The sequence below is a fragment of the Cygnus atratus genome, chromosome 4 (genome assembly GCF_013377495.2).
Source record: "Cygnus atratus isolate AKBS03 ecotype Queensland, Australia chromosome 4, CAtr_DNAZoo_HiC_assembly, whole genome shotgun sequence".
In the NCBI taxonomy this organism is placed as follows: domain Eukaryota; kingdom Metazoa; phylum Chordata; class Aves; order Anseriformes; family Anatidae; genus Cygnus; species Cygnus atratus.
In genome coordinates, this window is record NC_066365.1 from 71,462,531 (window position 1) to 71,692,231 (window position 229,701).

Genomic DNA, 229,701 nt, shown 5'->3' on the forward strand with positions numbered 1-229,701 from the left:
TCCCCTAAAGCACCTGGCTGGTTGCTGCTCCACCAGCACACAGCAGTACTTCTCACCACAGAAGAAGCAAGCAGCAACAGAAAAGGAAGCTAGTGCCTCAAAAAGGACATCCACAAATCGCTCAGAAGACCCACCACCTCTTCAGAATCATTTCACGCACACACATTTTTCAAATATGCAAAACCCGTAGTTGGATTTATAAACCCCAAGTGTAAGACCGCTAGGTTCTCTGACAGCTTATCACCACGACACAATCAAAATGACCTTTTAGTTTCACTTAGAAGTGATGGGAACACTTGGATGAATGAGTTATATTAGCTCTTTACAGAGCTAAAGAATACCACATCTCCATGTAGAAAACGTGGCACAAGTGGTATTGGCAGCAGGACTGCGAACACCTCTTAGGGATACTTCTCAGCAAGTGGTCTGTAACACTACAGACTACAGTCTGAAATCTTTTGTTACTACATTTGCTCTTTCCCATCTCACCATTTGAAAAACTGCATCCAAGTAATTATTTCCTGCGATGACACATTTTTGAGAAATGCTTAGCAGGTGTTAAGACTGGAGAAAGACACAAGGAAGTCTTTGGCGAAGAGATCAGCAGAATGAAACTGGAGAACTACTGGTCTAATGCATTCGTTAAGCTTCGGTGCAATTTGCAGTGCATTTGACACAGTTTTAAGGGTCTGAAGCGGAATGGAGTCAACCGAGACATCCCACAGAGGCTCTATCACAATCCCCAGCCAACGTCTCCCACTATCTGATGTAATCCCTTTCGTGCAGCTCCACTGGAAGCAGGAGCTCCTCAGCTGGTTAAGTGAGCCCTGGCACTTAGCTGCTAGCTCAGGGGTGCCACAGGGAATGGCAGAGGGTCAAAACCAGTCAGAAAACGCACCCATACGGTAGTGAGCAAGCTCCAAAGAATTTTAACATTTCAGTCTGATTTAAAACAAATGTATAAGCAAGAAAGTCTGATTTCTGAAGAGCGGGTAATAGCTCTTGGCTATTTAGCAGACATCAAAGCGATGGCTGTTGGCCGCGTGACAAAATTCCCTCGGTAACACAGTCACAAAACACCACGTCTATAATATTTCTTTGTAATGTCTTTTATTAAGCATCCTTCTCAATATAAAACTTTAAGCAAAAATAGTTTGAAAACTCTGTTTTAAGTAATTCTCACAGGACTATTTTGTACAGTCACTGTCACAGCTGCTCACGCTGCCATTTAAGGATTAAAACCTTCACAAATGTCCCGTTTCTCGCTGTGCCAGGATCTGTTCCGCACAAAGAAGCTGCAAGGGCAGACATTGGAAGATGCGTGGAGAACCCAGGAAAGTTCTCAATTCGTGTCTTTGGCTAATAAAGAAATCTACTGTATCACAACCACGTGGCAACTGGCACCACTCACCCAGATGGAATTCTGCCCCACAGAATTCAGACGGCATAAACAGATTCTACTTTGATTTCTGCCTGCCAAGGCTGCTGCGTAGCCTGTCTGAAACCCAGCCAGTCTGTTTCATCTTATTCTTTTCCATGTAAGCCGATAATCTCATTTTTTTACGTTAACGAACAGTAAATAAATGTTTCTTTGGGCCAAAGGACAGCTCCTATAGGTGCAAACATTTTCATTAAATAGATTAAGTCCATCAGGTACCCAGATTAACACATCTGTTGGCACAGGGAAGACACCTGGAAACACAGTGTGTGCACTTGTTACAGATACTGTAGGCACATACATACATATGCACCTTACAGTGAATACTTTAAACAGAATCCGTAAGTTATAGACAAAACGCTATGTAAGCGGTTGCTTGAGGTCAAACAAACCAGTCCCTCCTTTAACAACTTTTCCAAGCACCAGGCACGCAGAAGGGGATCTCAGTTCGTCATAAGCACCTACAACAGAATTCAGACAAAGTCGAATTAGATGTTTCCAAAGGTTTCTCAAAGGTCAGTGCTGAAACGAAAGCAGTTTATTTTACATGCTCATCTGGTTCAGATGATTTTACATACTCATCTGGTTCAGCCTCCCTAGCTTCAGAAAGGCATTGCCACCTACTGTTCAGATTGAATTTATATTTCTGAGAGCAGAGCTCCAAAACTCTTCCTGCCTCTCCCCTACAACAGCACTTTTCTCTTCCCAGTCTTCGTGTATAAGCAGAGAATTAGGCTACACATTTCTAAATTCTTCCTATTCAGCAGGAAAAGATAATACATTCCCAATTCCAAGAGAACACAGATTTGACCTTCCAGTGAACACATTTTGCTGATTAAATAAACTGCTTAAAAAAAAAATACGTCAGTGAAGCAAAACCAAAAAGAAACCCTTTTCATTTGCTGCCTTTCTCCCATGGAGCCTTTTTTCTTTGTTAGAGTGAATCCTTTTGATATGGATTTTAAATCCTTCTGACAAGATACGAAGAGAACTTTTCACTGGAGAGACATTCCCTGAATTCCTTTGATTTTGTGGTTACTCATTGTAGCGAAATATTGTCACAGAAATTTGGAAGCTCTCCAGATGACATGGCTGGTCAACGCTTGCTGCATTTTGCTTTCACTGTTTTTTTTTTTTGTTGTTTTTTTTTTTTGTTTTTTTTTTTTGTTTTTAAATAAGCAACCAGGCTGGTTTTCATTCATCCTAAATATCAGCAAGCTGCAATTTTTTTTTAGTAAAGTATGTTGGAAAATTGGTAAAAAAAGAAAAAAACAAACAAAAAACTGTTAAACTCTTGGTAAGTTTGGGTCATCTTTATTCTACTATGAACTAACTTTTTATTATACAGAGGATGCAGGGGAAGGTGCTGGGCCACAGCAGCGTATGGTGTGTGTTTGCTGCTTGGATCTCAGCTACAGCTGTACAAGTAAACCGCTGCTCCTAAATGTGTGTCAACTGAGAAAAGGGAAAAAAAAAAAAAAGGTTCTTTGTTAGGTCAAAGGCGTAACTGTCCTGTTCGCTCACGTGACGTTCACAAAGAGTTATTCTCTGAGCAAACAGCCAGAAGGATCTCGCTTCCGATGCAAATGTGCTCTTGCACCAAATCCTGATCAGCAATCTGCTGGGTCACACCTGCGCTCTCACGGCACTTCCTGCTCTGTTAGCAGTGCCCTGTGGTCGCAGCCCTTCCTATTTCTGTCTTATTGATTCAGGCCGTAAGTGGGCACAGTATCTATTTAAATGTACACTCGAGATATCAGCTGCATTAAAGCAAATTAGATCCAGACTGCTGTAATCCACATTATGACTTGGTTTCCATCTTGGGGAAATCAATAAATCCCTGCACTTGCAACCAGTGCGGCTTTCCTGCAAATTCGCCATGCCCTTCTGTTAGCATGCACTTCGTGTCTTTATTTGTAATATTATCTGTAAATGTAATCACGTTTCACCTGACAAAAACTTCATCTTATTTCTAAGTCAACATGTGCTATGATGTATATCCTGAGAAAGCGACTGTGCAAGAATCTTCCTCTTCTGCTCCATTTCTCTCCAAATTTACACCTTTCCTTTCTGATTTTCGAATGATTTCTAAGTCACTTGTAACCAATACTATTCAGTAAAACCCAAGTTACCTTCCCAGACAAGGTGCAAAACAGCATTAAGAGAAAGGAATTAAGTGACAAAGTTTCCCTCCCTGACATCTGTGCCAGGCAGCTTAAGACACTAGCTGAAGAGACCGTGTTGACAGCTTTTCCCATTTGTATTAGGTAACAAAATGGTGGCACAGGAGCATCCAAGAAGGAGCATCCAACAGGCAAGTGACAAAAAACAAGAGCAAAAAGGATGTGTAATTAGTATCCAAAAAATGAGATCAAACTGTTCAGTGACACTGAAAACATAACTTCTTTGGATGGGACCCCGAAATATAGACGGCTAGTGCCATTTAAATGCCCTAAAGGATCCATGCAGATATGTGGTCTGTTGGACGAGGCAGAGAACCCAAGAGATTTGCACAACTTCCAAAATAGCAAATAGGGGCCAGAAAAGGCTACCGTACTCTTGGTTATCCAAAACGGCACCGGAATCCTACCATTAGCCAAATGAATGTGACCCTTTGTGGTTGGGGTGAGACCCCAAAGACAGTAAAGTTCTACAAAGCAGAAGAAATCCAGAATCAAATTAAGAACCAGGAAGACTGTTCTCACAATAAAACGGCAATTTTAAAGCAGAAGAGATGAAAACGTGGGAGTTATAACAGAGACAGGAAAACCAAGCAGAGACGACAACTTTAATGGTCTAAGCAGAGACAGAAAAAGGCAGATTTAATAGTCTGTTATAAGGCTTTGCTATAACAAACCGTAACAGTTTTAAGGTTTGTTATAAAAAAGCCTAATTCTTAAAGACAGGAATCACAGACCCCACAAATTACATGTGGGAGCTGACTTCATTTAAGCTGACAGAATTTTATTAAAAATGTCTGGAACATTTTCCTAGGCAAGGACTTAATTAAAATGTTAGCCTCTGGCCTTTTTTCTAACACAATTATGCAGTACTCGAAATAGTGGAAATTTATGATGAAAACAAAGCATATGTGAAATTCTGCAGCGATATAGTTCAAACTAAACCACTTACCCATCATGGTTGCTTCCTTCAAGAATTTGTAACTGGTTTCAAACGTCATCTGTTGCAGAGGGGAGGAGCTGGACTGGATTCCAAAGCGATTCAGCGGTTTATAAACTCCTTCAAAACACATGTAATCTGCCACAAGTGAAAGGTGCCGAGGGTCTACCACAATGCCTAAGAACACAGGAAAGAGCAATCATCAGAGCACTCAAGTGCTAAGGTATTTTTGTCTAAAAAAGAAATCTGATCTAAATTAATCCCCTGGATCTAATCAACATGGAGAACATCTCTTTTAACATCCTTATGGCGACTGCAAATCTTTGTATGTAGCTGGTGTAGCTGCTCCCCTCAAATATCCAAGCTGGGCACTCCTCATTTTAATATAAAACAGGACTTCTGCAAGGAAACCAAGATGTCAAGAACGCTGCAACAAGGCAGCGTTTCACTCTACATAAAATCAGTAAGATCTGTGTCATTTTTGTTTACACGCATCCAGCCAGCTGTGACAGGACAGAGCTTTATCTTCTCACTTGGTGGCCCGTATTAGCTAGGCACTGGAGGCAGCAAGGTTCTGGTATTTTCTGTTTAAGACGTCAGGCATCCACAAAAAAACGGACAAACAAAAACATTCAGTCTAAAAAGAAACAGTACTTATTTTTAAGTAACACTGCGGTGGCAAGTGCGATGGGAGATCATTAACAGTTCTGTCAACATTTACCTACCAGTTCTTGAACAACTTGAAGGTTGGACCATTCTGGGCTGCCAGCCGAAAAATTTGTTGGATGAGACTGGTTGCTAAAACTCCCACTGCATTAATCTTCCCTCTTTTAAAGAATTTAATTCATAGCGTGACTTAGCTCACTTAAGGCAAATGCAACATGCCAAGCTTTATCAGCCTAACAAGTCAGGCATCCTCCCTGAACTGGGACTCTCGGTAATGCAGAGGGACAAACCTTCAGACAACGCAGTATCAATGCAGCTTCTATCATTTTAGGAATTACATACATTTAACTATAAAAGGAGCCTAGACTCTTATTGTTAAAAAAGCTAGAATGAGGCAAGATTAATCCTATTCTCAGGGCCACTATGCAGGTCTAACATAGTTAAGGTTCCTCAGATGTTAATAATTAATTCCTCTGGACTTTCCAGCTTGCACATTAATGGAATAGAAAAAAAAATCTGTGATGCATGGAAAAAAAACCTTGTCTAGTGAATTTTCTACAGATTAAACAGAACTTGAATAATGAATTCTTCACAGAAGGCACTATAATCATCAGAATGATGAAAAAATGAAGAGAGATAACTGTGAGCAATGTGGCGATTATAATAAAGACCATCTTCAAAGATACAAACAAACCCTACCATATACAGCAAACACATCTTTTATTTCCTTTATAAGGACCCTCAGGGCAGACTCAATACCGTAATGCTTAGCCATGGCATGAATATCATTGGAATAAAGCCTGTTCAGGTCCAAAATCTGAAAGACAAAAAAACAAAACACAGATATAAATTAGCACAGTAACTACTCTATTTTTTCCAAACAGCTTAAGCTAAGCTAAGCAAGCTAACATAGTTTTTTTCCCTCCACCTTTCATTAGTTTAAACACCACCAAAAGTTGCACAAAAACAAGACAGTAGCTCAGAGCCAAATACAGACAAAAACGACACTGGAGATTTATGTTTAGGCAAGTGATCATTGTGGTTTATACACAGGTCGGAATCAAAATTCAGCACAGAAATAACTGACCTGAGTTTAGAAAACAAGCAAACCAACTAACCATTCCTAGCAGCAGAAGGACATGTTAAAGTCTTCCAAGAAATGTAATGCCCAGTCTGTCTCAACCAACCAGAACTCTTAACAAAAGCAGTAGAAAATATGTAGCATAAAACAATCCTCTATTTGTAGAGTTATGGGCTAGATGGCATAACAGAACTATTCATCTCCAAGTACTGCAATTCATTTAGATGGAAGAATTCCCTCAAGTAACATTTATAGAGACAGTTACAAGCATAGTGTGGAATTATCTGTCATTAGATACTGGGCTGCTGCACAAAAAAACAATTTGCAATTTACCCTTGAGAAAAGGCTTCACTGAACTCTGAACGCAGCTGGGGGAAAAAAGGAGAAGGAAGGAAGCCTAAGAGCTGAAAAGGCTACACGTCAACCCTGCTAACACCTATCATCCACCCCCTCTCCGTAGAGCACAGAAGATCACTCCAGTTCAGCATTATAAATAGACTACGTACATCAGAGTATCTGAACAGCTCTGCAAGATTTATCCCTTCAGTATGCAGAATGAGTTCTTTCTCTCCTTGCTTATTGGTACTTTCATTCAACAAGCACCGGGTGATCCCCTTCACTTCATGGATGACCGTGTTTCGTGTCAGAGAGAGAAGCAAAGAGGAGAGATCGAAGTATGCCTTCATCAATGGAAGTGTCAAGGAAACCTAAAAAGAGAAAAAAACAAAAGTAGTGTGTTTCTGTAAAAACGCTTGAGCATTAGGCTCAACAACCTACTTCTTTTTAGGCAAAAAGCAGACAAATAGGATTATTCTAATTGTGTGTTTTAGGAACATAAATGTCTGACTAGAATTATAGTCATAAATATATTTATTTATAAACAAACATGTCAATTGTCTTTTAAAAAAGTTTTATTGGGGTTTTGAAAGTCAGCTGTAAATAATTGCATCAAGAAGAACATTTGTGCTGAGGCACGCACTTCCACTCCTCTGTACTAATAGGGGACTGCTGATGAGACAAAACAGCAGCACTCCACTGGAGAGAGCCCTGTTACAAGAGCTACATGCAACTGTTGTGCAACCACACATAGCTGCTTCCAGGCACCACCATCTTACCTCACACCAAAGTTCATTTTCAGTGTCAAATGTGTAATCCTGAATTGATGGGTGACTGTTCAGAACAGCATTTATTCGCATCTCCACTGACTTGAGTAATAGATTTCTCTCTTTTTTAGTCTGAGACATAAAGGAAAGATGTTGAGGATCATCACGATCTGCTCCATTCTGATCTCCTTCATCAGCACCTTCAGCCCTCTCTTCTTTTTCTGATTCAGCCTCTTCATCTTCTGGATTCTCAGCAACATTTTCTTCCGCATTCTCTTCCTCACTCTCATAATCAACCTAAAAGAAACAATGATGTAATTACGTAGGCCAGAGCACATGCAGAAACAAACACACTATGAAGCAGTTTTATTCATGAATATTCTTGACAGATGAGTTGCAAGTACCTTGCCTATGACACAATGAAAATGTAATCCTGTTACAAAGAGAATACAGCAGGATTCGGTTCAGTCTCTATTTCTCTTGCTGTTATTTCTCAACGCAATCATGGATGCTATAGCTTATTGCCACCGTGGCGGAATTATTATTATTATTTATTTTCTTAAGCCCCAAAAGGCTCTTCCCGTAATCTTGCTCTGATGATTAGAGTCCCTCAGGATTTTACTCTTGCTGAAACTGCAGCTGACCATCCTTTGTACAATAATTACGAAGTAGTAAGCGTGGAATGAACACTCACAGCCAGAATATTTATAACAACTACATTGTAGTTTTAAACACAACTAATGACGTGAAAATAGCAAGACATAAGGTTAAGTTGAACTACAGCACAGACAACCTGATTGCCAGACGCATCTATCCAATAGCTGAAGAAGGGGGCTTTGAATAAAATCTGAAAGATCTCTTCCATCTCTAACTTGCACAGTTCTGTACTACTCTTAGAAGAGTAATTAGTTAAATAAGAGTTCTTAAAGAACTACAGTGACCAGGCCCAACCATAATAAGCACATCGCCAGAAGTCTCAGCCCACGTTTCCTGCTATAGATTTCTCCCCCCATCCAAATTAAAACTGATCAGCACAAACCAATGACCTCCCTAAGCCTTTTACTTTATTATTATTGGCTTTCTTGCTGGCGTTTAGCTTCTATAGACATTATCCTTCTCAAACTCAGACCAAAACAGTAGAAACAGAATTCAAGTGCAGTACTGAGCACCTATGAAATCATTACCTCTTCTTCCTGGTTCTTCCTCCGTTTTGCTTCTGTAGCATCACCATCCCCTTCATCAGCTTCTGCATCAACAATCTTCTCTTCCTCTTCGGGAGCTTCCTGACTATTTTGTGCCTAGAAATCCATAACAGATGAGACAATCAGGCTGACTCTGCTGTAAAGCATGAACTGTATCCAAAGGCTTTAGGCAAACATTTGTAATGTAAAAATCCCCTGTCCATCTTTATGGCAGACATCCCCTGTTCTACCTTTAAGAACAAACTAATTTCTAAAATAACACTACTGTAAAAAACAAACAAACAAACAAAAAACCTCATATTAGTGATAGCTGTCACGTTAAACCAGAATTTCTACAAAATATATAAGCTATTGCTCTGCTTATATGACAGTCCATATTGGAAAAAGGGTGGCAGAAAGAACATGCAAAAGCTTTTCAACGAATAAAGAATCTTCCCCCAAAGGTTTTGACAAGCAGTGCTGTGAAAGGATCTTGTTCTGATGGCAGAGAGTGCTAAGTTTTTATCTCAGTGCAACTAAAACAAGTATCATCACATGCTGAGAATGTGTAAGTAAATTAGGATTATATGAAACGACTATTTCCTTGTTAATTTGATAAGGATACAAAGAGAATTTATACATAAAGAAACTGATTAAGAAGTAATCTAGTATTCACACAATAAGTATTCACATCAAAACAAGCGATGTTTTCCTAAATTCCAGTTCTCAAAAATGGGTTAGGAAAGGGAGGCACATTTCAGGTAACGTTTTTCTGTACCTTGTCTCCATCGCCATCTAAATCCTTCCGAGTTGCTTTCCGTGTACTGACTTCAGTAAAAGATGCCATCTTCGCATTCTTCCGTTTAATTGTTTCCAGGACAATTTTAAAGAATCTGAAAGAAGCAGCAACCCAAGAGGTCCAAGTTCAGCAATACTGCAGTCAATTTTGAACTATCATAAAAAGAATGTATTTTAAGAAGCCGGTCAACTCATGAGATAACATATTCCTTGGTGGATACAAAAATGTTTCTAGGGTAAGGCAATTGGTTTTTCTTCTTGTCCCTTTCCCATTTCCTTGGGAATAAAAGTTTGGCATCACCTCTCTTACAGATGTAAGTGATGCATCCAAAGGTTATAAGCTCATCTAGACATAAAATCAGCACATCATATTGACCTTCAGAAGAGATAGCTTACTTTTGGACATTTAAAATTATTTTTTTAAACCAACAAGCACATCCAAAATTGTTATATAAAGTAACTCAGCTTGAATGAAGAACAAATCAGTGAAGTGTTTTTTTTTTTTTACTTTCTTCTTTAAAAACAAACAAAAACCCCAAAAGTTTTATTTATTCTCTATGAGAGCAAGGGATACTTAAAGCATTCAAACATTTTTGCTGCTAATAAACACGTAAGCATCCAAAGATGAGGAATGCAACAGTGCTTATACAGGCTCTTCTCTTGAGTATATCAGAGACACAAGAAAGATCTGCCTCAACAGAATTCTGCACTGTAGCCAAGCCACAGATATACAATCTTACCCAAGACAAAAATCCACCGTGTAGATGCTTCTGCAATCATGTCTTCAGGACACTGCTGCTCTGAGAGCCGTAACAGCAATAATAAACAACAAATAATGACCCCTAGAGCCCACAGAAGTGCAAAAGAAAAACAAACATGAGAGCAGCTGAAAGCAAACTAACCTTGTTTCCATAAAGTGCAAGATGTCCCTGGGCTTCACACATTTCTCCTCCCGGTAATACTCATGGGGCAAGAAATAGAACTTGATTTTGTAGAGGCGATGCCTGTCCTGCTTGCTCTTCACTCGCAGGCATTCCTCTAACTCAATTTTCTGCAAAACCTACAGAAGCAACAAGTAGGAATATAACTCCTGTGGTGAAGGCACTTTATTTACTTCCTGCAACTCCAGTGCCTTTCATGAGACCAGAATTATGCAAGACTAACTGGAAAACTTTTCTGAGGGCTTTGTGGCAGCTCCTGGGGAAGATGACTACCTTACTGCAATCTTTCTGGCTTAAGCTGCTCCCAACAACTAATTTAGACAATGCTGGGAGAACAGGCTCACCTCCTGTCCCACTTCTGTACAAGAGGCCACACTTCTTAAGGGGCCAACAGCTTCGTTTTATTGCAGCATGTTACTTGCTCATCAAACATGACAGTATTTCAAGTGAAGCTGACTTAATTCTATCCTTGCTGCTTCCTAACTTGAAATAAGACAGAAGAGGACAGGGCACGCAGGCATGAGTCCAAGGAAAAGCCAAACAAGGCTATAGCAGTAAATACAAATCCTCCCCTGCATTATACTATTGCTATGCCAAAGCTATTACACTTGCTTTACACTCTATAGTTTGCATCCTGTGATGATGCTCTACAGATTAAATTGATCTTACGTCTCATATGGCCACGGTAACTCCGGCTCCTTTCAACATATCATATGTTCAGTAGGCAAGAGGTGAGAAGGACCCACCTTACCTTGCACCCACAGGTGAGCCTGCAAAAATGGAAACTGCTGCAAAGCCAGACAAACCCATAAGCTCAAAGCAGAAATTGTGTTTTGCAGACTCTCTAAGGATACACTGGTGGCTCACCTCAGCTAAGCTCACTCTTGTGAGCTGTTTCTTAAGCTGCTTCACCTTCTTGTGAGCTTTCTTGGTATTAAGCACAGGAACGCTCATTGTTGGTGTTTTAATATTTGCACTGGCTACCATCAGTATTTCCCGCAACCTTTAAATAAAGAATGATCCTTCAAATGAAGCAATAAAAGCACTCTGCAATCAAATAAACATCTACTTCATTTAATAAGACAGCATGCAGCAGCATGCTTATTAAATAAACCAGCATGCAGCAACTGCCAGCCCCACCAAAACCATACATATTAGGAGTTGTGGCTACCATTGCACCGATCCTTTCTACTTCCCTGGTTCCTCACCAGGCACAGCTTTACTGACTCCATTAGATTATTGCTCCAATTACGGGAAAAAAAAACAGAGATGGTAATAAGTTGTTCCCAGAACAGAAGAACTAATGAAGGCTGTTTCCTACAGATGCATAATGTATGCTCCTCATGCCTTCTCCCTCTCCCCTGCTGCACTAAAGTGACACAGTCGTCTGCCACCTCATCCCTCACACCCATTTACAAGGCCATGGTCAGCACCCACGCTATTCAGAGCAAGTTGGTGACTGGCTGGTAAACGTGTGCGCGCTTGCAAAGTGCCTGTCAGTGCACGGAAGAGCCACGAGAAACCTTGCTGCTATAAAACAGGTCTCCTTCTGTCAAGGTGATGATAATCCTGCAAGACTTTGTAGTCATTTGCACTGAAATTTTTCATGTGAAAACCGAACAGGCTTACAAGATACTAGGGGGAAGAAAAGGTGAGCAGAGAGCAAACCCACAAAGCATGGCTTCTTTAGGCTTTTACTGTGCCGAATAAAAAACAGAAACAAAGGAAGTCATTTGTTATACACCCAGTAAGAGATCTCCATAGATCTTTTGTGTCTGGAAAGTGAGCCAAAACACCCATAAAATTGTACGACATGAAGATATTTCTGAACAGGTACAATTTGCAGTTAAACTAAAGGATCATTTGCTCTCAAGATCACACACAGCTGCTAGTACGGTAAAAAATTATTTAAGTGCCAAAAATGGCAAAGGACCCATTGAGAACACAGGTTTCTCACCTTGGAATACCCAAAGTCACATTCATTTCACCTCTGCCAGCAAAATGGAAGGTGTTCAGAGTCATCTGTGTGGAAGGTTCCCCAATACTCTGAGCTGCAAGAAGACCCACAGCTTCTCCTGGGTCACAAAGAGATCGTTGCCACTTTAAATACAACAAATCCTTTAATCTGAAAGGCATTAAATAAGCAGATGTTTAGCTCAACATAAAAAACTCAGTGCAGACTGAAACATTCCCAGTTCAGTGAAGTTACCTCTTTCAGCCAATTTCTATTGGTAGGCTACGGATAAATACACTTCAGGAACTGTAAAACTGTATTTGATCCTAATTTGATCTGACAAGCACAGCTCATTAACACAGAACTGTAAGCTTAGGACAAACTGTCTTCTACTGCTAATTCCCACATTGTCAAAAGAGAATTATTTACACTCATTTCCTCATCTCAACTGTCTTGCTGACTCCAAGATGTGGCAAGAGCATATTTTTATTTTTAACCGTTGCATATGGGAACGCCCCTGTGCTGCTTTTATTCTACAGTTTTTGCCAAAGTTCTTACCAGCATGGAAAACTCAGGTTTGGAACAAACAGACAACCTGAGCCTCTCCTCTAGGCACTAGGCACACTTTGCTTTCAGGAATCATTCTGAAACCCTCAACTTTGCTTCACAAAGGTCACAACAAAAAACATGATTTGAGAAAGACTTTTCATCTTTATGAGCAAACTCAGTCCAAAAATACTTTTTTTGGGGCTCAGCACAGAAAAGTAAGCATAGAGAAGTTACTACCTATCAGAAGGAAGTGCTGGTTGCATGGAACTTCCTCTGTTCTCACATTCCCATTTCTTGATATAATCTTTGACTCCACTTTCGAATGTTTCTGAAACAGATGCAAAATGTGTATCTGGACGCCAAACTGCAAGACTTGGGTCAGGACACTTATTTGTCTTCTTTTGATATTTTCTTCGCTTCTTCTCATCTAGTTCATACCACATCTTCAATAACTGGAAATAAGAGAGAATTTTTAAGCCGGCTGGTTCAGCCACAATAAGACCAAAGCAAAATATCACCACTTCCACCAGCAATCTAGCAATAGAGAAGGAGGAAAAGATTACCTGCAATACACTTAAGGGTGTATGGAACACACAGTAGGGAACAACTCAGCTACAAATACAGCATTCTGCATTTTTTGGTACTTACAATTTTAACCCCACATGTCTTCAAGATTCTCTATACACTTGAAATCGAATATCTACCCATAGTAACTACTTCAGAAACCAGTGAAATACAACTAAGAATGCTTTTAACTTGGAAGTGAAACCCCTTGACTCACTTTAATCTTTACTTCTAGCTGCCTAGCACCTCACCTGTCCAAAGCTAGCATGACAGAAGAGCTTTTCTTGTTTTCAGTTGTCTACACTCAACCTCAGGAGTCCAGAAGAAACCTTAAACACAGCTTGCATCTTATACATGCTCATCTTTCTTTTTTCTATTCTTCAGTTGGCTAGTCTTTCAGGTAACACTTCATATGTTGCATTTAATAGAGGAAAAAGTTAACGCTGACTTCAAAAAGAAAAAATACAGAAAATGAGCTTTCACAAGCTTTGCTGCTAATGAAGGAGAAGCTGCCTTGTGACACGGTAATCCGTCCACTGAGCTTTATAATATACTGAGACAGAGGTAAATATATATCCTTTCCTACTTAGTGCTGAAAGTAAAAAGCAAACAAATGAATCCCCATGCCAAATTGTTCTGGGTGGTATCAGATGCACCAATAGCAACATAAATTCAGCATAGCTGAGTAAATATACCAGTGACAAGGCCTAACATTTGCAGACACTTAAGTATATCTCAACACCTTCAGTTTGGAGTTTCATGCAAACTGTCCACATCACAACAGGGCAAATTCATTGTGAAAGCAAGGCTGTGAAGCAGCGCCCGTTTGCATTTTGTGGCCATATATTCATTCTTTGATAGAAGCCATATATATTAGTGCCCTGGTGTACAAGAATACATAAGCTTACTTTTTGAAACAGCAGGGCTGGCTCAAGAGATCTACTCTGTGTAAAACACGCAAAAATACCCCTATGGGCTGTTTTCTAAAACCAGTTTTACCTCAATTTTGGCCTCTGTCCTAGCTCTATGGCCCACAGACTTTAAGCAGTAACAAATGAATCTCAGTTTCATTACTCACACAGCTGACATATGATCCCTTCAAAAGATAGCTTGTTTAAGTAGACCTTGAAACACATTGGAACAACAAAAAAGTCACTGAATTCTGCAACTTTATTAAAAAAAAAAAAGGGGCTAGGTCAATTCAACTGCTTCCATGTTACCTGTAAAGTAGCAGGATCTCTTCCATTTTTGCTTTCTCCTCCTGGCATCTGTGCTTTTACACTTGCCATTTTCTTCTGGGAAAACATCAGAAAACCTCCTTCTCTTTGCACAGAGTTCTGGTGCCTGGCTTGCCACTTTCTGATGGCTTTGAACTGATGATTGGCTTGGTGAGACTCCATCCTTGCTAAAGCTTCATCCAGATGGTTTGTCTTCTGGATCACCTACAAGAAAGTTACCTTTATGATTACTTTCCTCTATACTCATGGTAGCTGAACAGGCAGAACAAACTGAATAGGTATTTACTGCAATTCAAAAGGTTCAGCTGCAGTAAAACAATTTTCAAATCCATATATTTTTATGTGACTAGTGCCACTCTTCTCTAAGTAGCAACTGAAATGACACCGGTAAAAGGAAGTTATCAAACTTGAGAGGCTGAACAGTAACATTATCTGAGTTGATAAGAATCCAACTGCTGAGTGCAAATAGAAGAGACAACAGGGAGAGCATCTGATGCTCTAATGAATTTCAAACTGCTTAAATCATTCTATAGACTTAATAATCACTTCCATAAGTCAAAAACAGCAGCAAATAAAAATGTAGCATAGTCTGAAAGTGACATGCAAACACCTATGCCGCTAAATCACTAACGGACATGCCAAAACTTAACCACACATTTCAGTCTTCCCCTTCACACCACATAAATAGTTAAGATTTAGGTGCTCTACCTCATAGTTTTCAGCAATGAAAGGAAACTGCTCAGGCTGTAAGAATTGAGTTTTAGGGATATCAAGGCCATCTTCTCCATATAGAAACTGCACAACACTGCCATCACTATCACGTACAGTCAGGTCATACTGAACCACCAGTCCTTCCAGATGTTTTATGATACACCTATCTCAAAGAAAATTAAAAAATGTTGAGGCTACACAGTAACAAGGATGATAACTCTAACACGAAAAATACTGTTTTCAGTAAGATCTTAATTGCACTTAAAGACTCATCAGGAATTCTACAAGCAAAAAATCTTAGACATGACATACAAACAAAACGTGTAATGATATTGCGATGTTTTCTGCATGTTGCTCCATCCAACTTCCTTGGACTGAAGAACCTTAGAACGAAACAGCAAGTTATTTGCTATTTCTGTTATCACACAAATAGCTGTGTGCAAGAAGGCAGCCCTCTTTTAGAACTCCTCACTACCCTCCAAAACAATTTAGAATTCCCACCTTCTTCTATATACTGCAGGTGTGGCTTGAATAAAGATGAGCCCCACAATGTGGCCTAAAAAACTGAGTTGCCAGGAATATGTGCATCTTTCCTCTTCCCAGGAAAGAGAATTCTCCACAAGGAGAAGCTTCTGCTGCTGCTATGCGCCAGAGATAAGTTAAAGATAATAAAGCTCCACTTCACCCAGTCTTCTAGAAAGCCACCTTAGACCAAACATTTCTAACAGCAAACTTTTTGTGAAAAGTGAGTACACTATGAAGCTAATCTAAGCTACTTAAGTGCTTGCTCCAGTCTACGATACTTTAGGAAAAAGTACATTTTAAAGGCTGGAATTCTTTAATAAGCCCCTTACCTTTGCAGGTACCCAGAACGGCTGGTTTTGACAGCTGTATCCACAAGACCTTCCCTGCCAGCCATGCAGTGAAAGAAGAATTCCTAAACATAAGCACAATCCCATGAGCATTCTGCTGACAAGTACACAAAGAGCGGTAATTCATACTCTTTCTGAAAAGCTGCATTTGAAAGCAGGGTAAACATAGCTGATTTATCTATCACTGCAAAAACTCTGTATTAAAATAGCAAGATCTAAATAAATTTCAGTGTAAGCAGAATGAGCATTAAGCTTACAGATGGTTTGATTCCAGTGAGAAATCTGCCAGTCACGAATCCTCCTGAGCTAGGTGAGAAATCGTAAGGTTGGAAACACGGCAAAGACTTGCCAGATGCCATCAGCGGGGGTCTTCGACCTTCCAACTCAATCTGGCCCAGCAAACAAGAAATCTACGTGTGGACAGCAAGAGCACAGGCAAAAAAAGAGGAAACATCACTTTTCCATTAAACTTTTTGCTCACCTAAGTGCAATGCTTCTTCTTGAAAAACTTAATAAAGCAATTACGTGTAGACTAATGTTATGTTCATTAAGTGTTCTTGCTACTGACGGACAGTAATGGTATGTGGATCTCATCTGGTCTTTTTGAATAAAGTTATTCCAGCCCCTTGACTCACCCTCAATACTTCGATTCACGTTCTGTATGATTATTTTAATACAAATAGATGTGAAACTGAAATGTTTTAAATAATTAGTTCCCTTCATTACCATCACCACCTCCCAGCAGCGAACTAAAAACAGAACAAAACAAAACAAAACAAAAAAAAACACAACCAGCCAACCAAACAAAACCTCTCTTGACCTTTGGTACTGTAGATAGCCTTTTTATACAGCGTGTTTGGTGCGTGCTTCTGCATTGCTGAAGGCAAAATGAAAAAGCATTGTTGCCATTTCCACTAAGTTCAAAGTAAGATTTTGTTGTTCCTATTTAGCAGTGGAAGACGGAAACTGAGAGGTCAGTTTCCAGCAAGAGCCAGGGGAAGTTCTTTCTCCTGCAGGTTTGTTTGTATTATCTGCAGCATTCCTTCCAACAAGGAGGCCTGCAGTTTCTGTAAATCCTAATATACTAACAACTGCTGCAAAAAAAAAAAAAAACAAAAAACAGTACAATTATCTGCTGAGGTATTTATTATATTCTTCCCAAATTTTTCCATGCAAGAACTTGCATTCCTAAAGCCCACAATAAAAATCTTGCATTGCAATTAGAGAGTCATACAAGACCTACTCAGTAACTTGCACTCTTGGACAAATTACATCAATATACGTAGCCGCTCAGTAATTATAACTGTCATTACCTGTACTGTATTTACAGTGGACCCTTTGGCTCCTGACTGTACCATCAATTGCAAATTGTTCTCCGGAAAGCTCCTGTGCAGACCAAGGGGCATACAAACCTAAAGAGTTGGAATCGTGGCGAGGGGAACAAAACAAAACTATTAGTAATAAAACAATGAACCAAAGCAATTCCTGTCAAAGGCTTTAAAAAGTAAAACCAGGACAAATCACAGGCATTCCCATTTATAATTTTAAAAGCATCCTGAATATTAAGCCATCTTATTCAGGGAGGACAAGGTTGAGGTACTGGCGAGGCAGTATGTGACGCCTAAACTGGGGACAGATGGAAAGCTCCAGCCTCCAGAACAGTCAGCCACCCCTCATCTACATGAAATTAACTTTCCAAACAAGATTAGTATATACAGATGCCTCAGTGCCAACCTTGTTAACTTCATTGTTATAATTGTTTACTTCCTCCTTGAATTTCAGATCAACCATGTTAAAATCCCTCTGGTCTTTGCAGAGATGGGCATCCTGCCACTTCCCTTGGACCTCCTCACATGATGTTGCTTCTGGCAAATTAAGAGCAGCTCTAACAGCCTGAAAATAAAACAAGGGGTTTTTTAGGTGCCAAGCAGACACGATTACATACGGCAGATTTTCTAGTTTTTTTAAATTATTATGAAAAAACATTCTGCAAAAACGACTTACTTCAATACCATGCTGGTTTGATTTTTCGATGATTTTTTGTCTTTTCTGGTCTGCTTCAGGTTTAACCAAGATATCTTCAATCCCTGTTAAAGAAGACAGACAGACCACATAATGATCCAACCAGAGAAACAATTGAGAAGGTATTCACCGCTTCCTGCAGAAGTCACCAAAAATGGTCACTAAAATGGATAGAATACATGATGGATGAGGAGAGACTGAAAGAGATGCATTTGTTTGGCGTTTAAAGATAGACGGAAATAAAAACTTCTTCAAGAGGAAAAAAAAATATCACAGTATCCAAGATCAAATGCTGGCCAAGAGAGATTGCAGAACTGCCATCCCTGAAGATACTCACTTGACTGGACACAGCCCTGCACAAGCTCACCTGGCAGGACTTGCTTTGAGCAGAGAGCTGCATTACATCACCTCCACGGATCCCTCCCAGGCTAAATTATTCCAAGACTCTACACGTTCAGCACTTCTGTGGGGACCAGTGGGACTCCAGTACTGAGTTGCGCACGGGTTTATAAAGCAAAGAAGCTTATGATCCCATTACAAGGCTCTTCACTGTCCGGTCCCTGCTCTTCTCTTCCCGTTACAAACTTGTCTCCTCTTCATGGACTCCTTCTGAACCTCATTCATCTCATCTCTAGGACTCATTTTGTTCAGTCCTAAATCATCTCATCTTCACCAAACACTAGGCTCCTGCTCCAGGCCCACTTCCCTTTTTCTGATGTTTTAAAAATCTAATGATCCCAGGCTCTTTGCTCATTATCTCTGTCAAATGAGCTTTTGTGCCCTTGCCCTCAAGATGTATTTTCTGTATCTTAGAGGCAATTAATTGTCTTACTTCAACAGATCTCCCGCTTTTCCCTGGTTCACAGAAGACTATTGTTTCCTCACTGCTGCCAAAGCTTACTACTGCTCTACGTAACTCCAAGTGATTATGTTGTGCCTTCACAAGTGAATTTAAACTCTCCTGATGCTACATCTATAAATTTTTCATTAGCATAAGAACATCTTGCAAAGCTCTACGTGGTCATTTGAAATATTTTAACTACTGCAAGAAGAGGGAGCAGAGTAAGGGTCAATTTTTTATTGACTGCCAAGTGCATTTTTGTATGAGTTTGCAAAGCTGTAATGAAAGTCAAATATTTACCAAAAGTTTTACAGTAGAATGAGGTATGCAAGACTTGACTAATAACCCCTCAAAGTCCTCCCATCTCACTTATCAGTTGTTACGGTTTCTGTGCAATCATTCTTTTCAGAGAAGTAAAAAAAAATGGAGCCTCATAGGAGGTTTTGTCAAAATAAAATTTAAACACAGGACATTTATACTCTTCACACTTTGATAAGGCAGGACAGATGAGAGAATTTAATGGACATCCTTAAGATTATACTTTCTCTTTATGCTTAAAAGGCCAGCTATGTAAAAAACAGGAGTGAGGGGAAGAAAAAATGTTGGCAAACAGTGATCCCAGTCAAGGACACTGTCTTGTGGAAGTTTATTTACAGAACTCTTGGCATGTATTCTACCCAACACTGTCTGTTTTATACCTCATGAAGTGTTGCAGCACCCTGGTGAATTAGTCCTTGTGTTACTCACCCATTGTAAATCCCCTGTAAAGCTGCAGATAAGCAGTAAAGAGACGTCCCAGACACGTTAGCACTTTCCCACTCGTTTCACCCCCGTAGATTTCATAGCAACAGTGGACCAGGCCATAGGCAGAGCTGCCAAAGTGAGCTTTGTCCAACACGCCACAAAGTAATTCCCCATTTTTAATAATAACCTGAAAAAGAAAACACAACTCTTCAGGAAAAAGGAAATTTTGATCCCAATATGACCTTTCCAGGATTTTCTGAGTAAGTAAGACACATGAAAAAAAGGCTTTAGGTAAAAAGCTTTAAAAGCCCACATACTGACGAACAGTTAAACATATTCACCAATACTACCTATTTACCTGTACTTAAATGGAATCTGCATCAGGCAGGATTAGAAGAGAGTTTTTCTTTATACCCAAGCCAATTCTCTAATTACCGCCTTCTGTCAGTAAGTATCTTTCAATTCCTGTTTTTAACTTCATCATCTTCCTGCTTCCCTCCTCATTCTTTCACTCCATACATATTCAGATTAAAACGCATCCCAGCCCAGCCTCCAGAGTTGCAGCACCAGCATACCTGCGATTCACACATTGAATCAAGATTTAGACATCTGTTTGCAGGTCCCTTTATCCAGGCTCTTCCACCAATCTTTGCTTTTCCAGTCAAATTCAGTGGGACATGGTTTTCTGGAATTATGTTTATTAACAACGTAGAAACAACCTGTAAAGAAGCAGAAAGAATGGCAGGAAGTATTTCCCATATTCCTTTCTCACTGTAAAGAATTTGGCAAAGAGGAGGAAACCAACAGTCTATGCATGTATTTTTCTCTGACAACAAATCTTTAAAAGCTCAAAAATCTGATGCTTACAAGACAGGAATATGCTCTTGCAACTCTAGCATCTGCAAGATCAATGAGACGCAGCTACTCAGAAACAAACGGCACCAGTGCTTTTTTTATTTCCTTGTTACTGGGAAAAATAACTGTCCATCCACTTGGGCTTCTCAGATACTACATCAACATAATGATGATCTCAACGAAGAATTCAAATACCAGAGTATTTACCTAAAACCTTCAGTTCAGAGGTTTAAAAGCAGCAGCTGGTGTAACTTTACTCTTCCACTCTCAGCAAGCTCTGCTTACTGTGATCGACAAATTCCTTCTCTGCTCTGATGCTCGTAAACTGCAGCATTGTTTCTATCTGCAGCACTGTTAAGAGCTACAGGTAAAAGTACTATGTCAATTCTGTCATTTTAAATGTAAAGGGACTCTCATAGCCTTAGTGAGAATATACAACCAAAATCTGTATGGTTTTGCTTAGACAACAGGATCCAGCTTTTCAACAGTCCCCATCAGCACTGATTTTAACACTAGTGTTCTGCTTACTTTGGAACCACCAGCGTTCTTTAACCCAATAAACTATAAACTACCTGCTTTCCTGTCCATAGTCGTTGTGGTTTCATAATGGCAGGAGGAAATACTTTAATTCTTCCTTTTTTGTCCGTCAGTCCCCGGTAAACAAGCTCCATGTATTGCTCTCTTGTGAAGAAGCAGCCCCGGGTTGTCATGCTGACTCCAGATATCATGTGATCCTGGATCAACCCAGGAAGCGGCTTGCCATCCTAAAGAAATTTGGAAGAAAAAAGGTTTGGTGGGGGTCAAGTGCTAGCAGCTCCCCAGATTAATCCAGCTGGATAAAAGCACCAAAGTCCCTTCTGAAGAACGCTTCATTACTGTACAGCTCTCTTCTAAATCTCTCCTAGGCACTGACAATCAAAAGAAACAAGATTGTTTAGATGTGATGTGCCCTCTCTAAAAGAGAGAACAACTCAGTTTGGGGAGATGAGAAGCAGTTAATAATGCCTGAACAACAAAAATCCACTGAAGGAAAGAGCATATCTGGTAAAAAACGGGAACAGGAAAGAAAACTGGAAATAATAATAAAAAACAAAACTAAAAAGAACAAATTTCATCTCATTTATCCATAGAAAGATCCATAGAAAGACCAACAACAAAACATTTTAAACAATGCGATTTCATATACGAAGAAGTTTGACAGTTTTATTTACCTTTGGAACTAGATACTGTTCATCAGTAAAGGCTAAAGTGTAGGCCTCTGCTCTACCCAGCTCGCTTTGTGGAAAATGGGCATTCATTTCATCACCGTCAAAATCAGCGTTGTAAGCCTTGCAGTTGGCATAGTGAAGCCTCAGCACTTTTTCTCCAGGCAGGATTCTGGCCCGGTGAGCTTGGATGGAGGGTCTGTGAAGAGTGGGCTGGCGGTTCAGCAAGAGGACGTCTCCAGTTTTAATGTGACGACAAACCTGCAAGAGAATTTCAGTTGATGTCTATAAAACATTTCCATGCGTGCCTCTGGAAAGAATGTATCTTAAAACACATAGGCATTCAAAGCAGTTTCTTTCTAGTATTAACATTCTGTACAAAAGGTTTAAGAGAATCAATCAAGACTACTTACTCCCGAAGCTCTCTGCTCTCTACCAAACCACAGTCTAAGCCTGCTTTGTGCTCCATTAACACCCACAAACCACAGCAATCAAACCAAGGTAGCTGCGTGCAAGCCACACCCTACCAGGCTCTCTTCTCCCCTGGCAATACGGGCATTAAAGACTGAAAAAGGGAAACTCTGTTATTTGTAAGTGAGAAAATAAACCAAATTTACCCAAAGCCGAACTGATAGTACCTGTCACCATACAGCCAGTGCTGGACAGCTTGGAATAAGATAGTACGACCAGGTAGCTGGAGCAGAGGCATGGAGCTCTGAGTTCTAACTTCATGTTTGAATAAAGCACAGGGAGGAGGTCACACAACAAATTCTCATCTAGAACACAGCCTCTCAAAATAGTCTCACTTTCATGTCTGTCAGTATACACATGCTATAATAAATCCATCAAAGTGATCATCAACAGCTCAAGATAACCTGTTCGTACAGTCTAAATACTCAGTGCTTATTCAATATATGAAGATTTCAGCAGGCATGCAGCTATTTCCAGGAGTTAGGAGCAAACAGAGCTTAAACACATTGTGCTTAACATTACAGAATGCATTCACAGCCTGGTTTGTGGGAGTCTTCAGCATCTATTTTATCAGTGAGCTCAATTTTCACATCTGTTTTGCAGGTCATCATCCCAGTAAAAAAAACGCCAACGTGAAAGTCTGAAGTTCTTCTTCCTGAGCAGGACTGACAACCCTAAATCCACAGAACTCTGCAGCTGTGACGGATGCAATTTTGCAGTCTCTGGTCCAGTAAGCACCCAAGGAATTACTAATGTCCACTCCAGCCCTCATGAATCACACCAACACTTTGTGAGCCTCAAGCACCACCTTGCATGCGAGGAGACTGGGTGGCATCCTTGCTGATCCCACTGAGACACTCAGTCTGGGGCCTCGTAACGGTGTGTAATGTAAGAGGGAGATAATTTATTCCTTACAAGTAAAGAACCTTTAGATTGACTTTATCCAATGCTTTGTTTGGAAATGCCCACCAAGTTCAGAATTGGAGCCAAAACTTAAAACGCCTGAGCCCTGACGTTTGGAGGCCCTCCAAAAACCTGTTATCCTTCACTGTGTATTTACCACGTGTAGGATTCTGTGTAGCCCTGGAGGGTTATTCTCAGCCTCAAAAATATACATTAAAAGAGGGGCTCTTTGCAGAAATTCAGGTAAGAAGAAAACAGTGAGAACTGAGCTGTCCAACGATTTACTACTCCATTTAATGAGCTTCCTACATGCATTTATTTGAGTCAGAACCGACCAAATTCTAACCTTTAGGATACTCTTATAACCTGACAATCACGTAAATCTGACAATCCTGTATGTTATTTTCCTCACCAGATAGCCACAGTTATACATTTCCAAAGCATGCTACCCAGTTATTACTGGAAAAACCTTAGCTTTAGCACTGCAATTCACAGATGCTTTTCTGCCATAGCACACAACTGTGAGAACTAGTTTCAAATGCCACCCAAATTAAAACAAATTACGATGCCAAGGAAAAAACTGCTCCATCTGTACAGTTCATGAAAGCATTTGGGAGCTAACGCCCTCTCCTTGAACCACTGTAGTGTTCAATAGGGTATTCCCTCTTCTTGCTCTTGCCCTTCCGCTTCACATGATACCAAAAGCAGCTCCTTTTACTCGCTGTCTTGGATATAAACCCCTGTCAGAGGTCTGCACATACTGTTTGCCCTGATGAACCCTGAGGAGAGAGGATGGCTTTCGAAGGTGAAAGCTCAACCACCACTTTTACTTAACAGCCACCTAGGCTGGAAGCCAGGAGTGCACGGGTTCTTCTTGTCTGAAAATAGACCTCTTCTTAAAAGGCTTCAGGCTCATCCAGGAAACAGAAGCAATACAGAATTCGCAAGAGCACTGTACTCTTGCGTTTATCTCTGTGATAGGTTCTGAAAGGAGACATCATAGAAACGCTCAGTCTTAAATATCAAATCTATACCCCACTTCTACTAGAGACATGGGTATACATAGCAGTGTGAAAAGACCATTTGCCATTTCCACACCAATTCTCCCCAGCGCCTAAGCAGCACGTTGTCAATGCTTGCAAGGTGGGGAAATATCATGATTGAGAAGTTTCAGAGGTTGATTAAGCGGCAGCACAGAGAACTCAAATCCTCCAGCAGCTCCAGAGAAACAACTGATGTAAGCACCAAGCACTGCACTAATGATAACGTCTGTACGAACAGATGGGCATCAGTGGGGTTGGTTTTTGCTTTGCCATCTGCAAAATGAGATGGTGAAGGGGAGAGGGATCCTAGGTTACAGCAGGCAGTACCAAAAAAAACAACACTCCTCCCCTAGTCTGTGCCACTCCCAGCATGGCTGATGAAAAAATGGGAGGACTCGACTCCGTACTTAATCATGGGCACCCATCGTGGCACACAGCTCACAGCAGCTGCTTGTGGTGCACCTACTCTACAAACACACTGAATTTCGGCTACCGCCACAAAACTGCTCCAAATACAGAACATTTCAGTAGTTCTAAAGGGGATGAAAAAACTCTAAAATTGGCTGAGAAGGGCAGGGAGGCAGGGGAACACAAAAGCATAAGAATAATAATATCTTTCATACTACTGAGACTTTCCAAGAATAGCCAGCTGTAAGTGAAAGACTCTTCAGCATCTTGACAAGATGAACACCACACACTGCACATTAAGAGATGAGTGAAATTGAGGATGGAAAAACGGTTATTAAAATTTGAAAAAAGTATCAAGCTTTTCTTCTCACATACTCCCTCAACCTTTTCCAAGCCACCTACTAAAAGACAAGACAATGCTGCTCAGGGAGTCTTTTGGAGCTTGTTAGAACCACTACCATAGGCAGTATTATTACTTAAAAAACCCACCACGCAGGTAGGATGGTTCTGCCAAGCCAAGTCTTTGTCATACTCACAATCTTCAGTCCTGTCGGGGGTGCCCCTGAGGAAGGAGTGAGAAGCTGCTTCGCTATGGCTTCCCTCTGGGTCAGGCTGCTGGCACTCAGCACCGTACGAGACCCATCCTCGTTAATGACCATGGAGGCCCCAGGGTGAACCTTTGGGCCGTTTATGACAGCTTGCCTCAGCTCTTTGACATTCCAGGGAGTGACCGGCTGAGGGTAGGTCAGTTTGGTAGCAAATACCTAGACAGGAAAGAAAAAAAAAAGGAGAGAAATAACTAGTTGTTCAGCTTTCATTTAGAACAGAAGTCACTGAGGAAACAGGGTCAAACGTTAATCCAGACAGTGTAAACATAAATTATTTGAAGATTTTGGGTGCATCCCCTCAACATATTGTCATGCCAAATGGATATGTTTCTGTTTCAAAAGCCGCTACTCTAATAACCATGCACTTTTTAAGATTTTCAAGTGGAGCAGAAAATGAAAACTGAATTAGCAATTTAAAAAACAAGCATGATTTTAGATTCTGCAAACAAACTGACAATACAGGGGAAAAACGTATAACCACCAGGCTCACTGTTCTCAGATAGGCAAGCAGAAAAGACTGGTTATGAGAAGTTCAAGATCAGGATTGGTATAATCTCTGGGAGTTATTAAAGATGAAGGTTGAGACATATCTATGGCTGTTTCTTAAAGGCTGCCAGGCCTGTTACAAGATACTGTACAAAGATGAAGGGAGAAACAGAACCTACTTAGAAAGTTTGCACTAATTCATAAACCAAGGAAGCTTTTTTCTTTTAACATCCTCTTTCCTACACTTAGTGTTCAGTATAATGGTAAGAATTTCCTGCTCTTCAACGTTGCGTCTTCATTAACATCCAACGGTAAGATACAACTGTGACGCACTAGGGACGAAAAGGTCCGGACAGGTCAGTAAATCTCTACGTTTTAAACTGTTTACTGCGTAGCTGAAAACACTAAAGTATAGCTCAGTCCCCAGCTGTACCATAAAGAAATACTCCTTTCTTTCTTCTTACCATGGGAATGCCAATCTCATTGGTGCCAATGTACATATCAGGGCAAATGACTGATCGAGCTGCAAAATCCACACGTTTTCCCATCATGTGCTTGCGGAAGAGTCCTTCCTTTTTCTCTAATAGCTTTGAAAACAAAAGTTAATGACTAAAATGCAAAAGACAAAAACATGCAACGTGAGACAGATTCTCAAGACATTGCAGTAATGATTATCATGAAAACCCCTACATAATGAGCACAAAATAAAACACTTATTTCTTATTCCATCCATTTCTCTTGCTTGTGTCTGTGTGTGTGCTGTGACACACAAAGTCTCTAACACTCTCCCTGCCACCCACCTGACGAATACCGGGGTATTTTTCAGTCATTAGTTTGTCCATGTCACTGTCAAAGACAATGTTGACGTGAGTCTGAAGGCGAATCCAAGTGTTGTAAAGCTTATCTGCAATGGTCTGTCCTGGAATCGTTGCCAGGACAGAATGGTCCAGAGGTTCATTACTCTCACCGGTCTCCTACAGAAACAGAAAATAGGAACTTGGACTTACCAAGAAATACCTACTATGTACCAAGCTGAAATCACAGTGTTAAATAACAAACAAAACATTGTCCACTATTTTGCACCTCACTGAAGAAACCAAATCAAAAAATAAAATTAAAGATATGTTCACACTGTTATTACACCTAAGTGTTTCGGACTGGTCTGCTGTCAAGATTTAGAAACTGACTTGGGTATCTCCAAAGACCACATCTACATATTCCAGTGGCATTTCACTAGCTGATTGCTTGGTAAGTGACAGTCCTCTTTCCAAATTGGCTTTTTACTGGTTAGTCGGTGTAGGCTAAGAACCACTGTTCTACCGGGAAGCCCTATTTTCAGATGAAAATACAAATGCAAGAGCTTGCAGCACTTACATCACTTTGTTCTCACAGTCTAGGAGGCTGTATACCAGTCATCTCCAAAACACATTTTTTCATATTGTCACCTCAAACATTTTAAGAGCACATCTCCACCTAGTGGCCAAACTCTCAGTAACTAAAGTAAAATGTTTAAAAAAACCTTAAACTTCAGGATGTAAACCAAGTCCAGCTGAAACTAACTCTGGTATCAAAGAACCCTTAACAACACAATTCATGAATAAATATGAAAAGAGGTTTTCAGTATGTTTATGATCAATTTCTGCTCTGTAGGTTAAGTGTGTTGGTTAACCTGCACTATTTTTCAAATTAGATACAAGAAGTTTCTTTTGTTCTCTTGTAGAGCAGTACATTGGAGTGAACACATCTGCCAGAAACACAGAATTTCCTCCAGCCTAAACACCATGGAGAAAGAGCACGTTAGGCTGTCTGAAGGCTGTCAGAAAATATTAGGCTTCTTATCAGCAGAGGAAAAATAGTTGGAATACAGGTGACACTCCAAAACAAGGGTATAACCGTTATTACAGAAGAAAAAAAATGCAAAACACAAAAAGCTTGGGATATCCAGACTGAATCTACCTTAAGTTTTCTTCACAGTTACATTCTCAGAATGGGGATTTCAAGGGCAAGAGATACATGTCCCAAACCTTAAAACTCCACAGAGTTGCATACTGTATGTCAATTGTGACTAGAAAAGGGCACTTATTACTTAACTATGAGTGAGCATGCACATCTTTAGTACTCTGCAAATTCACAGTCCAATGTACCATGCAGCAAGTTCCCCCTGTAAGCAAACTCCATGATTCACAGCCTAAACACAGAAGCTGAGGTGTCCCTAGCTTTCTCCTTGAAGCCTTCTCAAAACAAATATAGGAAAACAGCATGAGGCCACATAGCCTGGGTGAATGGTGGTGACACATCATTACCATGTGAACCGGCTGGTTGTAAGCAAGCATTGTTACTAATTATGGTTATTTGGAAATTTTTTAGTTCATCTAGACATTAATGCTTAAAAACAACCAGGATCACAATTGGCTCTACTGGGCTTAAAAGATAAAGCGTCTTTTTTCCACCACCATTTTTAATTTCATAAGATGCTGGGAAAGTTTTACCACAAACTATTTCTGCTGTACGTATTTCATTTTCCAGCAACAGGAGCCCACGTTTCACATACAGTAGGCTAATATAAAAACCACAAATAAGAAGTCCGCATAAAATGATAGTCCCTTTGCACTAGAGAGCTGCGTGGAAAGATGTGAGCAAAAATACCTAGAGAACATGTCTAACAGGATATATTCCAACAGCCCAGGCAAAAAATGTTACTGAAACAGTTGACACAAGAACCTACCCAAACTGCACCCCACATATCCAAATATTAAAGAATAAGATAAACAGCAACTCTTACTGTTTGGGTTTCATCTCCTACAGTTTTAATTGGCTGACATTGTTCTTTTGCCATGAAAACCAAGAGCTTCCGTATCAGTTTGGCATCTTTCATGACAGCCTGCAGGTTGACAGTCTGACCATTCGTAAACATCCGGTCTCCAATACGATTCACAGGACGATACCTACAGGAGATCAAGATCGTTTTAGCAGATCAGCGTCACCAAAAAGCAGCGTAATAAATCTCAAACATACTAAGCTAAGTCTTCAATGCAGGAAAAATAATCCCTATAAACTAACAGTGAGCATTTGAAACTTCATTTATTATACTGGCACAGTCATAAGAGGAATGATTCCTTAAGACATTCTACCAGCACTCTACTGCTGTAACATCCTAATATTCTGCAGTAATTTGAAATACTAATAACAAAATACACTTTTTTCAAAACTACTATTTCACTCCTTTAGTATAACTTCAAAGGAGTTTGGTAAAATTATCATTGGTTACTGCTGTCACTTTTGTTTTTTTTAAAGTCCCACCAACATTTTAGTATACCAGTGTCTGTACTACAGGTGTTTGCATCTCTGACTCCTGAGAAGAGTATGTGGTAAAACCCATGATTTGCTTTGAATTTGTTTCAGGGATTTTTTACCTTGAAGGTGGAACCACAAGCAGATCTAAAAAAAACATATCTGGACTAAATCCTGAACTCTTATGGGAATCCATCCCAGGAAAGAGGTAACGCAAAAAGAAGCCTGAAAAGATAAAATAGAAAAGATAAATACATTATTGCTGCTTTTCTTTTTGGAATCTAACCCCCCCACCAAACCCCAGATGCAATTGGTCAATCAAAAGAACCTGCTAAGTTAAATACTAGAGAGCTTGTTTAAAATAAAAACATTTAGGCATAAATACTTTAGAAAGAATTTTATTGTTCTCTTTGGTCATTTTTGTCACTGACTATGACTAATACATGAAACCCTTTGATTTTTCCTGACAACTGTAGACACTTAGTGTACAGGTAACTCAAAAGAAGAGACCACTAAATACACTCTCAGTCTTTAACCAAGGTGACTGTGGGGAATAGCAGACAGCACCATGTGAACATCATATTCTCCTTGAACAACAGCCAAGCTTTGCGAGGAGCCACAATTTGAGAACAGCTGATCAAACTAGTTTACTGAATTCAGTTCTCTGCCTTCGCTAGGTACCAGCCCTTCTGTCATAAACATTTATCTTGAAACCAGAAGCCCTCCAGGCAAAAGGTAAAGATTTGAAAAGGATTTAATACGGAGACAAACGTTTGCAGACTTTGTCCACTAAAGGACAAAGAAAACAGCAGACAACATTGCTCTTAACAAGCATTACCTTCATTCTTCCACAGAGACATGATGAACTCCTTGGCAGTCATTGGTGTCAGGTAGCCTCTCTTCCCTAACTGGGTTTCATCAATAGCTTAAAAATAAATACAAAACAAAAACACAGGGTTATTTTGAAAGGTTTTCTTGGCTTACAACGATCAGTGTTTCCAGCACAGAAAAGGAGTGGAAATAACACAAAATACACTGGCTAACATCTACTTTAAAGCGTCATTAACTTTGCTTTTGGGATTTGAAATTAAATGAAGTGAGCCTTCTCAGTATGAAATAAATAAGCCATTTATGTGACTAGTGAATACCAATATGTAGCTGAAACAAAACTCATTCTTTACAGCTAAAGTGTATGCTTTATTTGATCATATTTATTTGATTTATTTATTACTGGTGAATTGTGATCACATCCACTGACCAAAACAAAAACCAAGAGTCAACCTACAGCTGAGAAAGACACGAGCGGGACTCACGTATTACCCGTGAGACCGAGGTTCATATGAAATACCCGACTGGATGAGACAACAGCTACAGTCAGGATGGCATGTATATTTTAAGTTCAAGACTTGGGCTAGCTGTATTTCTGAGAGGAAGGAAAACACTGTATGGTTTTGCTACTGAAAAGCAGAAATATGTGAAAAACCATAGTGTCAGCTTCTCCTCCTCTTGCAGGTGAGCCCCTCATGTCCCAGTGAAACTAGAGTATGTGATTAAGGAAGAACAATTTTCCCGTGACCTCAAATAAAGTTTCTTTTTGTTATTTCACATGGAAAACCTTTCCACTCCTCAAGCATAAATGCATCAAAGCCGAAGTTAAAAGTACTCCCTCCAAGGTGCAACACAACGAGCAACCATGGCACAAGCTGTACAGAATGTACATAACTATACGGTCCTTCCCACTCCAGAAGATGTAAGACTGAAATAAAATAATCAAGTGGCATTACAGTCCTGGTCTTTGAAAATTGGCAGGAGGAAGATATTTCCTACCTGTACTTCACATGTGAATGATAACAGCTTCTGCAAGAACATGTCTGGTTTTGAAGCTTTCTGTTGTAAGGCAAGCTATTCTAAATCTGACAATTCACCTGACCATCCAGAACAGTTATTTTAATTACTAGCATAATAAAACATGCCCCCAGACTTTGGACTGTCAAAGAGTTTCAAACAGAAATCCCAAAGTAGTACCCTGCAATTTCATGGAGTGCAGTCACAGATATCGCTCAAAAGTAAAAATATTGGGATATCCAAACTTTCCTGCCTTTCTTGAATGTGCAAGGTAAAGGATGCTAAAGCAGAGACCTGAAATTTCTGCTTGAAAACCTATCACTGATGCTATGCTTCTCCAGGCATAACTCCACAAATGTAATCTATTATTTAACTTACTGGCAAGCAAACAGAATAAGCTCTATTTATAAATCTTTTCCAAGTGTTAAATAACTCACACAAATCCCCATTAATTCTACATGGCTGTGTAAAGGATCAAGGATACAACATGAGTTAAAAAAAGAAGTTTTGAGAGATTCAAACACCGGGTTAATTAAGCCTGGAAAGTGTCACTACTTTCTTGTCTTTTCCTCTTTAGGAGGAAATCCTTCCGTAAAAGATCAGATTACCTGATTTTCTTTCTGAAGGTTGGCCCTCCTCCAGGTTCATTTTTCATCTAGTCTCTCTAGTTTAAAACGTAGCAGAAAATCTGCTAACCCCCCAAAACACAGTGTCCCAAAACCAGTTGACAGAGATTACACCTTTGTACTTCTTTTCCTGGCATGCATAAAGACACTCAAACCTACAAAAGTTAGAGGAATTTAATGGAAATTGTATACTCCCCTACTGCTGAGCCTAGTGTTTTGTTTAAATATACAAGTGCATATTTGTTGCTAGGAAACTGTGCATCTTAAATACGGGCAAACATATTGGAGTAGAAGACAAATATTTTACCTGCTGGCTCATCCACGGTGCCTTTCTCTCCTGACTTACGATACACTGTGGAAGGATAAGTTACTGTCAGCTTGCTGTTATGCTCTTTTCGCACCAGTGATCTTCTAGATCTAAAAGAAAAAAAGAAATAAAAGAAAAAAGCAAAGGTAAAAAAAAAGGTTAATACAAAGACTTACAACATTTTACTCTATGCCACCTATTTACTTCCTCGTGTAGTTAAACTTACTTGCAGTTTGGGCATCTCTTTGAAGTCATATGTGCTTTCCAGAACTGTGCTATCAGTTTATTTCTACACTCACAAACGTTTTTTACCTGATAGAGAGGAATTAAAAATATTAAAAATAATAAAAATAATTTAAAACATTTGACACAAGTTTATTAAACTACCTAATTTACATCAAACTCAGCATTACACACACAATCCCAACATTTATCTCCTTGCTTTTAAAATTTATTTTATCAATAATCTTTAATCTTCAAGTCAGTGCTAAATTTTAGAGCTTTTCTCTAATTAGAGGTCTTCCCTAATCTAAAAGCCAGAAGATTGACCAAAATCACTCTTCTTTTGACAGCTCATGAATGCACGAGTTCCAAAGGGTTTCAGGTTGGTTTCGAAAAAAGAGTTTAAGGAACTAAATTTGGCTTATAAGCAAATCTGCTCTAAGATGTTAAAACTTAGTAATATTTCCCTTTACTAACATCATACGTTAATCTGCATACAAAAGAAAAGGAATTCAATTACAATCACGTAATTTAACAATTTTTAATGTGCGTTATGCTGCAAAACTGCCGGATGCCTGAGTTAAAAAATGTTCTGCAGCTCAAAACAGCTGGCACATTGTACAGAGGTATCATTATCTGCAGGTAACATACTGACAGAAATATGAGACTATTTATATATTCTATTCATACTATAAAAACATCTCCATTAGCAGAAAACAAATCATATTTTATAAACCTAATAGTTGCTCTAAGTTTTTATGGGCCAGCAAAGAAAATATTTTTAAGCTTGATTTTGGACATTACACTCTAAATGTAACGCACTTCAGAACTCAGGAACAAAATCTGAAGTCTACATAGTCAAACAGAGACTTTCTTTTGCACGTTGCTGTATTAAAAGGACAAAATCTGATATCCTAAGAAGAACACTGATTCTACTTGCATTTGAACACTGATCGCTTGGTTCTTGACTTTGCAATATTTCATGGACGTGGCGGTTTAACTCTTCTTCAATTTCTAGAGCTGTTGCATCTGCGCTTTGCTCTAAAAACTGAAAGAAAAGGAATAGATAAGCCTATATTTACAGTATTATCAACTCAAAAAGGAACGGAGAAAGACAGAGTACTTGCCCTGTTCAGGACGACTTCAAGATCATGGACAGCATGAAGCAGCCCATTCTCCAGAACCTTCAGCTGACTTAGCAGTAAGTGAACCACAGCTCGAGTACATGTCAGCATGTGACAGTTCAAACAAGAACCTCGAATTAGAAGGTATAATTTCTGGGAAGAAAAGAGGAAAAAGTTATCCTAGTAGATATATTGGCTCGCACACAGGTTGTCACTCAGCACATTGCTGGGCAGGTTGTTGAGTCTTATCCACACTGGCACAGTTTTCTGGAATAAGTTATTCTGGAATAAGAGGGACAAATATACAAATATTGCTATTTCGAGCTCAAACAACTCCTGAATGTTCAGGAAGCACTTGGAGATTCTAAGGTAAAAGTAGGTAGCTGTTCACGTAAGTTTGTAGTAGCAATTTAAAGAAAACAACTAATAGTTGTTACTGTGCCATGCATTTAATTAAGTGTTAGCACCCTGCAGTTGGTGATACAGGTTAGTGATCAACATTCCCCCCTCTTGCTTATCAATAGCGCATAAAATAATAGCTACAGAAAAGTATGTATTTTGCCAAAGTCTATTTACATTGAACTATCACGACACAACAAAGCTTTTCTACTACATTTACTGGTTATTAAATAGACCTACAGTTAAAATAAGAGAAAAAACAGATCTTGGTACCTTTTCTATTTTTAAGGACTACAAACTATCGCAGCTTGAACACCATCAGCCATTTCACCTGTGAGACAATAATTAAGCATACTTACATCAAAAAACAGAGGGTTGTAGACAGTCAGAGGCAGCTCTATATGGCCAAAATGACCCGGGCAGTTGCTGAAGTTCTGCATGCACGTTGCACAGGCTTCTTTGGAATCCGGAGGTCCCAAAGCCAAGTCGTACAGCCCGTTAACAGAAGGATTGCCCACGTTATCCAAATACTGAGGATCTGTTATGGCTTTCACGCTCAGCTTCCTGAAGATGAAAGAAAAGGACAAAAATCAGCTGGAGCAAACAGCCATGAATACGCTTGAATGTTAGAATCAGCATTGACATTTAGCACCTGGGTGACTTTTTTTAGTGATAAAAACATCTTTTGGGGGGCACGTTGGACACACAACAGGGATTTATGTATAGTTAACTACATTGTCTGGGTACAATTGCTCATAGCACAGTAAGTATTTATTTTAAATCTTTACTAATAACCTTTATTTGCCGTCTCCTTGCCCCCACAGCCCCACAGGGAGCCCAGCACCCGGGGGGAACCCATGGGCCACCATCACTGACGGCCAGGTCGCACCGGGACTACGCCTCCCAGCATGCCTCACGCCCGCAGCCCATTGAGCCCGGCCGGCGCTCCCGCGCAAGGTACCATGGGAGTTGTAGTCCTCCACCCCACATGCAAACCTACTCAGGGCACGGCGGGGGGAAAAGGCACAAGCCTGCCTCGGCTCCTCACCTGATCTCCTCAGCCGTGTACATCCCGAAAGACACCCTGGCGAACCGCCACCACGGCACCACCTTGGGCGGCCTCATGGCGAACAGGCGAGCCTCCCCCGGCCGCTCTGCAGCCGCTGCGCCACGGACGGAACCACGCGGGGAAAGAGGGGGGGGGGACGGGAAGGGGCGAGGCGGTGCCGGGACGTACCACGGCTGAGGGGAGGCGGCGGGGGCAGGGCTAGCGTCCCCTCCCCGCCGGGGCAGTGGTACGGCCCCGCCGCCCAGGAGGCGCTGCGCGGCGTGACGGCCGGCATGGCGGCGGGGCGGCTGGCGGCGGGCTCCTGGCGGCAGGCGGTGGCGCTGAGTAGGCGGAGGGGCTACCGGTAAGGGCGAGCCGCCGGTAAGGGCGAGCTCTCGGCGGGGGGAAAGGGGACGGGGGCGCGGAGCAGTGGGGAAGAAGCCCCTGAGGGAAGGGGAGAGTGAGGCGGGAATCGCCGCGCGTGCGCCCTGGGGTGTGTCCGCGCCGCTGGGCTCTGCGCATGCGCGGCGTCGGGGCTGCCCCTGAGGGGGTTTAGGGGGTGTTTTTGTGAGGGGTTTGTGTCAGGTGTTGGGGGCTCCGGGGTTCGTTTTCGTCCCTGGAGGGGGTTTGAGGTGTTCAAGTGGTTCTTAGTGCTGAAAACGGGGCAGCTCGAGTGAAAGGGTCCTGCGCCAGCTGTACTAGGTGCTTGGGGGCCAAATTCTGAGATAAGGGAGTCATAGCCAGTCATATCAATGTGTGAATTGATAAGGAGCAGTTCTAGCTATTCATGGCGCTTCAAAGCACAAAAACACTGTAACAGTGTCCCCTTTAGGGTCAAGGTCAGCATTAAAGCCCGTTCCCCTGTCGGAATTGCTGTAAGGCTTTAGTGTTGGAACGCTCCATGAGGGGCGGAAAAAGTATCTTAATGTAAGGGTTTTTTACGTTAAAAGCAGTAAAAACCTGAGCAATTGTAAGAAGGCCTTGTGTCCAGCTCTGACCTGGGTGCAAGCACAGCAGGAGCAAGTTCATGTGAATCTGTCTTCTACAGCTGTGGGTATATGAGTGAGCTCTGCAGCCCTGTAGCAGCGGGGCAGCTGAAAGTAAATGGGTCTGCTTTCACTACATCCCATCTCGTGGTATTCCACTTGCATAAACACACCATGCCTGTCTAAAGTACTTAAGGAAAGGTCATGCTTTTAGCTGGGCCCCACCTCTAAAACATAGATTGGTTTTTCTAATTTACATTCAGGATTTTCTTTCTAAGATACAGCCATTCATGAAAACTATCCTAAAGCCATGATACCCCCCCAAAAAAAAATCACAAAACTTATCCAATGCAATTTTATTTTCATATCCTCTCGTCTCCAGAAATTAGGGCCGTAAGAGAAACATCAAATGTGAGTTTTATAGTAGTCATTTGGGGTTACTAACAATACGGCATTTCCAGTTACCTTTTCCTCATTAATGTTTTAATTAATTTTGACTTGTAGTCCAGAATCTCATTAATTTGGTCTTGCTGTATTAGTGTGACTACTATACACTGAAAACTCTGTTTGGTTTGTAGGTGCTCTTCCAGTAGTACAGCTCAGAAGGCTGCTGAAAACATAGAAGGTATGATATTTCAATTACTTTTTTCTTCCCGTTTTTTTTTATTTTCCACACTGTATGCGCTGTCGTGAGATAAAGAAGACACTGAATGCCCTCTTTGCCTTTATTGCTTTGTCTTTACCCTCATCTGCGTTGTGAAGAGGTGTCCTGGCTTAATTTGCTTGATTACCATTACCACCACCCAGCTCTGATCAGAGAGCGTGAACTGAGTTGTGCACTTCCATCAGCTGTCCAGTTGCTCTCTGAAACAGAATAAAATTGATATTGACAGCATCCAACAGCAAGGAATTTTTCACCTTAATCCTCAGAGTTTTGTTCTGCACATTCTGTACCATATTGCTGCTACAGGCTGTGGGAAGAGGAGTGGACAGCTCATGGAAGAATCGATACAGAGGCAGTGGGAAAAGTGCCTCTGGGGTTTGTAATCAGGACTTCCTGCGTATTCCTTTGTGAATGAGTTTGCTACAGGGCTTTGCTAACTACCTCCAGGTTCTTTTGCTGTTGTCTCTTTATCTTCTCTGGGAAAGCTGGGAGGGATGGCTTTGTTCAGCTCTTTATGCTGTCAGTTGGTGTCAGGCTGGAGGAGCTGGAAGTGGGGAAGGCGCTTTGCTGCAGTACTCAGGCAAGCTGGATTGGGGAAGACAAATGGGCAGAGGCAGCAGACTTAAAAGCGGGGGACTGAGAGCAGGAAAGCAAAGGACTGGGGAAGGTTGGAGCTCAAGCTGGAAGGTGCGGGAGAAGGATGGTTGCGGAAATGTGGATGAGTAAGTGGATAGGTCTCTTTGAGGCAAGAAAAAACCTCAGGGCCCTGATCCTGTCTCTGCGCGGGACTGCTGATCTGCCTGCCAGCCGTTTCTGTTACCACTGCAATAAATTGTGGCCTATGCCAATCTGGGGTTTTGAAGACTTCGCTGAAATCTTTTCAGCTATATTAGCTCAAATCATCAATTTTGATTAGGCCAGGGTTTTCTCTGGACACCTGTTAGCGTTTAATAATAACTTTAGCATTGTTTCTCATAGTTACTCAAGAAGAAATTGTGCTTCCACGAAGGAAAACCTGGTGAGTGTTTACTGTTGGAATATCTCTTGGCCTGCAAAAAAAAATATCATTGCTAGACAGCTGAATGTAACCTGTCTGTGAATGAGAATGGAACATGGCTGTACCAAAACCAGTCTTGCGTTGCTGCCTGCTACAAGAGATTTTGTTTTTTCCTCTAGGAAAAAACATGCTGTTTGTCTTGGTTATGATTAGTACTTCACTTGAATGTGTACAACAAAGATGAAAAGGAAAAATGGGGTTGCTGTAATCTTAGATTTAATGCTCCAGGAGGGACAGTTGCTGCTGACTGGAAGCTCTGGGAATATTCCTAACTCTTCCCTTTAGTGCAGAGTATGTACAATCTGTTTCTGCCCTCTCTTTCAAAAAACATGATAAGAACTGTAAGCACAGTTCAGTTACTTTGCAAAAGATTGCATTTGCTAGAAATCTGCAAAATCAATTTAATTTGGCTGCCTGCATGTAGGAATGTTTCTTTCAGCAAAACAAACATGGCCATTGATAGCGTGCTGAATAAAATGCTGTTTAGAAATGCTACAGCTGAACAAAATCTATTTTGTTGTGATTCTCCTAGTACTCTAAAGCAGTTAAGCTGAAATTGCACCACTGTACCACAAAAAATAAATTGATAGCTAACTGACGTCTGTATGCAAACCCCAAACAAGACCACATTCACCTAAACACTGTTAGTGGCCTCTTCTTTGTGTGCTTGAAATACAACCAGTCCTAAGGATCAACAGACAGAGGAGTTGCAAGCAGTATAGGTTGTTTTGTTGCTTTTGTTTCCCTCCCAAGATTCCTCTTAGGGAGAAGGCCTCGTGTATCCTCAGAGCTGGGGTAGCCCTAAGGGGCTCTGAGAGGAGCTTTCCAGAGAATTTTTTCTGTCTCTTCCCTGTGTTTTCTCTTTCATAATGTATAGTGAGGTAACTGGTGGTAGCAGGAAATACACAATTTTTTCTGGTTTTCCTCAAAGTCTTGCCTTTTCCCCGTGGTTCCAGGAGCGTGTCTGTTTTTGCATTTAAATTTTCTCTCTCTTGAGAAAAGTGCTGTTTTCTAAGTGAAGCAAACCCACTATTTTCTAGAACTGAAAATCCTTACGGGCTGCGATAATCCTTTGCTTATTCTGTAATACGTAGCACTAAAAATCTGCAACCCAGCATTAATCAAAGCTTCTTTTTACATTTAGGGATAAACTAGCAGTTCTCCAAACATTGGCTTCTACTGTGAACAGGGTAAGTAGCTTTGTTAAGATCACGGATACAGGTCAGACTGTTCATCCTCTCGCGTGCTGGCCTGTCGCTCTCGAGGCTTTTAATTCTGCCTTGGCCAGAAATGAAAGACAGGATTTTTGCATTTGGTTTTTACAGGGTCTTCTCTTCTGCTCAACACTTCTTGCTGTGTCCTTAAAGTCGCTTTCTAGTGTAAAGAGAGCTGTAACTTATCATAGTTAAAAATATTACAGGAAAGGCTTTAATATTTTGATAAGGCTTTTGCTAAAATCGAGAGCAAGTTCTCTTACCAGTTTAGCTTTCCAGTCCACTCTGCCTCTTGCCCATCTCAGTCTAGAACATAAACCTTCCAAAGAGCAATCGGTGTCTACTCCTGCTGGGCAACAATTAAGACTGTGATGCATTTCTTTAACGCTGTCTGGAACTCTGGAAATTGAATCTGATCCTGCAAGTCCCTCAGATCTCCTGAGGCGATTAAGGCTGGGGATCCTACTTGCTTTAAGGTCGCTGCTTGTCATACACCAGTAAGGCCCCTGGTCGCTGTGTTAGCCTGCATGTAGATGCATAACAGAAACGCCTTTTAAACAGTTCCCAAACAGCCTAATCCGTTTTGTACAAGTGGAGTTCTTGTAAAATGCAGATCAAGTGGTTATGATGGAACTGTTCATCGTGCCTTCTGTCCCTCGAAGCCGTGTGATACATCACAGCATGCCTGCGTACATAACTGAAAGCGTTTCAGTCCTGGGTTCTCCTTTCTACAGGATCCTACTGCTGCTCATTATATGTTCCAGGATGACCCTTTCCTTATGCCAAGAAATTCAGCTAATGCTGTGAGTATTTCCTCTGAAATCCTTGAAAGTTTCTTCCTCCTTTGCCCTATGAGAATGTTACCTATTTGAAGTCTTGTTTTAATCACAGAAGAAAATGAAATATCGGAGTTCTTTTTGGAATTCCTGTTCTTCTTTCCCCTCTGTGTATGTCTGAACACGTAGTGACTGTAATGTTTTTCTAGACAAAGCTACCCTGCCTAAACAAAGTTACTTTTTTTTTCCCCTGCAGTGTAGGGACCTTCTGTCTGCCACAGCTCTGTTAACATTCCTGAATAAGTGGTATTGCAAGTGTTGAGCTTTTGTGCTTATGGTTTATTTCAATTTGAATTATATGTGAAATAAAACACGTATGGTTACTAGTGTGCCTGTTACTGCATGCGATTAATTAGTTGTTGTGGCCAGCTGCCAGGAATTTTATTCACAGAACAACTATTCGGTAACATAGGTTTTTGGAAATAGTGATGAGGTGATAATAGAAAGGAAGAAGGAAAGGAGTCTGTCCGTGATGTTACCTTTGCCTAAGATTAAAGAGTGTGAAGCTGAGGCAGGAGAAAGCAGAACTGAAAATAAGGGCAAGAAGAAAGTGCTGTGCGTGATACTAAGCTATGTTTTGGCAAGTCAGTGATAGGACTAGGAGAGGACTTCAGCAGTTCTTTGGCATACCAGCCATGTAGTGAGGCCAGAGGAAGGTGAAGGAGGCTTTCAAATGTCCAAAGTTTTAAAAGAAGCAGTGAAGGAGAGGCTGACTTTAGAACTTGAGGAAAGGCTGCAAATGAGAATTGGGTGATGTCAGTGATGCTCTTGAAAACGAAAGCCAGAGAGAAACTTCATGTCATAGCTCTAAAAAGAGAGAAGAGCTTGACCTTGAGGTAGTAATGCAAAGTTCAGATGCATTTGATACAGAACTTCATCCCCTAATACCGTAGAACCGTCTCATTTAAAGAACAGACATCCTAACCTTGGCATAATACCAGAAGATTTATGCAACATGTTGTCCTGTCCTTGTATTTTTACTAAGAGCTGAAAATATGTGTGTTTAATTTGATCCCGTCAGAACGCTGAGTGTTACAGAAGCTGTTTTTCCTTGCTCTGATCCTTTTAGTTGCGTGTTTGTTCCTCAAACTCTTGTTCTTCCTATGCAGCGTCTGCTTTCATTATCGAAGGAGTCGGGGAGAAATGCTGCAAAATACATTATTAAGCAATTTCCTCAATATTTTGACAAGATTCTTGCAGAACCTAACGTACCAGTAAGCTTTTTTGCATTTCATTTCCATTATATTTGTGCTCTGTCAGGCAGTGAAATCAACTGTTAGACTGGGCAGAAACTAATGTAAAAAGATAATGTTGATAACTGGTTTGCAGACAGCTATGGAAGAAATGCTGTGTTTTCAGTGTTTTCCAAGTGAAACTACAGTAGATTCAACATCATGCAGGTTTTTCAGATAAAAGTAAGGAAAGAAATGCTGTGTAGATGTTGACTTCTGTGTAGGAAAGTGGGAGGTGAGGATGTGTGGTCCTTCATCACCACAAGGGCTGCTGCTGTTGGGCTGGGAGAGCCTAATAAGGGCTCTTAGCCAATGAAAGATTATCAAAGCAGTGTAGTGGGTGAAGAATTAAACGTACTTGGTTAGTGTTTTAACTATGAGAAGGTTTGAGCATGAGCTTAACTTGTCTCTGTGCTTTCAGTGCTTGATGCCCGTGACGCTCACACCTCAGCTTGAAGGAGTGAACGAGGAAGCTCTAAGAGAGCGCATCAACCTCAGGATGGTGAAAGCCTCCGTGGACCTGTTCGATCAGCTCCTGCAAGCAGGTGTGTGGCTGCCTGCCACGTTCTGAGCTGGAGCTCTACTTAAGTTGTTGAAAAAGTGTTTTAGTAGTTGGCACAGGTTAACACAAGTTAGTCACATTCTGTTGGAACTGTAGAGGTAACTGCTTCATGTGTTCACATTCATCTTGTCTGCTTGAATTTGGCTGTCAGGGAGCGTGGTTTAACCCATGCATAATGACAGAACTCCCTGCTGCTTGGTGTAACTACATCCAGAGCATGTGTGGAGACCTAAGCTTCATATGGAGGCAGTTTTCATGGCCATGTTGCTAATTTTTTTTGTGACTGTCTTTGGTCTGGCGAACTGGTTCTCCAGAATTATTAGGCCCTCCCTATCCACGGCTTGGCTGATGTCGCTTTGGTGACACAGAGAACAAGGAGTTTCCTGACCAAGAGACAGATGATACAAGGTGGTACTAAGCTCTGTACTGCTATGGTGCACTGGTACAGCATACCAGCTGAGTGCCCTGTCTGTGCCCCACCCACAGTTAATGAGTCTTTCTTGGTTCCTCCTTACTCTGGATCTTACCTCTGTCGTGGGCAAACGAGAAGGAAGCAGTAGAAAACAAACTGCCACAGCCTCTGAAGGAAGAAAACTTACTGGGAAGGTGAGACCTTCCCATACCCACTGACAGATGGAAAAGAAGATTCCATCAAATCACTCTTTTGTTGGTTTTAAATCTGTTTCATAAGAAATGTATCCTTGGAGTAGTTGTGAAAAGCACTTCCCAGTTGCAGTGTTGTTTGTGCCTGTGCTGATTCACAGTTTCGGCTGCCAGCTGCGACTCCATCCTCCCACTTGGTTAGGAAAGCTCTACTCTTTCTGTGGCATAAATAGAAAAACGGATACGCCTGTTTACTTAAAATCATCTTCTGCTATAAGTGGTTCCAAGGAAATTTTAATTTCATACCTCGGTTTTACAGACTCGCTAGAGAACATCTATGTCAGAAGAGAACCAAGTGGTGTTCAAAGGTGCTCTGATAGGGCTGTACATTGAATAGTGTGATTTTTCACTCTCTCTGACTGCTGTACATCGTTATTTCCTGTAGGTACCCCTGTATCTCTGGAGACCACAAACAGCCTTTTAGATTTGTTATGCTTCTACGGAGATGGAGAATCTGCTCAGGAAGAACAACGTGCAGAGAAAGAGGACTTGGAAGAATCGGGGGTATGAAAAACATGTTGAGTTCTATTTATTTCTCTTCATAAGTTGTTAGAGTGTATGGAGGTGATGTCGAGATTTTTGTGCTGTGATTCCCTAACAGGAAGATGGTGTGAGGTGGGTCAGATGCAGTCAACATTCCCTAGAAGTACAGTAGCTATAAAAATCCTGTGTCTGACCTAGTAGCAAAAGTAGTTTCCATAAAGATGAACTTCGCAGCCAGAACCCTGCATCAGCTTAGTTCTGCTGACCTGTGTTTAAGTACATTTTTCCCACTGCCAGCTCTGGTTTTGTAGCTCACCTCCAGTGACAGCTTCTAGTACATCTAACATAGATGAGCATGGCCATTTTATTCCAGCCCAAACCCTAAAATCTGGGTTTTGGTGAAGTTGAGAGCTCAGAGTATCGGGTCACCGGATCAGCAGGAAATGTGTTACACACGACCTGTCCTTGGGGGGTTGAGGGAGAAAGGGTTTTATACGTGATGTGATACAGTCTAAGTATTTCCAACAGTTCCACAAATTATATATAATTTACCTCATCAGTATGTTTAATAACATAAACAGGATTCTTGATTTAACTAGTTTCCCAAACATTATAATGCAAATCATTTTAACGTAACTCATTTAAAAAAAAAAACAGCAGCAGCTTTGGTAGCTTATAAATTGCTACTGAACTTCTGCGTTGTTACCAAAACATATTGTTTGATGTTTATTGATAACTTTGAATTCTGAGAAACTAATTTCTGCAAAAAAAATCTCTTCAGGTGAATGCTTCAGAGCAGAAAACTCCAAAGAGACCACTCCAAAGAGGTTCACACTCGTCTGGCTCTAGATGGAGGTATAGAAAATGTTGCTGATATTCTTGCATTCAGTTCACTGTGCATTTGTATTGTTATAAAACTGACTTAAAGCCCATACTTGCAGGCATTACTTGTTAAATACAGCTCCTTTAAAAGTGCTGGTGGAGATCTAGTAAGTGATTGTAGAATAGCTCAAAGGATGAGGACTAATATGTCAGCCCCTAGAAGTACAGCCCGTAATCTTGTTTTGTATTTCAGATTGTTTTCATAAAGGTATCTTACATTGAGTCCTTTAACATCCAGCTTGTTTGTGGATTCTAGGGAGAACAACAATGCTGAAAGGATATTTAAGATAATGCCAGAGAGGAATGCACACTCCTATTGCACAATGATCCGTGGGATGGTCAAGGTAAAGTCACCTTTCAGTGCTGAGAGGTGTTTTTTAACTTTCTGAAGTCTCACACAGATGGTTTATCTTCTTTGTTTATTGTTTTTTTCCAGCATGGGGCTTCTGCTAAAGCTTACGACATGTACACAGACTTGCTGAATGAAAGGCACAAGGGTAAGTGCCTGCTTCTTTTGGTTTGTGGTCTTCGGAGTAGCAGAAATGAGTTGTTGGGTATGTGAATATTTCTTTCATGGCAATGATGATTGGCGCAGGGGTACGGACCTCAGCTAGATCATGGGAGCTGAATGCAAACTCTTTATTTCAGTGCAACTGGCGTGTGGCCGGCTCACTGGAAACAGATTTGCATGAGAACTTCGCCAGAAACTGAGCCATGTTGTAACAAACTGTTCTCTTTAGACTACAGTTGTCAGTTAAAGTGAATTATCTTACGTTTTTCAGCTGATGTGCACACGTTCAATGCACTGATCGCAGCAGTCCCATTTCTGAAGGACAGGTCCCCAGAAAGATGGGAATTAGTCAAGGTAAGGAGGTAGAGAGGAAGAGGTCGGAGCGTGGGGGCTGGCTCTGCATTATTGGTACAAGTTTGCAGTTGTTACGAAGCTCATTTTTAGCATCGGTTTTGTAAGATACTAATATCTGCTGCAAAGGAATTATGCTAGTTTAAGCATGCAAACTAACTGTGAAGGAGTGAAAAACGTACAAAACCCAAGCTTGTCCTTGCAGAACAGTTCTGCCTTCTGAGAACTTACTGATCCGAGAGCTGCCAAGCCAGAAAGTAATTGGGGAAATTATGATGGGAGATAATTTTAAAAACTCCTCTCTGAATTGCAATGCATAGTGTTATGATGGAAATGGAATTTTGGGGGGTAACATTAGAGGTTCCAGTTCTAATGACGTAACAGTGGTAAGGAAGGTTAGTAAGGAAACTTAACAATTTCCGTGATACTCTGGACACAAACCTCCAAGATCAAATGTGATGCAACTTTGTAGTCTCGTTTCTCCTTGAAATTAATTAAAGATTAGATAGCACTTCCTTAATAAATGATCAGTTGAGGCAGTGTTGTTCACTTGCAGGGTGTGAGAAGGATTAGGTTGGTGAAATGCATCTGTATCTGCTTAAAAGTGGAACTGTGATGTGTGATGTATGAAACCCTGAGGATTTGTGTTTCGTCGTCTTTGAAGGTCTTCTTGAATCACATGGTGCAGCAGGAAGTGCAGCCAAACGTGCTAACGTTTAATGCTGTGCTGAAGACTCTGAGGCGGTGTGGTGGCATAGGCAGAAGTGTGGCTATATCAGTAATAAAGGAGATGGAAGCGCTCGAAATTGGTAAGAGAACCAGAACGTCACCTCCAGAATAGCTAGCTTAAGAGCTCAGCATTTCCAGCTGTAGGGAAAAAGTTTAAGGCCAGTGGAAAAAAGTATTTCTCACTGTGTTCTTGATTTTGCTGTTTGTTTCCTTTTGCAAGAGAACTGAGACAGAAAAAGGTGTAATTTTTGAGTTGTGGCCTGCAGACTTTAAATTGAATTGTTGTCCAGAGTCTCTGTTCTCTATTGATTACTAATTACAACATCGTGGGTGCATTTAGCATTTGGGACAAGTAATGAAGCATTTTGGTGTTACAGTCCCTTAGCTGAGGAGCATGTTTGTCATTACTTTGTTCGCTGTACTTACATCTAGCTGCTCGAGGACCGGTGTGTTTATGCAGTGGGAAGTAGGTCCTAGCCCACGCACTATTTCTCAGCTGTGTCCTTACTGCAGTATTATTGCAGAAATGGTAAATAATATAAATATACTCACAGCAGTCAGCTGAGTCTGTTAGGTTTCCTAGGGATCAAGGAGTAAATTTGACGAGCCACCCAAGCCGTTTGAGGTCTGTGTATCTACATCTGTGCAGAAGAAAAGCTTTTGATGTAGATGATGTTCTGGTGATGCCAAGTCAACTTTTTAAAAAGCAGGGAATATCTGCACAGCTGATGTGATGCGTTGTAGAGTTCACTTCACCCTGGTAACATGCCTGCTGATACAGTAGAGAGATGCTAACGAGCAGAACGGAAAACTAGGTCTGGAATATTGCTGCTGTTAATTTAGAGCAGGGAAGCCTGGCTGCTTGTCCTGCAGCAACGTGATGCGCCAGCTGACAGTCCACCCTTAGATAACGTTTCTCAGAGTTGTAACGTGTGTGGGTGAGGGCTGGTTCAGCGTTAGGGTGGAAAGGGAGAGCGATGATAGAGCGAATTCTGCATGACTGGAAGGCGTGGAGACTGAGTTAGCTTGGGCATAAAGCTCAGCCAAGAATACCAAAGTAACCTCAATGTTTTTTCTTTTCAGAGCCTAGCCTCGCAACGTATGAACATCTTCTCTCTATTTTTTATAGAGCTGGTAGGTGCAGTATCAGCTTGTCTGTGAGTGTGTCCTGTCTAACACCTGCTTTAAATGCTTTCCAAATGTCATGGATGAAAGCTGTTGATTTAGGACATCAGATACAGCTTATGTGCGCAGTCCTAGTGTCAACTGTTCTGTCTGATTCTACTTGAGTGAAGAAAAAGTTAGAGAGTATCCGAACCTCTTACAGGGAAGAAAGAGTCCTCGTGCTTTGAGAACTGGCAAAACTGGAAAGAAAACCCCTTTCCTTTCCTTTCCATTTGTAACTTCAAGTCGGTATAGCTGAAGAGCAGATGCTACTCAGTCTCTGTGGAGGCTGGGTCTGAGTGTAACGTGATTATTTTATAGACTGTTTACTCACAGGGAAGAAAACGCACAAGGATTCTGCTTTTCTGAAACAGTTCTGTGCTTTGGAGCTGTCATGAAATAGTTGTGGTAGAAGGCAGGAGCCCAACTGTTGGAGATCCTTTAGCCACAAATCCTTTGGCATGGGAAGAGAATAGACACTTGTTTTTGAAATGTATTGCTTTTCCCGGAGCTGCCTTCAAACAGACAAACTTCCTGGCCCGTTGGACTCCTTTCTAGAAAGTACTCGTCTCTGCCTGAGCCTGCCCTGTTTTTCTGTGGAAGTGTGGTGATACTAGGGCAATCTGCAGTGCAAATAAAACTGCAGCTCGTGTGGAACGCCACAAATAGGGGTACAGCTAGGAGAATCTTGACACTTGTTCTGAAATTCTGGTGCTTGCTTCCATTTCCATAGTATCTTTGCAAACTCTTTACTAATGGAGCACGTAGTACAACTGTCATATTGCTCGTCTGTTTGTCCCGCAGTTGATCTTGGCCCATCAGGCATCATATCTGAGGTGCTAGAGGACGTTGAAAAGAGGAGTTTCACTGCCCAGGACCCTGATGATGGTATGAACTTCAATATATCTGACAACTTGCATTGCTTAAACATCTCTGAAGAGTTAGCTAGTGGATTTCAAGTACTTCTAGCTGGCTGGAAAGAATGTGTGCAGCTTGCTTTTACCAACCCCTTCTGATACATTTGTATGTTTTTGGGCAGCTCTGGGGTGTACTAAAGAGGTGGGTGACCTGCCTGAACACTTATCTCTGTTGCATAACGAAGGAGGAGGGTGAAATGGCTGACATTCTTTTATTTTTAAACTTGCCCGTTTAACAAATATTGCTGGTTTGGGTCAAATGAGAATGTAGCCACCCACATTCAAACGGATCAGCTGCTTAAATCTGAAATTTGGCTCCAAAAGCCCAGCAGTATAATTGCCCCCAGAACACTGGCTGGCAACCATGGCAGAGTTTCCATGTATAAAGTCAGAATCCCTGCTGTGTTGTCAAATTTAGCTGCAGATTCAGCTTTCTGATTGAAGATGTCTGATCTGTCCCGTGGGAGGCTGGGTTAATGAGCTACTGTACGTCTCCTTGAAAGCAGGAAACTAACAGTTCATTTTTTCCATTTCAGCCAATTTTTTTGCCACCGCTATGCAAGCGGTAAGTACCTCTTCCCTGCAGTCACAGTTTCTTTGAGCCTTCCAGCTGTGTCAGAATTCCCTGTGAGATTTCCAGCCTGTCTCACAAGATTTAGCTCTCAGCATCTTTCCTTTTTTCACCTGTGTTTGTCACCTCCTGTAACTTTTCTCCGTAATTCTATGTTGTGTTTTTCTTTTTTTTTTTTTGCTTGATACTTGCAAAGATGGTAACTTGTATGTCTGATGTGTGCGTCTCTGGATAGAGACAGCTACACAGCTCTTGTCTCCTGTGCCCTGCTTCCTGCTTCTAGTGACCCTGCAGCAGTCAGACAGCCTCTGCAGTTTCTGTTTAGGTGAGAAGGCAGCTCTCGCTTTTGCCCCCTGAGGGAGTTGCTCATTTTTCTCAACTAAACGCAATGCCTAGGCAGTCACTGCATAGAATTGCTTCCCACTAAAAACTGCCAGCTTATTATTCTTCATATTTCTTGAAAGTGATGATTCTCAGAAGAATGTATTGTTACATTTGGTAGCTTTAAAATCTGACTGGTTTATTGCAGTGCTGCGATCTTAAGGATATCAAGCTTGCCTATCGGTTAAATAAGGCAATGGAGACGGGAGATAACTGGAAATTCTTGGACATGGCTCAGTTAAATTCCTACTGGTGAGTGAAGTGCACTTCATGTTTGGTGTCTTGTGTATTGTTGTTGATTTGAATGTAAACTAGAATTCAGACCTCGTGCAGAACGCTGCTTTGTTGCATATCAGCTAGCCATTATGTGTGCAGTTCTGCGAATTAGGTGACAAAGTACCTCTTAAGAACAGTGATAGCTTAGGATTTATTTTTGGCTTGTTGCCTTTTCCGAACTGAAAGTGTCTTGGAGCATGAGAAGTCAGATGAATTCATCAGCTCATAAATGTCAGTAGGCTAAATGTGTAAAACAGATCATAGATGATCATCAAACTCGGAAGTCATGCCTCTTTAGTGGTCCCTCGTGTGTTACAGGAAAACTGTTATCCAGCCAAGAGGACAGGGAAGGAACACAAGTCTGTAACCCAGACCCTTCACTGCCTCGGCTTAGCTTAATCCCCCTCCCACAACTCCGGTAACCAGCTGTATTTTCTACAGCCCTGTTGGCTACTTAACACGGCAATTCAGGAGGTGGCTGTGGTGGATACACCAAACCAGCATGCACAGCAGGACTAGCTCTCTGCTTGCTGCTGTAGAGAGAGGTTGCAGTGCACCAGGTGTATCTAGGCACCAAACTCAAATAATTTTACTATTTGCCTGTGTAACCAAGGCATCTAGATCATGTTGACCAATGTCATCAACTGCTGCAGTCACTGAATGTAATTAAGCACTTGGGTTAGACTGATTTGAAGGAAAGCATGCTAAGGCATTGCAACTAGAATGCTCCAGTACATTCATGAAAATAATTACCATCAAAATAAGACGCAGTTTCAGAGGTGGGGTGATTCTTGTGATCTGGCCTCGTTTAGCTTGTAAGTAAATCAAGAAAAAATAATGAAAATTAATTTCAAGTGATTCCTAACCTGAAATTGTATTTGAGAGGGGTTCAGGTACCTCAAACTTGGTGTCAGGCTGAAAGGGTGCATTGTTTAGGGATTTTAAAATGCAGTGGCCCACTTCTAATTCTGCCGATTACCTGCTGTCACCGCAAAGTTCTCCCCCCAAAAATGCTACTGCTTGTTTTAATTGTACTGAGTATTGCAGTTGTACGGTGAAGCTTCCGTGGTGTGCAACACAAGTATAATCGGAGCACCATCGTTTGTTGGCCCTTCTCTGGTTCCAATGGTCTAATTGTTACTGAATCGGCATTTTTTCCTTCCCGTAGGTCAAAATTCTTTTCACTGTTGTGTATGATGGAACAAATCGATGTTGTGTTGAAATGGTACAGAGAAATGCCCCCTTCGGTAAGTGTATCTTATTGTAAGCAGGCTTTCAAGCTTTAGAACGAAGAAAGGGTATGGTTACAGTTCATTGAAGTGATTCTTCCTTCCTCAGCTCTTCTATCCAACTCCTAAAAATATCTTGGACCTCCTTCAAGCGCTGGATGCAGCCAATCACTTGGAAGCGATTCCGTCGGTCTGGGAAGGTCAGTGGTAGCCACGTGGTCACTCAGCCAGCTCCTCTGGTAGAGGCCGGAGGAGTGAGCAGTGGGAGAACTTCCCAGCGCTCAGAATAGCCACAGTGAGATGCTTTGTCGTGAGGGACGTTGTTGCTGAGTACAGTGGTGAGATTACATTATTAGAAAAAGTCTGCGCTGTCAGTTCTGCCTCTGAGAGAGTGTGGCTGTGCCATATCATGCCATAAAGGTTGGTAATGGTTAAATGTCAGCGTCTTGGAAAACTGAATGCTCACCAGATAGCACCTTAACCAACAGTGCAGGTTTAATTCCGCTTAAATTCTTTGCACCTTAAGCAGGGGAGACAAGCACAGATACGGGCTTTAGCATGTCGAAAGCACCCTACTAACTGCTGTCTTTATCTAAACAGATATGAAACTGCTCGGGTTTAATAGGAGACAAGACCTGCTGGAAGAGATTTTGTCTTTGATGAGCAGAGAGCCGCACCCTGAAGAGGTAAGGGAGCCCAGTGAGAAGAGAGTAGGGGCGTATCCCTGTTTCTGTTTGTGACACACAGACTGTATTTGAGCTGTGTTATTGTCCCTGGATATTAGAAATCCCGTTGCTGTGCATACGCTGTTACAAATTCTCAGATCTGTGTGAGCTTGTGCAGGTCTGCTAAGCTCTCCAGATTGTGCTCAACTTGTAGAGAAACCTCAAACTGACACAGAAGAGGATGATCACTTCCATACCAGGGTCTGGAAGAGGAATCCAGCCCAGCAGTGAGGGCTGCCGAGCCAGAGCCTAACACATCTCTGGGGATGGCAGAACTTGGGGATTTTTGCCAAAGATGTCAGTGCAACGACTGGTTTCTCAAGCTGAGGAGGGCTGAAGGCTTTTGCATGCTGCGGAGGTCTCTAAATGCAGCTCTCCCTCCCCAAAAGCTGTTTTGGAGCCTGCCTAGTGGAAGCAATTGTCCTCAGAGAAGAGGGTTTTCTTTTTTTTTTCTTTTTTTTGCCAGGATTAACTGCTGTTAATTCACAGCATTAAATCACATCGGGACAGACCTGTAGTGTATGCAGAGGGTGTGGGAGAACGGCATTGAGGAGACGTTGGAATTAACAGCATGATCTTTTCACAGACTCAGCTGGCGTTTGCCAAGTGTGCTGAAGACATCAAAAATGTCCACGAGCAATCCTGGAGGGAGCAGGCCCCGTTGGCGTGGACAGGCAGCGCGCTGGGCCACGTCGCCGTGTTGTTCTCCAGGGTTGGGAGAACGCAGGACGCTTGGTGCGTGTGCGGCTGTCGGGAGCTCTTTGCGGGCTGGTGCTGTAGCTCAAGGCTTAACCACAGAAATCAAACATCAGTGACTGGTTTTCTGTTGTTTAACGTGCTTTCTTTGTGCTGGTTTCTTTGAAACAAAGAAGTGACAAGTACCTTGCTAAAGACTTTAAACTTGTCACCAGTCACGCTTCCGATGTTTCATGCAGCGTTTAAGATGTTCTGTGTTAAGGGGTTCAGTGATGTTAGCTGGTGTACGTTGCATCTGTGAGAATACGGCATGGGAACTGTTCCAAACCTGGGGGAACGTCTCCAGGAAACACAGAGCTTGCCTGGGTCTCAGCAAGGGTTTCTCTAAGAGATTTAATACCTGTTTTTTCCCATGTGTGTGGTTTGTTTGTTTGTTTTATTGTTTCTGTTTGTCCTTTTGAACAGGAGGGTGATGGAGCGGTTCCAGCAAGTCAACAGGATTCCCACGTGAGTACGCCTTGGTTCTGACTGGGTGTGCCGAGTCCCCCTTTGGTTGGGACCTTGCGTTTCTGTTACAACCAACAGTAGGGCTCTGTATCTTACTGCCGGAGTGTGCGTGTTTGTCCCTGTGAGCACGGGTGTTTGTTTATCCAGCTGATACGTTCTGAGACCTTCCTGCCTCCCAGAAAAGGTGAAGATGCAAAGGGAAGTTTGTGGGGTTGATCCTCAAGATGTTGTTGAATGAAGCTGTGGGACACGGAGAACGGTGTCACTGATTCAGTCTGTGTTGGAAGTCAGTTTAAGCAGCATTCCTGAGAACATCTCATTTCCCATGTGCTCAAAAGAAAAAAAAATCTAACGTGGTGTTAAGCAAGCACTGGTGCTTCAGAGGTGTCTGGATTTCTGAAAACAAGTTCATCAAGTCAGATCCTAAACTTTACATGTCACCCTGTTAAGCTCCAACAGTTAGCTTTTTTTCCTAAGGATTTTTGGGGAAAAATTATCTTTTTGAAGAAGCAAACAACTTCTAAGGAATATAATGTGTTTTAGGGGAAAAAAACCTGCCTGGTGCTTACATAAATGAACACCTCAGATGTGGCGTTGGAGATGTGTCACGTTCTCTGTGGCCTCCTGCACCCACGAGGGTGTTCGGTACTGAGGGCAGCTGGTAACGGCACTTCTGTTCTGCAGACATCTGCCAGCGTGGCCGGGGAAGATTCGATGCTGCCAAGCCACCTCAGAGCCCCGTCTCAGTTCGGGGAATAAGGGGAGGAGAAGAATTCTCCTTGTGAAGTTGTGGTGCAGTTGGTGGTTTGGGGCTGCCGTGGGTTATGGATGTGAAAGGAAAGAGTTTCCCCTGCTGTTAGCAAGTGGGTCTGAGGGCTCTCCTGGTTGAAATGTCCCTTGCTCCCTGCAGCACGAGCTGCAGACCCTTACTTGTTTCCCTGCTGAGAGGCAAGAAAAGTGTCTCCGGCAACTGCCACAGGCGATGAAGGGGCAGAGCCAGCACTTGGACATGAGGTGGGGCCGGAGGAGCAGAGCGAGTTAGCTAGAGGGGAGGGTTATTTAGGCTGCTGCTAAGGTCGGGTCCCTCTCCTGAGCAGTGAGCTGCTGCCCTCTACTTTGGTGCAAGGAGAAGGCCTGCTTCCTGGAAGGACAGGAGCTCCCAGCGCACCACACTGATGTGGATGAAGGCCGGGGTGGAGTTCCACCACCTCTGGCAGGAGCAGAATTGGGCTGGTTGATCAGAAGAATCCCTCACTTCCTTTCCTGCTGTGAGTTAATGGCCACCTCGCCGGGGGCCCTGCGAGCAGTCACTCTTTCCTTTCCTCTTGCAGCGACCGGGTGATGGATGAGTTCTTGAACTGCGCTAAACAAACCAATTCCCCCGACGAGGCAATTAAGCTGGTAAAGCTGGCAGCGTCCCTCGGTCTGTCTTCAGCACAGAGGCTTAAAAGCAGAGCAGAGAAGGAATTTGAACTCTCTGAAAGTCAGAGGTAAGTTGGTCCCTATCCCAACTGCTAAAGGGGTGTGTAGCAGGTGGGGTGTTAGAGGGGTAATTCCTGTGCAGAGGCTTCTCTTCTGCTGGGGTGGCAGAGAGAGCTGGCTTTCAGAATGACGTGCCTTTATATTGGCTGATGGATTCACACCCCAGAAAATAACCCCTCAGGTTTTTGATCCTATCCCACCTGGGAGGAGATGAAACCCCCCATTTTGGGGTTACCTGTGCCTGCTGCTCAGCTCTGTTATTCCCTTCATTTCCTAGAGTTTTCTCCCAGCTGAGTCTGCCCGCTTCAGACGCTGATTTCAGGCACGTAAAAGCAGGGAAGTGGCACAGGACAGACAGCCCTGCGTGTCCTGCAGGCTCTGAGGCTTGTGGTCAGCCTCCAGCACACCTGGGCAGCCACCACAGCTGGCTGCTGGGCTGACGCAGTCACACTCAGGATGCACCTAGCCTCGAGAGCTGTTCAGTAGGGCCACGTCTGGTGCAAAGGAACAAATAACCAGGTTTCCTTGGCTCTCTGATTTCTGGGTAACCAAAGTCTGCTTTTCCAAACGGAGAGGGGTGTGCCTGTGGCAAATGCTGCTGGACCTGTCCCTTGCGGATGATAGGCAGCCCATAATGCTCCCTTTGGGGAGGGGGGTTACAAAAGGCTACAACAGGGGACCAATGTTGACTGAAGGGTTTAAAATTTACAGGAAGGCCTTGGAGAGCATCCAGCCGGACAGCGACAGCAGCGACAGTGACAGTGACAGCGACTAGCTGTCCCTCCTGCCTTCCCTTTGGGAAATGGGGGAGCAGCACGGCCGTGGTGTTGGGAGGCTCCGACGAGAAGTGAAACCACTGAAGAGGCGGCTTCTGGGAGCTGCCAAGAACTGATTTCTACCCAGTGCTGCAGCACTCCAGCCCCTTCCCACTGGTAACCTCTTGGCAAGAGGACGCTGTCCTCTGCAGAGCAGCTGAGAAGCTGTCCTCTTTCACGGTCTGGGGAAGTTCAAGGTGGGCTGGGGTACCCTGCGGTCCCTTCCACACCTCTCACACAGCATGCCTGAAGCGCCGAGGGCTGCAGGCAGAGAGAGGAGTGCTGCTTTCTGGGAGCTGCTCAGCAGGCACAGCTCCTTGAGCAACACTTTTCCTGGGCCTCCTGTGATGTGAACCTGTGCTGGATTTAATTCCTTTCATGCTAATGTTCATGAATGACTTAAAATGATGTTCACTCTGTACGTAAACACCGTAAGTAACACAGCGTTCATCACCTGTGGTGTTTTTCCTCATCCTTTTGGGGACAGGCTTCAGACTGTAGAGGCTAAAAAGCTGCTCTGTGCAGCTGGAGCTTGCTGCGTCTAATAAATGTCTGACACTAAATACAGCCGTCTTGTGATCATCCCTGAGCAAAAGCTGTTGATTACAGCGCTGCTGCTGGTCTGTGAGAGACCACTAGGCGAAGTTTGTACAGAATGCAGCAAAAAAGCTGAGGAGGAGCCTAGAAAGACAGACGACTGCTGTTCTCTGCTGTGCAGTTAGCCAGCCCTCATGGCAGTGTTGCTGCACCTGTGCTCAGCTCATAGGGGAATGGTGGAAGGTTTTTCTGAGATAGTTTGTGAGGTTGCAAAGCTCCTGACTGTGCTAAAACCCTGTCCTAGTGGAGGAGTTAACAGCTGACTGCCTGCCTTTGACCTTGGTGCGCCCAATGCTGCAGGGCAAGTCAGAGCTCAGTGCTGTGGGAGGCACTTGAGGGATAATCCAGTAACGAGCTTGGGACACAACAGCTGCTGCAGGCACAACTACAGCTTAAGGGCTAAAAGTAAGGCGCTGCTCACCTTCTAGTAAGATTTGCAGTAAAGCTGGTCGAAGGCAGGGTTTGCCTCAGGAGGTGAACAGGCCTTGTGCCAGGAACGTGAGCTTAGTGCCAGCGAAGGGAGAGGAGAGTGAAGACAAAGGACTTGCAGAGGTGTTTCACAGGGTAGCTCATGCTGTGCTTTAGCGTTCTAACACCTCAACGTTGGAGCAGTGAGTAGAGAGCCTGGGTACTAAGCAAATTTCATGTCTTCACTGAGGGTAAGAATTAAGGAGATGGTGAGAGAGGGGGAAGGAAGGAGCTTGTTCTTTTTATGGATTCTCGGGGTTGAACTGAAGTCTGGGTTTATGGATAGGTGTACCTGTCCTAAAGCTGCAGAACAGCTCTAACAGGAAACACACAAGGTAGATATCCACCATACTACATGCTCTGACGCTTAATTTTTGTCTGCTTAAACCTGTACTCGTAAATATTTTACTTACACCTGTACCAACCTGAATTGATCTCATCAGTGAATTCTTACTCCTTCAGAATAGTACAGAGGTTAAATTTTGCCCTTTCCTCAGGTCATGCAAAGAGGCTGTCCTTGCGTGGCTCAGCTGTGTTTGATATTAAATAGGAAACTGAAAAGCAGGAGGGAGGTGGTTGAAGTCTGGCTTTATTCAGCTGACAATGTGGCAAATCATCAGGAGGTTACAAACATAATTTTGGTTGGATCACGAGCCGGCTTGGTAAGACGGGGAAACTAAATTTTTACACAAACTGTAGAGAAGCTTCCTGACGTTGGTTGTCATGATAACTCAACCCAATATAAGTACAACAGGTGGTAAAGTTAAATACAGTGCAAGGAAACAGGGCAGTACCCATGCTTGGATTTCACGCCTCCAGCCCCCCGCCAGCTGCTCGGTTTGCAACCCTCAGGAGATCAGTGGATTTCCCTGCAGCACAAACAAGTGCCCAACTGCCTCCGAAGTGCCAATCCTAGCTCACTGCACCTGAGTTGTCCCTAACCCCACAGCGCTGGCGTATGCTGTCAGGATATCCACAATCTGTTTTGTTTCTAGGGTCATTCGAGCTTCGGTCAGCCAGTCGTGCGCCACTCTCCTGGACTCTCCCTTCAGCTGGTTGACAAACTTGGCTGCCAGCTCCAGGTCTCCGTGTTCGATGCAGTAGGAAGCGTACGACAGTAACTTAAACGTATCCAGGTCGTCGGGGCTGAGCTCGGCAGGCGGCTTCAGCTGCTGGGGGTGAAACATGAGAAGCGACTGCAGGTAAGAGAGGAAGTACTGGTACAAGCTGTTTCGTGTTTCATCGATCATAGCCACCCTTTTGGCCAGTTTCTGCACGGTGTAGAAGCGCGCTCGGAGGGCCTCCTCGCTGTACACTCCCCGCGTCAGGGACTCCTGGGGCAGAGCTGCTGTTAAGGCTTCTGTGAAGGCGTTGTCGGAACAGCTGGCCTTGATGGCCTTCACGGCGCTCTCCAGGGGCTCTGTGGGGCTGTCCCCAGAGGCTGTTCTCATGCAGTACTTGAGTGCTTCCACAGAAAGCCACAGCTGGTGGGCCTTCCTGGCCTCCTCTTCTGCTACTGCATGGCCTGAAAAGTCAAGAAGGGGACACTCAGATGGGGTCAGACATACAGGAAAAGTAACACCGAAGCGTTTGAACACAAGCACCAAAAGCCAGCCCTCTAACCCAGCCCTCCCCTTGCCCTGTGTGCTCACAGCAAGCCAGCTCCACGCTCCAGTGTCAGGTGGTCCCTGCACACAGAGCCCTAGGACAGCTTTTGGCAGAACCGGCTCTGGGCTTGTGCAGCTGGGAGGCGTTGGGTACTCGGCTGTAACAACCCACAGCCCACAAGCTACATCTAATCCTGTGTTTAGGTTTGGTAACAGGCCTGGGGGCTGTTGACTCTAGTCCTCAACAAGATGCAATTTCAATGTCAGCGCTCACTCTCAACTGCTTGCTCAATTCCTTTCAGCCTGGCGTAGGCAGTGTTGATGTCCAAGGTGAAGTTGTCAAGCTGCTCCTGAGTAAGGCGTCTGAATTGCATTTCTTGTTCGCTGAGCTTCTCCGATAAGTTCTGAAATAGAAACATTTATCATCAGGCCAGTAACAACTGCTGAACTGTATTTAGCCTCTTTTTAAGAAATGCTGCTATAGATTTTTTTTCCTTGCTAGAGACCATCTATATAGTAAATACATTATACCAGTAAGAAGCCGTATTAGGGTGAGATTAAGTTTCTGCATTTGTAATTGTCACAAGTTTCTCACCTAAAGTAGAAGCCTTTAAGGCAAGTCAGAATAAGACCTCTGTGTTCAAGTACTTGTTCATCTATACAAGATGGGCAGGCTCCCCTCCCTAGCCCCCCGTCTGGAAGACAGTTCACAACTCTCACCCTGCAACGTTCATGCTTTGCAAGGCTTCAACAACAGCACTGAACCAAATCCACCCCATTCCTCGAGGCCTCTCCCCCTTACCTGCTCAAACTCCACCTTCAGCTCCTGTTCCTGGATCTTAAGAACGTCTCTCAGATGGTCGGTGTGGGCAGCAGCCTGCCGCCGCAGCTGGGTCCTCATTTCGCTCTCCATCACCTCTCGGACTTCTTCAACCTGCACACAAGCGAGCAGCTGCCATTACACCACCCCTTCCCACAGCCCGACGCGCACCGTGACTGTCAGCCATCAGGGATCACGGGGAGTAGAACCACCTCACAATCCCCAGCCCCAATAACGGGTGTACACGCTGCTATCAAAATATTATACAAAAAAATACAGTAACACAACAGACTAAGTACTCTGGCACTTATAAATCAGCTTCCAAACAAAACATGCCTTCCCTTTTCCCTATATGCTGTAGTACTCCTAAACAGTTTAATAAAACTGTAATACCCTTTCATTTTCCTTGATCTATGATAAAACGTTTATCCACTGTGGAGTGCAAGCTAGCACAAGATGTATGGTGCAGGTTTAATTAGAAGCACTTGAAGCACTTTCTGGCTTGTAATTTATTTTTTTTTTTAATGATTGTGCCATTTCCACTCTTCCACTAAATGCAAAGATGACAGTACAAAGATGACAGCTGTAAACTAATAGCAGTCACTGCAATGCTTTGAAGTAACAGGCTGTAGGTGAAACTCTTAGTAATGTGAAAAAAGTAATTCCTTAATTTACTGTACAACACCACCCTTCTAAATTTGAAGAAGTTTTCCTGCTCAAAATCTCCTTTCCATGCTTAGCGCAGGCAGAGGGCCCCTAGCTGAAGTCTCCCATCACTCACAACACCCTAGTTGCCCTCCTGTGTGCTTTCTCTAGCTCTTCTACATTCTTTTTGCACTGGAGATTGAAACGTGTGGGTTACGCCCCTTTACCTTCTTCTCCTGTTCGATCTCGATCTCACTCTTGTGATGCTCCAGCGCTTTGGCCACAGCTGCCTCAAGTGCCTTTTTGTCTTCAAGTTTCTGCTTCTCCAGGGCCAGCTCGATGTGCTGCTGTTCCCTCACCCGCTGCTCGGCCAGCTCCTTGTTCAGCTGGTCAATGCGCCGATGGGCGTGTGCGATGAGAGAATTCAGGTCGTCCGTCGATAGCTGCCCAGCTGAAGAAAACACGGGGCATGAGGCAGGGCGGTGAGGAACTGCCACCGCAGTGCTTTCCCACCTAAGGCCCCACGCGTGGTTTATGGAAAATGGGAGCACATTTTATGAGAAGTTTCTGAGCACTTCACGCCCTTGACCGGTGCTAATGCCCAGCCAATGTTCCTTTCTGAACCAAACCAAACGCAAGCACGAGAGAAACGACCTTCATTTCTTTGAAATTATTCACACCTATGATTTACACTCCTGTAATTACAGTTAGAGGAGACTGTCGACAACTCTGTCCCTTTCTCGGTCTTTACACCACCGTGCGTTTCCCTCTGACAGCACACAGAGCAGCAGGATACATAAAAGCCCCATGCTGACTGATAGAGCTAGCTGGCTACAAGCTCACAGAAATGGGATCCTGTGAACATCTGAAGGCACAGTGAGAGAGAAAACAAGGTTCTCTCTTGAACAGTCCTCCAGGTCAGCTGTTCACAATCAGACTTGTTATCCAAATCTGTATCTTTCAGGTTTGGCTATTCGAAGAGCAGTAGTGCTCGTAACTAGATGTGGATCTGCGAGGAAGTTTGATACTTTTCTTCTAGGAAAGCCAGCAGCACTAAGGAGCTCAGCCGCTGAAATTACTGCTATCATAAAACAGAGCTGGGCTTTACTGCACTTGAGCTTTAAATTAGGTTTCTTTCCAAAGGAAAATAAAATCATCCTCAGAATCAAAGAGTTAATCAATCATGATTAAATTCAAATTAAACTAATCCTTTTTTGGTGACCCAGCTCAGAGTGTCCCTACGTGGCTTTTCAAGCATACGAAGTACCTGGGCATTTGAGCAGTATCACCAGGAGCTGGGGCATCCAGCACCTCACGCAAGCCAGGAGCACTGCAAGCTGGGCCTACTTGAGGAAAAACCCTGTCACGCAGCTTAATTAGAATTGATCTAAGTTTCTATTTCTCATTGGAATCTCAGCAGCAGCTACTGAACAGCTTAAATTCTCAATGAAAAAGCAAGCTTGGTTTTCAGAAGCCAACAATCCCACTCCCCTGGCAAGCGAGCGCTGTTAGACAAAGAGTTTGTGGTTTAAGCAGCACATGCAAAACTGGTGGAAAGGATCCCAAAGCATAACTCAGTCAGGAATGTTTTAGGAATGCAACATTTCACCTCTTTGTTGGTACTGCATGTAATTTACAGTGGTGCACCACACATAAAAAAGGACAAAGAGAAAAGAGATGACGTTCACAAGACCAAAAAAAGTTAGAGGAACTCACCTAAATCAGTTATCTCTGCAAACAGAAAGAGGAGAGGTTGGAAAAGTTAACGCACATTCACTACTGCAAGTCAGTCATGCAAAAGAAAAATTGAAAATAGCTTCTTATCTAGAGCACCTTAGTCTTGAGTTCAAGTCTTCAGGAATGTTAGAAGAACAGCACGCTGATGATAGAAGTCTCTCCACATTACAAGCAAGATGTAGCCCGAAACATCCCAGTCACTACACCCACCTTTGGAAACCCCCAGGTTAACCTTTAAGTTTAGTCAAAGCAAGGAATACGAACTGGGAGTAGAAAAGTGCAACAGGACACTGAAAGTTTTAGTCTGATGTTTCCAGGTTCTTAGAAGCAGTCGGTAAGAACCAAATTCCCAAGCAGCAATGAGTCGCTAAAAAGTCAGTCCCCTATACTTCAGTGGGTCCCATCAGTATGGCACTGAATGCTTGGAAGCTACCAGGAGATTCCCTCGCCTCCCACCAAAGTGCAGTGATCACAAAACCAGGACGTTCACCCTTTAGCCTGCATTAGGAATGGCAGCTCCACTCCAGGGTGCCAAATGAAGTTTTCTTCAGAACTAATACCCCAGAAGACTGCACATGTAAGACAGCACAGCAAACTGCAAACAGGTCATTAATCTAAAAATGTTTTCCCAACTTTAAAAAACAAACAAAACAAAAGGACCTTTCCAGAGATGATTTTACAAACAATCCGTATTATAACTAGAGGGAAACGTACTATAACTCAGACACGGTCCTTCTAAACACTGCGACTAGAAACACAAGATCATTTAGTACATTTTCTGTTAAAACACTGTGGTACATGAACCTTCCAACAACTCGAAGTAATACACTTATCCCTCTAGGAAGAGAGATTCTAACTACGCTTTTGAATCACGTTTCTCATTTCTCCTTTTTCTGCTATAAGGAAAGCCGAAAAGAGCTCAAGTTGAAAAAACCCAAGCACCTCAAAAATATGAGTGCGTGAGATGTCAGATCTCAGGCAAAGAACTGTAGGAGTAGTAGCTTCAAGATCAGTTCCTGTGTCATTTTAATTTAAAAGTAACATCCTGGGGTATGTAGGGTATGTAAAGAGCAGTCAATCTCTTTCATTTTATCGTTTCAGTGATGACCTAGAAAAATTCAGGGAGCTCTTCACTCCTCTGTTACAACAGTCTACGAGAATACCTATAACGACAGAATCAACCAGAGAAATACTTGATCAGCGAGTAACACACATCTGATCCAAATCTGGAGCGACCGGGGCTGTTTCTCAAATCAAGCAGAGCATGTGAAAGGCCGTGCTGACTTCACTGTGTGTGTAGGTATTGCCTTCCTTCTCACAACAGTATAACTGATAGAATATAGTGCATGGATTACAAAACCAAACCAAACCAAGAAAACACCCCACCTAACTTTGAAAAAAACCACACGAAATCAGCACTCCGTGTCGTGCAGGAGCCATAAGGCACCGATGCACTAACACCTGCTTTAGCCTACTACTTCTAACTGTGAGCTCATTGTCACTTCAACCAAACGAGGGGAAAAAGGACACTGAACGCTCAGTCCAGCAGGCAGAACTACAGAAGCACTACAAGGTCAGGGTAACCAGCCAGGAGTACCGCCGCAGTGCCAGACTTACTCAGCCCCTTCCAGCCGGGCTGGACGTCCGGAGTGATGCTGTCCAGTTCTCGCTGAAACTCCTCTCGAGCTGTAGCCACAAGCTCGTGATACTGAGCTACTATCTTGGCCTCGGACTGCGCTGCCTGAACCTGTAACAAACAAAATGAATTAGTTTTATTTTTCAAGGTGAATTATCAAAAACAGAGACACACGTAATTTAAGACAAGGCCTTGTGTTAGTGGCAGAGATCTTTATCCTCCAGCCCAACTAAAACAAACATGCCTGAGGAAAAGAAAAACCAGCCTGTGCTATCAAACCTCTTGTGTACAATCATTATTTGCTTCAGCTACACAACTCCATTTCCTCTCACACGCACACTAACACCACAGCCTGTAGCCTAGACAGGATCAAAGCAGCATCTTAAATACTGAATTTATCATTAAAGATGTCCAGCTCTTTTCCTCCGTTACTGAACGCTTGTTGCCTGCAGCTATTGTACAGGCCTAGCAAGTTAGTCCTAAGAGAGCTGCCCTCCTCTCACTAATTCCTAATGCTCCCACTATTAAGGTAAATTCACCACTGAAATTACACCTGAGGGATGGAATTGGAATTTGTCTCCTTTTGCAGGAACTGGCCTGCAAAGGGAGCCAAATTTCACCTTCACTTTTCTTCCCGTCTTCCTAGTTGTAAAGTAATTTCCCCACAACGCCATTAGCACACATTGTTCCTACTCCTCCCCAACCCCGTGATTACAGAGGTGTGTCTTATATCAGAACTTCCAAAGTTTCCTTTCAAGGTTAAAAAGCAGCACTCAGTGACTCCTAAGTCTCTTGTGCCCTGCCAAAAAGGAGCCACCACTATCAGAACATGAGAACGCTGTGTGGAAGGCATGCCACATCAAACCACACATATAATGTTTTGTCTGAATCTTTCAGGTTCCACTTAACATCAGACAGGAAGAACTACTTGTTGCCCAAAGAAAGCACGGCACCGATCAAGCTGTCTGGAGACTTTCAGGACAGAGACCAGGTTTTTCTCAAAAAGTTCTCGTCAGGACTATTCACTGGTAGTATAATCAGTTCAAGGACTGACCATAGCTAAAAAAAGCCAGAATTCAAACTAAAAGTATTTAATCTACTACAGAGGACTTTGGAAAGGGAATTCTGCACAAGCTGCCAAGTAGTTGTTATTCTAATGATGATTAAAAACAGCGTGTGGAAGCATTACCTTTTTCACTACGTTGTCCAAGTCGACGATCATATGATGAAGATTTTCTTCTGCAGCAACAATGTGAGATTTGGCTCCTGCGATCTGAGACTTCTTGGCGTTCTCAATTACACCTTTTGTCTTCTCTAACTCTTCTCTGAAAAGAGAAGCAGCTGCTAATTATAACACGTGCAGGTCTCACAACATAACCCCAGAGAAAAGTTTACTTGACACCGTCCGTGTTTATAGGAAGAACCACCTGATAACTCTCATGTTTCCCATGTACCAGTTCTATGGCAAAAATGCTGAGATTAAAGATTTTTTTCTGCAGCCTGACGCCTAGAGATGTCACTGACTCCATTCCACGTAAAATGAGAATTACCTATGGTATAATTACAACTTGGGACTCAAGACATAGCTGGAGAGGGAAGATGAATGAAAGCTCACTGACAGTAATTAGCAAAGCTAAGTTAGTATTAGAAGGCAGACATTTCCAGCAGACAGAAGAGTATCAAAGAAACATTTTTAATATAGATGGCTTATCCTTGCAGAAGTGTTTTAGACATGGTGACTGGTAGAGATAAATGGGAATGGAGAAAATTTATAGAGCTCTGTAAAAGATTTTTTAAATTTTTTTTTGAGAACCATTTTTCTCTAGGAAATCAAGGAACAAGTGTCCTTTTTGCAAATCCATTCAAACCAACAGAGATTTCTAATAAACTCTCTGGAGCAAGGAACAAGCTTTTTAAAATAAGTAACTCATTGAAAGTGGAGGCATCCAGTAGAGAGACAGAGAATGAAAGCTAGCAATAACCTTTGAGCATCTGCAGTTTTGGTTAGCAATAACCTTGGAGCACATCTGGGGTTTTGGCTAGCCTGGTTTTACTCTTTGCAACCCTCAGTTACTCCTCCTACCCGTTTCCAGTCAGCACAGCAACTTCCAAGGTAAGAAGAGTTTGTAACTTAACAACTGTGCAACTTCAAGGACGTTCCCCTCTTCCTCCCATTGCCCCCTCAGCCTCAGAAGCATTAAAGAGCTTTCAAACTTATTTCTACCCTCATTACCAAAACGACTTGGAGATATCTTTGTCCATCAGCTTACTTCTGCTGTTACAATCATTAGGTAATGAGCCTGCACACCAGACTTAGTGCACACCACTGCAATTTATTCAGAACCTGACATTATGAGCAGGCTCCGCTTTAGAATTCTAAGCTTTCAGTAACCACACATCTAAGAAAAATCTAGCCTTACAGACTGTCCCAAAACTCATCTAATGCCTGCCAGCCCTCATGGGTGGCGTTACCTTTCCACTCCGTAAGGCTTAGAACCAGGCAACGTACTTGGCTTTCAGAAGGGCATCAGCGGCTTCATCCACTGCTCTCCTCCGATCTTTCAGTGCTTCCTCCAGAGTGCGCCACTGAGCGGATTTTTTCTCCCCAGCAGTCTAAGAAGTATAGATTTTTCATTAGGGTTATCACAATCGCTACAATAAAGTTACCCAGGAAATAACAGCCTGTAAAGATTCAGAGTTTGCTACACTCGTTTCTCTATGGCTGACCAACATGCTTTTGTTTTGCCAACAACATAGCTGGAAGCTTTAAGAATTTCTTCCCTTCAGTGTTTTATGTTGTTTTGTTTGATCCTTAACATTTTATTTCACCTGAGCAACAGGTACCTGTACACACAGCAGGGCACATGCGAGGATCACTGTATGGTGCCACAACATTTTGGGACAAATCTCTATATGTATTACACTTAAAAGCAATTTTAAAGTAATACAGGACATTTAAGTATCAAGTTAAAGAACAAATTCTTAAGGCATTTGTTTTACTCAGCGCAAAATTAAGTTTAGTTGTCTGTATGCCCCTGTTCATTTGATTAACCACTCAGTACTCAGTTATACCCTCTGCATTACCTGTGAAGACTAGCAGCATAACTTGAACTACTCGCATAACTACTCGCAAAAAGGGAATAAATGAATTGGAGGGAAAAAAAAAGCCAAAAGCAGAAGCATTTTATTATTAAATTACACATTTCAGAAGTGGAAAGATTAGTTAAAACTGTGATAAACATTAAGACAGTGCATGGAAAGCTTTCAACTTTAATTGTGAGATGGCAAGTTTCGCTGAACAGAATATACAAAGTCCCCATTTGTCCAATTTACCTCAGAATTGTCCATTGCCTCCTTCAGTATTTGTAAGTGGGCGTTCACTGCTTGCACAGCAGATTCCTGTGCCGTAATCGCCTGGAGAGTTACACGAGCTGTAGAGCTCAGGGCTCCTTCTAATGTTGCCGCAAGGGCTGGAAAAAAAAAAAAGAATTAACTGAATTGAACTCTAATTAGTAAAGTGACACATTACATCCTCTGCATCTCCTCAAATATCTCCTTACATTATTTTCTGTGACCCAAAAGAGTTGGTCAGTTTGGAAAATACACTGCAGCCTATGGAAGAAGAAACGCCATCAGAACACATTCCTAATTCAGAAAGTGAGTGCTAAGATGCAAGCCTGCACTTAGAGCAGTAGGACTACTCAGTGGATGCCATGCGTTTGCAGAGGGGTGCATTTAGTCCAGAAGACGTTTTCCATCTTTATTTTCTGCAGTGGTTATCAAGAGGAAACAAGAAAATATTCCTGTCTTCCCCAGGACAGATATATTCGAGCCACAAAGTTATTCTTCCCAGCCCAGAAGGTGATGGAGGCAACTATCTGCTCCTATCGGGATACAAGCCCAGATGACCTACCAATTATTCAAGCAGGAACCGAATTGGCATAGTTAAACAGAGCAAAGTCTGTCTTACTGGAGCCAGCTATTTATCTCTAAGTAGCGGGGCAGGTAAATCCACCTTCCCAGTAAATTCTCCTCTGGACTTTTTCAGGGTAAGACCTCAACTTCCTCACTTGCAAAGGAGTCCTTGTATGAAGCAGACAAATAACGCCTAACCTCTCCTTCCTGTTCAACGTTGCTGGGGCTCAGAGCACCACAGCTCTGAACAGAAACAAGCAGCAGCGAACCACAACAAACAAGTCTACTGTGATTTAAAAATCTCATCACTCGTGCACCAACAGGCCAAGCCCAGGCTCTGGGGGAGGTACAAACCACTCAGAGAAAGTAGGTGGGGCCGACAAACGTGCCAACGCCGCGCACAGATGCAGGGTTCTGGATGGGTCGGATTGGATACAGCGTTCAGCATCCTTGTAGTCGATGTCTCTAGCCTACCAATTCCCCAAAAACTCCTTCAGAGAAGGCCTGCAGAGCCTCTGCGCCCACCCGTCCTTGCATTTCCCCCAAGTCAGAACTAGTCCTGCAACACCCACCCGTTTCTCCCAGAGACTGGTCTCCCCGTCATCCTGGTCAATGCTGCCTGAAGGACAGCACAGAAACCTCCCAACACCGCAAGCAGCCTGCAGTCGGAGCTGGGTTTGGTTTCAGAAGGTAGCTGGCCACAGCCCGCCAAGCCTTACCAGAGAGCAAAACACCACCTGCCAAGAAACATTTCTCCGTCTTTCTGGCTTCCTCTGAGGCAAATCAGGAAAGGACCCAGAACTCCCAATTTAAACAATTGTGACCAAACAACAGCCCAAAGGTATTTAAAATCTAATAAACCATGTAGACATTGAACAAACCACATGGCGGGGTGGCCTGGATGCAAAGCTAATTTATTTGAGCAAGATGCGCAAGGAGGATGTCAGTTTTGGGGACACTGAAAAGCCAAACAACCTCTTCACAAAGCAGCTACTCCCGGTGCACCTGGATTAATAGAAGTGTTGCTTCGAAGCCACACAAGGAATTGTTACAGATCCCAATCCTGAACCTACAAGCAACTCTTCGTGGTGCCTTGACGTAGCGTTCCTGCATCACGACAGAACAAGCCTAGGTAGCAGCTCTGTAGGCAAGGACCTGTGGATCCCAGCAGTGACACCTGACTGCACTGGGCTGCATCAAACAACAGGTCATGACACAGATCAAACGAAGGAACGATCTCCCTCTAGCCGGCATTTACAAGACCACATGTGGAATACTGCATCCCTTCCTGAGATCTTCACCATAAACAAGACGCAAACAAACTGGGACACAACAGCGGAGAACCACTAGGATGGTTAGGGGACTGGAGGTCTTATTCTAGCCTGAAGAAGAGAAGTCTAAGGGGAAACCAGAGAGATTACAGAAAAAAAATGAACCAGACTTCTCTGAAGTGCCCACAGAAAGGGCAAGAGGCAGCAATTAAAGTAGAAACAACAGAAATTAATTTTATGTAACAAGCTCTCCACCACAGAAGTCCTAGCAAAGATATTCAGAGAGGTGGGACAATCTCTCTCTATCCTTGGAGAGTTTCAAAACTCCAGGGGAGAAGGCCCTGAGCAGCCTGCCCGAGCTCTCCAAGCTGAGGCTCGGACCAGAGAGCTCAGAGGTTTGTTCCACCCCATTTTTTTTCATCCTTCTCTGACCATCAGTTATTTGTGAGTGGGTGGAGTGTTCTTCACCAGCACTCATTCTCTGCCAGCACGACACAGGTAAAAGACAGCTGCATAAGCCAGCAGAGTCCAACGATTCTTTTGTCACGTACAACATGCACAGGAAAACTGATGGTAAGGACTTACCCGATATCTTCTCTTGTTCCTCCTTGTCTTGCTGGGCAAGGCGGGCCGCAACTTCTTCTGGTGAGCGTTCTTTTATAGCATGGGAAACTTCGTGTTCTTTATCTACAAAAGCAGAGTAAAACTGTTTCAGTGGAGAGCCCAAATTACTATTTGGATTACTTGTAGGGAAGTAACTTTCTTTTCAAAATCAATTTGCAGAGTTAGTATCATTTTATAAATCTGACTTCTGCATGAAGCTATGCCAAAACCGCATCAAGCTTTTTTATTATACTCATAATTGCGAAGGACTGTCACAAAGCTTCTTAAAATTAAAGACAATAGCATGGATACCTCCCATGCATCTGTAGATTTTACGTTGCCTAGTTACAAAGATACACAAAATTCAAAGGCAAAGCAAGAATTAAAAAATGGATGGAGCCAAGTTTAAGTTTTCAGTAAATCTCTCTCCACTTTTTTTTCAGTTCCCCTTTGGCATGCTTGGAGAGTTCAGCCGATGTAAAGAAGGTGAGTCAAGATTATACTCTATGCCTTAGCCTAAGGCTGCTTAAAATGTAGTTACTCTCCAAAACAGGGCATTAACATCGAGCTAATTCTCTCTAAGGCTGCCCATAAACTGAGGAGAGAACCCAGATCTCAGACTCATGCTGCATCTAAAAAAAATAATGAGGTTACCTTTTAATAATGTTGATGCTAACTGAAGAATGTATTCACTTCTTGCTCGCATAAGCTTATAAAATGGGCATGTTAATAGGGGAAGAAATTAATATACTCTCATCTGAAATAGCCCATCAGTGAGAAACTAGTGTTTCCTGTTCAGTTAAGCAGTAAATGAAGTTGCTTCACTTGGCCCTGCACAGACAAGCTTTTCTGAACCACAGTCAGAAAGCCGCAAGCAGCAGAGGCAAACTGGACCGTGCACGTTCCAGTTCAGCATGAAGGCAGGCTTTCCTCCTACATCCACCCCTGTGCCTGCCCCAGCTATCTATCTCAGTGTCTCAGCATGCTAAAAACCTGTTAACATGATGCAAGTTCTTTCATCTGCAAAAGGCACAGAAAATAGGGCCTTTAAAATGACAAATACCAACACAGAAATAATGTATGCACTTAAAGATGTAGGATTTGGGCTTTCTTTATTGTGTTCATATGCTCTTTTTCACCTTCTTCAGGCTGTATCCCCGGAGCTGGCACCGACACGGCTACACCTGTTGCAGAGATGATCTGTGCCGCAGCTGTGCCTGCTGTTAAGTACAGTTACAGAACTTACAGTTACAGTTAGTATGCACATGCTCAACGTCAGAACAGGGAGATAGAGACTTTCTTTTTTCCTCTGTTAAATCATTAGTTGGACATTCGCATTACTTTATCCACAAAAAAGGGAATTTCCTGGACAGACAGCACTCAGTATTCCACACGTACACATGCACACAGAACTTGACTCGACGCGGCAGATGAAGGAACAAAGATGCCAACTGCTCCTCTCTAAACCGATTCCATTTGATCTGGCTTTAAAAGCAGCCCAGCAGTTATCCTAAGTGAAGTTTCTTGCATTTGCTTAAGAAAAAGAGAGAAATCCTCTCCAAGTCAAGCACCCAAAGTGTTCTTCCTGATGAGTCTCACATCCAAAACTATGCAGGACAGTCATTATTTGTATTACATTCCAAATATTCTAGCGTAAATAAACTTCATAAAAACTAAGCAAAAATAGTTTAAGCCTTTTTAGACAAATATTCTTATGGCTGAGAAGAAAATATTAATTTGAAGAAACTAACATACTCATCTTCAACCACTCCCAAAGACTATTTTAATCTACTATGGGATGTACAGAACAAGAGAACACGAGCTCTTTTGTTTCCCTCTGCATGACATTGTGTAAGGTTACCTTCTTTTTCCTCTGCAGGAGGAACAGCTTCTGGTTTGCTTATGGGGGATTTGGTAACGGGCTGCTTAGATTCTTTCATTACTTCTGCTACAGAAGAGATCTTCAGGGGACCTTGCTGTATCTTGAAAAGCAAAAATAAGAAATATCACCAGTTTTCAAAGAGCCTGCGTGTCACCAATCCCATTAAAACACAGAAGAACATTTCCATGTCTAGACAACCGAATCATAAATCTAAACTTCAAACTACAGCACGAAAATAGCAGCAAGGCCATGTAATTGCTTGCCTTAATTTTTAATTTAGAAGGAATCTTTACAGAACACAGAGTAATGGCCGAAGATGCCACAGGGATGGTGTGGGTTTGACAGGATGACCTCACTGACTGCTCTTTGAAAGGGCTCGGATGCTGGTTTTCAGGACAGATGAGCACTAACTCGAGTGTAAATTACTGCAAGGATTTATGATACTAATTCTTTAATATCCAACATGTAAAGCCACAAGGTAATAATAAAAACATCTGAGTTGGAGCCATAGCTAGGCAGATGATGATTTTAGTCTCTGACCAGTCTGTTTTGTGCAAGAGCTACTCAGTGCTTGGGAGGCAGCAAGAGCTTATCACAAGTGCCTGCAGCTGAAAGCAGAAGAGACAGTTCTGGTTAACTCACGTGCTATTTGTTAAAGACAGCTTTCTTAAATTAAAAATATTTTGGGTTTCTCGAAGGTCAGAAAACTTCTGATAGCTCCGAAAAGCCACGGCCAGAGAAGCCTTTCAGCATTCTTGTTTAAGCAAGGAGCGTTTTCTTTCAGATGCACTAACAGAAACTTCCAGATTCGATTTCCAGTGCGGTGCTGAAGGCAGTATCAGGTTTTCCTTTCTGCAGGGTCACATCACTAAGGTTTCATACTCATGCACGACTCTGCACTGTTCAAAGCTTTATTGATCCAACAAGTTCTCACATCTCTTTAAAGTAAGTTCAGCTTAGATCAGAAGTTTTCTAACCCTGCAGTCTCACTAACTGCACTAAAGCTCCAGCCACGGTAAAATTAGTTAAATTCCAGTGTCACCTACACCTGTCCCCCCGCTTTACCTATAAGCAAACCAGCTGTTTGGTTAGGAGCCTACTAGATGGTTTTTTATTGTAAATAACAGTTTTACAAGCCACAGACAACAATCACAAGATGCTAATGGGAAATGGACAAGCAGCACTGTTATTAAGCACTAAATAGTGCTTCTACTAATCAGGCAACTCATAAGAAAAGAGGAGTTTGAAACAGGAAAGGATCTACAGTGTCCTTCAGTGTCTTTTCAAAGAGCAAACGACTCCAACAAAAATGCTGAGCTCGTAATTCTTAAACGATGCACAACAAAACTTACTGGAATTTGAAAGCTAAGAGCAGGTGCTCTCTCTGAAAAAGGAAGAACGAAGCGTGCCGTGGGGGAAACACTTACCGGTTTCTTTGGCATCGGTGCACTGTAAGGTGCGGGACCAAGTGCCATCTCAAAGAGTTTATCAGAGTAGGGGATGGCTTTCTCTACGTTCTCCCGGAACTGCGTGTCATAGCTGGCGTACAGGACAGTTCCCCCTACTCCTCCACCCACAAACAAGACACTGGCACCAATAATTTTGCCTACAGAAACACTGTTGGGGGCGAAAGAGTGAGAATGATGTAAATCGCATCACAGCTTGGTTCAAGGTGACCACCCCCAACCTCCCTTCTCAACAGCACTCACCTCGGTAAGATTCATTTAGATCCGAGTGAATCAAGCGAGGAACCAGGAGAATAAAAGCTACTAACCGAAGAAATCCCACCCCCACCATCAGTTTGCTCTCACATGAACCTCAGGAGCAGGTTCACCCTCGGCAGAAGGAACAGGAGCCAGGAGCCCACCCCCCCCAAAATCCTTCTACGCACCCCGACTCTCCCGACGTGGTCGCATATCCACGGCTCACTCGGGACGGACGCAGCGATGCTCTCCCACACCGGCAACTCTGTAAGGGGTGGAGGAGAGAAGAGTTAGCGGGCACCCCGAAGCGCCTCCTCACCTTGACTCACGTTTCAGGTCAGCTTGTTCCACCGCCACGTCTCACGCGGGCTCCAAAGGCAGGCAGCAGCCAGCACAAGGGCAGCGATGTTGGAGTTTTGTTTCCCCCCAAACAACAGACTTTTCGCAAGAGCAGCTTAAGGGCATCTTAAGAAATAATTAGTCATTTTGAAAAACAAGGGAAAAACATCCCAAGATATTTCTGCTGCTGTTTTCCCTATTCGTGTTCCCTTCCTCCCGTCCGTGTGGCACAACTGGATCAGTTCGGGTTTTCTTCAGCAGCCTCACGAGCTACCGCAGCTCAGCTGTGACTGCAAAACACCAGAGCTGCTTGAACACTTACACCTTGCTTTGAAGGCGCAATTTCTTCTTCAGCTCCCGCACCAAGACTTTCTCTAAAAGATCTACAAACACACCTCCATCAAAACAGAGATGGGATTATAATATAAATGAAGTTACTGTATGAGGGGCGATACATCACCACATTCTACTTCACACAAATAACACGACCCAAGATGCTTATCTCCTGTTTTAGCCCAAAAAGCAGATTTACCAGAAAGACTGCTTAAGATACTCTAATCCTGAGAATAAGGAGAAGCACTGCCCCCTCCGTTTTTCTTTTTCCACACGTGAGTTGCTAAAAGAGGAACACGGGGCTCAAGGGAGATCCGTGCACGAGTCACAAAAGGATCGTTTCCCACAGCTGCGGTACTTTGGGTAACTAGAAAATTACAAAATAAAAATAAAAGTCAGTGAACAAGAATCAGGGAATGCTTCACCAAACCCTGACCCAAGAAGAAAGCCTCCTCTATTTCCTTCTGCGTAGGGCAACACGTAACAAGCACACGTCTTGGGGGTCAGGTCCCATCCTTATCCAACACCGCAGAGGAAAGGCAGGCACGCTGAACTCCTATTTTTTTCCAGAAAGTCAGCCAAAACTCTCTGATTAGTAACACGAGGGCGTGGACAGTGAGAGGAAACCAGCATTTCTTACCCCTGAGTCCTTCACAAGCCTTAGCTGATCTTTTCATTTACAACAGAGCAATGGAGACAACAATGTTTTCTGGGTTGGTTTTCTGGCTGAATTTCCACTCCCTTCCAAAACTCTGGGTCTGTGGCGCCGTGACCAGCACTCACCTGGAAATGAGCCTTCGCCCAGAGCCTCCTCGTCAAGCTTCTTCACAGTGCAGCAAGATAAGAGCAAGCCAAACGGAGGCCACGGGAGCAGCAAACTACAACCTTTAACTGCCGGTATTTTATAAGCAGCAACCCACTCTCGTTTTCTTCCCTCTCACCAAAATACACTATTCCCTCCAAAAAAAAAAACAGCGGCAATTTTTAAAGCTGCATTGCTTGCCTTTTGCCACTGAAAATCTTGCTTAAATCCACTACATCGCCCTAATTTGAAAAATTAGGAGGAGTTTCTCACCTCCCCATTGAATCATTAGCAGGTGTTTATTACCAATAAAAAATCCCCTCAGCAGGGAACCCAGCAGGCAGCACAGACCCCTGCAGCAGGGCACTGAGAGCAGCTGCGGCTATTTCCTCCCCCTCCAGCACTCCCACGTGCTGTTTCCTTCACCTAACTCCTTTAATACTCATTATTTCACATTTGTTATCCACTACTAAGTCACTCCAAGACCACTTTGCAGGGCACTTCGTACCTTCAGTGCAGGCAGCATACGGAACCCCAGTGAGCCCAGCGTTTGGGGTTACCCACAGCAGGTTGTCTCCCTGGCAAGGTGCTCGGGGCAGGCAGGGCGCAGCAGGACTTCATTAGAGAAACCACCCCTGCCTTGAACGTAGACTTTAGGCACAAGTTCAAATACCCAGACAGAGCTCAAGGGCACGCCACCCTCCGCATTCATTCAGTCCCAGCTAAAGCTGTCCTTGTTCTCCACGCTGCATCCGCGCAGAAGGCAGCCCGCAGGGCACAACGTGGGATTTGTGTGCTTAAATAAGAGCAAAAGAGAAACTTCAGGGGAAGTCGGTCCACGTAATGAGAGAGGTTACGTGCAACAAGGGCATCTGACCGCAGAACTGAACTTCAGCCCCCATCATGAAATCGTGCCATCGGGGAAAATAACCCAAGGCTGCAGCTCCGACAGGAGCACGGCGGGGTGGGTGCAGCGAGGATGCCTTTCCCCAAAAGCAACACAACACAAGCCAGCCACAGGGAGCACCCTGCTATCACCCGGCTGGTGCCCACCCCAGGCCCCACAGCACCAGCATCTGCTCGGCCACACGGCGTTACTCCTGCCAACAGTTCTCCCTCCTTGTGAGAAATTCCTTAACATCACCTCACATCAGGCTAGAGGCCACGATTCTGCACCTCCTGCAAAACCAGCGCTGTAACACATTTGTTTCTCACATCCAGTTTCTTTTTCTGCCAACCAAAAGGGACAGGTTTTAGCCGCAGAAACCCCAGGGGACCAGCAGCTGCCTGTACACGTACGTGTAACGGAGTGCTGAGAGCTTCCCCACCAGGTGAACGCTCAGGTGATCCCACTTGCCTGCAAACACACTTCTGCTGTTCAAACTAAGTCTCCTTTGTCAAGCAATCAAGAAACATGATTAGAAATGAAGAAAAAAAGACATTTTTTAAAGTAAGGAAACAAATTGCAAGGGTACAGATAAAAAAGCTCCACGGAATGCTCTGGCATCTCCCTGTCCGCAGCTCTTCCATCAAACTTTTATAGACGGAAGGCACGCTTCCAAACTCCAGAGCACAACAGCCGATTCTCCAGAGCTGCACAGTCATTCTAGATGCACTCTTACAGACTGAACACGTGCACAGGGATGTAAGAGGCAAACATCTGTGACAGCCTGCTTTCTGTCTTCTCATCTCCTGGCTCAAACCTTCCCCAGGCCCGCGAGCCCAGGCCCTCGCTTCAGCAGGCATCGGATGACCTGGGCAGAACTCTCCCGGCCTTATAAAGCTGCAAGAGGAAACACCGGCTGCTGGGGTGGGAGAGGCTGTAAAGGGTCACACTTCATCCACAGAGCGCGTGGATAGCAAGAGCAGCGCAACTGGAATAGAGTAGAATATAAAAGCAGTCTGACCTTTTTATTTATGCGCGTTACTGTTAGGCAGATCCCCGAAATAGAAGCTGGGCCCTTTGTGGAGGTGTTAGCCTCGTCTGCGAGCCCTTGTATCTTCCAGAAGCGAGTGGCTGCTTTAAAAAGGCTTCGTACCCCACAACCACGTGGAGAGAGCGTCGTGAGGACGGGGAACGGCCCAGAAGACAAGCGCACGGGGGAATTTTTCACCCTGGCATCCCTCCTGCTCCTTTTTTTTTGCGTTGTACCCACGGGCACCGCATACGAGGGGGGATAGCAGCGACTGCGGGCACCCCTCAGACCCCTCACACCCCCTCAGGCCCCTCACGACCCTCCCCAGGCCCCTCACGACCCCCTCAGGCAGCCGGCTGCCAGGCGCCCCGGCCCAAGGTCACGTCCTTCCCCGCCGCCCCACGGGCCCGGCCCCCCGCCGCCAGCCCCCCCATGTGCCCCGGCCGGGCCCCGCCGGTGTCGGCCGCCCCCCAGCGCGGCCCCGGCCCCCCTCAGGGACCCCCCTTCAAGAAGCCACCGCAGGCCTCGCATCCAACGGACTACAACACCCAGCATGCAGCGCGGCGCCCGTCAGCCCCCCGCTACGCCCGGTAGGAGACGGGCGGAGGACTACAAGGCCCGGCATGCCCCGCGCGCCCGGCTCCGCTCAGCGCCAAGCAGAGGCCGCGCGCCGCACGCCGGGATTTGTAGTGCGCCCCATCAACGCGCCCGCCCCCCGAGCCGCCTCATTGGCTCCCGCGGCTGTCCCTCAGCAGCCCGGCAGCCAATGGCGGCCCGCGCGCGCGGAGTCATTGCGAGACGACGGAGCGGCGCTCAGAGGACGCGCCGCGCCTCGGCCCCGCGGCGGGCGGCCCGGGACTCCCCCGCCTCGCCGCGCTCCCCCCCGCTCACCTGCGCGGCCACCGCGCCGCCCGCCCGCCGCCACGCCCGCAGCATCGCCCCGTGTGCGCCTCCGCCGCCGGCACCGCCCGCCTCCGCCCCTCACCGCCAGGAACCGGGCAGCGCGCATGCGGGGGGGGGGCGGGCAGAGCGGGAAGAGAGCGACGGGCAGCGTGGCCAATCAGAAGGCGAGGAGGTGATGACGCAGCCAGGAGGCGGGCGGCCGCCATTTTAGAGCTCGGCGTGAGGCGGAGCGGGGCCGCGGCTCCTCCCGGGCCCGTCAGCGCCGCCCTCAGCGTGGGGCTGCCGGGGCCCTCCCCCGGCGCCGCTCCGCCTCCTCCTCCTGCGGCGGCCGGGACATGGCGGCGGCGCTGCGCGGGGCTCTGGCGGGTCGGTGGCTGAGGGAGGGGGGCGGCGGCGGCCATGTTGTGGGGGGGCAGCGCGGCGCCCTCGAAATGGCGGCGCCTCGCCTCAGGGCCGCCGCCTGTGAGGGCTGTGCTTCTCCGCAGGGCTCCTCCGGCCGCTCGGCAGCTGGGCCCCGCGGGCAGCCCGAGGCGTCGGCGCGGGGCGAGGCGTGCCCGTGAGGGGATTCGGGCGGCTGCGGGAGGCGGCGCCGCTGGGGAAGGGGCTGGGGCCCCTCGGGAGCCTGCCCGCTGGGGGCTTCCCCTCCGTCCTCGGCAGGTAGGGTCCGGTCTGCGCGGTGCTGGAGTGATTCTGGTGTGGGGGTGAAGCCTCGGGGTGTGGTGGGGTCAGGAGGCAGGTAGGCGCTGCCCCGCGCTGCCTCCCCTCAGCAAGAGCTCACCAGCAAAACAAGGGAAGGATGGAACAGGCAATGAACAGATCCTCACAGAATCGTTAATCTTGGAAGAGATTTTCAAGACCACCTGGTCCGACCACCCCCCTACCACCAATGGCACCACCAACCCATGTCCCCAAGCACCAGGCCCAACCTCTCCTCAAACACCCCCAGGGACGGTGACCCCACCACCTCCCTGGGCAACCCGTCCCAATGCCTGACTGCTCTTTCTGAGAAGAAATATCTCCTCATTTCCAACCTGAGCCTCCTCTGGCACAACTTGAGGCCATTCCCTCTAGTCCTGTCACTGGTTACCTGTGAGCAGAGGCCGGCCCCCAGCTCCCCACGTCTCCCTTTCAGGTTGTTGTTTTCACCAAGCTTAGCCCCTCCTTGGCACCTCAGCAAAGAAGCAGGTGGCCTCCTTCTTGGCTGAGAAGCTTCTTACTGCTTTTTGGTCTAACAAACAATTATAATCCAAAGTCTTCCACTTGTATTGAGCATAATGCTTGAAGGAGGATGTAAAACACAATGTGCTTTGTAGGTGTAGACTTGACTTCACGAATAGACTTCTTGTAATCGCTTTCCTTTGCTGATCGTTAACACTCTAGGAGTTCTGAATGCCAATAACAGTTGAGTATGTTTGCCCTTGAGTATTTAACCACGCTTTTAGTAGATGGAAAAGCTGTTCTACAGTAGCTTCAAGATGAATTTATTTCACTTGGAATTCAGTTAGCATTGATACCTACGCTTGTTGAATGACGTGTTGCAATGGGAGATGAATTTTTGTTAACCCTCAAACAAGTCAGAGCACTTCTGATTTCTCATTATGTGAAAAATCCAGTGACTGGCTTAATGAAAGAGTTGTTTCATTCCTGTTCTATTTCCCCCCCTTTTTTTTCTTTAGAGTCACACCTCTACTTCCAACTATACTTCAGCAGCCAGTGAGGACCGTCACTTACTACAGTTTACGGAAAGGAAAGAGGAAAACTGTGAAAGCTGTCATTGACAGGTTTCTCCGACTGCATAATGGCCTTTGGGTGAGGAGAAAGGTAAGATTTTATTTTTTTTCAAGGAAGACAAGCTTTGTGTTCACAGACAGCGGGCTGTTTTCCTTCCGTTAGGAGGCAGTAGCTAGTATGGAAGTGTGCATAGGGAGGCTCCTGACTTCCTGGAAGTGGGGGATTTGTCCAGGTTTGCTTATCAGTATTGCTATATATGCATATTGGCTGGCAGCAACCTGCTTAATTTCTTCTGTATTTCCTTCTGACAGTCTGGTTACAAGAAGAAATTGTGGAAGAAGTCTTCTGCCCAGAAGAAGCGTTTGAGAGAGATGGTGCTGTGCACTAGAACACAATGTAAGCTCCTCGATAAAATGACCACTTCTTTCTGGAAAAGAAGAAACTGGTATGTTGATGATCCCTACCAGAAGTACCATGACCGCACAAATCTTCGTGTGTAGAAATTGTTATTTTTTGCATCTTTCTACGAAAGAGGTGGTGTCTTGTGTGGTATGGCCCCAGTATCTTAATTTTAGATCATAAATCTAATGTGTTACTTTTATAAATAAACATACGTGTATCATGTGATCAGAATTCTGGGTATTGGGGCCCAAAATAAAGGAATATTCAAGACTACTTTGAGCACCAATTTGTGTTTTACTTAACAGAGGGTAAGAGCTGAACTTGTCACCTTAGTGTTCTGAAGTCTGCTGGTTTCATGTAGTTGTGTGTAAGATTGTATATGTGGATGAATACAGCCTAAAATAAAAGGTAGCAGATAACTCAAATTACTTAATTTTTTTTAAAGAAGCATGTTTAACCTCAGGATATTTTTTATGTCCCTACTTGTTGGTAGCTTGCTACCAAGGAGAGAAAGAAGAGTGGGATTTTGTTTCGGTGTTGCTGCCCGTTATGGTACCACATAAACTGTTGCCATGTCTCCCTGTTAGCGTAGGAAAGATGTGGAAAAGGAATAGGAAAGAAACTTGTGGTTTCGATAACCAATTAAAAACATATTAGCCAGATTTCGTAGCAGAACTCCATTATGGGACTGGAATTTTGTATTTTGTATTGGTTGTTGAGTAGCGGAATTGCTTCATTGGGTCCTATTCTACACCCGCAAGCAGTCAGCTCTGAGTATTTTCTTGTTTTTTACACACTGCGCATCTCTGCTCTTGTGTGTACAAAAGACCACCACAGATTTATTGTGGGGCCCTCTGGCAATGTAAGTTGCAGCTCGTCTCTGGATTCAGTAAGGAGACTTTATAAAGGCTTTCTCTATAAAGCTGGTAACTTCAGCAGGTGTGTGAAATACAGTTGCTTCAAAACATTTCCTAATAATTAACCCCTTATTAATTAGGTGCTCCCTGTTTGTCAGCTCCAGAGCCACCTGCGTAGCAGGAGATGGTTGGCTGTAGCGTTTCAATGAATTCACTGGTTACGCAGAGTGTTCAGTAGCTGTATTTTTTTTTCCAGTTCATCATACAGAAAAGTTCTGAAGGACATGCAGCACTTAGTGAATACATCTATATACAGTCAGCCAGAATTGAGATAAAAATAATACAGCAGTCAAAGTAATTATTCTGGCCTGCCAGATACATTGAACGGACTAAGGATGTTGTCTTCTTTATTTTTCTTAAAGAAAAGATTAAGACTTTATTCCAGATGTATATCGAGCAGTGTAACAAACCCAGCAAAACGTCAGCCTTTGGAATCGTGACGGCCGTTCTCGGGAGGCGTCGGGTGTACCATTTCAGCACGGCTTTTGTGCTGGTCACAGCAAAGAAATCACATGAGGTGCGCAGCGGTGATCCTTACTTAGTTTGGATAAACGCAAATCCTGACACCGTGTTCTCTACTTCAAGTACGATGCCAGATGCGTAACAGGTACCCGAAACAAACAGCAGAAAGGAGACTGTGATTAACGAGCGCTCTGTCACGAGTACAAGGGCTTCGTTACGCGGGAACACAGAGTTCAGGGAGCAGTCGGAGGCAGCAGGTTGTTTACACGAGGCTGAGGAGCATTGTATCTTCCAGCAGCTTTCTCCCTCTCACTAGCAATAAATAACCCGATTTTCCTTCCGTGCTGGGTTTGCACCTACACAGTTTGGATTAGCGGGGGATTGTTCTGCGGTTACAGCGACAACCATGGAGTCCCTCTAGTTGATGTGATCCTGATTCAGTAGTTGGCAACCACTGTAACTGCGCTGATGGTGCTGTGCCAAGAACAGAGGCACAGGGGATGCTACTGGGCTGCTCTGAACCTGATGTCTTCATAGCTGAGGTGAATTTATGGTGAATCTGTGAAGTAATTTACAGCCCCATTTACCACAGACCAGATGCAGTTTCCCTTCGGCCCCAATTTTACTTAAAATAACGCACGTTACGCTTGAGCCTTGTGCTGGCTAAAGGCTGTAAGCTCTAGAGGCCGGGTTTCCTAGGGCTGACTGCTCACCAGCAGGCTGAACGCGAGGCGGCAGCACGCCCTGGCAGCCAGGAGGGTAAGTGGCGTTTTGGGGTGCATTAAACACTGCGTAGCCAGCCAGTCAGCAGAGGCGTTCTCCCCTTGTATTTAGCGTTGGGGCAGCCTCCCCTTGAATATTGCGGGCTGTTCTGGGCTCCGCAATATAAAAGGGACGGTAAGGGCCTCGAAAGCATCCAGAGGAGGGCGACAAAGCTGTAACGGGGCTGGAGGGCATGTCCTGCGAGGAGCAAGCTGAGAACTGCTTCACACCTACACGTGCCCAGGAAGCCTCCGCCTCTGGATCTGTTTGGTCACGGCCTGCAAACTGTTTGCCGCGAGGGGTCAGCATCAGTGCAGGAAGGCCACTTACTGAATCAGGCTCCTTCCTCTGGCACGGGCTCCAAAGAAAAGCTGGCCGAAGGACTTGGTGTCTGGTGTTTATTTGAAATAAACGTAAATAGCCGAAGGGTGAAACGACAGACCTGGGGCAACACCTGTAAACAACCTGTGCGGGGACGAGGAGAAATCAAAAGCACACGACTGGTCTCCTGTGTACAGAACACTACGGCACTACGTGGACGTGGGGAGGCGTTCACATTTCTTGTCTATCTATACACAAATATACAGCTCAGTTGATAATTTAATACATTATTTTTTTGCCAGACATACGAAAAGGTTTATTTTTCTCCTTTATACAGTGAGTGTTTGGAGAGATATAAGGCAACTCCCTTGTCAACGATTTCACCTCAGCACTTAAGAAAATCTAAACAGTCAAGTTTACAATAAAACAGCAGATTAGACGCAATTAATATTTTCAGTGAGAATCAATGTTAATGCAGCGTGTCTGAGACTAGAATCTGTCAGATGCTGTGTAGCTCTATGGTTTGGTTTTTTTGGCATAGTTGAGTGCAAACTTGTCAGCTTTTTATCTTATGGCAGCCTATTGCATCGCAGGGAAACGTAGCTTGCTTGCAACAGGATTTTATTTCTGCTAACACTGCAGGCAGTTCTTCTCTTTCTTTTTAATGCTTGCCAAAATAAATCAAACTCCAAAGCTGCTTAAAAATAAAACACACAAGCTGAGCTCCTCAAAGCATTTGCTGACTACATTATACGGACTGACTCTTCTGTAACTGCTATTTAGGACTGTGGGTTTTTTTACAATTTACCTTCCGAGGACTTCTTCCTCCTTGCCCATTGCAAAACGTGATTAATTAGCACGCGTAAAGGAAATAAAATTCTCCGGCTCTGGGGCCAAATAGTGTGGCAGACTCAGGAAGCACCTACTTGCTTTTCCCACTTCCTAGCCGGGTCAGAAAAATATCTGTGCGTGCACATAGCCCACTTCTCTCTTCCCCGCATACCTAGGAAGCTCTGGGGGAAAGCTCGAGGCTGCGTCAGGCAGGGACAGCCGGGATATCGATGCACATCCAGCAGAGAAAAGGCTGTAAAGGCCACGTCAGCTTTATCTCTGAGCCTGCCGCGCTCCAACCGGCTGTTGGCATCCTGGGCTGCGCCTGCACTAGCCAAATAGTCCTGCTCGTGGTCCAGGCTGCGCACGGATCCGTCAGTGAGGGCGGTTCTAGGTAGCGCTAAATGTTTCATCTAGTCTAGGAGCTAGGTCCGAGAGCAAACACAAAGGGCCACGCACTTAACTGATGCGTGAATTTCACATGCGGAACACTTACAAGAGACACCAACTTGAAGCACAAACACACAAACCCGACGACGTCTTCCTCTTCTTTTACACGTCTCATGTATATACGGATACAAACACAGCGTGCCGCCTGGGTCCTGCGGCTCTAACCAAACCCCATGCTACAGGCGGAACTCCAAAAGCAGCTCGGCCCCGGCGCCCTGCTCTGCTCGTGCAAGCGAAACTCCAGCACCCCACCAGGAGAGCAGAACGCTGGGGCCGGTACTGTTACCTGCAGGGGAGAGGGGTTCGTTTTCCCCTGGAAGCAAGTCGCTAAAGCGATTCTAATGCGTGTTGCCGCAGCTAGCACACGACTGCGTCGCTCACGCTTCAGAACTGTCGGTGGAACATTTGCCACAAGCAATACGCTCCGTCGTTCTCCACACAATACTCTCCTGGCTCAGGCTGATCAAAATTAAGACTCCCCTTTCGTTACCTTGTTGACACCATTCATCTTGCACCTCTCTTCCTCGTCCTCTCTAAGTTCTGTCTCTTTAGCGCAATGGTTGGCTCAAAATACAAGTGACCTACTTGCAGGAAGAGAAAGGGCATCGCAGCTCAGCCTTCCCTAACGAGTCCTGGGCATTTTGAACAGCCAGAATACCGAGATACTTGTTACATCGCCACTGCCTTGAGGAGGAAGGGAGGGAAGAGAAAGCCAAGGCTTCTGCAAACCCCCTTCCGTAATGATAAAGCCACGAAGAAATACACTGTCAATGCATCATCACGAGCAACTGATTATTTTCGCCTTCGCTGTGCATTCACAGGGCCAGAGCTATGCAGACACAAGGGAGAGTTGTAAATGTACAGCCCGACAGGGTTAGCACGAGTGGGGGGGACGCTCTGCAAACAAAACGAGGGCTCTGAATCTGCAGGGCTCTGTCAGGCTGTCCTAACCATGTCACCGACAAACGCGAGAAGCATGGAACGGGGTACAGAGAGAGGAGAGAGAAAGGCCATGTCTACAACGCTGTACATCGAAGCACATCCATCCCGCTGCTGTTTCCTACATTATTATCGAGTAGCTCTTTAAGGCAGAAGAGAGACATTCTGTGGATCTTGGTGCTATTGGCTCGTTGCACTCACATTGTTTCAGTGGCAGAGGACGAGGTACTTTTCTTCCTGAAGCGAGGTCTAAGGGTCCTAGGCGGTGCCTGCAGAGAGACCAAAGAAAGCATCATCGGCGTGTTAGGAAATGTCGTTTTCTTGCCTTAAAACTCACCTGTCCTTGTGGCACCTCTGCGGTAACGATCCTGTTTCAGGCACGAAGAAAGAGAGAGGCACATCTCGGCCCTGAAGCTCAATAATGAAGCACCAGCTGAGGACTAAACCCTTTCAGAAAACCTTTGTAGACCCTTACCCAAGTCAAACCAACACCTGCCCCTCTGGCACCTGGTTAAAGGCATGGCTAAAGCTCGCCAGTCACACAATGGTCCAAGCAGCCAGGGTAAATCGGTGCAAATTCCTGCAGCCACTGGATCCAGAGAGCAAAGCGCTGGTAGGAAGCCCGCTCTGGTGTTTCCCACCCACCTTGCTCCGTCCGGCCCCTCTGGGGGCACAGCTCCTCGGGGCACCGCGAAGCACAGAGGGCCCCCGAGGCGGAACACGCTGCGCCTCTCCTTCCCACCAGGCAGAGCGCTTTCCAAAGACCCGCTTCCTGCTGGGGAGGCTGCACAGGCCCGCTCCGCTGACATCGTTCTGGATGAGGACTGCTGCAATTGTGCCTTGCAGCCAGCTCTTGCGGAGGGCTTTAAAAATTGAGCAGCAGGCTCAAGCGTGGAGCTGCACAGACAGACTCCCAGGCCAACCTGCCCACGAGAGCCGCCGAACGCCCCAGAGAGGCCAGACCAACCCCGTGAAATTGGCTTACTCTGATGAGCCCCGTTCCCCAGACCGAACTGACTGAGACAGAAATTGGTTAGAAAAGAAAGCAAACAACAAAAATCATCGTTTGCATTGCATAATTCTCTCTGAAAAGCTTCGGCTTGCCCTGAGTCTTGTCAGATTCACAGAAAGAAATGGTTACCAGGTGCTGCAGAGGAGCACAGCTTCTCTGAAATTTTACCGCAAGCCCCCAGAAGAACCGGGGACCAGGCTGGGCTGGCTGTACCCAGCAAGGCACGGCCGGCAGAGCAGAGCTGAAGAAGGAAGCTGCTGTGTGCGGCAGTCAGGGATCCTGCCACAGCCACAGATCCACCCAGGCTCGGAGCTGCTGCCTCAGTCTCCATCTGTAAAGCAGGAGCCCTGCAACGCAGCCCGACAGCTCGAGCAGTACCTCCTGCAGCTTGGAAGAGGGCTTCTTTGGGAAGCCAGCCCGCTCTCACAGCAAAGCAGCCATCAGCTGCCCGGTAAATATCCTAAATCAGGAACGAGGCGCTCTGCCTCCTCTGGGAGGCCGCTTGGCAGCTGGGAGAGCAGCTCCCGTGGCTGCACCTTCTCACGGTAAGAGCAGAGCAGGGTCCTGCACCTGGAGCACAGCAACCCCATGGAGTGCTACAGGCGGGGGACGAGTGGCTGGAAAGCTGCCTGGTGGGAAGGGACCTGGGGGTATTGGTGGGCAGCCGGCTGAATGAGAGCCAGCAGTGTGCCCAGGTGGCCGAGAAGGCCAACGGCATCCTGGCCTGTATCAGGAATGGTGTGGTCAGCAGGAGCAGGGAGGTGCACGTCCCCCTGTGCTCGGCTCTGGTGAGGCCGCACCTCGAGTGCTGTGTTCAGCTTTGGGCCCCCCAGTACCAGAAGGACATCGAGGCCCTGGAGTGTGTCCAGAGCAGGGCTACGGAGCTGGTGAAGGGCCTGGGACACAAGTCCTGTGAGGAGCGGCTGAGGGAGCTGGGGGTGTTCGGTCTGGAGAAGAGGAGGCTCGGGGAGGCCTTATTGCTCTCTGCAGCTACCTGAAAGGAAGGTGTGGGGAGCTGGGGGTCGGCCTCTGCTCACAGGTAACCAGTGACAGGACTAGAGGGAATGGCCTCAAGTTGTGCCAGGGGAGGTTCAGGTTGGAAATGAGGAAGAAAAATCTCTTTACTGAAAGGGTCGTGAGGCATTGGGACAGGCGGCCCAGGGGAGTGGTTGAGTCACCACCCCCAGAGGTATTTACATGATGTGGTGCTTACGGACCTGGTTTCGTGGTAGACTTGGCAGTGCTGGGTTAACGGGTGGATCTGATCATCTTAGAGATCGTTTCCAACCTAAGTGATTCTCTGAGTCTACAACACCCCACCAGGAGGAGGTGTGCCTGCTAGCCAAACCACCCCAGGGGAGGGGGGGCCAGACCACCTTCCCCACGGTGGAGATCTCCTGGCTCAAATCCCAGCGCTACATCAGGGCTCCTGGCCGTGGCTCCGTTCCCCCCTGCCCAGGGCATTAACAAACCATATTTGTTAATACCAGGCCTGATTCAAAAGCTGTTGAAATCCTGAAGTCACTGGTTTTGGTGGGGTTGGCCAGGTGCATACTCAAGCAAGAGGGAGCAGGCTCTGAACTGGGAGCTCTCTGGCTGTGGGTGCTGGCAGTTCTCACCCCAAGTACCTTGTCTCAGGGACGAAAATAATAATTCCTCTACAGAGAGGAAAAATGAGTGGTTGATATCCACATCCTCTCACCAAAATACCTTCATATTATTACATGGTTTAGAGCTAGATCCAAGTTTTGCACTTCAAAATCTAACTCCGAAGCCTTGTGTAATTATTATTTCCACAGGTGTGGATTCAAGCTTCTATCAGGGAATCCAGACGTAGGAAATCGAGTGTTTCCCCAGCAAGACTCGCCCCTGAAAGACTGGACATGTATTGCTTTTGGACTCTCTTTTTAGACCAAAGAAAGATGTTCATTCAGACATTCAAAGAACTTCACAGAAGGAGGAACCTTGGCAGCAGGAAGTACCTCAAGGGGCTGATCCTTCTTTTTGGGCCTTTTGTTCATGGATGCGCAATGCAACAAATCGTTCTCCTCATCATCTGAGAACACAGAGCCTTTCGTTTCACAGTTTGCCTGCCGTGGCTTTTCATATTTATCGTTCACATCTATTTAACATGGCCGTTTATGGGCTAAACGTGAAGACAAAGGACGAGGAAGATCAGTGACGGTTTGATTCACGCCCCACCAAACCCCAGCTCACTGCAAAGCCATGCATCTTCCAGGGATTAATAGGGAAGTTCACACTTCACACTCCAGTAACAGCAGCTGTGGGGTTAGAAATCAAAACGACCTTGTTTGCAAAGGCATTATAAGCTCTACATGGACTATTTATGTGGAATTTAGGCTAGATTCACAGTCTGGTTTTCTGGAGGTTGAATCTAGGAAGAAATTTGGTTGTTTGGCTGAGGGATAAATGAAATAATTGATTTCTTGAATTGCTGATTCCATCCATCGTTCCTACAGGTACCGTTTCTAGAAGGAGTGTCCTCTGGAGGACACCAAGTGAGTGCCGAAGCCCTGCGGACAGCCTGGAGACAGCTCCCTGGGGTGCGGAAAGTGCAGCAGCCATAACTGACTGCAAGCTGGGAGAGCTCCAGCCAAGAGCCCAGGCTAAGATCCACTGAAGTTAACCAAAAACTTCAACGGGCATTGAAGGGGCTCTCAGTAGGTTGTGTTGTTACAAGACCAGTGGGGAAAAGTCCTCTCCTGTCACTAGAGCAAACCCTACAGACTGCTACCACTGATGGATCTGAAGGCAGAGTGCGGGACCATGACTACAGCTCACTAACACCTGTGTGGCTGTTCTTACCCTTGTGATTTACAACATGATCTTTGCGGGGCTGGTCATTCGGACGATGCATTTGCTGCCTCAAATCCAGGCAGCGAAAAAAGACGGTATTTTCAGCGGCCAGTCCAAAGCAAGAGCTATAAAAGGGACACCCAGCGCGACCAAGCTCCCCGCATCCCTGCGGGCAGTTTCTTCCCAGCAGGGCTGGAGCTGTCTTAGCTTAACTGACAGTCACACTTTTTTTTTTTTATTCTAAAATATGGCAGGAGTGGAAGTGTTCGGTGCTTAGACGACACGAATCACAATTGTTGGGTCTCTGACTAGACTGTTCTGCAAACATACATAGAAATGATGTTCTTCTTGTCTCATAGAAATAATGTACTTCTTGTCTCAGCCTCACTGCAAGACTCTGCTGGACCGAAGACTTCAGCAAAAGGGTTCTTAAATGTCTGATCGCTATTAATCTGTTCAGATCCTTAAAGCGCCACATAAATGAGTAACCAAAAAGCTCTTTCAGCCAGGTAATGGAGAGACGAGGGGAAGTGACCTGGCTGCAGCAGCACCGCGTTCACAAGCAGGTGACCGGGGCTCTCGCCAGTGCCAGATTCAAGTCTGAGAGCCTGTGAGATGAGATCTCCGCTCAGGGTACGGATGCTGCAGGAGAGCAGTGCACGCCGTCCTCTGGCTGCTGCCCCCCTGTCTCTTCCCCTGGATCACCACTCACGTGGGCTGGCTGGGATACACCGACACAGGTTCTCAGAAGAGCTGGAACTTGACTTTTATCCCAGCGGTACCGAAAATGCTGACAGTCACACTGCAGAGAGGCCTGGGATGATGCTGAATTTTTATTTTTTTCTGCATAGGACTGTAAGGATAATACTAAATGTTCTTCAAATCACTTGGCAAAACAGTCCAGGGACATTCTATTTCATTTCCAATTCTATCCTTCCACTTGGGAAGTGAGATATCCAGGAGAAGCCTAGCTTAGGTCTTCTTGGGTGCAGGAGATGGCCCTCGGTGCCTCCGTACGCCAAGGACAAAAGGAGTCAAGCTTGTTTTAAAAGCTGTTTGTTCAGAGCTTGGACACAGCCTGAACCAAGCATGCCCAAATCTGCAGCCTGTAGGCCAAGCGCTGCCCTGACACCAGTTCATGTCTCACCTCCCCAGAGGTCCCTCAGATACAGACTGCAGGCTGGACTTCGGGCAGGTTGGTGCCAAAAATGGGTCGGGACTTCTTTAAAGTGCCTCCCTGAGGCACTCCCAACACCCACCCAGCCCTGTGCCGCTGTGGGGAGAAAAGGGATTTCCCTGGGGAAAAGGGAACAGGCCAGAGGATGCTGGAGAACCAGAAGCAGAGCTTCCCTGTGGAGACACCAGCCGCTGAAGCAGGAGCACAGAGGATCTGGCAGAGGTGCTCTGCGGCCTTTCTCCTGCTGTCAGCTGCTCCGCTGCCGAAGGAGAGAGAGGGAAGCGTCGCCCTGATAACGCTCCCGGGAGCCCCATGCTTTCCAGCCTACACTGCTTTCCCCATTATTTTTTTCTCCTGAACTGGGTGCTGGGTCACAAAGACGTCCAGGAAGCGCTGCCAGCTGTGTTGTGCCTCCACGAGCAGCAGGGCAGATGCACAGCGCTCCCGTGGGCTCCTCCACTCTCCCCAGCACCCCGAGCATCACGTCCCTGGCCTGGAGCTGTTCTTTGAAGCCTGGGGGAGAGCTCAGTCCCCAGGCTGGCACACGCTGCTTTGACCCCACAGCAGAGAGGTTCCCAAAGTCCCCTGGAAGCTGGGCAGAGGCCCTCTTCTCCCCTGCTCCATGTCATTGGGAATGAGGCACCAAAAAACACCCACGTGGGAACCAGTTTTGCTTCAGCCTCACTGACCTGGAAGAGTGAAAGCTTCTGAGCACTGGTGGGAGCAGATCTTGAGTGCAGACATCCCCCGGGAGGTGCGGGGAGAAGGGAGGATCCCCTGCCCGTCCTGGCTCAGGACATCACTACTGCAGGAATCCCTACCTCGTACTGAGCTGGGGAGCCAGACTTTGTCCCGTGGTTGTGGGAGCATCGCGCTGCTGTGGGATGGGAGCAACTCGTCTCAGAAGAGCTGCGGAGCAGGGGCCAGCTCTGATGTTGGTTTTCTGCAAATGGGGCAATTACAGGATGAAAACTAACTGCTACACCAAGAGTGAGTCCTCTGCAGGAGAAGACGGGAGTAAGGCAGGGAATGAACCAGAATACCGAGCAGATGTGAGGAATTACGGGGGAAGGAGGCTAACAGTGAACAGATGGGGTCTGGGCCACCGAGGTTTGGCTCTGGAGAAGGGGCAGATCAAAGAGCAAAACGCTGTCAGGGCTGGCACAAGCTTTCGAGGGCAACGCCTGGCCTCGAGTCAGCTCCTGGGTGTTTCTAAGAGCTGTCTCCAGGATCTGAGGCTTTGGGGCCTCAGGCCACCATCAGACGTCCCCAAAGTGGCCGAGCCAGCAGCGTGTGCTGCTCCAGGCACTGCTTCACAGCCAGGAGGGGGCTGTGTAAGTCCGAGGGCCTACCCTGGCTCTGTCGCCTTCAGGAGGCTCTCACTGCCCACCTCAGAGCCCAGTACCTTTGGGGTGCCTTCACCTCCCACATTTCTGCCTCCACACCCCTGCGGGGAGGAGCAGAATCCTTGCAGAGATGGGAAAACCGCTGCTGTCCCAGGCTGAAGCTGCTGCTGCCTCCTGCAAACATGTCTTTTCGGCATCCAGACCAGATTATACTCCTCTCCTCTCTAAGGCAAGGCAAAACCTGACCGTATACAGTCTAAAGAGCCCTTAATTCCAGGTCCTATCACCCTATCCTAATTCCTTCCACGGGAACTCATATAATATAACCAACATGTTGGGCGGGAAGTCCTGAAGTTGGGCATATTGCAAGTTGGAGTAGGTGCCTGAGCATTTTGCAGAGGTGGGATCAAAGCTATTGAATGCACCACAGGGAACAACCCCACATGGGCAAGGAAACGCAGGGCCAGATCTTCGTCATCTTTACTGTCGGTGATTCTACACGGGCTGAAAAATCTCCCTGGCAAAACCCTTCCAGCACAACATAATGATTCTGGAGCAGGCTGCTCTGCCAGCACTTGCTCTGTTATTGACTAGGCTCTGACCGGTGCTGCCGTGTGGATACAGATCGACTCCTGTGGGTTTACACGAGTGTAACAGAGGTCAGGGCCTTGCCCACTAGCTCCAGATGAGCAAAGGACTTCGATAAATAAATATCTGGACACTGAAATGTTTGGACACGGAAATACAGTGGGAATCCGGCTCCCCAATGCTTTTGAGAGGTGGACCCCCTTTATTTCCCTAGGTAATACTTCTTGCTCCCATCACTGTAAGTCCTCGGGGCGCTCGGACAAGCCACAGCCACTACACCAGCAGGAACAAGGTGGTGTATTATTGTAAAGGAAGACGAAGTCACTCCAAAGCTAAGCCTTTCTGGGGGATCCTTCATGTAAGGAGCTTTGCACAGCACTTAGTAAGAGCAAGAGAGCGGATATTTATTGTACACTGGTGATCAGCTTCGTTTCCCTGAAACAAAGACAAATTTGCCATCATTTCCAAAAGACATTGACCCAAGGCACGTCCTTCCCCAACACTTTTCATTGCCAAACCAAGGAATTAGAAGCAGCCAACTCGACCAGCCACAAAACAGGGGCAGACAGGAGCTCAACTTTCCGAAGCTGAAGTCAAGCGCAACCAAAGCAAACCAGTCCAATCGCATCGTCAACAAAGTCACCGGTTAACGAAAACACATCCCACAAGTGATTAGGTTGTTAAGTGCTAGGCTATTCCAAACAGCTCAGAAGAAAACCCATGCGATCTGTAACACTTACAGCAGAGTCCCATCATATTTACATAGAGAAAAGGAAAGAATAAACTGTTAGGGGAAAGCATTTGGGTGTAGAAGGGGAAGGAACATTGGTTCAGAGCACAGAAATCTTCACCTTTGCTTTCATAACATCTGTGGTTGAACTGGAGGTTCTTAAACAGCCATGAATGTTTGAACTTGGCTTGGTTGCTAAAATGCAAATGTACTTGAAGAGCCTACTGATTTTGTATGGAAATGTTTCCCGCCCTGAAATTACTAACATAAATATTAAAATATTTTTAAACACCGGAGAAACTCCCAAACTGCCATTCGGAGGTACTGGTGCAAATTGACACAAATCACGCCTGTAAAAAATTGATTCAGCATTTAAACAGGAAAGTCTGAGGAATAAAATGGCTGGAGCAACAGAAAGCAGTTGTTTGGTCTTTAAGCTCAGTGAAAGAAAGGTTACAAAAAATCTGTAAATCCCCAGCGCGAGAGCTGGAAGCAGAACTAGCTACGAACAAGAATGAACTCACCCAGACCATTTAAATGGTTTCGTTCAGGGACACACAAACAGCTCCCCTGGTGAAAAGCCGATTTGTTTTTAAGAACAGCAGCACACCACGAAGAAGGGGCTGGACACATCTGCTACAGCAGTAAGGTGGTTGGTTTAAAACACGAGTAAGTGAACGTCCTACGGTACAGCTGGCCGTGTGCGCTCTGTCACCTTGCCTGCAGGGTGACAGCGCAGGAGAAGATCCCACGTTATTTTACTGGGAAAGCTCCAGAGCTGGCTTTCTGCTGCAACACCTTGTGTAGGGCTGGCAACACCTAGGCCAGGCTGGCTGGCTGTAGGGTTGAAGGTGTGCGTTACGGTCTTGGTGGCTGATACGGAGCACAGCCCTGCGGTGCACGTCCACAAAATACTCCCGTTGTTCACCTCTGAAGACCCTGCACGTTTCTTACAACGCCTGAGGCACCTGATCAGCATTCCAGTATTAAATCCCCCCTCGGATACATGCAGCCACAGTTTTCCCGATATACAATGGATTATAAATATCTTTACCCTCTACAAAGACTAAAATCGTTCCCCCCTCTCAGCCATGCCAAGGAAGCTCTCCCCAGCAGCACCTGAGTTAGTTGCGATCACAGCACTGACTGGAAAACTCGTTATTTCTTAAACGCAAGGCCCAAGCAGGCTTGTTTGGCGTTGCCCAGCACTTAAGCATTCACCGGGCACTGCCAAAAGACAGACAGACATCCCTGGAGATTTTCACCCTGTCCTTCCCGAAGGGGAAAGCAAGCACTCATGGAATTGCCTTGCTGTTCCTGAGGGCTGCGGGTTGGCTTTCCACAGGCCTTGGACATAGAAGGGATTCGTCAGAAACGTGGGTAAAGGCTTCTTGGCAGGAGCTTGGAACAAGGTTTTCGAACAAGGCGCTGAACAAGAGCAAGAGGTGCTGATACAGAAGCTGTCAAGAAGATGTGGGAGGATGCCCAGAGGAACACGCTTGTGTTTCGTGAAGGTACCAGAGCAGATGAAGGTCCTGAGCTGTGTCGATATCTTGCCACGTGCAGACCAGCTGTGGTGAGCCGGCTGGGCAGGGAAAAGCTCCTCTTTGGTGAAGCAAACAGCTTCAGCAGCAGAGGAGCCCACCGTGACAGGGACAGATCTGTTCCCATACCTCGTGCCGCACTCAGCCTCGTCTCCAGCCGCTGCACGGCACCCGGGGGCCACAGCTTCAGGACACAGCCGGGCTTTGGCCCAAGCTCTTGTTAACGCGTCGGTGCCTCTCTCGGGATATTACCTAGGAGCTGGGTGGGCAGGCTTCTGTGCTCTCTTAAGAGCTGTGGGGTTTTTGTGAGTCAGACAGCAAGAGAAACAATCCCGTTCCACCTGCAAGAGCACTGAGGGAACTGCTCCTGCCAAGAAGGCCGCCTGACGGCCCTACGACAGCCTCTAATATCCTGCTTGATGTAAGGCTTGACTATCTGCCCGCTTAGATTATAAACTCTTTGGCAACGAGCACTTGTAACGTTTGTGTCCTGAAAGTGGCCACACAAAGGTTTGAACCAAGGGAAGATCCGAGCCAACAGTGCAGAACGATTCGGTCCTGGCTAGGCAAACGTGGCTTCTTTCTTCACCTTCCTTCTTTTCGGCTTTGAGAAAAAACGTTCACATTACGTAGCCAGGGACCCGTCCCCGAGCGACCAAAGCTGCCCTGACAAAGGAGCACTGGCGATGGCAGGCCTTTGTCTGAGCGCATTAATGCTTCCATCGCCTTGGAGACAGAGAGCGGGCAGCCCGTGCAGGCAGAACGAACCCTCGGAGATGGAGCCTCGGCGTACTGCTATTGACACGGCCTGAGCGACTGCATTATGTCAAGGAAGAAAAACAAAGGCAGGCCAATCTGAGCGACAGAGCACTCAATTTAAACCAGACCAACATGACTTTGGGCCCAATTCGTAAACACACTGGGCTAACTACCGCTGTAGCATCATTGAATGACTTCCCTGAGATTAATTCGTGCCGATGAAGCACTTAGGGATTCAACGATTCTTTTATAAATACCCCTTAAAGAGGCAAATCCATAAAATCGGTTTAGGCTCAAATTAGAAGGGTGCTACTAAAAATGTACCACGAATCCAGGTGTTTCAGGTTTGTGTAAACAGATGCAGCTTTAAACGGGCTTCGTTCTCCTGCACAGTGGCACACTCAATGTGCTAGCGCAAAGAGTTGGAAAAGGAGAACAGGGAGGGTGACGAAGCAGGCGCAGGGCTCGGTTCGCCACCTACACGGTGTGCAAGGAGACGGAGGGTCGGGCTGGGATCGCCAAACATCACTGCTGCACGATGCTGCGTGGCACAGCCGGCTGCCCTGGGAGTGACACTGCCTTTTCACAGACAGCAGCGGCTGCAGCACGGTGGCAGCGCCGCGATCCTTCAGTCCCCGGGGCTGACTTCAGGCCCCGGCCTGCCCGCAGCGTGCACAGTAAACAAGAAGCACATGAGCTGGGGTGCGCAGGAATTACCAAAGTCTGTTTCCACCAACAAGACGCTGCCCGTCTGGGTTTCTTCTTCCTTCCCGGACAATGTGCTTGGCAGCCCCATCCTCCGGCATGCCCACGGCAGAGGCCTCCCTCTCCTTTCATCTGCCGCGGGGACAGAACGCAGAGGGGCTGTGGCTCGGCTCTTCGCAGCCTCGCTGGCTGCCACAGTGCTGAGAAGACCACCAGCAGCCGAGCTGCCTGCTACGCCCCTAAGTTTATAAACGTGAGCAGTGCTGGGGACAGCGGGACGTTTTACAAAAACATCTCTAGCACAAACCGAAGCAGGGAGAGTCCGTTCAAGTGTATTTCATCATACCAGGGTCTGCTTCTAGGCTTTGCCATTTGTCCTGCCTGCCCCAAACACAAATGTCCTGCCAATAACGCAGGAACGTGTGCCAAGCCTTCAGGAACAGAGCACGACAGGGCTGGGGCCGAGGGAGGGATGCTCTTGCTGAGTTCCCCGTGGTTTTGCAGTAGCCTGACTGGTGATATGAGGTGGGGGAGTGACACCGGTGCAGCGAGGACAGCGGCACAGCCTCCAGAAGAGAAAGGAGGGAGGGTTTTCTCCAGGGAAACGCTCCCTTGGGTACCCCGGGTCAGTAAGGTGAGCAGCACCGCAGTATTGCCATCAGCACACACACGGCTCACAAAGGGGCTCGCAGCCTGGCCTTCCCCTCGCTCACTCCCTGGTGTTAGGACACGCGGTGAGTAGGGGCGGCAGGAGCAAGCCAGGCTGGGGAACGCGGCCATGCCCAGAAGGGACGCGTGGGTATCGGGGCGCAGGAAATCCGGCACTCACCTCTGAGGAGTCGGCACACCGAGCAACACGTGCACACTGAAAGAGGAGCTGAGCGTTAGGCACTCACCCAGGGAAGCTACCGCCTCTCAGAAAACGCTTAGCGTGGCTTCCTCTGCTGGAAAGTCCCGAGGTGGACTCCAGGGCTCCTGTCTGTGTGGAGACGATCGTTTCTCTTCGCCAGCACAAAGCTCGGGGCTCACCTGAGGCCGTGCTAACGGGTGCTGAGGCTGGCACTGCGTACCCAGGCCCTGCTCTCACATCACGAAACAGAAATAACTCCTGGCTAGAGGGGACCGGGAGCGTGGAGAAGCAATGTATAAGGTTGCATGATGACAAACACAGGGTGCAGTCCTGGGGCTTGTATTGCTGCGTGCCTGGACGTTTTGTTCAGTGGGCTGAGGCAGGACATTTGCGCGCACTGGCGCAGTCACTCACGGCTTCTGAAGGAACCCAGAACCACAGAATCACTTAGGTTGGAAAAGACCTCTGAGATCATCTGGCCCAACCTTTAAAATACATTCCTAGATCCCTGACCTTCTTAAATCAGGGACACACCGAGGAGCTTTGCAGTGGAACTGCAGTAATGCAAGTAACAAGGGAGCTGCTCTGTGTCCTTCAGTGCGGGTGACTCACAGGTGTTGTAAATTTGTGACCTTTGCAGCTTCACCTTGTGGCTGGTTTCTGCCTCAGGAAGCAGCCTAGGAACCACGTCCAGTTTGAGCCTTCCGCTTTAATCCTCACAGCGACGTAAGTGATAAAAGCGGCTTTTGGAGAAAAAAGGTCTGAGTTTTGTGTGGTTTCTTTGGTCCCGATTATCCCGCACTGCACTGACAGCTCCCCCATAGTCCCACAGTTATTTTAAACCAGCCCAAGCCAGCACTGCTGCTGCAAGAAGTCCCGCTGCAGCCTCCACCTTCCCTGCCCCAGTGCTGATCTCTGCTGCTGTTCACAGGTCTGAGGACCTGTCCCAGGTCGAGAGCTGCCTGGAAGCAAGAAACAGCATTTAGTCTGAACCAAATCCCTGACTGGGGTCAGGGTATGCAAACAAGATTTTTATGTGTCCAAAGGAAAGGATGGTATGGGGCAGAAGCAAGCAGCTGGGTTGTATCATTTCAGCAGGTCTGCTGGCTCCTGCTGGCTTGATGCTGCCATGAAGGCTACGGCCTTTGTACAGAAGACAGGAGGATGGGCCAGCTCAAGGGATTTTTAGCGGATTTAGCTTCTGATTTTACATAGAGTCTGCTGATTTTTGATTTCTGTGGGTTTAGCTTCTGATTTTACATAGAAGGTAACCGATCTCAATTTTATGACAATTTATTTTCTGAGAGCTCGTACAACGTATGTATACAGGCTGTTCTCATATATCTTTCTAGAGTTTTTCTGGTGAGCGGAGACAGAGATATCCAGGAATATCCTGAGTACTGATATTCCCACACTTCTGCTCTGTCCTGCAAAGCCTTTAGAGCTTAAGTTGGACTTAAGCCCCGACTCTCCTGCACAGAGGAGTGTCAGAAAGCACACTGCATGTTTCTGCTTTGAGATCACCCCAGCTAAGGACGATCTCTGCCTGAGGTAAGCTTCAGCAGAAAGGGCACTCGGTCCGGGCAATACGGTGCCGTCGGAGGACGTGATACTCTGGCCCAGGCAGTGTCAGCTCTGGACACCGATGTCCCGTCAAGCAGTGCAAATGTGCTTGCTGGGGGATGTCCCCCTGACTGTCCCAAAATAAAGGCTGGCTTCAGTGCTCAGCCCACACTGGAGGTTTCAGCTGAGATCAGCAACCACCCCATATGTTTGCATCAGCTGTGGGACTGAGCTCTGTGGCCAGTATCCCACTCCTCAAGTCACAGCAGAAGGGAACAAGTTTTACCTGCACTGTCCGGGATGTCTCCAAGGCAGTAACGCAACGTTATGAAGTGCAAAAGCCCCCGCTGTTAATACAGACATCTGCATGTGGGTTGTAACTGGGCATTTGCCAGAAAAACAGCATTGCCTTGAAAAATATTCAGAAATGCTTTTCTGGAGCTCCCAGATCTCTATAATGACGAGTAGCCACACGACATTTACAGTTCCCAAACGAAAGGGGCAGTTCTGCCCGGAGGAGAAGCACGGGTTGGAACATGCATCGAGGCTAAAATACCACAGGCTACCATCGGGCTGCCAAGAGGCTAAATGGAGAAACGCTGAGCTAGGAGCAAAGTGAGGGCTCAGATAAAGAGGACAGGTGGTCGGCCCATTGCACGCAGGAGGGGCAACCCCCGTGTTTCCTTGGCGTGTGCTGAAGGAAGGTGCGTGTGTTTCACGCACGTGTTTCAAGGCACGGTGAAGCAGACGTTGCTCCTCGTGTCGTCTGCGTGTGGTTTTTGGCTGGGTGCAGGGAGGAGGAGGAGCGGGGTCTTTCTGTGGGATGGGTGTGAACATGGCTCAGCTGTCGGCACAAAAGGCAGCAGAGACGGCGGGTTCAGCTCGCCGAGCATCTCAGCGATTGCTCAAGCAACAGCACAGCTGCCTTCGGTGCCTGGCCAAGGGGTGGATGCAGCTACTGAAAAAGCAGCAAAAGGTACCGGGAAGGAAGAGCTAATTCTCCTTGTCTCAGCCTCTGGCATATTCTATGTCTTGACCTCACAAGACACTCTTCAGCGGGCAAAAATAAACCTTCGCTGTGTCTGCCCGTGGTCTTTGCTAACTGAATGCCAAGCTCTTCACACAGCGATTCCCTTCTGTCAAAAGGGAATTCAGAGGGTCACAAATCAATCTAACCAGCACCAGTCACGTTATAAAAAATCACAACAATGGAAATGAAACAAGCCGAGCAGTTATTTAATGCAGTCAGGGTATAGCATGGTCCTGCAGCCAGCTTTTGGCCAGAGCCAAAGCCCACCGGTGTCAGGAGGGTTTTCTCGGTGGGCTTGGAAGCACGCCCGAGAGATGTGAAAGCAGAACCCAAGCCCCTCCTGGTGCTCACTGTGGGAGCGGGTTTTCATACCAACAAACCTGAGTTTCAGCTGTCTCCTCTGTGCAGGGAAGGCAGCAGACCTCTCTCTATCCCCGTCTTTCCAAATCACTTTCCTTTAAATATCGCATCTGCTCTTAAAAAGTCATGCAACAGGACTGGAACTGAGTAACACCAAGTCCCACACCACATCCGGCTGTTTTTCCAGTGCTTAGGGTATAGGGATTCATCTAAACTGTAATCCTGACCTAGAGAGCCATCTCTTGTCTTCGCCACATCGTTTTAAGTGAGGCATGTACCAGTCGTTCAGTGGCAAAGCTGGCTTGAGGAGCTTCCCGTTCCTCACCACTTGGCTTCATACTACATCTCTCCAAAGGTGCCTTAACAGAGTTGTTTTGGAGCTCCCCTGTGAGGTTCATCAGCAAATTGGTCTGAGTTAAAAATAATCCCATAGAAACTGTAAAAGAAAGTATTTTTTTATTTGAATCAAACGCTGAATTAATTTACTGCGGGTCCCACAAGTCCCTGGCTTAACCAACAAGAAAAAATATAGACGTGTAAACAGAAAAGTGAACACTCAAGAAATCAAGAACAGCAACGCTAGGTCAGCTCAGAGCTCTGGTCAGGCCTGTCACTGCCAGCAGCTGGCAGCAGTGCGGGGCAGTGTATATAGGAGGGCACGCAGCAGCACTGCTTCCCCAGGACACTCTCCCAGCAGCCAGACTCCCAGCTCGGGGACTGCCACAGCCCGAGGCCAAGAGCAGTAGGGCAGCTCCCCAGCAGGACTTATTAGGAAAACCCAAGAGATGCCTGACAGCATGAGAAAATAACTCCTGACATTCCCAGGGCTGGCTGCCTTAGGAGCCCAGCTACACCATTTTCAGGATTTCTTCCCAAGCCTATAGCTCTTTACTACTGGATGGCTCGAGTGGCCTCAGCTGGCCTGCTGCATGGCCCGAGGGCAGCACTTCTTGTTCTCGTAAGGCTCCTGATCTCTCCTTGGCACTGCTGCCTCTCGTCCTGAGAAAATTAAGAGCCTGTGCTAGATGGAAAACAGATTCTTCAGCCTTTGTGCATCCCTGAGAGCCACAGGAGAGAAACAAAGGGTGTTTTCAGAAAAGTTACAAAAGCACCGCCGCAGGCAGTATGTGTATGTACTTCTTCATCAAAGCCTGCGACCCCTGCAGCAGTGAGTGATGCTCACACACGCTCCCAGGCGCGGAGATGCCAGTCTCAAAGTAAAAAGGGTTACAACTGCTACAGCGGTGCTTGGCTTTCCCATCTGCAAGGTTGGCTACGGCCTAGCAACGCCTCCTTCCTCGAGCAAACCCCACGTACATCGGCGCTTCTCAGCACATCCAGACAAAATAACACTTCGGGTTCCTGTCCCTGCTACTGATCCTTTGTAAACTCAGTGGCTTTGGGAGCTGCACTTGCAGAGGATTGTAGTGGGTTGGTAGGAATGGAGGGTGCAGGGAAATGGGTGAGTGCAGGAGCACCGGAATGAACAAATGGCAGAAGAAGGGCTATGGGCACGGCACCCAAATCATCAAGATCCCAGCACACCCACATGCAGTTTCTCAGATGCCTGGATTGGAAAATAAAGGCTAGAATAAAAGAAAACATAAAAAGGGACATTTTGGTTGTCTAGAAACTTCTCAGGAGGTAGTGACAAGACAGAGCACTGTTACTATGGCTGAGAAACCTCCTTGAGAAATGGGGATCGATCCACAGACAGCACTTTTTCACTGACCAGGTATTTTACAGGGTATATTCACTGAAGGAAGGCGTGCAGGAAAGCCGCATGAGAAATATTCTAAGGCATTGACCCTGAAATACATGAAAATCGTCCATCACACATGGCTTTCAGGATCTGCCCACGAGAATTACAATTTGTTCTGCTTTACAGACACACGGAAGGGCAAAGATATGCTCCAGCGTACTGCAATAAAGCAGGGTCTGAATTCAGGTCTCCTAGTGTGCAGACCCTTCCTCCTGAGCACAACTCTGCCCCTCTTGCATACGCAGGGCCTCTTTCTTCAAGACTCCCCTAAAAGCCTCCAGAAAGCAGGATTTCTACTGCAGGCAGCATCTGTGGTCCCAGCCGGGCTCTCTATTAACGTAAGCTGGTTTTATGCATCCCAGCTACTGCTGTCAGACCTTCCAAGGGCTGGTGGCTCCCAAGACCCTTTTCAAGAAAGCAGAGACCTTCAGCTGAGTCACCCTCGTGTCAAACAGGCTGGGGTATTTTTGCTGACTCTCTCTGATGTCAGACCGAGTAAGTCCCATTATCTCTAAGCCAGGAATATAAAGAAGTCTAAAGTTTCAGTGAGAAAACAAAATCCATCAAAAATCCATCTAAACCAACATGGAAGGTGAAGCAATAAGACCAGGTCTGGGCTTGGCGTACCTATAAAAGTGTTGGCTCACCCAGAATAGGGTCCTCAGGGCCTGAAACAGTCTGACTGAGAGTTCACACCCTTCCATACCCATACACAATAGTCGTGACTTTGAACAATTCTCCCCTCGAATCGTTCTGGCTACACACATAATTGTGCCCGTACAAAACAGGAGAGATCAGGACCTCTTCTTTCAATTAATCTGATTAAAAGTGACAGCAAAACTCTGGCCACAGTCTTCCACCCAGCACGATGCAGCCGCCCGTGGCTGAAATCACCGCCTGGAGATGCCTGGCTGTACTGGATGAGGGACCTCAGGGAGGTCACTAAGGGAGATGGGACAGAGAGAGGTCTCGGAAGATTTTGCAAATCTGTGTCAATGTCATTAAAAGAAGAATTAAAACCAAAATCTCAAATTTTTCAGATCAAAAAAAAACCTCTGATAAACACTACACTCTGTTTGAAAAGTCTACGAACAGATCGATTTTTCAGAGATCCACTTTGACATTTCCTCCTGCAGCACGGAAACCAGATCAAAATCAGAAAATTGTACGTGTTAAGAGCTGAGATTGCTGCCTGGAGAAAAAAAAAACAAAAACCTACAAAGACTGCTCTACACACCTGGAATTAAGGTAAGTAAATTATGCTTTAGTTGTGCCATTTTGTGTTATTTGTTTTGTGTTATTTTGCTCTAAATTATATGTGATTTGGTTTTAATCTTTATTTTTTGAGTAGAAGTTTTCTATTCTGTGTGAATACTTTACCTTCGGACTGATTACTACAAGTGAAAGCAAAATTTGCTACGTGCACACAAGACCCTACATAAATATAAAATGAAACCACTGCAAAGCTGCAATAAAATTAGCTGTTTCAGTTTACCTATAAAGAAAACGTATTCAACAGATGATGCTAAAAAACTGAAGAGAAGTCTATGAGCTATAATTCTCAGCATCTGTAAAGGGCTTGGAGGATACTTTTTAGGAAGGAAGAAAACCCCATTTCTAACACTTTCCAAAATTAAAGCAAACTAAAAGGGGTAGAAATCTACACAGGCTTGAAACACAGTGTATCTCTGCATGGGCTTCAACACACATACGCTGAAAGTTTTAAATTTCAAATTTACCAGCCCACATTTCAAAAACTATCAAGACACGCCTGCAACTTTCTTTGGTTTCTCACCCCAGCAGCCGAGTTGCATGATCTTTGGCAGTGTCTGCGAATTCCTGCTTGGGACAACACTCCACCTCTCAATTTTTTAGCAGAACTAATCTGCACAGTCATCCCCAATTAAATGTTTCGGATCTGGGCTCACTAAGATTTCTTTAACTGAGCTTGAAATAAATTTTCACAACCAAATCCTCAGGAACGGATTTGATTCCCACCATGCTGCTACTTCCCTTTGTTCTTTCAGAATCTGAAAACGAACCTTTGCTTTTCAGGGACACTTGCTTTCCATAACAGCGCATATGCAGACATCCTTCATATTAAAAATAGCTGTCAGACCTTGGCCTCTGTTTCTAGGAGTGCTTTGTACAGGTTTTATTTCTCAGTAGGCTTCATCAGTGATGAAGTTCTTGACCTAGAGCTGTTGAGGGACAGCTACTGTACAGTTCAGAAGAAGGAGTGGGACTAATTCAACCCAGATATCCATTACAACTTGCATTTATGTTTAGACAGCATAACAGAGAGAGGTTGTATCACCATATGGAGGCTCTGATGATAATAATGACCCTTGCCCACTACTGTGCATTCTTACCCCTGCTTTGGGCACTTCCATTAGCCCCTCTCTTTGAAAACCCACCGCTGCTTGCACTTCAGCTTTACAGCTCAAGTTGCAAAGACTGATGCTGGCCCCCTTGCGTGCTCACGTCCAGTCCTTGATACCAGCCAGGAATAGCAACCAGCAAACGATGATACTGTTCTCTCTTAAGTGTACAGTGTGCCTGTGTCCTGTGAGTTCTGGTATGTGCTGCCTGCGATGTCTGTTTCTATATATTGCTGCCAACGGCATGACTTCATTCAGCTGCGTGATATTCCAGACAACACACCACTGAAAATAACGCTGGCACTTACCTGAGCTGCCAGTGCCTTCCGATGCACTTCTGGATGGTTTTGGCTGGCTCTGTTTGCTACTTGTTCGTACAGTGACCGACGGAGGAACAGTGCTGCTGCTGTCTCCACGAATGGTCGAGAGATCCTGCATGCTAAAGCTCCTTAGTCTCTCGGACAAGGCTCCCTGTCCCTAGTTAAACAAGCAAGCAAATAACACACACAAAAATTAGATTAAACAGTGCATTTTGAACTTTTCTCCTCCCTAGCTCATTGAAATCCATCAGGGCAATTGGAAGAGAAAATATTGCCTGGTCCAGTAACCTAGAAAGGACATAAATGGGTTGTTAAATGCATTATTTCATTCTCTTTGCCCTTCTTTTTGCAGTGATTCTACACACACATTGTGATCATTCAAAATTTTGATGGACAGCATCCCTGATTCTTCAATTCAGTCATTTGAGCTCCGAGCAGCCTTGGCCACATCTGAAGGAGCAGGATGTTGCTGAGTCTCTCTAGCAGGTACTGTTCTTCGTTAATATCTTAGATAAAGAGGTTCTTGGCTTCAGAAATGGTATTTAATGGTCTACATCAAAATAACTTCCTTTTAAAGGTAATCCTCCATGATATTTGCCCAGCAGTTCTCAGACATACAGAGAATTTCCAGAGCATGGAAAATTTGAAATTTTAAGGTAATAAAAAGTTATTCTTAAATGCAAAGAAATATTTTGGTGCTTTTTTCATGCAGCTTAAGGAATAAATAAACTCACACCCTATTTCATTCCTTCTTAGACTAGCTCTCAATCAAGAAACAAACATATTCCTTGGTGAAAGGAATATAGCTGTTCTTTCTAAACGACGGTTTACTTAAAGGACACCTTATATTGAAACTACATCCTATCAAAAGGTTGGTTATCAGTGCACATCTTCTTGAATTCTGTGATCCTCATACAACACAACTGCCACAGAGCAAGAATGCCAGAATTACAATCAATACCAAACCTATCTATCCTTCTCTGTTGGCTGCATTAGGTGATATTCAGCGTATAAATAATAAATAACATAACTGATAAAAAGTACACTTGGGTTTTACTTTTACACAGAGCCTGGCTCTAAAATTATTTCTGGTAGTGTCAATTAAGAAAAATTCAGTGGGTGTTTTGACCGAGATCAGAAAGTCTGAAGACAAACAGCAGTGAGGATTGCCCTGTTAAACAAAAAATGGTCAATGCACGTTGTAGCAATTCACACGCTGCCTTCACTTGGTGATTGTCGGTGGCTATGATTCTGTGAACTCGTGCATAGCCACCCTATTCACAGTTCTGATTCAAAGGCAACACAAGACATCCTACCCCGCAGTACGACTACAGCAGACAGATCCCTGGCAAGAGACAGTTGGGAGCAATCAGACCACCAAATAATATTTTGCTGCTGCAGAATGACTGGAGCAGCAAAGCCAGGGGCTTAGCAATCGATAAGCTGCTGTAACACGAGCGCTGTATTCCTCCTGCACTACCAGCTCAAGTGTCAGCAGCACGCCAGCTTTTAACCTCCTCCCAGCCGCTTTGCTCAGCCAGCTCGCCCAAATGTTACTTAATTCCAGAGGGTGACTGATGGATGTGGCCATGAGTCATTCTGGAGATGAGATTCGTGCATCAGACCAACCTGGCAGGGAAGGTGACACCAATGTACAATTTTGCATTGAAAAGGAAGAAGTTATACTAATATTCTCGCATTGCAACTTGAAATAGAGTGGCATAAAATGATCAAAGGCCCCAGAGAGAGTTTTAAAATAAGGACCTGATACACGCCTGTCTTTTCCTGATTTCTGCTTTAATTTTACCTGAGCTCGTTACAGCAAGGACGAAGGCTGCTTATCACACGGGTAACAGCAAACATTACCGCTGCTACCGTGCCGTGAAACAGCTTGCCCAAACCTCAGAAACAGCAGGAATAGGAATGGCTTAGGCTGAGCGATGACAGTGAACACGTGAAATCCTGCTCACTTCCCTTCCAGTCTTCTTCTTTCAGATTTTTGCACCTTCAGACTTTGCAGGAACAGGCTGAATTTCAATGCTCGTAGGGCACAAAATAACAATTCAATCACAATTCTTTCCCAGTTGCCACATTTCTACTTGAGCCCAAATGGAAACACAACAGAAATTATCATACAACGGAATCAGGACAGTTTCAAAGTAAAACGGCAATGCCATTACCAGCCCTAATTTCCCTGTCACATAAGCAGCTGCTGTATTATGAAATCACAAACATTTGAAGGGACAACACTGCGAGGGCTTGCCCTGCTGTAGTTATATTTTAGCAATAAAGTCTTCATCCAGCTGTAGAGACAATAAATCTACAATAAGACATCACTTATTAACAAAAGAAAAACCAAGATCAGAATAGATCTAGCATAGCAGACATCGCGGACTACGTTTGGTAAAAACAGACCAGTGGCAGATCAAGAGCAGCTATTTGGGGGATTTTTGTTTACCGTCTTGTCCGTGATCACACAGATGCTCTTCCAAGCGCTACGGACACGAGAGATGTCCCAGAGATTTCAGCAGAACGTGTGTCTGCACAGGGGGAAGATCCAGATCCTGAGGTTACGTCTACACTGGAGGTCTGAGGCATATTTACAGGCACGTACATGTGGACTTGGGCTAGTTTTATCCTAGTGAGCTAGCGAGGAGTAATACCACGACAGGTCAGAATGATCAGGATGAACACGAGCCTCACTCTCCCCGGGCACAAGACTTCCTGCCTAGACTCAACTTCTGCCTCACCATCTCTCCTGTAGGACACGGTCCATCCCCACGTGCACGGCACTTCTGACCCAGTATTTCGCCAGACAGTGAGGTTTCGGTGGCAACAAGTGGGTGCAGGTGTGTCTTTCTTCCCTGTTCACTACAGGGCATCCGCTACCAAATTCATCTGATCTTCTGGTCCCTAGGAAAGCTCATCCCACAGTGGAGGTAAGGCAGGAGCTGAAAGTGGACCTCCGTAGGGTTCCTTCACCTCTTCTGCCAGGACTCACCAACCTCATCGTACACGGGACAGTTCTCTCTTTGCTTTGGTTTTCTCAGGGACAGGGGCAGAGAAGGGCCAGCCCTCGATGGTACTGAACAGGACAAAAGGCAAACAGTAAAAAAGTACTATCGCCTCCTAGTAACTGGTATCAGTTGGTATCAACCTCACCCAGATGTGATCTACCAGAGATACTAGGTCATCGCCCACCAACACGTGGCCTTTTAAGCTGCACAAGCTTCTCTGGGATTCTAAGGGAAGTTAAAGCTCTCATCCGTCTGGCATAGTAATTAAGCTAAAACTAATTTAGGTATGTCTCTGCCTGCTTCAGTCACAACAGTAGCTGTAGTATAGGCATACCTTACATCTCACACCTAGCACATTCTCTCCTTATTTTTGCTTTAAAGAGTGGGACAAAATATCCAAATAGTGAGCTTTCAAAGCAAGCTAACCTGCGTGCTACCTTCCCCTAACCGTGGCAGACTTATCTCCAGAAGTGATGTTAATCTCTGCACGCCCAGGCCACAGACACCGACCCAACCAACATGGTTTGGAAGGATCAGAAATGTTGGAAGGATCCAAAATCTGAAGCCAGTACTGCGACAGGTACTCTGAAAGGCACTGCATCAGAAATAGCTGGCGGTGTCTTAATTGCTTGGCTTCTATAATTAATCTCTGCACTCGCATTTGAAGTGAAACCTTTTAGAGGGAGATGGACTTAGGAGTCTGGAAAAACTGGGCTTAAATACAGTGGGATTGTTCACAGAACTTCCTCCACATATGTAGGTAGCTTTACGTAGGCTCTAGGAAAATGAAACTAGGCACATCATTTTAAAACCTGCTGTTTACATAACAAAGTCCCATTAACTATGATCCAAATATAAACAAACAAGTCTCTAGATTTTATCATACCGTCAGTCTGACGACCTGAAAGAATTCTGTAGACATTATTTAGGCTTCAAAACACACGTAGTAACTAGATACTCCATTTTGCTGCTGTAACAGCGTGGGGAAGTGACACAAATCAGGAATCAAAAAGCGTCAAGTCATACAAGAGAAGCTTTTAATATGCTCAGCGTTAATACAGGAGGGCACCCTCTGGCCTCTCGCATCTCAGCATCAGCAGTTAATGGACAGGCAAGGGAACACTAAGCCACGCTCACTGCACTTCCAGCACAATACTAACCCTGTTAATGGTCTCTCTTTGCTGGAACTGCGGTTAGCAGATCTCCTTCCCAGCAGCAGACGCGTCTGCATGCATACGACAGCCACCAGCCCGCAGATATTCACTGCGAGGTGTGGCACACGCTCCCAGGACATGCTTGCAGAGACGCTTCTCCACCTTTGAGCCAAGTCCTGGCCTCACTGGCTCCACCTCAACCCCAACCACGCTAATGGGATCGCAGCAGTGGCAGAGCGAGGCTCCCTTTTACCCATCAGTGAGAAAACAGAAGCAAACACGGCAGCTCGGCCACCACGGTAGCAACAACCTGAGTTAGATGGGTTTTCCACAAACACAGCTCCCCACCTGGCTGCTGGCATCTCTCTGATTGCCAGCAGAGGACTTGGAAGGCGTTTTGCTGATGTGAACAAGGAGAGGCTTTTAGAGCACAGCACGCAGGATCTACCTACGAGAAGCAGAGCAGACAGCGTCTGGCCTCAGACCAACCTCAGCTGAAAACAGCTCAAACTACTCCTACGGGGAGGCAGATGTTGGTTAGAGGTCAACAGAAGCACTCAGCAGATTACCTGCCCTTTTTTCTGGTCCAAATACAAGTGCAAATGAAGTAGCTGAGAGACCTAGCAAGGGAAAAAGAGAGCGAATGTGGCAACGAACGTACACGCTTTGACAATAAGATCTGTTTGAAGCACAAGTAACCGAGGTGAGACGTGAGCACGAGGCTGGGCGCTGATGTACAGGGACTCACACACACACAACAAGCAGGGACACCCACCTGTGCGCTACACCTCTGAACGTAGGTTCTCCCTTCCTCAGCTCTCCCAGAGAGATGAAGAAGCCACTCCACAACCCCAGCTGACAGGGTGTAACCTAGCAAGTGCGTGTAAACAGTTCAGCAAATTATAAAAGCAAGGGGCTGCCGCTCTTTGCACTTCACAGGCGCTTCCCACCGGAGAAACCCCCAGCGTCTGGCCACCTCCAGACTTAAAATCATTAAGGACAGAGCGTATTTATGACTAATTTAGGCAGGATTAGCTGAAGGATGCTCAGCAGTCATTTTAGACCCGGGGACTGAAGGTTCTTCTGCGAAGTAGGGCAATGCTCATGCCCAAGCTTATGGTGCCTACCTGCAGAAGGTCCCGCTAAGAGCAAACCCACCGGCTTTGTGGGCTGAAGGGGGCAATTTTTTTCTGCCACTGTCAAACCACACAAACGCAAATAACCTACAAGCAATATCCTTACGGCCAGGGCCTGCATGCCACGCCTGGCTGAGAGCAGCTACGCACTTTGGGGATGTCAGGCAGGACTGAAGACTCCAACGGAAATCAGCTGGCTTTAAAGCTGATGGTGGAAACTTAATTTCATCCACCCTTTTTGTTTGCGTAGTCCATTTCCTCTTCTGGGAACTGCTTGTTGCTGTCTCTCCCAGCCTGGGCTCTGTATAAATTTATTGTTTGGTCCTGTGCGTTCACTGGCTATTGTCTGCTCCTCGAGATACCGACGCAAGAGCCAACGAGATGGAAAAACTGGGATCAGCTGCTTGGATTGTAGCTCTGCGTTGAGGTGTTATTGATTTGGGGGGAAGTCAGTTTCTTGAGATTTCAGAGTGAAAAATGCATTACACTGTGACAGGAACAATTCATGAAATAGTCGTCAGTGGCACCACGTTTCAAGAAAGCCGTGCGTTATTCCCCTTTGACGGTTTAATATAGTTCAGCCAAGAGATCGCTGATTTTGGACCCCACGTGGAGATCCTTTAAAGGATGCTATTTTCAAGAGGAGTGTGCAGATAACACTGACAGGTCCACAGAAGCTTCTCAAACTCTGTACTCTGAATCACTCCTGACCTCTGCAGCTCTTGGCCCTGTTACAGACCAGAAGCAGCACTAAGCAGACTGGACAGAAGTGTCCTACGACACACTTGGTGAGCAAAGAAACACTCTCCCTGCAAGCAGTGGGATCTCATCGTTACGAAATCCCGTTACGAATCCCCTCTCTGACAGGGATGAATGCTCCCTGCCTCCCTCTTTCCCAGCTGAAGTAGAAGTGCAGGTCTCCACTGCCATGGCACGAAGGCAGCATCTCTCCCCCACAAGTCTGGGCTTCAAATTCCCACCGTAACAGGCTGTCAGTCGTCATGGGAAGTTAGAGCGAACCGCTTCTGACTTTGGGCAGTTGCACTGGCTGCATCAGCCAGGTACTAAAAACTAAGGAAAGGGTGCTGTTCGACTGCTGAGGATAAAATCCAAATGATCATCTTTTTTTTTTCAATCTCCTGGCTTAAAAAACAGCAAAAACACACAGTGAGGCTTTCCGATAAATTTCTTGGGCTCAGGGAACCTAAACCAGCAGAGCTGCAACCCCCATGGGGTGGTGAGCCCAAGGGTGGGAATGGAAGCCAGGCTGCCAGAGCACTCAGGTGGCTGCGATTTGAAGCAGTTTGGGACCCGCTGATGCTGCACTCCTGAGCGTGAAGGAGGTGGACGTGCGCACCGAGACCCTCCCACCTGCATCTGCATGCCTGGCCCTTCTACCAGACACGCAGGATGACTGCTAGCTCTGGCAGCACCGCAAGCCCTATTTCCCCACGCATGAAAGGCTCCTGGACGGTTTCTCAGACTTATTAGGCACGAACGGGCTTTTCATCGACACCAGTCATGCGTGCCTGCTCCCTCCACCTCATTTATCATCTCCTGCCGAGGCTCAGTGCCCACTGGCGCTCCCCGTCCCGAGGGCGGGCTGCACCAGGGGGCACACAGCGCGCCACAGCACCAGCTGCTGTGCCAGCACTCCCTGCCCTACGCACGGGGGGAAGGGGAAGGGCCGAGGAAGGTACGTTATCAGCAACCCTGGCCTTGTGATGGCTGCAGGATGTTTTCTGCAGCTCTCCTTTTGAAGAGCAGAGTTGTGACTAGTTGGAGGTGGTTAATGAGTTGGGAGCAGGATTTTGTCCTGGGGGAAAATGGCACTGACCTGTTTGGCTGGATTCGTTTATCCAGGGTGAGGAATAAGGGAACAGGATTTGGGAAAACCAGGACCTTAGGGAGAGGGTCTGTGAGCTGGGGAGAGTGTAGAAGTGGTGATGGGAGGGTTACAGGGACAAAGGAGGCGACGGCAGGGCTTGGCAGGCTCTTGGGAAGGGAAGGAGGGAGAGGAGCTGGGGACGGGGGACAGGGCAAGGCAGCGGGTGGTGGGAAGCTCAGGGTGATGGGAGGAGGATGAGCAAGCGCTGGGGGTGGCGACAGCGAGGGAGCACATACGGGTGTGCTGGAGGAGGCTGATGCTGCCTTGAAACCATCAGTGCCACTCCCCACTGCAGCCATATGCGAGTCCCAGATGCTCACGTCAGAAACCTGACCGCTGCCGACAAAAAGCCCGTTTGTGCCCAGGGCTCCAACGGATGGCTCTGCTGCCCCAAAACCGAGCTGTAACAGCCCTGCCGCTGTCCTGCTGCTGCCGCGATGGAGGATGGGAGGGGAGCTGCTCAGACCCCAAAGCAGGTTCCTCTTCTGCTCATCCTCTGCTGCCGTAAGCTGAGCTGGAAAGAAGGTGCTCAGTGCCCAGAGGGACCGGGAATGGCTGAACAAGCTGGAACTCATTGAAAACATGCAAAGAGCAGCAGGATTTGCTGCCTGGTCATCTAATCCCGCCACTTAGCACTGACCCACTTGAAGTCACAGCGTGTGACAGGATGACCAAGCAACGAGGACAGGATTACGGAGCCCCAAATGAGATTACGCTCTCTGGAGGGGCTGCTGGGGGCAGGGAAAGGATCTGTGCCGAGCACCTACGCAGGGGTAATAAGACCAGCTACCTAATGCTCTGTCTGCTGGGAGAGCATCAAAAATAGATTCTCCTGAGAGAGAGAAAACGCCCAAGTGAGCCAGCTGGGCAGACTCGGGGTACTTGGGACACTGACAGCTCCTCAGCCGGTAAAATGACCTGGCACCGGTTGGTGCCAGGGTTAGCACAACTGTGGCTTCCAAACAAACCAGCGCAGGGGAGGGGAGCAGAAGGAAGGGGAAGGGCAAGAAGCCTGCACTTGGCTAACTATGGCTGTTGTTTAAGACAGAAAGGGGAAAGGGCCGGGGGATCAGAGATAAGGAGCGTGCACGTGGCTGCGCTCAGCTTGCAGCCCCTTAGCCCGGGATCAATGTACAAGTAGCAGCCTGTCATATATAAAGCGTAGTCAGGGAGCCAGCCCCCCCGTGTTGCACTGGGGATAAGAAGGATGAAAACACAAGCCTTGAGCAAAGATCTAATCACCACAGAGAAGAGATCGTGATGGATCTGGACCACTGTGACCGCAAGAAGATCAGTTACTGCAGCTCAGACAGACAGGAGAGGGCAGGGCTATGCACGCTGGGAGACGTACCTCCAAGAACTTTAGATCTAAGATCATTTTAGACCATTTTAGATTTAGATCCTTTAGATGCCTTTAGATCCTTTTAGATGCTTTTTTTTAGATCATTTTAGATGCCTTTAGATCTAAGCTCATTTACTGAGAACAGGCCTGTACAGAGCATGCTTTCAGCCCACATCTCACTGTGTATTTGCCAGCAGAAGATGCCTATTTGCAAAGTCTAAGGGTCCATTTCTTAATATCAAAGAACATCCTTTTCCTCACCCGCTAATCCGAGTGAAGTAGGAAATAAGAGAGATCCTCAATTTGCTTGCTGGTAAAAGCCATGTTTCCCCCAGGAACTGCAGGTACTCAGTATGCCTGGATATATGGTCATCGCCCTAGGTCCCAATTTTAACATGTTGGCTTGTTAAAGGCTGAAACCCGGCGACTCCCTTCAGAGCTCACTTCCCAATCCACACCCCACACTTACCACAGGCTAGCTGGATACCCTTAAACCTCGGCACGGGGAAAGCCAGGATAAGGCTTACAAATAGTATTCTCTTTCCCCCTCCCCGGAAACTTTTCCCAGAGGACAGCACTGCAGTCGTACTCGGCATCTGTCGGCTCAGAGTGTTTTCTAGAGAATTAGTCCTCTAAACTTCGCTCACGCAGGATAATCTCCCTCTGTTACACCTCTCCCTCAAGTGGGCAAGGAAGGGTGGTGACATACATTCGACAGCAGCTGAAAAGCAGAGCAACAGAAGCTGTTCCCACCCGTACCTTCTTGGAAACAGCACGCTCCGCAGCAGGGACAGCTACATGGAAACACGTGCACAGCTGACCCACCGCGCTTTACGTCCTGAATATTCGAGGAGCCCAAGCTCAGCAGTTCCGTACTGCAGCACATCAGGCTGGAAAACAGCCGTGCGACTCTCCCTGCCCAAAAGATGGCGAATTCAGTCCGAGGAGGGCAGGGACAGAAACTGTCTCAACAATTCCTGACTACTGCACCGTGAAGAGCGAGAAGGTATTACGGGTGTGGTCCCGTGAGCAGCAGAGCTGAACTGCCTCCTTCCCACCACCAGGACGGGGGGATCTCGCTTTCCTTTCCTCCAGCCACACTCCTCACGACGCAGTTCGGTCCCGTCCCTTGCGCTGGCTCAGGCTCTCATGAGATGCACTTGTGGACTCTTTCACTCACTAAGAAAACCAGAACTCCCTTTCTTTCTCTTTCTGGATTAGCTTTATGATACGTTAGAGAGAACCTGAGGAGGTCCAAGCAGCTGGTGCAGTGTGACCCACTGCGAGTAGGAGCATTGCCCCATTTGGAAAGAGGAGAGCTGTTTTTTAGCTCACCCCGTCCCTGGAATCGCACCCTGAGGAGCACAGAAGCAAGCAACTTGCTGGAGGCCACATGCCGAAGTGGTGAAGGAAGTCAGGAGTCCTGTTTTTCCTCAGGTATTCGCAGTCACTTAAATCTCAAGGTTGAAGCAAAGACAAGAACAGTCCTTGCTTTGGCGTAAAAATAAATTATTCAATCCAACCTCTCGCTCATTTTCCCATCCCCAAGGTAGTGTGCAGGAGAGACTCTTCTGGTCCATCACAGGCAGCAATATTTTACCTGCTTTCTCTCCGGTTAGGCTGGCAGGTGTGCCATATAACAGTACCACAGGAGTCACAGCATGGGTTGGTTTCTTCCAGCAATGAAAGGGAGCTTCATTATCTCAAGCAAAGCAGCAGCTTCCTTGTACCCTGGGGGGTCTTCTCCCTTCTGCCCAGCCTCCTGCTGCCACTGGAGCTGCATTTCACGGCTGTGAGAATCTTAAGAAATACGCCAGAAAAGCAGAACGAAGCGGAACAGTAGGAAATAAAACTGTGGTGCTGGCTTTTGTTTCAGGCTGAAGAGCCGATGAAGACTCTGCTTCAGTCCCGAGATGAACAGGTGGGCACTGTGGGCCTGGGCACCACCGAGCTTTGCATGTTCCGGGGCTACCCAAAAAGGAATCGGTTTCTTTGGGATTCACACATTGTTTCTCACTCTGTCCTGAAAGACAGCCCTAGCACACAGAGTCTGCGGCACGTTGTAGGAAGCAAAGGCAGCGCTGCAGAACAGGCTTTCCCAGAGCCTATTTACGTCCATGGTGTGACTTCTTCAGGTTTACGCAACAGCACTGAAAGCACTGCTGTCACGGAGGTATCACACAAATGTTGTGGCCTTGGGCATAAAGCACACAGCTTCGCCTTAGCTCCACGTTTATCCTAGCTGTCAGTCCGGGTTTGGATTAGCCAGCAGTCCCTATTTAGCAGAGCCTCCCCACTGAAGAGCAACAGCTCAGAAGAACCGAGCCAGGCCTGACAGCAGGGTAAAGAGAGGCAATTTGGGGCTTTTCTTTGGAACAGTTTTCGCATATCCTTGTCATCCTATATGTATGTGGCATATCCCAGGGGCTCCCACTTCCATAATGCCTTCAGTTCAACACGCTTAATAGCCTGCACATATTTAGCATCCCAAGGATGTATTACTCAATTTTACAGGAGATAAGGCCAGGAAATACTAAATGATGTGCCCAAGGTCATACAAAAAGCATTTGGCAGAGGAAAACAGTTTCCTTCAACTCCCATTCATGAGTTTTTCCTAATATCAACATCCATCTTGCCCGCATGTTTCTACCGTCCTTTTGCAAGAGGCATTGTATTTGACTGCACAGGAACTCTATCTTTTACACAAGTTTTGCCCCCAAAACCTCAAAGCACAGTTGCTATAGCTGCACGTCCACGCTCAGCCATGGTAATCCATGGCCAGAGGGCAGAACCACCAAACGCAGTTATTGAGTCCTCGCAGCTTTTATGCAAAGAAAGAGATAAAAGCTGCTTTCTGGTTCTGGCTCGAAGCCGGGAACAGAGCACAGGATACGCCTCTTCGGATGAAGCCACTCTTCCAAAAACACCTAATGCCACGTCCCATTCACTCCTACATAACCTAAGCACGTCTCCAGAGAATTATACACCAGGTATGCCATGTGTAAACCCTGCAGCCTGTCGGAACCTGAATTAGAGCCCAGTAGATGCTCCAGATTTCTCAACAATTCAGCGTAACAACTGACAAACTGCAGGGCAGGTGGCCTTTCCCTTCCCCAGCAAGGTACTGACCAAAAAACTATTCCCCACACAGAGTGCTGTGTCCACCTAGAGTCAGCATCTTCCATGCTCCTATTTTGGCAGTGAAAACGAAGAGCTGTGATGAACAGCATTGCTATCACTGTCACCTGGGTACTAAATGGCGTGGAGCATATAAAAATTCAGCAGAGGCCTGAGGCAGCCCCTAGCCTTAATCCTGCATTACCACACTTACTCAAGTATCTTTAGCCCAAGAGGCGCCTGTGCGGCTGGTGATGGGAGACCGGGAGGCGTGACCAAAACCAGCAATAGGATCCCCACCGCCGCTGCATCTCCCCCTCCACACTGTGGCTGCCGTTGGCAGTGGATGCGGGTGAGATGCTAACGCCTCCACCCCGACCCACGCCCTTACCTTGGAAGCTGCCATGACAGCTGCCGTGGCCGCGACGTTCAGGCCCCGCTTCCCAAAGTGCACAAGGGCATCGTAGCTCCGGTCTTTTGCCTGGACGAGGCAGTCATCGATCTCCTGTCACAGCAGACAACAAAATAAAGAAACGAACAAAAAAAGCACACGAGGGACAAAATCAGAGTGGTCCCAGCCTCAGATTCTCGGCAGGGCCAGGTCATCTGTCATGGAGGTAGACGTGCTCCATATCCCCCACCTTGGCTGGAGAGTTCAGAGCCAGCATTTGCAAAGAGGAAGGGTTTGCAGGGGAGTAGAAGCTTCCATTTCAGCCTTATTCTGTGAATGGAAGATCAGGACCCAAAGCTGGGATATATTTGCACAATGCAACCACCGTGCAGAGGTCCTGGAGACAGGACAGACACATCCACCTGGGCAGAATGGGCCAGGGTACAGCAGGAGCTATCGGCAATCTATAGACTCTGAAGGCAAATTGGATTGCCCCACAGTTAAAAAGGAGTCACGGTACGATGCTGGGCAGCTGCAGCTCTACTGCCCTGAGTCCAGGACTGATGCTCTCAGAAGTATCCGAGATCTCTTTGCACATCACTGCAGTGCCCGGCTCCAACATGCCCATGGAAATGGTTGGTTCAGAGGTTCTGGATTTCAGTGCTGCTCAACATGCAGGGAAAGTCCCTGCCCTCGTGCTCCCCACCCCAGTACGCAGGGGTCTGAATGATGATGGATGACAATGAGTTTCAGTGCTTAGCTACTAGACGTGCTGGGTTAGCAGGATCTGCAGACTGTGAGAAGCTCTTGGCTTATTAGTGCTCCCTTCCCTATTTCTAGTAGATAAGAGCTGGTAACCCAAAATGCACGAGCGCTGTTTGTGAGATGCCTAAGCAGAAGTTCCCAGGAAGCAAAAAGGGGACTGATCCCCACTGTTCTTGGACAGGACTGAGATACAACTGTTCATGTACTGCTTATGGCTTAAACAGAGATCTTTCACCGCCGTAGCTGGCAATGTGGGAAAGGGTTATTCACTTCTTGGTAGTTTGTACGTTGATGTGTGACTGATAGCTATTCTCAGCCCACAGATTCACGTGAGCCAAACGGATCTGCCTGACAATGTCCCGTTCACAGCCACAGGAGTCTCCTAGGCAGGCAAATGATTCAAGCTGTAATGTCTCCTCTGAAATTAACATTGCGAATTTCAGCAGGCCATTTCTCAAACCAGGACCTCAACATGCTACGTGCCTTACTTCAACAAGCTGCAACTCTCCCAGCCAGGCAAGTGCTTGCTAAGCCCCTTTCTGGCAGGCTGGACTATTTGTCTCATTGCCGCACAGAGCTGGGAAGAAAATAAAGGAGCCCTGGCTGCCAGACCCTGCTTCTTTAAATCATTATGTCCAGCCACAACACAGCTCTCCAGCTATATTCAGCTAGTACGTGCAAAGCAGCTCAGGAGGCGTTTTCATTCCCCTCCCTCCCGGCTTCTCAAGTGCATGAAGATGAACTAATATGTGTGAGCGAGCTGAACAGACGCCAGTATTTAAAAAAAACAACCACCACAAAGGACAAAAACACCGACCAAAAAGAGATGATCAAATGACAGAGGGAGAGAATCAGCAGCTCCCAGTCCTTCAGTGAGAAGGAGTGATATGAAGATGGAGCAAACACACTGCAGATTGTTTCCACCCAAGCAGGATTTGGGCACCTGGGCTCACCTTTTCTTTTGAAGACAGTGTTGGGTGAACAAATTTCCTGTACAGGAGGCTGGAGCCTTTTGTGTATGGAGACAGCAGCCAAGCTACAAAAGCTATTTTGAGTTCATAGTAGAATGGAAACCTAGAAGAAAAAAGAGCTGTTAACGTCCGCTCCCAGTTCAACCACTGCTCTTGATTAGAGATGCTCGGCACAGTCTAGTGGGACTGGCCAGTCTAGTTCTGGGCAGCTTCTGCTCACCAAAGAATCCAAAGACCAAAAGACATCCTGTCACCTTCGCACACATCTCAGCTAGTCCTAACTTTACTCAGGTATCAGAGCCATTAGTTAATGGTCTGGAAGAGCCTCTGCAGAGAGCACAGATGCTGCCTCCATAGCATTGCCAGAGGAAGCACAGAGCAAACCAACAGATCGGTATTTCATTGATATATTTATGCACCTTTCATCTCTCTGCCTTTCTGCTTTGTCCTGGCTTTGGCTGGGATGGAGTTAATTTTCTTCATAGTAGCTGGTACGGCCCTGTGTTTTGTATTTAGGATGAAAATAGCATTGACAACACAGAGGTGTTTTAGTTGTTGCTGAGCAGTGCTTACACTGGGTCAAGGAATTTTCTGCTTCTCTTTTCTGCTGACCCAAACTGACCAAAGGACCATCCCATACCATACAACGTCACGCCCAACAATAAAGCTGGGGGGAGTCGCTTGGGGACTGGCTGGGCTAGTGGTGAGCAATCGCAATGTGCATCACTTGGGGTTTTTTTTCACTCTTTCTTCTCTCTTTCCTATTAAACTGCCCTTATCTCAACCCACGAGTTCTTGCACTTTTACCTTTTCCGATTCTCTCCCCCTTCCCACTGAGGTGGGGAGCAAGCAAAGAGCTGGCCGTGTGTTAAACCACGACTGAGCCAGCCGGGCCATACAGCAGCCACGCCTGACCCAATGGGCCTCTGTGATGCTCTGCCGTGAGCATGGACCTGGCAAATTGGTCCTCCACCTCCGTGGGGACCTCTGTGGCATACTTGATTTCACAGGCTGGGCAAGACCCCTGTGATTCCTTCAGAGAGACCCATACCATACATCCTCCAAATAAAAAAAAAAGACTCCAGATGAGCACGGGGCAGGCAGATCTGCGTGCAGATCAGATAAAGAGAAAATGTCTTAGCTCCTTTTCAAGGGATCTGACATGCTGCCAAGTCCCCCCGACTCTCTGGAGGGGAGGACTCACTGGAGGCACGCGGTGCTGTGCTGGAACTGCTCTAGGTGGGGGCCATGCACCACCGTTAAATCTTCAGCCTCAAGTCTACGGAGCTCACTGGTTTCCCCTAGCTTAGAAGAGGCTTTGTGCAATGAAGCGACCGACATTTCCAAACCTGAGCATCCAAATTTAAGGAACTGAATCTGATAATTGGGCATTCACGTGCTCTCACCCTGACGGAGGTCACCAGCATCCCTCCACTGGCACTAGCGAGCCCTCGGCAGTAAGGACTGTCACTCCATCGAACTGTAAACCCAGCCTGCCCAGGAAAGGGCCTGGCAAGACATCTGAAGAGCAACAACCCGTGCAGCAACATAGAAGCAAAGTCCTGTGCTGCAGGGCTGTTTCTGCCTGATGCCAGTCAGTGTAGTTACAGTAGGACACATCTACATAAGCCCAGAAGTGCGCCTGTAGCTTAAGCTACTGGTTTTTATGTGATGATCTCCGCAAGCATCCAATTCAGCCATCAGATGTGCATCTGACAGAGACCTATTTCCTAAAGCCAGGGGACAGAGACTCCCATAATGATTTCTTACTAAGGAGGTATTACCGAGGGGTTCTACCCTTTTTCTTCCATTTCATGACAGCACTGAGAAAGCAAACATGGCTTTTCTAGACAAAACACCTCCGTGCACCTGAAGGTGCTAATCCCATGTTCAGGAGACAGCGCGCTCTTCGGGTTCCCTTCTTCCCTTACAAACATTTCCATTTTCTTTCCATCGCATTTCAAAGACTCCTTCCCATATGGTACTCACCAGCAAAGAAAGATATCCGTGAACGTCTCTGCTGTTGTGAAGAGCGCAAATATGATCCAGTACATCATCCATTTGACCTGGCAAAAGAAAGGGGCAGCTTTCAGTAACAGCCAAGACCCTCTAAGCATCTTATACAGGCACAAGTGCAGAGACCAACCTGCACAGAAAAAAAAGCTTTATATTTAACAATCCCTAAGGACTTGAAGAAGCCAGGGCTCCCCCCACCTCATAACACACATCAGATTTCCACGCAAACCCTTGGGAAGGAAGAATCTGGCCTTTGGGACTGGTCTCATGACAAGGAGGACAGCTTGACACACTGAAGAGTCCCTACAGAGGAAGCTCCAGTGGCCAGGAAAGGACCACAGCCCTGTCACAGGGTATTAAAAACCTCACTTGGCTCATCTTAACCTCACTTGGCTCATCTTAACAACAAAGCTTAGTACTAGGGTGTGGACTAAACTGCAATTAAGACAAATTGTACTTACTTACATAATATCTACAGGCAGGGGAAAGTATCCAGGAGGAGGCAGAGAGGTGACTGCCCAGCCCCCGATCCAGGGCTCAGGAGCACAGTCACGGTAGCACAGCTCACTGAATTAGCATGCAGCAGCTGAGCAGGGGTGCCTGCCCACGTACGTACCCTTAGCAGGGACATTGCAGGGACACGAGCAAGTGCTTCAGCTTAAATCCCCTGCTCAGGGCTTAGGTGAGAGCGTTTTGCCTCACGCTGGTGGCAAAAGCACACGCTGTGCTGTCACTGTGTTCACCTAGGGTGACTGCACTTGACTCCCTTGACAGTGACAGACGTGGAAAGAGTCTCTGGAGACTTGGTCAGGGAAGCTGCAGTGTCTTGAGAAATTCAAGAACCTGGGGATCGTGGTCACTGGTCGGTAAATGAAATTTAAAGGCACGGCTAAGCCATCCTGATGTCTGCAGTACTGGTTCTGCTAGGGCTGGAAAGAAACATTACCTGCCTCATGCCATCAGCACTTCCACTCGTTCTTATCAAGCAACGTGGTGCTCCTCTCCTGCAGCGCATCCCACAGAGGGGATGTGAGGAGTAATTTCCAAGTATTCTCTCTCATCCAAGGGATGAGAGAGAAACTTTTCGCCCTCCCTCAACATATTTTTTCCAATCAAAAATTGTACAACCTATGGTTCAGAAAGCTTTAAGAATCTGCATCTCCAAAGAAAAAACGATGGTAAGACAAAAGTTGTTAAATTAACTGAAATTGTTGTCTAGTAGGTTATATCTAAAAATGTGTATTCCTATGGAATTTTCTGTTTTAATTTAAAAAAAAAAAAAAAAAAAAAAAACCACCACCACCAACACCAACTGCTGGGATAACTGCAACAGAATGAGAGAAGGCTGGAAAGAAGGCAGTGCAAGAGGGACACCTAAACCAGGTGCTGCCCTGGGGAAGGACACTTGAGATGGCAATAAATCTGAAACGGCTTGCTCCGTCCCCTCCCCTGATAGTGGGGACAGTGCCTGTAGTGTCTCTCCATCTGGCTACAAGTACTGAAATTATTCCCCGAGCACCGGTCACCCAGCTGTATGCCTGCTCCCCCTGCATTTATATTTATATATTTATATTTAGTGTTACGGCAGTAGAGTGGCAGTGCCAAACGCATGGGAGAGTTGTCTTCCCAGGGCAGCTTCTGCCAGACTTTTTACATAACTGTGACTCCCTCAAAGCCTCGCTGCCAGCACAGTTCTGTCAGCTCCACGTTAATGCCAGCAAAGCTTTTAAACACTGCCCGAGATCTGGTGTGGATGGGCCTAGATCGGCCTAAAACAACATCTATCAAAACGACTGTTACTAAGCAGAATAAAAATAAACCACAGTGATAGAAGTTTTGACTAGTACATGGGGGTTTGTACTGTGTCAGTGTAAACAGCTTTTTTTCTTTTTAAGCAGACTGCTAATTAACCTACCTCCAACTGGTGTGCCAATCAAAAAACGATTTTAAGTGTAGACCAGGTCTTAGACCAGTTTTTCCCACATTTGGGTCATGACTTCATATGCGAGTTCCTCTTTTGCAACTGAATTTCTAACAGGAATTGGACCCTCAAACTAAAAATTTTCCAGGACGGACTTATGGAGGTGTTGCGTATCGGTGGCAGACACTGGGGATCTCAGCACTTCCACGCCAGGGGTGCACAAACCTGGAGAAGCACAGCTGCACGAGGGCTGCGGGGACATTTTGCCTTCAGTATCTGATGTGTTCTGGAACACTTCTGATCCTCAAAATATCAAAAATTGTTATCTGATGAACAATAAAAAGGAAAAATCTAAGCAGCCACGGTGAGCCCCAGTTTGAGCTCGCACTAAGGACTTAATGGGATAGCCATCTCGGCTGTTTCCCAAGGAGAAAATGGCCTTGTTATCCCTGGGATGCTGAGAGGATTGAAAAGTCAGGATCAGGAAGCTGAGCTGGGTTCAGCGAACTTAACGGGGCTAGGTTGTGCAAATCCTGTAGGACTCCAACAGCGCCCAAGTGGTTCTGATTCTCCCCAGTTTCACTTTCCCTAAATTCTGCTTTGAGAAACTGGGAGCCCAGGAAGATTTTTTTACGAAAAGGACAAGACAGCACAGCCAGCTGCCAGACGTGTCTGTAAATAGGTCACTCCACAAGGAAGGATGTTTCTGTCTGCAGATTCAGTCGTAGGCACTTCAAGCTGCCCCGTCTGATCCTTGTTTTGAATGAGCAGCTAAAGCTCCGAGGCTTTTTGAAAAGGCTTTGATTTATACTGCTCCTCAGAAACAAAGGAAAACACGCCAAGCTCTGGGTGCCAAACACCTTTTATGTCTGCTGCATATAGCTCGCACCACCAGAGATGCGTTTGTCAAAGGGCACACCAATCCGGCAGAGGAGCCAGAGGCAGGAACCCACGTCATTTTACTTGAGCCTCTGCCTAGCAATCGGGCAGTCCGCCTTCAGGACAGACAGCCCCTTGCGAGCTTTCCCAGAGTACAGGTGACACCTTTACAACGTGGTCAGGAGCAATCTTAGAAAACGAACCCTGCAGCACAGCCACAGATCTCATTACTCACATATTCTTTGATGTCCTTCGATTTCACGGCTTTGTAAGAGTAATACGCTGGGTAAAGAGTGCCAAATATAAGCCTGGAAAAAAAAAAGAGAAGGAAAAAATAATTAAGTTGACTTCCTCGCAGACAAATATTATTTTTTTGATTTGTTAAATGTATTTCTTGCATTAGTGAAAAATGTTAGGATCCACTTTACGCTTGAGTGCACTAAGTACAGGATGGGACTCATTTTGCATCATTGCATTCAGAGAACATGTTGCCATTGACAGGAATTGAGGAATTCAGGTTGTCTTTCCTTTTGGAATGGCTTCTAGAGCTGTACTTTATGAGTTACACCCAAAAAAAAAGGACCACCACCACGCTTTAAAAACGAAATGAAAAATCTGGTTTTGAAATAATCCAGTGTGACACCAGGAATGCAGGAATATTGCTTTCAGAGGCAGGACAAAACGAGATTTGTTTAGCTAAAATCCCTTCAAAACCTCTATTCAGAACTCCGAAAAGCTGGTAGAGAATAAAGTAGCATCCAAGTGGCACTGGCCAGAGGGTTTGGTTGCTGGGGCCTTATCCTACATTTAACCTGCTAAAGAGAATAACCCTGCACTGTTGTGTAAAGTCCATTTCAGCTCATCACAGAAGGAGGAATTTGCCCACCAAGATATGCCAGTGGGACCATCCCTAAAACCCCCAGATCTCCTCTCCTTTCAGTTTCCTTCCAGTTCCAAGTCTGAAAGCGGGGCTGTCAGCTTCCAGATTTCATGTAAGAAAGAAACAAGGATCCTTAAGTTAAAAATAGCACCGCAGAGAAAAAAAAAACATTGAGAAACTTCTGTCCTAACTCCTCTCTGCATCACTGCCTGGCTGCGTATTCACTTCGATTATTCTCGACGCAGGCATAGGCTTGTCAGAACCACTTTGCCCTGCCCAGGTTTTATTCATTGCAGCAGGATGATGCTGCAAAGTCTGAATTTAACAGACCGCAGGGGAACGTTTATTGGCTTGCAAATCCCCCCCTTTCCACCGGAGCTCTCGCTTTAAATCCATACGGCTGGTTCTGTCGCTCTTGGGAATGGAAACGATCAATGCTTCAGCCCCTAATTGTGGAGCCGCGCGGAGCCGCAGTTGTCTTTTCCATTCTGCCAGGAGTGTTTGTGTGCCGTGGGACCCGTAATTACAGCTGAGCCCATTACTGTGCGTAAGACATTAAAAATTAATACTCCGGGATACGGCGTGCCGTTGTACTTCCCACAGCTCAAGAAGGTATTTGTGAAAGCCTGGAGTGAGCCAGCACACGTCTTGATTTCCAGAGCAGCGACCGAAGACAATCCGCCTGCTATTCATCAGGCCTGCTGTAGCACAGCTTAGCAAAACCTAAGCACAAAGCAGACTTCAGAAAAGCAGCTACCAAGTGAGGGGAATCAGCATTTCACAAAGGCTTCACACTGGCTTCAGAAAGGTTTGCTGGAAACAGTCAGCTCCGAACCTGTTTCGCACCCACAGGGGCCGTGCTATCTGTAAGGATTAGATACGAATGCTCAGAAAGATTTTGGGAAACCAACTGCATTGTTCACCCTTGAAATATCTTAACAAACACCGGTTAAGGCGAGGAGGAACACACGGACAATGGCGCGATGCTGTTCTCACTGAAGCTAATAACAAATATTCCCTCCGAGTTCAATGGCAGCAGGAGCTAACCCGAGGAATTAGTGCTCCGAAAGAAAAAAAAATCCACAATATTCCAGAAAAATGGACAAAGACATAAATAATATTTTTGGCTCTGCTTAGAAAAAATACCACATTTCTGCCCTTCCTTCTTGGCCCGGCCAGGCTGCTGTATCACGCTTTTATTTCCTGCAAATAATCACCGAGTGATTGATATTCATTTCCTCGGTTTATGCTGGAAACAGAAAGTAACTGGATCCCGAAGAAGCAAAACAGTTTACGGGATCGCTAGACCCGAATTAGCTGCAGACAATAAACACTTGAAAAAATTCCTGCAAGGGAAGGAAACCCTGCAGTACTTTTGCATATGCAAAGCAAAGGAGCGGTAATAAGATGATGTGCCCTGCCTAAATTGGAGATCGCGAGTTTGACCGATGTGCTTTGCAGCGTGCTGTGTGCATATAAGGACATTCACAACTGCTACGGTTTACCAGACTGAAAGCTGGTTTCGGGAATGTTGGATCCCGGCCTGTCGCTGCTGCAGCTTACTACGTGGCCCGGAGTCACTTCACCTCCGTGTACGCCGCGTAAACTGAAAACGAAAGATGGTCGGGCGTTTCTGGAAGGCACGCTCAGGGTTACGGAGACAAACACCTGCACATGGACGTGTTCCAGCATCTCCTGAGGTTACTGTCTTCACCAGGCTTTGGATCAGGCTCGAGTACAGCAGATTTAACTCATACACACACATCAGTCCTTTATCTCCTCCCCCAGTTCCTCTCTCTGCTGAAGACAATACTCGTCTCTTCCCCCTCATCCAAGTTTCCTGCGCAATTAGTTATCTTTGATTCCTGCCTTCCTCCATCCCCACGCTCGAACCGCTGCCAAATTGCTCCTCCTGTACAGCACACACACAAACAAGCCTGACTCTTTGTCCCTCCGCCCGAGCCACTATGCCATTCCCTGTCTAAGTCTCCCTTCCAGCCTCCCTGCGTGCTTTGCTGACCAATATTCTCACCTTCCCCTTCCAGTGCCTGAAAAACGTTGCTCCTACCAACCCTTGGTTTGGTCCTTTAGCAGGTCCCGCTCTGTCCCTCCTCTCCTTTAGTGGCTGCAGTGCCACCAGCTTCTTACTCTGCCCCTCCTTGGGTCTCCTCCCATGTGCTGGGCCTCCCGTGCTCCTTGCTTCTCCGTCGTGTGCCAACCCATCGCCCCTAAATCAAGCTGTTGCCTGACAAAGTTACTGTGGCAGCCCAAATCTGAGGGGCAGCAGCCCAAACCACACAAATTCCACCCCTGCTGCTCCCCAGGTCCTCCTCGTGCCTCCAATCTTCTTCTGCAACGCTCCAGTTCTACCCGACATTCCCTGAACTACTGAGGAGTCAGCACGGCAGCTCTTACCTCCCGGTGGACACTGCTACGAGCAGCTGATTTTTCGGCGTAACGAAGAAACTTAATGTTTGAAACCTCTCTGACCCACCTGGTTTGGCTGAAATTGCTCCGTGGATCCAAGTTGGGAGCAGCGGAAAAACCAGACTGCTTAAGCCTCGTTTCCTTAGGAAGCCAGGCTACGAAGACAGCCAGCCTCTCCTCCCCACCCGTTTCCATCCTTCAGATCTCTTCTGACCGAGCCGCGTACCTGGGAAGCCCCGGCTCTTTCACCCCCCTGTGCAAAAGCAGAAGCAGGCATCCTGACCAGCCAGCCAGGGACCCCCAGAGCTTCGCACAGCAGCTGCTGTATCTAAAGCTACGGAGATGAGTCCCTGCAGGCTGGGGACAGCAGACACCCTCAGGGTGTAGGAAAGGGCAAGGGAGTTGTGGCATTCGTCAGTGAGGCAGGAAGAGCTCACTTGCCGCACTAAACAACCACAGCAGCCTGATGATTCTTACACGGCTCCACGCTGGAGGTCTACATCCACTGCAATTGCCTTGAAAAAGGCCAGAAGAGCAGCTGGAAAGAAACCACTGAAGAGTCCGTGCAAGAGGAGGCAAAAATCTAAGTAAAAGGTTAGCCTGCCTGAAGAGTGGCATAAGGACTAATGCCGAAAATCTTACAATCCTATTAGGCACATCAGCAGCAGTCCCCAGCCTGCACTGCTATGTGCCCTTCTGGTCGGTGTTTGTCCAAAGGGACACAACAGAAGCAGAACGGGAAAGGAGAAGGGCGATGAAAGTGCGTGCAAGTGCACTGGGGAAGATCCATAAAAGCAGCTAAATGCTCTGCAAATTGTTTCTCCTACAGCAAAGACAACCGAGGTTAGAAGGGGGAAGCACCAAAATGCCCAAAGAGCGTGGAAAAGGAGATGCAGGTGCCCCTACTGCTCCTGCTTTTGATGCAGCTTGAGGGGACGCTCAACTAAATCAAGAGAACTGAGACAAGAAGGAGGGGAGGAACTCTATCACACCGAGTTAATCTGTGGAGCCGACTGTATTTGTTTATGTAGTTACACGACATAGGATTGGGATTGTTTTTTGTTTTCGTTATTCAAGTTCACCACTGAATGACACAGGAAAGGACGAACCTTCCTGTATCACGGGGTTTCCTGACTACCAGGGGAATACTGAAGCAACTGAACTGCTGGCTTCTCTTTAGCAGCCTCTGGCATGTTGCAGGGGAGCAGCTGCACCGCCACCAAACCTCCTCCTGCCTCCGCTTACCAGCACAGCCACACTCCACCCTGGCTATTACGGCCTTCCTCTTCCTTCTGTGGCTCTCCCAGTGCAGCCATCTGACCTTCCCAGGCTAACCAGGACGTGACAATGCTCCTAACAGCGCGTACCTTACAGCCTGGGGAGCGGCACCGGGGCTGGCGCGAGGGGCTGGCAGGGCTTCATGCGACATCTCGAGTGCTGATGACTTGGCGGTGCTACTTTCCTCGTCAGGGGCCTGGTCCTACAGCCGTGTACGTGTAACACTAACTTACACCGGTACAGCAGCCACTGAAATACATGGAAAAACTCAGCGATTCCCACAGGCACTGACCAGGACTGAGAAAACCTCCAGAAACACCTGCACATCCGTGTTTTCTGAACGGCAACCTGCTCTTACAAACATACCCGCACAGCACCGGCCACATCCCAAGCCACCCAAGTTGTGTTCATCTAGTTACCGTGCCCCCCGTGCCGGTCGGGCTGCCCAACCGTTTGGTACCTCGTAGTGCTAAACAGAACAGCCCTCATTTTCCCCCGAATAACTCATGTTTCCCTATCATCGGCACCCAGCAGCCAAGCCGACAAGCTTCTGCTCAAACGCAGGGATGGACACGTGTAGGTTGCTGAAATATTTCCTGTTTCCTCAGCATGCTCACTGCCTGGTGCATGCTTCTTGCACACGGAGCAGCAGCTGAGCTGTCACCACGCCAGCATTCCTAGCTGAAAGCGCCGAGAAGGGTGCCAGTAGGTTCGGGTCCCTTATTATCAGCCCCAATTAGCGCTCGCACAGCGCCACGGATTAAAAATAAACGGCACCACCTCTGCGCCCAGGGTTCCCGGTTTGAATCCAACAGCTGCGGATGCGAAAATAAGCAGGGCGCGAGGTCAGGGAAGGGGCTGACAGGGGTCACTTGACAGGCCAAAGCCTGAGAGCCACGAAGGGACTGGGGCCCGGGAAGCACCAGCTGCAGAGGAGGAGGCTCCAGGCTGGTATTCCCCGGGAGACGGCTCCTGCAGATCCCTCGTGGTCATTTTGCAGCAGAATGTGTCCTGCACGGTGCCTCCAGGAACCGTCCCCTTCACCCTGGGGGTGACAGCTGGCACTGTCCCCACTCGGGTTTCCAGGCAGGCGATTTCGGCGTCTGCGGATGCAAACTGCACGCTTCAACCTGGCCGAGGGAACCAAAGGGCTGGTGAAACCTATCCGCTCCTCTTGGGGAAGCTGCGGGGCACAGGGACGCCTGCCTGTCCTTACAGCAGAAATAGCAGGAGCGAGGGCTGTCCTTGGTGCTTCTAATTTAAGCTCTCTTGATCCTCCCGAAGCAGAGCACGCTCCTCTCCCGTTGACGCCACGTTTTTCCCCGGCTCAGCCAGGGCACTCCTCACACGGGAGGCACAAAGAGCTGAAGAGCCGTGAGCGAGGGCTCCGGGCAGACAGAGCGGCCTTGGCCAGCCTGGGGCTTTCACACAGCTCTTACATTCGCTGGCTTCGAGATCCCCCATCGGGACGTGGCTGAGGACGGCAAACGCGGTTTCCCTTTCCCCGCTCGACTCGCAGCAGATAGAAATGCTAAACTGCAACACGGATGGGGAGACCCTATGAATTATTGGGGTCGTTAAGATAATGCACCTGACGAGTGCTGCTACTAAACCTATCAGCAGTGCAGTATGGCACAGTGCTGACATTCACACTGACACCCTTCGGTGTCATACCTTAAACCCAACCAAGATCAAGCAGCTACTTCCCTCTTCCCAGCTAGTGTTCCGGGCTGTCTTCAGACTCGGGCAGAACTGCGCCGGTTTGCACACAAGCTAACAACTCCAGGCTCTCTTTACAGCCCTTCAGGACAGAAAAAGGCTGCGTGACTGCCACAGAAATACCTCACGGCTCTGCAGCTATTTTAGGAAGCAAATTTACTGCAGGTAGATGGGTCGCGAGGCTGCTCTGTTCCCCTCTGCGCTGCCCGGCCCGGTGGAGAAGGGCTGCTGGGGAGCGAGGGGGATTTGTTTGCCACCGAGGCAAAATTTCAAAGGATCTGTGTGCGGGGCTGGTGTGGGGCCCCCCAGCCGTCGGTGGGAAGCTGCGGGCCGATAGGAACGCTGTGTTGGCACATGCCACGAGGCGCTGAGCAGCTGCCTGCGAGAGATAGTGTTTCGTGGGCCTCAGCGGAGGCATTCGCCCCGTCGCCGCTCCTCCCCTGTCGGTCCTTCAGCTCAGCGGGAGCAGAGGAGAAAGCGCTGAGCTTTGTCCCAGCCCTTCGCAGCCTTCATTCAGACCTTTTCGGAGGAGAAGAAACAATTCGTTAGCGTGGGATGCTGGGAATAAAATCTGTGCCTTTTGGAAGAGAAACGTTCTCTGCTACGGGACCGGGTCGGGATCTTCGTAGCTCCCCAAAGGCAGGGCTCAGCATCCACGTGCTGTGATGTTCTCCCCGCTCGGCACTGTCCCCATATTTCCTGCTCCGAGACCCCTGCCTCTTTTCCAAGCCAAACAAATGGCGATTTGAAAACCAAACAGTCTGTTTGACAGGGGAAGGGCTGGGCTTTTTTTCTGACTCTGGAGAGGGGGCCGTTTATGTGGAAAAAGGCTTTTTTAGAAGCACTGACATTAAATTCCAGAGATGACAGATGGTTTAAAATCTGTTTTGTGAGTTAGCCTACAGATTTATGGTAGGCTCATGGTACAAAAAGGAAAGGGAAGAGATACATAACCTAACCAAACTAATTTTTAAGCTAAAAGGGTTATAAAACACGGAATGCACAGCAACAAAGAAGCTCTTAATTATTTTCATATACAACCACAAAGATGGTGCTGCAAGTATTCTTCTGGAGTTATTTGAACGGATGCTACGCAAATCAACTGTTAGCACACTTAATCACGTACAGGAATCCTAATTTAGAGCATAACTGTACGCTCCATGTATCCTTAAACTCAGGGCATGGAAGACTTTTGCCATCAAACCTCAAGCAATGCCGCTGGCTGAGGAGATGGTGAGAGACACAGAAGCTCCCGTTTGTCTGTTCCTCGCTGGAAGACAGCTTCAGACTTCCAGTGTTGTACTCGCGGGACAGAAAACAGGAATAAAACATCACATCAAACTATAACTCATCCAAATTAGTTGCACCGTGGTCTCCTCAGAGTAACATTGCTCTGGCTTCCCAGAGACTGAATACAGAAGCTCTTAACTAAGTGCAAGGAATATTTTAGCTGACCGATATAATTTAAAAAAGAGACTAAAAGACCCCAAATATTCAGCTAAAGCCATGAAAAATGTTGATTTCTCATGGAATCACAAGCAGTCCTGGGCTACCAATGGTTCAATCCACTGACACAAATCAAGCAGGCTGCTCTGAGAGGCACAAGGTCACGCAGACCTCCACAAGTTGTGGGAAGAGGACGTGAAACCCTGGTTAGATCTCTGCATTAGCCCGGAAGAGCACTTTGGTGTGGGAACACCTATCAGGTATGGTCACAGTCAGCTTGGTGCAAAACAGCATGAGGAGAAAGTCTTACTGTTGTCGGGACATTTCTATAAATATGCCAGTCAATGAACAATATCCAGTGTAACCCCTTCCACCAGTAACTGACCTTAAATTCTCACATCTCTGATGATTCCACAACATGAACCCAAAAAAACTAGAAAACCAAACATTTGGAGAGACCGGCAACACAGAAAACACACGGGACCCACCTTGGTCCTAAGCACTTTGTTCTTCCAGACCTGGGCATCTAACTCCTAGTTAAGTTTAAAAAATGAAAACAAAGCAAGAAACCCCTTTAAAACACCTCTTCTCACTTTGATAACACATTTCAAACAAGGATTTCGAAGTGCTTTATAAATATCAGTGACGTGAGAAGCAAAGCACGTTCATTGGTTTCTGACTATTTCTATTTCATCAGTGTTTTATCTTGATTTTAAATGAGAGAGGGAGCGAGACCCGCTTGAAAATATACAGGACATGGATGATACCCAGTTCTAAACTCCAGTTTTAAAGCAAGACTGTAGGAAAACTAAGGCAAGATGATTGTACAGATAATTTCACAATATTCAGACCACCTCAACCCTGCCAGTAGTAGTGGCATCAGAATGCCACGTGCTATATTTAACAGCTGTGACATTGCAGGGAGTTCACAGGCTATGCAAAACACATTTCTTTATGGCCCAAAGACACGGATTGGTATTTCTTCTGGCTACTATAGCAGCATTTCAGGGAAAGGCTGGGCGCCTACCTTTTTACTAGGACCTGCATAATTTATAAAAAGTAAAAGAAAGAAAGGAAAATGAAATACTGTCATACAGCTTGAAAAAGACAGACTCCTAGTCTTTTCTTGTCTGCATTTAACAAGAATTTCTAGTGTGGATTTAATAGAGTTCCTTCCTCTAGGGTCATTTCTCATTTCATTCATCCTTTTTAATCCTTCCATTTTATATGGATAATAACAGCTTCTTAATGAAATGCATGGTACTGCTGAGATAAACAAGGAGGGAGAGATCCCCAGCTGGAGCTAAGCTGATACAGAGCAGCTTCCAGTCAAACCCAAACATGGAGAGGAAATCAGAAGGAAACAAGGCTCTGTACCGAAGCCACGGATCCCTAATGAATAATCAATCAGAGCTCCTGGCGACACCTCCGAATTCAGCTTCAACTACCAGCAAAATTATTTGTCTCTAATTAAAATAAATTAGAAGGAAAATGACCATTTAGTGGATGACCCGAAATCGCAGTGTTAGGGTTCAGGATAACAAAATGGGCTCCGCACACACAAAGGAGCACGGAGGCACAAGGGCGGGTGGGGGAGCCCAGCTAACCCCCAGCACCCCTGCGGCTGTCCCAGGGCAGCATCGGCTCCCATCCCAGGGAATCACTGGGACAGGCTCTCCACAGCACCCTACAGTAGGGCAGTTTCTGCCTATGGGGATATGAGACTCATTATGGGATGCATGGGCAGATGGTGGACTAAGGCTCACGGGGGAAACAAAGAGCAAGCCAACATGAGGGTGCAGCAGCACCCTGTTTAGTCTTGTTTCACATCTTACTCCTAGACTTGGCAGCCCACAGCAGTCAGGAGGTAAAATACCTACTCAATTTCCTCATTTTCTCCTGAAGAATGTAAGGGATGGCTTCCGAGCTACCACGGAGCGTCACCACTAAGGGCTCGGTGGAGTGCCGAACTTCCTCCAGGGTGGACACCAGAGGAACCAGGCTCACCCAGCACCCAAGGAGCAGCACAGATCCCCTGCCAGATCCCTGGCAGATATCCACAGACCCCCTGCCAGCTGTACATCTTCAGTGCGTTCTCTCTAGTAACAACAAACAGCAGGACAGATGTTTAAAACGGCCATCCACCAAACCGAACCAGTGTAAACACCCCTCCTCGCCACACTCTCCCGTCTGAGAAGAGCAAAACCCACGTCACAGATATGATTTAGTGTGCTACTGGAAATTGCTCAAGTGAAAGAATGGTGGGTGTGAGCCACGAAATAGAAACGTGTCTGTTAGGACAGAACCACAGAGAAATTTAGGTAGGACTGTGAGAAACAAAGTCTTTAATCCAAAACGGCCAACTTCGAGGTTATATCAGGTTGCTCAGGATCTTGTCCAGTCACATTTTCCATATATTCAAGATTTCATCATTTTTGGATGCCTGTTCTAGTGTTTGATTATCCTCACCTTGAAGAACGTTTTTCCTTTACATCTAAATTGAATTTCATTTGCTGCAATTTGTGCCCATTACTCCCACTAGGTGGGACGGGGCCTCTAGGGCCTTCTGCTCCAAGCCTTGGCCCAGCAGGGTCAGCCCGAGCTGGGGGCCCAACCCCACGTCCAGGCGGCTCCTGGAGCCCCCCGGAGGAGCCCCCCGGGCTCTGGGCAGCCTGTGCCAGGCTCCATCCCCGCCCAGCCCAGCAGGGCTGCCTGGTGCTCACAGGGAGCTCCTGGGCCCCGGGCTGTGCCCAGCGCCTCTCGGCCTGGCCCCGGGCACCGTGAGGAGGGCCTGGCCCCGTGCTCCCTGCAGCCTCCCCTCGGGGGTTTAGGGACACGGACGGGACCCCCTGAGCCTCCCTTCTCCAAGCTCTCCCAGCCTCTCCTCACAGCAGAGGTGCTCCAGGCCCTTCATCATCTCAGGGACCCTCGCTGGGCTCTCCCCAGTATGCCCACGGCTCTCTTGTACCGGGGGGCCCAGCACTGGGCCCAGCTCTCCATATCCAGCCTCACCAGAGCTGAGCAGAGGGCAAGGATCGCCCCTCTTGACCTGCTGGCAACGCTCTGCTGAGGCAGCCAAGAATACCATTGACCTCCTTAACAGGAAGGACACATTGCTGACTCTTCTTGTACCACGGAGACACACGCTCCAGGCAGACGCTGCCTCTCAACTGTCAGACAGAAGGGAAAAAACATCTCTGAATCTGCGGGTTAACCCTGTCGCTAAACCAACCCCTGTACCCTCATTTGGAGAACCTCACCATACCCTTCCCTTCTCCAGAGGTGCAGAAGACTCTCTGAAGAGACTCTTCTTGCTGCCAGGAGGGCCGCTGAGGCACACCGCATCCTTTCCCCTGCAGGAGCCAAGCAGGAGTCCTGCTGGGGCGATACCGCAGGGACCCTGAAACCGCTCCTTTCACCTGCTCCAAATGAGCCGCGCGCAAACCTCCCTCAGCCACCCGTAAAACAAAACCCGGCAGCCAAGGGAAATGCTTGAAGAACAGTCCCACACTGTCGTAATTCTGGGGTTTAACGCGGACTGGTTTGCCATCAGCAAGAGCATCAAAAAAGGGAGCGAGGGGGATAAAATGAATATTTATGAGCGCTTCTTGCTTTCTCTTGTGAGCTCGAAGAACAGCGAGATTTCCCCTTATCTCAACACTACATATTTACAGTGTAAGCTCTTGTGTCGTTTGCTGGGCAGCTTCACCGCAAAATGTAATGGCTTTATGGTAATGCAGGGTCTACTCTTGCATAAAGCCACCAGTCAGGAGGTCATTATCAGTTTATTCACTCGTGTGCCAAACTCCATAGCCTGTGGCATGTATTTGGAGATCAAACGACACGTCCTTTCTTTTGCTGGAGCTGGGAACCTCATAGCAAAAGTTAATTACCCATACACGTGCCTAATAGCCATGCTGTGATCATCTTTTAAAGGATCGGGGCTGTAATGTCCAGAAAAGCTTCACTTGACCAGAAATAGGATTTAAAGGACTTCCTTAAATGACCGTCTCCAGCACAGTGTCTGAATGTAACCTTTAGAAGCTGGAGAATTGTATTTTCCAGGTTAAATGCTGAAAGGTGGAATGAAACTGAGCCTAAGAAGATTTATACTCAGCATTTTGAAAGGGTTCAGCTATGTTAGTAAGAGGACAACTCCACACCCCAGGATTTAATTTCGCTTTAATTTCTCTCACCTACTAATTCTAAGAGGATTTTCAGGACTATAGCTGAGTGCATAGCAAGACCCCAGGCACAGAAATATCAATGTCTTTAAAAGTCTTACCATCCTCAGTTATTTCTCTCCGAGCCTTTGGGAAATAGGTAAGTTCAGCTGAGCACTCCCCAGTTGGGACATTCATCATGCAGTAATTCATCACGCAGTACTGACAGGCATCCATTGTGCCTTTAACTTGTTCATTTTGAGCAGGATATCACCACTTGTTCCGGCTTGGAGCACACCAGCATACTGTGTGGGCGAACATCTCGTGCCTAATACACCTCTTAGGAGGAGATGCAGCCTCTAAAATCCAAGTCTCTCCCTCAGCAATGCTTGCATGTTGTTCAGAACCACCGTAAAAGTTAAAAATTTCTGATTTACAATTCACTTTCCAGGTACGTGTGTCAGATATAACTCATGTGGTTTGCACAGGATTGTGCAAAATACCTTTGTTCCTTGTTCAACAGAGTATGGATGTACAAATGTATACATTAAGATAGAAATATCAGAACGTAGACACATTTCCTCAGCACTCTGGGATGGTTCATAAGATACAAAGCTTCTCTTCTGAGCCTTGGCATCTCTGATCATTTCTATTTAACTTTCCTACCTCATCCACACGTGAATATTCTTGTGCTACAAAAAGCTGACTCCCAGCTCCTCCCAAATCTTTTTATCTCATTAACTATCTCCAGGTTTTATACTTCTGGACCAACATCTGATTTCTTTGTTTAATTCCTAGTGCTTTCCTACCTTACCATAGCTTCTCCCAGTTTAAACACGTTCCCGTTACACCAAGGACTGTAGATTTCAGTCCCTGTAGTGTTTAGTAAGTCAACATCGGGTCTTTAAAGATAAGACAGAGGAAGGGGGTTCTTTCAGCTTTCACTGTTTTTTCTAGCACTACTACTATGCATTTGCATTACGGTTTATAAATTTAACAACCATCTACTACACAGAGTGCAGGAAAAACTTCATAGTGAGGACGAGCACGAAGCACCTCATGGCTCAGCACTTCATACCGAGAACTTCACCACATCAGCTGGAATTCAGAGACTTTGCTTCGAGAGATTCCCAGGGTAAAAATCTTTAGAGAAGCCCAAGATGCCATGCAGCTTTCAGAGATGATGAATATCCACAGGTTCCACTGATCTCACTGAAAATTAAATGCCTTCCCCACTGGAAGTCAGCAGCTTGGTCACAGCCCAAGCGGAGTCAACGTGAAACTTGGGAACAGAAGGTGCAGTGTCCAGGCTCTTCTGTGCTAGCCTTTACCACCTCCACCACTACACTTGGATGAGCTCACTCTGTGAGCCCTGCTTAGTACTTTGGTACTGCCAAGATGCACATTTGTTCATTTAATCTCATCAGGTGATTTCTTGGAAGCGCTTATAGGAACATCTCAGTTCAAAATAAATTCTCAGACTTAATGGTTTCCCAGAAAAGAGCATGCAAACGCTCTTGCAGGTCTAGAAGATAAATCAGAGGACCTGGTGCATAATATGTAAGCGCACATTATAGAAGTCAGGATTTTAAATCCGGTCTCAGGATTTGGTGAAGGGTTTTGACTAAGGTTTTTTTAAACGCTTCAGATAGCAAGATTGCTACCCAGACATTCAATCGTCGTTCTGACAGAAGATGTCATGTTCCCATTTGCATTCAGTTTTGCTCTCTCCCAGACTTCTCGCATCTTCCTGAATTTTAGGCTTTGGCTGAGAGCATTGGGCAGTAAGAGCGGTGAGCCACGGCACCCTGTTCTGCGCTGCATTTCCCCAAACACAAATGCATTCAGAGCAAGGCCTGTGACACGGGTATAGCTCTGTTCTTACGCTGCGAGGAATACCTCTTTGTTTAGGGCTTGAATAAAAAATAAACAAATAAAAAAACTGTGTATTGTACAATTCAGAATGGTAAAGGTTTTGGCATAGTGACTTCACCTTCTTTCCCTTCTCACCTTCTCTTCCACAGATATAACTTGCAGCTGGCAGCTACTCAGAATGTAACATGGAATATAAACGGAGGCTTAGGAGCCAGATGGAGACTTCGCAGAAATAACTTTAGAGGAAAGCAAAGGGAAAGGCAGCCGGTGCTTCCAAGTCCACTAGAGAAATTTCTAAGCAAGCAGCTGCTTGAGAAGGCAGCTTGTACTTTTTGTGGGAACACCCACACTGCTATCTTATCTATGTTTTTCCATCGCTTCTTATCCATTGTAACATGCTGGTTTAAATGCCACAGTCCGGTGCTTGTTCTCCTTCCCAGACAAGAAGATTCACACAGAAGCATGACCACTGCCACTCTCCAGAAACAAAGCCCTGCTGTTTGAAGTGAAATGGTTAATTGTTTCAACTGCAGCACGGAGCTGAAACGTGCCCTGTGAACTGGCTCTTTAGAGACTGCACCCATTTATGGACTGACAGCCCGGATGGAGGTTTTCTTGGTTTCGAGAATATACCTACAGCACAATGGTGTTTTGAATGGGGATCTGATTTGTTACCGCCAAGTATCTGCAAACCCCAGCAGAATAATAATTGAAAAAGAAGACAGAGCTATCCCAGGGGCTGTACGGGACGTCTGAGTGCAAAAACCTCAGGGCACACTACAAGCAGTAAGAGGAAAACTCTCTAGTCTGTATCTAAATTCTAGAGGAGGGAGAGAGAGATGTCGTACAGAGCAGATTTACATGGGATTAGCTATGAATCATAGACAAACCACAAGGAAAGCCAAGTAGTTCAGATTTCAGTACCATGCAAAATCTGGCGTAGTATTTACGCACTTAGAATGCATGTCCTGCCTCGTGGAGAGCAGGAAAGACCTTCAGTTCTGGCTCTGTGTAGTCTCTTAACCAGCTCTGCTCCTTCAGCACTGATCTAGGAATAACCTGTAGAAATATGCATGGGGTTCGTATCATCGGTGACGCATGTCGCATCCTCTTGGCCCTTGGAAATGGCTGTCAGAAGGCCCTCGTGATTCTCAATTCTGCAAAGCAGCACTGAGACGGATTTAAGATAGCCAGGATTTTAAATCACCCCAGCTAAGAGCAAACTGCAGCAGGCTGTGGTTAGCCAGCCTGCCACGGTGTGTGGCACCCTCTGTAGCAGGTCTGTGTGTAAAGGTGCAGGGATGAAGTATGAGGGATGAAGAGTTTCTCCCCGTCCAACATCAGGTAGTTTTTAAAATACACATGCTTGGGTGGTCTGCAATAAGTCATTACGATTCTTTCAGCTGATGTAAAAAGAAGGCAGTCGCGCTCCTCCCCGTCAGCTTTCAGTGGGTACTAATGCTTTTCAGAAGCTCAGCAGTGAAGCTCCACAGAGAGCTCCAGATCTGAAGCCACATGTCTTGATGACAGCCCTTGGGCTGGCACACCTGATGGGCTTTGGTTGCTGAAGCACAAGCTAAGCCACACGACAATCTAGTGATGAAACTGCCAACACTAAGGGGAAAGAAAGGATAGGATAACCATCCTGTCAGAAATATATCGCCCTCTGTCCTCAGCCAGTCACCCCGCAAAGACACAGTTTACCTTGGGGCTCAGAAGGAACAAAAGTCTTCTGTTGTCCTGAACTGGCCAATTTCCATCACGTAACACCCAGCCCTCCAGGACCCAGCCGGCATCCTCCTTTCTAGGCAACAAACACAGCCTTGGGATTCTCACCTGGGCAGATTCACATCGCTCGCTGCCCCAGCTTATACAAGTTGAAGCCCTCGTGTTGCCTTAGGAATAAGAAAACGATTGAGGTTTGCACTGAATCAGCATTTTCCAGCTACTTATTCCCTCTGTCTGCAAAACATCCACCCTTGATCCTTTCAGGTTTACCACAAGCTAGGACTGGGAATTTTTCTGGCAGTTCCTGTTAACATCTGGCAATGCACCACCTAGTCTGACTCCATTGGCAGAAGAGAGGACCTGCAACTATCTCAGAGATGAACTGATTTGTTTCCCTCGCTGACTGTTACTTTTTTTAGATTACATTGCGAACTTCTCTATTAAATTCCACCTTTTCTGTGGTGTTGTTTGGTTGATGTCTTCGTATTTCACAAGAATTCTGTACTCTGATCCCTCTGACCTCCTTTTTTAATGTATAAAATGATACACTTACTGATTGCTAGACTAGAGAAAAAGATTTGGTGCAGTTCCTCTCTAAAAATCTCCAACTCTTCTAAGCAAACGTGTGGTTATTCAGTTACCTCTAAGTCTTCAGGTGCTAGACTGTCCTTACAGATTCCCATCTAACAGTCAGCTGTAACGCACCAGGCGCAAGGATCTCAACAGGCTACCCAAATATCGATGAAACAAGCTTTATCTAATGCTGTGAGATGGGAGATGACTGGCATAGACACAATTACAGACAGTAAGGCACAGAGATTCTAGTAGACCTGTTCAAGATTAGCATGGTAGTCTGTGTTATGGATATATATGTGCATATGCACCTATAAGTATGGATATATCTATAATACATCCATAGAGAGATGATATACTGTGAAATTAGATCATGGTTTCTTCCTAAAAGAAGACCGGTTTAACCGATCGCAGTGTGACAGCTACAAAAAGAGGTTAGCACAACATTACAAACAAGAGAAAATGTCAACATTCGTGCAGGCAGCTATTTACTTTTATTTCGTTGTCTGTGCTTTTAAGGTATCTGCTTTAAACAGCAGCTTTCCCTGTGTTTGATCCTGCAAGAAAGACCCTTTCTGTATATAGGACAGCAGAGCGTGTTGCCATGGAAATGATGATGATCTACTTAAATTCAACAAATCCAGCCTTATGGGGTATATTCTCTTGAGTATCTCAACTTAATTATTAATGTTCTTTCTAAATAGCAACATCTTTCTGTTTTGACTGAAATCTCTATAAGCGGAGTGAAAACAGTAAACCTGGAAAGTGGAATCCTTTGTTCAACTGCAAAACGGGTGCAATTAAGCCCGGGAAGATGCAAACAGCCCCCAGCTCAGAGCTAGATGGATCTTCTGAAGGCAGAAAGTCTCATTTCAGAGCCTGTGTCTGTTATGTCCCTGGCCTCTCTGCTGTGATTTGCAGCAAAAATACCAGCTGGAACAGTGGTTTGTGTTTGTTTTTGCAGAGGCACATGTTCAGAGGAATCTAAACACTAACCACCAACTCGTTTCCATCCAGCCACCCATCTCGTGCTCATCCTCCAGCCACACGTACCCAGCGAACCCACTCAATCCTTCCCACCGAGTATAACACCAAGCTCAAAGCCCTTCCGCCTCAGCGCAGCTCCAGCATCCATCTTTCTCCTTCAAGTGCCACCACGAGTTCTGCAGGTAGATCTTAGGAGCCAGACAGTGTTATTTGGGATTATTTACCAATGGGGATTGGCTAAATCATTGCTTGTGGGTCACAGAGTAGGGGTGGCTCAGAGGTCTAAGCTTAGACACGCACAGATGCAGCCCAGCTCTCGGGTTTTCCGTGTCAACAGGACAAGCAGAATCCTTCTACACGCAGAATGTGGCTTGAGAGCCTTGAATTGCTCTTCCACAGAAGGGCCCAAGGCAGAGCAGAGCCCAGAGCAGCCCTGAGGGAGCTCCCCGAGGCCGAACAGTTCCCTTACCCCCGCGGCTGTTTGATGCCACCTGGGTAAGCTGCTCTCAACACATGCTCAAGACAGCAAGACAAAGGTAGCCAAAGACAGGACGAGATCTTCCTCCTGTGGTTGCTTGGCTTTTAATCCTGAGATGGGGGCTTCCCATCTGTCCTCCCCAAGGGTCTTCCTCTTGCTTCATGAACTGCCGTTGGAGATTCCTGGCTTCACTCCTCCATCGCTGCTTCTCAGAGACCGACAGAATCAGGAGAGCTCTGCCCCAGGAGAGGCCAGCCTACGCCAAGCACCCCAGAGCACCTGCAAACTTTTGACCATTTGGCTTAGAAAATTTCAGCTCAAAATTAATATTTATATCACATGCCAATTCTACCCCAGAGAGTGCTCCTCGTGCCCCCAGCAGGGTATGCCACATGTAAAGACAACTGGTGTCCATCTAAACACTCAGTTAAGCCTATTTCACAGGTACCACCTTAAGAAAGAATAAAATAACCTGCCCTCTTCCCACAGGGAGCCTGCAGACTCTCGCTATTCCCATACAACACCTGCTGCACGAGTCCTTCCCTCCTCCCTCACACGAAGCTGGTATCGCTCATGAGCCTCCCTCCAAAACACGCGGCAAGAAGTTTCTTCCAGTTTCTGGTTTTCTCTAAAAATACTTATTTAGAGGCTGGAAACAAAGAAGAGAACGGATGAGCTCAACCGAGCTGAATGAAAGGAGGCAACAGCATGAACTCGACAGAGCAGAAGCGCTTCTTGAGCGGGGGCTGCGGCTGCTTGTTGGTGCTGCTAGGACCGAATTGTTCCGCCGGCTCAAAGGCAGGCTACGCACGTTGCCTTGGCATCCCTGGGACACGTCCAAAAAAGCAGAAAATTCCAGACGTGAGGGGCATTCCTCCTAGCTCCTCACCAACAGGTTCTTCAATAACTGTTTTTGTTGTCCTGTAAAATCTGCCACTTTGCAAAGCGAAAGCTTACTCCGTGGGAGAGGAGTGGGAAAGGCAGAATGCAGCCTTACTGACTGGCTGATTGATTCCTCCTTTGGAATTGGGTGATCGTTTATTTATTAGCAATTAGTGCATTAATAGGAAGGGATGCAGCAAGCAAGTGAGCAGCATCAGGAGAAACAAGCCTTTACGAAGCATGACACCAGGCCTGTGCTGCCAGCTGTCCCCCGTCACTCCTAAAAGTCCGTCTCCAAGTTGACATCAAACCTTCTGCCTCCATATAAACACGTCTCTTCTGAAACACACTGCTTACTCTTTGTTTCTTTTTACTGAACAACCATCTTCTCTCCTTCAGTACCATCCCTGCCCTTCTTCAGGCAACCTGGCAGCTTCTGCCAGTCTGCAGATCCCTGCTTTACCCCTCAGATCAAATTAAAATCCCTTGTCTTCCCCTCGCAGACCCTACAAAATGTGTCTACAAAAAAACAAACCACTGAAGGGAAATGCCTGCTCTGTATTTCACACCAAAACGATGGAGTTGTTTTGTGCACCACTGATTTCCTAGTTCTGGCATGCTGCTCCGGGTCCAGAGTGCTTTCCTGGGTCCGGCTGCAGGAGTAGCAGGAGCATCCTGTTATCTCAGTCCTTCTCTTCAGGAGCACACAAATCACGGACAGACAAACCCCAGTTTTCATTTTGTTGCTTCTTCTAGTTCCCTCTCATCGCTCAGCTCACCGTCTGTTTTGCCTGTATTTCAATGATTTACATGAGGAGCTCCTCAGAGCAAAAATCTTGCCTCATTACACGCGTGTGAAACGCCAAAACAGACCGTGAGCGCCGTACCACTAATAACGTCACAGCGAAATTATCAGGGAGCACGGGATCTTAAACGATCTGTCTGGAAGGCACAGTTGCATTTATTCAAGTTATTTATTTTTATATTACCACAGAACTTGGGAGAACCAAATAGAGACCAAACCCTGTTGCCGAGGGTGCCACGCAACCAAAGTGAGGGTTCCCACCCCGAGGAGTTTACAATCTAAAAAGCACACGAGCACTAACGAAAGGACGTGACGCCTTCCTCTGCAGAAAGCAGCATGCGATGAAGCTCAAGTACACAGACGACTTAAGTGAGATTTTGCCAGGTAAGTGCTTTGCTTGATTCCTTGGATGCTTCCCTCCACTGAGCCATCTCATCTCAACAGGAACTACCCGAAATCTGCTGAGTGGCCCTCGCGTTTTGCTACAGTCAGACAGAATGAAACCTAGACTCGGATCCTAGCTGCTCAACGAGGACACAGAAGAAATTGTGTCATACGACGGCTGTACAGCAACCCAAGCTGGCCAACACTCCTGCAATGCTCTGCTCTTCACCCATCTTTTCGACCAGCCTGGAAGTTTCCACGATACCACCTCTGCCCGCTGAAAGCAGAGAGGCGAATGCACTGCCCAGTACCTGGAAGCAGGAGGTGCGATTACATACCCTCCCTTATCTTCTCGGTACAGAGTGTTTCCTCTTGGCCAAAGAGCCCTTTATCCAGCAAATTACCTTTAATGGAAGCTTCTTCGGGATGTCTGTCTCCCTCCATTAACTGCAGTAAGAGCATGGAAGAGTTTTGCCTCACCCTTTTCTAATCCCTGGGCCAGCTGACCCTTTGAAAGAAACACACAGCTCGTTTTATATTACACTGCTGCTTAAGGATAAATGACATAAAAGGCACTTGGAATTCATAAAATGTTGGAATATGAATGGTTTACAAACACACTTTATAAAACCGTAATTCAGTAGTTGTGATTACAAACCTTGTAACTTAAAATACAGTAAAAAAATATTATCACCCGATTAAATCAGTTTATACGTAACGAACAGCTGCCCGCAGGAGGGCTTCTGGTGTAGAGCTGCAGCGCTTTCATGGGCTGCCAGCCATCTGGAGACCACAGGTTGAGTAACTGGCACCTGGATCTCCTTGCTGGGACTACGGAACCAGCTTTAGGTAGTGCGATGCCCGACTCAGTAGCCTAAGCTAGGCACTTTGGCTACTGCTTTCTGCTGTCTCTAACACTGATGACAGCAATGGAAGGAAATACATCATTATTCAGAAGGTTTAAGCCCTTGGTTAACTGCTTCAGGTAGCATCTATTTAAGTCTGTATTTTTGCTCTCCCCCTCCCACAGCCATCACCAACCCTTAAAACAAGCCACAAACCCAATGCCTGATTCTCTTTCATTAATTTCTTGCTCGAGGAGCGTGGAGGAAAGATGCTACAGGTCACCAGAAGTTTCCTGTGGCATACTGGATACACCACTCCATCTGTCTGTGCCCCAGTGCCCGTACAAGTAAAATGACAGCAAAAAGCACTCTGAGAGGACAAGCCTAAATTACTGCTTGGAAGTACTTTAACACAGCGATATGGAAGAGGTCCCATAAAGGTAAAACACTGTATTAAGACAGCTGCAAAGGTCAAGCCCCTCAGCTACGTTCCACGACTTCTAGCCTGGTAAACCATCCTGCCTTACCAAACCCGGACTGGTAACATCTGCGATGTACTGCGATTCCGGGTCCTGCACCTGGGGCGCAACAACCCCGAGCAGCGCTACAGGCTGGGAGATGAGTGGTTGGAAAGCTGCCTGGCCGAGAAGGACCTGGGAGTACTGGCTGATAGTCGGCTGAATATGAGCCAGCAGTGTGCTCAGGTGGCCAAGAAGGCCAACAGCATCCTGGCCTGTATAAGAAGTGTGGCCAGCAGGTCTAGGGAAGTGATTGTGCCCCTGTACTCGGCTCTGGTGAGGCCGCACCTCGAGTACTGTGTTCAGTTTTGGGCCCCTCGCTACAGGAAGGACATGGACGTGCTCGAGAGAGTCCAGAGAAGGGCGACCAAGCTGGTGAGGGGTCTGGAGAACAAGTCTTACGAGGAGCGGCTGAGGGAGCTGGGGTTGTTTAGCCTGGAGAAGAGGAGGCTCAGGGGCGACCTTATCGCTCTCTACAGTTACCTTAAAGGAGGCTGTAGAGAGGTGGGGGTTGGTCTGTTCTCCCACGTGCCTGGTGACAGGACGAGGGGGAATGGGCGAAAGTTGCGACAGGGGAGTTTTAGGTTGGATGTTAGGAAGTACTTCTTTACTGAAAGGGTTATTAAGCATTGGAACGGGCTGCCCAGGGAGGTGGTGGAGTCGCCATCCCTGGAGGTCTTTAAAAGACGTTTAGATGTAGAGCTTAGCGATATGGTTTAGTGGAGTACTTAGTGTTAGGTCGGAGGTTGGACTCGATGATCTTGAGGTCTCTTCCAACCTAGAAATCTGTGTCTGTGTCTGTACCCGTGTGCACGCAAGACAACCTTCCCCACTGGGGCTCCGAGCATTTCCAGCACATCTGTGCTCGCGCAGGGAAATCTGGGTCACAGCTGACACAGCAGCAGGCAGCGTCACCCCCTGCCGCACGCCCGGCGCGCTCACGTTTCATACCAAGGGCAGAGCAAATGTCGCACCTGCGCTGGAGGCTCCTCTGTCAGTTCCTGGCGCCAGCAGGTTCTGCCCCCGCAGGCTGGGGGCTCTTCGTGCGAGGGGCAGCGGCGACGTCAGACCGCAGGATCTGTTTCCGAGGGCTTGCAGCACCTTACCGAACGGCCAGCGCTTCGTGGCACCTTCTGCAGGCGTGGCGGGCCGTCTGCCCTCGTCCCGCAGCCTCAGCCGAGAGCTCACGCTTTGTGGCGGGTGTTTTCACAGCGCTGGGGACTGCAAAGAAGGGCCGTCGTATACGTGATCTGTCAAGCGAGAGGCTAATGCTGACACATCACTAACCGAAATGACCAGGAGCGCAGGGCTCTGCTTTCCTTCCCAAGAGCAGCTCTCCCCGCCTGCGCAGATCCTGCGGCTGTGTGCTCCTGGTGGAGAGGACCCAGGTTACCAATTTCTGCTGCCGTATAATCTCCGTTACATCACTTTGGTCCTTCATTCATAAATCTCCTCAGGCCTCCCGTACACAGGAAAAACGGGAGGAGGAAGGATCCGCCAGGTTTGTCTGTAACGGAAATTCATTCCCGATGCGAGCAGCGAGTGTGGACGAAATCAATGGCTGACTCAGTAGTGCCGGGGGTTTACAGCAGCTGAGGATGGGGGTGGCCGATCTCACCCAGCCTTGCTAAAACGGCACCACGCTAACCAAGAAAGGGAAAGCTGAGAAGACATGATGGGAGGAAATTTCACTCATCGGCTTAAAGAATTCTCTGGGTCCTCTTTGGTTTTGTTCACCCTACCTACTTGCAGCGGCAGCCAGACAAAAGGCTGCTTCCGATAGATCCCCAAATCCCTGTTACTTCCCCATAGGGTTGGGACTTCCCAGGGAGCACCTCTGAGGCCTCCACCCCATTTCACAGCAAACCATAAGAGACCGGAAAAGCCACTACTGACAGTTTTCTTTAAAAGAAAACAAATGCAGGAAAAAAAAAGCGTAATTAAGGCGTGCTAATTCACCATACATACATTTGCAACGCACTCTTCAGCTCTTCACAGCAGGAGTTCAAATGCTTAAGCCCCACAGCACCACCACGTATCGATGACCTGTCAGATCCTGCCTCATTTCACTGACGCCTCCTTCCTCTGCCACGTCTTCCCGGCCAAAAGGCTCTCAGGGGGCAACGTGAGACACCTAACTTCCACAAAGCTGTACCTGTGCTCTGTACGAGCCCGGGCACAACAAGTTCTTGGAAAAGAATAAAACTTCCACGTCGTACAGCAGGCTTTGTTTGTATGCGCCACCTCTAACTTTGAAATACTTTCAGACCACAGCCAAAGGTGTAACTGAGGAAACCAAAAATACAGGTGTGTCAGGATGTCCTTGGAGATGTATTCAGAGAGGATGAATAAATAAGGGTTTGTAATCAGCCCCTGGGCACCGACGCTGTCCCACTCCAGTCATGGTAAGAGACAAAGCAACAAAGAACTCCAAGACGCAACAACTGCAGTTACAGTAACCCCAGACATCCCTTTGTCACCTGTAATCTGCCACCACGAGAAAAAGGGCATCCTGAGTTTGTAGTCATTGAAGCGAGTGGAAGAAAACCCCAAACACCTGGACTGCAGCTAGGCTGAGACCTGAGGTCTTCAAAGGAAAAGGTGTCCGGGGATATGATTATCTTTTTGTCTGGTATTTGTACGGTACCCAGGGCAGATCCCGACAATAATAAAGTCTTCAGCTTTAGCACACAGCCATGGCAGTGTAAGATGTTGCTCTGAAATGTCTATCGTTTCCCTTCTGGAGGCTACCAGCCATCAGTTCTGCTGGAGCACAGAACAAGCAAGCACTCCCAACCAGCATTAGCGCAAAGTCTAAACGCCGAACGACCTAGGAGACGGTTTGCAGTCAACTGCCTGACTTCACACCGAGGTGGTGAGGAGCCCTCCTCTCCTTCAGCACCGTTTTGCAAATAGAAATCGCCGGGGCTGAGACAGCAACAATCAAACCACGGGTGTTACTGATGCCCAAAACCACCACAGCAGTCTGCTAAGTGAGCCTGTGTCCAAGCCCCACATGTAAAAAGGCACTGAAACACATACCCGCCACTTAAAAATAATAATAAATAAATGGCACGGATAAATGACAGGGATAATGGAAGTGACAAAGCATTCCGGAGCCAAAGCAGAGGTTGGCTCCTGAGTCATATCAGCAACCCCCCCCGGAGATCAGCACAAGCCCTGAGAGCAGACGGCAGGATTCACAGCAGGACTAAACCACCCCGCGACGCTTTCCCTCGTAACCCTTACCAGCTAACGAGATTGGAGGAAAAAAAGCTGCTGAATCGGCATGGGCAGGAGAAAAAAAGCCGAACCAGGTGGCCATTCTGCTTAGAGCCCGGCTGTCTGCGGTGATGGATGAGTTGGCGATTCATAATCAACTGGGGGAATCAGATTAGATAAATTACACCTTTGTAGCGATCCTCATCTGAAGACAGCGCATGCAGAGGAGTCCGCGGCCGCACAACAGTTAACCCAGGTGCAGGCCTGTGCTGCAGGGCACTTACAGCGTGGCCTTCCAAGGAGCCGTGCTGAGCTGTCCTCAGCCCCTGGCTGCAGGAGGAACAGGGCTGGCTAGCTGGAACAAAGGGGCCCGTAGGAAGCTCACAGCGGTCACCAGCAACCACAGCACCTGTCCTTGTGGTCACCAAAAAGCGCAGCAACAGGTTCTCCTGTGCACATCCCTTGCACTTGGCAATGTATTGACAGTATAAATGATGAATTTGCAATTGCCTTTTTTTTTTATTATTATTATTTTTTCCCCCCTAAAGGAATCCCACAAGGGCTCAGAAGACCAAACTGCCAGGTAACCTCTTCCCAGACAGATCAACCCAGACCAGAGGGCTGTTCCGCATCACACAGCCGCCCGCACCGAGGTGACATAAGATTATCTACCCTCTCCTCTTTTTCTTTATAATGTTACTGCCCGTAAGTGGCATTTTAAGCAACACAGCACCTGAGTTTCTTGCTGGGATCACAACAAACCAGCACCTCCTGGTGCAAAACATCCCCAAAGGGTGGCTATATACGAAGTGGTGGTGCAAAGAAAGTGCTGACCAAGCCTGGCTTGCACAAGATTTCCCTTTAAATCATGACTGTGACTACTAAATGCCCAATATTTAAATTGCATTTTCAAATTATTATTTGCTATTGACATCCAGGTATAACAAACAATTGGTACCGCCCTCTGCACAGATATTTCAGGCTGTGACATGCTGTTCGGATACAGCTGAAGAGATCGGGAGGGTTTGTGTGCTCAGCTAATTACCTGAATGCAGATGTCAACTGCTCTCCGTCCTGCCCCTACCTGATTTTTACCCCGTCCATGTGCCTTAGATGAACTCACCTATGTACGTGTGCGCTACGGCAAGTTCAATTACCGTCTCTCTTTAGACACGCCTTGTTCTTGAGGATTACTTGGATTACATGATGACAGCTATTTTCAAAGTGGAAATTAGTCTAGTAGGGAGGAAAGGAAAGCAGCCATGGGCAACGCACACTACACCTTGCATTGCTATCAACAGAGATATCTGCAGAGTTATACTGCTCACGTTAAATCATTTAAATATTTAAGACGCTTTCTCGGAATGAAGTGCAAACCCCAAACCGGCCAGCAACAGCTGCAGCTGAATCCGGATCATAAACCTCCGGGGGCTAAATTCACCTCTAGAAACCTCCAAATCTTTCAAATCCAACAGCCACCCAACATCTCTGTGATACAGAGAGAGAGCTAAAATCAAGCCGATTTTTTCTTTTGATGCTTCATCTCGTAAGGCAAAAAAGGAGACCTTGCAAACGCCTCCCTGGGGCCGTGCTGACGGTGCAACCTCACGGCACGTTTCTCCCAGACAAAGAAAAGTGGCAGGCCCTCGCAGATCCTCCGCAATGCCTTCAGAGCACAACAGATATTCTGGGCTGGTGGCTCTGTTACCGGACGGAGAAAAGGGGCAAGCGATGGCCGTGACTGCGTGTCCCAGCCTTGCCCAGCCACGTTTCCAGAGGGGAGCGCGTGTGACAGGTCGGCCATCCCGCTGCCCCACCTTGTGCACAAACCACTCACTCGCTCCTTTCGCTAGCGGCATCGAAAATGCCTTTTTTTCTCCCCAAATCTCTCGGCAGGTGGGGCGGGCGAATGACACATCTCGAGCGTGTTGTTTTTCCCCCCCCCCCCGGTTTGCTGGGAAGCATTTCCAGGGCTATTTCTCTTCCCACCCAGCAGCCGGGGCGATGCTGGGGGACAGGTGCGGGGAGCCTCACGCTCCTTGTCTGCGGCTGGGGGGGGACACTGTGGGAGGGAGGGAAGGAAGGAAAAAAGGAAGGATGGAAGGAAAAAAGGAAGGATGGAAGAAAAAAGGAAGGATGGAAGAAAAAAAGGAAGGATAGAAAGAAAAAAGGAAGGATGGAAGAAAAAAGGAAGGATGGAAGAAAAAAAGGAAGGATGGAAGGAAAAAAGGAAGGATGGAAGAAAAAAGGAAGGATGGAAGGAAAAAAGGAAGGATGGAAGAAAAAAAGGAAGGATGGAAGAAAAAAGGAAGGATGGAAGAAAAAAGGAAGGATAGAAGGAAAAAAGGAAGGATGGAAGGAAGGAAAGAAAGGAAGAGGGAAGGAAAGAAGGGAGGAGGGAAGGAAAGAAGGGAGGAGGGAAGGAAAGAAGGGAAGAAGGAAGGAAAGAAGGGAGGAGGGAAGGAAAGCACCAACAAAGGTGCCCACAAGCTGCTGCCTCCCCCGTCCCCTGCCTCTGGGACACCAAGGGGACGTTGCTCACCCCCTCCGCCGTGCCCCCACGCTGCCACCCCCCCCCCCGGCGGCTACTCACACCACTAGCCTGGAGATGATCCATGACACCATGGCGCTGCTTCTCCCGGCCCGGCCCCGGCTCCTCGCCCGCCGCCGGCCGCCGCCCGAGTGAGGGGAGCGGGGCGGGCGGGCTCGGCCATCCGGCCCCGCAGCCGCAGCGCAGCCTCACTGGCGGCCCCGGCGGCAGCCAACGCGCGGCGGGGCCCGGCCGAGGGGATTGGGGAGGGCCCCGGGGCTCCGGGAGGAGGAGGAGGTGGAAGGAGGTGGAGGAAGGAGGAGCCCGAGCCCCCCCACCCCAACGAGGAACTCTCTCGCCCCCCCCCCCCCCCCCCCGGTGTCGGAGCCCCGGTGGGATGGGGGAGGTTGGGGTGCGGGGGGCTCTAACGGGGTGGGAAGGGGGTTGGGGGGATTTGGGCTTTGAGCCTTGGCCCAGCAGGGTCAGCCCGAGCTGGGGGCCCAGCCCCACGTCCAGGCGGCTCCTGGAGCCCCCCCAGGAGGAGCCCCCCGGGCTCTGGGCAGCCTGTGCCAGGCTCCATCCCCGCCCAGCCCAGCAGGGCTGCCTGGTGCTCACAGGGAGCTCCTGGGCCCCGGGCTGTGCCCAGCGCCTCTCGGCCTGGCCCCGGGCACCGTGAGGAGGGCCTGGCCCCGTGCTCCCTGCAGCCTCCCCTCGGGGGTTTAGGGACACGGACGGGACCCCCTGAGCCTCCCTTCTCCAAGCTCTCCCAGCCTCTCCTCACAGCAGAGGTGCTCCAGGCCCTTCATCATCTCAGGGACCCTCGCTGGGCTCTCCCCAGTATGCCCACGGCTCTCTTGTACCGGGGGGCCCAGCACTGTACACAGGACACCATACAAAACCCTACAAACCATTCATGTCAGACTAGCCCCCACGCTAAGGCACGGTGCTGGATGTATAGGATGTCAGCCTGCAGGGTCGTTCTTCCCTGGGTTTCGTTTGGGCTCCGCTGCCCTTCACTGCATGGGCACATTGTTTCAAATGCAACTGGACTGTCAAAACGCACCTGCCTCTGCTTTGATTTTTTCCTCTACCAGAAAGACACGACCCTCCTGTGGAAATTGAAGGTGTGTTTTATAGTCAGGCATTGAGGCCAGGGACCCAGCTGCCCCAGCATCCTGGGACAGCGTAGCGGAAAGCGACTGAAATCCCTGCGTCGTGAATAAACTGCGAGGAACTAGGGCGACACGCGATATTTCAAAGGGGAGGCAGCAGAGCGAGGAGCTGATCACAGACCTCATCAGCCCCAGCCATCCTCCTGTCCATCTCCGCCAGGGGAAGTTCATCTTGCAGCACCCAGCCCTTACCCAACACCTTTCCTCTTCTCGGCTCAAAGTCCTCCATAACGGAGGTCCCATCATGTCCCACGTAGGCTCTCTCAACCTCATTTCCAGAAAACCTAATGTTTTATTAAAAGCTAAAGCTGCAGTACAGACACACGTGAAGGTTGGCACCTCGCAAAGCGATCTTCCAGGTGCAGCTTCAAAGAGCCAAGCACCTGCACCGCCGTGCGGCTCTAACCTCTGTAGTGGGTCCGTTGCTCCACCAGAGGGAACTTCCACCCCACGCTGGGCCCCACAACAGGCTCCCACCTCCTCGTCCACTGGCTCGCAGCAGCATTTCCAGGAGAAACGCCGGTATTTGCTGGTTACGGACGAGCTGGGAGCCACAAATGGGGTTTGGGGCCACCAACAAACATCCCTGCCGCCGGGCATGCGGTGGTAGCGTCGCTACAGACGGCATTGTTACTGCTCTGCAGGCATCACAAAGATGGGACCGGGTGGTCTGTTGCTACGAGCAAGTGTAAATTAGTCCTCTTCTCTGACAAAACTGCTCTCTGGAAGAACTGCCTTCTCTCCAGAAGAAGCCATTAGGCCATCTAGCCCAAAGTCTAAGGCAGTGAATCATCCTGTAGCTGTCTTGCTGGTATATTCTAGCCAACGAGATTCTCAGAAACCTGTTATCAAAGATTTTTCGTGTATCAGGATTGTTTAGCGTGGGATTTTAGCCTGGAAGTTGGCAGACACTCCAGCACATTTTGACAGCTAATGGCGTGATAACATCAGGTAGATGGCACAGATCTCTGTGCACAAATATTTGTGTAATCAGGGTAAGCAGGACACAGCCCCCTCCTGTGCTGCCGCTTTGTAGCAGCTGACACCATCACTGCCTGATGGTTGCGGACTGATCTTGGGCCTCAAACAAATGCGCAGGGATGGGTAACAAAGTAGGTCTGGTGATGGAGAACCTAATGAGCCTGTCCACGGGAACGCACAGGGCGTTACTTGAAGGGCTATTTGGTAAACAGAAGGTGAAGGGGAGAAATTAAACTCCACCGAGTCACCAGTGGAAGGGTGACAATGCCCCCTACCTTCTCTTCATGGGCTCTGTCTTAGGATAAGTCACAGCCCCATGACTATGCGCATGATATTCCAAGCATCCTGCAAAGAGGATTCCTTTGCTATTACACTGCCTGACACGGTCTGTAAAGAAATAATGAAGAGACACAAGAAGAGTTAAAGCTGCAGGGGTAGATATGAATTAATTTATTCAGCCAACTGCGTGGTGATGCCACTTGATGCTTAATGGAACATTCTGGAACAGCTTTAGAAGTGGAAGAAGGTCAGGCAGTAAAAAAATCTTAGGCAGATTGCGCCATTGGATGATTTCAGCTCTGTTGGCCACATACAATAACAAAATAAAACAGCTTTGTTAGGGATGGGAGAGCCACCACCCCTGCCCTAAACACTCTGCAGCCTTCTCTTAGCAGCAACTACTTTTCCCGAGGAGTTCACTGCCATGGAAAAGCCAGACCCCCCCAAAAGCACGATGAGAATCAGACTCATTCCTCTTTGGCCCCAGGGAGAGGGGATGTCAGCCTCACAGCTGAACAGCAACTGCCAAGCCGTGACACGAAGCGGGACTAACATGTATGTGCGGGGCTCTCAGCTGGCTACCAAATCCAGAAAAGGTCAGGAAATTGCCAGTGCAGAGAGGGGGACAAAGAATCCTTCAACAGATCAAAACTACACAAGATTAGATAATTCTAGAGGCTTTTCAGAATAGTCTGAGATGAACAAATGACCTAGTTAGGAAACGTCCCCAGGCATAGAGAAAAATATCAGACAGGAAACCTGTGGTGACGCTTAGGTGCTGAGGTTCGTGTGAAGAAAATAAAATAATAAACAAAATGAATACGAATATAAATAAAATATACATGTACCAGCCATGCATACTTATCCTGTACAGTATGGCTACGGTACCTAAAAAGTACCAGGAGAAGAAAGACAGTTTGGTTGGGAAATAGATGCTCTGCAACCCAGCAAAGATCATAGGGATATATGTTTGTGTATACATACATATATATGCATATAAACACAAACACGTATACAGATGATACATATATATACATACACACAGATGAGATGTATATATACATACACACACACATATATAGATACATTTAGCCAGCCTTTTGGAAGAGGGATGTTTTCTTCTCAGTGATCTCTTCAATTTACCTCCTGAAGTCCACTTGCAAAGCAAACGAAGGAAAAAATAACCTAAAAAGACAACGTGGACATTCAGAGCAAAATCCACGAAGAATGCAGCTCCTCAACACAATGAAAAAATGCCGGTTTCTTAAACTATAGCTTCACACCAACAGATATGAACCAGGTATGAGAGGTTAATAATACTCTGCGGGGAGCATTGTTAAAGCACGAAGAGACAGTCGGCATTTCCTGGCTGCCATTTCCAGCCTTCTTATTGAATTACTTGCTTTAGAGCCATGGCCATTAGCAAAGAGAGATTAAGAAATGCCTATGTGACTGAAAAGCGATGTGGTCTGGCATTCGAGCTGGGAACTGTGACTGCTAAGAACCACTCTGCGCTCTCAGAGACTCACTAGAAGAGCTTGGGGAAAACGTGGAGACCAGCACGCTTGAATGTTATCATTTAACTTTGGGTAACCGAAATGAGACAGCTCGGCCCCAGATATTCTCGTATGAAACTCTACTGCACGAAGATCAGGGAGTGGTGCTCAGTATCTCCAAGTATTAAGCTCTGAACACCACAAGTTGTGCACCAGAAGTTTCTGAGAAGTCTGCTCTTTGTTTCCCATGCCCTCTCCTGTAACTGACACGTTACAAGATTTCTTTCCCTTGGAATATACCCATGTGTCTTAGATTAATTCATTAGTGACTGTGAGGCTTCTGCAGGCCCTCCAGCTCTGTGGAAAATTATCCCAATTTAGCATGTTTTCCATTCGGCCATTTCAAGATGAAGAGAATTCTTGGATTATAGCATTTTATAAATCAATGAAAAAAGGACAGGAACTCATTCCTTCTGCCTGGAATTCCAATAAAGACCCTAATAAGTTGCCACTGTTATGAGAGTCCTTCCGACAATCAAATTAGCCTCTTTGCCCCTTGTTACCTACTGCCATCTCTCCGCCTCAGCCCAGTCGTGTACACCCACCAGGTCTACTCCAGGTATCCAGATGACCTGCCTGTCACTCCTAAACACTCTGCTGTGGACAGCTCACAAAAGGAATGTTAAAAAAAAAAAGAAAACATCGCTAAAAAAAATGATGCATGAACAAAGGAAATGATCTCCCTTCCAAAAAACTGTTTTCTGATCAAAGCGTAGAGCCTCCTGTTATAGCAGGAAAGAAGAGATGCTGCCTCCTCTTAGGGATGTGACATACACCTCCCTTATTTTTATGAAGCTCTTCTCCCCCTGCCCCTGCCACACAAGGACATACTGATTTGACAAAGGCTACAAACAGAGGAGGACAAGCTGTTCAGATACGTTGGTTGGATGCTTGGGGAATGTCAGCTTGCAATTTCCCCGTAGCAGGTTCAGATCCTGACCATCTTCCTCCTGAGGCTTTTCTTCTTTTTGAACACACGGGGAACTATAGGCCTGTTCGGGGAACTATAGGCCTGTCAGTTTGACCTCGGTGCCAGGGAAGCTGATGGAGCAGATTATCTTGAGGGTCATCACGCGGCACTTGCAGGGCAACCAGGCGATCAGGCCCAGTCAGCATGGGTTTATGAAAGGCAGGTCCTGCTTGACGAACCTGATCTCCTCCTATGACCAAGTGACGCGCTTGGTGGATGAGGGAAGGGCTGTGGATGTGGTCTACCTTGACTTCAGTAAGGCTTTTGACACCGTTCCCCACAACATTCTCCTCAAGAAACTGGCTGCTTGTGGCTTGGACTGGCGTACGCTTCGTTGGGTTAAAAACTGGCTGGATGGCCGGACCCAAAGAGTTGTGGTGAATGAAGCCAAATCCAGTTGGAGGCCGGTTACGAGTGGTGTCCCCCAGGGCTCGGTACTGGGGCCGGTCCTCTTTAATATCTTTATCGATGACCTGGATGAGGGCGTCCAGTGCACCCTCAGTAAGTTTGCAGATGACACCAAGCTAAGTGCGTGTGTCGATCTGCTCGAGGGCAGGAAGGCTCTGCAGGAGGATCTGGATAGGCTGGAGCGATGGGCTGAGGTCAACTGTATGAAGTTCAACAAGGCCAAGTGCCGGGTCCTGCACCTGGGGCGCAACAACCCCAAGCAGCGCTACAGGCTGGGAGATGAGTGGCTGGAAAGCTGCCTGGCCGAGAAGGACCTGGGAGTATTGGCTGATAGTCGGCTGAATATGAGCCAGCAGTGTGCTCAGGTGGCCAAGAAGGCCAACAGCATCCTGGCCTGTATAAGAAGCAGTGTGGCCAGCAGGTCTAGGGAAGTGATTGTGCCCCTGTACTCGGCTCTGGTGAGGCCGCACCTCGAGTACTGTGTTCAGTTTTGGGCCCCTCGCTACAGGAAGGACATGGACGTGCTCGAGCGAGTCCAGAGAAGGGCGACCAAGCTGGTGAGGGGTCTGGAGAACAAGTCTTACGAGGAGCGGCTGAGGGAGCTGGGGTTGTTCAGCCTGGAGAAGAGGAGGCTCAGGGGAGACCTCATCGCTCTCTATAGGTACCTTAAAGGAGGCTGTAGAGAGGTGGGGGTTGGTCTGTTCTCCCACGTGCCTGGTGACAGGACGAGGGGGAATGGGCGAAAGTTGCGACAGGGGAGTTTTAGGTTGGATGTTAGGAAGTACTTCTTTACTGAAAGGGTTGTTAGGCATTGGAATGGGCTGCCCAGGGAGGTGGTTGAGTCGCCATCCCTGGAGGTCTTTAAAAGGCGTTTAGATGTAGCCCTTAGTGATATGGTTTAGTGGAGGACTTGTTAGTGTTAGGGCAGAGGTTGGACTAGATGATCTTGGAGGTCTCTTCCAACCTAGACAATTCTGTGATTCTGTGAAAACGTCTGCATGGCTGCTGGAGTGAGAAGTCGTGTGTGACAGAGATGCTCATCCTGCTAGAGAAAGGAAGCTGCTAAAAGGAGAACTGCACTAGTGACTTCTAATAATAAGATATACTCTCAAGGCTGGAAATCAGCAGCAAGACCAAGCCTATTTTGTTTTAAAACAGGACATTTATCATTCTGAAAAAGGAAAGGGTGAATTGCTGTGACCGATGCATACTGAGTCAAGACCAGGGGAAGGTTACTCTCTAAATTTGCTGGTGGGTGCCTTCCTGAGTCCCAAGTATCAGCTACAGAGAAGATACCAAGACATACGGAGCTTTAGACTGATCCAGTATATCAATTCTTATATTCTTGCACTGGAAGGATGAGATTTTTTAATTTTGTTCCTGTACAGTGCTTAACAATGACTACAAGAGAACAGTGAATGTACCAGAGGATGACTCATCCACGCTCCTGCCCTTAAAGCAGACACGGAGAGACAGGAGGAAGGAAATTAAGCATTAGTGTGAACATGGGATTCGTTAAAGAGGGATGTTGAGAGAAATATGGTCAGTGCACGGCCTTGAGCTTTCACCGAGGCGCCATGCAGATGGGAATGCTAAAGATAACCAGAAGCTGTAAATAATGAGTGAAGGGGCCCCTCTCACGGGCAGAAGAGACAAGGTTTCCTCCAAGGAAAGCAAGGAATGTGAGGGAGGCTATGGACAGCCCCAGTTATGCCAGGGGGAAGCTAAAGGACTGCTGCAGCCTGGTCTTAGCAGTTTCTAGAGACAGGCTGTCTTCGCAGACTGATGCAATAAAAGAATTGAAGGCAATAAGAGAGGAAAGCAAAGCGGGGTTCTTCGCCAGCCCTTGCTGATGGCCTTTAACCAACCCGTGTGATATCGCAGGCACTGCTCTGCTTGGAGGTACTCCTCGTACAGGTGAAATTACCCAGCGATTACCAAACTACTGGGGGGTTGTAAAATCAAGCTTTCGTAACTGTGTGCTACTTCACCGGAAGTTTTAATAAAGAGCTGCTATTGGCCCTCAGGCTCAATGTAAATCCCAGCACAAACCAGGACGTGGCGACTTCAGATTTCAATTTTGTGCAAAGAGCCCCTGGGGAGGCAGAAGGGAGCTAGCTGTGCGGGCACACCTGCCCGAGGTGCCTCCCCACGGGAGCTACTCGGGAGTACCGGCAGGTGAGCAGCAACCTCGCTGGGAGAGCTCTAATTTCTCCAGGGCTTTTCCCATCCTCCTACCACAGCTTGCCCTCTCTTCCTGTACGCCAGTGCCTCTTCCATGGGCGCCTCGTTCTGTTCCTCTCGAGGTGTGTAAGCCTTATGGCTGCTTTCTCCTCAGCTATAAGTGCAAAGAGAAATGGTGAGTGTCAGAGCACAGGGCACATTAAAGACACTGACTCTTGTACCATAAATGTAATTATGAGTATGAAATCCTAACACCCTAAAAGCAGCTAGATCCAGCTCTGTTTAATCATAGAAACAGTAAAAGTGATGCCAGAGAAAGTAAGTTTCTTTATATGGATGTATTATATAACTTCTTTTTTTCCCCGCAGTCAGGGGATAAGAAAACTTGCAGTATCATCCTGCTTCTCTCTGTCATTACGTGGCAGAACAAACAAGAATTAATAGCCTTCCCAGGGATTACAAGGCTGAGCTCCAAAACTGAAAAGGAACAAAGGCAGGATCCAAACAAACAAGTGAAAGGCTTCAGAAAACAAAGGGAAAATACACCTACTGGGATAAGAGTTTCCAAGTTATCTTCTAGGGGGTATTTATAGAGGACCCGATCTCCACAAACGTTCCTCCGTTTTGAAGACTTGTAACAACTCGCTTTAATGCCACTGTTAATGGGACCAAATAATGGCTTCTTGGCTTGTACCTGCTTACAACAACGGTCAGAGCGAGCGGTGTGGGAATAGCACGCTGAGCACTCCCAGCCTTTGGTACTGAGACGTGATAATGTTCGAACACATCTCTGAGTGACACGTGGCTGCCCAAGGAAAGCGACAGCAGTCTTCCCACACAGAGAGTCCTCCAGTCCGACTGCTTAGCAAAAGGCTACAGCAGGAAATGGAAACTGGGACTCCTGAAAGTCTCTACTTTTGTACAACGAACTACCACAAAACCAGAACAAGAGACGACTGTGTTCTGGAGCTCCATTTTTCATGTCAGTTTCCAGCCATGCTCCAGCTGGAAGACCACGAGATCTAACCTCTTGAGCTGCTAAGAGAAGCATGTGCGAGCACAGACCCTCCCTCCCAGCTCCAACAAGAGACTCTTAATTGCAATGCATGCAGGTGGTGGTGTTTTCTGTACTCTCTTCTCCCTCGGACCCCATTTCAGCCATCCTCCGTTGAAAATACTTCCAGCGGCTATTACAGCTTGGAGATTCTCCCAAGTACCACCGAAATGGAATGCAATGGACAAAAGAAGGCCAATGAATCTCTCACTGCCAACGGCAGGACTGCGAAAATGCATCTACACTCCACGAGAAACGTGCCAGCGAATCACACCGTCTTCCCAGCATTACCCTGAAAGCAGTTAGGGCACCGATAAAGGTGTTGCTGTAGCAACACGGAGCTTTCTCCCAGACAGCTACACAAGTATGTCCTCGGTATCCAGGGGGTGATTTTCAATTTATGCTGAGCTCCACGCCGCTGAGGCTACACCTGACTTTGTAGAATATCTGAATAATTTAGGCTGCAAGTAGCCTCTGGAGGTCATCTGCTCCGAGCTCTAGTTCAAAGCAGGGCCAGCTTTGAAGCTACAGCACGCTGGAGAGAGCCTCGTCTCCGGCTAAGATTTTATAAAGCAGTCTAGACATGACTTTGTGAGCTGCGGCTATCGCAGCAGAGTGCAACGTGAGACAGTTTTAACCTGACAACACCTCTGCAGAACTGGTACGGCAGGCGGAGACCAGAAGTTAGCACTGAAGTTGTCTCTCCTGGTGGCAGCAGCGTGGCAGCTATCGGAGCGCTCGGCAACCCTCTGTGTGGCAAACCTCTTGCTGGCAACTGGGTCAAGACATCGCTTCTCTGAATGGAAAACTGGTTCTGCAGAAGTCGAGTGCATTCCTCCTACTCGCTGCGAGGAGGAGGATTCCAGTCCTTGGTTTGGGGCTACAGTAAACATGCACGGTGGGCAGCTGCAGACATGAAGAGTTAATCCCTCTAATAGCCTTTGTAAATCTAACCACAGCGATCAAGGGGTATTGAGCATAATTAATATACCCATAGGGCGCGTGTTAGATTAACAGGATTACCTGCTGCTGGCGGTAATGCTACCCTGCTTTAATTCGGTACTTCTCTCAAGAAGGGAAGGTACTTTCTAAAGGTGGGTAAATATTTGCTAATCCCAGAGAGGAAAATGAAAGTGCAAAGAGATTCGGTAATAACGCCAGTCCCAGGGTGAACGTGTAGCAACAGCCCCGTCGCATGCTCGAGCACAGCATTTGTAAGCCATCAGATCTCACGACCAGCTCACGAAGTCCTAGCAATTACAGCACGTCCTGGTTTCTTACGCTAACCGCGTGCTTATAGAGCACTATTTCTATTGCTAGTTAAGCTTCCATTTTCCCTACTCACTTTTTGTTAACTTCGAAAGTCCACAGAAGATAAATCTGGGGAGCAAACTTTTGGATTAAGATGGCAAACGTAGAAAAGGTTCCTTCCTTCACGCTGCAGCATGTCTAACACTGTGCTAGGGAACGTAAGTGCTCAGAATTCTTACATGGGATTAATTTATTTGGTATCTTTTATAGCCTTTGAGCATAAATTACTATTTTGCACTCCGTGTACAAACAATAGAGGTGGTTTGAAATATTCTGATAAAAGAATGAACTTTAAGAGTAATGCTTTCTCTTTTTCCCTCTTTAAAAGATCTTTTATGGCCACAACCTATTCTCGTGACTCCTGTCTTAAGACATCATTCTTCTAGCATTCATAAGGTCATTTGTCCCACGGGAAACCTGAGAACCCTGAAAATACACTGTATTGCTCATCAGCGTCTCGCACCAACATTCACTCACAGAAGCTTTCAGTGACAAAGAAAATGAATTCAGTGCCTACCTAATTCAGGCAACAATGTCTGAACCTAAGAGAAGCACCGACTCCATCCCACCTTATGTTAGCATCTAGTTCAGCATTTACCCTAAACGAAAGGGTGGAGCGTAAGTCAATAATCAGGGACCTCTGCAGAAGCTGGGGAAGATAAGACATCTCTAGGGGGTGATTTGTCCCACTTATTCTAGACACCTATTTCAGCATGAATCTCCTTCTGGAGACGCTTCCCTTCCCTCCCTACGGAGTATGCCCAGACAACTAGATGCCTGCCGGCAGATGAAGTTCGTTAAATGCGCATTTTTTTTTTTGGTATCGGCAGCTTGTGCCCTACACGTCACACAGAGTGAGACACATCCTACGGCTGCTGCAACCCGAGGCACAACTGCTAATCAGCTCCGTGGTGGGAGGCAGGGAAACCAGCACCTGGCGTGCAGCCGTGCCCTCCAAAATTCAAAGTCCTCAGTGATCTGCTGAGCTGTGTTTTTCCAACATTGCTTTTATAAAATCCCCTTTCAGCTTTACCAAGCATCTCCAATCACCTAAAGTTATTTTCCTACTTCCTTCTGAGACAAACCCACGATCCACCTCCGGCTGTCCCGAGGCAGACACACAGGTTTTAAGCCACACCTTATCGTTTGTGTGTCCAAGTCTGCTGGACAACAGAGAGCTGGGAGTGACTCGGAGGTGCCTCTTATATGTTCATTAGGAAACTTCAACTGTAAATTTTAATCTGTGATGATTTACACATAGGCAATAAGAATTAGAAGCAGCACTAGAAGCCTATGCTACAGCACAAGGTCCTCTGCAAAGGAAACTGGGAAATGTTTATGTAGGTGGTGTTTGATTTTTGTTGTTGTTTTGTTTTGTATGTTTTTGTTTATTTGTTTTTTGTTTTGTTTTGTTTTTGAGAACTGCAGTTTAGTAACCATGCTTCGTAAGGGCATTGGATATTAGGAAGCAACAAAAGCTCAATTTTGAGTTCTTGTGCTTTTTAGAAGAGATAAGGGACAAGACAGCTTGCAATCTTCCTTTTAGGAGAAGACGGGATTAACATAGTCTCTTAAAAAAAACACGGATGAAATTCCTGATTTCACTGGAGCCAGGATTTTGCCTTGAATCCGTTGTTTCAACTTTAGGCAAAAAAAAATCTAGCGTTAGGAGAACAGGCATTAGTCTTTGACAACTGTGAAGAGAGATGATTGAGGAATCTTAGTTTTACTGACGTGCTATTGATGCGGGGAGCTTCACAGCGAGGAGCAGGAAATTACTGCGAGTTTTACAGCGATAAACACAGCCAAGCGCATCAGATTTACCAGCGCCAGCACCGACGCCCCGCTGCGCCGCAGGCTTCAGGTTGGAACCCAGCTGTCATCCCCTAGAACTGGCCAGGGCTCCCCTCTGCCTGGCCACAGCACACGGCAGGAGAGGCGAGACCGAAAAACTCCCCAAAACTCCCAGCTGCAGCTAAGCTGCCGAGCAGTCACGGGGCGTATTTCCAGCTCGGGCTGCGAGCAGGGGGAAGGTGGAAGCTCCTTCAACGGGACAGGGGTTCCAGCTTCTTTGTTGCTTTGTTGCTTTGAATCCATCTCTCCTCTTGCTTATATATTATTTCTTGCATCCTCCCTGTATCTGAAACAGATGACTCAATCCCCGTTTAATATTAAACATCTTCGGGGAAAAATTCTTAGCAGCTGCTTCACAATCACGCTTTTTTTTCCCTCCCTGCCATTAGGGAGTGTAAACACTTATTAAAGTTTAAAAGGAAATTTGAGGATTAAAATAATGTTTAATTAGTAGCTCATCATCTTTCAGGTGCACAACACAAAGCAATTCATAAGAATTACAGATTCAAGAATGATTATTGTCATCCCCATCTTAGAGAGAAACGCAGTGAATTAAATTATCTGCCTAATAATACACTCAGTGTTAGATTCCAGATCTGGCTCCCAGTTCTGTGCTATAGCAACTAGGTCACATTTAGAAATCTACAATTTTAAAATATTCCCAGTTCTTCTACACTCACCAATACCTAGGATCGTTATATTCCCGCCCTCTCTCCCCCTTTTTTAAGTGACACTGAAGCTAACAACATTACTTCGTTAGCGCGGTAGCAGCACCACATGAAAAATTTCCAAGAAAGCTATTTCTCAGGTGACCCTTGACGTTAGAAGATCCTGTACTTTCCTACAGGAATCAGAGCTATTACACTAGTAGATAAAAGAGCTAACACTCTACCAAACACCCATTGCTCCAGTTCAAAGGACAGCCGGTAAGTGGCTGGATGAAAGAATTAGAGTCAAGAAAAGTCAGCATCCTCTGTGGGGAGCAGAAGGATTTACAGAGCGTCAGGTAAGGTTCAAGTATACACAACATACCCACGATGATGACTCCCTACTGCCTTCTTCACGTTGAGCCTCTTTTTAGTGAACGTACATTCAAAACCAAGCAAAGTTCTTCTCCAAATTGCACATACTTGTAACTCACGACAATCACTGCGTCTTTGTGTTTACTACTTTGTCAAAAATTACATCCAATTACCAAGGTCAAAAGCATCCCAAATACTTCCAACAGAAGACAGATACAGTTTTCAAAAAACAAATACAGCGCTACAAATTTTGTCCAAGCAGTCCTACGGAAGTACGTAGCAGCCTCCATCAATATGAGTAACATTTCTATCAAGTACACTAGCATTCACCGACCTTGCTACACCTCCCAGGAGCCTGAGTTGCTGAAAATTCCTGTCCTAGGGAAAGGTGTAACTTTTTTGCCAAGGGAAGAAACTCAGTCACAAGAGAGTGTTGTTGAAAAGAGACAGGAGGCAGCACTTTGTAACATTCCTTAAGAGCCTCTCCAGCACTGGCAGGGAATGAAGCAATGGCTAACTGGCCTTCACCGACCCCACGGTAAGTTATTTCAGCAGTGAAAGAGCCTGGACATTGCTAAGAAGCAGAATACGAATAACGTGACTTGTTTTCAGTTTGTTGTGAGGCTCCTGGAAGTGAATAATTAACAAATTACAATTTCCTTCGCTTCATTAAATAGCGTTGCTTATAGTTCACGGCATAACTTGCCTCAGCTTTCTCAGCTTGTTGCGTACACGGGTAGCGATATCACCACGACGTTCCTGCTGCGTTGCTGCTCTCTAAGATTTGATCCAACTGCCTCAAGGTAATATTGATTTGCATTCTTTAATTAAAATAATTATATCCTGAACCCTTTCAATTAATAGCTGACAAGGCAGTAACACCTGTAGGGAAAGGCCTTTTTTTTTCCAAAGAAGAATAAAATCTGCACATGACTGCTAACCACACTTCTCACGTCTAATGTTTGCTCATGGTTATTTTTTAACGGTTGCTATTGCATCACTCGATCTATAAATATCTGTTTAACTTTATAATTAATCTGAAAAAAATTAACATCCAGTCCCAATCCCTGGGCATTACTTTACATCCAATTTAATAATTAAATGTTAAATTAATGGTCAATCAAAACTTAAATAGTCAATCCTGATTTGCTATCCTAAAAGTCCTCTCACAATTCCCTGTTTCTACAGTTGTGATAGCAAATCTAAATCCTATTAACTCATCGTTAGCAAAAGAAAAGCAAATTACCCTCCACTATAGAGCACGTATGGCAACGGAAAAGAGTGAATTTAGCATTCCTTATGGGACTTTTCAGTAAGTAAATAAACTTATTTGTGGAGCATTGCAATGTACTTTGTGCCCAAATACATGCTTCCTTTACCTTTACATGAGGAGAAGGTATTAGCCAACGTAAGGCAAATTATTTCACTTTAACCTATGGTGAAGAGAGTAGTATGGAAAAAAGAGCAGAAACTAGTTCTGCTAGTCTGCAAAGCTGATCCGTGTGAGATGTGCTGAGGTAACGTGACTGAGCCACAGAAATGAGATCATACAGGCTTTTATCTTTTCACCCAACAACCAGAGCTGGGTTGAACAGGAGCAGTAACCAATCGACTTTATCTGTTAAAGAAATAATTAAACGACATCAATTTGGGTGCTAGTGAATAACAAAGCTTCTAGTAATCTGTTACCGCTCGTTCTTTTGGGCTTTACTTCAAGACATGCTGAGGAAATTAAGCTGTTAAGCAACCCCTAAATCCATGTTTCTAGTTAGCCTGACGGGCGCTGTAGCAGTCTGACCAGATGTGCTTTCACCTTTCAGTACGTGTCCTTACACCTTCATCATTAACCATGGGAGGAGGTGAAGTACTCACATTCTTTTCCTCGGCTTGTACAGCCCCTTATCCAAGGGGGCTTGGTTGAGACCTTAGACCTTTCAATGTTGCTACTGGAGAGGTTTAAGTAAAAACAGCATCCATAAGGTCTTGCGCTGACCATTAAGCATTTGTCCTAACTGCATGCAGACTTGTAGGCTGAACTTGGAAATGCAGGAGGAGAGTGCTGAAGAACCAACCATCTGCCCTCATTTATCAGGGAATGATATCAAACACTTTTAGATTTTTAGTGGAGGTTTTTCTTTTTTTTAGATTTTTAGATTTTTAGTGTTTTAGATTTTTAGATTATTTTTTTTTTTTAGTGTTTGATGATATCAAACACTTTTAGATAGTGGGACCCCAACTTTCAAGCACAAATATTTGAATAGCATGCCCAGAGAAGAAGGCTTAAATTCCCGAACATGTAAATTTTTTGGCATTGAAAGTTACAAAACTGGCTATTGAGAACTTCTACCACGTGTACTGTTAAACGCAAAAGTCTCTTCACCCAAAGCCTCTTACTCATTTTTTTTCCTGTAAGACTGGGAACAAGAGAAACCTGCTGTTACCTACTAAATGGTGGCTGAAAGAAAGAATTTATTCAAGTGTGTTCTGCGCTTACTGTTTAAAGAGCACCTGTTTGCACAGATTACTCCTTGCTCAAATAGGAGGTAAAGGTTTACTTATTAGCATCTCAACCCAGTAGGTAGAACTGGCTGTAAAAAAAACATGTTAAAGACTCCGTGCAGGCTGCAGCACAGGTGGAAATGTACTGCTTTGTAATTTAATCAGTTCTGCATATTTATAGCAAGAGTTTGCTTTGCAGATACTTCGAATAGCATTTTGCTCCTCAGATGTATATAAACCAGAGTGAGATACTTGCATCTGTGCCATTATCATAGTGATAGTTTGTTTGAAAGCTATTTCTGAACATTTTGATATTTCTATTGGCACACGGTGTGAGTATACGTTTCTACATTCAATTTTTCTAGTAGATGTAAGTTTTTGTGGAGACTATTGTGAGTAGCGATAAAATAACCAGCTAAAAACCCGTAAGTATTTATTTTTCTGTATTGTATGATTAAAATCCTGTCTAAGTAGATTGGGAAATATATTCTCAAATTATGCAACAAGTTCATAGATGTTTATAGCCGCAATTTAAAATCTTACATCTTCCAATTCTTGTCGTAAAATTTCACTGGTTACCCCAAGTTTATATCTCCTAAAGGGGCTAGATAATTTTAAAAAGATATTTGGTCATGATCTAAATCCTTCAAGGGATAAAGAATCCTAGGGAAGTGAAGCGAGTAGCTAATTATCTTCCCCACTTATAATAATAATAATAAAAAAATTAACTGCCTTAAGCTTCTAGCCCCCTAGTTTTGGATACCTCTGCTCTTCCAGGATGGAAAGCTTGTTTGCACCCAGAATGCTTGATTTTTCTTTATTCATTTACTTACTTGTCCAGACTCCTCTCAACTTGTACTTTGTCTACTTTGCCATCTTCTCATCTGGTCTTTGCTGATTTTTTTACTTTATTTATATTCAGAATGTTGCATTTTGATCAGATGACTCTTCTCTTAGCACCCTGCTATTGGCTCATCTGTTATTTCAAAAATGTGAGCTAACTTCAAAAGTGTAAGTTAACTTCCAATGTCATTCATGGACAACGTCACCCCAGCTGCCATCCCGTCCTTGCTCTCTTACTCTTGGCCCTCCAGGCTGGTATCCTACCCAAACCGTGCCATTTTTCAAACAACCACTTCTGATATTCACGCTACTCTTTGCACGTGGGAGTTGGCTATTCACAAAACCCACATTGTTGTCTTTCAAATCCATCCTTAAAGCTTTTCTTTATTATGGTGCCTGCAGAAAATGTTTACCCTTCGGCAACTGGTATGCTACCAACAGTTAGGTCTATTGTATCAGCTAATACTGTTTCTTTATTGCCTAACACTTCTCTTCCTGTATTAATCAGCTACCCTTTGAGGCAAAGTGTTTTCCATGCACAAAAACTAAGGGCTTTAAATAAGGAGGGTATACAATACACACTGTAGGATGTACAATACATTGTGTACAACTGCTGTTACAATAGCAAAACAAGTAATTTGGTAGCTTCAAATACAGCTTGCTTTATACGGTATCTCATCACAAGTTCCATGTTGTAGGCCTGGTCTATATGCTAAATATTTAAATCTGAGAAGCAAACTTACCCATTCCTCCTTTTGATGGCTGCTAATGAGTATTTCTCCAGGCTATGTGTGGTTGCTCATATATTAGATTCGTTTTCTACTAGCCACGTCTGTTTATTTTCCCTGCTGAAAACGCTGCATAATGCCAGGTTCACCTCACTGCTAGGAATCACCGAAGAAGTCTTAAAGTTACTGGGGTATTTGGGCTGCCTGATCCCCAGTGCGAAGGAAAGGAATTCCCTCATCATGATGAGCAAGGAATTTTTGTGCCATACGTGAGAGTTTGAATGTAGTAATTAAGCGTTCAATGGAGAATCCTACAGCAAACTGGTGGGAAAAGCTTTTAGATGTAGAGAGCTGGGGGTCGGCCTCTTCTCACAGATAACCAGCGATAGGACTAGAGGGAATGGCCTCAAGTTGTGCCAGGGGAGGTTCAGGTTGGAAATGAGGAGACATTTCTTCTCAGAAAGAGCAGTCAGGCATTGGGACGGGTTGCCCAGGGAGGTGGTGGGATCACCGTCCCTGGGGGTGTTCAAGGAAAGGTTGGGCCTGGTGCTTGGGGACATGGGTTGGTGGTGCCATTGGTGGTTGGACCAGATGATCTTGAAGGTCTTTTCCCACCTTAGTGATTCTGTGAAAACACTTAGCACAAGTAGCGCTATGTTCTTGAGAAAATGGTGGAAGAGATCTGACCATGGCAGGAGCATCCAACCTGTATGCAGCAGAGCTGGTGGGCGTTCGGGGCCTGGTAAGTTTCTGGTCATGAGAGGAACCAGGAGAAAACATGAGGTGAATGCTCTCTGCTTTCCCCGAGCAGGATGACTCAATAGCTTCTTTGCCTTGGGTACTTCATTTTTGTTCTTCTTCCTCCCACGTCATCATTTAGGAAAGTCTTGTGGTAAAAGATGAGTGCTGTGTCTTGCTAGGTTACTTCACAACACAACTAGCTTGCTCGTCACCATTTGATCAGTTTAACTTCTTGGTTTCATGACCTTTACCACAGCCTTTCACAACAGCATTGAGGTCCACCATGAAAGGAACAGAGGATGTGAGGTGGCAGAACCCATTAACTTTTAAACATGGCTACATAAACCACCCGAAAAGCTCTCCACACCCTTAAGGAACCTCTAGAAGACTTAATTTCCCCCCCCGAACCTGCTCCTGCCGCCCAGGAGCCCCCTTTCCCCATTCCCCCAAGCCCCAAACCACCACACAAGATGGCGGCCACGAGGCGCCGCCGCCCGCCCTTGGGCCGCAGCGCGCATGCGCAGGGGCGGCCGGTGGGCAGGTGGCGGTGCCCCGCGCCCTGTGCGCATGCGCAGCAGGCGGCCCGCAGCGCCCCCGCAGGTGCACCTTGCCACCGCGCGCATGCGCACGGGCGCCCGCCAGGTGCCCCCTCCCCCCGTGCTATATCTGAGTACGCCGCGGATCGCACGTATAAGGGGCCGCAGAACGCCCCTCAGCCTGCCACGGATCCTTCCGCCGGCTCCAAAAAAGGCACTTGTGGGTTAAAGCTCGGCTCGGCTGCCGCACCGATAGAAGCGCCGCGGCGCGGAACGGCCTCGAGTGTTCCGGTTTTCTCTCTCGGCCCCATCCGAGCCCCTCCGCGGAGGCGGTTGTCCGGAGGGACTCTTTGCGGAGGGATACCAGCCCTCCACACACATCGAGGGACCGTTTGGGGGCGGGGCCAGCGAGCCGCGGGCGCCGCCCCTCCGCACCAATCGCAGCGGGAGGCTCCGCGACGGGCAGCCAATGGGCGCGGCGGGCGGCGCGGCGGGGGCGGGGCTAAGGAGCGGCGGCGGCGGCGGCGGCGGCTGAGGGGGAGCGGCGCGATCGCGCTCGGCGCTGTGTGGAGGCCGCGGGGGGGCGGGGAGCGGGGGGAGGCGAGGCTGAGGGGAGGAAGCGGGCGAGGCTCGGCTGAGGGGCGCTCGGCGGGGAGCCCGGCCGCCTCCTTCCCCGTTCGGGAGGCTCCTGAGCGGGGAGGCAGGAACAAAGAGGCCGCGGGGGCCTCCGCTTTGAGGGGGGGGGGGTTCCCTCGGCTCTGCTTAATTAACGAGGGGGGGCTGCGAGGAGGAAGGGGGAGGCCGCTGCCTCCGGTTCTTCGGCCCCATCCTCCCCCCATGAGTTAAGATGGTTCTGAGGCTGGAGGGCAGCTGGTCGCTGCTGGTGGGCAAGCGCTTCCTCAGCCTGCTCGGCGACGACGACGGGCCCTGGGACACGGAGCGCGTGGCGGAATGGCCCTGGAAGGCGGGCAGGATCCGCGCCGTCTCGCACACCGACATATCCAAGCCAGACCTTAAGGTAATGGGGAGCTGGCCCAGAGGCCTTCGGGAGGCCGGGCTGCTCGCCTCGCCGCCTGGAGACCCGCTGCGTGCCTCTGGGTACGAGGCACGCGGGGTGTCGCACCCCATAAACACCCCCTGCTTTTGGGGGAGAGGTCGCTGGAAGAAGAAGACCTGACCCAGTGAGCCTCCTGCCCAGCTGGCACGCCGGCAGGCATGTGCACCCCCGGCTAAAGTCCCCGAGGTGCTCGCGCTGTTGCCGGAAATGGCCCCAAACTAATTGGAGATGGGTTGCGTTCCACCAGCGCTTTCAGAACTTTTTGTTGTAACCCATTTGCAGAGATTTTCTGTTTGCGTGTTTCCCGAGTATGGTTGGAGACCTTGTTTGTAAACAATTTTCTTCCCCGGAGCTGCTTATGGAACCGAAATGCTCCTTTTTGGAGTGGTGGCTCTTCTTTCTTCTTCTTTGGAGAAGGTGATAAGGAACAAATGTTTCTGTTGTCTTCAATCAGTGCCGCAGACGTAGCAAATGTGTGGGGGGGGTTGGAGGCTCCTCAGGCTCTTTTTGCGTGGTGGCTGTGTCTTAATGATGGTTACTGGTGGGCTTCTTCTGTGCACCATCAATTATTGCAGGCTTGGTGTAATTCATTAACTGTGTGTTCTGGGGGGAAATCGGGAGGCTGACAGAAGCTCGTAAGCACCTCTTTAGGAACTGTAGCCAGGAAAGCTATCCAAGCACGTCTAAAAGTATTTTTAGGATATAAAGTATTTGCTAAGGCCAAAACTCCATTACAGTAACACAGTCTTGGTACTCCTGTTTGTTTCTGCAGGGGATCTGGGCAGGCTGTCCCGTGACACCAAGTCTTCCCATTAAAATTGTTTCCTTTCTTTTTTTTAATGGGGAGAGTTCTGTGACCTCTGGTTAACCAAGGAAGCACCTTTCTGAACAAGAAGAAGGCTCAGCTTTACATTTATTTCTTGAACGGGCAAACTTTGGGGTGTGTTGTGGAGAGTCTCGAGTTGTTGGAGGCTGAGCTTCTCGTCCCGTGCGTGTACCTGGGGTGGAGCTTGCCCCACGGGGCCGTGCCCATCCCTTACTTGGTGTGTGGAGGAAGATGTTGTTGCAGAAAACTTCTTCGGGGCCTTCTCTGGGACTAAAAGGGAGAAGGAGCAGGTGCTCTCGGGGACTTCAGCGCCCCGCTGTGCGCCTTGTAGCTGGTTACGGTGCCGCCAGAAGCAATTACCTTCGTGCGTTCTCTGGTAAAAGCGTAGAGGAAGTTGTGAAGCAGACAATCGAGGCATAAAGAACTTCTCGTACCAAAATACGCGCTGCCTCCTTTCCTCTGTCGCAAGGAAGAGGGAATGTCTAGGAACACCCGAAATAGTAATGGTTTGAAAAAAGCGTCCAGAAGAGTAGAAATCCTTAATCTTTCCCACCTTGCTTCTCATAGAACGTCAGGAGCGAGCTACAGAAAGGAACGGTTGCCGGTGATGTTGGAAAGCCTTTTCTCAGCCGTATTTTCCTGTTTGTGCAGTGTTGATACTCCAACCAAAACAAGCCATTCTGGTTCTGGTAGTTGTGCTGTTTGCTTATCTCTTTCACCGTTTCCGTGAACTTCAGGATGACTAAATTCGGTTCTGCACCCGTCAGGTCTGCAGTTCCTGCCTGCGATAACGCCACTCGGCGTGCGTGCTCTTCCTTGCCTCTCCCCTCGCAGGGAAGCTGAACGCAAGGGGAAGTTTCTAAGATTCGCTCAATTAAGGCTTCTCCACTTGTAGGGTAAACGAGTTAGGTGCTATATTTAGGACAGTGATATTTTATGGGAGGGAGGAGAGATCTCTGAAGGTGTCGTTCTCTACCGAGTTATTTAAATCCCTGTAGTCAGGCAGGGTTTTATATGTGTTTTTTTCCCAGTCTTTTGATCATCTCTATGTTGCTTATCAAAGAATGGCAATGCCACCTCAAAGAAATTGGCCGAGAAACTATGTTTTCATCACATAGTGACAACTGCTTTCCTCTTGAAAAGTTTGTATACGTGCTTCAGAGATTTGTAGAGATGAACACCAATTAAAAGCAGGCAGGAAACGACCCCGCTATATAATTTCACCTCCTTTACTGGCTTACTCTCACTTGGGCTTCCAATAAAATAAGTGAAGATATTCCTTGGGACTCTTATTCTGAAAATATTTCTGGAAAAACAAGTCATCAGACACCCTCAATTTAGTGGAAAATGCATGTGCTACTGTACTACGCGGTCCTTTAAAGGTTGTTTTTGCTTGTTTGCTTTTTTTCCCTGACTGTAAACACTGGTGGGCCAACTAACCCAGTTAACTGGCCTTGATCAATAGAGGGCTTTTTGAGATGGGAAGGTCATCGAGTTAAATAGGAATGGGAATGTTTTGTGTGACGGTAATGCTGACGAGCCAGTTAACCTTAACTACACTTATAAAATACTAAGTCAGTCTAGGATGCTTCAGTGATCGCTTAATTGTATGACAGAAGGGCAATATTCTTGTTTTCATTGTGTTTCTAATTAATTTTTTAGAAGAAATTGTTGTTTATCATGTTTATCTTGTATGTGATGGAATATTAAGTTATTTACGTCTCTTCCTTTTGTAGATTTGTGTGGAATTTGATGATGAGTCATGGGAAAAAAGAAGATGGATAGAGGTCTACTGCCATAAGATGAAAGCATTCCTGGTGGAGCAAAAGCTGGTGCTGGCCGAAAGAAAAACTCAAGGCAGTTCTGTAACGCCGATCCAGTGGCCTGCAATGGCAAGTACACGGTTGGCCTGACTCGCTTGGGCTCTGCGTGGCCATCTTCTAAGCACGAGGCTTTCTGCTCGCTACAAGTGGGGGCTTCTCCAGTACAGCTTTGCTCGTGTCGTGCACCCGCATGTGTAAAGTGAAGGGAGGGTGAAACTCTTGGTACAGCTAGAGCTAGACAGAGCTTGTCGGCGTTCAGAGTCGCTATGTTGTGCCTAGAGATGCAGGGATGTGTTCTTATGACATTGCTTCCCTCCCAAGCTACTGTTCTGTACCATGCTGATTCCTTCTGTTTCTTGTTTCATGACATTATGGTTAAGAATAGAGAGAAAAAGAACAAATTCTAAGGTTTCTAAGGATAGCCTGTACTTTTATCTTAGGTTCTTTGTACTTTGCCTCAAGTACTGCTAATTCTTCAGTAATTCATGATCTGAGACAAAAATAATTTGAATGACTCTTACGTGATGGCTGTCTGCCACGGATCACTTGCGCGATCTAGTTTTTGTGCGTATAAAAACCTGAGCTACAGTTCCCAAGCCAGAAATCTAAGCTTCCCGCAAGTGCCACGCACGGCTGGCAGTGCAGATCAGCCAGTGGAGGTGAACAGAGGATTTGTCTTTGCTGATATGTTCAGCCAGTATAGTTTTACTTGACTGCTTTGGATGTTGCTACTCCTAGGGTAGTTGTGAAATAAACAAAGATGTAAATTTGCTGTACTTTAATTATGATGAGGTTGTAGGCCATGTTTAATACTCTTAACTTTGCTGGGCATAATGTGCACAGGGTAATTCATATTGCTGTGTTTTAGCTGAGGTTTGTCTAAACAGATACTGGTTGGATGTAGAGCTAAACAGGGTGGGAGAAGAAGTGGAGAGGGGAGTCCTTAGCTTTATTTCCTTCCCCTTGCAGTAATATCAATATATCTACTACTAGATCTTGCTGATACGATGTTCTGAAATCCTGCTTATTTCAACTTAGCTGTTGTCTCTTTACGTGCATCTGAACAGTTCTCACCTCCATTTTATGCAGGAGGTTTCCTTCCCTGGAGTGTTTAAGGGGTCAGTTCATGCAGTGTACCTGTTAGGTGGCGCATTGTAGGAGTGAGGTAGGATAAAGTAAAGCACGATGTTGGAACTTACCTTGGCAAAGATGTTTTTCCCCCCTTTCCTACCAGTGAAGGGATGAAAGAAAGGTCACAAAAGGCACGTGGGGATTTATTTATTTACATTTTGATTACAGCAATTGATTTGAGCGTACAGGAGAGTATGTTACTGACAAATAGAATGGCTTTGCAAAACTTGTAATGCCCAGTAGCTCCCGGAGCGACTGCTTTTGTTCTTACAGTGATACTGCCCCTTTCCTAGTGCTGTTGTAACTGAATTTAAAGCAGCAAAAGGAAAGAAAATCTTTCTTTGCATGACCAGTCCTTCAGAAACCCACCCACATACTCTATCAGAATGATTTTTTTTCTCTTCTTTTTAAATGGGGCATAAAAAGATGCATATAGAGGAGTTATTCTTGCTGCTTGTGATGTTCCAGGCTCCACGTATGTACCCACTCAGGTCTGTTAGCTGAAGGGCTAGACAAAATTTAATCTTGTGCATATTAAGATGAGTTCAGAAGCTTCTTAAGGAAGTCTTTGTTTCATGGCTGCTCTTAAAGCCTTTGGTTTACCTGAAGACAACATCGTTGGACTGGAGCAGTATAACTCTGAGGCTCTCTAAGTCGTCATACGTGCCTAAACTAAGGGTTTGGTATGTTATCAGTGGTGCGTGAGCTTTGAGAACTCACCTGCAAGCCCTGCAGCAGCCCTGCGGTGCTTTTCTAGATATCTCCCTGCCCTACCATGAGGAGGGGTTTTCATGAACGTGTCCCCAGTTGGAACTCCTCATGCTAGTAAAGTATTCATGTTGGGATGAGTGGGTAATGATTGTTAATGACAGCCACCTGAAGTCAATTCTTTACTCTTTCTAATAAATGAAATGAATTTCGAGTATAACCCAGTAACTTCTTTGTTAGGCTTGTATGAGAAAGTTTATTAGACACTTACTTTGTTTCAAGAGTCACATGTAGATGGGAGACCTTACCAGGGTAACAGATGCAAAACTAAAATTATTTTAACTAAGATGAACATGAGACATGATGAGATCTTACTCTACTTCTAAGAAAATGCTTATCACTTTTCTAGACTTACAAATCCTTAGTGGACAAAGCTGGTTTGGGATCAATGGTTTCGGTGCGCTATCTGGGCGAAGAGAGATGTGTTTTTCTTTCTAAAGACCTTTTGACACCCATCCAGGTAACTTTGTATGGCATCATAAACGTGAAATGTAAATCTTCTTATCTTGGTATTTAAGATATCTGAAGTTAATGTATTCTAAATGCAAGGCTTTAGACGGGTAAAAACTTGGAGAAGGTGTGTATTGCCACAACTCATGAACATCAGTTCTGGGTGTGATGTGTGTGTCCAGGACACACACAAGACAGCTGGATGAGGGAGCGTAGCAGGAGAGAGATTCAGCTCAGGTGGCAGCAGTTGCATCATGTTGTTGGCAGGGGATAATCTGGAATGTTTCCCTTTTGTGACCATGACTGCCATTGCTGTGAAAGGAATCGCAGAGATGTCTGGAATAAATCTTGCTACTCAATGGAAACACATGCCTTCTAATCTGAAGCCATTGTGGAAGTGGGCAGGATGTAAATGAGGTGGTTGAATTAGAATGCCTTTGTTGAACACCAGGAGGAAAATTTGTTAGTGAAAATTAGGCAGAGGCAGGCTGAAACAATTGCCCTGCGTGACTGACTGGTAAGGCGTTACGAGGAATAGGATCTGCTGCTGGGAAAGGATTCAACCTTTCTAGAAAAGACCCATGAAACCCTGAATGAAATTAGTAGTAGATGTCACAAGTAGAGCCCGCTAGTAGTGCCACCATTAATGTTCCACTACTTTAACTTGTTACCGGTCAGCAAGTAGACCACTTATTCTGAGGAACTAACAAAAAAACGTCTTAAAACTAAATGCGAGTTGCAGATTGTCAGCTTGCCTGCGTTGGCTCAAAAAGCACGTAAAGATTTCTTTATATGGAAGCCTCATCTCAATATTGCAATGGAGAAAGCTAATTTTCTGGCATCTTGAATAACAGTTCTTTCACTGCTGGCTCTCGAGCCTTCTGCTTCTTACAAATACCAGAGCAGTGCTTTGGATATTTAAAAAAAAAAAAAAAAAAAGTAATCTTTTTTTTTTCCTGGTGCTCTGAGCCATTGTTAAAAACTCACTCTCAACTTCCGATTTAGGAATTTTAAATATTGTTGAGGAGCTTGTTTTAGTTTAAAAAAAAAAAAAATAGAAGGAGGGGATGTAAATACATGGTGCTAAACAATTATGAACAATTTAGATGTAGCTGCCTCTGTTTTCATTCTTATGAACGTTTTATAATGTATAATGGTGTCTTGCCTTGCACTGGATCCAGGCACTATTGCCATAACATAAATAGAAACGTAAAACTCAAAGTGTCTGCATTTACAACTGTTTGGGACTACTATAAAATGCGTATCCGCTGGTTCTAAGAACCTAATCCTAAATTAAAACATAGTTTGGTTAAACTTAGTTCTCATTAGCGATGTAGTAAAACCAAGCTAGATTGTTTGTTTGTTAGAGCAATATTAAAGTGGATCTGGAGAGCTCCCTCCAGGCTGGCTTGTTGATCGTTGTTGCAGGTTAGCGGTAAGGAAGCGACGTCTGGTTTGATAAATATGATATCCTGGGAACTGAAGGAACACGGAATAATGAGAAACTTGTTGGGCTTGTATGAATTGCTGCTATCTTGTTTCTAAATACTCACGCCTTTTTGTTAATCAAAAGCTTTATCTTTAATACCAACTTCTGTATTTTGCTTCTAAATAGGATGTGGACAGTTCCAGGCTCCATCTTAAGGACGATCAAAATGTTAATGAGGAAATTCAGGCTTTGGTGAAGAAACACTTAGATGAAACACGCTTGGTACAAGGTATGAGCGTGCTCTGTAGCAGAAAACTTCATCAATAAATACTGAAATCGAAAGGGAAATCTTTGCGCTGATGGTATAAATTATAACAATCTGTTCTAGGAATGAAAGCTTTTTTATAGGAGAAAAAATACTGATTCTGCTTTTGCAGCAATGAATGGAAAATGTGAGGAATTGTGGAGAATTCAGTGTTAAGTCTCTCTGTTGTAAGAGTGAGTGCACAATTTAGGCATGTATAGGTGCCCTGACACTTGCGAAAGAGAGATCAAATGTGGAGCAATTCTCTCTGAAATTACTGGGAGTTACTTGCTGTTTTCAAGTAGTGATTTTTTTAAACTTTCAAAGCTTTACACAGAGGCTGCTAATTAGTCAAATTGAAATTGTTATCTTTAGATTTGCTGGCCTCAAATTCTTGCTTACTGATACATACAAGTGTCTTTGTTAGTCGTGTTTGCTTATGCAAGAAACATCTTGCTTTTGTGGAAAGGAAAATATTACGGCTTAGTTGTCATTTCCAATACTGTAAAGAGGGGAAAATTCCCCATCTAATCAGAGAATCTCTGCTTCCTTGTCCATTGATCTGTCTTACTGTCTGAAATTTGGAGGTCGGCCTGGCTTCTGCTGCATGTCTGAACAGCCAGGAAGCTTAATTGAACTATTTGAGAGAAGCAGATAGCTGGAACATAGTTTTATCATGCTTTTATTTTCCTCTCTCAGCTATGCGGAAGTTGTCTCAAGGTTCTCCGTTTTGTTTTACTTACTCATCTTGCATCCAGTACCATTGGCAAATTCATGTTGATGTCTGGATAACGTGATGGTCTGCGCGCACGCTTTTTCTTAAGCATTTTTTTTTTTTCAATTTTTAAGGTGGAAAAAATATCATTGGTTCGAAAATTAGAATTTATAGCCTGGATCCATCTACCCAGTGGTTCACAGCAGTTGTTGTGAATGGTAATCCAGCTACACGAACTCTAGAAGTCAACTGTGAGGAGGTAAGAACCGGCTGAGGTGGGTTTACAAACGGAGCTGGGGGAACAGCTGGGGTCTTCTATTTGTACCCCCACCAGCACCATCTGTAATTCTGTCCTTTATGTTTTAAGCTAGGAGAAAGTAGGGATCAATGTGGTGCAGTGCAATCTGCTACCGCAAAGTGTTTCTGTATTACTTCACGCTGCTGGTAGAACTGTCAACTAACAAATGTCAAGTATCTAAGCATAGCCTATACCATAACACCTAAGATAAATACATTCAAACTGTAACTTTCACATCTGACTCCCGTGTTTTTTGTTCCTTTCCAAGATTCCAGCTTTAAAAACTCTTGATCCAGAGTTAATTCACGTCGAAATCATATATGACAATAATGGGAGATGCGGTAAGAGCTGTTATTGTTTGTACTTCGGATACCAAGTTGGAAATTTGTGCTAAAATGGACTAATCTTTGACTTTCCATTACAGATAAATCTAAAAAAATTGGGGGCGTGAAAAGGAAATCCACAGAGAATAGTGGAAGTGTTGATGCTAAACACACAAAATCTTCTCCCGAGGTAATGTCTTACTGTGTTGCGTGTGTCTGTGTTATATAACTGAGTCATGCCATTTCTCAGAACGGCCTTAAATAAGGATTAGGTATAGAAGTGGAATAATGAACCTAATCCCTGGGAGGATATGTTGTGTTCACTGCAACTTGTCTAGGCACGGGTGAAAACATCTCGCCTTGCAGTAATCAGAGAAAAAGCTACTAAACCTTGACGTTCAGGTTTTCTTTTTCTGAATTTTTTGCCTCCTCCTTGTGCTCAGGTATCAGCTTGCCTAGTCACGTATTCTGTAGTGCAATTAAACACAAGGCGGTTCTCAGGTGCGCAGCCTTTGCTTTTTGCATTCATTCTTTAACTATTTAGTTTTGTACGTAAGCCCCAAAACTCTAGCGACACTTGCATGCTTTGAGGATTCAAGCTACGCAGGCAATGGTCTGGAAGAGTGTTGTGTCAGTACAAAAAGGGAATATGGGTACCTGCATGTCAATATTTATTTTATTTTGTGAGTGACCTGGGAGGTGTCTGTCCTAACCTTCAGAGGTTGGACTAGGTGATCTTGGAGGTCTCTTCCAACCTAGATGATTGAGTGATTTTGTAAGAAAGCTCTCTGAAAGGCCAAGAGAAGATCTGAATAACTTTAGTATAGAAATGTAAAGGAAAAATACTGGCTTGACTAAAGAACACTACTTCAGACTTACCCTATACTTTTGCCCTGGTGCTTCAAAAATCGCATTTTAGGTGGGGCTAGTCTCATGGAAGCTCTTCAGTGGTGGTAGTAGCAGATGTTTTTATTTGTTTTTGTTTCGTATTTTGATTATTGGCTTCTGTGCAGTCAGTCCTGTGCTGAGTCAATATGTAGATTTAGCTAATGCCTGGATATCATTATTAGAAGTCTTCAACAGCTTTGCAAGGATGCAGCAGGGAGGTAGCAAGTACAAGATAAGATTCCTCAATGACAAGAGTGATCCGTCTTGTATTTACTGAGGAGGAAGAGTGTTTGTGCCCCAAATCAGCATGAAGTAGCTCGCGCACTGCAATCATACTCTGCTTATGTTGTTGCTATAGCTCATGCCTGAGTACCTTCAGTGTCTTTCAGGCACTCAATTTGCCATTCTTGAGCTTTCTGCATATTCAGCCATTGAGCCACTCGCTCAGTGCATACAAAGCCAGTCTTTATTTCATATTCCAAATGTACTACAGCAGAGTTACCATGATCTGAATTCGTGGCTTGTTTTTCCTTAAAGCGGTGCTGCTGTTTATTTAGTTCTGCTTTTCTGGTCTGCCTTCCTTCTAAGGACTGGATCTTTTATCACGTTTTTACTCTCCGGGAAATGCCTTGTAAGCATTTTGAGTAAATAGTTGCGAGTGAGTGTACTTGGATAAGGAAAATAAGCTCTATTTCTTTGATTTTGGTGGAGTGGATATGTTGGATTGGCAAGCTGAAGCTGTAACTTGTTTTTTAAACTCGCTGTGCGATAGTGCTCTGACTTGTAATGTGGAGTTAATAAATTCCAAGGTTCTTCTGAGAGCTTGCCTTGATGTCTGACAGCTGTGTTGTACAAAGCAGAAAGGAAATATTTTAGAGTTGATGTTAATGAGCCTAGTGTAACTTCCAGCAGTTAGTTGAGCATGTGGGAGTGGGCTATGGGTTTGAGAGCTGAGGAGGGAGTCTCATGGAAAACAACTGTTTCTAAGGACTCTTGCTAATTCGATAGGCCTGTTGTATTCCTAAAAGCACTGTAGCTTTACAAAGCTGGTTACTTAATCAGCACGAGATCTCTTCGCTTAACACTGTAGAATCCTGGTACAAAGACTTGCTCACTGCAGGGAAGTTCACGTACAGATTTTTGGTAAACTCTAACTTCACAGTTTTAATTTCCTCTGGGATTTTTAGAAGAGCTCTGAAAGCTATTTCTGAATTTTGATCACTGCAACCAGCTTCGAAAGATCATTGCACTGGTGGTAACGAGGAAGAGCAGAGCCTTCTATCTTCCTTTCCACCTTAATGTTACATGTACCTGAAGTCTATGATGATAATTGGGAGGAGGGGGGAACAAATTAACAGGAACAGTGTTTCTTGGAAGCTATAAGGTTTAAAAGGTCTTTCTGTGTTTTGGACGGAGTGAGGAATGGTCTTCAAGCTTCTAAATGATCATTAATGTACTTTTCTTTTTAAGCTTAACCCTGTAAAGCAGTATTTTTGTGTGTGTGTTTTAAGTATTTATAACTGTTAAAATCTTACAGGTTTCTCAGAGTCAGGGACATGTGCAGTCAGTACCAACAGTGTTTGGTGAAGCATTGCTAGGATGTACTCCTGCTAATAAAGACCAAAGGCATCAAGGCTTGCCCCTGCCAGCTAACTCTCCTCCCAATCTTGGTGCAGAAACTCCTCGGGGGTAAGGAATCAGTTTATACTTGCATGGACTTTTCTCCTCCAAAAATAATTCAAGTTCTTAGAGTAAACTCGGAAGTAATTTCTAAGGAACTGTAGTAACTCAAGTCTTCTGTAACGTTGGCATAGAAAAGTGATAGACTTAATTGCACTTTTTAAGTAATTTTCTTGCTTGTGCCATGTGTCTGTATGTGTGTCGGGGGGGTTGTCTTTAAGTCATTGAGGTAGTTGCCCTTCAGTGTTGCAAGCTGGTGTTCCTGTGTCATTGTACCCATCCACAGACCGATGGGAAGTACAGGAGTCCGGTGTCTACTTTTTGTCAGACATGTTCCCCACCTGCCTTCCCAAGAAAAACGAAACAGACACCTTCAGGCAGGTGTCTTATAGGCTAGCTGCTTGCAGATTAAGTACAGGCCCTCAATTACTTTTCTGTTCAACAGGTATTTGTTGGCTCTAAACTTATTTATCTGTTGGAGCCCAGAAAACATCCAATGGGGCTTAAAACCTTCCAGTACTGAGTTTACCACTCGAAACTTCCCTTGTGCAAATTTGAGCTGATGCTGCATTTCTATGATAAAGCTAACTCTAAGCGTCATGGTCAAAGCATTTTTCGATCAGATCAGTGTTTCAGAAATACAAATTGCTACAGCAGCTGTGACAGGAGGAAAGGCAGTTGGGGTCTGAAACGAAAGCTGTGCTTTATTCAACTTTCTGACTAGAGCAAGTGTGGGGACTGTACTGTAGCGTGTAACTGTTCTTTCCTGAGTGTAAACCACAGCTCCTTTCCAAAAGCAGAATTTGAAGGTTAGAATGTTGTGCCTTTACCCGCGGTTCTGTCACAAAGATTAATGTATATAGTACAAGCAGTGTGATAGCTGATACACAAAACTAGTGTTTCCTTTACAAGAAGTGGTGTTGGCTTGCAGAAAACGTGACTTTTCATCTGCTCTTTTTGTGGGGGAGCAGTCTTACTGTCTTGTAGTGTCAGCCAGAAGCACGGTCCCTGCTGAAGTTTCTTGAGTATCGGAGCCTTCTAATACAGGCATGCAAGTGAAATGCATTTGGTTATACAGTTACATGGAGAAAATGAAAGTAATTGTAGCTGTGAGAAGGTAGTGGAGTAGCTGCGGTAGCTAAACGTGTGTGCATCTATGCTTGTACAGTTGTATCATTTGGTTTCAGCTCTTAAAAAATAATAAACAAAAATCAGGCACAAATCTATTGAACTTCACACAGTTTTACGTCTTCAAATGTCAGAATCAAAAGTATATGATTAAATTTCTTCTTTCGAGATCTAAACGTGACTGGATTTGAGGAGCTGATGCTGTGGTTCGTTTGACACCTACTTCTCTAAGTATTTCATGTTATGTTTCAGCACATGTAGACGGAGCTTACCAGAAACTCATCCTTCTTGTCTTAATGCTGGAGTTAAACCATCGAAGGACGAACTGATAGCCTTTCCAAAAGTGACGTATATATCTAAAGAACAAACGCAAAATCCTAATGATCAGAATGGTAAATATACCTCTTTGACAACCTCAAGATCTTCATCTTTGACTGATTCAGCTAACGGAAAAGAAGCCAGCTTGAAAAATGTAAATGAACCTCTAATGAAGCCCACAACAAACTTTCCAAAAGAATGCATCTCTGCAAAGCAGTTGCAACACCTTAACTCTCCCATAGCAATACCAAGAGTCAATAGCACTGTTGAACTGCAGAGGACTTTAGATTGTAGGCCCTCAACCTCCGATGCTCATCTTCTCTCTTTTCCTGAGTCTGGAGTTAAATCGCAAAGCAACTGTAATAGCCAGAACAGCCAAAAAGGAAACAAGATCGATGAACACACAGACATGGAGTGCTTTATTAGGAGAAATTCAAATGAGGCTCTTTTTGAGAGAAGTGAAAATGAAAACTTTTGGACTGGAAGTGCCAAGGTCCAGGATAACGGCAAGTATTTTTTAAAACTTCCTGTCATTTGAAATTCCTTGTTGTGTGAAGTCACACAAAAACAAGTATGTCCTTTGTAACGTACACAAAAATAGTAATTTAGACTGAGCGAGTGAGTGATCGGGAATTTGAGTCATTTGTGGGTTCTTTTACAAGGTGAATGCAATAAAACAAATGCCTTTTCCTGAAAAAGGAAAAAAGGACTAATAATTCCTAGAAATAAAGTAGGTTTTTTTAAATATCTCCAAGAACAGAATGGCAAAACAGGTTACAGGAACACGGTTCTGTTTGGGATGCAGAAGCTGATGGTGTAATGAGACTGCTTTTTTAGCTGTGGCCCTAAATTTTGTAAATGCAATGAGAAGTGGATGTTCTCAACAAAGCTTTGTTCAAAAGGGACTTTCCTGTAATAACTTGTCAAGAAGAAAAATTAAAAAAAAAAAAAAAAAAGGCCACTTTGTGTTATTTGTGGCCTGCTTCCACTTGCTGAGCTCCGAGTTTTCCGCAAGTGGCAGGATGAGAATTGCTGTAGCTCTCACCAGGAGTCCAGCTCCTTAAATGTGTCTGTGCTGTGCATCAGATGGTGCAGCTGATCGTCCTGGCTTCTGGGAATCTCCCTGCACGCCCACCTCCTCCTTTCCAATCTCATGTTGCTTGGTCTCGTGTTACCACGTGCTGTTCCTTAACTACCGTGGGTGGGCAGCCAGCCGAGCGGTCACTGCTGGGTCTCACCTGCGGCGTGGGAGGAAGGGAGACGTTTGGCATCTCTTATGGTGAGATGCTGAAATCCATTGCACCTGGACGGTTACTAAACGGATGGGTTGTACTTCTGTCCTCGGTACTTTTGAAGTCTATTCCGTGCTCAGGTACTCGAGCCCTGATAGTGGAAGAAGTACTTTTGTTGAAAGCAGCCGCTCTTTCAGAATAGTTTTCTGTGAGGGGTGAATGGGTCTGTGAAGGTTGGGTCCCCAGGCTGTATGACTTGACTGTGTGGGTCTCCACCTTGAGAAAGTTTCTGCAGACAGCAAATATTTTACGATTACTTTGTTTCAGTGTAATGTGACATGCATAGGAAAGGTTGACATAGGTCTGCTTCATGAGAAGACCTTTGCTTGCACCTTTGTATGATGAACTAATTAGTAAAGGTTGTGTAATTTTCACTGCTCTTCCCCACAGTCATTGTTCGCAAGTCAATTTTAGCAGATGCTTCTAAAGTGAAGAAGCTGCAGCAGAGCGGAGAGGCGTTTGTACAGGATGGCTCCTGCAATAATATCGCCCCTCACCTGCATAAATGCAGGGAATGCCGTTTGGACAGTTACCGAAAGAACAAAGATCAGAGAGAGTCCACTGTCTTCTGTCGATTCTTTCACTTCAGAAGGTAAGAGAAATATTCACTTATAGGTCTCGGTATTATTTAAATGTGAACAACAAGTCACTTGTAGGAGTTGGGCGTCTGTCGCCTTGTTTTTCCTCTGAAAGGAGGGCTGTTGAGTGCTCACTGTTAGCTGTAACAGGGATCTTCCTTTTCTGGGCCAGGTGAAGAACAGCTTTGTGGTTGACGTGTTCCCGTTTAGGGCTCTGATTTAAAACTGCTGGCTGTCAGCGCGTAGCTGTTAAGCTGTAAGGCCAGGATACCTAACCAAGGAGAGGTTGCGTGTGTTTTTCTAGCACTTAGAAATCTTACAACAACTTCATTTGAATAGAAAATATTTTGGCAGGAGTTTGAGCTGTTTGTTTTGCTGTTCTGGGCTGAATGCCAGTGGGATAACTGGAGTTTAGTTTGAGTGCTTCGGCTTGGTAGTGTTGGAGGTGCTATCGAGAGGTTAGACTCCGTGCGTGTCTCCCAGAGTTCAGCAGTGGCACACGTGAAATGTTAAGACACATTTACAGCTGGGGAAGAGTTACAGTAAGTGACTGTGGCCTTTCAGCCCAGAACAATAGAACAGTGATGGGCAAAGCCCTGGTTTAATGTTGTGCTGCTCCATTCTTTTTTCCACTTTATGCTCGGGAGTTTGTTTCTTTAGGCTTGCTATAAAAACGTTTAATCAGCGTGCTTACTGGGTTTCAAGGAGCAGGTAGGGAGGGGAAGCAAGGCAACTTTGAGGAAAACCCGGTGACTGCTGAGTGCTGTTTGCTTTCTCCAAACCTGATCTGCAGCTTCAGATCTTCCCCTATGAGCCTGATTTTTTTATTTATTTTTCTGAGCTGAACAGTCAAGGCCCCTGGTTGGTTTCTCTCTTTAGTTCTTAAGCCACCATAAGGAACCCTTTCAAAAAGGGTTTTAAGCTGTTATTTGAAGCACATCTGTAAGCCCAGGGTGGATGTTGTCAAACTGTTGTGTTTGGCTGTTTTTAATGTGTCCTTTCCTTTGTTTTCAAGTTGTGTAAATTTTTTCCATGAACTGTTTGATCTCGAGTCCAGATGTTGCATGCTTCTACTTATTTTCCCCCCACCCATTTAAGTTTTGAGATATGGGCTGTGTTATGTAGGGAAAAAGTAACACTTCTTATATAAGAGAAGAAAAACAAATACCAGCTACCCCAAGGGAGACAGAAAGGTTACAAATCCTCAGCTTTACTTCTGATTTTCAGAGGAATGGGTTTCTTTTGGGGGTCTCTAGGTAGAAGAAAAAAGCTATGTGCCTGAAGAGCTTTTGAAGAGAGAAAACTTGGAAGTGGAAAGGTTACAGACAATTTATTGGCGAGAAAATGTTTGTTTTCATTTTGTTTGTTTCTTGACGTTTCTCTCTTCAACACCCAAACAACAGGACATGTAGCTAAAAGCTTAAAAAACATAAAGATGCATTGCTAATCTGTGATTTATCCTCAGGTAGAGACTTACTGTAGTAAGTCTTGCGATAATTGTGACATTAGTTGAAATGCTCAAACGTGTGTAACAACAGGCCATGTTAGTTCATCTTCTCAGAGTAAAAAATTCAAACTTGGACTGCAGCTGAATCCTTCAGTTTGGAAGGCAAAGCCAATGGAACAGTCCATGTTTATTGAATATGAAATCTGCAGTCTCTGAAAACTGCTGTTCTTTGTAATGTCAGTTACCAGCATGTTTTCTAGCCACTCACAGTGATACAGTGAGCAGGTGTCATCAGAAGTCAACTTCCCGCTATAGCACTTAATAAAAAGGTTCCTGAAGACATAAGCATAACTCTAGATCACTTGTTTTATTTAATAACCTACTAACAATTGCAGATCTCATTCTTTCTGCCTGTCAGAATCGCTGGAGAATATATCTTCAAACTTCGCTGTAGAAAAGACATGGGTTCTTTGAAACCTTTTGGCAGCTGCTTCAAAACCAATGGTTACTTAAATATATGGTATTTTTAAGTAACGCTTGTGTTCTCATTTATGAGTTGTACCTGGTTCTAGATGAATCTCTTACTGTTGTTTCCTCTGGACATGATCCTTAGAGCAAACACAATTTTTAAAATGATGTTAACCTGATAATTTGGGGTGATTAAACAAAGTCTTTAGGAAGCCTACCTTACTACAGAAACTGTTATGAGTCTCCTTTTTTCCTTTTCTTTAAATGAGCAGTATATTAAACATGTCTAGCACTTATGACAAGTGTATTTATTCATGTCTTTTGCAATCATTAAGCGTTCAACTCCTTGACATACGGTGTACACGTTTACAGTATAGACATTGACTCATTGGAATGAATGCGAAATAATGAAATATTTGAAGTAATGGGTTTTTCTCTTTCCCCCTACCCCCTGTTTCTACAGGTTGCAGTTCAATAAGCATGGGTTACTGCGTGAGGAAGGCTTCTTAACTCCGAACAAGTACGACCCTGAGGCTATTAGCTTGTGGCTGCCTTTATCAAAAAATGTTGTGGGTCTGGATCTCGACACAGCGAAGTACATCCTAGCCAACATCGGAGACCACTTCTGTCAGCTAGTAATATCTGAAAAGGAAGTTATGTCTACTATCGAACCACACAGTAAGAGCCATTTGTGTTAAAATATCTCTATCTTAATAACTTTACGTGAAACTTCAAGTTTTTGACCCGTGTGAAAATGCATTGCAAGCATTTGGTAACACCATTTAAGACTTGAGTGTTGCGCTCTGTTCTCAGAGGAAGGCTAGGATCTAGCATGGACTAGTTCTATCAGCTCTTTGCTCATGGTGGGGGGAAACCATAGTTCTACCCTTCTCTGTCAGAAATACTCTGTTTTCACGTTACAGAGAAAGTGTAGTGCTGTTATGAAATGAAGTGTTTAAAAAAAAAAGCTACGGCGGCAGGCAGCTGACAAGTCTATTTTTAGCATGCAAGTAAAATAAAGCTTTCCTGTTGACTGCACAGATTCTGGTAGGTTGTTTTGCTCCTTTTTTGTTGTTTGTGCGTTATGGAGCTAACGTTGCTTTTAAAAAAAAAAAAGCTTTCTCCTCCGTCTAAAAGCGGAGGACCAATTTCCAGTAGGTCTGTTTGAAGCAGCTGTGAATCCAGCCCTACTGAGGACAGGCCAGAGATGTTACTGGTGGGGCAGCTGCTTCTAGAGCTCCATCGGTGCAGACAGGGCTGCCCTCACAGTGTATTACAGAGCTCTTTGGTCACATCAGAATCCCTCTGTAGCAAATGAGAGCTAACAATCACTCCTCAGAGTAGAATGGCTCTTAAACTTATGAGTGTGTGTTGTTTGGTTTTGGTTATTGTTACAACCACATGACAGAAGCAAAGCAGCTTAGAAAACTGCCTCTTCTGCATGCTGGGTGGCGTAGACGTTACGTAAACGTCACGTCGTTTTACCGGTCACTCCAAGGTTTGGAATAGAAGAAAAAAAAAGAACTGTATTATATATGTGTTAGTACCTTCAAAAGGGGAAGGAAAGACTTCAAATATCTCAGAAATGCTTGTTGTGGGGTCCTGCCCCGGGCTACTTGGAACCTGAAAACTCTGTTCTTCACGTGAACTGGAATGCTTTCAGGCCTTTGGAGTTGGTGTGTCAATAGCTAGGGTGACAGATACAGACTAGAATATCAAAACAGCTTTGGAGGGATGAAATCTGGGGGGGAAATCATGGAACAAAGGGTGTATGTGTGTATTTTTAGTAGCAGGTAATGCATCTGTTAGCATACATACAACAAATACACTCTGCTTAAAAAAAAAAAGGCAAAAAACAACAAAATAAACATGTCAGCATGTCAGTGCTGGAGTTGATTTCAAAGGAGCAAAATGTTTTGATTTCTTCTTTGGTTGTTTATAGCCCTGGCTGGTGTGTGTAAGGGAAATGGAGGAGATTTTTAATGCCCTGGGCAGGAAGGAAAGTTTAGTGTCTAAATTTTCGCTGCTCAAAGACAAGTGTATGATTGCTCACTCAGTTGGATGCCAAAAAAAAAAAAGTTGCCACCCTGATTTGAAGCTATGGTAAACTTTTCTCGGCAGAGTTCAGTTGAAGTGATACCTCTTATAAATTCTGGCTCTGACAAACTGACCTCTTCCAAAACGTAGAAGTCTTTTTGATCAGGTACTACGTTGGAGGGGGGTGTCCTTTTTTTGGATATTTTTGTATTCTGCAGTATTTCTTAGTGGTTAGAGAGAAGGGTTGACTCTGAGCTACTGCTTTTAAGGCATAGATAGAATTGTTCGTCCTCTGTATTGTGCCAGGTGCTGCAGAATTTGCTGCTGATTGCAGGTAATCAATCTCAAATTTTAAAAAGAGCTGCTGTTCACTGGTGGAAAAGGTTCTTGAAAACAGGCTTCTGGACCCAGGTATGAGGCAGCTTGAGTAAGAGTGACTATGAAGAAAGAATTTGGGGTCATGTAGCAGTAGAGAGGATAGGGCAAAGCAGCCCTTCAGGCGGGGGTGGTAGGTATGTAGAGCCTCAAGACAGGCAATTGTGAGAGAGAAAATGATTTGAGAGAGTTTCCTTAAAGAGTTCCTTTAGCAGGAAAAGCACACGTGCAATTACTGCTGTGTAGTGAGAGACCGAGTGTAGAAAGAACGGCTTGGTTAGGTCACAGAGCTCTTTGGCAACCTAGTGCAGAAAGGAGGCCTACAGAAAGAGAAGGCAGGGTCAGATGACAGGGAGGAAATGGAAGAACGGGAGGGGTGTAAAAGGACAAAATCAGGAAACTGAAATGTCAAATTACATGTAAAATAGAAAAAAAAAAAACAACAAAAAAACCCACCTTCATCCTCTTTTTGGGGAATTGAAGGATTGGCATAGAAAATGGTAAATATAACAATTTTTAAGAGGTGAAGAAGAAAGGAACTGGTGACAGGCCTCGGGTTTATAGAAGAATCTTGAAGCAAGTAGTCAAACAACTTTTACCTCCCGGTAAGAGCAACTTGCGCCAAACTATTCTACTTTCATTCCATACATAGTTAATGAGAAATATGCAGAGGAAAAGGAACGGATGTCTTAAATCCTGGCGTGTTTGTGTTCTTTGCTTTTTTTGTAAAGCATGCTTCAGGCTTCAGGAGGTGTTCTCTCATTGCTTGCTTGTAACATTAAGAAACGTGGTAGAAAAGTTTCAGAAGTCACAAGTGTGGAGGAGACAGGAGGCAGAAGATATTTCTTGTCTAGTCTAGTTTTCTAGCTGTCTACATGATGAAATATAGTACGGGCATAAAGAGTCTGTACATAACGCAGCCCGGGGAGGGCCCGCAGTCTTTTGGAAGACACTGTCATCATTTGGGATTTTTTGTGGGAATTGGTGAAGTGACATGGAGTGAGAAAAGATGAATTATTTTGGGTACGTGATAAACCTAAACAGAACAGTCAATTGCACAACTAAGAGAACAACTGAGCAGGTAGCTGTTCTGAGAAGGTCTGATACGCACCATAACATGTAGAAAACTTACTAAAAGTGAGAGAATGACACGCTCTCTCTACTACAGAGTAGAGGGACAAGTCCAAGCTGACTGTGACAAGCTAGGCATTAAGCCTAGCTTGTTAGTAGCAGCTGAGGTTTCTTTTTTAGGGCAGCTGTGGAATTTCCCATTAGGAGAGTGTCAACAATTTGCATGTTAACATGAGCAAAAGCATGTCAGGAGTAATAGGTGTAGTTGGGCGCTGCGAAGGAAAAAGCAAAATGGTCTTGATCAGTCAGACTGTTCTGGACATGCTTTTTCTGAATCTGTGACTACAAAGGATTTGTTTTGGAATTCCAATAGAGAACAAGACCGAGTCTTTCTTGTATCAGCAAAGTATTTTAATGTTGCTACGTTTAGCATTCAAATTTTGGTTTTGTTTAAACTAACACTTTGCCTAACCTGTCAATTACCACAGAACAGGTAGCCTGGAAGCGTGCAGTTCGTGGAGTTCGAGAAATGTGTGACGTGTGCGACACCACAATCTTCAACCTTCACTGGGTCTGCTCCAAGTGTGGCTTTGGTGTGTGCGTCGATTGTTACAGGATGAAGAAAAAAAGCTTACATGAAGGTGAGAATGCATATCACTAGGTTACACAAAGGGGAAGAGGTGGGTAAGAAAACCTGTAGCTTTCCAGAGGAGGATGAAAGGCATACTAATAAACCTACCTCATGGTTCTGTTTTACAGATGATGACTCAGATACTTTCTCCTGGTTTAAATGTGTGAAGGGGCAGGTACATGAGCCAGAGAATCTAATGCCTACACAAATAATTCCCGGAAAAGGTATTTAAAATACTTGATTGGGAGGGGAAAAGAAGGTTGTTGGCTTCTGCTGTCTTTTTGTACGTTGTTGATATTGCAATAAGCAACTTTTTTGATATATAAAGCTAGTTAAAGCTTGGTATCTATTGTCAGAAGGTTTCACTTCATAAACTCGGAACTGCTTGTGTACTTAGTACGATTCCATTATCTTTGACCTTTACACATGAAGCTTTGTGACTACTTTGTAAAGATGAAGTGTTTCCTGTACTATTGTCTAACTGCATGGTATATGCAACTTTAAAAATGTTACTGACTGCTGAATGTTGTAATTAAATGTGAGCTTCATTAATTACTCTTTTCCTTCAGCGCTCTATGATGTTGGTGATATTGTTCACTCTGTAAGAACAAAATGGGGAATAAAGGCAAATTGTCCCTGTGCAAATAAGCAATTCAAGGCACTATCAAAGCCAACTCTAAAGGAGGATTCAAAACAGGTATTGCTACTGTCTGTTTTCTATATTGCTGAAATAATCCCTAGGTTTGCCTCAGTCTACCCATATCTGAAGTCAGTGGTAATCGGCTTGCCACAGATATGCCAGTCCTGACCACTGCTGCTAACCTCACCATGTAGGTTTTTGTTCAGTGGCTTCGAACTAAAAGAGGGTAGGTTTAGGTTTAGCTATAAGGAGGAAATTCTGTACTCAGAGGGTGGTGAGGCACTGGCACAGGCTGCCCAGAGAAGCTGTGGATGCCCCATCCCTGGAAATGTTCAAGGCCAGGCTGCATGGGGCTTTGGGCAACCCAGGGTTTTCCAAAATACGCACAAATGAATTACTTAATTTTGCAAAGAGTTGCAAGAAAGCAAAGTCCTTTAAATTATGTAATTTCATTTTTCTGTATGCTTATTTATAATTTTATTTTGAGAATAAATATGGTATCCTGAGTCCAAGAAGCAGGCTGACCTTGATTTCGGTGTTAGTAGTAGTCCACAGGAGAGGCGAGGAACATTGCGAAGCGTTAAAAGCAAGAAAGTTGGTTATGTAGTTAAAAGCTAGCATATGACTGACCTAGCCCCAGTCTTCTGTTTCTCAAGATTTCCTATGTGACCCTGAACAAACAGCAGCACTGAAATTTCTCTGTACATCCCTTTCTGTAAAACGAGGCAAATATTTGTTTTACGTTGTTGCACGGGTTGTGTGGGGATAAGCTTATTACAGTTTGAGGCATTTTATGTTATGCCATATTTGGAATTCTTACCAACTATCAGCAGTCATTAAAAGATGAAATAAATGTAGCAATAAGTAGAAGCAGGTGCAGAATAATTTCTTGATCGGACGCCTTTGAGCAGAGAAGAGAAATTTAGCCAGAAATCCCAGGCTAAAGCACTAGTTGTGGTTAGCCTGGCAGTGTTGAAGTTCCAAACAAATAGATAACTCAGCCACCTAGGAGATACACAATGGGTCCTGTGCTTGTGTTTTGGTGGCCAGTTTGGTGGCAGAGTTGCACTCGTTCATATACAGCTGTGTTTTAGACCTGATAGGTAAGTGGATTTTTGCCGCTTTCCTAAGAAAAAAATTAGAAGCTCTACATACACTTTTAATGCAGTGAAGTAGACCTCCAGCTTAGCCCTGGTCTGAACATCAGCTTTTACTAGCATTGTGAGAGAGCAGCTATTAAAATTGTATCTAGTTCCCAAAGTAGTCCCAGAAAATGCATCTGGGAAACTCAGTTTATCTTTATTTATCTTGAGGAGTGATGGACTCCATCTGCTCTTCAAGTTGGGAGGTCAGTTTCTCCTGGATCTTCATCTCTCACCCATATGAAGATGCGATGCTGACCTCTTGTGGAGATTGGATTACTTAATGGAGGGCCAAACCCTTTTATTTTATTTACTTTTTTATTGTAAAACAACAAAATAGGAGTTGTCATTGCTTGGTTTACCCCTTTTTGAGTAGTGTTTTTATTTAATCGAGTTCTCACTTTTTTTGTTTTTTTTTCCAGAACTTGGTACCTGGAGAGAGGACCAGCCTTCAGCATACCAGCTTAGTCCTGAGCCCACAAGTCACTACACATGATCCTCCTGTAAAATCGACGGTTGGAAGTAAACAGGCTGCTTCAGTGAATACTTCTCCTTCATTAAGTTGGCTGTCAAATCTAACAAGTGGAAACGTGAATAAAGAAAACAAAGGTTTGTGCACAACTGATCAAAGTAAACCCTTTCTGTCTATTTGTTAGGAAAATATAGGTAAGGTGCAGCAGTATGTCGTGTTGAGAACGATAAAGTCTGCCTGCTGGAATGAAAACTGGATTAACATCCCAATGATGCTTGTGTTTTCCAAATTCAGTTTGAGAAGGTGTTTATTTTAAAATAATCATTCTAAAATTTTGAGATCTTTAAGGAAGCTTAGCAAAAGAAATAATTCATCAGAGTGTATTGAGAGATGGTGTGTGTATATGTACATACATATATGTGTATGTGAGCATCTCATCTCCTTAAACCTCCTTTAAAAAAATAAAAAATTCAAAGCATGTATTTGTTGTCACAGAATCACAGAATTTGTTGTGGTTCAGAGGATTAATCCTTGCTTCATTTTCAGATGTTTTTCTTTTCTTTATTGCAGAAAAACTCCTCGTACCCGTTTCAAAGAATGAAAATAAGCCTCTTCAGACACTCCCTAGTTTAGCCAAGCCTACTGCAGCTCTGCAGACATTCAACAGTGCAATATTAACACCTGTAAGCAACAACAACACAGGTTTCTTGCGGAATCTTCTGAATTCTTCTGGAGGAAAGGTATACAATTTTTTTTGCCTTAGTGGCTTGAGTTGACACCAGGCTTAGGTTACTGTTCTAAGCCTGTGACCAACTATCATAGATGTTTGTCACAGTAGGTAATTTTTTTCTTAATTTGGGGAAAAAGGACTTCATTGAGTGTCTGCTGCAGTGCTCCAGTTAGTTAATGCTGCTATCAGGAAGTCTTGCTGGATGAGAGTTAAGAACTAAGTGAGAAAGCTGACAAATTTACTCGGGATAATGTCTGGCAGCTGCATTAATTGGTGTGTGCACTCAGTAATCTCAAAGAGAACCATCAAGGAACTTAGAGATGGAGCTAAAAACTTTTTGTGGTGGGTAACTATCTTGCTTGTACTTGGCTTGCAGACTGGTTTGCTTCAGGTACTACTGGGCTTTATTTGCTTTTACAGATGCAACTTCAAAGCGGTGGGGTAAAATACTGGCCTGGAGGGTTCCTTGATGAACCTGCATTTCTGTTCTTTGATATAAAGAAAGCCCTGTTCCATGCTGTACTTCGTTGGTTTCTGCATTGTTGCTGAAATCGGGGTAGAACTACTTCTGCCAGAGCACTGTAGTCAGTATCAGAAGTGGCATTGGCATTTAGTGATGGTGAATTTTTAGACAGCAGAACTACTGCAGGCGTTTTTTTTGCTCTGTGATTGTGAGCTGGAGTGAAAAATCTTTGAAGTGGCAAATATTATCAATTCATCAACATTAAATATATCATCTTTAAAGTCTGCAGTACAAAGAACGAGACAACAGAAGTACACCAACTTTTTTTCTTTTTTCCCCTAAATCAGACAGACAATGGACTCAAGAGTACACCCAAAATCCTTGATGACATTTTTGCTTCCCTGGTGCAAAACAGAACCCTTACAGACTTGCCTAAGAAACCTCAAGGATTGACTATAAAGCCTACAATAATGGGCTTTGATACGCCTCACTACTGGCTGTGTGATAACCGCTTGCTGTGTCTTCAAGATCCCAACAATGAAAGTAATTGGAATGTCTTCAGGGAGTGCTGGAAGCAGGGACAGGTATTTGAGATGCGCTACTTTGACCATTTTCAAGTCATATCCTTTGCACTTTTATGTAAAAGGCAGGTTAAAACTGCAATGATAACCAACACCAAAACTTTATAAAATGTAATACCTGAATGTTTATCCATACTTTTATCTAAGGATCTAGATCTTAATACTTGTTCAGTATGGTTTATGGATTACCCTATTTTGGCTGGGATTAGTGGTTTTGGTGTTTAATAATTCTTCAGGATATTTTTCTTCTTCTTTATAGCCTGTAATGGTGTCGGGAGTGCATCACAAGCTAAATGCAGACCTCTGGAGACCAGAGTCCTTTAGGAAGGAATTTGGCCAACAGGAAGTAGATCTGGTTAACTGCAGGACCAACGAAATCATCACTGGCGCTACTGTAGGGGATTTCTGGGATGGATTTGAAGACATTTCAAGTAAGTGTGACTTGTTCTTTTTGCTCGTTTATTATGCTTTTTGTTATTTGTTGTTGTCTTGGTTTTCCGGTAGGTAAAATATTCAGCAGCAGTAATCTTGCCCTAGCATAAACTTGCCGTCCTTTAGCAGCCTTGAGCAGAAAAAAAGACACTCCAAGCTTTGTCTTCACGGACAGTGTCTGCAAGAAATTCTCACCATGTGTGCTTGCAGGATGATGGGCTAGGTAGAAATTTTGCCAGCCCCGTTGAGGACTCTCCCTGAGGGCCATGTTTGGCTGCCTTTAGTCTTTTGGGGAAGCATTCTGAAAAAGTTTAGGATCTTCCTAGTGAGTAGGTTCGCTTAGCTTTTTGCTCAGCACAATGGAACAAAATCATGTCTAAGGTTGATGTTCACAAGGCAGTTGGGTTTCGCTGCAGTTGATTCTTTACGTTTTGAGTTGTACAAGCTGTTGAAAACTAAGTAAAAACTAAGATTTGGTAATATTTGATCATAGGTCGTCTGAGAACAGAAGAAGGAGAGCCTATGGTGTTGAAGCTTAAAGACTGGCCTCCAGGAGAAGACTTCAGAGACATGATGCCTTCTCGGTATGAATTTACAAAGAAACTGTTCATTTATGTGGTATACCCCCAAAATAATAGAATGTAGAAATCCTGTTACATTTTGACACCTGCTTCAGCTTTGAAAAGCAGTTGGTCACGTGTGAACCATTTTGTTTCTCAGAGATGCCTGACATAGCTAGAAATGCTAACCAAGTTCTATGATTAATGTTTAAGTAGCTAATTGTATATATTGATAAATAAAATGAGTGCCTAAAATTGGTTATGATCGCTTAAACTTGCGAAACTTCAAAATGAAGGCTTTTAGAAAACCTAAAGTTTAGCCGAAGGGTTTTTGTGAAACCTGTCTTAAGTATTCTAACTTACTTTATCTGGTATTTGTTGAGATAATTGCACAAGAAAGTAACATTGCAGTTACAATATGCAATAAAAAAAAAAAATGTACACCTGTTGAACTCCTCCTGTCTTACCTGTTGAATTCCATTTCCTGGTGTACCATTGTCCACTACCACTGGAGGAAGGAGTACGGTTTCTTGACTGAAGAAAGCTTTTGTTGCTGTTGTTTTTTTAGTCTGCTGCCTTCTTATCATTTCCTGACACTAAATCGTGCTGTATTCCTTTAGGTTTGATGATTTGATGAAAAATATTCCATTGCCAGAATACACTAGGAGAGGCGGCAAGCTCAACCTTGCTTCTCGCCTTCCCAACTACTTTGTACGACCAGATTTGGGCCCCAAGATGTACAATGCATACGGTAAGGAATTTTTCACACTATAGGTGATGCTGCACACAGATTTGAATCAAAGCTTGCTATAAATTAGAAGAATCCTAGTAGTAGATCATCCGATTAATTACTTAATCGGAAAACTTAATTTTGGCTTGTTTTTAACTGATGTCAAGAGTATTATGTGGTGATGTAAAATGTGTTTTTGTCTGGATAGGCTCAAGCCAGTCACAGCCTGTTCCCAGTAACTTCCAACTTGCTCCACATGTGTATATACCTCCGTTTCTTATAGCTGGCCATAGGTACTTGTTCTGTTACTTCTGGCACGCTTCCCCTTTTTGGGTTGTATCACTTAGTTTTCAGTCTCTTCCTGAGCAGTTCTTTCCATGGCTGGCTCATCTGTTGTCACTCAAAAACAAACAAAAAACATTTAAAACTTTAAGTATGATCACGACCAGTAAAGAGATCCTGACCGGTAAACACTGCAGCAGCTGCCTTTAGTGACCAAGAAACTGTTGCTGAGTATACTTCATTCTAAATTGCTCTGGTAAAACCCTCTGGTAGCTGGTCGTAAATGTGACCTTTATGTATCATACAGCCGGGGTATAGGTGCAGATTGATGTGGTAGTCCATAAGTTTAACACTGGAAGACACAAACAGTATGGTGCAGGGTCCTGGCAATAAAGTAAATTGCTGTCCTGGAGGCATTTGCTTATGAAAGTGAAAGCTCTTTGGGCTCTTCAGATTGCTCTGCTTAGAGTGGTGTAACGTTTCTTTTTGTCTCGCTAACATGGTGGATACTTTTTTCAGGCTTAATAACGCCAGAAGATAGAAAATATGGCACGACAAATCTCCATTTAGATGTGTCTGATGCAGCTAACGTTATGGTTTATGTGGGTATCCCCAAAGGGCAGGCTGATCAAGAAGAAGGTAAAGTCTTTCTCCCCTTCTGAAGGGGATTATTTCTGTGGTTGGAGGAAAGCATAACTTCATTGTAACTGCTCGTGTTTACTCGTAACAGAAGTGCTTAAAACCATACAAGACGGTGATTCTGATGAACTGACAATTAAGCGTTTCACTGAAAGTCGAGAAAAACCTGGAGCTCTGTGGCACATTTATGCTGCTAAAGATACAGAGAAGATCCGGGAATTCCTTAAAAAGGTAGGCAGCATTATATCTGAAACTGTTTTGCTGTCTGTGTAGACTAACAAATACATCCTTGGACTCTTTTTAAAACCTCTTTCCTATCCCATTTATTCTAGAAACCAGAAACAAATGTACTTGGGTTGTATCAAAGACAAAAATTCTTGGGTGACGTGGATCTTGTAGGATCTGAGGAGGGTAATGAGATGAAGTTTGAAGCCACCCTGGACCTAGATACGCTGCTTTAGTCCACACTTTTTATAGGACAAGCAATGAATTAATTGATGTTAGATGATGAATTGGTGTAAGATTTCAGCAAAAAGACAGTTTAACTTTAAACTAGACCTGTCTTAAAAAACATGCATATGAGATGCTCTTAAGAAACGTCGAGAGTAATGTGTGGTTTATAGTTCTCCCTTGTTCTTTCACTTCTCCAACTTCATTTTTTTTTCCATACCTTTATGAGGTTTGGAGTGAGGGGAGAAGTACAAGGTTCTTCAGATGGTTTTCACGGGAGAGAAAAGGTTGAAAAGGTTTAATGGAGGAAAGGAATGTGATACTACATCCAAAAGGGCTTGTTCCAGTATTTAATTTGTCACAAATGGTCCAGAGTTCCTGGTCCTCTTAATTCTGGAACTTCTTTGGCACACTAAAAGCAAAATAATTCATGTTTAAGATAAAAAAAAAAAAAAAAAAAAAAATAAATTCGTGTTTAAGATGATAAAAAAAAATCATTTAAGATTAAAAAAAAATTCATGTTTAAGATAAATGGAATGGTCTGAGCAACTGTCGGCTTTGTCAGCCTGACTGCTGTCTTGGACAAAATCTTAAAGGAGCCAGAGCAGTTCAAGATTTGTTCTTTGCTAATACTATACAATGCTATATGTGATGTACTTGATGCTGAGCTTGATAAGTAGTGGTGGTTTGTGTTTTGACGCCTGTATCCCACACCTCTTCTCAGTCTACTTGCCTGCAGGTGTGAGGCTTTCAGCAGCTCACCTTGGGGTAGAACCAAGCTGTTCAGCTCCTCACAAATGAGTTTTCAGGCTGCAGTCCAGTTCTCTCCCCACATCCTCCTACCCCTCAAACTTCTCTTATAAAGTACTTGTGCTTCCCAGCATGGTGTCTCCTGAAAATTGTGTTAGCGTCCTCTGTTTTGGTCACTGAGCACGCTGGCTAGCGCTGGCCTCGGGGCAGGCACCTGCTGAATTTGATGATGGTTTTTTTCCAGTGACAGGCTCCAGTAGTGTAAGTTGTGAACATGAGTCACTTAACCCTTCTGTTTCTTCTTTCTTACTGTAAATTGGAATTATTTGCATTTATTATACCCACCTTTGCAACATGTCTGTGAAGCAAGTGGAAATGCAAAATGATGCAGCCTTCACAAACCAAGGACTGAGCAGGAGTTGCAGACAACTCTGACACCTGGCCACGTGGCGCGAGTCACTCTATCTGGCACGCATGCATAAGTCATACCACACACACACCTTGATTATCCAGTAGGACTGGTATGTTATAACAAGTTTCTTTTCCTGACTTTTCAGGTTGCTGAAGAACAAGGTCAAGAAAATCCTGTCGATCACGATCCTATTCATGATCAAAGTTGGTACTTGGACAGATCTCTAAGAAAACGCCTTCACCAGGAGTATGGAGTTCAAGGCTGGGCTATTGTACAGTTTCTAGGAGATGTAGTTTTCATTCCAGCAGGAGCTCCACACCAGGCAAGGACCAGTGACACTGTTTACAGTCTTACTGCTTGGGCAGACTTCTGCACATGTGGCTAATACTTGTCTGTTCTCTCTAGGTTCATAACTTGTACAGTTGTATTAAAGTTGCAGAAGACTTTGTATCCCCAGAGCACGTCAAGCATTGCTTCTGGCTCACTCAGGAATTTAGATATCTGTCACACACACATACAAACCACGAAGATAAATTGCAGGTAAGGTACCAATGCTCAAGGACAACCCTGTCCCCTTTTTCCCTTTTAAAAAATAATTAAAAAAAATATCCTCACCAGACTCGTGCAGTAACGATATAGCTGTCTATAGAATGTCTCACGTTTGGATCAGCTTTAATGCAGTGGACCTCAAAAAGGAATTTCAGTAGGCTTACGGACTGTTACGTATGTTCAGTAGCTCTGAGGAGGCCTTCTGAGATTGTTTTTGAAGCGTTACCTTCTTCCATTTCTGCTGTTTTTCCTCTGGTTGAACCCACAAAACTCTCCTCAGGCTACTAAGTTTCAGTTTATAACCTGTTAGAACTTGAACCTTGTTCTCACAAGTTAGTGATGTGAGGGAAGCTGGTGCTGATGAGCCTGTTTATCCTGAAAGGAGAGCCGCAAGGGGCGCAGAGAAGGTGGGGAAGCTGTGCGGGTGTCTTCTGTGTGTCAGTCAGTGTCTTCCAGACTGCCCCAAACCACGCTGTTTAACTTTAAATGCCTTTTCTTTCCCTCCTAGGTGAAGAATGTCATATACCACGCGGTTAAAGATGCAGTTGGGATACTGAGAGCGAACGAATCCAGCCTTAGCAGACCATAAAGTAGAAAGCCTTAACCACACACTATGAAACAGAAGCGCTGGCAGCTGTTTTAACTACTCAGTCAGGACCTCTGTGGACTTTGAGATTATATGAATGTTACCTCATCTTCCTTTCAGCAGTACCAGAGGATCGTGGTACTATGTTCTGTGTATTCTTCCAATGTTTACAAACCTGATATGTATATGTAGTAATATGTATGGACTGTGGCATACTGTGAATGCTCAGTTGCAATAGAACTTTATATGGAGTTGCTCTCCAAACTGTACAAAATACCTCCTATAGAACTGTCGGAAACTATTCCAAATTACTCATTTGAAAAATATTACCCGAGACTTGTAAAGCTCCAATTTTTAAAATTTATTTTAGGGTGGGAGGAAGTATGGAGTCACCCAATTTAATAAGAGATTTACATAAAAATAAACTTAAGAATGCAGTTCTGTAATTTCACATTAACATAGAACTAGCATTTGAAAGTAGCTTTAAGCTATTGTATAGTAACATAGAGGTGGGGATTAACCATCTTTAGGTAAATGTATTTAAATTTCTAAATGTTAAAAGAAACTTTTAATCAAATGTCTTCTGTTTGAAACTGATCTTTAATTTGAACTTATGTTTGATTCTCTGGTTTTTAACACTGAATGGTCTACATAAAATTCTTCTATTTCAGATATCGCTCCTTGCCCAGCTTCTTCAGTTGACTCTTGAAAATGTAATTAATTTCGTGCAGTGCTTTGAAATGCAAAAGCGAATTGTGTATCATACTGTTCATACATTTTTTTTAACTATCTGAAAGCTTACGGTATTTAATTTAGCGATAGATCTGTTTATAGCTTTTTTTGGTTAACCGAAACATGGTTTAGCTTGATTACTGTTTCTCAACCAATACTGGTACAATGGTCTATATCAAGAGAGTTTTGCAGATTCAGTTTTAAAAAGCACGTTGCTCTAAAATTACTTAGACCGAAAAAAAAATCGAATTGTAAAAACAAGCAGAGGGGAAGTGCATCTGTCATCTAACAAGCTGAAATAAAATCGATTTTTCTGTTCCTCAGTGCCCTTTTCAGCACTGAAATGCACAGGATAGCTGCTGGGGTGAGACAGGAGGGAGGGGAACCCTGTTACATGGTGACAAACTGGAAATTCCCCTCCCCACAACACTCACCTGCTACTGTTGATCAGCATTAACTATTCTGTCTTGGTGCCGGCTTTTTTTTTCAGAGAAACTTCCTCTTACACATTCTTCAGTAGTGGAACCGGAGCTGAGACTGTACTGACTTGCGGGGAGTAAGTCTCTTAAACAGCTTAGTGTACAGTGGGCTGATAAAAGGCTTGTGTGCTGCGAATAGGTACGTTTACTTCTTTGCCTCAAAACTGAGGCAGGAGGAAGCACCCAGAACTAAAGAAGCAAAATGAAGACATAATTAACTCAGTCCTGTGTTTATTGCCTCTAGGTGGAGTTCCTTGTACCAATCTTTGTGATCACTCAGAGCTGGGGTAGCCAGTGGTTCCTGCTGCTTGGTTTTTTTTTAGGAAGAGGCATTCAAAAAGACAGGAGAGGATCCCTAACGCTGGGTGAGGAATTTAGGTAGTTGTGAGTCAGTACCAGTACTGTGCTGCTCCTGGGGCAGGGAAACGTTCCAGTTCACTGAGCTGCTGCTGCGAGCTTAAATCCAGCTGAGCTACTCCACGTCCCTCCCTCTTTACTTGCTGCCGTCTCTATTTGATAATAAACAGCCTGGCCTGTTCCTAGTTGCCTGAGCTGGCTTCTGCAAGGAAAAACACGGTTTCTGCAAGGAAAAACACGGTTGATTTGGCACTTTGAGCTAGTTACGTATCCTTCAAGGCAAGGCAGTGTTTCAGATGAACGTTCTTTCTTGCAGTAGCAAGCTTAAAGTAAATGAAATAAAGCAGTTAATTGCTTTTCTTGGATCTTCGTTAGAGTATGTGTGGGGAGCTGGCACACAGGTATGTTACCACCCAGCGAGTGAAGTGAGTCATGCCGACTTTATGCATGCAAATGTGCACAGATGTATGAAGAGGCACACTGTTGGAGTTGGATTTTGAACCTTTTTACCACTGCTGTTACGCAATCTGTTTTTATCCCAGCTCTCAACTCCGGCATCCTACTGACTGACTCTCCAAGTGCTTTTTCTTCCTCCGGGATCTGTCCTGGCTGCGGTGCTAAGACCAGGAGAAACAAATCGTCCTGTTTGAGCTCTTGGTACTTCTGCAGTGAAGAGGGAACCTTTGAGCTTGTTACTCCAAACGCATACCAAGCCCGAAGCACTAGGGTTATGCTGCTCTGGTACCTTTTGCTACTCTCCAGCATGACAGTGAAGGGTGCTTGGCGCCTCCTTGCTTTTATGGCTGAAACTGGACGCTGTTGGGCAGCATCCAGGTTTCTGTTTGTGCGCCTTATCTGTTCCTCTGCCCTTGCTGTTGGAATACCATTACAGGCTTTTCTTGTGGCAAGTCTTAGCAAGTGTTTCTTTTGTCAGCACCGCAGGAGCACCACAAGCCTCTTCAGGTGAGAGATGAACCAAGGGGATAGTTGCTTTGCTCTCTGCCTCTGGTGAGTCAAGACGCTAGCGTTGCCTGAAGTCTTTCTCTGGGAGGAGAGAGACTTCTTGTGTTTTGGACTCTTCTGGCCCTAACAATGTGCCATTTAAAGAGCGGCTGACACCACACTGTGGTTGTGGGGGCGGTGACACAGCAGCACCTGACATGACTAAGCTGAAGTGAGCTCCCCTTTCACTTCAGTACTTCAGTCACTGTCCCACGCTGCCACATGAGTTATTACAGCCTGGCTACTGGCTGTAAAACTGCCCTGTTCAGTTATGGGACTTGCAGATGAGCAGAGCGGGTAACAGGTGCTGCTCTTCTGCTCGGGGGGACAGGGCAAGGCACAGCTGGTCTCAGTGGTCTTGTAGGTACCAGGTTTAATTCTATAAACCTTGAAGGACTGAAACATTAACTTGGATGGGATCAGTTCTGGTAAATGGCTGGCTGCAACAGGGGCTGAAGAGGTGGTAACTTAACACCAGCACAAGTGCGGGGGGGCTCTTTTACCTCTGTCACCTCACTGACCATCACCTCTGCACTGTTTAAGGTTGCCTGTTCCAGCTGTTGCTCTTCCTCAGCTCGGCTCCTTTTTCCTCCCATGTGCAAGGGGCTGGGTAACAGAAATGAGAGGGCTGCTCTCGCTGCCTTCCATCCAGGGAAGAGGCGGGGAAGAGCACTGATATTCCCCTCATAGTGTGCAGCCCCCAGTCTGTACCTTTCTCTGACTACCTAAGGACAGGTGGAGGTGGTAACCTGTCCCTACGCCTCCAGGGCTAAGGGAGAGGAAAGCCAGGGCTGAGGGAGAAGAATGCCAGCGGGGATTCTCTCCTCCTGTTACCAGCCTGGTGCCAAGGGCTGCCATCTGCCTCTTAGGAGTACCGCGTATTCACGTGTAGCTTGGAGTGAGAAATAAACACGCTTCTAGAAGCAGCCAAGGTCAGAAGGGTACACCTGGCATCCTGATGCTGTTCCACTAACCAGGACTCCCCCAGCGCACATACGATGATGCCTGAACAGCACTGGAAGAGAACACTTATTTAACAGCTGCTCTGACTGAAAGCTTTCCTTTAACTGAGCCGTGACATCCTAAATGCACTGGGTTTTGTAAAACCAAGAGGGAGCTGTTGAAGGTGGGCGTGTTTTGTGAAGGGAGTTGGAAGTCATGAAAACTAACGGTTGCTCCTGTGCATCAGTTTAAGAGCAGCTTTAATAAAAGTTGTAGTGAGTCAGAAAAACACGGATCTTACACCACTGAAGGGTTTTTGGTAGCAGACTATGCCAAAGTGCCTTTTAGGGAAAGATGACACTTGAAGCTAAGAATAGACTCCGAGACTTTATACCTAGGAATACATAACATTACAACACCCTTGCCACTTCACTGTAACCTTTCGCAGGTGATAGAGGCTGAACAGAAAACGATAAAATAACTTCTCCAGACTGCAGTCCCCAAGAAGTATATTACAGTAGTTTCTTGGAGAATATAGTCCCCAGGCAGAAAAAAAAATATACATACTACACAAAGTATTCTCACGTATTAAGTTTTTGCATTTGGAAGGCAGGATAGAACATCCCACCACGGAACAAAAGGCAAACTGCACACGTTTGTTCCCTTCCTTAGCTGCGGAGGGTAGCTAATCGTGACTGCATCGCTTCGATGTCCTCCTCCTCGTCAACAGCAGCCACCGCTCCCATGGGCTCGGGCTCCGGTAGAGCATCTGTGACTTTACTGGGTGCTTTACCCAAGGCCCCTGCAAACAACATGAAAAGACCCCTTAGCATGCATTAACTCTTCATTTAATAGCCAGCACCTTGTAGGGATGTATATTTGAAATAATTCAGCCAGACAGTTTGAGTTTATAGGCCCTGCTGCTGACGCTGTTGTTATTTGTCAGGCTCCTGAGGACACGGCTCTGATAAGAAGAGCTCCTGCTCTGCGTTTCTTCTTGTTCTCCTCACTGCCCCACTGCAACAGCCCGCAACACAGCAGGAAGGGAGCTTCTCCGAGCGAGGAACAGGAGGCAAGAAAGCAAAGCAGGACACGAGAAACAAGCGAGGGCAACATGCCAGCGGCAGCTCACAAGGTGAGGAGCTGGGGCATTTGGCAGTCGAGACGTTAGAGCTGAACGCTGCTCTGGCGCTTCCAGGCACCAGCCCATTTCACAAGAAATTCAGGTGAAGAGCGTTCTGAGCATTACCTAAGTCAAACAGCTAAAAGAGCAGCTCAGCACCTCGTGAGGTGTAAGCCAGGAGGCTTTGTTTGCTTATTTATTATTCAACAGCTCAAGTCGCTAACAGCATTTTACAGGCAGGAATCCCAGGGCAGCCTAGGAATTGAGGCAACGAGGCAAAGTTGATTTCCTGGCTTCATTAATAGTAGTGTATCTATCTGTCCTGGCACACACATTTTACCTGGATAAAAGGAGCCAATACAGACAGACGCAGATCTGTTAAAGCCTAAATGATAAACTGCGCAGACTTCAGCTGATGCTTTATTGTTTATGCTTCGCTGAACCTCGCTGGCTGCGCCGCCCGCGTTCCCTGAAACCAGTTTGTCAGGCACTCCTTCGCCTTTAGGGAAGGCAAAGGCACCTCTGGGAGGCCACACTTGTTAAGTCAGGACAGATAAAAGTTTAAATCGTAGCACCTTCTTAGTTAACAGAGCAGGAGCAAGACTCCTCACTCCGCAAACGCACGCAGACTCACCCGCTGTAATTTCAAAAAGGATTTTGTCAATCTCCATCTCTGCTTCCTCCTCCATTTCGTCCTCATCCTCCATGCTTTCAAAGGTGTCCTCTAGCATTTCCTCTATAATGCCAGCCTACCAGGAAACAAAAGGGCAGCACGTGATGTCCTTGGAAGCAGCGGAGAGGACAGGCCCCTCTGTCAGTGTCAGACTGTGCCTACCCAGGCATTTAACAACTGCCGCAGGCGTGCTGCTCGTGTGCTGCTCGAGCTTTCCTGAACAAGGCTGCTCTCTTGCACGAGGGCTGCCCAACACGCTTGCCTACAGTTTAAGCCTGCACCTGTACAAGTGGTGCACAAGAAAAGCAGTAGGAGAACCGAGGATTTCCTGTGTGTTCTCACATTCAGACCCCGCAGCTGTTTTTCACGGGTGTTGCATCTCTACCTATCTACAACTCTCGTTACGGCAAGTGTGCAGCCGCAGATGCAGCTGTATTTCACATGCTTCCGTCACAAAGCATACGTTTTACAGCCTGTTTTACAGCTTAGCTCTGACATAAGCTTCCCTTTTTTCCATCTGCATTTAAGAACACCCCCCTGCAGGGCCTGCAGCCTGCATACGGCCAGATTGTTCTGGTGCCTAGTCATAAAATCGTTAAGAAACAAGCTGGTTTAACCTAGCCAATCTTGAGCGGCATGTAAGAGGGGAAAAGAACAAAATTTTGACAGTCGAAAATAACCACAATAAACTAGTATACTTTAAAACCAGAGCACTTCCATCCGACGGAGACACCACGGTAGGTGCTCTAAAACCAGCATCAAAATAGCTATTTTGCCTCAGATGGGATAGATTTTCACTTTCCCACTCCACAACAGGCCGTGGTGGGTGTCCCATAACAAACGTTGTCCTCCTTGAGAGCAGGAAATTTGGTCTCCCTCAGAACAGCTCAGGGTTAAGGGCAGTCACTGGGGTGCAGTTGTGAAGCTTGCTTCAAGCCTTGGTTCCCCAAGCCCTTGGGACCAGGATCACCAACCACAACCCCTGTGTATGGGAGCCATTCCTCCTCCTCCCATCCTCTACTTCAGCAGCTTTCTTCTGCTTTAAGCTTTGCACCAAGCACGTTGCAGGTATCACCGAGTCACGGTTCTCCCCACAGACAGCAACTTACCGCAAAGTTCCCAGCTAGTAACGTGCTACTTCATTTCTGCTGCTTACAGCTACACCAGGCACCCTCCTTCGGACAACTGCCACCTAAGCAGGCGCACAGCGCTCCAGCGCGCTGCTCGGCCACCTCTCGTTCACCCAAGTCTCATTTACGTTACAGATCTTACCTTCATCATCTCTTTGGACAACTCTCTCATTGTTGCTTGGATTTCAGGGATTTTTACTAGGTTCTGCATAGCTTTCATGACTTCTGTGCTCTTCTGCAATGAGCCTGCTACTCTGAGGACAGCTGTGAAGGAGAGGCAGAAAAAACTTGAACAATCCGGGCACCACTGACAGCAGAGAAACTATATCCTCCCTGCGTAGACAGAAATTCGCATTTGGGCATTTTTTAAGGTATATGCTGCTGTTTTGTTCTTGTCTACCTTCCTGGAAAAGCTCAACTCCTGACACATCTGAAAAACCAAGCATCGAGCAAAGTGCTCCTGTACAATTAGCTGGAGTTGCCAGATCGCCAGCAGAGATTTCAGCCCAGGTGGACGCAGTTCATAGAAGAGAGATCCCCGAGGAGTTCCTGCTCGTACTCCTCAGCTGCCAGAGGACTTACGGAGGTGTCCACCAGCACTGCTGCACTCCAGCTCCCTGTCTGACTGCTGACCAAACCAGTGACCTTCCACCCAGGTAGTGGAAACTAACTGTGGCAGAAGTTCTAGTGAAATAGCTTCACAGCAAAGGATAAACTGGAAAACTAATCCTGAAGTAGATACACTAAAAATGTGTAGTTTAAGCTGGATTTAACAAAAAAGCCTTTCCAGAAGCTGTTCTCTTAACATAGCTTATAGGCTCTTCTCACACATGTTGATACACCATGATCAAAATGTAATGGTTAACGCTTCTTTGAGGTTCTTGAATTCTGAACTTGCAGCTTCCTAGCCCGGGATAACTTACCTGTTTGTGGTTAAAACGGTCACTCCTTATTAATGAAGCAAATGAAGTTACAGCATATGTTATTTTTCACATTAATCCTTCGTTTCTCTAGCATTAAGAACCTTACACTTACAACGCTACCAGACTGACAGAAATCTTGACTTCTGCAGTCATTGCTTGAGCTGAAAAGCAAGTTAATACAAACTCCAGACTCAATTCTGGATTCCTTCCCCGAATATGAGTTCATACATATATATTACGTGTATATGTGTATTCATCCTACTCGTGGATATCAGGCCTAATCAACTGGAGAGGAGTATCATCAGGACGAGGCTGTCAGTGGTGCTCAGGTTTGTGCAAAACCAGCGTGTGATTACGGGTAGAGCCACTGCTGTCAGTGTGTGGGGTGCCTGTCTGCTGGGAGCAGGCGCCCAGCCTGGCTGGCCGTGGGGACGCGGACCCGCAGCAGCCGTACGCCTGCAGGCCTGGTACGGGAGGCACTTCCCTGGATCCTGAAGCCCAGCAGTAGCAGCTGCCTGTAACAAGAGCGGGTGAGCTTCCAAATCCAAGCTCTCCCAGCTCATCCTGTATTTAACCGTGGTTCTGAAAATAGAAATTCTAGAGCGGGGAAAGTTCCCGTAGTTGGGCTCAGGAGTTCTTACCAAGCTGGTTCTTCATCCCCATGAGAACAGAGTTCATGTGAGCTTTGGATGCGTAGAGTTTGCTTACGGCCTTCCGAGAACGGATCAGTTCCTTTGCCAAGATCACACACACGTCTTTCTGACCCTTTTTGGCAGCATCCTTTATTGACCGTTTCACCTTTTCCTCTTCTCTCTGAATATCTGGAGCACGGAAAAACAGACACAGCAAACAGTTACAAGCTGCTGAGGATTTGGAAGAAAAAAACGGTCATTTGCTGGAGTGTATTTTCAGTGCAAAGAATCGTTTCTAGTTAATTTCAGATTCACGTTACTGAAAGACCTTGCTCTAGGCTGATTTACATATTAGCTGATTAATTCAGCTACATATTAATAGCAAAATTCTCTTTACTCAACATCAACCTCTAATTTCCTTTGTAATTAGAGTACTGTAAATGACTGCCCAGAAATATTACTGCATGAAACTGAGCTAAGATGAATTCTTAAGGAAAAAGGGTCCAGTAAGAACAAAGCCCTGTGAAATGAGTACCTTACGTACAAAGTCAGCTTACACTATTACACCAGCATGACACAAATATATACGCATATATACGTACACACACTTTAATTACTATACTGATTTGCTGCTTGCAAGATTACCTCTTCTATGTTCATCACCAGCTAGCTCCACTTCACCCAGAAGGAACAAAGTTACCACAAGGGGATAAAAAACTATCTCGGAAGAGGGACAGGAATTGTTATTAGTGAAAATACTCGCCTGTCAGACTCCACATTCGAAGCTTAACCAATATGCCTATTTTTGTGTGAATTTGAGGGATGTTAGAGGAAAAAAAAAATGGTTCTCACCATTTCTAAATCCCTGAAACGTATTTATCTGAAAAAAAATATGCTCTGAAAGTTTGTAGAAGGCTGATCTCACAGAGGCTAAAGGGTTTATGTTACCCTTAACAACAACGAAGCATGGCCACTTACGCAATGAATTTATAAAGGAACCACTAGATGCTTCATTACCACCACAAAACTCTTCACACTTGCAGACGAGCTTAATTATTCCCTCCATCAGGCACAGCTCATTAAGCCTGAAGTGGGTACCCAGCCAAGTCTGTACTCCTACTTAAAGAGTTACGGTCTGGAGTTTCCACTGCTCGGCCTTTAAACACCTGCATTAGGTGTGAACTGGCACACAAATTACAAGCTGCCTGGCTGCTGCCAGAGCCATGGATATTTAGCAGGGGAAACGTGCGAACAAATCTTTACGGATAGTTTTAAAGAGCCTGCTCAAACTCTCCTAGCATCCCGCTTCATTTGAAACCTTTCGATAACAGCACGCTGGAGCAGGAGTACTGAACTGAGCCTGTTTCAAGTGAGCACAAAGAGCTGGAATTGAAGTTAAATAGGCGTCCTTAAACAACAAAGGTTTCTCTAGCAGATCTGCGGTGACTGTCCACACATCTGCCTCGCGAGACAATGCTGGCTGTGTACAGAAGCAGCCAGGTACCTCAAAAACCTCAACGTAAGAGCTGCAGGAACAAGCGTGGGCTACTTCCTTCTCCAGACTCAGCAGTGAGTTACCGCCTGATGAAACACGGCTCTAAGTCAGTCTGCACAACATCGTCCTAAAGCAAAGGAAGAACTCGGGTAAGTAAGGGCTAGGCACACCTTCCTGCAAAGGGTTGAAGGAAACGACCGCAACAAAACGTCTTTGTTCGAGTCTTTTTGATTTATACCAGAAGCTACAGGTAGGCAAGAACCAAAAGATGACCTTTTACAAAAAACAGAAGCATCAAAACGCACTTTTTGGCATAGGTTTTGCCATGGGAGTTAAGGCGCCCTGCCTGTACTCAGGATGGGTCACCCTCCCAAGCTCGTTCAGCGGCTCTTTATCCTACGGGACCGGCAGAGATCTGTAGGACCGCGATCAGACAAATACACTCCTTGTTGCTTCCTCAATATTATCTGCAGAGACTTCACAACCTCACAGCCATTTGTATGTCAGGCACGGGAGCGAGCCAAGTCCCAGCTTCTCAGACCAGGTGAGACAAACAGCAAAAGTACCAGGAGTAACCCAGCAGCCCTGAGAAATGACCGTATTTGCTTTGCTAGGGTAAAAACGAGCACAAATATTTCGCTATGACATCCAAATCAGGGCAGCGCGGCCACGTACTTGAGCGAACGCTGACACTCGTGCAACTAACTGCTGAATATGAGATTTGTGGCACAAACATGCAGGAATGGTGAACTGAAGGTGAATGCCAGCTCCGCACCCCCAGGAGACAAGGCCAACACGGCGGTCGGTCCCTCAGCAGCTGGGTGGCAACAGCCCCGAGCTCAACACGGGGGCGCAAGGCAGCCCGAGAGCACTGGGGCGGTGCTGCCTCCCACCACGTGCAGCACAGCCTTCCCGAGGGAAACGAAGGCAGGTCCCAGCTCGGCATCCTTACTCAAAGAGCACAGCCACTGCCCGGGTGAAAGTCCTACAACAGGCATGAAGTTGAGAGAAAACCCAAGGTCCACGAAGCCATCGGCAGCGAACGCGTGGGTGCCTTGTTCCCACGAGGTACGTGGTCGCTAAAACATACTTCGCAGCAAGCTCAGCGCCGTGTCTCAGCTGGCCTGCGCCTGACACAGCCGCGCAGAGTGCCTCGGCGAGCGCGAAACAATTCACAAGCGCAACGGACGTCGCCACGCATCAGTGTTCCTGGAAGAGGCACAAGCCCTGTCCTCATCCTACGGACGAGGACAAAGCCGGACTGTGCCGCACGAGCACCTCCCTCCAACCAACCCGTACAAACCGCCAAGGGGGGGGAAACACGAACCCCGCCAGCTCGCACCAGAGCGTGGGGCTGAGGACGGAGAACGTCCTCCTCGAGGAGTCACTCGAAACAGGCAGCGTCCAGCCACGGCTGCTGACACAAAGCAGCCTTTACCAGCACTTCCCACAGGGCTTCGAGGTGAAACTCTGCATAATGAGTCAAATTCTTCTTACCAAATGGGACTTCGGTACATCACGTCTCACTGGAAGCAAACAACATTCGGGTTCTTTTGAAAATTTTACTTGGAGAACTCCACGGCAATGCCGTTTTCCTAACACGGATCAAGCCTGGCCCCAGGATCACGTTGTTCTTCCTTCCAGAGGCAGTGACGTACCCGGGGTTATTCGATTTCACAGCCCCCTCCCCTGCTTTAAGGCAAAAAACTTGAAGGAGGACAGGGAAAGGAAGAACAAAAAAGCGACAGGAGTACAAACCTCTGATCTGTCTGTCAATCACCCTCATTTCTTTCCTTATCTTCAGGGACCATTCGTTGACCTCAAAAAGGAAAAGTGTGAGAGTTACTTGGAATTCAGCTTAAAAAGAAACGTTATCCTTTTGTACTTTCTTGCCGCTTAACCATTCAATATCAAAAGAAAGCACTTAAAAACGTACAAGCTTTAAGTTATGAGTGACAATTAAATATTTCATTATTCAAATAAAAAAATAAATCAGATACCACCAGTTACTGCAGTCCTCCTAACATTTAGACAAGGGGTTAGGGAGGATGTGACCTGTGATTGCCTTGCTACCTCCATATCAGAGCCAGCAACCGATGCCACTGCAGAGGAAACTCGCCTCGGGGCTTTCATCACGAGGCAGAAACTGGCCCTGGATGAGAGCACTGAGGAACCAGGGGACAAGGCAGGACCGCCCCAAAGCTCAGACGGGTCACTCGGGGCCCCATCCGTTGAGTTTCGGCACTCTGCTCCAGCACCTAAACACTCCTGCGGTAAAAGGCTTTCCTCACGTCCAGTTCAAAATCCTCCTCTGGCGACCTGGGGCCGCAGCCCCTTGTCATTTCACCGGCTGCACCCCAAAATTGTCCGGCTCTCCCCTCACCATCACCCCACCAGAGGCAGCAGAAGGCGTTAGATGCTTTCCTCTTTGCCTTCTCTTCTCCAAGCTCACGCAAGCCCCGTTCCCGCAGAGAGGCTGCCCAGCCAGCCCTAGGCAGCACCCCCAGCTCCTCCCTACGGCTGTCCTCGCAGGTGCGGAGCTGGGCGCTCCCGCGTCCCCTGGTCTTCCTGATGCTCGTCACCAGGTTTGTGTCTAAGAGGAGGAGACGCCGCTGTGTCCCCTCCTCGAACACCAGACACGTCAGTTCAGCAGAGTGAAGAAGGGCAGCGGGGATGTGGTACAAGCCACGGCGGCACAGAGGTCTGGGGGCAGAAGCGCTGTCGGCCAGCTGAGGAAGGCTCACCACCCCGAGCACCACGGAACATCCCCAGTTGGACGGGACCCGTAAGGCTCACCGAGTCCAACTCCTGGCACCGCGCAGGTCTGCCCAAAAGTTCAGACCGTGTGACTAAGCGCACAGTCCAGTCGCTTCTTAAATTCCGACAGGCTCGGTGCAGTGACTGCTTCCCCGGGGAGCCTGCTCCGGTGTGCGGCCGCCCCCCTGGTGAAGAACGAAGCCTCGCTGCCTCCCGTGCTGATAAACGCAGGTTCCGCATCGCAGCAGGGGGGCAGAGGAGTGATAAGCTGAACTAATCCGCTCTGACTGGGCTGGAGGGGAACCGCTGTTGTAGCTCACTCGAGCCGGACAACGATCACAGACCATCACAGATCTGTTAACGCTGGAGGAGGCACCTGGTCCGACCACCCCCCTACCGCCAATGGCACCACCGACCCATGTCCCCAGGCACCAGGCCCAACCTCTCCTCGAACACCCCCGGGGCGGCGACGCCACCTCCCTGGGCAGCCCGTCCCAACGCCTGACGGCTCCTTCTGACAGAAATGTCTCCTCACTGCCAACCCGAGCCTCCCCTGGCACAACCTGAGGCCGTTCCCTCCGGTCCTGTCACAGGCACCTGTGAGCAGAGGCCGCCCCCAGCTCCCCGTCAGGCCGAGCCGTGAGGCCTCCCCCCCCGCCCCCTCCCCCCGCCCCTCACCATCTCCTTGGGCGGCTTCTCCGGGGTCTTCCCGAACAGCCCCATGGCAGCGCCCGCCGCTTCCGCCCTCACCTCCCGGGGCGCGGGCGGGCCCGCTGCGCATGCGCCAAAGCCCCTCCCCGCCCGGCTGCGCGTGCGCCAAAGGCGCCGCCCCAGCGCCGCTACGGGGACTGAGAGGGCACGGCGCGCGCGGCCACGCCCCTCCGGTTGGCCAAGCCCCCCCCTGCGCCTTCAGGCCACGCCCCCCACCCCCGCCCTCCTCGCCCAGGGAATGGGAGGGGCAGGGGGCGGCGGTGGGCAGCGCCAGCCAAAAAAAGAATGAAATTAAAAATAATAATAATAATAATAATAATCAAATAGATTAACATTGAAATAAATAAAGCGAAGGGGAAAAAAAAAAGAAAGCGAAGGGGGGGAAAAAAGAAAGCGAAGGGGGGGAAAAAAGAAAGCGAAGGGGGGGAAAAAAGAAAGCGAAGGGGGAAAAAAGAAAGCGAAAGGGAAAAAAAAGACAAAGCGAAGGGGGAAAAAAAGAGAAAGCGAAGGGGGAAAAAAAGAGAAAGCGAAGGGGGAAAAAAGAGAAAGCGAAGGGGGAAAAAAAGAGAAAGCGAAGGGGGAAAAAAGAGAAAGCGAAGGGGGAAAAAAGAGAAAGCGAAGGGGGAAAAAAGAGAAAGCAAAGGGGGAAAAAAGAGAAAGCGAAGGGGGAAAAAGTGAAGGAAAAAAAGAAAGCGAAGGGAAATAATAAAATGAAGAAAAATAATAATAAAATGAAGAAAAAAATAAAACAAGTTTAAGAAAAAGTTTTAAAAAAAGTTTTTAAAAGAGTTAAAATAAGTTAAAATAAAATAAAATATCAGATGGCAGCAGAAGCCCCCCCACCCGTCACAGTGGGGCCGGACAGCAGCCTCCCGGCGTCCCCTCACGCCCTCCCTGCAGCCCCAGGCCAGGGCCCGCCGTGCGGGACGCAGGGCAGAAGGCGAGGCAGGACCAAGTGCCCTTAGCTGAAGCCAGCCCCAACAGCTCGCCCTCACAGCCCCCCTGCTGGTGAAGCCCCCACTTCGCTAACAGCCCCAGTAACGCCCAGCCCACCCCTGTCGTTCCTCCCCCGCCGCCCCAAGCTTTGCCCACCATTTCGGACCGGGCCCCAAGCAGGCAGCGCACCACGCCACGGCTCAGACAGAACCCCCAACACAACCCAAATCCGTCCCCTGCTAACCGAGGGACGGCCCCACACCTCCATAACCCCTCACTAAGGCACAGCCCTTGGTGGGTTTGTCATCCGCCATTTTGTGTTCAGTCAGCCACCAGCTTTCGGGCCTGAGGTGCCAGAGGGCACGGCCCCGTACCCCACACCGTAACTCAAGGCACCCAAACACTGGCACACCACAGCAAAACAAGCCAGCAGTGACACCCTGACCTCCCTTTTCTCTCCTCCCCAGCCTTAAAACTGTCAAGAGGTTTGGGTAAGGACTGCCTGAGATCCTGTGCTCCATAAAAACCCCCACTCAGACGCCGCCGCTGGCACAAACATCTGGTAAAAGAAACACACCCCTGCTGCTGGGACCACCAACACACTGTGCCAGCTGCTGCGGGTTTCGAAGCAGATGTATTCAGCAGGAACTGGATCACAACAATTTATGTAAGGCAGGCTGGCCGACACGAGGGGACGAAGCCTTCCGTCACTACCATCTACTGGTCATAATTATCCCCGCATATGGATGCGCCCTCCGTGGCTTTTCTGCTAATTAAACGGCAGTTTGTGTCATTTATCAGAAGAAATGGATCAGTAGAGCAACGGAGGGCATGAAAACAGTCTTCAGCTGAACCAGGCGTGCACGGCAGTTTGCAAATAAAGCCGGCCCCGCGCACCCACGTGGAGCTGTCAGATTTCCAGCAGCAGAGGCACGCAGTGCCCGAGGACACGGCCTTGCTTGAACTCACCCCTCCTGGTGTTTCAAAATGCTGAGGTACCGGGGAAAACTAGTGCTAAAGTGAACCCTCACTTGTGTACTTTGGTATGTCAGCTACAGCATTAATTATTTTCCCTGAAGTCTTCCTCTTTTGAGGTGGGCAAGCCTCTGTGAGGTGCAGCAATGTGGATTTCAGCCCCCCCCCCCCTTTTTTTTTTTTTTTTTATGAGGCACATGACTGAGCGTCACACTGCTCATGCACTGGTAAAAGAAGTGCTCTTTGCCCCCGTTATGCCTTGTCACTGCTCTGCCTCAGCAGCGAGGGATAAAGGCCGTGTACTGCCAGGCCTCAAATGGAGTAAAAATTTCCGTCTGCACTAGGAGGGAGGTGGCGGATATCGTGCCCCTTCTACTTCCCTGCTTCAGTACTGCAATAGGAAATGAGGAAAGAAAAAAATACTCACAGTTAAAAACAGCTCCTCCGGTTATTAGGAGAGTGTCCTCCTGCGATGACACCTGGTGACTGACTGGAGGTGTGAAACATTTGTTGATTAGGAAAAAAATTAGTGTCCGGGTCTCCTGCACAGAGGAAACAATGCCAGAGAGCTCTGTGAGCGCAAACCTCCCAAATGGCTGCAGGGAGACAGCAAAGAGAGAGATCCTAACTGCAAGAGCGACCTGTGTTTACATTTCCCACCATCACCTTTATTTATCTTTTTATATCACATGGGCAAGAGTCAGGAAGGAAATAAAAATGACACTCTTGCTTCTAACACGTTAAACAATTTAAAACCCCTTTCTGGTTTATTAACCTTTTCTTCTACTTCATCATCATAAATTATCACTTCCCCCCCCCCCCCCCCCCAAAAAAAAAAAAAATCCTTCAGATTTTAGTCAGATAATTTCTGAAAGGTACAACCAAAACTAGAGTTTCCTACTGAAAGACAAGACTGCCTTTTTTTTTTTTTTTTCCTGGCATCAAACATCTCACTCTTCTCCAAGAAATCTGAAGTCACTTCCAAAAAACCACTTGGAATCTGGCAAATTTTACCTTTACGAGCTGCTTCAGGCACCGCATCCCATTCTGCTGCTTCATGACGGTTCCCTCTGAGGCTGTAGAGGGAGGCTCTAAAGTTTTCCTAGATGTCTGCAGATAGGGGTACTGGAGAGAGAGTTGGTTCAGAAGAGGATCTCTGCCTGATAAAGCCATTTGTGGTTAATTAGAAAAGCCCTGGTCAAGCAGAGAAGCATCTCAACCCCGAAAACTTAGGAATGAAGAAGCCTGCAGTGTAACACCACTGCCTTCTGCCTGGTCAGCGGCAAACACTGGAGGAAGGAATTCCAGCATCACTAGGAGACGAGTTATTAGTCACAAAAGTCGTGTTATATTTTTATTGTCTTCACAGATAAATCAGACCAGCAAGACATCTGTAACCATACACACAAAATATTTATCAAAACAATTAACATTACAAATTTCCTTTTAAAATAATTTATTTCACGGAGTTCTTTTTAAATGGTACTGTCTTACAACATACATTATTCAACAAAGATGTGCTGAACAGACTCTAAAATAAGAAACACTTAAATTAAGCAATTGTCTCTGATTCGAATTTCGATTTCACCCACATCCTAACGTGTAAACGTTTGCTGGAATACGCTTCTGTTGTAGGCTTGATTTTTGTGCTTACAAAAACAGCATCGAGTTTCCGGATGTTGAAAAGAAAAGAGTTACCGTACGATTAAGTATGCATTCAGTTCGACATACAAGGCAACCAAATGATTCTGTCGTTAACGTTAGCATCATGTATATTTTAGTTCACTGCACTAACATTTAAACTAAAACTTCAAACCACATAATCTTTTAAGTGACTAACATTTAAAAGGCAAGCAGTAATATCCTGAAAGCTTACAAAGGACGGCAGCGCACAGCTAAGATGGGGTATCGTGTGACGAAGGCTGCGGATGTGTGTATGGCTGCTTTTTTTTGTACGAAGCCCACCTGCAGACGGGGCAGCAGTGCCGCCCCCCGGCCAGCCACATCACGATGCAATTCTGGTGGAAGACGTGGCCGCACGGCAAGCCCATGAGCAGGCAGCCGTTCTCGAAATTCTCTAGACACACAACACATTCTGTACAGTGCAACATCTCGGGGGGCCACGCCGACCAGTCTGGCTCCGTGTCACCTGCGGTGCTGTACGACCCGTACGACCTCGCTTTCCGTTCATACGGCTCGCTGTGACAATATTTACTGGCACACGAACAGGTCTCGGCACGGCACCGCCGCTCTCCCTCGCTGGGCCTATGAAATGTGTTTGGCTCATCGTCCTCCGAGACTTCTTTTTCGCTGCTGAAGACCTCTTTGTTTTCGCTGTCCGAGTCACTTTCGCTGTCTTGACTGGTTTCCAGCATCTCCTCATCAGAATGGACGCCGAGGCATTTAAACCTCCACATCGGTAAGTTTTTTATGTAATCAGTCGGTATCAGAGGGTGAAGCCAGAGATCGGGGAAGGCCAGTCGCTCCAAGAACAAGTCTGGGTCTTCGTCCCAGTCCGAGTCAAAAGGGAAGTGCTGGAAAGAAGCAATGGGATGAAACAAGTAGCTGGTGTACCAGTCCCACAGACTTGACAGCCACTCCAGATTATTCGCGTTTACTTCGTCGTTGTTGTTATTGCGCCTTCTTTTTTTCTCAAAGTAGTCGATGAGTAAACCATGACCGAGGTACGTGCTGAGGAAGAGGGCTGGGTGTGAGGAGTAGAACATCCAGTCGGCTCTTACCCAAGAAGCCAAAGTAGTTGTGTTAGAGTACCTGAAGAGTTTTAAACTGTACTCGTAAAAGCTGTCTAAGTAAGGTAGTTGCAAAAAACCCAACACAGGTAGCCAGGAAATAATTAGTAGTGAATTATACGTCCCTAAAGTGCTTATAAGAACCACAAAACGCTTTATAGTAGCGCCCTGTGTAATAAACAGGTCCATCCAAGCCATCAGATTAACCAAAACTAGGCTTAAAACAAACAAATCGTTAACTTCTGGTTGCAGCGAGCGCAAAAAGGAATCCATGGCACGTAGTGATATGAATTCACCAGTGTTATTTCCATACCTGTAGATCCCCTCAGGAGTCCTAAGTATGTAGGACGGCGTCTTGTAGACACCGATTTCTGCCATGTAACTTTTATTGTCCCAGTTTTCCACGTTCACAAAAATAAACTCTACTCTTCCAGTAAACTTCACACTTAGTGCAGAGAAGAAGGCCGGAGGCTGGTCGAGGTTGGCAAACAGGTAGATTTTCACACGATACTGGTCGCTTTTGTTCCATTCTTCTCTTAAATGTTCGGAGTTGTAGATGGTTTTGATCCGAGAAGCAGCGTGGGCTGTGATCCACTTGAAAATGTGCTCCACTTCAATCTTGCGTCCGCTATATTCTTTGAGCATTACTTTGCCCTTGGAGGTGCTGGTTTGCGGAACTGACATGATGAGGGTGGATTTCAGCCAACCCCTCCTCCTGCAGTATCTACAAAGAAAACGGCAAGTTAGATTACGGTTTTCTACTCCTGGAGCCGCAGTCCTTACATTTCCTTAATGAGCCCCAAAATTAAACACGGTGAGCACCTGGGAGTTCGTACAGATAACAGCAGGAAATACAGGCACCCAAATATTCTCCGACAAAGAACATTTATTTTATGTTTGCTATCTTACAGGAAGGCTGTAAAGAGACATATACTTGTAAAACACTGGAGAGGAGTGGTGTTAATTTCCACCAGTTATTAGAGTAAACGAGGGCACACATCAGTCATTCACGCTTTGTAACTGGCTTTGCAAAGTATGCTAGCAGACGCTTTTCTCTTCACTACAAAGCTTTAGTATTAGAAGCTATTTTTCCTAGGCATTCCGGCCAAGAAAACAACCATTACAATACAAGTCAGCGTCCCACTGCTTTCCCAAACCTGCAGATAACCTTTTCCCAGTGCTTCTTTCCATCCTACTTTTGCCAAGTGGCAGCAGGATGAAGTTAAAAAGATGTTGGTCTGTTCACAGTTGCTTTAGTGAAGCTGAGACGGGTATGCACTTCCTAGTGGGGCTGCTTTGGAAGAATTGGTTGAGAGGTGTGGTGAGAGCTCACCACAAAAACCAGCAGAGGAGGAAGCAGGCACATGCCACCAGATGGTGTGGGCTGAAAGAACACTCTCACTGCCTGGCAGAGCGCGGAGATGAGACGAGCTCGTGAGCCACCCGCCTCATTCACCAGCCAACTGACCTACGCTCTTTCTTGGCTGGGTCTATCAACATCGCTTTAGACGAGCACAACTCCTCATTTCAGGAATCTGAATGTAGCATTTTTAGAAGGAGCCCCAAGATATTGCACCCCAATAAAGGTATCCTGTCTACTACTGCATGTGGTCTTCTCCGGCACTTCAGCTGCACCTTAGTGAAAACTATTCACAAGGATTGACTCAAGAAAACAAGACACTTCTTGTATTACAAAAAATACCATTTATGTGTTAATTTAAAACATATTTTATCATAATACTAAGACTAATTAGGAGCTATGCAAAGAGAAACACTGCCAAACATGTAAAATGCTCAAATACCAGTGTTTTGATTATACAAGATTATTTTGCTAAACACTGCAAAGTCTACCAATTTTCCCTCATGATTAACTTTGTGATTTCTGTAAACGTTTAGGATTAAGATATGTAACACGTGTGCATATCCACGCATATGACTGGAATTCTAGACAAGGTTTCTTGTCATGTGAAGCAAACGCTTCCAGCAAAATGTTGTAGAAACAATTGCTTTTAGGGTGGCACAGAATTATGAATAGCTTCTTTGACTCTGCTCTTCTTTCTCATTTCAAATCATACGCAAACATCAGTGAGTCTTGCAGAGCACGCTGTATGTTGTCAAAGGGCGTGTTCAGGTTTATATATAAACATACACGTATTTGTCAGGGAACGGGGCTTGTCAGCAACCCTGAGAAGCAGGCACCGCTTCCAAGGTTCACCCTAACCTGTGTTTCCCCTTTCCAGATGGCAAGATAGCAACTCTGCAACTGATACAGCTCTCCTGTATGGGCTATATTCAGCTTTGTGCTAAGAAAGCACAGCTCTTGTCCCCGAATGCCTTGACTACCAGGCTAGATTCTCCTGTTCACTCCCTTCCACTGCTGCACTACGCTCTACAGAGTCTAGTCTAATCACGCACCTCCCCGTGATGCCTCAGGAAGCTGCAGATGTGTGCTGCTGATGTTGATAAATAATGCAATATTCAGAACAGCCTTTAGCAGAGATAAAAACCACGATTAAAGCCACCCTCTATCACAGCTACTTTTACAACGCAGGAAGCCCCGCTGCCAGAATACGGCTAAGCCTTAAGACATTCTGGGGATTTAGGTAATCCTTTAAGAATATACCTGGGGTCACTGGAACAGTTAAAAGTGCCCGTACGTATGCCGAATCTCGATACTTTCTTCACCATTTTCTCCCAGTGGACTTTACCCACCAGCGGACTTCTGTCGTTTGCTATGACCTAGTGACAAAAGAGGTAATAATTTAGTATCACAGTAAGTTTGCTTCCCAAAATAGAGAGTAAATATTATAAAATTAAAGATCTGGTCACCCTTACTACTGTTTTCCCCTTCCCTTAGGGCTTACAATAGGAACGTACAACAGGTAATCACACTAAATGTTTCTGGAAAGTGAAGCTGACAGACAGAAATACAGTTTCTGCAGAAAGGCAAAACTGCATCATCATTTTAAGTACCTGCTAAGATAATAATATCAGTGACACTCAAAAACTTTGGGAAAACAACAAAGCTATTGTTAACTGGTTCATTGTAAGAGACAAAGGGAAATTGTATTGCAGGTTCCTTTTCTTTGCAGTTAAAAAAGACAATTATTTTATCGCCACGCTCCATTAAAGTTACAGCATACCAAAGAAACCTTGTCTCAGAGCAAGTAAAACGCGTTATAATGTCTGCACTTGGTACCAGATTAGACTGCCAACAATCGCTTCTGAGCAGCAGAAACTCATGACCAAACTCCCAGATAATGCCTAAAAATCTTTATTTCTTACACCTTTGCCAGTGACTCACTCCGTGAGTTCACGTGACTGTTCCACCAACTCCAAACGTCCCATCTGCCATGTCAGGATGATAATTTGCTGTGATATATCCCAAGGTCTAATTTGTTATAACCTAGTACGTTAAAAAAGTATTTCTGGTGACCTAGACGTAAGCTGCTACAGATGCAAAGGACAACGAATAAGCACCATCCTCTGACTTATAACTGTACAGAGAAGGGGGGGAGAAAAAAAAACCTGCCTGCCTTTTGTTGGCAGGTAAATCTGAATGACATGACCGATCACGCGTTACTCCATCAGCAGTCACACTTGCTATTTTAGAAATGCCTCACGTGCTTATGCAAACTGACTGGCAGCCACTTGAAAATGTGTTTTTAAATTAAGTTTTGAAATCTCCATTTGTTAGGTATTTGTTTACCCCCCATTAAACTTCTCCCAATCGTTCTCAGACTTAATAACCTGAAACGTCAGTTTTCCTCGGTAAGTCAGGTTGGCAGCACGACTAACAGTTCTCTGCGTACAGGCTGAGACACACAGCTGGAAAGCATGTCTGCCTGTTGAGGCTCAAAACATTATCTGATTTGTGGTAAGCAGCATCCACCCAGGAACTAAAAATGTAAGGATTCACTCAGCACAACCTCCTATATAGGGAAACAAAGTGAAACTGCAGCTGGAGATCACGCTCCCATTCCTCTGAGCCCAACGTGTTTAAGTAAAATCACAGGTGAACATCTAGACAGCAGTCCTTCACGCCGTTATCAAAACATACACGTCAGTCTGAAAAGGCTTTTTGCTTCCCCAGGGATTAGCTTAATGTAACCTTCAAGCACCAAGATAACCAGCTGGGGAAGCCTCCTGCACCACTGAGGCTTCTTTACATCCCCTAAAACTGAACTGTAACTGAAGCAATTACTGTGGATATTTGAAATTTCTTCCTTTTGTATGCTTCGACAAAGAGACCACATTCCTAAGGACACCTTAAGACACTTACATCAATATATCCTCAGAGCCACTACAGCATGACAAACGCACCTGACATAGAAAGGAATCATTAAGCTTTATTAGTAAGCATCCAAGTAAAATGTTGGTAGCTCTTACTCTTTGGAACAACTACTCAGAGATCAGTTGCTCCCCAAACCCTGTGTGAGCTCAGTAAAAACTGGTTATTGGGCTATTTGTATTTTTTTGTATTTTTTAAAATCAGATTAATTCCCATCCTCCAAAAAAGCCTGCTTCCCTTGGAGAAAGCTGTTTATGTTGCAAGACAAGGCCAGAACTGGCAGTTTTTATTTAGTAACTAGATAGCAAGAACCTTACTATGGTTTTGCACGCTTTGCAAAATGTCTTGGTCTCATGCCTTATGTCATTACAGTTTAAAAAAAAAAAAAAGAGGCATCTATTGCAGCTGCTCCTTGCAGACAACGCCCACTTACAGCACTGGGAGTTCACCACAGAGACAAGGGATTTTGGAAAGCAATCGTCTCTGTGGAAGGGGGGGGGTCAGAGAAAGCAACTGGAGGTTAAACAATCACAGTGTAATTCGGTTGAAATTAAAGATAACTTGCAAACACTTGTAACAGGCTTTATTTAAGAAGTGTGATTTTTGGTAAGCTAAGAAATGTAACTTAAGGAAAGCTGTGATTGAGGAAACCGGGAGCTGGAATGCAAGAGAGGCCTGCAAGTTCTTCAAGTCCAAGGTGGCGAAGCTATCAGGATTTTATATTTTAAGCATGGGGGGGAAAGATGTCAAATCCTGCATTTCTTCCTAGCAAAGACTTGCAAAAATATGTTAGAACCAGTCAGAATCTACAAGGAATAAAAAAATAAATAAATTACTTAATTAAAAAGGAAGAGCCAGCAAAGAAAGATAAGCAAGAAATAAAAACCAAGTAAGGCAAAGGGCAATTTAAGTTAGACTATGCAAAGAAACATTAGAAGCTACACCAAAAGGCTTTTCAACCAACTGAATAAGGACAGAACATGGGAAAAAGAAGCAGGCCTGAGATACAGTGAAGGTAGAAGCGTAAGGTAATTTGGGTCTCAGAAACGAAATTAATGCTCTGGCTCAATTTTCAGATGATGAGGAGATGGCTGGCTATGGACAGGTCAGCAAGCGTATGGAAAGAGCCGATCACCTGAAGATGGAGGCAGAACTTAATGCACTTAAAATCAGTAAGTAGGCTATCTGTCACCGAGCTGTCATACAACGAGCACACAAAGCCGCAGATGCACCTGCAAAGATTTTGTATAAAAACACTGTCAGGGTAATTTACGCTCTGACCGGAGAGTGAGCAACTATATTTACGAGCGAATGAAAAAAATATCCCGCTACTTTGATCTCAACGGTATGCAAAACTGTAGGGCAAATCGTAAAGGCACAGAGATGATTACATTTTCCATCCCCTTCCAGCACGGAATTACTGAAGTTGTATCATTCCTGCTTAAGCTGCGAGTTAAAAATCAATCTGCTCCTGGAGAAAAAGAACCGAGTTTCAAGACAAAGGAAACGTCGTAATCTTGGCAGAGGGTCTAGCATTATGCCACGTGGAAAATTTTCTAGAGGACTGGAGATAAATTTTTATAGTGTGTAAAAAAAAAAAATCTGAAAGTGAATCAGAAATTGGCTAAGGCAAGAAAATATCAAAATGCCAGAGAGGTAGTAACAGGCTTCTTAATGGATTTATCTCGGCGATCGGTTGAGCATATATTCCTATTAATGCCGTTCCTGCAGAAAGCTGAAGGCTCCCAAAGCCATTTGTAGATGACATAAAATTGGGAAGCACGTCTAGGTACAAAAGAGGATTATAATGCCGTCCAGGAAGAGCTGCACAAATCTCGTAATGCAGAGTGTCAGAAATGAAATTGAATTCAATAATGAACAGGACACTCGGGGAGTTCATCAGTTAGAAACGACGACGAGAGGAAAAGCTCGGGTCTCTTAGCTGATCCAACAGGAACTGTAAGCCGTCAATATTAACTGGCTGTGAAATAAGCAAATCCTAGGAAATACTAGGCCTGACAAAAACAAACTGGTTGACTGATCTCAGGTACCGGGAGGAGCGGGGCAGGCATTAGGAGTCACAGAAACCAAAGGGCAATGTCAATTTAAGCACAGTAAGAACAAATTAGCCATGAAAACTCTCAGGCCAAAAGCCAGATAGATTTCCAAGAAGAGTGGAACAGTCGACAGGAGTATTACACACGGGCAACTTACGACTTAAGAGAGAGAGCAAGGTGTTTTATAAACACACATTCCACGGTCTGGCAGAGGTGAAGTCACTAATCAAGACGGCCCCTTTCAGTCAAATGCTTTATTTCATATTGAAGAAGTCAAGACAAAGCTCACACAGAACAAAAACAAAACAAAACTCAGGTATCTTTTAGGAGATCAACTAGCACTGCTGGGAAACAACTCTGACATTTACAGGAACACGAGCCCTTCAAGCTTCTCTCGTTATTAGCTGCCTTCACGTTCTGCAAAATATCAACTGTCAGAGTGACAAATAATACAATGGAGATAATCCAATTAATCCATTAATCATCTTAACGGGCTAAGAGAATCCAATAGGATCAAAGTAACCCTGCCATTTCACAATCCCGCACCACGGAATAGATCTGCTGCCTAAGGTACACCCAACCCAGGCCAGAGGACTGGGTCCGAACTAGTATTCTTCCTCTACGTATGAATTTTGTGCTGTTTTAGTGGAAGAACTAGAATGGAAGAAGGAACTGGAGAGAAGGTTGAGCTCTCGATGGGCACCCCTCCACAAGCTTCCTGTGAAATCTCTGACACAAGTCTCTTTGTACCGCATCTGTGAATTTGGGAGGACCATAAAATACACCACGAAGATTCTCAATATTGTGAAATACTGCAGGTAAGATATCCCACCAAGATGTGCAAAGCAAACAGAAACAAAGGAGACTTCCCAAACCCCATCTATCCATATATTCTAATTTTCTTCTTTATTTTCCACTGCATATCGAAATAACTGGAAAGGCAACTTTCAGACACAACAGGTAAAAAACAAAAACAAAAACTAATCTAAGGACATATAATACCGAAAGTACTAAAATCCTAATGATTTCAACAGGTGTTTGCATAGGTAGCTTTCACAGTGAAGAGCTCTCCTTACTTTGAGTTAGACAGAACAGTCCCAAATGATGCCAATCGAGAACCTAATTATTAAAATCAATTTGATCTATGTGTTAAAATAGCCACAGTTATGACACTAAAGCAGCAAACAGGCTTTAAAAATAAACATCCCAGAAAAAGAAGCATATAAATGCTTTGAAAAATAGGGCAACGTGCCTCTCTTGCTTAATCCGTAACGAAAGCCTCTCAGGTAGATGCAGAGATATCGCCCTGACCACTGTGTAACTGTCACTGATGCAGCTGCACCATAATTTCCCAGGTACTGTTAAGTCTTTTTATAAGTTATTTTATGAAACATATTCTTAAAATGCCATTAGAAGACATAGATATCGAAGAGACTCAGGGACACATTGCTGCTGTTGAAGAGTTTGCTCTAACAATACGCAAAGAGAGATTCCTCTTCTGGTGCCCCAGCAGTATTTGAGCACAACATAACAGCCTCATTTGAGCACTTTTCTATTTTTCTGCTCATTTAAATCAGATTTTGCTCAATCTCTTTTAGACAGGTACGTAGGGATTTCAAAGCAGGTCATTATAAGAAGAATTGGTCTCCGTAAGTCTTGAAGCTTACGACTGCGACTGTTTGAGTATCACAAGGCTCGAGAATTCAAGTCAGATTGGCAAAACGAAGAGCTAACAACACTTCGTGGTATTCCACCTCTCATTTCTTTGATCGATTCAAGTTCCTTCAGTTATTGTCTCTTCCTCCTCTGACAGAGAAGTCATACAGGGGACAGAAACGTACTAACCATTCGATGTATAAGAATTACTGCCACGTGATGGAAGAAGGAGCTTCTACACACCCTGATATCAAAGACACTAAATAGGATTAAACAGTGTTTTTCGAATGGGGAATAATCCTTGCCATGTACCACACACAAGACTTTGCCCTGGAATGAAAACAACACTCTTAACAAGTTGCTTCCACCTCAGCAACTTGCAGCAACCTGAGCACTTTGCAAACCACAGCACACGCAAGGGTAATTTCACGTGGAACCTGAACGCTTTTGACAAGCAGCTTTTTAAAGAGGACATTCCAAAAATCAGTCCTTAAAACTAGTTGTTACCCAGTCTCATGGTCTCAGAAACCTAAAGTAACCTCAGTAACAGCAAAAACATCCTGACGATTTATTTGCTTTGCACATTCAACAACCCTCGTGCCTCGCTGGTTTGATTAAGTGCCGTGCTATTTGTGTTTGTTACGTGACACCAGAGAGGGGAACGCTAAAAAGAAGAAATCAAAGCGGAAAGGCAGAATTGTGAGATCGTCACAGTACAACAGAAGCTCGGAGCTACGTGATGCACATGCGTTTTTTCATTTTTTTTTTCTGTGATGGAAAAATATTCACCTTGGCAGCATCTCTCAGCCATTATGGGATGTGAGTACGTGCCATTAAAGGAAGAGAAAACTGTATCCAAGTGAAAGCACCAAGGGAAGCTCCGACATTATCCAAGCTGGAACTCAGCCAGGATACCAGGTGTCAGGCACACCTGCTCATCCTAAGAGCACACAAAATTCTGAATGCACGCCAACAGTCAAAACTTGGTTCACACAAATAGTCAAAACTTGGTTTTCGAGCTTGGCCACAAACACAGCTCCAAGTGCTCATCAGGACCGGGCACTAGGGAGTTGTAACAGGGCTGAAATCATCAGGAAGAACAAAACCTGGGAGGGAAGAGGCACCATTACCTGCTGCACACAAACACATGCAGGTAATCCTCCCAGGAGCAGCCAACCCTCGCCCAGCCGCAGCACGTCGGTCTCCGCACGAAGCAGTACAGCTATCCCAGTTGGACAAACCTGCGTGATTTCGCCAAAAGCAAAACTCATTTCTAACTTATTTAACGAACCGGTAGGGTTGTGTGTGTGTGAGAGCTGTCAGTCCGGTTCAGCAGTTTCCAGTTTGAGATATCCAGACCCCTGGAGGCCCAGGAACTCTTCCAAGGTGCCTGCAGAGGGTAAATGAGCAGAGGAAGCTTCATATCGCTGTACAGAGTCCATGCACTCCCTGAAAGACTTCATATCCACAAAGATATAAAAAAAAACATTGGTCTATTAAACCTCCTATGTATTTTTCACAGAACCTTTTGTAATTAACTGTTATATTTCTACCCTTCCACAGACAAAACAGAAGTAGAAATATTGGGACAATCCACATTTAGAAATACATCTAATTAAAAGTGAACTGGTGTGTTCTTTATTAGAAGCATGGGAAAAGGCCCCTTTATGTTATTCAAGATAACATCAATACTTTCTGCTTGACTCTCTGCACCTTTACTCATTGTGAAACATTTCACACGCTGATTATTACTCTGCTTTGTGCTGATGGAACAATTCCCACAGCCACTCTGTCCCAAGGACTCACAACTGGCTCAGAATCCACCCATATGGATTAAAGGTGTCTGATTTTTTATTATTATTTTTAACTCTTCTCTTCTGAGAAAGACTATGAGAAATTTGATCAAAATGGGCAAGGATGGAAGACTAAATCCCTTGTAGCATGCAGAAACTAACTACCTCATAATTATGTGTAGTTTTTCAAGGAAGGTGGGGTGTTCTGAACAGAGGCTGAAAATGAATGAGCTGCCATAATCAATTAACAAACATATGAAGGCAATCTGAGAACTGTTAAGTTTTAGCTGAGGGTATTCTACACCGCTGGCTGGGTAAGATGACTCAAGAAGGCTACTGAAAGTTAAAATTGTGTATCCTGTGGTAAACGGTCCTGAAGGGCTACTGGAAACAGCACAAATACTGAACAATGTATTAGAAATTAGCTAAGTGCTTCCACGTAAGTTCCTTCTAACAAGAACAACCAGTCACCTGGCAAATTTTAAAAGGCAAATATGAAAATTCCTCTACATGCAAGCAAAAGCAAATGGAACCAGAAAGAAACAAGATCACCAAAACCCTGCACAAACATCCCTCACTCTGCGATTATACCGCCTGAACAAGAAGCTCAGGTGCAGATCAGACTGGGATTTAAGAGATGTGTGGACGTGGCACTAAGGGCACGGTTTAGTGCTGGGACTCAGCAGGTCAGGTCGATGGTTGGACATGGTGATCTCTAAGGTCCTTTCCAACCAAGATGATTCTGTGATTTTACATCCCTTTTGCACCTCTTCCAGACATGTTCAAGGTGTTTGTCCTGCTGCTTCAAAGCCAGGAATAAAGTTCCCTTTGTTTCTCTCTACTGCCATGTTACAACAAGGACTGCTTTTAAAGAACATACCTAAATTTAGATTTTAACTTCATTCAAAGAAGATTTTTATCTGTAGATCATTTATTGTACGTTTTTAAAAAGCCACAATGGCTATGACATTGTCAGATGTCGCTTCCAGAGACTAGCCCCAGACATAAGCCACAGCAGAGTGTAAAAAAGCCAGTGCTCTGTGTTACTCCTCTACCACCAGGCCAAGCAGCACCAGTCCCTGCTCCAGCAACTACCACTCATTCTCCTTCCCAGCCAGAGAAGCGCGTAACGGCAGCTGGCAAGCAAGAAGAAAAACATAAAAGGAGAAGCGTTGAGATCATGAGCTAATAGGAGAGAGAACTTGCTGCTGTCTGTGGAAGCTCCGTACAGGAGCACAGGGCACTCGTGAACAGCTACGTGGGTAAACAAATCACCACCGAACCCGGCTGCTTTGCTTGGGGACTTCCAGAGAAAGAAACACAGCCACAAAACACTTTGTTGACTTGTGTATGGCCTTCAACTTTCTCCAAGAAATCCACCTTCCTGGCTCTGAATGGTGAATTCGCTTCTGATTTTGTCAAACATATCAGGAAATAATTGTAGTTTCCTCTTTTTTCTTTGATTCTCTGCAGACAGTGTTTGCCATCACACCACCAGCTTGTGCCACCCCGGAAATTTCGTTTACACGCACTGGAAAACAAAAATCACCTTCCCAGCCTCCACGTTCTGATATATCATCGTGAAGCCTTCAACACCACCTCAACCAACCACCGCTGCACCAGCCAAGCTAGAACTCATCCTCTCCCTCCGCTGCTTTCGCAGCCTGTGTGGAACAGATCCACAGCCAGGATCCTGAAAGCTGGAGCTCCTTTCTGCTTCCCAGCCAGCAGCAACAGAGCAGGGGAACGGAGGCTCTGCAGTCACTGAACCGCTACGTGAGGCATCCTCCTCTCATACCGTCCCCTGGCTAAGCACCGAGCTCGTTAGCTGTGAAGCTTCCATGGCATGCCTCATGGTAAAGGAGAGTGACAGAGGACAGCAATCCGGAGTCAGAAGTGGAAAGCGATAATAAAAAAAGCTTTGCAGAGAAGAGGAACGTGAAAAGAGCAGGCAAAGATCCGTGAAAGGACACAAAGAATCTAGCGCAGGAGAGAAGTTCGGGCGGGGAAGGGAACAAACGAAAACTCAGCGATGAAAATTTGAGTGAAGGCAACAATGAAAAGAAGAAATTTGATATCTTTAGTGGTTTTTATTGTCGACAAAGAGACAAATAGCGTTCACAAAGTAAATTATTCAGTAAATTCCAGGGTTTTTTTCCACAGCTATTGTGACCAAGTGAATAGCTGTTCAAATATTTCCAGAACGATGACAACATTTATCACACTTGAGATATCAAAATGCAGCCTGTTGAATTGGCTATTATAAAGCTAGCTGAAAATATGTTATGATTAAAATTCTGCAAACAACTGACAACAGAGAAGTGCCACATTTTACTCCTGTGAACAGTATGGAGAAGAGAGGAGGTTTTTCATAGTATATTTGTAAATGTATTTGTCAGCAAGCTGGGAGACGTTAACTGAATTTCCTTTCAACACCTTCTCTCTGCTTTAAGAATCCCCTTCTGTATGCTTTAAGCCTGAAACTTAGTCTCAACGACCTTTTCCAAAATACAAATGCCATTTCGACCATGAAGGTTGTCTGTCCTCTTGTTATCTATTTTAGGGTGAGCTCTGATGTGGTTAATGATGCAGCTCTAGTACCAGCAAGTCATTAAATCCTGAAAATCTATTTAAATAGAAAACATGAAGAGAGGAGACCAGACAAACCATTTAATCCAGGAAGCAGAGCTCTCAACTAAACAATGAATTGTCTGGTGGAGAATTCTGGTCGCCTGATGTGGCCGGTAGCAGTGAACGTTTGCCTAAACAAAGTCTCTTATCAATGGAGAAATGGATGAAGAAAAGCAGTTTTTACATTTTGGCCTAGATTACTCATCTTATGTTCTCATATGTTCTCAGCAGTGATGATAAATCGTTTCAGAACCCCATCTGCAGAAGTCCGTGTCTCCTCTCCCCCACTCCCCCCCCCCAAATGTTCTCTCATTCTCAAGCAGCCCTAGCAAAGCATGCCATAAATCAGTGAGTCCACAAGGTTTGGGGAACGGCAAACTTTCAGCCACCAGGACACGTTGTGCAAACAGCCTGCTGGCCTGGGAAGTAGCACACAGATCTTGCCTTTGTGAAGAGGTAAGAGAGGTTGTAGAAGTGCTCTAAGCCCCTGAGATAATCGGACGCTTAAACCAGTTGGGGCTGAGCATGGAGAAACCAAAAGAAGAGCGAAACCAGAGGAACCCCTCCTGTGCCAGCTGGGAGCATCTATACTTAGTGCACCTACTTCATGTAACACACAAACGAGGGCCAAGTCCTTGCACAGTTCATGGAGTTAAGTGTGTGCTGCTTTGTTTGTTTTCTGGTTGTAAAGTACCTGGCTTTCAGAAAGCAATCCACAGAACAACAGGTTTTCTTCTTCTCTGTGTAGGAACCCGGTCGCTTCCAGCCTTGCTTGGTTTGTAGAACAGATTTGCTCCTTATGATCCTCCTGATATCATCCATCTTTGCCTCCACCTCTCTGTTGCCCACTTTTCCTGCTAGTTAACCACCCCCATAAACTCCTCCTTCCAGACATATATTGAACGTGATAAATGCATAAAAACAAATGATAGAATTTCTGTACCTGTACCAGCCAGATCCCATCTTTCGTATCTTCTACGAGCTCATAGAAGTGCATTTCACCGCTGAAGTTTGTACTTGAAACCGATTCAGAGGCCTCTTCCTCCTTGAGAGCAGAATAAAGCTCTCCTTCCATAAGGTCACCTGAAAAAGAGACAGTTGGAGAAATGCAGTTAAAACGCCGCTTATGACAGATGATTTAATAATGACAAATCCGATCACTAACGGCAATTTTATCTCAGAAAGTAGCAGTTTCTCTAGAGATATTTAAAATAGTTTCTCAAAACCCTTTTCAGTACGAAGGCAACTGAACTTTACTATAAAGTTACTTTAATTCTATCCACAGCAACGTGACTGTGAACAATTTGACTACGCTTCTGGTTACACAGATGTACCACACACACAACTGAGCACACAAAGAGTAAATGAACATCCTCTAAGCCTCGCTACCTGAAAATAATAGTATTTCAGTGGCAGACAGCAATTTTAATTCATGTATCTTTGCTTTCATTTCACAGGACAATAATTTTGCGGCAAGCAAATTCTTAACGCTGATAACTCAAGCAGACTTCCAGAATTTCAATCAATAATTTTGTACTGAAAGACGCGTTGGTTGTCCCACTGCAAGGAAAAATCTAACACAGAACAATTTAGCTGTTGGATTCTGTTTGCAAAGTTGCAAAAAAGTTCCCATCAGCTCCGTCCTAGTGACATAAGTAGCTCATGGTAAAATCGTTCTGATATTTCCTCCATAATCTCATTTCCTTCCCATGCTTTGTTTCACAGTCCTTACAAACACCGTTAATGACAACCAGCATTTTGGTAACTAATCTATTAATCTTGAAGAAATGAAGTCTTGTTCAAAGAGGCTGTTTCCTACAAAATGCTCAAAACTAAAAAGTGTTGTGTTACAGGGGAAACCCTTGAAAGCTTTCAAAAAGTATTCACAGAACTTAAAATTTACATTACATACAACTTAAAATTATAGAAAAAAACCTGCAAAGCCTATCGGTACTAGAACTGTTTCCATGACATTTCAAGAAGTCAGTTAATACAGTTTGTTTGGAGTTAAACACTTCCCTGCAGCATTTGCAGCCCAAACATAATGACATCATGGAAGTACGTGACAGCCAAGGAGTGAAAGTGATTGGAAACAAAAATGAAACTGCCTAATGGCTTTTACTGTGGAAGCAGCAAAGTGAATAAACAACATAAATAAACAATGAACAATAAAAGCAAATTAGATTTAAGTGTCCAGCATTAATATCAATTATTAAAACGAGTTAGCATTTTAGGGTTATGGCACTGACTATATTCATCCAAATCCTTCTCTTTTTCTGTTTGGACTTTCGAGTCCCCTTGCCGCCTGCCCAGAGCACCAGCACGTTTCTCTTTCCTCTATCAGCAGCCCTTTGATCATCGATTTAACAGCAGCTACTCACGCTTTCCTGCTTGGCTGGCACTACGGTTATTACATCAGCCCCATCTCCCGAGCCCTTTGAGCCATCTCCCTCTGCCTGCCCCACGCCAACAGCCGTACTTTCAAGGCATTTCGGCAGCTCTGCCCACCTTTATCCTTCCTCATCCCTCGCTACTCAGCAACCCCCAAAAGCCCACCTCTTTCACCTGCTTTTTGCCAACTTCTGAAACGCTTCCCTGCCTTTTCCCAAGCCATCTTTAGTACGCAGGATCTACTTCTGCTCCTCTTCTACAACAGCACTGCCTTCCTCCGTGCCCATCTCTTCTGCTCCTCACCTACAGCAGCACCGCTTCCCTCAGCGCCCACCCTGATAGCAAGACCTGGAAGAAAACGAGCGAGCCGGGAGGGAAAGGAGCACGCAGAAAAAGCCGGCCGCAGCTGTAAATAGTAACCCACGAGCCTGCATATATTTGGATCCTTTCCTCCTCGTTCTTCGAGGCAGATGACACTCGCTTTCAACCGCGAAACAAAACCTAACGTTGCGACCCACACCACCCACAGCCAGGCCGAGCTCGCTGATCAGAAATAACCCTTTCCCCCCGGGGGGGGTGTGGGGGGGAAGAAACCATTTCTTGGCAGCCTGGCAGAGGCCTTCTCCCCGCTCGGCGTGCGGCGTTATCAGCGTTTCAAACGCCGCGGAGCTTTTTCACGTCACGAGCCCGGAGCCTCCCCGAGCCTTCCTCCATTTACCCGCTGTGACATCTCGCCGTGCGCTGGAGTTTGGGGCTAGCGGCCCAGGTGGGGCTCACGCCGGGCCTCTCCCTGGGTGCACCGATGTGGCAAAGAGCGGTGAAAATGCATAAATAGACATATTTTTATACACAGGCTCGGCTTCGAGCCCCCGGTTGCAGGCACCGTGCCCTGATGCCCTTGGCCGGAGCCCCTGGGGCTGTGCCTGCACCACAGGCGGCGGAGGCTTCGTGGCCGCCTGAGGCCTGGAGGCAGGAGGGAGGGAAGGAGGAAAGGAGGCAGGAGGGGAAAGGAGGGAGGGAAGAAGGGAAGGAGGCAGGAGGGAAGGAAGGAGGAAAGGAAGGAAGGAGGGAGGCAGGAGGGAAGGGAGGAGGGAGGCAGGGTGGCAAGAGGGAGGCAGGAGGGAAGGAGGGAGGCCGGAGGAAAGGAGAAGGAGGCCCTACCTGACTTCTCCACCAGCTCCCGGACATCCTTCTTCTCGGGCAGCCCCGAGTGCCCCAGCCCCCGGCACTCCAGGATGGTGCGCAGCTTCCTGAAGCTCAGCGCCACCGGGTCCACCAGCTGCGTGGCGAAGAAGCCGGTCTCGTACCACACCACGGCCTCGAACACCCTGGCCAGGACGAAGAGCACCAGGAAATACAGCAGCAAGAAGCACAGCTTCAGCCACATCTTCCCGGCGGGCTGGGGCTGGGGAAGGAGGAGGAGGAAGACGAGGGGGGAACGGGGCCAGGGAAGGGGGCGGCAGCCGGCGGCCGCGGGGCGTTGAGGGCTGCGGGCCCCCGGCCTCCCTCCCGCCGCTGTCCCCGCCCCGGCGGAGCCGCGGCCGCCGGCGGAGACATAACAAGTGACGTGCGGGGAGGGCACGGCGGCGGGCGGGGACGGCTGGGGGCCTCCCCTTCCAGCCCCTTCCTTCCCCTTTCCCTCCCCCGGGGCCGTGAGGAGACCCCGCCGAGGCCCGCGGGTCGGCCGCGGCCGCTGAGCCCGGGCTGCGGTGCCTCAGGTGCCGTGGGGCTGAGGCCGCCCTAGGCGGCGAGTTTAGAGCTGAATAAATAAAGAGGAACGGCAAAACGGGAGTGTAATGGCTTTGGTTGGGCGAGTTAAAGCCCAGATGGGGGCTTTTTATTAGCTACAAGTGTTTATCTAGCTGTAACCCAGCGGAGCGCGTGGGTAGTTTGGAGGTGACAGAATGGGAAGGGTTGGCTGAGGTGCTGGTGGCCCGCTGCCACCCGTCCTGTGGGGTCTGAGGGTTGCCTCCAGGCCAAATCCCCCTGCACCCATGGCACCCTCACCTTGAGACTGGAGCCCAGGGGAGGCAGCACACCCCACAGAGCCAAGGGCAAGCATTACACCTTCTGGAAAACATGCACGTTGTCGCTGTGCTTCACACCTGTGGTGTTTATAGGTCCAAGTTGAGATGCTCTGCAAATAATAACCCCAGTCCACACAAGAAGTGTGAGAAAGGCTGTAAAGAGGCGATTTAGGCAGCTTCGCAACACACCTGGTCTTTGAGATGAAGGCTCTCCTCTGAAAGCAGCTCACCGTCGCCTCTGTAGGTTCAGTTATTTTAAGAAACCGTAATTTGCATTAAAATTGCCAACTCATACACATAAACACAGAAATAGCAGGGCTTAATTTTAAAAATACTGACAACCCCCTAGAGTGCATATGCTTAAGTAATTCTGTACTAAGGCATAAAATTGAATTTTACGAAGACGCATTAATATTGACCTGCAGAAAGCATTTCAATGGTCATGCTCCTCAGAACTGTTAAAAAACATTTAGAGGGTTCTCTGCATGCTGATACGAATTACAAAGGAAAAAAAAATGCCAACCACTCTAGAAACAAAAGAAAAATGCTATCCTTTTCCTCTATTTTCCCCTTCCTTATCCTAACCAGCTTGGGCATCCCAGATGCAGGTTCAGCCCCTCTGTTTTCGCAGCTGCGATGGCCACCTTGAGAACATCACAACACTTTTCTTCTACAACAGCCTCATTTTATTTTCTGGAAAGGGGAACAGTAGAGAGAGTGCACAAGTAGCTACCCAGCAACTAAGCCCTTATGGGCTTCTAGACACTCTGTATTT

General features: G+C 45.9%; 7 protein-coding genes and 1 non-coding gene across 15 annotated transcripts; 4 read left to right on the top strand and 4 right to left on the bottom strand.

Annotated features, from left to right (window-relative positions):
* Window positions 1-1,088: 1,088 nt before the first annotated feature.
* On the bottom strand, window positions 1,089-34,803 carry POLR1A (RNA polymerase I subunit A). The gene is made up of 34 exons (XM_035547316.2): window positions 34,665-34,803; window positions 33,976-34,180; window positions 33,221-33,370; window positions 33,034-33,141; window positions 32,098-32,183; window positions 31,872-31,981; window positions 29,932-30,018; window positions 29,216-29,318; window positions 28,585-28,747; window positions 26,603-26,776; window positions 26,267-26,389; window positions 25,245-25,472; window positions 21,890-22,144; window positions 21,251-21,442; window positions 20,399-20,542; window positions 19,827-20,010; window positions 18,221-18,303; window positions 17,951-18,109; window positions 17,530-17,628; window positions 16,474-16,626; window positions 16,199-16,281; window positions 15,342-15,507; window positions 14,616-14,837; window positions 13,069-13,283; window positions 12,286-12,453; window positions 11,196-11,331; window positions 10,290-10,447; window positions 9,368-9,482; window positions 8,593-8,706; window positions 7,421-7,705; window positions 6,812-7,012; window positions 5,924-6,041; window positions 4,571-4,735; window positions 1,089-1,899 (listed from the first exon to the last, which is right to left on the bottom strand). The coding sequence occupies exons 1-34, from the start codon at window positions 34,739-34,741 to the stop codon at window positions 1,799-1,801; spliced, it is 5,130 nt and encodes a 1,709-aa protein (XP_035403209.1). The 5' UTR covers window positions 34,742-34,803; the 3' UTR covers window positions 1,089-1,798.
* Window positions 34,804-34,910: 107 nt separating this feature from the next.
* On the top strand, window positions 34,911-54,160 carry PTCD3 (pentatricopeptide repeat domain 3). The gene is made up of 24 exons (XM_035547478.2): window positions 34,911-35,028; window positions 36,229-36,275; window positions 37,293-37,332; window positions 38,516-38,561; window positions 39,320-39,388; window positions 40,531-40,635; window positions 41,075-41,198; window positions 42,264-42,382; window positions 43,143-43,216; window positions 43,500-43,587; window positions 43,680-43,740; window positions 44,026-44,108; window positions 44,770-44,914; window positions 45,918-45,968; window positions 46,803-46,886; window positions 47,452-47,480; window positions 48,016-48,119; window positions 49,312-49,390; window positions 49,482-49,572; window positions 49,973-50,058; window positions 50,684-50,832; window positions 51,259-51,300; window positions 52,632-52,790; window positions 53,494-54,160. The coding sequence occupies exons 1-24, from the start codon at window positions 34,958-34,960 to the stop codon at window positions 53,555-53,557; spliced, it is 2,010 nt and encodes a 669-aa protein (XP_035403371.1). The 5' UTR covers window positions 34,911-34,957; the 3' UTR covers window positions 53,558-54,160.
* On the top strand, window positions 43,817-43,959 carry LOC118248494 (small nucleolar RNA SNORD94). Its single transcript, XR_004778767.1, has one exon. It is a non-coding gene; the product is annotated as a small nucleolar RNA SNORD94 (small nucleolar RNA).
* Window positions 54,161-55,230: 1,070 nt separating the features above from the next.
* On the bottom strand, window positions 55,231-74,895 carry IMMT (inner membrane mitochondrial protein). The gene is made up of 14 exons (XM_035547477.2): window positions 74,763-74,895; window positions 70,670-70,746; window positions 70,206-70,395; window positions 68,758-68,878; window positions 68,036-68,116; window positions 66,879-66,980; window positions 64,441-64,577; window positions 63,617-63,720; window positions 62,297-62,432; window positions 61,089-61,218; window positions 57,962-58,185; window positions 57,072-57,203; window positions 56,544-56,673; window positions 55,231-56,187 (listed from the first exon to the last, which is right to left on the bottom strand). The coding sequence occupies exons 1-14, from the start codon at window positions 74,805-74,807 to the stop codon at window positions 55,580-55,582; spliced, it is 2,217 nt and encodes a 738-aa protein (XP_035403370.1). The 5' UTR covers window positions 74,808-74,895; the 3' UTR covers window positions 55,231-55,579.
* A 105-nt stretch (window positions 74,896-75,000) lies between these two features.
* Window positions 75,001-77,180, top strand: MRPL35 (mitochondrial ribosomal protein L35). The gene is made up of 4 exons (XM_035547480.2): window positions 75,001-75,140; window positions 75,260-75,431; window positions 76,451-76,595; window positions 76,817-77,180. Exons 1-4 carry the CDS (start codon window positions 75,110-75,112, stop codon window positions 77,003-77,005), a joined length of 537 nt encoding a protein of 178 aa, XP_035403373.1. The 5' UTR covers window positions 75,001-75,109; the 3' UTR covers window positions 77,006-77,180.
* A 4,232-nt stretch (window positions 77,181-81,412) lies between these two features.
* REEP1 (receptor accessory protein 1) lies at window positions 81,413-146,095 on the bottom strand. Of its 4 annotated transcripts, XM_050710651.1 has the most exons (8): window positions 125,390-125,953; window positions 123,805-123,964; window positions 119,366-119,438; window positions 116,304-116,380; window positions 114,297-114,417; window positions 112,579-112,692; window positions 100,522-100,690; window positions 81,413-81,858 (listed from the first exon to the last, which is right to left on the bottom strand). In XM_050710651.1, the coding sequence occupies exons 2-8, from the start codon at window positions 123,864-123,866 to the stop codon at window positions 81,848-81,850; spliced, it is 627 nt and encodes a 208-aa protein (XP_050566608.1). In that variant the 5' UTR covers window positions 123,867-123,964; window positions 125,390-125,953; the 3' UTR covers window positions 81,413-81,847. The 4 variants fall into 4 exon arrangements, with proteins under 4 accessions (XP_050566608.1, XP_035403368.1, XP_050566607.1 ...); XM_035547475.2 differs by lacking the exons at window positions 123,805-123,964; window positions 125,390-125,953 and adding an exon at window positions 145,934-146,083; XM_050710650.1 differs by lacking the exons at window positions 123,805-123,964; window positions 125,390-125,953 and adding an exon at window positions 122,505-122,856.
* Window positions 146,096-164,591: 18,496 nt separating this feature from the next.
* On the top strand, window positions 164,592-195,512 carry KDM3A (lysine demethylase 3A). Of its 2 annotated transcripts, XM_035547127.2 has the most exons (25): window positions 164,594-165,026; window positions 167,628-167,783; window positions 169,963-170,073; window positions 171,679-171,781; window positions 172,646-172,770; window positions 173,078-173,150; window positions 173,234-173,322; window positions 175,558-175,709; window positions 177,081-177,652; window positions 178,829-179,030; window positions 181,395-181,609; window positions 184,903-185,055; window positions 185,174-185,269; window positions 185,615-185,742; window positions 187,250-187,436; window positions 187,870-188,039; window positions 188,840-189,076; window positions 189,333-189,504; window positions 189,999-190,089; window positions 190,686-190,816; window positions 191,597-191,716; window positions 191,808-191,947; window positions 193,474-193,650; window positions 193,734-193,868; window positions 194,386-195,512. In XM_035547127.2, exons 1-25 carry the CDS (start codon window positions 164,856-164,858, stop codon window positions 194,464-194,466), a joined length of 3,987 nt encoding a protein of 1,328 aa, XP_035403020.1. In that variant the 5' UTR covers window positions 164,594-164,855; the 3' UTR covers window positions 194,467-195,512. The 2 variants fall into 2 exon arrangements, with proteins under 2 accessions (XP_050566633.1, XP_035403020.1); XM_050710676.1 differs by lacking the exon at window positions 169,963-170,073 and having other exon boundaries at window positions 164,592-165,026.
* A 2,706-nt stretch (window positions 195,513-198,218) lies between these two features.
* Window positions 198,219-228,458, bottom strand: LOC118248316 (charged multivesicular body protein 3). 4 transcript variants are annotated; one of them, XM_035547131.2, is made up of 7 exons: window positions 228,061-228,430; window positions 225,452-225,591; window positions 205,710-205,770; window positions 202,466-202,645; window positions 201,044-201,165; window positions 199,733-199,847; window positions 198,219-198,777 (listed from the first exon to the last, which is right to left on the bottom strand). In XM_035547131.2, the coding sequence occupies exons 1-7, from the start codon at window positions 228,284-228,286 to the stop codon at window positions 198,644-198,646; spliced, it is 978 nt and encodes a 325-aa protein (XP_035403024.1). In that variant the 5' UTR covers window positions 228,287-228,430; the 3' UTR covers window positions 198,219-198,643. The 4 variants fall into 4 exon arrangements, with proteins under 4 accessions (XP_035403024.1, XP_035403022.1, XP_035403021.1 ...); XM_035547129.2 differs by lacking the exons at window positions 225,452-225,591; window positions 228,061-228,430 and adding an exon at window positions 207,387-207,523; XM_035547128.2 differs by lacking the exons at window positions 198,219-198,777; window positions 199,733-199,847; window positions 201,044-201,165; window positions 202,466-202,645; window positions 205,710-205,770 and adding exons at window positions 210,656-212,804; window positions 214,704-214,819 and having other exon boundaries at window positions 228,061-228,450.
* Window positions 228,459-229,701: the final 1,243 nt, after the last annotated feature.

What these genes read in the sequence shown, in the direction of transcription:
- KDM3A (XM_035547127.2), top strand. Translation starts at nt 164,856, where the DNA reads ATGGTTCTGAGGCTGGAGGGCAGCTGGTCGCTGCTGGTGGGCAAGCGC. An exon ending in TAGAAGTCAACTGTGAGGAG is followed by an intron (nt 172,771 to 173,077) that starts GTAAGAACCGGC and finishes TTCCTTTCCAAG; the next exon opens with ATTCCAGCTTTAAAAACTCT. An exon ending in AGAGACATGATGCCTTCTCG is followed by an intron (nt 190,090 to 190,685) that starts GTATGAATTTAC and finishes GTATTCCTTTAG; the next exon opens with GTTTGATGATTTGATGAAAA.
- MRPL35 (XM_035547480.2), top strand. Translation starts at nt 75,110, where the DNA reads ATGGCGGCGGCGCTGCGCGGGGCTCTGGCGG. An exon ending in GCTGCGCGGGGCTCTGGCGG is followed by an intron (nt 75,141 to 75,259) that starts GTCGGTGGCTGA and finishes GCTTCTCCGCAG; the next exon opens with GGCTCCTCCGGCCGCTCGGC. An exon ending in TTCCCCTCCGTCCTCGGCAG is followed by an intron (nt 75,432 to 76,450) that starts GTAGGGTCCGGT and finishes TTTTTTCTTTAG; the next exon opens with AGTCACACCTCTACTTCCAA.
- POLR1A (XM_035547316.2), bottom strand. Translation starts at nt 34,741, where the DNA reads ATGAGGCCGCCCAAGGTGGTGCCGTGGTGGCGGTTCGCCAGGGTGTCT. An exon ending in AAGAGATGCCCAAACTGCAA is followed by an intron (nt 31,982 to 32,097) that starts GTAAGTTTAACT and finishes TTTTTCTTTTAG; the next exon opens with ATCTAGAAGATCACTGGTGC. An exon ending in CTTGTGGTTCCACCTTCAAG is followed by an intron (nt 28,748 to 29,215) that starts GTAAAAAATCCC and finishes GATCTCCTGTAG; the next exon opens with GTATCGTCCTGTGAATCGTA.
- REEP1 (XM_035547473.2), bottom strand. Translation starts at nt 145,965, where the DNA reads ATGGTGTCATGGATCATCTCCAGGCTAGTGGT. An exon ending in ATCATCTCCAGGCTAGTGGT is followed by an intron (nt 119,439 to 145,933) that starts GTGAGTAGCCGC and finishes TTTTTTTTCCAG; the next exon opens with GCTTATATTTGGCACTCTTT. An exon ending in CTGTCATGGCAGCTTCCAAG is followed by an intron (nt 100,691 to 112,578) that starts GTAAGGGCGTGG and finishes TTGTTTAACTAG; the next exon opens with GGACAGGGAGCCTTGTCCGA.
- LOC118248316 (XM_035547128.2), bottom strand. Translation starts at nt 228,286, where the DNA reads ATGTGGCTGAAGCTGTGCTTCTTGCTGCTGTATTTCCTGGTGCTCTTC. An exon ending in GGAGCTGGTGGAGAAGTCAG is followed by an intron (nt 225,592 to 228,060) that starts GTAGGGCCTCCT and finishes TCTCTTTTTCAG; the next exon opens with GTGACCTTATGGAAGGAGAG. An exon ending in ATGGGATCTGGCTGGTACAG is followed by an intron (nt 214,820 to 225,451) that starts GTACAGAAATTC and finishes TTTTGTCACTAG; the next exon opens with GTCATAGCAAACGACAGAAG.
- IMMT (XM_035547477.2), bottom strand. Translation starts at nt 74,807, where the DNA reads ATGCTGCGGGCGTGGCGGCGGGCGGGCGGCGCGGTGGCCGCGCAG. An exon ending in AGGCAATGGACAATTCTGAG is followed by an intron (nt 63,721 to 64,440) that starts GTAAATTGGACA and finishes TATACTTCTTAG; the next exon opens with ACTGCTGGGGAGAAAAAATC. An exon ending in AATTGAGCAAGCAGTTGAGA is followed by an intron (nt 56,188 to 56,543) that starts GTGAGCGCTGAC and finishes TTGACTTTTCAG; the next exon opens with GCCATGCAGTAGCAGAAGAG.
- PTCD3 (XM_035547478.2), top strand. Translation starts at nt 34,958, where the DNA reads ATGGCGGCGGGGCGGCTGGCGGCGGGCTCCTGGCGGCAGGCGGTGGCG. An exon ending in TTGCAGAACCTAACGTACCA is followed by an intron (nt 40,636 to 41,074) that starts GTAAGCTTTTTT and finishes CTGTGCTTTCAG; the next exon opens with TGCTTGATGCCCGTGACGCT. An exon ending in GCTCAGTTAAATTCCTACTG is followed by an intron (nt 48,120 to 49,311) that starts GTGAGTGAAGTG and finishes TCCTTCCCGTAG; the next exon opens with GTCAAAATTCTTTTCACTGT.